We start from the raw sequence: 288,358 nt of genomic DNA on the forward strand, positions 1-288,358 counted from the left end.
GGGGGCGGGTCTGGTTGGTGGGGGGGTGTTGGAGGAGGGCCTGGATCTGGGGAGGGTTTGGGGGCGGGCCTGGTCCTGGGGAGGGTTTGGGGGCGGGCCTGGTTCTGGTTCTGGGGTGTGGGGGCGGGCCTGGATCTGGTTCTGGGGTGTGGGGGCGGGCCTGGTTCTGGTTCTGGGGTGTGGGGGCGGGCCTGGATCTGGGGAGGGTTTGGGGGCGGGCCTGGTTCTGGTTCTGGGGAGGGTTTGGGGGCGGGCCTGGATCTGGGGAGGGTTTGGGGGCGGGCCTGGTTCTGGGGAGGGTTTGGGGGCGGGCCTGGTTCTGGTTCTGGGGAGGGTGTGGGGGCGGGCCTGGTCCTGGATCTGGGGTGTGGGGGCGGGCCTGGTTCTGGGGAGGGTTTGGGGGCGGGCCTGGTTTGGGGAAGGGGGGGTTGGGGGCGAGACTTGTTCTGGGGAGGGCTCGGGGGCGGGTCTGGTTCTGGGGAAGGTTTGGGGCGGGCCTGGTTTGGGGAAGGGGGTTTGGGGGCGGGCCTGGTTCTGGGGGCGCCCCGCCCGCCGCCCCGCCCCGCCCGGCCCACTGGGCCCGCCTCCCGCAGGAGCCGCAGGCAGAGCGTCCGGCGGCCGGGAGGGACGGGGGCTCACAGCCCGACGCACGGACGCAGGGACGCCGGAGCCCGCCCGAGCATGTGGAAGCTGGGCCGGGGCCGGGTGCTGCTGGACGAGCCTCCCGAGGATGAGGACGGCCTGCGGGGGGGACCGCCACAGGCAGCCGCCGCCGCCGCCGCCCAGGCGCAGGTGAGAGGGGGCGCGCAGGTGGGGGCTGCGGGTAGGCCGGGGGCGCGCAGGTGGGGGGCGCGCAGCTGTAGGTGCGGGTAGGTGGCGGCACAGTTTGGGCGCGCAGGTCAGGCTGGGGCTGCGTAGCTCCGGGGTGCGGCCCGCTAGGTGCCCGAGTGCGGAGTGGGAGAACTTGACCCGAGGCTGGTCCGGGGCTGAGTTGCCCCTGTGGTCCGCGTGGACTCCCTCCCCGCGTTACTGGCCAGGCTGCCGGAGTCCTCGCCGCTGGTGAGGGGCCCCAGTGCCCCCACGCGTGTTACTTGGGGGGCGCAGTCCCGGGAGAGCGGGGACGCGGGGTGCGCACCCCGCAGAGTGGGCGTCGTGGGCCCCGTGGGCCCCGTGGGCCCCGTGGGCCCGGGAGGCAGAGGTCCACGCCGGGTGCTGGCGTCCCTGGCGGAGCTGGCCGAGAAGGCCTGAATCATTGCGCGCCCGGACGGCCTCCTCGTGGACACTAAGCAGCTTTGAACGACCGCAGCTCAATGTTAAGTGGGCTAAGTATTTGTTTGCATAACAAGTGTTTTTGTAAATCCCTGGTTTTTCTGAAGGAATCTGGCAGAAGTCACTTATACTGAAAACCGAAAGGCCTTTGCCTGACGAGTGTGGAGATATGTTTGGTATGTCTAGAATTTTTTTAATTAAAAGGGCTCCCAGGTGCGCCCTGTGTGCCTTACATGTGGGCACCCCCTCCCCTCGCTCCTTTTCATGTACGTGAAATTCAGGTCAGAAATCAAGCTTTTCTTTCTTTTTTAAATGAGGGTCATAAAATATCTTTTTCTCTTAAACGTTTGGCATCTTCCTGATGCCATTGAGGTCGAATGGAAGCTAAGGCTTTATATCTTTTTTTCCGGGGACTTGGAAATAGTTTCTGAGCCGAAGAGTTTTTCTTAGGGACTGGAGTTGTTTCTTCTTGGTAGACATTTCCTATAGAAGTTAAATTCCGTTCCCACCTCTTGGAAAATGGAGTTGATTATGTTAAACGTTTAAATATGGTTACTATCTGAACTTGTCTTTGAGAAATAGTGCTTACCGACCTTTTTTTTTTTTTTTTTTAAATTTCAAAATGTTACAGCTATTCTAAACAGCCGCTCTCTTGAATGTAATGATGAGAATTTATATGTGGCCATAGAGTTAACTGCAAAAGCTATATAACTAATGCTGTTCAAAGATGAGCCGTATTATTTATTGTTTCTGGATAGAGCCTTGAGAATTTTAAAATGAGCCTTCCTGTGTTCTTCTCCCATTTCTCTTAATGAATCCTTAAACCCACTTTTTTCTCTTAAGTTGTTACTTTTAAATATTATTTTGAGACAGGGTCTTACCTACTAGGCTGGAGTGCAGTGGCACAGGCTGACAGCCTGGGCTCAACTGATTCTCCCCCCTCAGCCTCTGGAATAGCTGGGACTACAGGTGCGCACCACCTCACCTGGCTAATAAAAAAACAATAAACGTTTTTGTGGAGATGGGGTTTTGTTATGTTATCCAGGCAGATCTTGAACTCCTGGGCTCAAGTGATCTGCCTGCCTCAGCCTCCCAAAGTACTGGGATCCACAGGTCTGAGCTACCAGGCCTGGCCATAAGTTCTTATTTTGAAAAATTTCTAACATACAGAAAAGTAGAATAGGAGATTGAACACCCTCATATACTCCACCTAGATTCAGTCACTGGCAGCGCCTACTTAAAGTTCCTTTTCTGATTTTCTGTTTATAGAATTGTCATCTATACTTCTAAAGTGTGTGTTGTGGGGGAGGGAGGGACTTTAATAGACTTTATTTTTCAGGCCAGGTGTGGTAGCTTACACCTGTGATCCCAGTACTTTGGGAGGCTGAGGCTGGCAGATCACTTGAGCCCAGAAGTTGGAGATCTGCCTGGACAACATAACAAGACCTCATCTCCACAAAAACTTTTTTTTTTTAAATTAGCAAATTTGAGGAGAAAGTACAGAGAGTTCTCATGGATCCCGGGCCCCCCACTATCAACACCCCCACAGAGTGGTGCGTTTGTTACAATCTGTGGACCTGCACGGGGCTCATGGTTCTCACCTGGGAGGGCTCGAGCTGCTCAGTGTTGTGCACCCTTTGGTATGTGTACTGACTGTGTCCACCATTAGAGGAGTTTTGCTGCCCTAGAGACCTTCTTTGTGTCCTCCCTTCCCGGAACCCCTGGCAACCACTGATCTTTGTACTGTCCCCATAGTTTGTTTTCCAGAATGTCATTTGGTCGCATTCACTCAGTGTGTAGCCTTTTCAGGTTCGCTTCTCTCGTTTAGAAAGATGCATTTAAGTTTCCTTCATGTCTTTTCATGGCTTGTAGCTCATTTATTTCTAGTGCTGAATGGTACTCCACTGTCTGGCTGTACCACAGTTTATCTCTTCACCCTCTGGGGACATGTTGGTTGCTTTCACTCAACCAACATCAGTTTATTCATGTACCAGCTGTAAGCATCAGGGGCTGGTTTTTGTGTGAATGTAAGTTTTCAACTTACTTGGGTAGATAGCTAGGAGTGTGATTGCTGGATTGCATGATGAGAGTGTTTATAAGAAACTGCCAAACTGTCTTCCAAAGTGGCTGCACCAGTTTGCACTCCCATGGGCCAGGAATGAGAGTTACTGTTGCTGTACATCCTTGTCAGCATTTGGTGCTGTCAGTATCTAGATTTTGTCCACCCTAGTAGGTGTGTGGTGGTGTCTCCTTGTCTTGAATTGTGTTTCCTCGATGAGGAATGTATTGAGCATCTTTTCAGATGTATACTTATTATCAGTGTCTCTTTTTTGGTGAGGTGTCTGTTCAGATCTTTTGCCCCATTTTTAAATTAGGTGGTTTGATTTCTCATTGTTGAGTTTTAAGAGTTCTTTGTATGTTTTGGCTACTGGTCCTTTATATGTATATGTTTTACAAAGATTTTCTGTCTGTGGCTTGACTTCACATTCTCTTGACAGTGTCTTTTTCAGAGCAAAAGTTTTTAATTTTCGTGAAGCTTCTCTTATGAATTATTTCTTTCATGGATATGCCTTTGGTATTATATTTAAAAAATCATCACTGTACCCAGGATTTTCTCAGTTATCTGCTAGTTGTGAATCTTGACTGTGGTTTTTATGTTACGTTATTACGGGTATCTAAAGTTTGTGTTGAAAAAACATTGCTGTATAAAAATAGAGAAAATGTTTGTTAATTGTGACAGGGTAGTCATTCTAAATTTAGTTAATTTCTTCAAGAGGACTGATCTTTATGGAAAAGCTAACTTGTCTTAGAATTAAATTTTAAAATTCATGAAAAGTCTATCATAAAACTTCTGCCTATAAAATTTTGAAGTTGAGAGAAGTAGGAATTAATACGCAAATAGGATTTAATGAATCTGTTAAATTCACTGTCGTATTAGAAATTCTCAATTCTGTTTCATTCTTGGTCTTTTGTCCTACCCTCCAAATTTTTCAGTCAGTGTGATATTGAACGTACAGGTTGAGAGCACATCCTGCCTGATTCTAGAAAGGTATTCTGTTTGCAATCATACCTGTCCTGTTGCCTTTCTTGAAAATCAGGTTACACAGCTATTTTTTTTTTAAGTGAAAAAGTAGATAATGTTAGGTTCTAATAGATTTGAAATGTGAAGCATTCAAAATTACTTGGACTTAAAGGACATTTAACTATTACTAAAATAATTTTAACTTTTTTTTTTTTTTTTTTTTTTTTTTTGAGACGGAGTTTCGCTCCTGTTACCCAGGCTGGAGTGCAATGGCGCGACCTCGGCTCACTGCAACCTCCACCTCCTCGGTTCAGGCAATTCTCCTGTCTCAGCCTCCTGAGTAGCTGGGATTACAGGCACGCACCACCATGCCCAGCTAACTTTTTGTATTTTTAGTAGAGACGAGATTTCACCTTGTTGACCAGGATGGTCTCGATCTCTCGACCTCGTGATCCACCCGCCTCGGCCTCCCAAAGTGCTGGGATTACAGGCTTGAGCCACCGCGCCCGGCCGATTTTAACATTTTAGAAACTAAATTTCTGAGCATCTGTTTAGGCTATTGGCCTTTTTTTGGTCATAAGTACACTTTTGTATTAAAATATAACCATGATGTTTATGAGGACAATCATTCACTGCAGTCCTTCAACAAGGAGACACAAGTTTTAATGAATCTAATGTTACTTTAAAAAAAAAAAACTGCTAATGAAAATATTTCTTGAGATTGTTAGGTCTTAAATTCTTCCCCCTTTCTAATGGGAAACGTTGTTAAGCTCTTTTGTGTGTCTATAAGCAATTATGCAGGTACATAGTGTATGTTCAGAAACAAAGATTTACTGTCTCACTACTCACATTTTTCTCTACCTTGAGTTGTTTCCTTCATAATAAGTGTCTCATGGAGTGCTTCCTGTTCCAGCACTGCCAGCTGGAAAAAATCCATTTTAAGGCTGTGTGACATTAAATGATATTAAATTGCTGTGACAAAATTTATTTCGTTGGGCCTCTTACGGTGTATATAAAGGTTGCTGAGCCATTTTTTAACCTGTGCCCCTCAAAGTTTTATGCAAATAGTAGATAAAGAAGTGCAGAGACCTGTTCAACATGGATAGATGGTTTAGATGGGTCTAACACAGACAGTGTAGACGAGTTCATCTGTTGCCTCTAAACTGGATTGCATAGGGATTTGGCTAGCCTTAACTAATGGCTTTCTAAACAAAACTCAGAGAATCTTTGACATATGTTCAGTTAAAAATTTAAAAGCCTTAGACATATTCTGTAGACATTGCAAAGAAAAAAAGGAAGAAAAATCAAGGACTATTTCAGGTGTTTTAAAATCATGCTTGGAGATGGGAAGACCCAAGGAATAGTGAACCTTAGTTTAGATGACACAAAGTCACTCTTGTATGGCACTGAGAGGCTCTGTGATGTGTGCTTTAGTGGTGTCTGGGAAGAAAGGAGTGGAATAAATGCAATAGATGGTACTGATTAGCACTCTCAATTCCAGAAAAGGCCTGATGTTCTACTGGAGGGCAGGTATGTGGGGAGGCAGAGGCCTTTCTCTCCTTGTCTGTAAAGCTAACATTTTGTTAACTGTTTTCCATTATTTCTCTTAAAAATAAAAGCAAATATTCACCGTTTTCTTATGCAGACATTAACCTGCAGTATGTAAATGCCTTCACACCTGTCTTTTCCCACTTGCAATAAGTGGTAGCCCTTATCAATACACGAAGAGCTTCTTCTTTCTTTCATGTGTATTTGTGCGTTAAATGTTGAACAGTCGTCTTAGTTCATACAGGCCGCTATAACAGAATAGGATAAACTGGGTGGATTCAACAGCAAACATTTTTTTCTCCAGTTCAGAAGCTGGAAGTCTAAGATCAGGGTGCTTCTTTCTTGGTGAGGGGCTGCTTCCTGGTTTGCAGAGGGTGCTGCCTTCACACTGCCTCCTCCCAAGGCAAAGGGAGCTCTAGCTTCTTACTCCCATATTAGGACACTCATCTCATCATAGGGGTCCCACTCTCGGCTTCATCTCACCCCGATCGCCTCTCAGACACCGCCTGCAAATGCCATCACATGAGGGGATGTGAGTTCTGGGGACACAGACATTCAGTTCACAGCGGTTGCATTTCCTTACATGGATATACAGGTTTTTAAGTACAGATTTAAAAAACTAATTCCCATTTCCTTACATGGATATACAGGTTTTTAAGTACAGATTTAAAAAACTAATTCCCTATTGATGCCTTTAGGGGTTATTTCTTTTTCTGTTACAGGCCTGCAGCATAGTCATTTCACATATCTAGAAGTAGAGCAGTCCAAGGGAACATGCATTTGTGGTTTTGATGGAGGTTTCCAAATTGCTCTCCTAAAGAGGCCGTCCTGATTTACATTCCAGCTAGCAGCATATGCGAATGTTTCTCACCACACTCTTACCAGTGTGATGTGATGCTCATCATGTCTTCAGGATTTTAGATCTGATGGAGAGAAAAGTTGTGTCTTAATGTGATTTTAATTTGCCTTTCTCTTATTGATATTCAGTAGCTTCTTAAAGGTTTATAAGCCCTCTAAAGACTTCTTCATCAGTCCTGTTACCATGTCACTGAATGTATGAAACTCTAGGCAAGATAATTGTATTTGCATGAAAATATGGTCAGGTAGTTTAGATTCGGACTTGGTTTCTGGTGAGCCTTGATTGGATCTACACCCTATCTCTGCCTTTTGTTAAGCCACTTGACCTAGCCAAACTGTAAAATTAGGATAAGTAGAGCTATCACTAGTGTTTAGTGAGGCTGTGCTTAGCCCCTGTTGAATAAGCCCTTGATATGGATTGGTGCTACCATGTGACACATGGAGAAACTGGGTGCAAAGTGGGAGGGGCTGGGAAGGTCACACAGCTGCTGACAGACTCTCCCTGACCCAGCTTTAGTCAGGACCTCTTTTGTCCTGCCCAGCTTCAGGAGAAGTCCCTACAGTGAGAACCTGGCTGGATGTCTGATTGAGTTCCTGATCCCCAGGCCTTGATGTCTGAGTGCTTGGCCCACCTGTAGCAAGAATCCCCTACCCTGGAAGTGTTCTCTTGGTCACTTTCCATCCCAAAACCCCTTTGTGGTTGGCTGCAAATCACAGCTGTCTTAGCCTATCGGGAGCTGAACAAAACTTCTCTACCCTATTGAGATAGCTTTGATTGAATCTCCCTGTTTTAACAATGCTGCAGAAGCTTTATCAGTAGTGAAATGTCGCAGACATTTTGTTTTAAAAACAAAACCTCTTCCCAACCGAGAAAACTTAATAATATTGGAAGAGGAAGAAAATAATTTTATTATGAAGGAGTACTTAGCTAGGATGTGACATATCACAGGCACAGACTGTGAAGATGAAAGAAATTTGTCTTTCATATAGCCAAGTAGATGCAACCCATTGTATTCATGTTTTCAAGACAAAATTGCCAACCTGATCCTATCTTTACGAGGAGGCAGGGTTTGCAACTTGGAGTCAGGTGACAGCTGAAGTTAGTTAGGCCCATCTCTTCTGGGAAATGTCCTCTTCTGTTTCAGGTAGTTGTGAGACTGATAGGACGCTAATTTAGCATTCGACCTTAAAGGAGTCCTACTTCTCAAACCCTGGCAAATTCTTGTTTACTTGCCTAATGAAGACTTCTAAAAACCTTGTGGTCCTTATGGCCAGCATCTGCAAACCAGACTGTCCTGCCCCTGGGTTGAAATGAAATAGTGAAAACTAAATGAAATCATCCATCTCCAGCCCTTAATAATTTTCTCTGGCAGACACACTAAAAGAAGAAAGAGTAGGTCTTGTTAAAGAATAGAAATAGTGGGCTGGACGCGGTGGCTCATGCCTGTAATCCCAGCACTTTGGGAGGCCGAGACGGGTGGATCATGAGGTCAAGAGATCGAGACCATCCTGGTCAACATGGTGAAACCCCGTCTCTACTAAAAATACAAAAAATTAGCTGGGCATGGTGGCTTGTGCCTGTAATCCCAGCTACTCAGGAGGCTGAGGCAGGAGAATTGCCTGAAGTCAGGAGGTGGAGGTTGCAGTGAGCTGAGATCGCGCCAGAGCGAAACTCCATCTGAAAATTAAAAAAAGAATAGAAATAGTTAGTGTCTTTTACTGACTTAGGATTTGACCTTCTGGTATCCCTTGCTCTGGACGGTGGGGTGCTGTGCAGGCAGGAGGGTCTGGGACAACCGCATTTGAGCACTTCTTGTATGTCGGGCATTTGGACAACACGAGCTTCTCTGGAGGGCTGTCTCATTCTAGGCTGAATACTCACTGCTGTATCCCCTAAGGCCAGGAAGGGAGCGAGGCCCACACGTGGGTCTCAGCAGTGCCTGTGAGAGGAGTGTACCTGGTGTGGGGTTTCCACCTTACGGCACCCAATGGGAGCTGCTCATTTGAGTCAGGGCAGGAACTCTGCAGTCTGGAGGGGGAGCAGGAATTTTCCAGCCTTAGGGGAGTTGAACTCCATGCAGATTCATTCTTGGGTAAACAGATACTTGTAGGGTTAGTCTAGTTGGGCGCTCATATGAGCTGAGTCAGATATTCAGTCAGCTGAGTACTTTAATCAAATCTACGTGGGTGATTACTTGAGAGGAAGCAGGAAGGGTCAGTTATCATATTACGGAAGGGAAGGAGAATCCTAGGTGCTGCTCATGAGCTCCGGATTCAACTGGCTCCTCTTAACGGTTGCTTGGGGAGCTCCTGCCTGTGGAACAGCGTGGTGCTTTCATCCACGGAAATATGGCAAACATTTTTTAGTGGCCACATTAAAAAGTTTTAATGCAATATTTTAAATTTGCTATATTCAGCAAATTATATCAATAGTTAATATAAAATTATTACTGAGATCCTTTACATTTTGTTCATACTCAGTCTGAAATGTATTTTACATTTAGCAGCAAAAGATATTAATAAATATGTATCAAACTGGATGCTAAATTTTCTTCAGAAATACTTGACCAGTATTTAGAGTTTATAAAATATATAACTGAAAAAGTAGGTTACCTTATCTCAGTTGTTTCAGACATACTTAAAAGTTTTCAATAACTGAAATGGAATGTTTTTAATTTGAAATTTGAATAATGAAAAACTCATTTCTACTGGCCCTATTTCAGGTCCTCAGTAGCTGTTTTTAGGGAATGCAAACTGATTAGGAAAGCACAGCTCTAGAATCTTCTTTCAGACTCAGATCAGCTCGCTAAAGATGTGGTGGATTCTTTTACTTGCTTGGGCCTGTGAAACTCCTCAAGCAGTTAGCTAGGTAAATTCCAGGTGTCTTGACTGTATCTTTTTAGTAAGCCACTGAAGGGCAGAATGATGAGGGACTAAGCATCTGCCTCCCAGGCCCTAGCATATTACTCTGTATAGTGTTCACCTGTAAATGTTAATAATGGGTTGAAATTTTTATTCCTGAGAGTTTAAAACCCTAATTGATAAGATGTACTTTCATTGGTTTTTGCTAGAGCTTAAGGTGGCATGACTTAGAATGTCTAAAAGCTGCCATTCTTACCACATTTGAGTTACGCTGTGGGTTTCCCTATGTGAGTCAATCAGTGTCTTGAAAACTGAATGTTACTGAACGTGGAGCCTAGCTTGCTGAGCCAGGGCTGGTGGGTCCACCTCATTGTGCTCAGATTTGCCTCAGGTGGGCACTTGTCCATATGATGGGAAACACTACAGTCTGTCTTCAGCTTTTTCTAGATCACCTGTTGGCAGGAATGGACAACTTGGCTTTATGCCTGCATTTGGGGAGTGGATGCACGTGTAGGGCTTGTCAGCCTTGCCTCAGGAATTAAAAGCCGAAGACTGAAGCTCAGGGGGTTTTACCTGTTATTTCAGAGTGAGTCAAATGCAGACCACAGACCAGGAACACCTTCTTTTGTCTTTCTGTCTGTTCAGAGCAGGGAAGTTGTTTTATGTTTGCTTTATCTGATCCTCCACTTCACCTTAGTTGGGGTTCTGTCTTGGTGCTGCACATAACTAGGCGAACCACAGTTTCTGCTTTGGGCGTCTCGTGGGGGCTGCTGTGAGGGAAAACTGCCTGCTCTCACCTTGGCTTTGTGTAGAAAGGGAGGGACCCATGAGCTAGGGTGGTGCAGCTGCTCCCAAAGACTTGGGAACCGGGCGAGTGTGTGCGCAACCCACAGACAAGTTTGAATCTAAGGAGAAGCCTTGCTATTTATTAGCAGTTAATAAATGTGCTATTAATAAAAGCACATTTATTAATATCTTGAAAAAAGCCACATCTGCTTTAGGTGTGGCTTTTTTCAAGATAATAATAAATGTGTATTCAAACCATGATGTAGCTTTATAATCTTTCAGTTGGAAGTACAATATTTACAAAAACATTATAAATGAAGTGGCAGATACTAGTGCCAGCGTTTGAAAGACAACTTGAGTCCTTTTATGACAGCTGCTGTTGTGTACAGAGAGGAATGCTTTTTACTCAGTGTGTTGTTTTGTTTTTAGTCAGAGCGTGTCTTGATTTAGAGGATGGAACCCTGGATGATGATGCTGGTGCTTGCCAGGTGCTGGGCATTAGAGTTGGTGCTTTATAGCTGTTGCAGCCTCTCACAATAGCCCAAAATTAGTTACAGTTCATCTTCATTATTTGTGGATTCCATATTTGCAAATTCAACTACTTGCTAATATTTATTTGTAATCTCCCAATCATTACTCACAGTGCCTTCAAAGTTGTCCACAGACTTGCAGAGAGCAAACACTTACCACCCAGCAAGTTCCTTCCCCGCTGAGGCGTGTATCCTTCGTGCAGTCTGTTGAGAGCTACCTTATTTTCCCGTTTGTGTGCTTGCTTGTGATTTCACTGTTTATCATAGCCCGCAAGTGTAGTGCTGACGTGCTGTCTAGTGTTGCCAAGCATAAGAAGGCTTGGCGCTTCCTACGGAGGGAACACCTGTGTTAGAGATGGCTCAGTTACGAGTTACAGGGCTAGCGCCTGAGTCTGTTGTGAGTGAATCCACGGCAGGTATTAAATCAAAACAAGGTTATGCATTGATTTTTGATGGAAAGTTGTTACCAGGGGCTTGCAGGAACCCTGGCCTGTGTTTTTCCTAACAGCAATAATTCAGTATTTGCTAATTGACTGTTTGTGGCACTTTATACGACATAACTACTGTGAATGAGATTAAATTATATTTTACATTCAAGGAACATAGAGAAGTTAAATAACTTGATTAAAGTTGTAACCTTGTAAGTTATGTGTGTTGGCAGCCACCAGTAGGAATTTGAATCCAAGTTTCTCTGGGTTTATATTCTTTGTTGCATTATTCTTACCTTATATGTTACGATAAATTTGTGATACCATTTTTCTTCGTTTTCCAAATATTCTTTTTTTTTTTTAATTGAAAAATAACTAAGCTGGGCGCGGTGGCTCAAGCCTGTAATCCCAGCACTTTGGGAGGCCGAGGCGGGCGGATCACGAGGTTAAGAGATCGAGACCATCCTGGTCAACATGGTGAAACCCCGTCTCTACTAAAAAATACAAAAAATTAGCTGGGCATGGTGGTGCCTGCGTGCCTGTAATCCCAGCTACTCAGGAGGCTGAGGCAGGAGAATTGCCTGAACCCAGGAGGCGGAGGTTGCGGTGAGCCGAGATGGCGCCATTGCACTCCAGCCTGGGGAACAAGAGTGAAACTCCGTCTCAAAAAAAAAAATAAATAACTAGATCAGTGCCTTTTGAAAGCACTGATAAAATTGTGTTTTGCCGGGCGCGATGGTTCACGCCTGTAATCCCAGCACTTTGGGAGGCCGAGGCGGGTGGATCACAAGGTCAAGAGATTGAGACCATCCTGGTCAACATGGTGAAACCCCGTCTCTACTAAAAAAAAATACAAAAAATTAGCTGGGCATGGTGGTGCCTGCGTGCCTGTAATCCCAGCTACTCAGGAGGCTGAGGCAGGAGAATTGCCTGAACCCAGGAGGTAGAGGTTGCGGTGAGCCGAGATCGCACCATTGCACTCCAGCCTGGATAACAAGAGCAAAACTCCGTCTCAAAAAAAAAAAAAAAAAAAAAAATTGTGTTTTGGTGGAAATTCCAATACAGTAAACATGACAGTATACTTTTAATTTTTGCCATGCTTGAGTTTTGTATTAATGAGTTTCCCGGTAGAAGTCTTACTGTTGGAGATAAATAGTTCTCTGGAAAATTAGCAAGTGAGAAGCACTAGTACATTGTGAGAGAAGAGAACTGGTGTACATCCACCTACCCTCTACTTATAGAGGATTTCTGACACCGTTGAACACCTGACTGCTCTCCTGGACTTAGGAGAAAAAGAAATAGATGCCATGTCTTTTATTTGTTTTGTTCTGCTATAGCCACAAACTGTATCACAGCCCTTTTTACTTATAATCGGGGGAGGGGGACAGAAAATGAAGCAGTGGAAGTGACACAGGAGGGCAGTACAGGGGAGAACTGGAAAATCCCATTAAGGAGTATAGGCTTCATTTGTTAGCTTAATACCGAAGAATTCGGAGTAACAGCTTGGTTGTATTTTGTAAAGATTACTTGTCTAAGGAGGAGGGGTTGGGGGCAAGATGCCCATGAAACAACTTGGGTTCTAGTGGGGGAGGTCAGCTGTGAAATGAGAACCTGAGGTCCACATGGAGGATTTGTCAGGACAGGTAGGAAAAGGTGAGCCTGCCAAAGAGTCCTGATGAGAGTTGGTGCCTTTGGATGTGAAGATGAAGGCAGAAGGGCAGCTGCAGCTAAGAGTTTTGAGCTAGGGTGGTCAGGAGAAGGGCGTGCCCTAAGAGTCCCAGAGAAGTCCCTGGTGGTCTGGCTGTGGGAGCAGCCCAGTAAGGCTGCTGATGGATGTGCTGGCTGTGAAATGACATCTATTCAGAGTTGAGGGGCCCAGCAGTGATATGGGGTGGGAATGGAGAGGCTTACATGCTTCTAGCTTGTGGCACTGTAAAAAATGTATGAGAATCTGGTTCTCTATTTCAGAACTCATAATTTGGTTGATAAGTGGTTGAGACCAGGAAGAAGAAGGGAGACAGCATGGTGCTGGAAAAGCCTCTCTCAGATGGTCTGGAGGCAGGAATGGGTTCCAGTGCTGTTTTGGGACTTCGGGGCAAATGAGTTCCTTTCTCTAGACTTCCTATTTAAGTGAGGGCTCTAGAGCAGGAGTCAGCAAACTTACTTACAGTAAAAGGAACAGATAGTCTGTTGTGGGCTTTGTGGGCCCTGCAGTCTGTCAGAACCACTCAGCTCTGCAGTTGCAGGTGTAAGCAGCCATAGGCAACATGTAAATGAATGGATGTGGCTATGTTCCAGTATAACTTTATTTACAAACAAAGGCCCTTATTTACTTGACCCTTGGTTTAGACTAAAGGATCTTTGAAATCTCTTCTGCCTGTAAGGTAACTTAATTCATTAGTTTATGATACAGAATTTGTTGTGATTGAGGGTAAAAATAGGAAGTCTTAATGTTAAACTCAGAAATAAATAGCATTGTCTTGAAGCTCACTTATATTCTTCCTGAACGTCCATTTTATTAGCTAGTGTGCATGTGTATAGTTTTAAGTGCTTTTGCATAAATGGTCTTATTTGGTCCTTATCCTATGATGAAATGAATGAGATTATATTCAAGGAGAAGACATTTAGAACAGTCTGTGATTGTATTCATGATCTTCACCCTAATAATAAAGAAGCTAGAAGAGCTGGACTGTATTTCTGTAGACAGCAAGAACTGTGTGATGGGTTCATCGTCTTGCTAGGGATCCTAGGAGCTAACACGTGCCCTTCTGAGACAGAATGTGTAGATTTCCCCCAATAGCAGGTTTCAGTGAGTACATGGCTGCCCCATGGCCCAAAGTCCCAGCATCCTTCACCCTGCAGGGCTCTTAAGTGAATGCTGGCTACCACATGTGAGGACATGCAACACGGGTGTCTTCCTGGACGTGCCCTGCCGCCTCTCTTTTCCCTTCACAGAGATGAGTAGATGTGGTGTACTCTCTTTCACCCTATGGATGAGGGCAGTTTCCAGAGATGGCAGAGGAATAAGAGGCAAGAACCTGGATTTCTGATACTGTTGAACACCTGACTGCTCTCTTGGACTTACGAGAAAAAGAAATATTTACCATGTCTTTTGTTTATTTGTTTTGTTCTGCTATAGCAGCAAACTGTATCACAGCCAGGAGACTTTATTACACAACCATTACTGGGACCCACCGTTTGTCAGAGAGCTGCCTGAAATCCCCTCATTCCTGTCCCAATTTCTTTCTTTCTTTTTTTTTTTTTTTTGAAACGGAGTTTCGCTCTTGTTACCCAGGCTGGAGAGCAATGGCACGATCTCGGCTCACCGCAACCTCCGCGTCCTGGGTTCAAGCAATTCTCCTGTCTCAGCCTCCTGAGTAGCTGGGATTACAGGCACGCGCCACCATGCCCAGCTAATTTTTTGTATTTTTAGTAGATATGGGGTTTCACCATGTTGACCGGGATGGTCTTGATCTCTTGACCCTTGTGATCCACCCGCCTCAGCCTCCCAAAGTGCTGGGATTACAGGCTTGAGCCACTGCGCCCGGCCTCCTGTCCTAATTTCTTAAACTGAAAAATACTAGGTTGAAATAGTATCTGGTGTGATTTAATGTTTCCTTGTAATTACTTACACCTCCTTTAGCTATTCTTTGCCAGATATTTGGCTATGGTTAATACTAAGCTTGTTGACTGAAGATGATTAATATTTCTTTTTAAAATAAAATTGTTTTGTAGTGAAGATGTTTTAAAAAATGAAGTCTTGTCCCCACAGTATAACGCAGACAATTAGTTTGATGTGGAATGAGCTTATGCCAATAAATTTTATAGAGAAAAGACAGTCTGTAACAGTGATTAAGGATGGCATCCTCATGCCTTTTCATTTTTTGTCATACATGAAAACATGTGTCCCTATGTGTGGTTTCTTCTGACATCAACCAATTCTTCAGTACCAACTGGGCATCCTACAATTCAGTGTCCTTCTGACATTCCCTATCCAGAATTAGCACAGACCCTATGGATTAAGGACTCATTCCCACAAGACTGCACCCACTTCAGATGCCAGATACCAGTGGGTACCCAAGTGATCATGAGTCTCTTATGTCACTCCACATAAAATGTGTGAAGTCAGCACAGTGGTGGAGTGGAAAGCCCCAGACCTTGTTCCCCAACAGGTTCTGACTGACAATATACAGTACAGAAGGATTTATGAGAATTACAGAAACCAGTTAAGAAGTCACAGTGCATCAGGTAAGCTCAAAGCCAAGAACAGCTACATTGAAATAGGGGGGGAAAAAGTCATGTAATTTCACGTGCTGTAGCCTTTCCCTGAAGGTGGCACAGCTTGGCATGATTGGTAATAAACACCCAACCTTCCACCTGGTAGGAAAGTAAAGAATGGAATGTAAGTCCAACATTCTGTATTTTGGGGGGCAGCCTGAATGAATGACTGGTTTCTGTCTCTCCTGACTCAGTGCCGACCGGGAACTGGCATACTTTGTATGCCCAGGGGCTTCAGAGAAAAAAAGAGTTCACTGGGTTTTTGCAGCAGTGCTGCCGATGGAAGTCAGGACAACACAGCACAGTCAGGAGAGAACATGTGGTTTTTGGCTTATCCGTTGGGCAGGAATGATAAGAATGGAAAGTGCATTCAACATTCTGGCTTTTCAGGGGGCTGCCCAAGAGACTGGTTCCTGTTATGCCTGACTCAGAGTGCTGATAGAACCAGCATATGTTGGATGTCTGGTGGCTGCTGAGAGGAAGTGAGAGCTCTGCAGCCTGTTGCTCTGCCAGACAACTGTGCCACAAACACCAGAGAGATCGAGAGATGACAAGCAATTGAAAAGAAACTGGAAGACCTCTCTTACTGGGACATTACATGTTCAAGTCCAGAGAAGATTCATCCCCAGAAAAGATTTGAGAGGGCCCAGCATCTCTAGCTGAGCTGATTGGGGAAGGTCTTCCCATGTACCAAGCCAGTCCATAAAGACTGGGAGAGGTGCCTGTTTTTTCAAATGCCCCCCCAAAAATTGGGTCTTGTTTTTATGTTTCATGAAAAAGAAATTGGGCCATGTTTTTCTATTTCTTCCTATGTCTCATTGGGAGAAAAAAAATAATGAGACATAGGAAGAAACAGAAAAACTTGGCCCAATTAATGGAACAAAATCTCCGGAATTTGACCCTAGAGAAATAGAGATTTATAAATTATCTGACAAATAATTCAAACTGATGATCTTAAAGAACAGAGATAGTCTACTAAATGAAATCAGGAAAAAATACAATTACCAAATAAGAATATCAACAACAAGATAGGAACTATAAAAAAGAACCAAATAAATTCTGGATCTGAGAAATAACTGAATTGAAAAATTAAGGATTCAAAAGCAGACCCATTCATGCAGAAAAAAGAATCAGCAAACTCAGCAGATCATTTAAATCGATCAAATCAGAGGAATAAAATGAATGAAAAGTAAAGTCTAAGGGACTTATGGTACACCATTGAGCGGACCAATATACCCATTATAGAAGTCCCAAAAGGAGAAGAGAGTGAAGGGAGTGGAGAGCCTTTTTGAATAAATAGTGGTGCAAAACATCCCAAATATGAGGAAGAAAATGGACATCCAGATTCAAGAATCTAAAAGAACTCCATGTAGGATGAAACCAAAGAAAGGTTAAAGAAGCCCACATTGAGAAAGATTTTAATCAAATTTTCAAAAGTCAGTAGTAGAGAAATTTGAAAGAAGAAAGAGAAAAGTGACTTTTCATATAACAAGGGAGCTCCTATAAGATTATCAGTAGGTTTATCAGCAGAAACATTACAGTCTAAAGGGAGTGGGGAGATACAGTTAAAGTGTTGTTAAAAAAGAGAAAAAAATATGTCTATAGACATACCACCCTGAATGAACCCAATCTTGTCTGATCTTGGAAGCTAAGCAGGATTGGGCCTGGTTAGTACTTCAATGGGGGAAAAAATACACACAGCCAGCCAAGAACACTATAGCTGGCAAAACCATCCTTTAAAAATGAAGAAGAAATAAAGACCTTTCCAGCTAAACAAAAGCTGAAGAAGTTCATCACTGCAAGATATACATTTTTTTTAACAGTTGTCAAATGATCCTTTATTAAAATATTTTCCTCTGTGCTTAGCTAGTTGGGCGTTCCACATCACCACTGTTGGTGTCATCTATGATGTCATGAGAGTGACAGCCATCAACATTACAGCCCACAGACTGGGCAGTCCCCAGGATCTCTTTCATGGTTCCAGAGAGTTCTCTGGCTAAAGATTGGTGCCACATCTGTTGACCAATGTTGACAATTGTGGGTAACCCCTCATATAGGCACCGAGGAATGCGAGCTAAGCAGAACCCTGGCACAGTTAGGGCTTGAGGAATATCTCACTTTATAGTGTTACTACTCAGCTATTTCCTTTTATATAATCCTTTGCATAATCATATATTAGTTTATAGAAATAGGGCTTGAAGAATCCCTATAAATAATCCTCTCTATATAATCATTAATAGTTGATAGTATGAGTGCCTAAAGAATATTTCCCTACATATATACATATAATTATATCTTAGTTCATAATCGGAATGCCTAGAGTGGACACAGTACAGAGCATGAATTAAGGAACAAGCAGCTTATAATCGGAGGAATGCCTAGAGCAGACATGGTGCAGAACATGATTTAAGGGAAAACAGTTATACCAGGACAAGAATCCATGGCCCAGGCGGCAGCGTTCAGTATCGTAAAGATACCCGCTGTGTGGCAGGCTTGGGGCGAGAGCCACTCCTCCTGATCAAGGAGTTGTAGGACCTTGCTCCAGTTCTTGTGGAAGGCTGCCCTCAGAACGGCAATCCACCTTGGTGACTGTGAACTTTATCAGCTCTTGCTACTGTGCTGCTTGAAAAGCATCTTCCCATAGAACCCATTGGAAGCTGCCAGAAGGTGGCGGTAACTTTGACACGTGTCACTGCTGTGTGACTTAAAGCATCCTCCTATAAATCTTCTTAGAAGTAGTTTTCCCATAGACAGAAGTATTGCACACTGCACGCTCTTCACTGCGCACGGCCCACCTTCAAGCCTCGGTGACCTTACTGGGCTTGGGATGCCCCCAAATACAGTGACCAAAAACTTAGATGCACGTGGACCCCTTACTGCACATGGCCCTTGCCTTCATGGGAATGGGCCCCTTGCTGTGCACTGTTCACCTCCTGGCCTAGGTGACCTAATGAGGGTGGACCCCATGTTTTATCGCTCACAACCCTATCATTATCCTTAAAGATGATCTCACTCACTGCCCTGCCCCCTAACCTATGCACAATAAATACGCATGCTTCTGGACATTCAGGGCCTCGCCTGACTCTGCTTCTAGGTGGTGTGGCCCCCCGAACCCAGCTGTGTTTTCTTTGGACTTCGGTGTCCTGTCTGTTTATTTCTCAGATCCTGCTCCTCAGCAGAGCATAAGGCTCACCCCACGACGCTGTGGGTCCCTCAGCCTTACATCTGGCTCCCAACTTGTAGGTTCTTTATTGCTGTGCTTAGCTTAGCTATCAGAGCTACTACTGCGGAGAAGTCAGTGCTGGATTCCTGGGCGTTTGGTAAGAAAAGTGGGACTGACTGTAACGCTCACAGTAATCTCGGGGTTAAAATGGGACAAACAAACTCTAAGTATGACTCCTATATTTCCTTTATTAAAACCCTACTAAGGCCAGGGGGGTGTTTCTGTCTCCTCAGACAAGCTTGTTGAGCTATTCAGTCTTAAAAGATTCTCTCTGTCCATGGTTCCCAGCTGAAGGCTCCCAATGTGCCCTACAACAATCTCATCGAAAGTTATATTCCTGATGTGTTTCTGTCTTTTGGTGATTGCTTGAGGGCTTTGATGATCAGGGCAGAGGCAGAAGGCACCACCTCAGTCTGGGCCTGACTGTTCTGAATGGTCGGTATCACTGTTCCCCAGGCCCTTCCAGTCACCCATTGCCTTGGCAGTGTCATCACCAGCCTTTTTTGGAGACAGACCTAGGGGGCCGACCTTGGGGGCCAGTGCGGAAGTGGCACTGACTTCACCTCTGGTGCACCTCAGGTATACAATTTTGATCTCGTTGGGATTGAACTTCGGCGGCATGGTGGAGGTGACTGGTGTCCAATGAACCCGGATTCAGGATGACCGAAGAAAGTTGCACCTTGGCCTCTTCTGAACTGAAAGCCAAAAGCAGATCTACTTTATAAGAAATGCTAAAAGTATTCTTTGAAGTTGAAGTGGAAGAATACTAAGCAGCAATATGAAAGCATGTGAAAAAACACTCTGGTAAGGGGAAATAAGTGGACAAAAACAGAATCCTATAATATTGTAATGGTGGCAAGTAAACCACTTTTAATTCGGGTATAGAATTAGATAAAAGCATAAAAATAACTATAAAACTGTTGATAAAAATATAAAAGATAAATGATTTGGTTTTTTAAATTTTAATGTATAATATTCATGGGATCATAGGTGTATATATTTAGGGGGTGTGATGGTTAATACTGAGTGTCAACTTGATTGGATTGAAGATGCAAAGTATTGATCCTGGTTGTGTCTGTGAGGGTGTTGCCAAAAGAGGTTAACATTTGAGTCAGTGGACTGGGAAAGGTAAACCCACCCTTAATCTGGGTGGGCACTATTTAATCAGCTGTCAGCGCAGCCAGGATATAAAGCAGACAGAAAAACATGAGAAGGCCAGACTGGCTTAGCCTCCCAGCCTACATCTTTGTTCCGTATGTCAGTTGAATTTTTCAGCTTGCTGTAAATTTTTCAGAATTTCTGCTTGATGTAAAAAAACTTATTTCAGTCTCCTCGTCAAATTTATCGAATAGGATTCTGAAGTCCTTCTCTGTGTTATCTTGAATTTTGTTGAGTTTCCTCGAATAGCTATTTTGAATTCTCTATCTGAAAGGTCACATATCTCTGTTTCCTCAGGATTGGCCCCTGGTCCCTTATTTAGTTTGTTTGGTTAGGTTATGTTTTCCTGGATGATCTTGATTCTTGTGGTTGTTCATCTGTGTCTGGGCATTGAATAGTTAGTAATTGATTGTAGTATTTGCAGTTTGGGCTTGTTTGTACCCATCCTTCTTGGGAAAGCTTTCCAAGTATTCAAAGGGACTTGGGTATTGTGATCTAAGTTTTTGGTCACTGTATTTGGGGGCATCCCAAGCCCAGTAGCACTGTGAGTCTTGCAGACTCGTAGAGATACCAACTTGGTGGTTTTGGTTAAGATCCAGAATAATTCCTAGGATTACCAGGCAGAGAGTGTTCTCTTTTCTTACTTTCTCCCTAACAAATGGAGTCTCTCTGTGCTGAGCTGCTTGCAACTGGGAAAGGGGTGATACAGGTACCCTTGTGGCCACTGCTACTGGGACTGTGCTGGTTCAGACCTGAATCTAGGACAGCACTGGATTTCACTCAAGGCCTGCTGCAACCACTGCCTGGCTACCACTTACGTTTGCTCAAGGCTCTAGGGCTCTACAGTCACCAGGTAGTGAAGTCATCCAGGCCTATTCCCTTCCTTTCAGGACAATGAAATCCCCCTGGTCCTTGGTGGATCTAGAGATACTGTCCAGGAGCCAGGGTCTAGAGTCAGAAATCTCAGAAATCAACCTGTACTGACTCCTGCTGCTCCGAAACTTGTATGCAAGCCGCTAGACAAAGTCCACTCTTTCCTCCCCTTTCCACAGCAGAAGAGCCTCTCCCCTTGGCCTCTACTGCCCCAGGCCCTCGGAGAGTACTGCCAGGCTATTGCTGAGTTTTACTCAAAGCCTAAGGGGTCTTCAGTCAGCTTGTGAATACTACAAGGCCTAGGACATATCCTTCAGGGCAGTGGGCTCCCCTTTGGCCCAGGGCAAGTCCAGAAATGCCGTGCAAGTGGCAAGACCTGGAATCAGGGACCCCAGGAGCCTGACTGGTGCTGTACCCTACTGTGGCTGAGCTGGTACTCAGGGTGATTTTTAGTTCTTATGAAGGTGCTTTTTTGTGTAGATAGTTGTTAAATTTGATGTTCCTTCAGGGAGGTTGATATGTGGAGGCTTCCACTGAGCCATCTTACTCCACCTCTAATCCCCACCCTGCCCAAAAAAATTTGTGATAGAAATAGCATAAAGGAGAGACATAAAGGAATGCAATTATGTGTGTGATGGAATTAAATTATCAGTTTAAAATAGATTATAAAATGTTTTATATAATTCCCATGGTAACCAGAAAGAAAATGCGTGGGGGATACACAAAAGAAAATGAGAAAGGAATAAAACATTTCACTACAAAAAACATCAATCAAACAGAAAGGAAGGCAGCAAGAGAGGAAAAGAGGGTCAAAATTATTGCAAGACTTACAGAACACAATTAACAAAGTGTCAATAGTAAGTCCTACCCTATCAGTAATAACTTTCCGTGTAAATGGATTAAACTCCCCAACCACAAGGCATGTGGTTGAATGGATTAAAAAAGATCCAATCACATGGCATCTGCAAGATACTCACTTTAGATAAAAGGACACACATAAGCTGAAAACATGGAAAAAGATTTCATGCAAGAGATATTACATGTTTTTTACTCAAAGGGAGTAGGTGTGGCCTACTTACATCAGATAAGTCAAAGACTGTCACGAGATGCAAAGAAGGACATTATGTAACGACAACAGGTCCACTTCACCAGGAAGTTATAATGATTATATCTGCATCTGACAACACAGTGCTCAAATGTATGACACAAACATTGAGAGGATTGAAGGGAGACATAGACAGTGGCACAATATAAATAGTGGACTGTCTGACCTTATATGTAGAGAACTCTAAAGATCCCAAACACACAAAAAATGTTACAGCTAGTGAACAAATTCAGCAGAGTTGGAGGACACAATATCAACATGGAAAATTCAGCCACATTTTTACACCAACAATGAATAATCCAAAAAGAGAATCAAGAAAACCATTAATAAAACACTTATAATAGCATGAAAAAAAGATACTTAGAAATAATCAAGGAGGTGAAAGACTGAAAAAATATAAAACATTGCTGAAAGTTATTAAAGAAGACATAAATAGATACCCCCATGTTCTTGGTTTAGAAGGCTTTTATTGTTAAATTGTCTGTCTTACTCATAGCAATCTACTGGTTCAATGCAAATCTCACTGGCATTTTTTTTACTGAAGTAGAAAACAATGTCTGAAGATTGTAAAGAATCTCAAAAGACCTGAATAGCTAAAGTAAACTTGAGAAAGAAAAAACTGGAAGCCTTACACTTTGACTTGAAAACATATTATACAACTACAGTAATGAAAGCAGTATGATACTAGCATAAACGTGAACATAAAGAACAATGGAACAGAATAGAGAGTTAGAAGCCCTCATATATATGGTTACATGATCTTAAAGAGGGCTGCTTGGATTACACAATGGAGAAAAGATAGTCTCTTCAACAAATGATTTGTAGAAAACTGGACATTGTCATGCAGAAAATGAAGTTGGATCTTTAACTTACACCTGTATAAAAATTAATTGAAAATGGATTAAAGACCCAAATTATAAAGAAATTGTAAAAAATTATAAATTATAAAATTATAGATGCTATAAATTATAAAAAATTATTAAGAAATTATAAAACTCCTAGAAGAAAACTGAGGGAGAAAAGGTTCAGGGCATTGGATTTGGCAATGATTTATTGGATATGACACCAAAACACACAAAAAAGCAAAAATAGACAAATTGTAACATATCAAAATTTAAGACTTAAATGTAGCAAAGGAAACAATAAAGTAAAAATGCAGTGTTTGAATGGGATAAATATTCTCAGCCATATCTCTAATATCCTGAATATGTAAAGAACTCCTATGACCAAATAACGAAAAACTTGATTACAATATGGGCAAAGGCCTTAAGTAGACATTGGTGCAAAGAAGATACACAAATGATCCGTAAGCATATGAAAAGATGTTCAACCCTGCTAATCATCAGGGAAATACAAATCAAAACCATAATGAGATACCACCTCATAGCCATTAGTATGGCTACAATCAAAAAGGCAAAATAACCAGTGTAGCTGAGGATGTGAGGAAATTGGAACATTTGTGAACCATTGGCAAGATTGTAATAATGATGTAGCTGCTGTCAAAAGCTGTATAGAGATTTCTCAAAAAGTTAAAAATAGAATTATTATATATTTCAGCCATCCCACTTCTGTGTATATATCCCAAAGAAATGAAAACAGGATCTCAAAGAGATTTGCACACCCATGTTCATTACAGCACCATTTATAATAAGAGGAGAAGCAGCCTTCATGTCTGTGGATGGTTTAATAAGGAAAATATAGTACATATGTTGAATGGAATATTCAGCCTTAGAAATGAAGGAAATCTGATAATAAGCTAGTATATGGATGAACTTGATAATAACATGCTCCGTGAAATAAGTCACTAATAAACCACTGAGGCATGGTTCTACTTACATGAGGTATTAAAAGTAATCATGTAACTGAGCAGTTTGGCTTCAAACTGTTTTAAAACATTTTATTTCCACTTTTCTCCCCAACCACAAGATTAACTTTGAAATAAACCGTGTATGTGTTTCCTTTCATCTTGAAATACAGCCTCTGAATGTGCTTTGACCTTCACTCCCTTTCTTTTCCCGACACCTCCTCTCCTCACTGCCTCTTCTGCATTCCAAACCCTCTCTAAAAATGTTGTTCCCTCCACAAATTGAAGAGGTGCATTTTTTTTCATTCTCTTTTAATTACCTTGTTATTATCTTGGCTTCTTTCTACAAGCAGTGAGCACGTGAGCCCTTTGAGGGTTACGGCAAACAGACAAAGTAGAATGGTGGTCACTAGGGTCTGGAGGGTGGGGGAAAGGCAAATTGCCCAGTCTGTATAGAGTTTTACTGGATGAAAAAGTTTTAGAGATCTGTTGTACAACAGTTTGCATGTAGTTAACACTACTGAACTCTATACTTAAAGGTAGTTAAGATAGTAAAGTTTATGTTATGGGTATCCAGGCTACCCTTGCTTCTACTCAGCTGACTCTAAATTGAGGGTTTCCCATGACCCTCCGTCATATCCAGTAGTTCACAGAACTCCAGAAAGCTCTTTATTCAGGATTACTGGTCACTTAAAAAGATACAGTGGAGGAACAGCTCAACAGAAGAGACATAGCAAAGGGCAAGGCATGGGGAGGGCAGAGTTTCCATCCCTCTGTGAACATGCATGCTCCCTGCACGTGGATGGGTTCACCAAGTTGGAAGCTCTAGAACTCTGTCATTTAGCTTTTTAAATGGAGGTTTCATTACGTAGCCATGACTGATTAAATGTTTGGCGGTTGGTGATTGGACTCAATCTCCAGCCCTCCTCTTCTCCCTGGAGGTCAGAGGAGGAGGTGGGTGTGGGGCTGAAAGTTATAATCCTGAAATCACGTTGTTGGCATTTCTGGTGACAGCCCCCATCCTGAAGCTCTCCTGCCTCCTCTCATTAATAATCTCATTAGTGTACAAAAGACAGTAAATTCCGATACTTTTAGGAACTCTGTGTCAGGAACCAAGGATAAAGACTAAACATTAAATTTTTTATACCATATTCCAGTATTTGATTTAATAATTTTATATGAATTTCAAATTAGACTTTCTGTTAAGATATTATTGTAATGACTTTTTAAGCCTAAAAAAAAATGGTGGAATCTATTTAGTTTTTCTGGGTTCACCCGCCCACCACCACCATTTGCTCTAAGGCTTAGAAAGGAATTTCTTTTCCTGAGATTAGATTCTTTTAGTTCCTTTATGGCTTCATTTAAAACTCTTTAACTTGTTTCAAAGTTATTTTGCTGTGAAAACAAGATCTTTTTCTTTCAAAATAGTTACTCAGCTTTCTCAGACCTTTGTTCTTTTTCTTTTTTTTTTGTCATGCTCCTCTTAATGTATACTAAAATCTCTATATTCAGGGGTTTGTTGGGTTTTCCATCTGTTTTCTTTGTTCTTTCGTATACTTTTATTACATTTCTATAGTTGTCTTAGTGAAGTTTTCTAATCAATTTAATAACTGGTAGCACAAGTTGCCTTTTATTAGACTTATAAATATGGGTAGCCTGTTTGCTTTTTGTTTGTATTATTGAGCCAGTTATTGTTGTCATCTTCTCTTTTTCAATAGATTTTGTTTTATAACGGTTTAAAGTTCACAGCAAAATTGAAGGGGAGGCACAGAGTTCTTACATAGCTCCTTCCCCTACACATTCCCCACCTTCCCTACTAGCAACATTCCTCTCCAGAGTGGTGTCTTTGTTACAGTTGATGAACATACATTGATGCATATCCAAAGTCCATAGTTCACATTAGTGTTTACACTGAGTATTGTCTGTCCTGTGGGTTTGGATGAGTGTAGTGGCAAGTGTCCACTGGTACGGTATCAGGCTGAGTAGTTCCACTGCCCTAAAATTTAAATTCCACTATGCTCCACCTGTTCCTCCCTCCCTCCCCTGAGCCCTTTGCAACCACTGACCTTTTTACTATCTCCATAGTTTTGTATTTTCCAGAATGTTGGTTGGTTGAAATTACACAGTGTGTAGTGCTTTCAGATTGCCTTTTCACTTAGTAGGATGTGTTTGTTGGCAGAAAAGTCCAAACTCTGTAAAATACTTGAGTAGATTTATTCTGAGACAAAATGTAACAATTTTGCTGATAGCCTCAGATGATCCAAAGTTGTTGGGCTGCAGCTTGATTTTCTACATTTTAGGGGAACAAAAGTTACAAGTAGAGGCATAAATCAATATATGTAAGGTATATATTGGTTTGGCCTGGAAAGGCTGGACATCTTGAATCCACAAGCTGTCAAGGGATGCTATAGTTATGTTGAAATTTAGTGTCTTCCTGTTAAAATAGTCTGTTCTGTCCGTCTTAAAGTCTCTGTTTTAATGTTAATGCTGGTCAGTTTTGCCTGAAGGCCAAACGGAGAAAAGCATAATGAGGCATGTTTGACTCCCTCCTCCCATCAAGGCCTGAACTAGTTTTTCTGGTTTCTTTGGAATCCCCTTGGCCAAGAGCAGGGACCATTCAGTCATTTTGGAGGCTTAGAATGTTAGTTGGTTTACACGTTTAAGATTCCTTCATGTCTTTTCATGGTCTGATAGCACATTTCTTTTTAGCACTGAGTAGTATTCTGTCATCTGGATGTACTACTAGCTTATCCATTCACCTACTGAGGGACATCTTGGTTGCTTCCAAGTTTTAGCGATTATGAATAAAGCTGCCATAAACATCCATATGTAAGTTTTTATGTGGACATAAGTTTTCAAGTCATTTGGTTTCAAGTCATTTGGATAAATACCAAGAAGCGTGGTTGCTGGATTGCATGGTGAGAGTGTTTTAGTTTTTTAAGAAACTGACAAACTGTCTTCCAAAATGACTGCACCATTTCCCACCAGCAGTGAATGAGAGTTTCTGCTGCTCCACGTCCTTGCCAGCATCTGGTGGTGGTGGTCTGGGTTTTGTCCATTCTGATAGGTGTGTAGCAGTGTCTTGCTGCTGTCTTAATTTGCATTTCCCTGATGACAAACGTTGTGGAGCATCTTTTCAGATGCTTATTTGGCATCTTGATGTCTTCTTTGGTGAAGTGTCTGTTAAAGTCTTTTGCTATCTTTTTTTATAGCGTTGTTTACTTATTGTTGAGTTTTAAGAGTTCCTTGTATATTTTGGACAACAATCCTTTATCAGATGTGCCTTTTCCAAATATTTTCACCCAGTCTGTGGCTTTTCCTGTCATTCTCTGGAATGTTTTATTTGTATTCCACATTCCTGAGGGACATATCCCAATAGCTCACTCTGTCTGGGGAGTTTTTATGAAAAGGGAACAGGCTTAGATACGAACCTCCTGAGACCTGTATGCATGCTACCACATTTAGGAACCACTCTACCCGACCAGTGTGGTAATTTGAGTATAAATTTTATATTTTTTATTGTTCAGTTATACCATTCAGACATTCAGGTATGATTTTTCTCTTTATTCAAATCTTATTTTCAATGTAATTTAGTAAGGAAACTTGTAACTTTTTTTTTGGACAATTTTAAATGTTCTTGTGAATGGTATTTCTTTTTCTATTGTCTAACTGTAATACGGTTATTTATTTTTATGTCTTCTATATACAGCCATTTTTTAAATTAGGTCTAATGGTTCTTTTGATGCTCTCCCATTTTCTAGTTATGTAGTCATTGTCTAAAAGTAATTTTCTAATCTATAATTAAATATGTATATTTAGCACATACTTATTTAATTATATAATGATAAAAATTATATTTTCCTTTCCAATAACTGTAACTTTTATTTTTGTCTTATGCATTGTCTTGATTAGAACTTAACAGTTAGTAGTCAGTGAATAGTAATGTTACAGGCTGCCCGATTGTCTTCCTGACTTCAGTGGGTTGTGCCAACTAGAATGTTATTTACTTTGATAGTATAGGTTCGGCATCTCTAATTTAAAAATCTGAAATGCTCCAAAATTCAAAACTGTTTAAATGCTGACATGCTTAACCAAACTCATTGGAGCATGTTGGATTTTGGATTTTCAGATTAGGGATGCTCAACTGGTATAATGCAAATATTTCAAAATCCAAAAACATCTGAAATAAATAGTTCTGCTTCTATGCATTTCAGATAAGGAGCACTCAAACTGTACTTTCAGTGTGCTAATATAGACAATATTTACATGCATAATGTGTATAGTCATAGTTTTAATCAAGAGAGATTTCCTAATTTTACTTTTTTTCCTGTCTGAATGATTGATCAGTGAGCATTTACAAGTCATAGAAAATACAGAGCAGAAAAGACACTGACAATGAGGGGAAGATAGTCTATCAGTGAGCATGTACTTGAATCTCTGGCTGTGCACAGAACAGATGTCAGTGCTGTCTTCTGTTTAGTGAACTTCAGGCCAAGGAGGCTCTTTGTGATTCCCACAAGGTTGCAGAGTCAGTGAGTGGGGTCCTGAAACCTGACAAGTGTATCCAGTGTTTATGGAATATTTAATCACACATAGCAGCTGAATTAGAATGAAGTCTGAATTGTATGACTTATCCTGATATCTTTTGCAGATAAATACCATCATGATCCAATTCCTTCATTTACAAAGTGAGAATATTAATTTTAAAGTAGCCCTCCACCTGAAAGAAAACTCTCCTGTCTGTTGTCACCATTCCTTGGAGGACCAGGGTGGGATGAGACTGAGAGGTGGTAGACTGGCATGCTGAACATGTGTTCCCACTGCTGCCCAGGTGGGTCTTCCCCTGTAGAGCTGGAATGCAAAAAAAAAAAAAAAATGGACACTTCCCTATGTCCCAGGGAAAGGCTGCATCCCCACTCAGGCACTGAGGTTACTGGGAGTGGAGGGAGGGCTCCAGGCTCCTTGGCTTATGTGGGTCTGGCAGTCACAGGGTGGCTTTGTGGCCACACGGTTCCTCGTGTTTCCACACACAGAGCTAAGGTCATGTGTTTCTGAGGCCAACAGACTTGGCAGTGGTGTGCTAGTCCCCGCATTGAGGTAGCTGTGGATCTAGAGTCTGCATTCAGTGTCCTGTCCCCAGTTTTGTGGTTGCGTATGTGGCAGTTCCCCAGGTGGGAGGCAGGTGTGAAGATCCAAGTTCATTTTCTTGCATGTGGCTTTCCAGTTGTCACACAGCCATTTGTTGAAAAGATTATTCTTTCCCCATTGAATTATCTTGGCACGCTCCTTGAAAATCAATTGACCTTATATGTACAGGTTTAGTTCCAGACTCTTCTTTCCCATTGATCTGCCAATGATCAATGCCACTGATTCCATTGATGTGCCAGTACCACACTATCTTGATTATTGTTGCTTTGTGGTAAGTTTGAAATGGTAAGTGTGAGTTTTATTACTTTGATCTTCTTTTTCAAGATTATTTTGGTTTGCATCCCTTGTTATTTTGACTATTTGAATCAGGTTATGAATTTTTACAAGTAAGTCATCTGGTAGGGGTTTTGTTGAAAGTGTAGACCAGTTTGGGGAGTATTGCCATCTTAATAATGTTATGTCTTCTGATTCCTGAAAATGGAATAATTTTCCACTTACTCAGGTTGTTTAAACATTTATTCTAGTAATTTCTGTGGAATAAATATTGAACTTTTGTTAAGGATATTCCTAAGTATTTTATTATTTTGATGTGGTTGTAAGTGGAATTGCTTTCTTAATTTCAGTTTTGGATTGTTCTTTGCAAGTGTGTAAGAACACATCTTATTTTCATGTAGTCATCTTGTGTCCTTTGTTAAACTCTTTTATTAGTTCTAACATACGTTTTCAATGGATTTCTTAATATTTTTTATGCAGACAATCATGTTATCAGCAAATAGGTATAGTTTTAGTTTCTTTCCTTTCTGTATGTATTTTACTTTTCTTGTCTAATTACTGTGGCTGAAATCAGCACAATGTTGAATAGAAGAGGCAAAAATGGGCATCCTTGTGTCTTGTTCCTGATCTGGGGAGGCAAGCTTTCAGTTTTTCACCATTTAGTATGTTGTGTTAGCTGTGAGATTTTCATAGACACCCATTATTAGGTTGAAGAAATTCCCTTGTCTACTTTGTTGAATGTTTTTTTTTTTAAATCATGAAAGAGTGTTGTATTTTGCCAAATGCTTTTTCTGCATATAAGATGTTTTTATAATTTTTGTTTTTTATTCATTTGTTATATTAATTGATTTTCAGATATTGAGCCAACCTTTCTTTCCTGAGGTATATCCCACTTGATTATGGTACACAGTTCTTTTCATTTTAAAATATTTTTTGGATTCAGTTTGCTAGAATTTTGGTGAGGAAGTTTTTTTAGGCCATATTCATAAGAGATACTAATTTCCTTTTTTTTGTGGTGTCTTTGTCTAGTTTTGTATCAGCATAATAGTGCCCTCACAAAATTAGTTAGGAAATGTTCCTTGCTCTTCTATTTTTTTTGAAAGAGTGTGAAGAATTGATATTAATTCTTTAAATAGTTGGTAGGATTTAGTAGCAAACATATTTGGGCCTAAGTTTTTATTTTTTGGTAGCCTTTTGATTACTAAATCTATTTCTCCACCTTTTCTTTTTCTTTCTTTCTTTTTTTTTTTTTTTTTTTTTTTTGAGATAGAATCTTGCTCAGGCTGGAGTGCGGTGGCACAATCTTGGCTCACTGCAACCTTCGCTTTCCAAGGTTAAGTGATTCTCCCACCTCAGCCTCCTGAGTAGCTGGGGTTACAGGCATGTGCCACCATGCCGAGCTAATTTTTGTATTTTTGGTAGAGACGAGGTTTTGCCATGTTGGCCAGGCTAGTCTCAAATTCCTGGCCTCAGGTGATCTGCTCACCTTGGCCTCCCAAAATGCTGAGATTACAGGTGTGAGCCACTGTGCCTGGCTTCTCCATATATAGATCTATTCAGATTTTCTGTTTCTTTTTGAGTCAGTTTCAATAGTTTTTGTCTTTGTAGGAATGTGTCTGTTTCTTCTAAGTTACCTATTTTTTTTTATGTACAGTTGTTCATAATGTTCCTTTATATTCCTGATTTATGTAAGGTCAATAGTAATGTCTCCTCTTTCATTTCTGATTCTTGTAATTTAAGTCTTCTTTTTTTTTTTTTTTTTTTTTGGTCAGTTTAAAGATTTCTCAATTTTACTGATTTTTGAAAGAACCAAATTTTGGTTTTGTTTCTCTTCCATTATTCTCCATTAATTAAGTTCTGCTTTAATCTTTGTGATTTCCTACCTTTTGCTTCCTTTAGGTTAATTTGCTCTTTTTCTACTGCCTAAAGATGGAAGTTTAAGTTACTGATTTTAAATCTTTTTTCTTTCTGGCTATAGATATTTACAACTATACATTTCCCCCTAAGCATTGCTTTAATTGCATCCCATGTTTTTTGGTAAGCTGTGTCTTCACTTAAATTGTTTACAAGCTTATTTTCTTATTTATTCTTAGATCCATTGGTAATTTAAGAGTGAGTTTACAAATTTTCACATATTTGTGGGTTTTTCCTGTTTTTGTTTTTAATTTCATTCTAGTATGCTCAAAGAGTGGACTTTGAATAATTTTATCCTATTAAATATATTCAGGTTTATCACCTAGCATATGATCTATCCTGAAGACTGTTCTCTTTGCATGTGAGAAAAATGTACATTCTGTTGTTGAAGTGTTCTATAAATATCTGTTAGGTCTTAGTTTGTAGTGTTTTTCCACATCTTTTGTTGTTAATCTTCTATCCATTATTGAAAGGTGGCATACTGAAATTTCTGTGAATATTGGATTTTTCTAGTTTTCCCTTTATGTCTGTCCATTGTTGTTTCTTGTATTTCATTGCTCTGTTACTATGTACATATAAGTCTTTAATGGTTATATCTTCCTGTGGGCTGATGCATTTATTATAACAAAACTCATTATCTTTTTTTTTTTTTTTTTTTTTTTTTTTTTGAGACGGAGTTTTGCTCTTGTTGCCCAGGCTGGAGTGCAGTGGTGCAATTTTGGCTCACCGCAACCTCCGCCTCCTGGGTTCAGGCAATTCTCCTGCCTCAGCCTCCTGAGTAGCTGGGATTACAGGCACGCGCCACCATGCCCAGCTAATTTTTTGTATTTTTATTAGAGATGGGGTTTCACCATGTTGACCAGGATGATCTCGATCTCTTAACCTCATGATCCACCCGCCTCGGCCTCCCAAAGTGCTGTGATTACAGGCATGAGCCCCACACCCGGCCCTTTCATTTCTTATTACCTTACCATCTGTAGCCATTTTCTCTGCCTGATACAGCTTTGCTTCTACCCACATCTTTTATGGTGTTATTGGCAAATGTATTACATTTACATTTCTGTGTAGTATATGCCTATTCTTGTATGCAGTTGCTTTATAAATCAATTCTGAGAAGAAATAAAAATGCATCCAAACTGTATTTTATAATTACATAATTACCATTACCGGTACCCTTTGTTTTCTTATGTGGATATGAATTACTGTATGGAGTTCCTCATTTTCAGTCAGAAGTTGTTCCTTTAGTGTTTCTTGTAATGTGGGTTTGCTAGCAAGAAGTTCAGATTTATTCATCTAGGAAAGTCTGTACGTTACCTTCACTTTTGAAAGATGCCTTTGTTGGGTATAGGATTCTTGGTTGAGAATTTTTTTTTTCATTGAGTGCTTTGATTGTGTTATTCCGCTGCCTTCCAGTCTTCATTGTTTTGACTGAGAGTGAGCTGTTAATCTTTTTGGGGCTTCCTTTATAAGTTATTGGTCATTTTTCTACTGTAGTTTTCAAGTTTATCTCCTTATCTTTGGGTGGCATAATAAAGATTACATCTGGTCTTTGTCACTGGTTCCTGGCAGAGAGGTTTAAAAGCCCTTGGAATTTCCTGAGTGAGAGGAGTGTTGTCTTATGCTAATGAAGTGACTTGAGGTGGGCCTCTAGATAGCTTCAGGATAGGTGTGTTGTCTTATGCTGATGAAATGACTTGAGGTAGGCCTCTAGATAGCTTCAGGATGCGGGCTGGTTATCAGAAAGACAAACATGTGATTAGAGTGTTGGGATTTTTCAGCTGCCAGACCTCTGGGGATAAGTGGGAAACTGGAGACTGAGTTCAGTCATGTGGCCAATTATTTATTCAATTATGCATACCTAATTAAACCCCAGTAACAACTCTGGATGCTGAAGCTTACTGGAGCTTCCTGGTTGGTCAACACACTGGCATGCTGGGTGATTGACACACCCTGATTCCCTGGGGAGTGGGCACAGCTCTGTGCTTCCTCCTGGAGGTCACCTCACATGTGTCTAAATTTGGTTGCTTGCTCTGTCACCCAGGCTGGAGAGCAGTGGCATAATCTTGGCTCACTGCAACCTCCATGCTCCAGGTTGGTCCTTAGCGGTTCTCACCTTGACTTTTCCCTTTAGCTTAGTGATTTTGAAGACCCAAGATTTATTTTCTTTTCACAGAACTTATGTTCAAAGGGAAACAGAGCATAAACATTTGGAAAATTTGCAGGCTGACAGTGTAATAGAAAAGAAAACCCATTTTCTGGGAAGAAATTCAAGCCAGCTGCAGAAATTTGCATAAGTTACAAGGAGCCAAATGTCAGTCACCAAGACAATAGGTTAAATATCTCCAGGGCTTGTCAGAGACCTTTGTGCAGCCCCTCCCATTTACAGGTCTGGAGGCCAGTAGGAAAAAATGGGCCCGATGAGCCAGGTCCAGGGTCCCCCTGTTGCATGTAGCCTGGTACTTGGTGCCATGTCTTCCAGCCACTCCAGCCATAGGGAAAAGGGGCCAACATACAGCTCAGGCCATTGCTTCAGAGTATGCAAGCCCCAATCCTTGGCAGCTTCCATGTGATAGTTGGTCCTGGGAGTGCACAGAAGTCAAGAATTGAGGTTTGGGAACTCTGGCTAGATTTCAAAGGATTTACGGAAACACCTGGATGTCCAGGTGGAAGTTTGCTGCAGGGGCAGAACCCATGCTCAGGCAGTATGGAAGGAAAATGTGGGATTGGAGCCCCCACACAGAGTCCCCACTGGGGCATTGTCTAGTGTAACTGAAAAAAAGGGCCACCAGCCTCAGATCCTAGAATGGTAGATCCACTGACAGCTTGCACCATGCACCTGGAAGAGCTGCAGACACTCAATACCAGCCATGAAAGCAGCTGGGGTGGCAGGGGGGGCATACCCTGCAAAGCCATAGGGCTGGAGTTTCCCAGGGTGGTAGGAGCCCATCTCTTGCATCAGCATGAGCTGGATGTGAACATGGAGTCAAAGGAGATTATTTTGGAGCTTAAGAGTGCCTCACTGGATTTTGGACTTGCATGGGGCCTGTGGCCTTTTTGTTCTGGCCATTTTCTCCCATTTGAAGCAGAAACGATTACCCAGTGTCTGTATTCCCATTGTAGCTAGAAAGTAACTAGGTTGCTTTTGATTTTACAGGCTCATAGGCAAAAGGGACTTGCCTTGTCTCAGATGATACTTTGAATTTGGACTCTTAAGTTAATACTGAAATGAATTAAGACTTTGGGAAACTGTTGAGAAGGCATAATTGTGTCTTGAAATGTGAAAAAAAAAATGAGATTTGGGAGGGGCCAGAGGTAGAATCATATGGTTTGGCTCTGTGTTCTCACTCAAATCTCATCTTGAATTGCAATTCCCATAATCCCCATGTGTCAAGGGCAGGACCTGTGGGAGGTGATTGGATCATAGGGGTGGTTTCCCATATGCTATTCTTGTCATAGTGAGTTCTCATGAGATCTGATGGTTTCATAAGGGGGTCTTCCCCCTTCACTCATTTGCTGTCTGTCTTGCCTGCTGCCATATAATATATGCCTTGCCTTCTTGCCTTCCACTGTTACTGTAAGTTTCCTGAGGCCTCTCCAGCCATGTGGAATTGAAAGTCAATTAAACCTCTTTTCCTTATAAATTACCCAGTCTCAGGCAGTTCTTTATAGCCATATGAACTAATAACACATATTATCTGTAGCACTCTGTCTTCAAGTTCACTTAATTTTTTCTTTTCCAAATTAAAATCTGTAAAGCCCCTCTAGTGATTTTTTATTTTATTTTATGTATTATACTTTTCATCTCTAGAAATTCCAATTGGTTGTTTTTGATAATTTCTGTCTCTTTACTGGCATTCTCTCTTTCACACAACATTGCCATCATACCTTACTTTAGTTCCTTATCATACTTTTCTTTAGTTTTGTGAACGTATTTATAAGGGTTCTTTAAAGTTTTCTTCTGTCAAATCCACAAGTCTGGCAGTTTGTGTTGCCTGCTGTTGCTTTCTGACCTATGGATTATACCTTCCTTTTTCTTTAGGTACTTCAAAACTTTTTGTTGGAAACTGGACACTTTGCATATTTTATTTTTAAACTTTAGTATATGTAGAGGTTTGTTACATAGGTAAACTCATGTCAGGAAAGTTTGTTGTATAGATTATTTTGTCACCCAGGTATTAAGCCTAGTGTCGATTGGTTAGAAACTGAATATTTTGGATGATACATTGTAGCAACTCTGGGTACTGACTGTTCCACCTGTCGCATTCCTGCTGTTGTTATTTTCTTCTTTATTTGCTTAGTGATTGGCTGGATGATTTTAGAGAAGTCTACTTTCCACCACGCCTCCAGTAGTGTTTAGCTTCTGATGTGGCTCCTGCTGAGGCAGTATTGGGTGTGGCCCCTCTTACTTGGGATGGCAGAGGTGTGAGCAGGCTTTCTTTCTCTGTCCCATACCATTTGCAGCTGCTAAAGTCCAGTAATTGCTGCTGATTGCTCTGTTGTTTAAAAAATGTTCTGGGGCATACATTGCTCAACAGATGAACCCAATAAAATTGTGGCTTATTTGAAGTAGTAGTGTGAGATACCTGCTTGATATTTGGGTAAGAATCCTTCTCAGCCCAAGGATTCTTCCAGCTGTCTTATTTCCTAGTTCTTCCCCTAATGCCAGCAGCTTACGGGTTAGCCTGTGTCTCAAATCTCCTTCTGATATGACTTGGCTCTGTGTTCCGACCCAAATCTCATCTTGAATTGTAAGCCCCATAATCCCCACATTGCTGAGAGAAGGAAGTGATTGGATTATGGGGGTGGTTCCCCCCACACTGTTCTCATGATAGTAAATTTCATGAGATCTGATGGTTTTAAAAGTGGCAGTTCTTCCTGTGTACACTCGTACTCCCTCCTGCTGCCTGGTGAAGAAAGTGCCTGTGTTGTATTGGAGCGAGCATAGAAAGTCAACACCAAGACAGAAGTGTGCCAAATTGCAGGGTCTTTATGGCCGGCAGCCACGGAAGAGTTGCATCTCTCCAACCTGTGGCCCTGAAAGGAGGGTGTTAAGACTTTTTAAGCCTGTAAACTTCCTGAGGGTGGGGGTGAGAGGCAGGGGTGGGGTTGAGGGGCTTCAGACTTTCCAAGGGCCAGTGGATTCTGTAAATCATCACCTCCTGGGCAGAGATGAGGGTGAAGGGCTCCAGACATTGCAAGGGCGAGGGGACTTTGCTTGTTAACGGAAGTCAAGATAAGCATTAATTTATACATTGTCTGGGTGGTGGTGGAAATGGCAGGACCTTAGTTACTTATTACAAGTCACAGGGGCCAAGATGGCGTGGGTCTGGACCGCTTGCCTGCCACGTTAGGGTCACAGAGCAGTTTCAACAGAAAGCCGAGGTATGGTATGCAGTTTTATGGAGCTTTTACCTTGTCACACCTGCTTCCCTTTTGCCTTCCATGATTGTAAGTTTCCTGAGGCTTCCCAGCCATACTTCCTGATAAGCTTGCAGAACTGTAACCCTTACCTCTTTTTTTTTTTTTTTTTGAAATAACTACCCAGTCCCAGGTATTATACTTTATAGCAGTATGAGAATGAACTAATACCTCCCATCACAAATTCCAATGCTCATAAGAGCTCCTATATGTTTAAACTTCTCCACACTCTGCAAATGAGGTGGGCTCCTTTGGAAAGAGATTATGTCTTCAGCAGCTCTGAAGGCTAGTGCTGGCCCATAGCTATATGCTTTATGTCCTGCTTCTCCACCAGAGAAATCTCTCAGCCAGGGCGCTGGAGCTGGGGATGGAGACAAAGGCAAGCTGCTTTCCGAGCAACAGTACTGCTCTGGGAACTGAGCATTTGCTGTAGGGAGCAGTCCTCTCAGCTTGCTTCTCCTGGGGTGGAACCGTTACCTCTTAAGCCCAGGAAGGGTGATCAGGGCTCCACTGTTTTCAGCACATCACATGCACAGCAAGGCCTCCTTCCTGTGAGTGGGGCTGGAATAAGGGAGTCCTCCCCTCTCTGTAGCATTCAGCTGGGACTTAGCCTTAGCCACAGGCAGCTGGGGACAGCATGTGAGATGCTGAAGTCCCCAGAATGTGAGATGCTCCTCCTGGGATGAAAACTATTCCACTTGGAGCTGGAGTGAGAGGGAGCCTGTGCTGTTGGCTGTGGCTGTCTTGAGTAGATTCTTCCCCACCCCTGAGTGGGAAGGGTGAAAAGGGAGTAGTCTCAGTTGCTCATCTTCTGTACCAAGTGTTTAAGAATTTTCCTGAATAGATATTTCTTCATTTACTGTTTGCTCTTTGGAGCATTTCCAGCGGTCCTGTGTTTTTGTTATTGTTGTTCAAATAGTTTCAATTTTTTGCAGCATTATTGGGGAAATCTGGAGCATTCATTTCTTGAAAAAATAGCGTTCATGTGGATCTGCCCCTCTGTCTGTGTGGTGGTGGAGAGTGGCCCTGTGGAAAAGGCAAGGAGGGAGGGGAGATTTAGACCCACGGCCGTTAGGCACAGCGGTGTCCATGCCCACCTTTCCACCCAACGCCCACTACCTTGCTGCTCAGGGCCCCTATCCTGGTTGGCACTGGGTGAGGCCAGCAAGTTGACTTTGGGTGCGATTTTGGAGTTTGTGTAGCTGCCTCTGGACCCTGCAGTTTTTACAAGTTTTTCATGTTCATCTGAGGGTGTTTACACAGCAGCTCGTGTTTCCCTTCTGTTAACACGCAAGCCTGGGCTGTGAGAATAATCACTTTTCTTATTGTTGTCAACCTAAAGCCTCAGTGAAGCACTGACAGATATCATTGGTTTCTGTTGCCCACACATTCCCCCTGCTTTGGCTGGAGAAGACCGTCAGGCCTTTATGGGAAATGGGTGGAAGTTGATGGAAGCTGACACCGGCTTCTGGCCATGGGTTAAGTTCCCATCTGAGGTATTTCTAGCAACCCTCCTGCACCTGCAGCCTGGAGTTTGGTTCACAGTAGTCATGGATTGTGTTTCTTCATCAGGTTTGCTTTTTCCAGTTTTTACACATCTTCAATACTGTGAAAAACAGTATTTATCCTTTTAAAATACCCTTCCCTTCCCTGTTTCACAAGACTCATAATGAATCTGTCAATAAAACTGCTTTAGCACTTGGTGGCAGAGGTACTCGTAGACTTGTACAGCTAATGCACTTAGAGAGTTAATCCTTTTCAGTTCTTTACAAACCTGTTCAACAAAAAAATATTTTGTAACCAGGAGGGCTATAGCAGGCTGTTTTAGGTCTGTGAATCCATTTGCAAATAGGCAATATTGATAGTTTTTTATTTTAGATTACATAAGTAACTCTAAATGTGTTAATGTTTGTTTTTATCAGGCATACAAAATTATGTGAAGGTTATGTGTATTGTTTTTGTAAATCGAATATGAAGTTATCTTGTATGAAAGATTTTCATTTCATCAAAATACCTTGTTAAAAACGGTATGGAAAGTAAAAGTTCCCCTTTCTCCATTCTCCAGACCCTTCTCCATGTAAGTAATAATCATTATTAATATATACTTAGACATTTAGTTTTCAAATATGTATCTTAAAAAGGACATAGGTGAAAGTTTTTGAGAATGAGAAATGATTAATGCCCCTCATGAGCTCAGAATTTGTAAGTCTGGGTTCCGAAAATGCTAATGAGTGGAGAACACACATTCATTTGTCTCGATGACTGTCTTGAGTGCCAGTTTCTGGTGTGTTCAAACTTAACTGGCATCAAGATCTTCAGACTGACTGTTCTGAAATCAGTGGCAAAGAAGTCTGTTGACCCAAACTGTAACCTGATGATCCTTACAGAAATTGCCAGTTTATGAAACAGGGCTGGAGTGGTGACTTCTTATTCCCAAAACTGTACAGGTTGAACACAAGGGGTTTTAAGGTTTGGGCTGTCTATGTGCGAATTGCGGTTTGTAGCAGAGCCCAGAGTCTGTCTCTTTGAATATTCTGCAAACTGGATGTTTATTTCATCCTTCCTAAGGAGAAGGGGGCTCAATTCTCACTTCTTGGTGAATGGGTTTATTAGGGGCCCCTGGACTGCTCTAGGCCCTCCCCCGTCTCCTCCGACTGACTTCAGGACTCTTGAAATAAATAACTTATTGCTGCATTCCCAGGTTAAAACTCAAGGAAAAAGAAAACACTACCCAAAACATACTGTCTGGAGCATATCAAAGGAAACACAAGACCTGCTGCTGCAGTGCTCCCTTTGCTGAGGCCAGTCCTCCTTTTGTTTTTGAAAGATACAGTTGCAGAAATTAACAGGAGGAAAAACAGCTCCTGGAGGTCATATGGTCGGCATCTGACAGATGAGGGAACTGATCAGCCAGTGAGTGACAGGGTTGCCGTCAGAACCCAGGGCAGGCTCGGGTGGATTGGGTTCTGGTGCGTGGCTAAGGAGTCGGTGTTGCTGTGTGCTGAGGTGGGCGTGGGTTCTGGCGCATGGCTCTGGATTCTGTGTTGCTGTGTGCTGAAGCGGGCTTGGGTTGTGGCATGGGTCTGGATTCCGTGTTGCTGTGTACTGAAGCGGGCTTGGGTTCCAGTATGTGACTTTTGAGTTTTATGTTGGTGTGTGTTGAAGTGGGCGTGGGTTCTGGTGTGTGACTTTGGGTTCCATGTTGGTGTTTGCTGGGGTGGGCATGGGTCCTGGTGCATGGCTCTGGATTCTGTGTTCGGACATGCTGAGGTGGGCATGGGTTCTGGTGCATGGCTCTGGATTCTATGTTGGTGTGTGCTAAGGTGGGTGTGGGTTCCGGTACATGGTTCTGGATTCTGTGTTGATGTGTGTTGAGGTGGGCGTGAGTTCTGGTATGTTGCTCTGAATTCCATGTTGGTGTTGAGGTGGCTGTGGGTTCTGGTTCGTGGCTCTGGATTCTGTGTTGGTGTGTGTTGAGGTGGGTATGGGTTCTGGTGCATGGCTCTGAATTCCATGTTGGTGGTGAGGTGGGTGTGGGTTCTGGTGCATGGCTCTGGGTTCCATGTTGGTGTGTGCTAAGGTGGACATAGATTTTAGTGTGTGACTTTGGGTTCCTTGTTGGTGTTTGCTGATGTGGGCATGGGTCCTGGTGCATGGCTCTGGATTCTGTGTTGAGATATGCTGAGGTGGGCATGGATTCTGGTACATGACTCTGGATTCTGTGTTGGTGTGTGTTGAGGTAGGCCTGGGTTCTGGTGCGTGGCCCTGGATTCTGTGTTGGTGTGTGTTGAGGTGGGTGAGGATTCTGGTGCGTGGCCCTGGATTCTGTGTTGGTGTGTGTTGAGGTGGGTGTGGGTTCTGGTGTGTGGCTCTGGATTCTGTATTGGTGTGTGTGGAGGTGGGCATGTCTGGTGCGTGGCTCTGGATTCTGTGTTGGTGTGTTGAGGTGAGCATGGGTTCTGGTGTGTGGCTCTGGATTCTGTGTTGGTGTGTGTTGAGGTGGGCATGGGCTCTGGCGCGTGGCTCTGGATTCTGTGTTGGTGTGTGCTGAGGTGGGGGTGGGTTCTGGTGCGTGGGTCTGAATTCTGTGTTGGTGTGTGCTGAAGTGGGCATCGGTTCTAGTGTGTGGCTTGGGCTTAGGGACCTCAGAAGTGCTCCTGAAACCTGCTGCTCCTCCCAGCTGCACGTGGCCATTATCTGCCATGTAGGAGATGAGTGGTAGTTTTCCAGCACTTCTCATGCTAACACCTTGATCCTGTCTATTCGTGCACCTTCTAGGACTTCAGCCTCTTCTAATTGCTCACTTGGCAGTGGGGAGGAATTGCCTCGTGTGTTCTCCATGGAGGCGCATGTTAGAGCAGGGGCCCCAGAGGCTGGTGGTGGGATGGAGCCTCATCTCCAGGGTCATCTGATGGGATGTGCAGCAGCTACCAGGTGCTACAGGGAAACTGGTGTGGTCGGTGGAGAACACACAACTGAAAGTGTGGGTTCTACTGCCAGCCCAGTGTGGCGTCCAAGGGGTGGAATTCCTGAAAAATTCTATACAGACATGGGAGACGAAGGGAAAGCTTGTCAGGAAGAACCCTGGCCTCTTCAGTGTGGTGTGGGTGGTGATTGGCCATGAGTGGAACTGCCCAGCAGGTGGCCAGATGCTTGAGAATGAGTTTTGTGGGGCTCAGACTCTGGGTGGGCCCTGAGACTTCCTCATCCCGAGGGCGGGTGAAGTCAGAAGGGAGAGGGAGCGGTTCCCTCTGCACATTGCTGCACTACCTAGAGGATTAGGGCATTTCTGTATCCTACAGTAAGAACGAAATGGAAAAGAGAGATTTGAAGGCAAAGAAGTGGGGAGAAGTTTGAGCTATTGGACTAGCAGATACCCATGAAAGCAGCAGGGGTGTTGGTATGCAGAGGTGAGCTGTGTGCAAGCCACGTGCACTGACTCTCCGGAGAGTGTGTGTGGTGCGCGTTGGGGCTTCTGAAGATTACATTTTAGGACGCTTCTTTGGGTAGTGGTTTTATTTGCTAGAGTGTTTCTTATCTGCCTTCAACTCTTCTTTTAATCTCAAGTTAATTCTATAGGAGATGAAAGAGTTAGGTATTGGTGACCCAGTGGTCTTAGGGCTTCAAGCTGTATCCATTTACAAACAAAATTCTTTAAAATTAAAAAAAAATTGTTTAGAAAATGAATACAAGTCTATATTAAAAGTTTCAAATATTAAAATTAATAAGGAAAATAATGAAGTGTGTGAAAGCCATATTTTAGGATGAGATCTTGTGAAAACTCACTGTCATGAGGACACCAGGAGGGAAATCTGCCCCGTGATCCAGTCACCTCCTGTCGGGTCCCTCCGCTGACACATGGATTACAGTTTGACATGAGACTTATGGGGGACACTTTTAGGACATGCAGGTGATGTGTGGAGCAAATAGCATCTTGGGGTGGTTATGAGAGATGCAGACAAGAGGTGGGGAGTCCATGGACAGGTGAGGCACAGGCTTTTGCCTAATGGTGTTGGGACAGGGCAGGCCTGGAAATGGTGAACATAGACAGTAGCTCAAGCCCTGCTTTACTTCCTGGCCATTTGCATGAGCCAAGTTCCCCAAGGTCATGAAGCTTCACTGTGTCTGTCCCATGGAACGTTGCTCAGGGTGAGGGACGTGGTGGGTGGGGATTGCGTTACACGGTGCTGCGTACATAGTGACTGCACATGGTCCTTCCTCCAGAGTCCAGATGGGGCAGCCTATAGAACTATGTTCTTGAGACCTCTTGATAGGATCCTGCCTCATGCCCGGTCATGTCATGGCCCTGAGCATCAAACAGAACCCTTTACTTGATGTGCATACAAGTGTGCCAAAGCTGTCAGCATGACATGGGCTGTGCGGTAGGGTTTTGTGTAGCGTGTGATGTGGAAAGCTGATACCTGGTACCCAGTGTTTTTTGCTGTGATGATTTATTTGGCATGGGTACTGCCACCATGCTCCCATCCTAGTACCTACTTCATAAACACTCACACTTCTCTAGTCACAGCTGTTGGGAGGCCTGTCTCTCAGTCTGTAGGTATGGACCTCTGCCCAGGCAGGAGTAGGGACTCTGGCCTATGAGAAGTGAAAGCGGGACTCCTTGGTCCCTGGTTAGTTTTCATGGATATCTTGGCACCTTACCCCTTCCTGAGGCTGTGTTATGCCCTGGAGATCCCAGGCATTGCACCCAGCAATCACTGGGTTACCTCAGTGGTTGGCTGAATTGGATTCATTATCCTTGTTTCGTATCAGCGTCCTCCCGAAGCCTCAGTTCAGCTTTCTGGATTGCATTATTTTTGTATTATATTTTAACCATTCAGAGTATTCTAATGCTAGCTCCAGCCCATGAGAGACCCTTCCCAGACCTAGCAATGTGATGTTGAATCCTGGGGAATGTTAATCAGTGAACGTGAAGGGTCCTCAACACTGGCCGGATTTTCAGGAGGTGTTTTTCTCCATTCTTTCTTCTTAGTAATAGATTTCATTGCATCCATGATGCTATTAATTATATCTTGATTTCAGAAATGAAAAAAATGGTACAAAATCATTTGCTTACAGTCAACAAAATTATTTCTTCTCAGAAATCTAAACTTGTAGAGGTTAGGACAAGGATCACTGCCTCTGTGGAGATGCTGACGCTTAAAGGTAGTGGCAGAGTTGTTCCAGGGGACTTTGGAGAAGCTCCCCTTGTAGGGGACTTCTGATAACAATAACGTTCTCAAAAGTCAATCTCCTACATGCTTCTTGTTGTTGTTGTTGCTGTTGTTTTCTTGAGATGGGGTCTTGCTCCACCAGGCTGGACTATGGTGGTGAGATCACAGTTCTCTGCAGGCTTGACCTCCCGGGGCTCAAGTGATCCTCCGTCTCAGCTTCCTAAGTATCTGGGACTACAGGTTTGCACCACCAAAATGGCTACGTTTTTGTATTTTTTGTAGAGACGAGGGTCTCAGTTGCCAAGGTTGGTCTTGAACCCCTGGGCTCAAGTAATCCTCCTGCCTTGGCTGGAGGTTACAGGTATGAGCCACCATGCCCAACCCAACTTCCCAAGTTTTAAGGAGATCTAATTTTTACTTGTAAGGGAAGCGTTGTCTGATTTTAAGCATCATTTTCATACACTATTTTAGGCAAAATACGATTATTGACTAGTCTATTACTAAATATAGATAACTCTGCATCACTGATAGGATGTTAAGCTGTTCTGACCACAATACCAAAGCAGCTGAGGTGACCAGTAGCTAATGGGAGAAAACTGTGTGCATGCAGGTATAGAAAGCTAAAATGTAAGCTCTGCCAATTCTTTTTTCTAAATTTCAACTCCATGGTTATTGGAGTAGAAAACAGTTCTACTGATTGATGGCATCAGATTTGACATTTTTCTTAACCTTTTATTAGGTTCAGGGAGCAAGTTTCCGAGGTTGGAAAGAAGTAACTTCACTGTTTAATAAAGACGATGAGCAGCATCTCCTGGAAAGATGTAAATCTCCCAAGTCCAAAGGGTAAGTCATAACCGAAAATGACCATTTCAGGAGAGGGAGGAAGTCATTGAGAAGGTGGAAATGAAGGTTTGATGGCATAAATACAGTGTAACTGGATGCGCTGTGGGGCTTGGCGAGTCTGTTTACCTCACCCCTCCCTCTTTCTGTCCCTGTTGAGTGGCACACGGTCATGTGGTTTCATGATGTGTGCTTCGGGGTTAACATCCCCTATGTGAATAGACAGAAAGGAGTTGTGGTGTTCGATGGGAAAAAAAAAAAAAACAAAAAAAAAAACTACTTTGGATAAAAGGTCATGAGGATCCCTTGGCATTTTGAAAGGTCATAGAAAAGTGGAAAAGAACTTAGCATTATGAACTGAGCTTACTGCCTTCAAGCAGGCTGTAGCCACGGTTAAGAGTTTTCGTCGTTTCAGGGAAAGAAAAAACCAACACTTAAAAATGCAAAGGATGGACTGGTAAACTGTAAAAGATTTTAGAAAACTGTATAAATTTAAATTGACCTTGCTACTTTATCAATGTTTCAGAATTTTAAAAAGTGTAAAGTTGAAAATACAAGTTCAGTGACTACCCACTGATATTACCAATGGCATATTTACTCTGTGTTGTGGAAAGTTGTTTGATTAGAAGATGAATCTTGGTGAGTCTACAAGTACAGAGTTCATTTTTGTTTGAGGATTGTGGGTCCCCTGGTTTGCTTCTCTGCACTTCGGTGCACTGAGGGCAGACACGACACGTGGCCCTTCGTGCTGTGGTGGAGCTGTGACTTCACCTTCGTCCTTCATCTGTAGAAGAATGAAGAGGATGGGGTAAACTGGTTCCCTGGTTGTCAGGTGACCTGCATCTTGAAGGAGAGGGCCTGGACACGGGTGTTGTTAAAAAGTTTCCAGGTGATACTCATGGACAGTCAGGGTGAAAAGCCCTGGAGGATCTTTCTTCCATAGCTGTCGCTAGCCACCTTTTCCTTTCAATAGTAGATGGTGTTCTGAATTCTTATTTTTGTTGAGTAAATTACCTACTAAATGCTTGGCAGTAGCTTGGTATATTAATAATCCTATTGATTAAACCTATTTGGTAAATTGAATAGATTTCCCTCCTTGTTTCTTAATCTAGACCCTCGATTCTCATAGATCTGATTTGCTCGAACTCTTGAGCACTACCTTCCTATTGCCTTGAGGATCTCTCTTGTGTGATAGTACTTCTTTCTTTCTTGTCAGAACTATTCTTTGCATATGTATTGCCAAGTGGTATCCTAAAATATGGCTTTCACCACATGTAGTGACTAATTTTTCCATATTAATTTTAATATTTGAAACTTTTCATATAGACTTGTATTTATTTTCTAAACATTTTTTTAAAATTTTAAAGAATTTTATGTTTGTAAAGGGATACAGCTGGAGGTCCTAAGACCACTGGGTCACCAACACCTGTAACTCTTTCATCTCTTATAGAACTAACTTGCGATTAAAAGAAGAGTTGAAGGCAGAGAAGAAATCGGGATTTTGGGACAATCTGGTTTTAAAACAGAATATACAGTCTAAAAAACCAGATGAGATCGAAGGTTGGGAGCCTCCAAAACTTGCTCTTGAAGACATATCAGCTGACCCTGAGGACACCGTGGGTGGCCACCCATCCTGGCCAGGCTGGGAGGATGACGCCAAGGGCTCAACCAAGTACACCAGCCTGGCCAGCTCTGCAAACAGCTCCAGGTGGAGCCTGCGCTCGGCGGGGAGGCTGGTGAGCATCCGGCGGCAGAGTAAAGGTCACCTGACGGACAGCCCGGAAGAGGCGGAGTAAGGGGAGCTGTGTGGCGAGGGTGGCCTTTTATTAGTATACCATTTAGTTGTTGAGTCTTTTCTGTGTTAGAAAGAGAGTCTACTTTTTGCCTATATTTCATATTTGGACCTCTGTTGCATTGTTTAATGAACTCACACACACTGTGACTCCTTGGTGAACATGTGCAGGGATTGTACATTTGATTGCCTTATTGCAGAAATACTCACCCACTCAGTCCATGTTTTGCAGAAACTGGAGATGTTAATTTTTGATGCTGTCCCATAATACAACAGTAATGATTTGCAGTTTGCCACAAAATGATTTTCACGCTGCTCTCTGCTGTAGTTCTGTCTCAGAACTTGTGTACGTAGAAGAAGTTTTTCTTGTACGTGGCACATATGTACCATCTGTGACACATGGGAATGCAGCAGTTAGGCAGTTCTCTTTTGTCAGAAAATTACAGTCAGGAGGTGAGATGAGTCTTCCTCAGTTGTGTTAAATTTTGTTTAACTTGGCAAATTAAACTTTGTTTTTATTAAATTAAAAGATACGTAAACAAATACTGGAAAAGCAAAGGTTATGTTTGGGTGTAAAATGTCAGTATCTTAAAATGTATGCTCATCTTTTGCTGAGGAAGGAGTAGCCTCTTGTGTGCATTGGATGATAACAGTGGTTCTTTTTTGGGACTTAATTTTTACCTCTTTTGAACTTATAAATTAGTCCCTTTATTTTCTTAAAAAATTTGCTCTCTTTTTTGTTCACAGATTCAAGAAGTATGGACAAATTTTAGTCACTTGATAATTTTGTTTAGGAAACAGTCTCTTGCTCATTATACAGAGTTAAGACTGTGCATAAAATACTGAAGTGCCTCTTTTTTATTAGGCTCATATGTTTGCTTTCTCAAAGCGAGATGCCTATGGTGATTGGTGTTAGATCTGTAAGAAGCTGTGTTTCCTCCACAAGAGTAACTGACGACCAATTTGAAAGCCTGTCTTGCGCTCTTTTTCTGTCTGCTTACTGTCCCTGACAGTGTGATCCTGCACAGTATCAGGTGCCAGTTGTGTCCCCAGCAGGGTCCGGTCATATCAGCGGGTGTTGCAGACATCTAAAGTAAAAGTGGTTTGAAAGAAAAGGTATGTTTTTCCTTTTTGTTTAAAAGCAGAGTAAAACCTCCAGTTACACTGTGCATTCCCCTCACATTAAAACAAGACAAAAATCCTTTCTTGAGTTGCTCGGCATGCGCTTCTGTGCTGTTCCATGCATGTGGATGTTCCTTGAGTTTGTTCCTGTGGAATAATTGAGTGTGCCTGATGGCAGAACACACTGCAGTGTTACCAGTGTCTGCATGTGTTTTAACATAGAACAGGTTTACTTGATCTGTCATCTATTATGGCTAAAACAGCAATTTTGCACCAACCCAACCCTAACCTAATCCATCCATCCATCTAGCTAAAGCGATAATCTTTATCAATCACTTATACCTATCACTCATCTGTATCTGTTCATCTGTCCTCTATCAGTCATCTATCAATCTGCATCTGTCTAGCCATCTGTCAATCTACTTTTTTTTCAATAGAACAAGTTTACTTATCAAGTCTTGAAAGGGGGACATGCTTCAAGTTGTGTTCAAACAAAAATTCTAGTTTGTATTAGAACCTTGAAATTGTGAAGTTATGGAGGTTTTCTTTGTTCCATAAGAAAGGTTTATAATTTTTAGTATAACAGCTATATTGACAAGTTCTAAGTTTCCTCAGGTAAATGGTTGTAACTCTCCTTCTCCCTAGAGAATTGCTTGCTGGGGCTTCTGCAATACTTTCAAGCAGAAGTCAGCGTAGGGTTGTTGCTGGCTAACATGGTCTTGCTGCGCAGGAATGTAAACACTGTGTTTGGAAGTCTGGAGATCACACGTGTGTGGGGAGATGGGGGCCACTGCCCCACATTGTGGGGAGCTCGGTGGCTGTGATGGCTGCGGTTGCTGTGCCTCTGTTGGATTGCTAAGTGCCTGCAACTCACATCGATCATAGAATCGTGACGCGTAGTTGGCAAAATAGTTCCTTATGCGGTTTCTCAAAATTTGAGGATAAACCCAGATTGGGATTGGAATATGCACTGTAAATAAGATTCTTCTTATCTACAAGACTAACGTAAATATGATTTTTTTTTCTGTGCCTGATTAAAATAATTATGGTTTTTAATATAAATATTTATTTGTGTGCTTTGGGAGAAAAATGATCTTTTCTTGAAAGAACCTACCAAAGCACATTTGCTATCTTCACAAGTTAATGGGAGAATGTGGTTTTGATTTTGGGTGTCTGACTTGTGTAAACACACAGCTTCCCTGTGTGAAGACAGTTGCCCTGTGCTCCTCCTACTGTACTTTTTAAAATAGGAACGTCATGGGCTTCAGAGAAGGGTTCCTCAATGCTGAAGTTTTTAAAAAATAAAAGTATTGTTTCTAAGCTCTTTCATGATTGGTTTGCATGATTACTGGCATCTGCTTATGATGGTTTTAATCACTCAGAGCTAATGGCACCTTTCCTGACCATTTAGCCTCATTTTAGAATGCAGTCAACACGTGTAGACTTTTCACGAATAAATGAACCACTTCAACCTTGGTTTTCAAGATGTGTCTTTTGCGTGTTTGAATGGACTGTGTGTGACTGAGTCCTTGATGCACAGCCCTCCACTCGGGGTGGGGAAACGTGGCAGGGCACCCCGGCTGCTCTGTTTGATTCTTCATTTCATGAGTTCTATCCTTAAGCACACTTGTACTCCTTCATTTCTAATTGGAGAAACATGAACACAGTAGTAACAATTCACTTTTAACAAGTCCTTTTATAAAGCAGTGGCCTGTCTAGAGAGTGCTGTTCACTTCTCATGGGAACAGGACCCAGGCCCTACAGTGCCTTTGAGGCTGTGTTTTTGGGGTGCAGATGCTTTGCAGGGAGGCACAGGAGGGCCGCCATGTGGGATGCCTCTTCTCAGACCTGCGTCCTGGGCAGGTGGATTCCCGCCCTTCCTCACGGGCCTCGTGGGTGAGTGGGGACCGCACTGTTGCTCACTCCACCCTCGCTGGGGAGAATGGATGGCACTGGTGCTCATTTTGCCCCATCCCCCGGCCTTGCCTGGTGCCCTCAGAGCCTGAGCTGCTCACCCACACCTGACAAGTATTTCTAGTCACCTCTGGCTGTCTCACAGCTGAGGGAACCATTCTGCTCTCACTCCCCTGATTTACTTGGAGCTGTTAATTTGCTTTGGGTTTTTTTGGTCATTCTTCAGTTAGTATTTGACTGATCAACTGAAAGGCCAGCCAGCAGGGCACTCTTGAGTCAGCTCTGAAGAGATCAGCCGGCTACGATGATTTTTCCAGTGCTCAACATTAATTTGATCATTTTCCAAACAAAGTGCTCAACTGAAGAGTGCACTCTAGCCAGGTGACAGTGAGGCCCTGTCCAAAAAAAAAAAAAGCTCAGAGTAGTCCAAAGGTTGTTCAAACAGTGCTGAAGGACTGGAAGAGCTTGCTGCTATTGTTTTCCTTCTGGTAGAGAAACAGTTTTCTACCCGATGAGGTGGGAATGCTCTGTGAGCAGGCCTCTGCCTCATCCTGAGCCGGGTGGAAGCAGAGTAGTCCTCCTCATCCGGGTGCGTGCTGCTTGGTCCAAGTGTCTGCCTGGTGCTGCGACTGGCAACGTGAACCCTCTGACCCAGCACCAGCCAGAATTAACATTTGGGGATTGAAACTGCGGCAGTGAGTGATTCCTGTCTTGGCCTGCAGTTCTGTAATTCCAAAATTGTTGATAATTCTGGATATGAGACATCAAAATGAGGGCTCAGTCAGATGAAATGATACTCAATTTAGCCTCAGACTTAAGTGGTGTATTGTTTTTTAGTTCTTCAGACCTAGCAGAGTGGCTGTGGCAGCTCTGTCTGTGGTTGCCAGTGGCCACCCGCTCTCACCCGGCCACTGGGGACCTTGTGCGTTGGCATCTGGTTGTTGCTGGCAGCCCTGAGGGGAACGGGCAGGCCGCCGCCGCTACCGCTCACTGGCTGCTGGGCTCAGGACTGGCCCGCTGTTGGGGAAGCCACAGGTCCAGTAGTTGACTGCGCCTGTTTCAGAAAAAGCACTACTCTCTTACCAAAGAGGCTTTGTGATTCCAATTGTGAAGGAAGAATCATGTGGAAACGAAAACTTGAGCTTTTAGCGAATGACAGAAAAGTGGACTAGCTATTGTCAGTTGTTTAAAGTGTACAATTCTCCTGAAAGAAGACAGCTCAGTATTTCAAACATCGGAGCTGTGTCAGTTTGGTAAGCAAGAGGAGATAGCGCCAACAGTGCTCTCAGGCGGCTCTCTGTGGCCCTTTCAGTGAGGCCTTGGCCTGCAGCGCCAGCCCTGTGAAGGGTGCCGGCTGCTCACCTGCAAGCTTTGTTTTCTGTTTATAAAGTAGGGGTATTCTGAGAATTCTGAGGAGAAGATAGTGAAGCTTGAAGAATATTGGTGAAGCTGTGAAATACTGAACACTTCCTAATCTTAGATTAGGTTTTCTGCATCCTAGTCTTGAACAGCTATAACCAAAGGCTTTTGCCTGTGTAAACACTTTAATTTTAAAGAGCTAAAGGCAGGAGGCACAGGGTTTGGGTGGGTCAGGGGCCTTGCTGAATACAGCTGGTGCTCATCAGCCCCTGCTAGGAATTTAGGACTCAGCGGTGTAGCTGTATAAAAGCTGCCACCTCCAGGAAAACAGCTGTGGTGTTGATGGTGGTGGTGGTGTAGACAGTGAAATTTCCAGTGAAGTTTGGGCAGAAAATGCAGGGCCTTGGGAGTGAGGCAGCATGTGGGCCAGTGTGGATGGGTTCGTGCTCAGTCATATAACCCCGGGCAGCATCCTGAAGTCCACTGAGAATCTCAGCTGAGTGGTATGGCCTAGAGTGGGAGGCAGTGGGCACCACAGTTTTCTCTAGAAGCTTCCTTGACTGTGGAAGTTTCCAGGTCAGGGGCTAATCTCCACCACTGCATCCATTACCCTTTCTCTCCTGTCTTTAGAGGTCAGTGGGACGGGTCCATGGAGCTGCCCTCCGTCAACGCAGATGCCGACGCCGAACTTCCTGACTGTCCTGGTCATGGCTGTGTTCAAGGTGTTCTTTCTGTGGGGTGGCTCTTTCTTGCTGGGCTGACAGCACTGGGACAGCAGAGATGCCACACCCCAGGGCACACCGCCTAGGCACCCTCGTGTGGTGAAGGGCCAGGAGCAGCTGCTCTGGAAGGAAGGCAGTGGTTACTGGGATTACCTGTAGAAGTCCTGACATTTGGAAGGTCACAACTTTACCCAGCGGGCCTGCCTGCCACGCATCCCTCTGCCCCTCCTGAGGTGGTGATGACACTGTGTGAGGCCCTGTCCTGGACTCACCAGGTGGGTGTTTGCCGCTCTGCCTGAGAGACCCTGTTCCTCATGCATGATGGGAAGCAGCAGGCTTGTCTCTTAGGACTGCCGTGAGTCACTGTGATGGCCGCGGAGCCTGCCACCTTCTGAGGCTGTGAGCACAGCACCCATTGTTGTTGTTGGGAGTTCGTAACATGCAGGGGCCTCCCTCTAACGGCAGGCAGCGTGCTGAGGACTGGCAGCCTCACTGATCCAGCCCGGCCACTGCCACTGTCCTACCTGGGGAGCCACAGAGGCTTTACTGGGAGGGCTTTTGGTTTTAATGACTGTGAGGGTTTATTGATTTATATGCACTAACTTGTCATGTTTCTGCACTTTCTGTGCCCTTTTCCCTTGTGCAAGAAAGGACAAGACAAAGTATTGTCAAGAGCAACTGTTGAGCAAATTTGATGTGACACAGTGGGATGAGGCGTGGTACTGGGATCGCCTCATCCAGGCCACGGCAGGCGTTTGTGCTGCTCCTGTCCGCAGTGCTTCTGGCCCTGCCGTGGAACACTCCCCAGTAGTGACAGTGGAGAAGGTTTCACTTTTAAATGGCATCGGTAGGTGAGTAAGAGTTGATGCTGCTGGCAGGTGAGGGACCAGCTGTGGACTTCCATCCCTGGCTCCACCCGCCCTCCTAGGCCAGGGTCTCTGAGATCTTGGATGTGGGTTTTATCTCCTGTTGCCAATACCTGGTGCTTTTACTTCTCTGCTGTGTTGACTCCTGAGAACATAAGATTTAACAAGGCGTGTATTTTAAAAGCCACTTTTTCTTAGCAATCTGTGTTTTTTAACACAAGACAATCTGACGTCAGCGCCCTGGTGCTGGTAGCCTTTGATGGGGTAAACCCATCTTTTGCTGCCACGTTGCCGCAGGAACGCGGGTCATCTGGTGACGTGGTTGTGTTCCCGTTGGAGCTGGCAAGTATCCCCCTTGCTCCTGTGGAGAAGCACAGTAGGCCATGTGGTAAACAATACATTTTAATAGTTAAAATGAAAGGATTATGGGGTGAATTTTACCTCTGTTTTTAATGTTGCTGGAATATGTGAAAAAAAGAAGAGTACTGACTATTCACAAAGAAACACGATGCGTGTATCCGGTGGTGCTTCGTAGGTACATCGTCACTCTCAGCAGCTCTACCTCTGATCTTGAGGAAGTGAGGCAGCAAACTGGAAGCCTGGGGTCCTGCTGGTGCCGTCTCTGAAGCGCCTCTGCCCCTCACATGTGTCCTGCTGTCTGGCCATGTGCATGTATCATGTACCTGCTCATCCTGAGGAGGTGACGCTTCCATGTGGGCATCATGGTAAGTCACCATTTACAAAACTGTGAGGCAGGCACAGCCTGGGGTGAAGTCAGCTCAGAGCAGCTCAGGCACAGAGGGGACCTCTCGCCAGGCAGGAATGTTGCCATGTCTGGGGCTTTCTACTCAGCGGGGTTCAAAGCCATAGGGGGTGTTGGACCCATCTCTGTCTCAGCTTTAGCAGGGTGAGCTGAAAATGCACCCCTCTGTGGCCTCTCCCCTCCTTCCCCAGGTGAAGGCCAGTGGCCTCTTAAGAATGTCAACCTATTAAACTTAGGCAATGACTTGGCCCAGTGAAAGGCTGGGGTGGGAGGGAGACTAAAAAAAATCAGTTGACTTCCCCTGAGGAAGTAAACTATTTTTGATTGAATTAATATATTTCAGTTCCCTGAATTGGAATACTCCAGCTCAAACAGCCACTGTTTGAAGATTCAACTGAAATTTCTGCCAAAAAACCCTCAGCCAAGAAATAAAACTAGAAGTGAGCAAAATGAAAACTTTAAGTACCTATTATTTAGGTTTTTTATGTGTTACTAGGTTATTTTTAAGAAACCCAATTTTAAACAGTGACAAGTGGCAGGGCCACCTGACCACGCTGCCCACCTGTTCCTGTTGGCTTTGGAGGAGGCTTGGCTGCCTCTGGGATGGGCTCAGGCCACGTCTGCCCAAGCTCCCATTGCTTTTCAGGGAGGGCACAGGTGGCAGGTCTTAGAGCAGCAACACCAGCCTGTGGCCTTGCCCTGCTGGGCCCCAGCAGGTACCATCACCTATCTGTGCCAACCCTGTCAGACACTCGTGCTATGCCCTTGCCTCCCTCTGGGACCCTAGCACAGTCCTGCAGGGCTGGCATTGCTGTGCCCGTTGTATAGATGCTCAGAGTGAAGTCCAAGAGTCCCACTCTTGAATTCCAGGAATGAGTTTGTTCTGTTGCAGGTGGAATGACACCAGATGATGAAGAGAGACCACAGGCTGAGTTGGGGAGGATCAGGGCAACCTTCACTCAGTTGTGGGTATTTATGTAGCATTTCCCAGGAATGAGGCAAAGTATCACAGGGGCAGAGAAGCTCACAGAGACCATCAGGGACAGCCTGCTGGGGATGGGCAGGTTAGAGGCCAAGGCCACGTCCCCAGGGTCTGAGCATGAAGGCTATGCCTGCGCCAGGTCTGAGCCATTAAGAGAGTGTCAGGGCTCCCTTCTGCAAGGCACCACCTCCCTCCCCCCATCACCATGACCTTCGGCAAAGTCCCCCTCTGGTTTGGGTTTTGGGGTCAGATGCTGAAGTTTCGATCTTTGCACCAAGGCAGATGGCTGTTTGGCCTTGAGCTTGTTTGGAAGCTGCCAGGCCCTGATGGGGGTTGGTGCTGTGTGGTTCTGGGGCCTCTGTGTCAAGTCTGGGCCTCCCCTGGCAGGGTGGATGGCATCCCTCATAATGTGTGTGGTGGCCCGAGTACTGTCTCAGGAGGCCGTGGCCTGTGCCAGCAACACGAGTGTGGCCGCTACTCTGGGCCTCTTCTGATCTCAGCTGTGCTTTGTTGCAGAATCCACTTGTGGGCCCGGCCTCAGCCAGGCCCTACTGCAGTACCTTCTATTAAATACTTAAAACAGTCACCTTAGAGGCATATCCTCCCCAACACTTGCATGCTGCTGAGGTCCGGGTCTGGGGTGCTCTCGGTGGAGGAGCTATCAGCCTGCAGGCCAGCATCCCGGCTCCACATGCAGCCCCTGCCACCTACCACCCAAGTGCCAGGAAGCTACTTTTGTCTCCTTCCAGTCTACAAGAAAGCATCTTCCCAAAGCTGCTCTAGTGTTTCAGGGTCTTGGCCCAGGGTGGTGCTTCCTTTAGGACATGGTCCCCAGGGTTTGTAGGCCCAGGTGACAGTGACTACCTTTGGGTCCCACGCCTGCTGCCTCCCAGCCCGATACCATGGCTGCTTCCTCTGCAGCCACCACATGACAGCCAGTCTTGTGAGACACCTGCCCGACAGCCACCCTCATGAGATGCCCACAGGAGATGCCCGTGACAGCTGCACTGGCTCCTCCCAGGGCTGAGCCCTGTGCCCAGGAAGCAGATGGGAGGAGCTCAGCCCTGGCAGTATGTGCCACGGAGGTTCTGAAACGCCCTTCCATTTACATGAGAAAAGTCTGGGGGTGTGGTGGTTGTTGGAATGTTCATTTTTGTCACGAGTGCCATCTATAACATACTTAATATTCTTTAAATGGATTCGCTTTAAACAATTACTTGCTGAGGAAGCTGGTGGATGAGGACAGAGATGGGCAAGGTGGGAGGCCCATGGCCCTGTGAGGAGGGGCTGCAGGGCTGGAAGTGTCAGGCAGCCCGGCAAGGGGCCCAGCCTGGAGAGAGCCGGGCAACTCAACGTGGGAGGTGTTCTCGGCAGGCTCACCTGCAGCTTCTGGGCATGCACTTTCACTGAATCCTCCTGCAGATCCTGGGGCACCTGTGCCACCAAGGGCCCTGCTTGCCTGGCTGGCTTCTTGGTGCCCTAACCCACAGCTCCTCTCACCTGCGTGCCACTCCGAAGAGGCTGCTGCTTTCTTCTGGAACAGGCCCTCTTCTGTGACCCACTGTCCATTGTGGTCCCTTCCTGTTCATTTTCTGCTCTGCTCTTGCTTTTTCTCCCTTGAGGCCACCGAGTCCATTTCTGGGTCTAAATCCTGGTTCTCAACCCTAGAGAGGATCCATGTCCCCATGTCAACAGGAAGTAGAGCTAGTGCCTGGGGAGGTTGTGTGAGGTGAGGCACGGCTCTTGAGGGAGGCTAGTGTCATACCCGCAACCCTGGCCTTCTTTTAAGGCCAAGACTGGGCCCTGCAGGGCACTGTCCCATGGGCAGATGTTTCCGTGAATCAGAATTAGGTGCGATTTTCCTCTTTGTGTGGAGCATGGATTTGATGGAAAAAGGTAATGTAATTGGGGGAGGTGGGAGCCAAGTCTCTGGACAGAGTCGGGAAACTAGTGGCTTATTGAGTTTTGGGAGACATTTCTAGGGCAACAAGGTATCTTTCAGAATTTGGTCCATGGCAGCCTTAGGCAGATGTTTAAGAATACAGGCTTGTATCTGGAATTCGTTTTTAAAGTCTGCTAGCTGTCCAGGGTCATGGGTTCATTTGCACAGGTTCCTGCACATTCTGCTTTTATCCCTTGGGGCCCAGGACACATGGGGTCTCTGCTCAGTCTCTGTCCTTAGAAAGAAGCTTCAAGCCGGGCTGTCAGAGCTAATGGTGAACACACAATGACTGTCCCGGACCTGGACATCTTCCTGAGAGTCCTTGTGCCTGCTCACTCTTCCTCTGAGTCTGGAAGTGCGTCGCAGTGTGTACCTCTGGCTCTCAGAATCTGACATCCGTTTCATCTCGGAGGAGCACATCCTGAATAAAGGTTATTCTAATTTTAACAGCAGGAAATGGCTAAGCTCAATAGTGAACAAGAAAGGCCATCTCCCAGCAAAGCCTAATGCATCTTAGGAATGTGCGACAATTTACTTTTTGTTTTTATTAAAAAATGTTCTTTAGAGGCAGGGTCTTGCTGTCACCCAGGCTGAAATACAATGGCATGCTCAGGGCTCAGTATAACCTCCAACTCCTGGGCTCAAGTGATCCTCCTGCCTCAGTCTCCTGAAGTGCTGGGATTACAGGTGTAGGCCACTGCGCCTAGCCATTGTGACCATTTAAATAGTAATTTTTCCCTCAGTGGCTCTGACACAATAAGCAGACAGGATGAGATGGGGTGCAGGCTCGTGGTCAGTTTTTCTCCCTTTAAAGTGTTTTCAATTCTTGAGGCCAGTGGGGTGAAGAACAAGAAACAAATCACACTCAATCCTCTAAATAGTGGTTAATTCTCATAATTAACCAGTTGTATTGCAATTTGTTTTTTTGGGGGTGGGGGATTGACAAGTATTTCAGTTTTTAAGTGTTTTTTTATGATAAAAAAATATGCAAAAGCATTTAGTACAACGGACACACATATTATGCAGCTACTGAGATTCAATAATTTCTTACTTGCTTTGTTTGCATACATATCTGACCATCTAAAAGTAAACTAGACATCATTATCACCCCAAGTACTTCAACATGTATTTCTGAAGAGACACACTTAACAAAATTAATTTCCTATATCATCTAACACACACACACACACGTTCCCATACCTTTTAGCTGCTTTTCTCCCCGCCAACCCATGATCATGTATCATATGTGGTGGTTCTATCTCTGAAATCTTTCGATGTTGGAAGCAGGATCCCCTGTGTCCCTTCCCTCCCAGCTTTTCCTGAACACACTGTTGTTTGTTTGAGGTGTTTAATTCACTCCTGCACCCTGCGCACTTACTACAAGCAGGAAGTTGGATCTAAAGCTTGGTTCATCCAAGCTGCTGCTTTCTTTCAGGGCAGCTCCTGGGTCCCTGTGCACAGCAGGGCCATGTAGTGTCTGACATCCATGATCAGTGGTAACATTAGGCTCAGGTGGTAACAACTGGATCCTTAATCTGGCTCTCTGTATTCCTTAAGCATTTCTCAGCTGTGCCCTCTTTATGTTCTCCAGAGCTGTGTCCTGGCACCTCTTCTGCAGGCAGAGAGCCAGGGAAGTGGCCCACCACCTGGGACAGGTACCTGCCATATTTCCTCTCAATTCCAGAAAAGAAGTCACAGCAATGAAAATGTAGCTGACACCATTTGATCTCCCTCAACACAAATGTAAGTAGCTTTACGGTAGGCACTAGTAAAAAAAATTCCATGGGAATTAGAAACAGCCTAACCACCTAGAGATCAAAAAACAGTTTTGTTTCCATGCTACAGGGATCCTGTGAGTGTGGCCTACGTCACAGCCCATCACCTTCCCCTCGCTCGTTCCTGAATTGAGGAAGGAGGGAGAGCTTGAAATGAAGTCTGCATGAGTACACATCGCTCACGTAACAGCTAAGATCCACAGAACCCCTTGCTTTTTCTTAAGAGGTGGCATCATTGTGCGGCCTTTGGTTATAAAGCTGTGTGAAACTGAGTAAGTCAAACTTAACACAATTCAAACTTAACGCCACTGGAACTTTACTCTGGAGTCTGCAAAAGGGAGGCAGGGAGGCGGGAAGGCGGGGAGAGGACAAGGGTTGAAAAGCTACCTTTATTGTTTGGGTGATGAGTTCAAAGGTAGCCCAAACCCCACATCATGCAACACAGCCACGCAGCAAGCCTGCACATGTGCCCACTGAAACTGAAATTTGAAAAAGCATTCAAAACATTGACTCTTGGAAGGAATGCAGGTATGCACCTGGAATCACAAAGTGTGCAGTTGCAACCCCTGCCTTTCTTTCCCTATCAACGACCAAATGCACCAGAGACGAGGCCCCTGAGATCACTGCTCCCTCACTTTGCAGAATGCAGCCATCGTAATGGGCCAAATCGTGGTGGCGCGCATGACATCTCTGCCCCTGCCTGTACGAGCGATGCCTTAACTTTTCCCACTGGGGAACACTGACCTTGCTTGTGTGCAGCCCGCCCCACAGGTGGCCGTCCTGAAGTTGTGTGCTCCGGTACACTTGAGGCTTCCCCGTATTTTCTAAGCCTCTTCATTTAAGGTTGACAGCTGATAAACTTGCACCAGCTGTCTCTCAGGTAGATCAGAGTCCAGTGCAGTGCCCAACTCTGTGTAGACATGGGGACCCCAGAGAAGCGCTTGTCTGAGTTATGTACAGAAAAACTGGTTTACTAAATAAGCTGGTGTTTTGAAATGTGACACTTTAAGTTTTTAGAGGGAAAACATAGTAATTGGGGAGCGACTGAACCTCCAGCTTTCCAAACGTGGCTATCCTTTCAGCCACGTGTGTGGCACAGTGTGTGTGCCATCTGCTAGAAGAGCAGGGTTTGGGGAAGGGGTTAACAGATAAGGAGCATGAATGACACCGAGCCCCTGGAAGGGGCATGGGCAGTTCTGAGCCAGGGTTGATGTGGCTAGGGCTTTGTCTCCTCTCACCAGGAGGTGAGTGTTAGTTGAGTATTAAAGGCAGGCCTCCTGCTGGTGGGCTTGTTTTCTCCTGGCACGTGTGCCTTGGGAACATGCAGGTTTCTTCTGTGCCTTTCTCTGACTCCAAGACTGGGTTCATCACCACTGAAGGACTTGTCACCTTTACAAGGTATTTCAGACTCCCCACACCATTCTCTAGGTTTTGGTTACTATACCTCCAAAACCTGGTTTGTTGGCAAATCTCCATCCACTAGGTTTCTGATTATGTTTGAAGGTTATCATCATCATCATACTGGCATCTTTGTCTTTTGGTGACCAACTGTTCTCTTACCAGTGTCTGTGAGTGGTTTTCTCTCTTTCAACTATGTCCATCAGTAACAGTGACACCCTTGTACTATAAGGCTATCAATTTGGGTGGATACATTTAAATATTTATATATTTTTTGAGACAGGGTCTTATACTGTTGCCCAGTCAGGAGTACAGTGGCACGATCAGAGCTCACTGCAGCCTCCACCTCTGGGAGCTGGGACTATAGGTACGCCACCATGCCTGGCGTGCGTCCGTGCGTGCGTGCGTGCGTGCGTGTGTGTGTGTAGAGATGAGACCTTGCTATATTGCCCAAGCTGCTCTTAAACTCCTGGCCTCAAGCAATCCTCTGGCCTTGGCCTCCCCTAGTGCTGGGATTACAGGTGTGAGTGACTGCACCTGGCCCCCATTTAAGTATTTAGAAATTAATGTCTCAGCATGGTTTTTCAGAGTTGCAAAGATTTTCACTTACTGATAAAGGTTGAGTAGAATTGTAGCTTCCATAACAAGTGATGATATTGATTGATCCCTTTGGCATTATTTCTGTTTAGAATTTTAGGAAAATATGATTTTAAAAAATTTAAAAATTTACATAAATTATTTTCAAGGAAGCTGAACAAATCTGGATGGGATGGGATAATGGGAAATACCATTTGATTTGAGTTTTGAGAAGCTATTTTTTTATTCTTTGGAAACTAGCATTTCAGAAATCTCTTCTCCTTGGAGACTTTAAAACTGGTGCTATTTAAGACAGAAGGAAATGGTAAGAATTTTGCAAGGCTCATCATGAAGATGCACATCTTTCCCTTGAGAATAGAGGCCAGAGAACTGCAAGAAGGCAGTTCCCTCTGCAGTCTCCATCCTGGGAGATGCAGCTCCACCTGGGTGAGTTTCTGGACAAAAGGGGAAAGGAGGGTGGTATGTGTCCTAATATTTAACTGTTTATTTGGGATCATGTTATGCATGTTAAAAAGCAATATAATACAAAACGTTGGAAAGATATTTCAAAATAATTATTACCTTGAAGTAATTCTCCTAATTCATAGGTAACATTTTTTGTATTTTGCCTTTTTAAAAAACTTTTAATAATAACACGATTTTTACAATAAAACGGTAACAGGTACAGAAAGTAATGTTTATAAACTTTTAATGGAAAATACCAAATAGATACAAAAAAGACAAAGGTATAAATTGGGTTGGCAAGCTATAGCCTACAGGCCAAATTTGGACCACCACCTGTTTTTGCACAGCCCACATGTTAAGAATGATTTTTACATTTTTCAATGGTGAAAAAATGTAAAAGAGTAATATTTAATGACATATGAAAAACATGTGAAATTCAGATTTCAGTGTCCATAGAGTTTGACTGGAACACAGCCACACATACTGGTGTGTGGCTCCCTGGTGGCTGCTTCATTGCTACTACTGCAAAGTGGCAAGACAGCCACATGGCTGGAAAAGCCAACAATATTTACCATCTACTCCTTTACAGAAAAAGTGTTGCGCCCTGCTCTACATCCCGATGTGTACCTATCCTTGCAGCCTCAAAATTTTCCCAGCCAATCTTGTTTCATCTATACTTACTCCCAGCCCCATGGATTCAAAGGAAATTCCAGACGTCCTATAATTTTCATCTTCATGCTGTTGACATTTATAAAGTTGAAAACTCACCAAGAAGATGGAATATATATACACCAAACAAACATCAGAACCCCAAAATACATGAAAAAAAATCAAAGGAAGAAATGGATAGTTCTATAATAAGAGTAGGATACTTCAATAGCCCACTCGCAGTAATGGACAGGACAACCAGAGGATCAGTCATAAGACAAAACTTGAACAGCATCGTACCAACTGGACCTAACAGACATATACAGAACACTCCACCAAACAACAGCAGTACACACATTTTTCTCAAGTGCAAATGGACCTTTCTCTAGGATAGACAGCATGTTAGACCACAAAACAAGAAATTTCAAAAGACTGAAAAAATAAAAAGTATCTTTTCTGGCCACAGTGGGATGAAACTAGAAATCAGTAACAGAAGAAAAAACAAAAAGTACACAATTATGTGAAAATTAAACAATACTCTCAACCAGTAGATTAACAGAATTAGAAAATATCTTGATAAATGAAAATTTAAACATAACATACAAAAAGGTACAGTGAAAGCAATGGTAGGGAAATTTATAACTGTACATGCAAATACTTAAAAAATTAAGATATCAAGTCAACCCTAAATTTACATCTGAAATAACTAGCAAAGGAAGAGCAAACAACCCAAAACTAGCAGAATGGAGGAAATAATACAGATTAGGGCAGAGACAAAATAGACAACAGAAGAGCAAGAGAGAAAAATAAATTAAACCAAGAGTTTGTCGGGTCAACCCAAACTGACAAACTTCTCGCTAGTGTGACTAAGAAAAATAAAACCAGAAGGAGGGGACATTACAACTGATTTTACAGAAATAAAAGGTATTAAGAGTACTATGAGCAATTATGTATCAATCAATTGCATAACCTAGATGAAGTGGACAAATTCTTAGAAACACACAACCTATCAAGATTGAATCATGAAGAAATGGAAAATCTGAAGAGACTTGTGGTAGTCAAGAAACTGAATTAGTAATGAAAAATCTCCCAAAAAGAAAAGCCCAGGGGCCATATGGCTTCACTGTAGAATTTTACCAAACATTTGAAGAATTATATCAATTCTCCTCAAACACTTCCAAAAAGCTAAGGCAGAGGAAAGGACACTTCCAAATGCATACTATGAGGCTGGCGTTATTCTGATACCAAAACTAGACAAGAAAAGAGCACCACATACCAGTATTCCTAATCAAGATTTTTGTTATCGATATTCAACAAAATACTGGCCAACAGGATTCAATGGCACATTGAAAGGATTACACATCATGGCCAAGTGAGATTTACAGCTGGGATGCAAAGAAGTTTCAACATGCTCAGGTCAATAAATGTAATACACATTACATTAACACAATGAAGAAAAAAACATATGTTCCCAATTAATGCAGAAAAAGCATTTCACACAGTCTCATGCCCCTTCGTGATAAAAACTCTCAACGACTGGGAATAGAAGGAAACTACCTCAACATAGCAGAGGCCATATGAAAATCCCACTGTAATCATATTCAGTAAGACTGAAAGCACTTATTTTAAAATCGACAACAAGACATAAATACCACATCTCACCACTTCTATTCAACACAGTACTGGAGGCTTAGCCAGAGCAAATAGGCAAAAAAAAAAAAAAAAAAAAAGAAAAAAAAGAAATAAAAGGCATCCAAACTGGAAAGGAAGAAGCAAAATTACCTGTTTTCAGATGACATGATCTTGTATGTAGAAAATCCTAGAGTTCATACATATACAAAAAATCTTAATAGACAATTTCAGTAACATTGTAGGTTACAAATGAACATAACAAATCCATGATATTTCCACACAATAACAAGCAATCTCAAAAGGAAATTAAGAAAGTTCCATTTATAATACTAACAAAAAACCTGAAGTATTTAGGAATAAACTTAAGGAGGTAAAAAACTTGTACAGTGAAAACCATAAACCATTGCTGAAAGAAAGTAAAGTCAACACAAATAAATAGAAAGCAATCGATGTTGTGAATTGGAAGCCTTAATATAGTTAAGATGTCCACAGTTCAAAGTGATCTACAGATTTCATGCAATTCCTATCAAAATATCCCAGTGGCATTTTTTTTTCTTCTTTTTTTTTTTTTTTTTGCAGAAATAGAACAATCTATCCTGAAACTCAGGAAATCTCCAGAGACCTCACACAACCAAAACAATCTTGAAAGGGAACAAAGTAGGGGCTCTCACATCCTTATTTCAAAACTTATGACAAAGCTACCTGCAATAATCAAAACGGTGTTGTACTGAAACAAAGACAATCATACAGACCAATGGAATAAAATAGCAAACCCCCAAATAAACCCTTCCAGTTATGGGTAAAATGATTTTTGACAGTGCCAAGACCATTCAAGGGAGAAAGAACAGTCTTTTCAACAAATAGTGCTAGACAACTGGTCTTCCACATCAAGTTGGATCTACCTCACACCATATATAAAAGTTAAATGGATCAAAGGTCTAAACTAAGAGCTAAAACTAAAACATTTAGGAGAAACATAAAATTTTAACATGGGTTTTGGCAATAATTTCTTAGATATGACACCATAGCCACAGCTAACTAAAAGAGAGAAATAACTGTGCATCAAAGGACAAAACAGAGTGCAACCAGTCCATGGACTGGGATAAAGTATTTGCAAATGACATATTTGATAGGGGTGAATACCCAAAACATATAAAGACCTCTTAGAACTCAACAACAAAAATGCACACCCGACTGAAAAATGGAAAAAGGGCCTAAACAGACAATTCTCCAAAAAAGACATATAAATGGCCAACAAAGATAATCAACATCACTAGTCATCAGTGAAATGCATATAAAAAAATCACAGTAGGATACCACTTCACACTCAATAGGATGGCAATTATTAAAACAAAAACAGGTGTTGCCAAAGATGTAGAGAAATTGGAACCTTCAGTGGGAATGTAAAATGGTGCACCCACGATGGAAAACAGCTATAGCAGTTCCCTAAGAAATTAAACATAGAATTGCCATATGATTGAAAGCAGAGGTTCAGATATTTGCACACCCATGTTTACAGCAGCAATATTCGCAACAGCTAAAAGGCTGAAGAAACTCAAGTGTCCATCAACAGATGAATGCACAAACAAAATGTGGTCTATCCATAGAACAGAGTATCATCAGCCTTTTAAAAGTAATCCTGACACATGCTACAACTTGCATGAACCTTGAGGACATTATGCTGAGTGAAATAAGCCAGTCACAAAATGACAAATTTCCTCTGATTCCACTTAGATGAGGTCCCTAAAGTAGTCAAATTCAAAAAGACAAAGTAGAACAGAGACTGCCAGGGGCTGGGGGATGGAAATAGAGAGCTGGTGCTTAATGGGTACACAGCTTCAGTTTTACAAGATGACAAAAGCTTATCTTGTAAACCTGAACATAGGGATACATAGTAGAGAAGGGTGCACAATATGAATGTATTTAATGCCACTAAACGGCACACCTAAAATGGATAAGATGGTAAATTTTTTGTGTATTTTATCACAAGTTAAATTCTTTTAAATGACCTTAGAATTGACTACATAGGTTAGATATTGAAACCAACTTGCTTTTATCTGTGCAAGTTTCTCAAATGATTATCAAATAAAAATGAAATTTCCATGCAAAAATGAGACAGTTGAGGTATCTCTTATTTGATATAGATGCCCTCATGTTTTTTCACTTGCCCTTATAAGAACAAGAACATTTCAAATGGACCCACTCCTCAGGGAACCCTGGTTATGGTGCGAAAGCCAGCGCGAGACCCCTGTGGCACCAGCAGCACCTTCTCCCACTTGCCACTCCAGTTGATGTTCTGGGCATCTTTGTCACTCTGTGGACAAAGCCAGTGGGGACTGGAAGGGAGAGGACCAAGGACAAAAAGGACAACTTGGAGGGTTAACGGCCTCTTCTAGGTGCTCCTGTGAAAAGCAATGGCAGATCCATGTGGCCTGTATCCGGGCAGGTGCACTGGGGAGCAACTCCCTTATCTCACGGATGCTGAGGGTGGCAGTGACAGCAGCCATGCACTGCCTGAGAGAGGACTGCTAGGGATGCGTGTGCAGGTGCCACGTTACCACCTAGAACACACTGTCTCATGCCGTGAGCCAGGGCTTCTAATTTTAGGCAGACAGCAATGCAGTTCCTGCTGGAATTCTGGAGGCAGAGGCTACACTTGAACAGCTCCTACTAGCTCAGTGGAATTTAGCCCATGGGACGTGGGCCACAGTGCTTTTCAAAGTTGAGGGTCTACTTCCTCTGTGCTGAGACAACAGGAAGGGACAAGGAGTGGGGCTTGAGTGAAGACGGACAGAAGCAGCAATTGTGTTGGGAGAGACACGGATGCAGGGAGGTTGAGAGCAGGGTGGATGCTGGTATCAGCCACCAGAGGCCCCAATGGCTGGTGCTGGTCGGTCATGAATGCAGGTCCTTCTTGTTTTTCCTCCTACTTGGTGCTAATCCCTTGGCTTTGTTGTTGGGTAGCATTTGATATTGCACTAGATAGGGACTAAAGGCAGGTGAGTGGTGTCCAGCACATGCACACATCATAATGAAGAGAGGGAGATTAAAGTCAAGCCAAGCTGACTTCTGCCTTTTAAAACTGTGATGTTCAGAGGGCAACACCCTTTCCTTTTGATAATTCTGGAGATAAGCAAAAGAGACTAGGTTTCACAGTCCATTTATCTATTAGGTTATGCCTTCACAATGAAAAGAAAAAGTGTTAAAAGACATCTCTGCAAAAAAATGGTCTTATCCTCTTAAAGGTTAAGAAGACACACACATTTCCAAAAGGGAAGATAACTGAAGGTTCTCAGTGACTTCAAATCGTATATGGAGTTCTCTCAAAGTACAGTTAACAAGAAACCTTCATAAACTCTTTGAAAACACAGAAGAGGGAACACTTTCTAAGCTTATCCTATGAGACTGACATCAAAACCCAAAAGATCACAAGGTGGTTGGGGGTGGGGAGGCGGTCCTGGAACCAATCCCCTGCTGTTACAGGACACCAAATCCAACAGCTGTGTATAAAAGGTATCACAAACTATGACTTAGTGGGCTTTGGCCCAAGAATGCAAGGTTGGTTCAAGATATAGAAGTCAAAGTAGTAACAGCACGTTGATCTTATGAAGGCCAAAAACCACATCTTTTTTAAGAGATGCAGAAAAGGCATTTGACAAAATCCATCATCCTTTCATGATAAAAACAACTAAGAATAAAAGGGAACTTCCCCAACCTGCTACAGGGTATCTATGGGAAACCCAGGGTTAACATCATAGTTAATAGTGAGACTTAAAGTTTCCCCTACGATGAGGAACAAGACAAGGATGTCTGCTCTTGCATTGCTATTCGACACTGTACTAGAGATTCTAGCCAGCAAAGTGGGGCAAGAAAGAAGAATAAAGAAGTGAAACTGTCTATTCACAGATGACATGATTTTGTACCTAGGACTATAAGCAATCTACAAAGGTGTTAACAGAGCTGATAAATTATTTCAGCAAGGATGCAGTATACAAAAATGTTTTAAGAATTTGGTTCAAAAAGCAGCATTTAAGGCAAAAATTGTTCACAGATCATTAAATTTTTTCCATGAAGTAGACACGATTTTCTGTGTACAGCCCTGTATAGTACACGCATACAGCGCATACACAGATGCTGTACATCATGCTGTAAACTATGACAGCTACACCTAGCTCTGCTCCTGAGAGCTGCTGGGTAGCTTTCTGATTTGTGTATATTCATAGATTAGGTGAGGAATGTGACTTTTTGACTCTCAAAATAGGCAAAAGGAAGTTGCAACTGGGTGTCAACAGACAACAGCCCTGAGTGAGCTGCGTGGACTGGGAACAGGTCCAGGAATGACTGGAGATTCTATCTTGAGAGTGTCCGCCATTGCCTTTAGCAGGGATAATGGGCGTGTGAAACTTACTGTCTGGCTTTAGGCTCTTGGTGTCCTGAATTAGAACTTCATTGCAATGAAGGCATCAGAATGTAGTTTAATCTCACAGGAATGGCATCCCTACTTTTGTTGGGCCCTCTGAAAGAAACTGTATTAAAAAATATCATTCCAAAGTGGAAATTATGATTCCTCTTCTCATCTCCATTTGGTGTTTTCTGATCTTCTGTAAATAACTTATCGGTGCCTCAAAATTGTCTTTATTCTGTCTTTGCACCCTCTATTCACCTTTCAATCTCTCCCCAGCAATGTAAGCCATCCCTGCTTACCTGCCCAGTTCTCACAACTTGTCTCTTGAATGCACCTGCAGAAGGCTGTGACCCATGCACTGGCAGTGCGGGTAGCTGTGTCCATGGCCTGTGGAAATATGCCAGCCCAGCAGAACAGCTGGAATCCTACACTATTAATATGGTTATGTTTTCCAAGCAAGTACTGCTCAATTTATACAAGTATCTGTGATTCTATAGCACAGCTGAAAATTGTTATAACATCTAACAGTTACATGACAATAACAGTGTATGACAAATTAAGGGAAAGAAGCACAACTTTAAAAGGTTAGTTTCCTTTTAAGAAGAAACTAATACGAAAAAAGACTAACACCCAAGCCCCCACCAAAAAAACCAGCAAATAACACATTAAGTAATTTACCAAAAACAAGACAAATCAAATGGAAACCAAATATATGGAAATGTTCAAGCTCACGATGAACCACACATCAAATTCTTCACTTATTAAAACAGCACCAATAGAGAAAGAAATACCTGTGCTTCAGGGATAATGGAAACTCAACGTACTCACTCCCTTTCCTAGAATAAAACAATTTTCTTTTTCAGCTGGACGCAGTGCCTCATGCCTGTAATCCCAGCACTTTGGGAAGCTGAGGCAGGTGGATTGCTTGAGCTCAGGAGTTTGAGACCAGCCTGGGCAACATGGTGAACCCCATCTCTACTAAAAATACAAAAAAAAAAAACAAAACAAAAAAAAAACGCTTAGCGTGGCAGTACATGCCTGTGGTCCTGACTATTCGAGAGGCTGAGGTGAGAGGATCACTTAAGCCAGGGAGACAGAGGTTGCAGTGAGCCGAGATCATACCACTGTACTCCAGCCTGGGTGACAGACCGAGACACTGTCTGAAAAGCAAAAAAACTCCAAAAAAATTTTTTTCATAATCTAGAAATATAAAAGGCTTAAAATATATTTGACTCATGATGTTGGCTGTACTACTGCTTTATTGTAAGCAGATGGCCACGATATATGATGATGCTTATCACAGTTACTGATGCTAACAGTGAAACATTTAGAAACCCTAGTATGCAATGATAAAGACTGTTCGACCTGGGTGATTCTGTAGAGCTAATAAAAACCAAGTTTCCAAATAACATTTAGGATATGGATCTATGTTTCTTAAAAAAGGCAGTGGCGGAAGTGGTGGGTTGTGAAGCAACAGTGGTATACAGAACATTTACGGTTTTGTGAAAAACTCTTACTCTAACATATTATTCATGGAGGCCCAGGTATTTGCATCGCCTCAGGGGAAACTATAATTTGACAAATAAATTCATTCCTGGCCATTTGTGTCAGCTCACAGAAATGGGGCTGCAAAATCCAGAATCTTTTTTTATTCCTATTTATAAAGCTATAAAATTACAATTTTATTATGCTTAGAGCAAAAAAAGTAGAAATGATTTGCTTGGGTTCCTTGACCCTATTCAAAAATGGAAATATACAACAACACATTTCTATCCTATGCCTGCTGAGGGGATTTTTCACATTCTTTTCAGCATGCACAATAATCTTTGGGTGGTGGGACTGATCTTCTAATTTTCTGAAACAGACATGCATTATTTTAAAAACAAAACAATCTTTTAAGGACTTAAATATCAAAATCACTAACAACATTGCTCAGTAGGGTGCAAAACTGATGAAGTTTAAATCAATAATCATGATTTATTACTTTGTCTATAAAAGTAGTTTCAACACAAGTGAAGTTTAGACTGCGATGGGCTGTTCCCATCACAGTCCAGGATTATGCACAGACAAGCCCCCACCCCCAGCAGGGGTATTCTGCCAAAGCCTGTGCTGGACACCTAGGAGCACAGGGGCCACTGCCCATTGTTGGGCTGCATATGCACAGCTGATACCCTGATCCAGAGTCTTCAGACAAGAATGACTACCACTGCCCTAGGTTCACTTTGTATTCAAAGAAGACTCATTTGGGCACAGCCAATGTAGTAGTTAAAATGCATTTTGAGAAAAAATAAATATTCTGTACAATGTATTTACAAGCATCAATTGTTTTGTCACCCACCCACAATTAGTATAAAATTGGGAAACTATAATTTGACATTTAAGAAGCATCATTATTGGCCATTAGTGTCAGATCAACACAGAATGTGGAGCTGACCATGTGAAATATTTTTGAACTATATATATCATATCCAAAATTGCACATTTTAATATGCTCAGAAGAAGAGTTTTTAAAGAAGTAAAAATGATTTGTTTGGCTCCTGACCGCCTTCAATGATGAAAATGCAACCACGCACTCCCCGCTTGTGGCAAAGGGGCAGTTCTTCCCAGTCTTTCTGGAAGCAGGAGCTTCCAAGGGGCCTCCACCCACCCCACAGAACACTCACTATGAGCCCCGCACAGACAGCAAGATGCACAGTCTCCAACAGGGATGGCAGGGGCAGCCCTTAAAACTTGAAGAGGTCGATGAAGTGCTGCGGAGACACAGGTGTGAAGCAGCTGTCGGGATCAGCCGCCGTGCAGGGGTGTCCCGAGTCCTGTGGGGAGGAGGGAGACGGTTAGGAGAGGGCCCCACCACCAGCCACACTCCAGTGATGGTGGCTGAAGGATCATAGGCTGCTTGTTAGTGGACCCAGGACCCACCCTCAGAGGTACATGGAAGATAACTTGGATGGCAACGATCAAGACAAGGGCAGCCACAGTCGATTCTATGTAGAGGTTTCCCATGAACTCCTGCTCAGGTAGGACAGGAGATGGTAGCCCCAGGTCAGCTCCTCCAATGCCGAATCTGGTACTGAGTCAGAGGAGCCAGCTGCCAATACCACCCTGCACTACCCCAGAATCTACGAGGCCACGAAAGAAACCACTGGGGACTTTCTGTCCTCTGGTCCCGGCCATTCCTTTGTCCTGTTGTCCTGTTCCTGGTTTACTTTGTTGCACAGGGTTCCCTCCACCCACCATTCATCCCTGAATCAGCTTGCACTCCCCCTGCCTAGAACAGGAGGAGAGTAGGAACATGTGGCCTCAGCCCCTGAAGCTCCTGCTTGCTCCAAGGGAGCTGGCCATGCTCACATACCTAAAGACCCAAAATTATATTTAATATGAGAAGTGGTGAAAGAAGAATTAATTTTGCAGATGAAGACTCACAGAATCTTAGGAGGAACATAGGTAAATGGAACCAGAGGCTATGGGGTCAATGCTGGGTCTCTCCATGGCATGCCCTGGCAGTGCTGCCACCCCAGGTGCTGTGTGGTGAGTTTCATCTGAATGAAGTGTTGACGGGCTTGTCTAGCACCCTCCCTAAGCACGCAGGCATCGGTTTGTGAAGTATTTCATGAACACACTGGTTCTTGATGAGGTGATCAGAGTGGCCACTCAGCCCTGCTCAGGGTCCTGAGAAAGCTCAAGTCAACGAGAGCTGGAATCAAGCCGGGCAGTGGCCAGGACGATGTGCATGAAATGCAACATAATCCAACATTTTCATCCCGAACACATGTGTGGCAAGACAGGGAAGTACCTTGAATAGTAAAGCAAGATGGTAGTCCTTTGAGATCGTGAAGAAAGAATCAGGAAGGAATGCAGTGAAGGAAGGGAAAAAAAGGAAACGTTAAGATTAGAAAGAGCCAGACTGTATTTAGGCATTCAGGTTTGATTCATATTATTTACAAAAATAACTAAAAATATCAGGTAACTGAATTTGGACAGTACAAGGTTATTAAAAGTAAGCAAACGAGGTATCATAGGATAACTGAAATTCCCAAACTACTTGAAGACACAGTCTTAAATATATCTGCACCTTTACATCTCAAATTGGCAACTAGTAAGGCTGGAGTGGTAAATAGTCTTCAAAATTATTCACTCTAAAAGAAATGCTGATATATCCATGTGCAGTTTATAGTAAAACTTCATAGTTGACTTTTTGGGGGAAAAGTTCTGTTTAGCTTTTATTGTCCAGAGGGTCTGCTCTGTGCTAAATAATGCACATTAACTCAATTTCACACATGCCCTTAAGCCAGCCTCCACCTCTGACACTTGTTTCTCCAGGCCAGTGGAGGCCACTTTCCAATACAGACCCAAGCCTCAGCAGCTGCCCCCTGTGCTGTTTTCCCTGCTGGTTCAGGCTGCTACCAGCAAAGCAGCTTCCTCACAAGACCAGGACCACCAGACCGTGGAGGCCTCATCTTAGATTCTGGCTCCAACTTTGCTCCTGATGTCCATACAGGCCTGTGGGGTGAACGCCAGGTGTCCAGTCCTCTATTCTGGCAACTGATAAACCAAGAAAGAAACAGGACATAAGAATGCCAAACGCTCATCCTGGCTTCCCTAACTCAGCCTACAAGTCTACAGTTTTTAACTGAGGTTTTGTACAGCTGGGAGAAAACGCCACCCCTCTCAGTGACCCTGAGTGCAGGGTGCACCAGTGGACCCTCCCAGGGCCATCGAAGTCAGTCTTTGGCTGTAGAGCTTAACTCAGCCCAGTTACTTACAGACTGTGTGGAAGGCTAACTAAAGCAGGTAGACAAGTTAAAACATAGCTCCAATATAGTAGAACCAGAACAGACGGGAATCCAGCTTGGGAGCAGATGAAGTGGCCCCACAGCACTGCTGACTGGAGAGCTCCAAGCTTATGTACTGTGGGAAGTGACAAAATGACAAAATGCGGACTCAAAACAGATGCACCATGGTGTCAGCTCATGACCAAGTCCCAGGGCCAGGTAAGGATTTAGAGTCACCAACACCCAGCCTCATTTTAATAGCTTTGATATTACTTTGGTTTCTCAGTCAACACAAACTACTGGGTGCTACACAAACACAACCAAAAAAACAAAACATAGCAGTAACCCGAAGCCTAAGTGCCATTTTCTGAGCACCAGCTATGTGCCAAGTTGCCAGGTAGAGGAACGTTGAGGCTTCACAGCTCCTCTGTGTGGTGGGTCACGGTGTCAAACCAAGACCCTAGGAGGGGCGGTAAGTGCAGGAGACCCCGAGGCAGGTCCAGGTCTGCCTGACTCCAATCTGGGCTTGGCCCACCAGGCAACTCACATCTGGATAGCCAGTGGGAGACAGGGCAAGAAGTACCTGACATTTTCAGGGGTTAAATTGGGAGGAATGGCTCTTTGTAAACACTTCCATGCATGGATTCAGAACTAAAAACGTGGACTGTGACTGCTGCCTTCTAGAATGATATTCAGTGGGAGAAGCTGTGAAGTGGACATCACAGCCTCTAGGGACAAGACATGAACCTCCCAGAACTAAAATGGGCAGCTGTCTTTGCTAGGAGAGACTTGTTCTCAATTTCCATGATATGATCAAATATGTTAAGAAGGTTCACTAAATACAAGAATGGCAAAGCAAATTCTTTTGGAAGGCTAAACATCATCTCTCAATGTATAAAAAAAAAAATCAGAACTTAGATATTTCAGGAAACTAGATGTATTTCCCAAATCCAAAACTTCTGAGCACTGACATGATGCTGCAGTGGAAAATTATACACGTTAAATACAGAACACGAACTTTGTTTCATTATAAAATTACTAAAACATTGTATGAAATTATCTTCAGGCTCTGTGTATATGAAACACAGATAAAAACAATCTGAAATCTGAAACAATTCCAGTCCTAAGCATTTCAGATAAGGGAGACTTGATCTGTTCTGCCCAACAATGTAGAAGTGAAGGAGTTTTTCTTCGTTAGTTGCTCAACAGACAGGGAGAGCTCCAATATTCATACATATTGTTCTAAGAAAAATACTATCATCACATACAAAACTGAAAGCCTTCTATCCCTTCTATGAATGATATTTTCCCCTATAAAAGTATCACTGCTTTTAATAGTTCTATAGTACAAAACAATCTGCTCAGGAGAAAAAAGAAAAGTAACTCTCAGGAGAAACACTAACTCAAATTAGAAAATACCGTATTATGCCCACTCTTAATCTGTGATTGAAGACACAGCCACGTGTTTTCAGTGTTTTAATATTTCCAGAGTAGAACACGTGTCAGTTCTACAAAGAACTACACAGAAGGGGGGCCCTGTTCCCTGCAGGGTCAGGTGTCAAAGCTGGCTGAGCACCTGGACCTCACTCACTTGGCCCCTTTCCTTCTGTCCACAAGCATCTGCCTGTGGCTTCTACTGCAGACAACTCACCTCCATATTTTGCTTTTTGTGCCCTGTAACTGGGGAGAAAAGAATAGAATGAGGGCTCTCTCCTGTTTATCTGTAATCTTACTGTTGAACTGATTTGTTGGCTTCACCAAGTTGAGAATAAACTGGAATCAAGATGTTCCTGCTCTTGAAAGATAATGTTCTACAAAACAGTTGTACTACTGCAAAAACACATAATACAACTTGAATCCTTTTAATTTCAGAAAAGAGGAGTCATACCAAAATAGAAATCAGAAATAAAATCTCATAGTTATTCTGTTTACCTTTGATATACCAAATAAAACTATTAAAATGATGCAAGAAAAACACATCTTTGCATTCTCTGCTCAACCATAGATTAATTTTTAAAGCCACACTATGTAATTGGAAATGAAAAAATGAAATGCAATTATCTCTTTCCAACAACTTAGAGCTTGCCTTTGGACCCATCTGATAACAAATTTAGATAAATGTAAAGCAAAAGAAGTAATCATAATAGATTACGGTGTCTATTAGGCAAAAGCTTCGTCTCCCTAGACCTAGCGAAGGCAAGAGCAGAGATAGCCTACTCCTCCAAGAGGCAGGGCCTCATCTAGACCAGGGACAGTCAGTGGGGGCTCCCTCTGCAGAGCAGACAACTCAGCAGGGTCACTCCAGGACCAGCTTCTGCCTAGTTTCAACATTTCTTCCCCCATAGTGAAACCTCACAACATGAAACATGTTCAAATGCGAAGCAAACCAGGGAAACACACTCCAGGGTGAAACAATATTAACGTGTTAAGAAAAAGTGGATAATGGCCAAGTGCCATGGCTCATGCCTGTAATCCCAGCAGTTTGGGAAGCTGAGGCAGATAGATTGCTTGAGTTTGGGAGTTTGAGACCAGCCATGGGTAACATGACAAAACCTCATCTCTACCCCCATTACCCCCACAAAAATCAGCTGAGCTTGGTAGCTCTCCTCTGCCATCCTAGCTACTCAGGAAGGTATCTCACTTCAGCCATCCCCAGCTGAAGTGGGAGGATCACTTGAGCCCAGAAGTCGAGGGTGCAGTGAGCCATAACTGTGCCACTGCAGCCATAACTGCCTGGGTGACAGAACAAGACTCTGTTTCAAAAAAAGAAAAAAAAAAAAAAAAGATTGAATTAGCCGAGCATGGTAGCACCTGCCTGTAGTCCCAGCTACTTAAGAGGCAGGAGGTTGAGGCTGCAGTTATGACAAAACTGCACTCCAACCTGGGTTACAGAGTGAGACCCTATCTCAAAAAACAGAAAAGAAAATTAAAAAAAAGAAGCATATAGACATTTAACTCTGACTGTGGAAAACACTCTTTTCAGAAACACAGTCTGGATGGTGAGAACAGGAAGAAACTGGATGAAGGGATGAGGTAAGTAACAATAGTCTTGTTAAGTTCTGATCATATCAATGAGAAAACTGCAGATTTTAAAATCTGGGACTTCTCTATGGACCCTTTTTCTCTAAGAATGTGGCTTTGAGAAATGAAGCCCAAGCTGGTCCTAGCCTTGTAGAGATGTTGGGGACATGAAGGGCCGAGGGCTCAGTCTGGGGAAATGAGGAAGGTGCACTTGTCCTCAGATGTGCAGAAGGGTCACACTCCAGCCTTTGACCTCAGGCTGGGGGTCAGCAGGGACCCTGGAGCCACTGCCAGGAAATGCCAGCGGCCGCAACCCGCCTGCAATGCTCTCCTACATACTAACTTCTGCAAAAAGGAGAAGCGTTCTGGTTTTCAGCATTTCTGATTTAAGCCACAAGCTGAATGAACATCTGTTCCCCTACCCCATTATTTGGTAAAATATACCGTCTTACCTTACTTATAACAAACAGTATTTTCCATTTTTTAGTCTTACACTTAAAATATAGGTGATCAGTCTATTTTACCAAATTTTAATCCTGAAATTCCAAGCATGTATTTAAATCGGTACCTTCCAAAAGAGAATGCTGCAGTGCCGACAGAAATGCAGCGTGTCTCCATACTGCTCCTTTGCTGGATAATGTTTCTGAAGTGCAAAGTACATCAACTTCCACTCGATATGTCCTTTTTCTGAAAGGATCAAATGTCTACAAAACTAAACAAACAAAACTCCATTCAGAATCAGCATAAGATGACTTTCAAAGCATAAAGTTAGGTGTAAAACTTTTTCATTTTATTAAAAATTTTTTTTTTAACTTCAGTAGCTTTAGGGGTACAAGTGGGTTTTGGTTACACTGATGAATTGTACAGTGCTAGAGTCTGGGATCTTAGTGCTTACATCACTAGAGAAGTATGCATGGTACCCAGGATTTAGTGTTTCATCCCTCACCCTCCTCCTACCCTTTCCCCTTCTGAGTCTCCAATGTGTATTATACTGCTCTGAATGCCTTTGTGCTTAGCTCCCACTTATAAGTGGGAACATACGGTATTTGGTTTTCCATTCCTAAGTTATTTTACTTAAAATAATGGCCTCCAGTTCTATCCAAAATTATTTTTCAAAGGCAATATAGTACATAAAACAATTATTTGAAATTAATCTCAGTTGGATTAAATCAGTAAGTGACAAATCAAATAAATTGTGTTATGTCTATATATTAGAATACCAAGCAGCTGTTAAACAGACTTAAATATTCCAATCTGGAATGATGTCCATAACATATTATTAATTAAAATAAGTTACACACATATTTGATAAGGGACTTATATCAAGAATATATAAAGAACACTTAACAACTTAATAATAAAAAGACAGATAACCCAATTTAAAAAATGGGCAAAGGACTTGCAAAGACATTTATCCAAAGAAGTCACATAAATGGACATAACCTCATGAAAAGATGCTCTAGTGCAGCCACTCTGCAAAACAGTCTGGCAATTCCTCGAAAAGTTAAACAGAATCCACCATATGACTCAGCCATTCTACTCCTAGGTTCATAACCAAGAGAAATGAAAACATGCAACTACACACAAACTCGAACATGTTCATGGCAGCATTATTTGTAAAGGCCACAAACTTTTATCAAACAAACTAAATGTCAATCAACTGATGAATGGATAAACAAAAAGTGGATATACATAGAGGGGGATATTATTCAGCCTTAAAAAGGAATGATGTTCTGATTTATTCTACAACATGGAGCCGTAAGAACATCATGCAAAGGGAAAGAAGCCAGTTACAAGGTAACAAATGCCATAGATTCTACTTATATTACATGTCCAGAACAGGGAAATACAGAGACAGAAAGGTGACTGGGGGTTGCTTAGGGCTAGAAATGGCAGCTGAAGGGCACAGGTGTTTTTTTTTTTTTTTTTTTTTACTGAGGTGATGCTGATGTTTTGGCTGTGTCCACACCCAAATCTCAAATTGTAGTTTCCATAATTCCCATGTGTCATGGGAGGGCCCTGGTGGGAGGTAAATGAATCATGGGGGCAGGTCTTTCCCATGCTGTTCTTGTGATAGTGAGTAAGTTACACAAGATCTGACTGTTTTATAAAGGGGAGTTCCTGCACATGCTCTCTTGCCTGCTGGCATTTAACATGTGACTTTGCTCCTTCTTTGCCTTCCACCATGATTGTGTGGCCTTTTTCTTAATAACTCACCCAGTCTCAGGTATTAGCAGCATGAGAATGGACTAATACAGATGCCAGTGTCCTAATATTGACTGTAGTGATGGATGCATAAAGTGGGGGCTATTTTAATAAAGGTGTCACCAAAAACAACAATATTACAGAGTGACTTTCAATTATAGTTTTGAAAATGACCAGTGCACAGCTAGATAAATTAATGTGTATGTCTGAATGCGTATAAAAGCCTGAAACAAAACAAAATGCATGTGCTTAAGGAGTAACAGGGCTGCCTTGGGGTGGGGGTTTTTAACTTGTTTGTATAACACTGTTCTAGTCTTTAGGGCTGTTGCTGCAAGGAACGTGTTTTACTTTTGAGCTAAAAATAATCTCTTGTATAACATACTTCAGTCATGGCTTTTGGGGGCTTTGGAAATTATCACGGAGTCAATGAGGAAATCTTGTTTCTAATAAAAATTGAAAAGACTACTTGAAAAATAAAAAGAAGTAGTTACCAGCCTGGTTATATTTGCTATCCATTTCTGTGTTCTCCAGGCAGGCATTGTTAAACATTAGTTTCTAGAGACTAAAAACAACCATAAGTTATCTCATTTCTACTCTAATTTTGTGCTATGCCAGTGTTCACAGGGAGAATACCCTCCTCCCATGGTTTTTCTCCTAAATAAACGTCTGTGACTTTTTTTAACTCAAATGCAACATCCCACCCACCAGATGCTCCAGTAAAGAGCATTTAGCTGACTTTTCCTTCCATACCACTTTGAACCAGTCCAGTTTTCTCAGGTGTCTAGTTTTTACTTTGAGGATGCTTCCTTATCTATGCTTTCTCATAAAAGTTATTTCTAATATGCTTTATTTTCAGGGTCTTAATGTTAGTTACTGAGGCCTGAAGAACAGATCATTATTTTTTGACACTGTGTTTTTACGATTTAGTTAAGAAAATGTGTACAAATGGAGTACCTGCAAGTGCTAATTACTAAATCTAACTTCACTATTCTAGGACATCAGTGCAGAGCAGACATTTACCTTATTTAAAGCAATTCTTTAAGAATGGAAATGACCACAGAAATGGCCAAAAGACATACTTAAGTATGTTTAGGGTCCAGATGTATAAACATCTGCCAGGCACTCTCACTAATGCCTTTTGGGAACAGCTCAGGCCTGCGTGTTATAGGAAGTGTTCCGAGGCAAACTGGGAGGCAGAGAGCTCACCCCAGATGACCTTCATTTACCTCGTTTCCTAGGATCTAAATCCTCCCCCAAAATTCTATCCACACATGCCCAGTACTGACTTAAAATTCAGTCTACTATCCCCTACTCAAATTAACATTGGAATTCTTCTGCTTCTCCGGAACAAGTCCACCTGAGACAGTTTTCCCCAAAGTACCCATACCTCTGCTCGGCTAAATCTCACAGGCTTTTCTTTCTCCTCCTATTAATCTCTCTGTCCATGGCCTTGAGGATCCAGCTCCCCCTGGTTCTGGGGCCTCTCATTCTATTACTCCGCATTGGGGATGGTGCCCTCAGGCCCTGCCCAGGCCGACCCATTGCCTCCTGTTCTCTCCAGATGCATCTGTCCAGGCCCTAGCTCCACATACTACTTGGATACGCTCCATGAAGCCCTTGTTCAGGCCAGCCCCCTCCTGTGGGAGCCCCCAGCCCATTGGTGTCATCTTCCCGCCCTTTTGCACTTCCCTGCCCGTAACTCTTTTTTTCCCAAGGCAGGATCCTAGTCCTCAAACAAGAACAGAGGCTCTTCTGAAAGCTGCAATTCCATGTGCTTTGCTGGCTCTCCTGAGTTCGCAGGATACAGACGAGGATCCTTCATGTGGTTCGGCCTTTGCTGTGCTTCTTCACCATCCACCCCTCAAACAGCACCCTCCTAATGCTAAGGCCCTGCTCTCTGCCTAGGCCCTGTTGACTGCCTTGCATTCCAAGGGTAGATCATGCTCCTCATAAAAGGCACCTAGTGCCATTCTAGGTCTTCACGGTGCTGACCACAGTTCAAATCCCACCCCGTGAGAAGTGCAACGCGCCTCTTTCTAGCCACCTACCTTACCTGGCTGCGCCCAGCCCAGTGCAGAGCAGGTGCCTTGTACATCTGTGGAGTGATGAGGGGAACCCCCAGTTTGGGGAGAGGCCCAGGAACTGGGCCACAGGGCCTCACTGTGGATGAGGTGAGGAATGAGCAAACCACTCTGGAAAGGCCTCAGGGAGTGACAGCAGAACATGCTTTGTGCTTCCCCACACCCACTCCCAAGGGCAGCAGGCAAGGCAGGGAGGGAGGTGCACTATGGACACTCGGGAGCGGCGTCTACCACGTGCTGAGAACACCTCAGTGCGCAGAGGGGCCTGACTTTTCAAGGATGTGCAGCTTGGTCAAAAGCAGAACTGGAAGCTGATTCACAAAATCAGGAGAAAAGGCAGTAAGCCAGGGACTCCATGCACCTCATTATCAAGAGGAGAGAAAAGAACTTGGCTCTTGCTTTGCTGTTCAGTTTTGGGTTATTTTTAGAATCATGGTTCTTTTTCAATATGAAAAATAAACCTTACATTCTATAGGAAAGAAACCATAGCAATCTCAATAAATTCTGATTGTTCCTGGTTCTTTAGAAGTGGAAAATATCCAGCTATTCTTTCCCTCCAGGTGAGTTTATAGGGTATGGCCCCCAGGCAGACTCTACTAAACTCTTGGCCTGAGGGGACACTGCTGCACCCCACTCACCTGCTTTTCAGCAAAATGGTACTGACATAGCTTCTTCCATAGCTGTCTGTCTTCACTGAGCATATACAACGTGGGGGTCACCTGGCCTAAGGTGATGATGTCCCATCCATCTGAGAACCGGTATAGGATGTTGTTCAGCATGTGCAGAGGAAGGTCGCTGAGGGTGAGGCCGTTGTTCACTTGCTGAAAGGAAAACATAATGGCATCTCATTGAGAAGATGGCCAATGTTTGTTCACACAGTAGCTGAACAGTCAAGCTAGGATGAATGCTTCAAAACATTAGGTAACACAAAAGGAGCTCTCCAGGTCATGCGTTGCAAGGCGTCAAGGGCCTGCATCCACTACCCTGGGAGGGGCTGCACGGCAGGACAGAGCCGGGCTGTTACTGGGTGAGGCCAGGTCTCTGTCAGCACCAAGAGGTCAGCACTCCACTACTGCATCAAGACACCTGGAGAAGGGCAGGTCTGCAGACGTGGCGCTGCTGCCCAGATGAATCCAAAGCACCACGAGGGCAACACAACCCCCATCACCAGCAAGGGGCGGGGCCGGCACCACATCCGTCTGGTTGCCTGGATAGCCCTAGGCCTCGATGGGTCACAGCTGGTCACCCCAGTGATGAGGGAGGTTGACCACGTCATCTGCAAAGCCCCTTCTAGCTTTATAGGCTGTTTTCTTTCTCTTTACTGAAGTGTAATTGATAAACGAAATCTGTCTACATCGGCAGCACGTGGTGTTCTATGCTTGTATGTGTTAACGGAACAACGGTTACGGCCCAGTTTGTTGTATATCACTTCAAGTCATAATCTTCTTGTTTCTGTGGCGAGAAGATTCAAGACCTACTCTTAGTAAATATGAAGTAAAGGATGTATAATTATTAACTGCAGTCAGCATGCTGTGTAGACAACCTCCAGAACAGACTACTTCTGCACTACGGAAACCTTTCACTCTCCGTCCAACATCCCTCCACCTTCTAGCTTTACATTTCTATGACTTCAAGTTTACAAACTATGTTCTCCCTCACACATGCTAGACAGTAAATGCAATCCATCTTCCCTCAGAAGACACATGTGTGTGCACGCGCCAGGCTGAGGAAGGGTGGCTGTCCTTGGCCCCAAGAAGTGGGCTGAATCAGTTCAAAAATTAAACTCTGCTCTGAGGCTGACCTGGAACAGCCCTGGATTGGGTTTGAGGCTCAGACCACTTCAGACTTTTCAGGCCTCAGTTATCTCTAAACGCATCCCTTCAAGCACCTCTTCCTGACAGCAGGGTTCTGGCTGTTTGGGTGGGACAGAGGTTACCTGCTCCCACCTCGGTTCCGGACCCCAATATGGGGTGGTGCTTCTCCCATGTGTTCACCTGTGAGCTTCTGATTTGTGTTTGTTTCTTTTGTTCCCAACAGGTCAATATACGTACTGAGCCACAGGGAGAGCGAGCTTCCTTCTGATGTGTTGTGCCCTTCTATAATCCTACTGTACACAAAGCACAGTGACCATGTACTTTTTGGCTAAAATGAGCTAATGCCATGAGGTGGTTCTCGGAATCACCTGACCTCTGTAACAGTGGAGTGTAAGGAGAGGTGACTGGGGCACCTGTGCCTTGACACCCCATTTTCTTCTCCTGCTTCTCTATAATGTCCTTGCTATGGAAGCACCTTCTTAGGACTTCAGAGTGGAAACTGCTGCAGGGCCCTCCTCATGCATCCCAGCAGCAGCATGAGGAAGGACCGTCAGTGGTGCACTCCGAGCCACCTTTTACCTTATCTAGCGCACTATGCATCTGCCAGACATGGGTGGGGCCTCGACACTGCACTCCAACATTCTGGACAGAATCATGAAGCTTTTATGGACTGCACCAGTGCTGTCCTGCCCTGTACCATCCCTTTACACTCATCCCCACACACGGGTTTTTTGCCCCTACAGCTGATGGGACCCACACAAAGGGCAGGTGTCAGCCCTGTTGTAGGCTATGGAGCTGCACAGTCTAAGAGATATCACTTCCCCCGCTGCCAGCGTGGTGCCCATAGGCTCTCCGCAAACTTCTTTGCTCATTACTGATGAGTCTGACACATTTGATTCAAGTCTTAACCCATCCTTTCATCTTTATCATCTAGCGTATGGCAGAGAGTACAAAGAAAAGAGAATATGGCCAGGCTGGGTGGCTCATGCCTATAATTCCAGCAACTGAGGAGGCTGAGGTGGGAGGATCACCTGAGCCCAGGAATTGAAGGCTGCCGTGAGCTATGATGGTACCACTGCACTCCAGCCTGGGCAACAAAACAAAAAGGTAACATGCATGCAAATCAACCCCAACGAAAAGTCTAACACTCTCACAAGAATTATGTCTTCCAGGTGCTTCATTTTTCTTCCTACTGAGAAAAATTTCTGTAGCAGACTAGAGTTTAAAAATATTCTGCTGCCTAAATCATAAATTTTAAAGGTAGTATGAAGAAAAACAATCCTGGATTAGTAGAGTTATAGAATCTGGTGTGACAACTTGGCATTTGGGATTTCTGGCAGAGTCCAGTTTTACAGCCCTGTTAACGGCTGTAACAAGAGGGTGTACTAGGAATGCCAGCACTTGTCATCCAAACAAAATCTTAAAATGCGACAAGGCACAGAAGTCTTGCTGAACATGTCAGAAATCCTGCTGCGTTTTTCCCCGCACCTCCTCCTCCACCGATTCACTACCTGCTCTTTGCCATCATGAAATCTCTCACACCTACACTGCACTGGAAGGAAGAAACGATGCTGCTGCTTTTCTTACTTTAGGGCAGTCTCAGCTATTGTGTGCTATTATCAATGATTCCCATTTCTCTGTGGAAGCACTTCTGCTAGCACACCACACTCTTAGCCCCTAGATCCAGAAGTTCCCATACCTTCTCACAGGAGTCAATTCTGCAACTTCTGGGAATTTTGTTAGCCAGTTTACTTATTGTTGGTGGCTCAAAGTCAGTCATAGTGGGAATGTGACAAATGCTACAAATCAAACCTCTTGGCCCTGGAGAGCCAGTTGTTAAGCACTGACTAATATACCACCACCTGGATACTTTCCCCTAATTCTTTAAGCTCCACCTAAAACATCACTTCTCTTATTAATCAATGTGATGTCAACGGCCCTGTGTGCATCTGTTATAACACCCCCACTGAGTTCCGTGATGCATCATGTGCTCTTCTTCCTGGGTCCCATGGAGGCCTCATGCTAAGGCCCATGCCTGCTAATGCAGGTGTCCCAACTCACAATGGGCCTAGCAGTGCTGACTGGGTGAGGAAGCACGTGAACGCATACCTGTGTGCCTACTCTGACTGAGTCACAGAGATGTGCACAGGAAAGCCAATTCATCAGCACTAACATATCTTCAAATGCAGCTTAAACAGCCAAGTATATTTGTTCTACAGGAAAAAAATTCTGACTTGTTCTACAAGAAAAAAAATTTCAGGAACTTTTCGACATGAATATACATTAAGTTTCTGCTTACTTTTGGGACTACGAGAATTTAGATTTAACGGATGTCAAGGCATTTCTTTTTTGTTTTTTTAGACGGAATTTCATTCTTGTTACCCAGGCTGGAGTGCAGTGGCGCGATCTCAGCTCACTGCAACCTCCACCTCCCAGGTTCAAGCAATTCTCCTGCCTCAGCCTCCCGAGTAGCTGGGATTACAAGTGCCTGCCACCACGGCCGGCTAAATTTTGTATTTTTAGTAGAGACGGGGTTTCACCACATTGGCCAGGGCTGGTCTTGAACTCCTGACCTCAGGTGATCCACCCTCCTCGGCCTCCCAAAATGCTGGGTTTACAGGCGTGAGCCACTGCACCCAGCCAGAGATGTCAAGATATTTCTTCTTGGAATAATCTAGAAGACAAAGATGATGGTCAGCTCACTGGAGAAAGCTGGCCCCTGTGTCCTATGAGGCTGAGATGGCGAAACTTCAGGCAGTATGCTCAGACTTCCACTTTCAGGGATCCGGGGAGGCTCTCACCTGCCATGTTCTGACCCCAACTGCTTGAGTCACCTCAAAATTCACATAAGTAAGTGTGAGGCAGCAATATACCATCAGCCAGCAGGTCAGGAGACCAGATCTTCACCTTAAGCAGCCTCAGACCAATTTGGCTGACTGAGTCCGGCATCCACAAATGCAGCTTGGTTAACTGAGCTGTAAAGTTCTCTTTCTACTGGTTTCAAGTAACACTCCCAGAAACGTAAAACTCCTGTGGCCAACTCCTACAAGGGAACCTGACCCTCCTCGAGGCTAGAATCAGGGCACAGGGTCCAGAAGCCAAGCTCCTCACAGAGGCACATGCCACGCCTCCTGCTCCAGAGAGCACTCAGGTGCTGCTGTGAAGAGATGCCAGGCAGTATGCAACTGTGAATCAAACAGAAGAAACAAGTTTAAGGTCTTTGATGCTAAGATGTGAGTGGAAATGATGAAAACTGGCACCTTTGTGTTATCATCTATGCTCTTACTCCTCAAACATTAATCATTAATTTCACTTTTGTGCCTTATTTTTCCCACTTGATCAAAATGATGCTATGTAACACCTATCCATTTGTGCGGAGGCAGAGAGGTACTACCATGTTATAAGTGTGCTCTGCCCACCAGGGCTGTGGGAACCACCCCAGGCCAAAAGCAGAGTGTCTTCTCCTTTCACTGGCTATGTGCAGCCCTGAGTGGGGCAAGCTGGGGCCACATGCACTCCTATTATCCCTCAGCCCGTGCCTCTTCTTAGGTAGTATGAACAGGAAGAAGACATACAGCTGTGCCTTCCTGCTCTGCCTCAGCCCACCCAGTCAAAGGTGCAAACCTCTCGCTTGCTTTCCCCTTTCTCTCCTCTTGTTGAGGTATGGCCCCATCCTTGGAGCTTCTTTGCTGTCCCCACTGGTCTGAGGCTGACATTCAAACACATCTCTCTCCAAAGAATGCAGAGCCACTAATCCTAGCTGGAACTTCCTAGCCAGAGCAGAATGGCTCCTTCCTAGGCTTTCCCAAACAACCTCTTCCCTGGGATCCTGACCATGAAAACCCACTGTGGACAACAACATTCCCTACTCTCTCCCCAGAGGGCCACCAGCTGGTCATCACTACCATCTGCCTCATTAGGGGACTTGGGCCACATGGTCTGGCCACTCATGTCAGGACTTCTACAACAAGCCCGTGCCATGTATAAGTGTCTTACAGATGAACTTTAAGCACAACCCATTTACGCATGGGGAACACAGCAAAAGAAGCAGTGAAGAGCCACCCTATGCAAGCTCTGAACTACTGTAGGGTCATATCAAGACAAGAGAACACAGTCCAATGTTTGTAACAAACTTGCTTAACTCCTACTAATGCTGAATGTTAGATTATTAATGATAATGTCAGACTTATAACTAGACAATCATCATTCTTTTTGTAAATCCCATATTAGATGGCAAATAAACAGCCAAAAGTTAAGGCATTCAAAGGACACTTGAACACCCCTCCTTTAATGTGGAACCTGGGGTGCAGTGGTAAAAGGTAACTATGAGCCCACCAGTACAACCTGCAGAATCTTTGTACCACAAAGGCTGCATCACTCAGACCACTAAGATATATCTTCAGTTTATTCTTTTTCTTATTATTACTAGAGATAAATAAAACACTATCTAAAATATTGGGGCAATGGTGTTAACATTTTTCTTGTTGAAACTAGTTACCAGAATAAAGAAAAAATATCAAAAACAACTGAGGTGATTTGCACCTTCTTTTGGCCTTGTTTATTGTTGCCAAGAACTATAAACACATCCCCAAATAAAGACAGCAAGGAAGAAGACAAAAAATTAATAACCTGGAAGAAGCAAGAACTAAATAAATAATGACTAGCAATGCAATTTAGCCTTAATTTACTGAATGTTATTCTAGTAACTGAAATATTCATACTTCCCATGAAGGTAAATTAATCTACACCTAATCACCCATAGGATCAGCCTGGTTTAATGATTACTATTCCCACTGTCTTTCCAATAGCAACTATAAGCTATTAATCGGTCTTTGGTCCTATTCTTTTTTAAAACAATGTGATGAATATTTATGAAAGTGTTAAGAAAAACTTTCAAAAAGCTATAGCAGTCTTTCATGTATGCTTAGAAGAGATAACAACTTCTGTAATATAAAAACAAAGTGTAATAATTCTTGTGAAGAGATACTTATACCTTAGTCATCTGAAGATCCTGTAGCTGTTGTTGCCAGGTGAGAATAGTTTCTAATCGGCAAATCCAAATATTGATGTTTCCCACTAATACAGACTTCCCTACTCCTCTAATAAGAATGCAGAGGGTAGAGCTTAGGTCTTGCAGAAGATCTTTGATTAGGCGAGGATTGTGGTGATCATCAAGAACTAGAATAAATAAAAATAAAACTATGGATGGATAGTTAACCAGTATTTTAAAAAATAGTCTAGTTTCACAACCCAAATGTCCACTGACAGATGAACAGACAACATGTGATCAATACATGAAATGGCATATAATTCAGCCTTAAAAGGGAGGGAAATTCTGAAATATGCTTCAGCATAGATAAACCTTGAAGACATTACGCAAAGTGAAATGTTAGTTACAGAAGGACAAATATTATATAACTCCACTTATATGAGGCAAATAGAGTAGTCAAACTCATAGACAAAGAAAGCAGAATGATGATTACCAGGGTCTGTGGGAGGAGTAATGGGGAATTCGTGTTTCATGACACAGTTTCAGTTTGGGAAATGAAGAGGTTCTGGAGATGAATGGTGGTATCAATGCACAGTAAGATACAAGTACTTAATGTCACTGAACTGTATGCTTAAAAACTGCTAAAATGGTAAATTTTATGTTATATGTATTTACCACAATAACAAAGTTTGTGTAATCCAAAAGTGACATCATTTGTGAGATACCACAAATGTAATGAGATTTTTTTAAAACTTTAAAATTTTATCTGATAAATTTTCAGTTGGGTCTACAATTTTGCATTTAAAATGGTCAGTTTATAATTTCTTTTGTACTTAACACAGACTACTTTAAAATGTCTTAAATACATATTTAAATTTTAAATATTTTTAAATGTCTGAAATACATATTTAAGAGTCACATATTCCTATGTTTGTATAAAGTCATGGTGTGAAATTTAAAGTTCCATTTACTAACAGTAATTTATCCAGGCAAACTCATTAAATTCAAAGGAAACTATTGGCTTATTTGATGCCTAAGTGAGTAAGTCACGATCCTGCTAATTTTGGAAGCAAACATATAAAATGAACTCTGATTAGCCAACGATGAAAAGGTAAATAAATAGCTTTTTAAAATTCTGGGATTAGTTATTTTTCCTAATATATCCCTTTGTATGCAAAAGCAACTTTAAAAAAAAGTAAACAGAACACCAGGAACTGGAGGGATGACCTGTACATCTGCTGCTATCACATTATTTACACAATTGTTTTTGACAGCATGCATACTGGGGAAAGATAACAGAAAAATCCCATCTCCTTACACCAAATTTCTAGTTAAGATTTAGAGTATTAAAAATACAGTGATCACCTTACCCTTTTGAACAATTTTATCCAAAATGTTGAAGTAATTCTTTTGTGCCACACCGCTCAATGAAGTTAACTGGGATTTTGCAATTAGCTGCAATAACTTAAAGGAAAGAGAAAAAAAAGCTGAGCCATATATAAATCTATTTAATATGGAATTACAAACCACAGTGATACAACACATATGCATGAACATTTCTAACATGCCATCCTAAATTAAGTCACTGTATTAGTCTGCGTCCAGGTGTAGGAACAGTCACTACCCATGCTAATCTGAAGAGCACTTCATACAAGGGAGCTGAGGCAGTCGTGGCCTGCAGCTCTGCATTTTAGTCTTACAGGCTTTCACTTAGTGGAAGTACATCTCCTCCAATAGCCTAGGCTACAGGAGTCTGAAATGGCGCTTCTAGCTTTCCAGCCTATGTAGTACAAGGGCACACCAGAAAGAGGCTAGAATGAATGCTTGGGCACTAACAAATACTTTCACAACCTAAGCCCACACCTGCAGCTGTGCGCTGAACAGACAATCAGAAAATCAAACAGCTCTTCCATGTAGAAATTAAAAAGGAAAAACAAAACTGAAACTCATTATTAAATCGCATTTTGTATTTTAAAACTCATTATTAAATAGCAAATAAATTGCATTAAAATAAAAATTGTAGAATTTGCATTCTAGGAAGCCACAGTAACAAATCCCTATGACAGAACCCACGAAGTAGAGGTCTCTTGTGGGACTGATGACCAAGGCCCTGGCCACTGCTCCTCTTGCCCCTCCTGGGATGCTTTGCTTATCTGGCTGCCCCTACTCTGATGTGCAGCAGGAAAAAGTGGGCTAATGCTTTCCCTTAATGCTTTTTGTCCCACTTTATTTTTTGTTTATTTTGTCCAGTATATCTTTTCATTCTTTTATTTTCAACTTTTGTAAATTGTTGTTTTAGGTGTGCTTCTTACATACAACTTAGAACTGGGTTTCACTTTTTGATCCAGTCTAAAATCTTTTACTTTTACCAGCCTTTACGTTATGTGTATAAGGTTATGTGTTTACATGTATAGAGACAATTTGTTTGCTCTTAATTTTATGACATGTTTTTACAGCTTTTTGAAAAAGTTTTCATTCTCTCTGTAGTTCTTCTGAAACTTAGGAATGTTTGCACTATTTTGTCCTAGGGGTTACTTTTGGAATTTTAGCTTTATGTAATTCTCTTATCCTTCAGAATCCTTATACAACACATCTTAGTGTTGTTAGTTCCCTGTTCCACATTGTGATAAAACTACCATTCACCTTCCTCCTTCTTCCTTCCATCCCTCTCCTCTACAACTTGATTTTAGTGAATATTATCTTAGTGCCTCCCCTGTGATTACAAGTGAGACAGTCAATAAACCTCCACCACCAACCTTTTCTCCCCCACCCTCCACTCACACTCCGCTCCATCACAGTCAGCCACACAGCTGATTCTGTAGGGATTCACTGACATCCAGTCCGATGGACATCGTTTCTCTAGCCAAAAATGCTCATGAGAACAGTAAGTATTCCCTGAGTTCTTACATGATCAATCCTGTTTGCAGTCTGGATACAAAAGACAGTTTGACTGGATATAAAATTCACAGACCTATACTATCGTTGCCCAAGCTTAGCTTTTGGTAAGCTTCGTGTATATTTTAGAGTCTGTGCATTGCATCTGCCTCTTATTTCTCTGAAAACAGAGATTCTCATCCCTTCCTTCCAATTCTCCTTCCAGCCTTTCCTGATTTCCAGAATGAGAAATCACTAAGTCATATACTCAGCCACAAATAACATTATCAGTGTGACAATTACATGACAATCTTTGGGAAAGTAACATTGTGATTTCTAACATATTTACATTAAAATATCCTACTCTAAAATATACCAGTTGAGGGCACTGGGCAGAGATCAGATCAGGTTAGGCCAAGCAAAGATGAGAAGACCATTGTCAAAATTTCAATCCTGTTCCTTCTCAAATTAACTGAATTATTATTAAATTTCTTCCTTGTTGTAATGTTGACTAGCACTCCTTCTCCCTGCCTCACTTTAGAATTAATTTAGACACAAGGATTCAGGTCAACTGAGGTTATCAATATTATTGCTAATAACAGCTTGATTGGTGGATGTGATTCAGATTCACGCAACAATGGATTTCATAATCTGAATCCTAGGTTGACACAATGCCAGCCAGCCGTAAGCACTGCTTAATAATCAAAGCCTCCCCAGATAGGCTTCTTGCCCTACAACACTGAAGACATGAAAGAAACAGACCAAAATACACAAATATCTTTTATTCCCCAAAGGAAAAAGAAGAGTTATACATGCCTGTTTCTCACCAGTAAGAGGGGTTGTGCTGAGCCAAGTCTGGGAGAGACAGTTCTACCACCACAGTTCCCCAAGCACCATCTAAGGGCCTCTTGGGGGAGCCCAAGGTCTAAACTATTTCCAGTGTCACTAAGATATGATTTTCTTTTTCTACCCTCACATATGTTAGTGTGCAGTGAAGTGCTCCAGAGGCCCCAACAAGATACATTACAGCACAATGAACTCAGGAGCAGAGATGAGGAATAATCCCCATCATAGCAGATACCAGGAGGGTGTGCCAAAGTGTGAGAAATACAGTTCTTACTTTTTTTTTTTTTTTTGAGATGGAGTTTCACTCTTGTCACCCAGGTTGGAGTGCAATGGCACAATCTCGGCTACTGCAACGTCTGCCTCCAGGGTTCAAGTGATTCTCCAGCCTCAGCTTCCAGAGTATCTGGGATTACAGGCACCTGCCACCATCCCTGGCTAATTTTTGTATTTTCAGTAGACACGGGTTTTAACAATTGTGGCCAGGCTGGTCTCAAACTCCTGACCTCAGGTGACTGCCTTCTACCCTCAGCCTTCCAAAATGTTGGGATTAAAGGGGTGAGCCACCGCACCCAGCTCAGTTCTTACTTTTAAGTAAATGGAGAAATATTGTAAAAATTGTTTTAATTTCAAATGTGGCAAACATTAATAGCTATAACTCACATGACCCAAATCCTTGAGGGTCCTCAGTAATTTTAAAAAGTAAAAAGAACCCCTGAGACTACACTTGGATTTGGAACTGCTGATCCACTAGGGGAGGAAATACCAGGAAGAGAGAATACGTGTCCCCTGGGAGATAAGCCTTCCCGACTACCTCCCCTCCCAGCATCAAAATAAATTTTCTACAGTTCTCTAATATCATGTTTTAAAATTCCTTTTAAAAAGACAAATCATCAGCAGAAGGCATGGGTTAGCTTAGCATGCTCAGTTCAGACTAGTCACCCACAGAGGACTACAGAATGGACACTACCAGGCATATGTAAGCACAGAGGTGAGAAGGTGTTCATAGCTGACAAGATTAGATTTCAGGTTAAAATGGTAATTAAGATAACGAGGCAAAAGACAATTTACAAAGAAACTATAATCATTCACAAGCCTCTAATGAGCTATAAAGCAAAGTCTGTTGGGAATTTAATAAGTATTTGTTAAAAGCATAAATATTGTAGGAAGCTTTTTATACAGTCATGGGTCACTTAACAACAGGGATACAACCTGAGAAACGCATTGCTAGGTAATTTCATCACCGTGTGAACATCACAGAGTGTACTACACAACACCTACATAGCTAGGCTACAGGCCTGTACAGCATGTAAATGCACTGAAAAGTAACTGTAACATAATGCCAAGTATCTGTGTATCTAAAAATACCGAAACATAGGAAAGGCACAGTAAAAACAGGAAATAATCTTACGTGACCACCACACTATACACGGTCAGTTGGTCACTGACCAAAAAACATCGTTATATGGCACATGACTGCTTATCTCCTCAAATGTGACAATTCTAAACAAGTAAGGATGTGGAAGAATTAGATAAACAGAAAGTACATTCTTCAAATAGAGAATCTGTGTTTTTCTCACACATCAATAGAATATTTATAAAAATCAATTATAAAGAAGGCCACAAAGGAAAACTTAATTGTTTCAAAGAATTAGAGATCTTTATAAGCCAAACTCTCTGGCGATAATACAATAAAACTAGAATTCAAAAAAGTTAAATGAAATCACAGCTATTTGAAACTCAAGGTCCATTCCTGAATACCCTTGGATCTGGGAGCAAAGTGGCACTGCATGTGTGCCTGTGCTCCTAAAGGGCCTCACGTGCACTGGGAAGGGCAGACAAAGAGAAACAACAATGCCCACTACTTCTATTTTTAAAGTCAGCCTTACCACAGAATATAGAAAGTATATTCTTCACTGGGCAGACCAAACCAACTTTGCTCAATATTTACCTTAAGCATTTACTGAGTGATTATTACAAAGGCACCTTCTGAAGTACATGATGCCCTTTTAATGCCTGTAATGCCGCTGTGAGGTAGATCTTACTATTATCCCAGCTCTACAGATCTGAAAACTGAAGCAGACTGATGAAGAAGCTGGCTCCAAAGCCCCATGACTGAAGAGGGAGGGGCACGAAGGCCACCTCATTGAGGAGCGAGGGGCCCCAAGGCCACATCGCTGAGGAGGGAGGGGCCAGGCCTGGAGAGCAGGACGACCCCACAATCCCTACTTATGCCTCCTGCTGCCTTCCATCTAGTGTGTGTGCTGGACAGAAGCAATAGCCTGGAACAGCCCTCAGTGATGTCACCTTTGATTATTTAATTTTAAAAAGCCTTCTCAAGTTTATTATCTTTTACAAAAATGGGATGTAACTGCAGCAAGACAAAATAGAACCACGCAGACTTTGTAGTTTTCATGAATTTTCTGGGAGCTTCAACCACTTTTCTCAGGTCCTTTAGCAACGTGTGGACTGCCTGCCCACCGCTGCCCCGAGGTAAGGAAGCACCACACTACAACCTCAGGCAGCCAGGATTAAATCAAGTCCTCCATTTCAGGCTTAGGAACTTGAGCCCCTCCTACAACTCACAAGCTGCTCAAGCAATGGTCTGTGACAGATGATTCTATTTTTTGGGCTGTCCCTTTTCTCTGCTTTTCTTGGGAACCATTATTACTCTCTGTCAAATGTTCACTGACTTCAAGCACTAGCAGAAAGAAAGACTGCTTTTTTATCTGAAACCAAACTGTTACAACTTATAATTTTATTCTGGTAAAACTCTTCTTGGTTGCTAGGTTTAGTCATACCCTACAAATTATCTTGTTGATAGGATAAATATGGTGAGAATTAAAGAAAAACAAAGATGGTAGTGAATACTTGCAGACTATTATTAATACCGGCATTTCAAACTTCCAACATAATTTGGGTATTTTCCTGGAGGAAAAGCTTTTTTTTGGCATGCCATCTAATGAGGCATCTTATAGTCCCAGTGTGCTCAAACTGGCCTGATGCCACCTATCCACCATCATCAGCAATTTATCTTCAATTTGTCTTAAAAACATCGGAGCTACAAGGTCAAATTTAATTCGTGGTGGAAGTGTGACTAGTACTGGATTTCCAAGTTTCTTGCATGCACTAGTTAGAAAAGACAACGTAGGTTGATCTGCACACAGGAGGTGCTCAGCGATGCCAGTACTGATGGGCTCTTCCTGCCTTGAGTGAAGAGCATCCTGCCCCTGGACAGTAAACAAAAGGTGGGGCCATATTATGCCTTCAACAACACACCTGGCTCAAACTCAACTTCAAAGCCTTTTCAATCCCAACTCCTGCTGCTCCCAATCTATTTGGGGGTAAAAAAACTACATACATGGTAAAAATTCCAAGTATTTGGTTAATACAACTTTTAAAATTTAACTAAATTTAACTTTTCAAACAAGACAACAAAACTGACCAAACTACATTTAATTTACTTATATATTGCTTATAAATGGGATAAATAAGAAATGAGCTGAATTACAGACCAGATATTAAAAACTGTTCACTTACCAGGGTCAAATCTAAACTGTATCTTGACTTGTCATTTTTTTCTAATAGAAAAGTTTCACAAGGCATATTATGAAATAATTATAAATAGTTAACGGGGAAAAGAATTACTCGTGGGCGAAAAGATTTGTTTTTATCGGCTTTCTGCAAGAAAGTAAATTTAATAGTTCAACAAATTATACTACAAGTCTTTAGTAACCAACCAGGACAATTTCCACAATCCATTAAAACAAAAACAAATTGTTACTGAATTAGAGACAAGTTTTAATAATGGTTCAATAGCAATATAATGGTGTTATAATTCACAACCAATTAGTCTGTAACTAAATACACAGCATTATATTTATTTTAAAAATTCCGAACATTGGTAAGTTCTGCTGAACTCTGGTGGTGAAAACTGGCTATTTTACAATGTGTGAACATAGTTTAGCAGTGCACGTTGTGTGTGTAAGTTTAAGTAGGTGTTAACCCAAAGCAAGAAATGGTGCATGGATTTGTTTCCCAAACTGTACTGCCATGAGCAGATGGACAAAAATGCCACGTGTACAGAATTTAAGAACTCAATAATTTCATAAGAACAGTGTGACATGGCTTTCGTTAACCATACTACACTTCCAGGAAGAGCAACTAATCACCCCAAATTCCCAGGCTTCATTACGACACCTACCAGCACCAGCAAGTATGAGGGACTGGACAGCTCAACAGTGACTCTAAAGTGCGTGCCAGTGTTTAAAGAACACAGCAGTTAAAGTTAGTTTTCTACTCTCCCTGAGTTGAATGAAGCATAGAAAAACAATACTGATTCCTCAAAATCTGACTGAAATTTTGAAAATCTGACTGAAAGTTTCAAACATTTTTTAACCGACAATAGTAAAATTGGGTTATCATTTTCTATATAGGATTGTGGAAGAGACTTTTTAATTTGGATCTCTGGCAAACTTTCAATCATGCCAAGATAGAGTAAAAACTAAACTTTCATTCCAAACCAGTTATCTTAATTTTGACAACAGAAACAATCTGTAATTGAACACTAAATTCTAGTAATAATTACTTTAATCCTAGTAATTATTGATTAGTCTCAGTGTAAAATTGCTAAGGTCAGATGGACAAAATGATTTTACATAAAATAAAATGTTGAAAGACACAAGCTAGGCGTGGTGACTCACACCTGTAATGCCAGCACTTTGGGAGGCCGAGGCAGGTGGACCACTTGAGGTCAGGAGTTCGAGACCAGCCTGGACAACACGGGGAAACCCCATCTCACTAAAAATACAAAAAAGAATTAGCCAGTCATCGTGGCACACGCCTATAATCCCAGCTACTCAGGAGGCTGAGGAAGGAGAGTCACTTGAACCCAGGAAGTGGAGGTTACAGTGAGCTGAGATTGTGCCACTGCACTCCAGCCTGGGTGACAGAGTGAGACTCCATCAAGAAAAGAGAAGAAAATACAAGAGAAAAGAAATTAAGTTTTTCATACAAATTCTTAAGGACAGATATTACTAAATGCCATTAGAAAAAGGAGGAAATGTTTTATCAAGAATTTAAAAACAAATGCTTCTATATTTCTAGTTTATAGGTATTCTAATAACACTGAATGACATTATGGACAACGTAGCCTAAATTATAGAAAATCCTATTATTTAGAAGAACTGCAAGAGAATCAGTTGTTGTAGTAAGTGTTGCTATAAACATTTAAAGTAGCAAAAAATACCAAATACCTGCACAGTATGAATGATAAATGCACATGATACAGTAAAAAAAAAGGGAACAAACAGGAAGAAAGCCAACAGAAGAGGGCAGTGGGTATGGGCCAGAGAGGGCAAGAACTGGGATGGGGACATAGAGGAGGCCAACCTAAGGTAAGACACAGGCTTAGGCTTTACCACAGTCACAAAGGCTGCTTTTTCTTTGTTTTAAGCAGAAGGTAAACATGAGCAAATTACTTTTTAGAGGTAACTTAGCTGGACTTGTGAAGAATAATGTGTGGAAGGTCCAGAGCAGCTGCAGAAGGGGAAGGTGGGATTCCTGTAGAGCAGAAGCACTGATGAGCCAAGAAAGGCTCCGCTTGGAAGGCAGCAATCAACAGAGATGCACAGACCTGTGAGGCTGCCAGGACAGTCACGCAGCAATGTAGCCCTTGTGCTTCCTAAGCTCACCAGCTACCTCGCTCCACCTCTGAAAGGTGGTTTGGTGAAATACAGCCCTTCTCAAGAAGGTTGCAAGGTAAGCTTAGTTGGTACATGAGTGCATAGCACATTTTAATTTTTATAGTTATGCATTTATTTTATATGCATTAGAAAAACGAGCAACAGAAAGTTAACTACTTCACAGGTATTAGTGTTCAGGATGAAGCTAAAGTAGGTATCTCTGTTTAAGAAAGTAAATTTGAAGAAAAGCTACTCAGCAAATTACAGTAGCACATGGTACACAGACCAAAAAAAAAATCATGCAATGGTTCAAATGACCAAAACTGGTAAAATAATGGCCCTGGTCTATGAACTCCGCCTCCAAGAAAGCACAGAACATTCACACCTTCTCCAGAGTCAGTGACCAAAGATGACGGAGCAGGGCACCCAGCACAGAAACCACCAGAAGCCAAAGACTTCTTCCTGTGCCCCATCCTACTAACTAATTCTACTAACGCAAGAATTAAATCCTTTTATGTAGACAGATGGTCAAGAATTGTTACTATAAAACAACTCAGTATGGTCCGAACTATCAAAGAGCTACACAGAGAAATAGTTACTGCTAAAGAGACCTCTCTGCTGATATTTTTCCTGGCTACTTAAGTCCTGAAAATTTCCACAACGCTGAGTCAAATCTGCATTTCATCATCTATAAGAGAGGTACCTACCAAGGACACGATGCTGGCCAGTGTGTAAATATCTAAAAGAGAACTCAGGAAACACTGGGGAAGTCCAGGCTGCACATGGTGACTGGGCTTCAGTGAAGCATGGAACATGACAGGAATTGTAAATAGTAGTTATGTAAGAAGCCCTGGAAATTCCGCTTGGAACCAAACATAACAAAATTATCTGAAGCTTAAAGTTATTTAATTCCCTATATTTTTTTTTTGTCCTCCCAGTAGCACTTTTAATTGTCTAAAAGCAAGTAAAAGAAACATTTATCCAATGTCTCACAGAACCATTAGAAACACAAAATAGCTTCAAAAACTATAGCTTCTATTTTATCCATTATAGAATGAAACTGCATAAGCCACATAGTAATTAATCTTTAGACAAAAGCAAACAATAAATGGAATATATGGCTAAGATCCTTTCTTTCTGAGTGTAGCCCAAGATAAAAATTTCTTCTAAAAGGGTATCATTAATGCAATAAGGTTTTTGTGGAATTCTATTTTGTATGAAATTCCTGTTTTCTATTAGCTAGTTCTTCCTCTGTGACACAAGTCTCATTCTTTGTGAAAAATGCAAAGCAGAAAACATTTGTGAAATCATCAGGTAAAGATCCCATGATGGTTCTATCACTGACAAGGTACAGAGGTCTGAGATGCATCCCCCAAGGTACCACCTTATCGCATCCTAAGCACCACAGAGCCACTGGGCAGGTGAGTGTTTGCCCCCACTGAGGCTTGGCAACCTCTGACATCAATACTGGAGAAATCATCCAATCTCACTGTTTTCTCCTGAACTCGTTCCCTTTTGTTTTTCGATTAATAGGTAGCAAACAGGCACACCAGCATCTTAAACGTTGTACACTTACAATCTTCAAAACATAGTTGTTCAAAAGAGTCATCAAAGCAGTTTTTGAAACACAACACTTACTTTGACCACATAATTGAACCTTCGGATATCTTGAATTGCACTTGAGAAATCTAACCGATTAAAAGCTTCTCCCAAGGTGCAATAGCCATGCCTCTGGAAGAGAGACACAGAAGTTAAAGTTTGTCAATTAGCCAAAAATAATTGGTAGTTAATGTCAATTAATTGTGCATTTAAAAAAAAAGTTTGGCAAAGGACATTTGTTTTTATTCTGAAGACTAATTTTTGATTTAGATGAGACTATAGTAAAATTATAGCAATGCTATTTATGTATAATTTAAGCTATTTATGTATAACTGAGACACTATTAAGTGACTTTTTTACTAACCTACTAAAGTAATGACAAAGACAAATATTTATTAAGTATCTTGCTGGTTTATTTTGTTGGTGACAAATTGGGGTATGGATGACGTCAAGGCTAAGATCATAAAAAACTGGATATATTCAAGGCTATGCAACTAAAAATACATAAATCATCTGCTCAACTGCATTATAAGGATGTATGTGTCATAAACGCATAGTTGAAACACAGGATTTCTCTGTAGGGGAGGCATGCACTGCCCGAGTTTGAAGTACAACATGTGATTTCTCTCCAGAGCAGGCATGTGCTGCCCAGGTTGGAAGCATGCTCAACCAAAAGGATCAAGGCTGGGAGAGGCACTTCAGCAGCAGGAAGGCACCACCGAAAACCAGCATTGGGATGGAGAGGACTGAAGGCAAGTGCTGGATGTGACCATGGGCAGCTTTCAGGCTGGGAACATGGATGCCAAGAACTCCAAACACCAAAAAAACTGGTGATTAGACCCATGGGTCCAAGAACCAAAGGAAGAAAATGAAACAACTTATTTTCAGTACTGTCAACACTGCTGCTATTCTGTCTTAGATGTTTTTCTTCCACCATATACCCTGTATTCTAAATTGGTTTGTATAGATTAACACACCAGGTTTCAGGAGTCATTTAAGATGGTGTGGTGCAGGGACACCAGCACCCAGTCCCAGTTCTGGTTCCTCTCAGCCTGGTTAGGTCCTGGTTCCTAGGATTCCAGGGAACATCCCCACAGCCTCACAGTAGGATCCTCCTTTCCTGCATATGCTAGCTTGGATGGATCCTTTGTTCTGCAATCAGTATGGCAACACAGAGCAGATGACATATTTAGTGGTCTTTCTTAAGCGTGAAGTTTTGTTTTTTTACAAAGTAGGTTAGATTCTGTCCAACAATCTTCTAATGGTATATTAGAGTATATAAGAATCTGATTCATTCTATACCCACTAACCATTACTAAACAGATTAGTTTTCTTTCTCAGAACCTAAACCTTCAGTTTCTAGGAAGGTAGACTAGTTTCAGACCATCTACAAACTTTTCTGGAATATTTAACTTACTTTAAAATAACATATGATAAACAATTGTTCCCTAATTCCCCAACTGTTGCAAAATAAAGCAAACGCAGAGTTTCTAGGACTATAAAAGGAACTCAACTTCCCTGATCCCAGTAAAGAAACAGGAAACAGTTTGAAGTACTCTGGTTTGTCTCATGTCTCATGAAAAAGCTTTAGCCCATCTTGGCCAAAGAAAGGAAAGATTTTAAATGGTTTTGCACAAACCCAACCCAACTACTAATTTTGTTGTAGCCACTCTTCACATGGAATGAGGGGCTCACAGATGTCCTAACCTCCAAAACACACCACAGAGAGGACACACTCCCATCAGCATCAGGGGTTCAAGCTAACACAGAGAAAATGCGTATCACTGAAGGAGTCAATGCTTGTTTTAAATACCCTTACTGCTGACTCAGGTATGTATTCAGTTATGTAGAGGTAGGCAGGAACCATACACTGCACACATATACCACACGCCGTCACACACCATATATCCCACACACCAATGTGTGCACAAATACACACTAAACCCCACATACCATACACACAATACACACCAATGTGTGCACAAATACACGCCACATACCACATGCACATGCAAGCACACACAATAGAGAATCACTTCCTCCAAAGCTCCTCATATGCTATCACCTGTTAGAATGTGAACCACAGATTTGATATTGCAAAAGAAATTTTATTTTATGCAACTTTATTTATAAAGTTATTTAACGTGACTCCATATTCAACAGAAATAATCCAAGATACTCTCTTATTTATAACAGAATACTTACTTCTTTTGTGCTTTCTTTATGGACATAGATCCATTTTTCCCGATAAAAACCTAGAATAAAAATTAACTTTGTTTTTAAAATCTGGCGAATCATTTCAAAATGAAGATTTTAAAGGAATTTAAATAATTGGACATGCTAACAAAATTATCTGACTTACTGTATTGACAAGAAATGCTTTTACTTGGTTAAATGCAAACAAACTGCTTTGTTTCTTAATGTTAGTTTAAGATATGAACAATGATTTCAGATAGTACCAAGTCCTAGTAACTTAGAAGAAAATTAGTATTATTAATGACTGAAGCCATATGAAGACATAAATGATTATAAAATGCAATTACATTACTAAATTCCTATGTACCCTAATAGAAAGTTTGATTCTTCTATTGCTCTGTATGGTACTCTATAAAAACAAATTTTTCAGATAAATATTAAAGTTTCAAGAATCACACTAACTGTATTCTCCATGTGACCCTATCTTCTTCATTTAGTAGTCCCCCCATATTCAATTACTCACAGTCACCTTTGGTCTGAAAACATTAAATGGAAAATTCCAGAAATAAACCATTCATAAGTTTTAAATTGTGCGCCGTTCTGGGTGGTGTGATGAAATCTCACACTGTCCTGCTCTGTCCCGTCTGGGATCCGAACCCTCTTTTTGTCAAGCGAGTCCTACACTACCTGCCCCTTGGTCACTCAGTAGCCGTTGTGGTCAGATCAACTGTTGAGGTATCACAGCATTTGTGTTTAAAGAACCCTTATTGTACTTCATAATGGCCCCAAATACAAGAGGAATGATGCTGGCATGTTGCTGTAACTGTTTCATTTGTTTATTAGTTATCCTTGTTAATCTCTTACTGTGAATAATTTATAAATTAAACTTTATTATAAGTGTGTATGTATAGAAAAAAAAAATCATAGTACCCATAGGGTTCAGTACTATCCACGGCTTTAGGCCTACTCTGGAGGGGGTGGTCTATCCCTCGAGGTAAGGGAGCCTACTATATATTAACACGTCCTTAGTAACTCACGATGTGCTGCAAGGCAGTGCCATGAAAAATCCCTATGCCCTCTCACTGCTAAGTCCCACCTCCAGCCTACCCCTGCTACCATCTAACATCCTAAACTCCAGCTCTGAATGTATCCACCTCCTGCTCTAAATCTTCAATGACTTCAAAACCACAGTCAGGACACCCCTCAGTTTGGCCTTACTGCTTAAGACTGAGCTGAATTCATGACCATAATTCAGGCATTCAGACGCATTTTGTGGGTTTTGCTAGCTCTTGTTTTGTTTTTGCACATCTTACCTACTGAAAATGGCTGAGTTGCAAAAAGTCTTATCACTAAATCAGTAGGCAATGCTGGATTCTGGGCTGTTATTTACATATCTGTATCCTTTTATTTCATAAGATAGCATTGTCAGAGTAATTTACTATTTCAACATAATCAACAAGTAAAATAAAATTAATGAGAATGATCTTACTTTGAGTATTTGTGTCATTTCTAAAATGGTCCTTTTTCCTTTTTTTGGATGCATACTCATGCTCTTCATTACTGAATATTTCTTCATCTTCACTATTTAAGATACTGAAATAAAGATATATTCTATTAAATTATTTTTTCAGGGAGATCTTCATTTGGTTTTTCTTTTGTAAAGGATACAAATACTTCAAAGTGACAGGTTGTGAGCTTGAAATTACAACACAAGCTGAAAATACAGGGCACAAAGGCACTTGTAAGGCTAACAGCCCTTAGCTCCCCACACCCAGGCTGCACCACAGCAATGTCATCCCCTTGCTTGTAAACATGCCCCAAAGGCAATGAAATTCCAAGTTTCCTCTGACAAACGCAAGGACAGTGCATGACTTTTCCAAGTTCCTTTCCATTCAAGAAAAGGAAGAGAAGAATAAAGAATCAACAAAACAACTCCAAATGGAAGTAAACTAGAGCCAAGAACAGAACTGTTTCTCATAATTAAACCCGAATTTCTATAAATTATAATCCTCATTCTAGTGATGACCTATAGTAAGATTTGCATTTTCTTCTGATGGTATTTTCCCAAAGAGATGGATAATATGGTCTTAATCTTCATCTCCCATACCACTCTAGGGTTCTAAGCACAGGCTTCACAGAAATGTGCTGTTAAGGGCCATCATCTTCAAGTCATTTCAACACAAGTCTAGGAAAAGAAGACAGGCTGGAGGGTAAGCCTCCAGTTTTTAAAAATGCTAATCAAGGGCATCAGTTCTTAACTATATTGCTGTAAGATATGCCACAAAATTTTGTTACCAGTAAGAAAAATTAACAACACTTGTGAATGATTTCAGTTTTAATAATTATAAAAGTGCTATATTTTCTATAAAATGTGTAGTATTTGATTGGAAATGAATCCTGTATTACATGACTTAAAGAGATACAGCATTCCCACCCTCACTTCCATTCTCACAAATTTTGAGAAATTTTAAAAATACAGAAAAGTACAAAAAATAAGATATCCATATACCACAATCCAAAATCAATCAGTATCTATCTTCTTATATTTACTTGAAGTCCTTTTAAAAAGAAGCGGATGTTTCTATAAAAAGTTGAAGTCCCCTTTAAACAATACCCACCCCACCTCCCACACTCATTACTTTCCCTACCACTGTACACACGGGCCCAGAGGTCATCTCCACCTGTGGAATCCACAGTGTGGGTAGCCCTCAGGGAGCCACAGCCAATACCAACTAAAATGTGATCATTTTACCAAAACCAAAACAAAGTGGAATAAACCCTCAAACATAGTTGTTGATGAATAATTATCACCCTGGCCTCCTCTGACATTTCCTTTGGATCAGTTTGGCTGTACCTCTTCTGTCAAGCAGGAGCTAGAATACATTTTGGTCAGCTCCTCCCCAGAAGGGAGCTACAATCTCTGCTCTTACAATCTCAATTATTAAGTTAGACTCTGTTCATCAATGGCTACCTATTAAACTTAGCTTTTTATCCATACATGTTCCAATCTGGTGGGATTATTTTCTCCTGGTAGGCAAATGTTGACATTCATTTTCCTGATATAAAGGTACTTTCATATCATTGTATTATTAGTCTCTAATTATAAAAAGATAATCCAGAAAAAAAAGTCCAGTTAATTTTATATAAGTTTAAAAATAAGATGTGAAAACTATTATTAGGATTAACATTTCCTTCCTAAATATCTAACATGACACACCTAAGGACTCTTAACACACTTTGTTACATGAAGGGAGCAGGAGAGCAGAGGGCAACAAGAGCACCAAGGCCAGGTGGCGCCACAGTCAATGCAGGCTTATCTCACTCTGCAGGGAAAAGCAAATGCACTATGCACAGTGTGCAATCTGGCAGGAGGGAAACGACATCTTAAAAGAGAAGGGCTATGCCAGGAAGTACACCAGATGAGGCTGCAAACCCATCAAAGGGCATCAGACAACTCTGTGCACAGGGTACACAGAGCAATGCCTCCCACATCCTATGACTTCCTGCATGTGCAACTGGGACCACCACACCCCCTACCTGCACCATCTTACCTGGAGAGAAAAAATCTCAGCCACCTCATGACTAGGGTATTCACATAGCTTCCAGTTATATAAATTTCTCCCCCTTAAGAACACATGTCTATAAAATGAGAAATGAAACTGGACTTGTGAGTGGTTTCATAGCAGGGATTTTAGGTCCAGAATGGAATAGGTTCAATAATGTATTTAAGATATTCAAGGGGAAAAAATATGAGGCAAAGATTTTACATCTAAATATTGACCATCAAGCGTAAAAGCCACACATATTTTTATGAATACACACAAACACAGGAAATACAGTGACCAGGAGCTGAGGGAGGACCCACTAAAGAATGACCTCTGGAAACCAAAACGACTAGAAGCAGAGACAAAGGCAGGGCTGCTAGGTGGTCTGTATTTATTTCTGGAACTGCTGGCACATGATGGTGACAAAAGTGCAGCATGCCATGGTTACCAGCTCAGACAATATACACAAAGAATCACCACCAGAGAAGTGGTAGGGATGCGGAGAGGATGTGTAGGGGCTAGCTGGGAGTGGGGCATCATCTAACTGCAGTATCAGGTACTGTGGAGAGCCAACCAAAGAAACTAAGGGTTTGCTATAAAGGGAGTAGTGTAAAAGTGAAAAAAAAAGAAAAGAAAAGAAAAAAAAAAAAAAGAGAAAGAAAGGCTTCCTAAATACCAAAAGGGTAAAAGCAAATAAAATAAAACAAGGTGGTTCCTTGTTATCTGTGATGTAAAAAAGGGGCTTGGCTCACCTATTAAATGGAAAACAGTCTTAGATTGGCTCACAAAGCAAAATCAAGCATCATCTGCATATAAGATATACAGCTATAAAAAGGCTGGGAAAATATATATAGAATTTATGGGACCCAGAAAACAATTGTCACAGGAAACTTTACAGCATTGAATACCTACATCAATGCAAATTTAAATAATGAAAATAAATTATTTAAACATACAACTGAAAAAGCCAGAAAAGGAATAAGTGAACCAAAATAAAGGAGGTAATTATTACAAATAAAAGGAGGTATTATTAAATAGAAAAAGAAGAGAAGAAGTAAATCCAAAAGGTTGCTCTCAAAATAATCAACCAAAACAAACCACTAGGTATCTGATTAGAAAAAAAAGAAAGTTACAAGTGCTAACAGAAGAAATTTTAAAAACTGTAAAAGGTAAGGGAAAGAAAGGGATAGAGGGAAAAACGTAGATTTAAATAGACTTTAAAAATATATCAAATTTTAAGAATAAAACAACACTATAGTGTCTAAGGATATACACTTGGTGATAAAACTATAAAGATTAGGGAAATGATTACCGTAAGAGTTTGGGAAGTGGTTACCTTTTGGGGGAGGAAGTGGGTTATAATAGAAATGGGACATGTAGGGGGCTTCTGGGATGACTGATAAAAGTTCTATTCCTTGACCTAGGTATGGTTACAAGGATGTCTGCTTTATAAAAATGAAGAAAAGCATTAAAAAAAATCATTACAGACCACTTTATAAAAGTCTTTGCAAATAAGTTAGAAGTATATGAAACATAATTAAAAAAATTAACTTTAGCCGGGCGCAGTGGCTCAAGCCTGTAATCCCAGCACTTTGGGAGGCTGAGGCGGGTGGATCACGAGGTTGAGAGATCGAGACCATCCTGGTCAACATGGTGAAACCCCGTCTCTACTAAAGATACAAAAAATTAGCTGGGCATGGTGGCATGTGCCTGTAATCCCAGCTACTCAGGAGGCTGAGGCAGGAGAATTGCCTGAGCCCAGGAGGCGGAGGTTGCGGTGAGCCGAGATCGCGCCATTGCACTCCAGCCTGGGTAACAAGAGCGAAACTCCGTCTCAAAAAAAATAATAAAAAAAAAAAAAAAAAAAAAAATTAACTTTAACGCTATTCCAATACAAAATCAGTTTTTTCTTCTTTAGAGCTAGAGAAGTTAATTGTAAAGTATGTTTAAAAAGAACAAGAAACTATTCTAAAATTCATATGGAATGAAAAAAAGCCCAAATAGCCAAAGCACTCCTAAGCAAAAAGAACAAGGCCAGAGGCATCATAATACCTAACTTCAAACTATACTATAAAGCCCCAGTAATCAAAACAGCTTCTGTACTGGTACAAAAACAGACACATAGACCAATGAATTGCTGTGAGCTGAGATCACGCCATTGCACTCCAGCTTGGGTAACAAGAGAGAAACTCTGTCTCAAAAAAAACAAAAACAAAAAACAAAAAAAAAAACCCTCACAAATAAAGCCTCATGTCTACAACCATCTGATCTTTGACAAGGCCAACAAAAACAGCAGTGGAAAAAGACCATCCTATCCAATACATGGTGCTAGAATAACTGGCTAGACATATATTAGAATATTGGAGCCAGGCCCCTATCTTTCACCACATACAACAATTAACTCAAAATGTATTAAAGATTTAAACGTAAGACCTCAAACTGTAAAATCCTGGAAAACGACCTAGGAAATACTCTTCTTGACATCAGCCTTTGCAGAGAATTTTTGGCTAAGTTACCAAAAACAACTGCAACAAAATCAAAAATTGGCAAGTGGAACTTAAACTAAAGAGCTTCTGCACAGCAACAGAAACTATTGACAGAGAATACAGACAACCTACAGAATGAGAGAAAATATCTGCAACCTATGCATCTGACATGGGCCTAATATCCAGAATCTATAGGGAACTTAACATGCAAATAAATAAATGACCCCATTAAAAAAAGGGCAAAGGACATGAACAGACACTTCTCAAAGAAGATACACAAGTGGCCCACAAACATGAAAAAGGCTCAGTACCATACAGCATCAGAGAAATGAAAATCAAAACCACAATGATACCATCTCACAGTAGTCAGAATGGCCATTACTAAAAAATCAAAACACAACAGATGCTGGCGAGGCTAAGGAGAAAAGGGAATGCTTATACACTGTTGGTGGGAATGTAAATTAGTACAGCCACTGTAGAAAGTAGTCTAGAGATTTCTCAAAGAACTTAAAATAGAACTACCATTCTGCTCAGCAACCCCATTACTGGGTATATATCCAAAAGAAAATAAATTATTCAACCAAAAGACACATGCATGAATATGTTCATTGCTGCGCTTTTAAGAATAGCAAAGATACACCCATCAATGGTAGATGGGATAAAGAAATCAACCTAGGTGCCCATCAATGGTAGACAGGATAAAAAAAATGTGAAATACATCATGAAATACTACACAGCCATAAACAAAGAATAAAGTCACATCCTTTGCAGCAACATGGATAGAGATGGACATAATCCTAAGCAAAATAATGCAGAAACAGAAAACCAAATACCATGTTCTCAGTTATAAATGGGAGCTAAACATTAAGCAAACATGTATACAAATATGGGAATAACAGACACTGGGGACTGCTAGAAGGTGGAGGGAGTGGGGGTGGGTTAGAAAAAAACTACCTATTGGGTAGTTTTGGGTACTATGCTAATTAGATGACAAGATCTGTATTCCAAACCCAGCCTCATGCAGTATTTCCGTGTAATAAATCTATACATGGACGCTCTGCATCTAAAATAAAAAGTGAAGAAGAATCAGTAAGCACAAATAAGCAGACAACTCTGAATAAGAACTACAACGGTGAACACTCTAGCCCCAGCTGACGTTAAAACACAGTGTAAAGCCTTTCTTATTTACATTAGCGTGATGAGGGAAGTCCAGGAAGACAGACAGAAAACCCTGTAGTCCCAACAGCCCATGGAAATTCAGTATGGGAAAAAGAGATCTCAACACAGCAGGGAAAAGACTTTTCAGTTAGTGCTGCAGTAACTGGACAGCTACTGCACAAAGACACAAACTGATCTGTTCCTCACATCAGGCTCCAAGATAAATTCCAAATTGAGCAGAAGAAGTTCTCTTTTCTCTTTCCTGAGGCATAATTTATATACAGCAGAACTGACTTTTAAGTACAGTTCAGGGAGTCCTGACCTATGTACCTCCTGTAAGACATACCCAATCAAGACACTATAGAAAACTCCATAAAGCTGTTAAGTCAATCACCTGGGAGGCTCTCAACTCTGCCTCTCCTTGGGAGCTAAGAGGTGAGCCACAATTTCGAGTCCTCTGCTAATGAAGGCCCCAGATGTGACTGACAATACAGTCAGACTATGTGATGTCTCTGGCTTGCCTACTAGTTTTCTTAGTGATGACTTAAAAAGACTTTTAAAGATGATTTTAGACTTACACAAGAGTTGCAGAGGGAGGACACATAGTGTCCCCAAGTCTCCCACCCAGCTTCATGCAGCCACAGAACAAGAATCAACACCATAAGATGAACTCTGGCATGGTACTCCCAGCACAACCACAGGCTTTGTTATTTCGCCAGGCTGCCCACCAGAGCCCGTCTGCTCCCAGGTCCGGTCTGGGATCCACACTGTGCTTAGCTGACAGACTTCCAAGGCCCCCTCATCTCAAAACAGTTTGTAGTCTCCTCTTATCTTTCATCACCTTGAAGAGTACTGGTCAATTATTTTGTAGAAAGTCCTTCAACTTGGGTTTGTCTGCTGTTTTCTCCTGATTCAACTTAGGGAAAAACACCACAGGTGATGTGGCATTCACACAGCACCACACCACGGGTACCTGCTGCCAATATGATGTCACCTTTGAGCTCTTGGTTGGGGCAGTGTCTGCCAGGTTTCTCCAATGTAAAGTTATTGTTCCCTTTGTAATGAATAGCTCTGTGGGGGGAGACTTGGCAGATATTCTATTTCTCCTAATTCTTTCACCTATTAGAAAGATTTCACCTTGATGTATCTGTCAAGAGACTGTGCTTACAACAATTACTGTGATTTTCTATTTCCCTTATTCCTTCTAAATTTATTAACTGGAATTCTCCTGCAAGAAAGAACTGTTCCTTATCCCTTGCTTACAGATTCAGTTATGTATTGATGTCAGCATAAATGCATGGATATTTCTTTTCTTCCTTAGGTTATAATGCATTACTACTGTTGTTTATCCTATGGCTCCAACTGCTCCAGCTTTAGCCATTGGAGCACTTTTTGGCAGGCATCTGTCCTTCTTATATCTGACAGGCTCCCCTTTCTCACCTTCCATCTGCCCTGAAACCAACCCTTTCCTGAGGAGCTCCTAGAATTCACCATCTCAGGCTGACTCTGGTCACTGGTGCAGGTGTCACTGCTCTAAAGCCCTCTGTGGACAGAGCTAGGAAACACATGTTACACTAACTCACACACACATAGACCCAACAACCTCTCTCTGAAGAAACCAACAACCCGGGTTCATGCTGACACCTCCATCCCTGATCCAGAACCACAGGATAACTCTAGGACCATCCTTCCTTATTTGTAACTTCTTCCTAGAATATATACAATTTTGAGATTGCTAACCCATACCCCTATGAGAAACAAGTGCACCAACTAGAGGCTTTGTCTTTAGCCTTACAGCATCCTGTCAAAACAGTTTTCCAAAGTTACTGATAAGTCAGCTAATTTCACATCCATTTCACTATGGTTATGGTAGCAATCCCCAGCCTTTTTGGTACCAAGGACCACTTTCTTGGAAGACAGTTTTTCCACAGACTGCGGCAGAAAGGGGGGATGGTTTCGGAATGAAACTGTGCCATCTCAGATCATCAGGCATTAGTTAGATTTTCAAAAGGAATGGGCAACCTAGATCACTCACATGCACAGTTCACAACAGGGTTCAGGCTCCTGTAAGAATCTAACGCTTCTGCTGATCTGACAGGAGGTAGAGATCAGGCAGTAATTCTCGCATGCCCGCTGCTCACCTCCTGCTCTGTGGCCCAGCTTCTAACAGGCTATGGACTGGTACCGATCCATGGCCTTGTAAAATCAACATTCCTGTTGATTCTAGTGAACTTTTGTGGAAATGCACAGTTCTATGGGTTTTGACAAGTACATAGTCAAATCTATAACACTCCCATCACTCCCAAAACTGCCTCTCATTCTCTCCTTGTAATCAACTCCTTTTCCCCAACTCTTAACACCTGGCAACAACTGATTTGTTCTTCATCCCTATGGCTGTGCTTTTTCTAGAGTGTCCTTTGGAAGCCTTTTGGGTTTGGTTTCTTTCACTAATCAAAACGAATTTAAGATTCATCCATGTTGTTGTGCAAATCAACCATTTGTTCCTTTCGACTTTGAGTGGTATTCTGCTGCAGAGACGTTACCACAATTTGTTTATTCACTTACCAGTTGAAGGACATCTGGTTTTGAGTGCTGGCAATTACTGAATAAAACTCTACTAACATCCACACACAGGTTTTGAGTGAGCATGAATTTTCACTTTCCTTAGGTAAACACCTAGGAGTGAGACTGTTGGGTCCTAAGGCAGCATAACAAAGAAAGAAGCTGCCACCCTGTTTTCCAGAGTAGCTGTGCTATTTTGCATTCCTAGTAGCAGGGTTGGAGAGCATATTCCTGTCAGCACTGAGTACTGTCCTTGCCAGCACTGGAACGCTTTGTGGTTATTCTTTCATCTTAGCTACTGATGTAGGCCTGTGCTTGTACCTTATGAGGAAGGTGCATGGCCTTCTGAATCACCTAGGCCCACTGCGGCAGTCTCATTCCCCAGAACATACTGTTATATTTCTAGCTGCTCAGCTGCTTGCCCCAAATGGTACCATGGCCTCAGACCAGCTGCAGTGTTTACCTTCTGGATTGCTTGCATTTGTTTCCCTAACAACAAATTATGTTGGGCAACACATGCTTATTTTTCTCTGCTTATTTGCATGTGCTTCTTTGCAATCCATGCAAATTGTTTGGTGAAGCATAGGTTCACCAAACCTATTGCCCAATTTTTTATTGCGTTGTTTTCTTGTTGTTGAGTTTTAAGTGTTCTTTATGTATTCTGGACACTAACCCTTTATCAGACATGTGACTTGCACATGTTTTCTCTGAGAGAATTTTAAAATTTTGATAAAATGCAAATTATTGCTTTTTCTTTTCTGGATTGTGCTTTTGGTATCATACCTAAAAACTCTGCCCAAGATCATGCAGACTTTCTTTTGTGTTTCTTCCATAAGTTTTACAGTTTTACATTTTGGTGTATGATCCATTTTGAGTTCATTTTTGTATATACAGTGTTAGCTGTATAGGTCAACATTCCTTTTCCTTTTTTTTTTTTTTTTTTTTTGCATATACACATCTAGTTTTTCTAGCACCATTTATTGACAAGATTACATTTTCACCATGAATATATTAAGAAGTACCTTTACACCTCTTTCAAAAATAAACCAACCACATTAGTATGGACTTACTTGAGTTCCTTTATTCTATTCCACTAGACCCATGTGTCTATCTTTTCACCATTACCACATGCCACACTCTCTTGATTGTGGTGGTTTTATATTTTATAGTAAATCTTGTTCTTTTTTCTTTTTCTTTTTTTTTTAAAAAGGAGTCTCACTTTTGTTGCCCAGGCTGGAGTGCAGTAAAACGCTCTCGGCCCACTGCAACCTCAGCCTCCCAGGATGAAGTGATTCTCCTGAGTCAGCTTCCTGAGTAGATGGGATTATAAGCATCTATCACCATGCCTGGCTAATTTTTTTTGTATTTTTAGTAGAGATGATGTTTCATAACATTGGCCAGGCTAGTCTTGAACTCTTGACCTCAGATGATCCACCCATCTTGGCCTCCCAAAGTGCTGGGATTACAAGTGTAAGCCACCACACCCAGCCATTGCTTTGCCTTTCTAATGATGACTTTAGATATGAAGTTTTTAATACAGAAAAATTCAGTTTATCTTATTTTTTCATTCATAGTTTGTGGTTTTTCGTGTGGTAAGCAATCTGCCTGCTCTACATTGTGAAAATATTGTTTTCTTCTTAAAACTTTACAGTTTCAACTTTTACGATTCATTCTACAATTCATCTAAAATTGTTGCTATGTCCACAGTAGGAGTTACTAGTAGAGATTCATTTTCTCTCACATTTGTCCAGTTGAAAAATCTATCCCTTCCCAATTGAACTATGTTGGTTGAAAAAACTTTGCTTTTTCTCATTTTTGCATTGTGTATCCTAGTACTTTGTAAATTAACTATTCTCATTATCTTCTCAATGCTTTATAAATGTAAACAGGGGAAATGTAATTTCTTTTAAAAGAGTTCTCTTACTTTATAAAGAATAAGCCGGGTGCAGTGGCTCACACCTGTAATCCCAGCACTTTGGGAAGGCAAAGTGGGTAGATCATGAGATCAAGAGATCGAGACCATCCTGGCCAACATGGTGAAACCCCATCTCTACTAAAAATATACAAGTGAGCCAGGAGTGGTGGCAGGCGCCTTGTAGTCCCAGCTACTCAGCTGAGTCCTCCAGGAGAACCTCTTGACCCAGAGAAGCGGAGGTTGCAGTGAGCCGAGATGGAGCCTCTGCACTCTAGCTTGGGAAACAGAGCAAGGTCCTGTCTAAAAAAAAAAAAAAAAAAAAAAAAGAAATAAAATGACGAATGTTTCTCGCCTGTCAAACTGACAAAGATCAAAACGAGGTAAGGTAATTATAAAGACAAGGTTGCTGTAAACATCTTATGCATTGTCCCCAAAAAGCAGATGGCATGGTAGCTGACAGCCCCTTTAGATGAAGACATACATGCAGCCTACACAAGGCACTCATATGCATTTCAGCCATTATCCCCTCATGAAACCCTCCCCTTGTGCAGTGTATAACCTGCACTGAAACACACATATCTTGGGTGAAGTATGAAGTAATGGGAATTTGTATAAACTACTGTTCAGAGTATAAACTGATACAAAGTTGCGGAAGGTAATATGGCAATACTAGACTTTTAAATATACGCTTCTATTAGGAACTTAGACTTCATAAATATTCACACAAGTATGCAAAGAGATATTCACAGATGACCCATGCTACTCCATTAGAAATAATGAAACGTGGGAAACCCTCACCCTTCTTACTGCACTATACACATTCCACGTGTCAGTTCCACCTGCAGAACACACCCAGGATTTGAGCCCTTCCTCACTGACCACCTCCTTCCTCTCCAAGCCATGATCATTTCCCATGTGGGTTAACCCAGGCCTCTTAAGAACTGGTCCACTTGCTTTGTCCTGCCTCTTGGAAATCTGTTTTTAACAGAATAGCCACAATACTCCTATTAAAGCACAGGCCTGACCAAATCACTCCTCTCCTCAAAACCCTGACTCCCCACTTCACTCAGAAAAGCCCAAGTCCTTACTATGACAAAAGGTACTTCACATCTGGGACCCAGTCAGGCTGCATTCTAGTCTCCTACTGGCCCCGCTTCTGGGCTCCCCTCACCCATGCTGGAACCCTGCTGTCCCTGAATATGCCAGATGTACTCCTGCCTTGAGGACTTTGCACTTTTTCTTTCTCTGACAGGGGGGCCCTGCCCTCAGACATCCATTCATCGTGCTCTCATTGCCTAAGGTTTCCTTCCATAGATGCTTTCTTAGCGGCCACTCTCTGTAGATCTTCCTCTAACATCACCCATCCTTGGCATTTCTTATCTCCCACATATTATCACACTTACTACACTACAGAACTCAACTTGTCTATTGCCTGTCTGTTTCACCAGAAAGCAAGCTCCATCAGACTTGGGTTTTCATGTTTCGTTTATTGCTGTATCCTGACATCATAGCACATAGTAAATGCTTAATACATTGTGGACTAAATAGGTATAACAGTATGTGTAATAACAAGACCAAAGAGATCTCTAAGTCTGGCTCCTGGGTAGAATTTGTCTACCCAACAAACGGGGAGAGGTAGGACCCCGGCCCATTCCATTTCCAAGGAAATCCTTTTTGGAGGGGTGGGGGAAGCTGTGTCCTTCCTATCATGAGCAGAGTAAAGTACCTACCACTCATGCAGGAAAAATCCCTAAATGTCTACCCCTGGGGATAATCAACAGGCAAAAGACAACACACTTACTGTTCCCTGTGAGATAATTAATGAAAAAAGAGCCTCTGTTCAGAACATCTCAGTTCTGGAGAAAAAAATCAAGATTCAGAATAAAGTTAATAAAGATGAAAATTTTAATCCACTTAAGGTTCTGAGAAAATGTCTGATGGCTCAGGATTTCCCGGGGAAACAAGAGAAGCGGACGTTTTGAAAAGATAGGGAAGGAGGTATGCAGGGAGCCAGAAGTCAGAGTAGAGTGAAGGAGGTTTAAAATATTGATAACACAAAGAGCATTAGAGCAGGCCGACCAAACAAACACAGTGGGACCATGGGCTGCATGGGGGCCCTACAGGCACACAGCAGATGACCAAGAAACATCAGTTTGTGGACTGAAAGAATAAATGAGTAAACAAGTGAAAAAAGCAAAACAAATGAGTGGGTGAACAAGGAGGAGCAAGCAAGCAGTGGGAGAATGAATTCAGGAGAAAAAGAATGAGTGCGTGATGTCCCCACTGTGTTCTCTAGTCTCAATCTTCTTTCTTACATTTCTTAGCTGCTCATATGTTGGTTCATTTAAGGTTGGGAATCTGCCATTTGAGTGTGTTTCTTTAAAAAAAAGATTGAGATGGACTTTAGGGTATTGGCAAGAATGTTAGTGAAACAATGGACCATGGAATATAAGGTGAACAAAAGAAGACATGAAAAAAAGAGGGTTGACAGGATAGAAAAAAATAAGTAAACAGTTGAGGTGGTAGTCAGGAAATCTGAAAGCTGGAAAGATTATGCTTAAGGACCGAGATGCCCGAATTCATGGTTTTAGACCATGGGAGTGGGTGGCTGAGACACAGCAGAGGAAAGGAGGGAAGGAGGGCCTAGGAACAAAGAGGACAGTACCAAGGCCAGAGGCTCTAAGTCCCACAGGTGGACACTAAAACCACCAGGCAACAGCAAGGATTGGGGTGTAGAAAATGACTGTGATTCTCTGCAGACTCTAACATCTGGTAAGCATGACCATGCAGGAGGTGACTGTGCAGAACAGGATCTGAGCTGGAAAAGGGGAACTTCACTCTTCATGTTCTATGCTTCAGGACTGCATACATTTTTTGTTGTTGTTCATTCACAATGAGCCTATGCTGCTTTATAATTAACAAAACCCAGAAATCTGGAGGAGACATAATATTAGAGTCAGAGACAAGAGTTTACAATACAGGAAAATCATTAATTTAAGAAGCACTTACAACGAGTACTGCTCGAAATAGTGCTGAGTCTGACACTGAAACTAATTTTTTCTTCCCAGTCACTAAATGAAAGACTACAAGGAAGGCCATCTGGATTTTTGCTGAAAACTGTAACAATATTCTAAAGATCCTAAAGGGCAAATGTCAATGTGCTAACAAGGATATTTACTGAAATAAATGGATACAGGATGTCTCCTCACCTAGGTACGGTGACTTTTTATTTCAAGGGCCAGAAGGATCCCCTGAATTCTCTATCCCTCATGGTAACCAGAGACAATTTTTACATTCTTATAAGGGAACCAAAAATGCAGCTTTTATCTTGTTTCCTTGGGGGATGTACAATTAAAAAATGCTTTTTAGATAATTCCATTATCTTGGGATATCCTGGGAACTATTAGAGTTGAAGATAATTTTGGTAGAGCCTTAAATTTATTATGGCCCCCATTGCTAAGCCCATTGAGAACCAAATTACCAAAATAAATGTTAAGACATTCAAATTTGATAGAAAATATTATGTTTTATGAGGTATAAAAAGAATGCAATAAAAAAGATTTAGTAAAATCAATGCAAAGGAACGTCCCCAGAAGCATCTCTGTCAAGACTGAGCTGAATGCAGTACGTTTGACTACATACTCAGTTGTCAAATGCCAACTTCACAAAAGACAAGGAGCAACTTCTTACATATCCTCAACAGTGCCTATAGTTACACTGAAATAACTATAGGCAATTAAAGTGCCCATAATAACACCGATATGATGGAAAAAGTTAGAAATTCTTAAAGATATGCAGTAGACACCCTTCTTCAATTTATTTCCTTTATGGAAATCATACAATTTCTGTCATCAGACATAAAACCGAGTGGCAGCGACACTACGCTGGAGACAAGACCCAGCCAGATTATTTACTTACACCATTTCCCCAGCTATACCCTCAGAGTCCTTCTCAGGGCCACTCTTTTGGCTTTACCACTCAATCTGTCACTCATTCTTTTACTGATCCTGACCCTCTGTTCAGCTGTACAGACATCACCATAGGCAGCACTCAACATTTCTCACCTGTCTACTGAAACCCTTAGCTAGCTGTCCTCTCTTCAATCTGGACCCCAGCCAACCTACCTTCTATTCTGAATCAACAGTCTAATAAAAGGCTTCCTAAGGTTGGGTTCAAGATGAATTCTCTGTCCATCAAACTATACTTAAACTTTAGTAATATCATAAATGTTGCTTGAAAGAACAGCTTAATCAAGGATTCAGAGTATGAACTGGCGGGCTGCCCCCAGATCAACTATGTTGAATTGCTTTATTTCTTACCTATGTTCTCTAAACTTTTAATACCAAAAAGAGTTGAAAAGTAAGCAGAAGGATACTAAAGGCCTTCTGTTTTCATGCACATTCACAAAAAAGAAAATTAACAAAGTTATACAGAATCTTGATTACCTAAATTATTTTCACGACAGTTCTTTTTCTAAGTTTAGAAAGCCCACCTTAAATCAAAGAATTGTGAGTATTATGTTTCTCAAAGACATTTGGCAAAAAGAGAAGGCCATTTATATAGTGATTTAAAATGGTGGTTACCTATCGTCTCATTTTTTTAAAATCAATTTTAGGTTCAAAGTTAATGGCTTTTCCTTCCAGAGAAAGGATATATTAAACATCTGCTGCTGTTTCAGTTCACCAACAGCCTCTACTACAGGTTTGAATTTGCATTTTGGCAGGAACCGACAGAAGTCAAAGGAAGATGAACAAAATGGCAGAGTAGGAAAGAGGGGGTCCCAGTACTGCAAAGCAACTAGGTGGGGTAAAGAGTGGTGCTGACTACTTCTGACTCACTGTGCTCCACAGGGGATAGCCAGGGTTGCCTACATAAAACCGTTTTCTGCAGGGATGCTTGTATTAGCAGCCACCGGTTCAAAGGGGTGGATGTGTAGGTAAGTTTGGGGGAAGGGGAAAGAGAGACTGGGAGCTATGCAAAGAAAAAAAATTTCAACTGTATTCTCTAATTGTGTGTGTGCAGAGAAAAAAATAATAATTCTCAGACATTTAAAATGTGTTTGAGATGATGGGAAAAAGAATACATGAGGCAAAAAAACCAAGTTCACATAAATTCCTTACTGCAGATGCAGCAGTAACACTGTACTTCAAGCATTACAGCTTTTAAAACTGTAACATATTTCCCTATCCTAAAATCCACATTTAATAGTGACTATTGGGAGTAAATGTGAGACACCTAACATTTCTAGACATGGCCAACCATCTTTAAATGTAAAAAATTTGCCATAAAAATTATAATAATGAACTAGAAAATTCATCATGTACAGCATTATGCAATACCAACGGCATCACTATAAGCCTGAAACATGTTTTACAGCTATCAACATTAAATAAATCTTAGAGTGGCAAACAACTGCCACAATATAAGTTTAACAATTATTATGAGTTACGCTCACTGTAACTAAAAATAGAAAATTAACTTCTGCTTCAAAGACTACAAAAATCAGTCTCTGCTCTAAAGTTACTAAACTTCTGTCAGAAAAACATATGGCCCATCAAACACACAGTTGAAAATTACACAAATGTAAAATAACATAGAATAAATGACGAGACCCATGACATTCCAGAGGAGGCTACCTCAAGACCTTCCTAGCCCTCCAAATTCTCAAACACCACTGTGGTAGACACTGCAGTCATAATACGACAGCCACTTTCCCTACTTCTGTGCTCATGCAGTCTCTGGTTTTATCTAGACACATGGCTAACCCCCAGTCTCCCTTGCACTAGGGCTCTAGCCAACAAGGTGTGGGCAACGTGACGCATGTCAACTTTTGGGCTATGCCACTAAAGCACAGGTTGTGTCTCACCAATCCCACCTACCCTTCAGCCTGGAGTACAAATGTGGCAGCTAATACACCCTTTTGGGCCACGCAGGTAAGGCTACACTCTCAGGATGGCAGAGCAAGAAGACAGACTGTGCTTGGCCGCTTGACAATGTTACAAGCAAACTCATCATGCCAACTTAGGCTTTCAAGGGAAAAAACCTGATTTGTCTTGTATAAGCCGCTACCACTACATCTCTGACATATGCCACCAAACCTGTGTATTTTAAATTTCTTCAGGTTCCTCAGCTACAATGTGCAGTTAATAATAATACCTCTCTCTCAGATTACTGTGAGGATTAAATGTTTAAAATTTTAAAAAAGTAAAAAGCATCTATGTATGGATATTAGGCAATCTATTAGCCTCATTTTTTGGCTAAATAAATGGTTTCTTCACACCAGCCTTCTGGGAGGGCAAGTCTCAAAAGTTATGGAGCTTTGCAGGGACTTGAAAAATAGATAAGGCCATATATGCTAAACTGGCAAATGACATGGTTCTGCTCAGCTGTAACTTACATGCTGTGACTGATGTTACAATGGTTATTCTCTCTTTCAAGTTTCTGACTACAGGATTCACATCTCTTCCAGCCATCTTCTGTTTTAATCCAACTCCATCCAGGAGATCTCCAGTCCTGACCCAAAAATGGCATAGTTCTCCTATTAAAAAGTTAATTTATGTTAAAAAGCATACATAATTCATAAAAGTTTCTTTTCACTTAGAACACTCATTCACTAATTTTAAATATTAAAGTTCTTAACATTTAAAAGTCTGCTCATTACTTCCATGTTGGCTGGACATTAGCGATAAATAGTAACAATAACATAGTACTTTGGTTGTACTAAAGTGATAAAGTGGAGTAAGTACAGGTGGTATTACTGGCCCAGTACTGCATATGTCATAAAAGGTTTGCCAGAGGTGACATCCAAGCTCATACCTGAAAAACAAGCAGGAGTCAGGGAGCGTGGAATAGGGAATATTATCCCAAACAAGTATTCACTCTTTGCCAGAAGTTAGGAGAAACCAAAAATGAAATGTATTCATGTTCAGCAACTCTAAGTGGTTCGATCTGGTTGAAGCTTGTAACAGATGAGAGGGAGTGGGCCAGAATTAAGAATAGAGAAGTCATTTAAGGCCAGATCAGGTCAGACAAGCTGGACCTTATTCTGAGGGAAATGAGGGGTCAAACAAGGGACGTAAGCTGGTAAGTGATTCAATTAGATTTGTGGTTTACAAAGAACTGTGTATCACACTGGGAGAATGGATGGGGTGAGGGTCACCTGGAAGAAAGGAGTTAGGACTAGAGGCTTCTGAATGTGGGCCTTTAAAGGGTGCGAGTGTAAGGGGCAGAAGAAATAGAAAAGCAGAGACTACAGAAACATTTAGGAGAAACAGTCAAACAGCACGGGAAGACTGGCTGGAAACGTGAGGAAGAAATCAAGGAAGTTATCTAGATTACTTGTAGTCCCTGGTTCTGGGATAATGCACATAGAAGGAACAGGAGGTTTTATTAGGAGAGAAGAGATAAGGAATGTTAATTTCAGCTTTGGACATGCCTGTTCAGTTTGAAATACTAGACTCCAGGTATAAAAATTATTACTTAAAAAATGATGCAACTACATGATTAACTTCACAAAGTTCAGTTTGATGAGAGACCTGGAATGCTAGTTCTTCCAGTTCTTCCCATTGACCTGATTTCTGCTTCTCTTGATCAGTGGTTTTCAACTACTGCTGTGCATTAATATCACAGGAAGCTTTTTAAAAATGCAAGTGCTTAGTCCCATCTTTGTTCAGTTAAATATGAATATCTGGTGGTGAAAACTAAGTTTAAGTAGTTTTTAAAGGTCCATAGGTGATTCCTATGCACAGTGAGACTAAGCATGAGGTTAAGAACTGCCTCAGATGTTCACATTGCTGATTCAAAATGTCACATCCCAGAAAGGCCGGGTCCAAACAGCGCCCTTCTGCTGCTCAACCCCAGCCCTACCAGTCTATGCCATTATCTAGTGCCTTCGTAGCTGTAAGGGCTGTCTGAAATGGTCACTGTGTTTATCATGTTTTGCTACAAGAGAATGCTATGCCTTGTTCAGCTCTGTATTTTATAACCTTGAACAATGCCAGAAGTATAACTCGAGCTCAGTAAATATTTACTGAATGAATAAATAAATATATAGATCCATGGTTCAGAACGGAGTTAGGCTGGACACAAATAAAGAAAAATCATGAGCATTTAGATACTAATCAAAACCACACAAATAATGTAACATAATATGTAGAGAGGGAAATCAAGAGAGCCAAGAAAAAACTCCATTTAAGGGACTAGCAGATGAAGATAAGTCAAGAAGAAAAACTGCAAAGGAAGTGCCAAAGAGGTAGAGGAAGTCAGGATTTCAAGAAAGATATAATCAACAAAGATGAAAATGTTATAAAAAAGCCATGCATGGCAAGAGTTGAAAATATACATTGAATTTAGCTACAGAAAGGTAGCTGAATTACTCAAGCAAGAGTGGTTTCTGTAACGTCTTACTCTAATTTCATGTCCAAAACAGACTTAAAAGAGTATTTCACAATGTAGAATATTTTTATCATAGAGAATAATGCAAAATATTTACATCATGGAGAATAAAGAGATGAACATCTCCAAATACCGCCTCCCAACTATATTTAGTATAATTAACAAAAAAGCAAGCTATTAAATGGGCACTTACACAATCCTAGAAGAGACAAAAAAAAAAAAAAAAAGGAAATTACACTGACTTCAACAATATTCCTGGATCAACCACAGATGCTTAATTCCTGATGGTGTAGGAAATGTATAATGATATAATCTTTACACAAAGAGAATCTGAAAACCTTGCTAAACTGACTTAGAGTCAGAATATTTCTTTTTCAGTCACATAATGATTAAATTCTTGCTTTAGAAAATACTTTAAATTTTCCTTAGATTTCAGCACGATTTGATAAACCTTGTCTCATAGACCTGCTTCACAACTACTGAACATCCTGAAATGCAAAACTCACTGCCCATGTTCAATAAATCTACAGTTATCTAAGACTGTCTCTAATAGCACACAGCTGATTTTATGATCTTCAAGAACATTCCCACCCAAGGTGGCAGAGAGCATGAAGTAGCAGATGACTGTTTGAAGTGGCACCTTGAGTCTCATAAAACACTTGTACAACTGAAAAATAGCTGCTAGGAACATCTCTGATAAATGTCAGATTATCTCTCAATATCAACCTGAAACTGTGAATTCAGAAATCTATGTTTTAAAAAAGATCAAGTGGATAATCCTGAAAAATATTGCTAACAAACCAAATACAGGATTACTTCAATGATAAACATTTGAGCACCAACTAAATGTTATCATGCTGTATGTTCCTGCCCTCAAGACTGTGTGATTTAGCTAAGGAACCAAAAAAGAAAAATAGCAACACACACACACAAATTCTATACATATGTAATATAATAAAGTATGTTACATGTAGATATGTGTGTGTGTATGTATACATACATATACACATGTACAGTTGTGTAACTTGTAAAGAGAGAATAACCAAAATAAATTTGAGGAGAAAACAAATCAGGTGGGAAAGCTCTGAGGAGAAACTGGTACTTGATCTTGGCCCTAACACATGGTTAGATCTTAACACATGGTTAGATCGTAAATGAATGGAGAGGCATGGGCAAAAAGTCACAGGAATGGTGGGTGAGTAAGTATAGAGGTCAAAAAGTATGTGACAATTTGAGAAAAATAAGCAGAAAAGGTTGGATAAAATGGAGAAAGTTTATGGGAGGATTGGTACATAAACTGGAAAAGTGACCAGAAGCCAGATCATAGAAGAATATCAAAGGCATTTAGACTCTATTCTGTAAGTAAAAGTTTTTCAGCAATAGATCAGTGAGTAGTGCTGTTTTGAAATAATCATTTTCTAGAGCTTGTAGGATAGATCAAATGAAAAACATGGAGACAGAAAAAAACAACTAGGCAACAAACATTTTGCCAACAGAACCTTAACTAGATGACTGTCTAATGTAGACCCTGGTATCCTCAGCTAACAAAATATTTTAAAACTTGATGAGACACAAACATTATACTTATCTATTTAGACACTAAGCCCACTCATCATTTAATACACTTTTCTAGTTTCACAAACAATCCCCTTAACATTTACATAAAAAGCCTGCCTGGTGTTTCCATTCATATAATCAATTGTTTTACAACTACCTAAACTCTACAGATAAGTGATTTTAGTAACTCAGTGAGAAATGAATAGTTTGGTCTGAATTTCTTAGCTGCTAAGTTTGATTTTGTAAGAGTTGAAAGGAATGAGATGCAGCTAATGAACCATGGAAATAAAAAATAGGCCACGACCAAGGGTTTTATTTTCAACACAGAGGAAAACCTTTGTTTCTCTGAAGATGTGTGCACTTTGCAGATTTGTCATGGTATGCTCATTGGATCACAATGAAGTTTTATCTTAAACCATAATCTATACAGTTCATGAGCTAAAGCACAAACTCTGGATTAATATTTATTTAAAAATAATAACAAATGAAAGACAAGTCGCCATTTAAAAGGTTTAGGGTCGCCGGGCGCGGTGGCTCAAGCCTGTAATCCCAGCACTTTGGGAGGCCGAGGCGGGTGGATCACGAGGTCAAGAGATCGAGACCATCCTGGTCAACATGGTGAAACCCCATCTCTACCAAAAATACTAAAAATTAGCTGGGCATGGTGGCACGTGCCTGTAATCCCAGGTACTCAGGAGGCTGAGGCAGGAGAATTGCCTGAACCCAGGAGGCGGAGGTTGCGGTGGGCCGAGATCGTGCCATTGCACTCCAGCGTAGGTAACAAGAGCAAAATTCCGTCTCAGAAAAAAATAAAATTAAAAAAAAAAAAAAAGGTCTAGGGTCTGGATCTCAAGTTTCAAAAATACTCCCGATCTGAGGCATCTGAGTTTGTAGATCAGTAAACGATATTACCAAAGTTGTACAGAATGATGACCCACTGCTTTTAACGGGAATTTATTTGTTCAGCTAAAAAAAAGAAAATGTGAATTGCTAAAGCTGTATACACTTATTTTAATTAAAATTATCTTTGTTCTGGGAATTTGCAAACACAAAAACCAGAAATTACCCCTGAAAATTAGTAAATTTTTAAGAGCAAGCTCTCAAAGGGTATAGCTTGTATAATTTGCAAATTTTAAGCAGATTTTATGCCAACTTATTTCAGAGAGCCTACAATGATGAACTATTTTAAATTTCCCCTTAATTTCCAGTTGAAGTGGTAGGACATGTGGGTGGGGTACTTCAGTAGAAGAGATTTCATGAAGTTCACTTGCTGGTGGAAACTTTTGGCATGAGAGAATCAGAACCAAAAAAGGTATTTCCTTCAACAAGGATATTCTTTTTTAGCAATGATAATGGCAAACATTTATTAGAGCTTACTGTAGTCTAGGTATTACTCTAAACAATCTACGTACATTGCCTCATTTAATCCTCACAGTGTCCTCAAAGGTAGAAAACATTATTCTTGTTTATAAGTTTAATTATGTATTTTATAGATGAAGACACTGAGGCAAAGAGTTTAGTGGAGCTGGGATTCAAAATGATGGGGTCTCACTCCAGGATTCATGCTCCTAACCACTATATACTTGTAATAACAATTCCTGAAAACTCTATTAAAACAGATGCCATTTAATTATAAGCTGTTTTGTTTTTTTTTTTAACATTTGTTACCGTCTATTACATATCACTAATATGATCTCAAGTAATGATGGATCTAAATATAAAGGCACTAAGACAAGGAAAACAAGACAGGAAGGAAAACTCCAATCCATCTTTAAAAACCGCATGTGTTTCACTATTTGTTTTGCTCTTAAGTGTGGCCAAATTTGATCCAGGAAGGACATCGAAAAATGGCAAACTGAGGGCCAAGAGTCAGAAATAAGATTTACTCTGAGAAGGACTAAGAAAATCACAGAGTCCTCATGGAAAAGAAAAACATGTAAAGATGAGGAGAAAGCAGAATATGGAAGAGGAAACGTCTTTTCCGATTAGGGCCTGATGGTAAGGATTTGGAAGCGGCAAGAGACAGTTTTACAAGGGAAGAAACGGTTCTCTAGATTCTGTTTTCAAAATGAGTTTGAATAGGCCCAAGGACAGAGACGGAATCTGAGACAAAGGTCAAACTGAGCTTACTGTGAGGGAAGGATGAATATGCCTAAGCGTCTGCTGCAAGAAAAATCAGCATGGGAAGGAGAAGCCAGAGTCGGAGCCGCAGACCAGGGGTAAGGAGGTAACCAGCAGATGCGGCAGAGTGGCCTGGAGAAATGCGGGGTCGCACCCGGGCAGGCTTCCACCGGCGAAGACGCAAGGGCCGCGCCAGAGAGCAAACGCGGGCAGGAGTCGTCCCCGATACCCTGTCCAGCCAGGCGGACACGAGCTCGGGCCTGCCAGAGGGCCCAGGAAGGTGGGGGCGGGAAGAGGTCGCAGATGGTGGGCGGAGGCGGCGGCTGAGGAGACGCGGTGCACCCGTGAGCGGCCCCCGTGCCCAATGGACTCGCCCGCGGCTCCCAGACCCTCTACACCCGCCTGCAGCCCCCCGCACCCCGACCCCACTTGACGCGCCCAGGGCTGGCAGTCCCCACCAGACGCGCCCGCGGCCCCCCGTCTTCACCTGACGCTCCCGCCGACCTCGTCCCCACCTGACGCGCCTGCGGCAGCCTGTACCTACCTAGCGTGCCTGTGGCCCCCGTCTTCACCTGAAGCACCCGCGGCGCCCAGTGCCCACCTGGCGCGCCGGTAGCCCGGGCCCGCACCTGACTGCGACGCGGCGATTATTGCCGGAAGTGGGCCGCCGCCTCCCGGCGCGCTGCAGGGAAGCCCCGCCCCTGGCCCCGCTGATTGGCCAGCGTAGATCGCGTAGTAGGGTAGCGACAGGGTCCCGACACTCGTAGCGTGCGCCTGCGTAGTAGGCACCGCCCCTCCGCGCGAGTCCCGAGTGCCGGGCGCGGAGGCGGAGGAATGGGCAGAGTCGGTACCCGCGACCTCTGCCATCGCCCGGAGATGCCGATGAGGCCCCGAGATTTAGGCCTGCGAGGTGGGAGACGACGTCGGTCCAGCTCTTCACTGGAGTAAGCCGGACAGGGCCTTGAGGCGTTCGCGTGTCCTGAAGACGCGCGTCCCCGAGAATGGGCGTGCCCGTGAGAGCATGCGCATGCCCGCGCCGCGCGGGTCCCCACGGGATCCCGGGCCGCCCACCGCGCATTTCCACTCTGCGATCGTTTTTCCACCCGGCTGGGCGCCAAGCCCAGAGTGCCTCCACTCCCTGCCATGGCGCGCGCTCAAACTTAGCATTTAGGCACAAGCACCTTCTCTTTATAAAGTTTCGAGTCTTGTCAGATCTTTCTAGAAGGTTGAAATTCCCTGGAGGAGCAGCGCGAATAGTTTTTTCCAATTAGGAACAAAGAATGTGCGGCAGCAGGAGGGAGGGAGGCAGACTGGCCGAGAAGGCCAGGTGGGTCCGGGAACCTCAGCCCCCTGCCTCGGTTTCCTCCTAGAAACATGGAGGTGGCGGTGCACTTTACAGGATTTCTGTAAGAACAAATGAGTTAGCGTGTGCACAACTTTTAAAATAGCGTATGGCGTCTAGCAGGCAAATATGAGTATTGGTCTTTTCCTTGTTAAAATGTGTGCATCTACGTTTGAGCACATGGCAAGAAGTGTATAGTATGGATTCATATTTTGGAAAAGTAATTTTAGAAGTTATTTCCGATGTGTCTATTATAATAAGGTTTCTTGACCACATGCTTTTAAATAATGTGAAGGTAAGGAGGTAGGCAATATTGCTTGCACAGCCCCAATTTAAACACCTGTCTGTCCCTCCCTCCCTCCTTTTCTTCCTTTCCTTCTCTATGCCCTTCCTTTCAGGGTTGCAGATTAGTCCATATTATAAATGTATCAATTTATTCGAATGTCTCAATGATGTCTGTGATGGGCTTTAGATGGGTTGCCATTATAAATAATGCCCAGTCGCTCTGTGGTTTCGTTTGTTTTAACTTGTGGAGGTATGTTTGCAAATGAATCCCTATGATTGGGATTGTTGTGTAAACCAAAAAAGTGTCTGAGACAGATCTCAATCGATTTAGAGACTTATTTTTCCAAAATTGTGAATGTGCCTGGGGAAAAAGAAACACCGATTGCAGTAGGGTTTATGGCTTTTGCGTTTTTCCAAAGAGGGTTTTCAGGACTTCAGTATTTAAAGGGAAAAGGGAAGAGTAGCCTGTGAGGCTTGTGGTCACGTTCTTGTAAGGCTCTGATTAGAGTAAAGCAAATCTACGTTTCACATGTGAAAAAAAAGGCGTGGGGGAGAGTTATGCATCTGTCCCATCCTCAGTAGATCTACGTTTCACATAAAGTAAGCTCTGGGGAACAAAAGGAAGGCAGTGTGTGTGTGTGTGTGTGTGTGTGTTGCCAATAGTAACTTTTCCCATTGTCACGGTAAGTTTGGAGGCTTGAGGTTTTATTTTTCTTTCACAGATGGGTCAGGGCTAACTACATATGGAGTATTGGTATAAACTGCCAAGCCAAGAGCCCACCACCACAATAGGGACATAGTAATATTAAATTTAGCTCAACTGGCCAGCATCCACACAATTCCTAGTGAAAGAATTCCTGGCTGGATGGTGAGGAGATAAACTAATTGCAGAAACATACAAAGCAAAAAAAGGAATCCACAGAATAACAGCAGGAATTCAGAGAGTAACCACGGAGAGAGCCACATAGTAACATCAGAGCCCACAGAGTAACATTAAGACCCACAGAGTACTAGCAGAGCTCACAGTGTAACAGTAGAACCCACAGAAGAACTGTACAGTTCCTCAGAGTAATACCAGGTACTCACAGAATAGCAACAGAAACCTGCAGAACACATCAGGAACCCACAGAGTAACGGCAGGAGCCCATGAAGCCACTCTGTCCAACTGAGGTCAACATACTCATGGTCTTGGGTCTTATCCTTGGGTGTGCTTTGTACCAGGACTGAGCTTAGCTCTGTGCTTGTGAAGAGTAACCCACTCAATGCCCTCTGGAATTTCACCACCACTGGAAGAGGGAGGAAAAAAACCCCAGAGGGGCAGGGAAAAACGCTTTTCTAAACAGGTGGTGCAGCTGGAGATTGTAGAGCCGTTGCCCAGGTGGAAGTCTTGGCAGCAAGAAGTAAAAGACCATGAGGGAGGTGCCTCCTTAACCACAGAGATCTTTTGGCAATCAGTTTATTGAAAAATCATGTTTTGCCGGGCGCGGTGGCTCAAGCCTGTAATCCCAGCACTTTGGGAGGCCGAGGCGGGTGGATCACGAGGTCGAGAGATCGAGACCATCCTGGTCAACATGGTGAAACCCCGTCTCTACTAAAAATACAAAAATTAGCTGGGCATGGTGGCACGTGCCTGTAATCCCAGCTACTCAGGAGGCTGAGGCAGGAGAATTGTCTGAACCCAGGAGGCGGAGGTTGCGGTGAGCCGAGATCGCGCCATTGCACTCCAGCCTGGATAACAAGAGTGAAACTCCGTCTCAAAAAAAAAAAAAAGAAAAATCATGTTTTAAAATTTTCTTTAAAGTAACTTGAACCTGACAGTATCTAAGGAGTTGAGGAAATTTAAGCCCATTGTCGCGGCCACTGTCAAGAGCCAGAGCTCATCCTGGCAGGCAGCTGGGACAGTGCTGGTCACAGTGCTCCAGGTGCCCCTGCCTCATAGAGAATTAGGGTGGTGGTGAGCACAGGGTCCCCACGCTTCTCAGATACACACTGCGCAGTCATCTCCTCTGACCTTTCCAAATGCTGCACAGATAGGTGTAGCCCCTGACTCTCAGGACAATGTAGACTTGGTTACCTTCGGGCACAGGGGAATCCCTTCCTTCTTCCAGTTTCTGCTACTCTGAAGCATGTGGCATATGTTTAATGTGGTCTTTACACAATGTGGAAAGACCACTTCTGCTTTCTTTGAAGTGATAATACTGCAAGAAGGAAAAATCAACCAAGCTACCAAAACAAAACCCTACCACCAGATGTGGAACTAGCAGTGTCTTAGAGCTAATGCAAGAGCCAGGCACTGTGACGGTACCATGGGTACAAGGAGGAGGTGTCTCAGAGCTAATGCTCTCTGCTGACAGCAACCAGGCACTGCCACGGTGCCATGGGTACAAGGAGGAGGTGCCTGGTTTTCCGGAGACTGTCATCTGAACAGACCCAGGGTGGCAAATACACAGTGAGAAAATGGGGCCATGACTGTGTAATTACCTACAGAATGTTTACGGGGACTGGGAGCAAAAACAATCCCCTTACAGCAACCAACCCTGGAAGGTGCTGGAAGGTGTACTGGCAGGGAGAGTCAGAGGTCAGCAGGCAGCTATGGTGAGACGAATGGCAGTAGTCAGTTCAGGCAAGCCGGTGTGCTTATTTATTTCAAATTCCTCAGTCTTGGGTCTCTCTTTCTTTTAAATAAGGCATTAGAATAGAATTTTGAGGCTGTTCACTCAGGCACTACACTCCTCCTGTGTGGTGTCAGAATGGGAAGGCCAACATGGAGACCACATGGCTACTGACGTTTGAAAATCTGTGGTTGCCAAAAAGAACCAATCTACAACAGGATTCATCCTGACCGCAGCCAGCAGGCAGCCCAGACCTGGCATGCCACAGCTCCTCTGGGCTCTGGACCCATCTCTGCTGAGCCTGGTAAATGCCAGCTGGTCAGCTGCAGCCCCTGAGTGGAGATTGGCTGTCGTAGCAATAGAGCAGGGTGGGGGCGCAGCAGACTTGGGACCATCATCTGGATTCCTGGATGTGCAGCTTCAAGCAAGTACGTAGCCTCCTGAACCCCAGCTCTCACCTCAAAGCTGGGTTAGGCACACACAGGAAGGCAGAGGTGAGTCCAGGCCTGGACTTGTGGTTCTTCTACCCAACCTCTGCTGCTCCCTGCCCGTCCACCATCCCTGCAAAGCTCCTCACTGACCAGGCCTGTCTCAAGAATTCTCTCTTCCACCTGACCTCCTGGGAACTTCAGGAACCCAGCATCTTTTAATAGGTTCAGGGGTACATGAGCAGTTTTGTTAAACAGGTAAACTCATGTCTTAGTGATTTGTTGTGCAGATTATTCAATCACCCAGGTACTGGCCTAGTACCCAATAGATACTGTTTCTGGTCCTCACCCCCCTCCACCCTCCAGCCTTATCCAGGCCCCAGTGTGTGCTGTCCTCTATGCGTCCGTGTTTTCTCATAGTTTAGGATATTAGGATAACGGCCTAGTTCCATCTGCGTTCCTGCAGAAGACAGGATCTCGTTCTTCTTTATGGCTGCATAGTATTCTGTGGTGTGCATGTACCACATTTTCTTCATCTGGTCTATCGCTGATGGGCATTAGGTTAATTCCTTGTCTTTGCTATTGTGAATAGGACTGCAGTGAACATACATGTGCATGGGTCTTTATGGTACAACAATTTATATGCCTCCGGATATGTACCCAGTAATGGGATTGCTGGGTCAAATAGTAATTCTGCTTTTAGCTCTTTGAGGAATCAACATACTGCCTTCCACGTGGTTGAACTAATTTACACTCCTATTGACAGTGTATAAGTGTTCCCTTTTCTCTGCAACATCAGCAGCGTCTGTTATTTTTTTACTTTTTAGTAATAGCTATTCCAACTGGAGATGGTATCTCATCGTGGTTTCAATTTGCATTTCTCTAATGATCAGTGATGATGAGCTTTTAAAATATACTTGTTAGCCACGTGTACATCTTTTGAAAAGTGTATGTTCATGTCCTTTGCCCACTTTTTAATGGAGTTGTTTAGTTTTTTTTGTTAAGTTCCCTATCAATGCTAGATATTAGACCTTTGCCAGATGTGTAGTTTGCAGATACTTGCTCCCATTCCATAGGTTACCCGTTTTTCCTGCTAATAGTTTATTTTGTTGTACAGAAGCACTTAAGTTTAATTGGATCCCAGTTGACAATTTTTGCTTTTGTTGTTGCTTTTCGTCTGTTTGTCATAAAATCCGTGCCCATTCCTGTGTCCAGAATGGCATTGCCTAGGTTGTCTTTCAGGAGACCCAACATCTTATGACTTGTTTCAATTATTTAAATCTTAGCCCAGCCCTGCTCTCTACTATCAAAAAAAAAAAAAAAAAAAAAAAAAAAAATCAGTTCCCCATGGAGACTGAAAGCCCTCTGAAGGCTGATAAAGTCTTAAAATTTTTGGAGCCCTGAATATCTAACTCTAACTGTGGAGAAGGAATTGAAAGAGAGGTGTAACAGACAGGCTGCAGACCTAGCTGGAAATGCTCAATCCAAAGGGCACAACTTTTGATGAAACCCTGGGAGTGGGCCAAGGCTGCAGAGTCACGTCAGATGTGGTACCAGTGTTTGCTCTTGGTGTTGGTGATTATTGCCATGGTGACATGGCTTTTCTGTGTCTCTCTCTGTTGCCTTACATGAGATCCAAGCAATGAGATGGGCACAGCCCAGGCAGGGATGGCAGAACTCATACCTGGACCAAACTCCTGGCTGCAACTGTGGTTTTCTTTGCTCAAACAACAGGCAGTTTCTGTCTCTGTTGTCATCTGAGCCTGGAATTCTTAGAGCCTTCTCCCTGTATCCACCAAATACAAGGCCACTGGTGGCCGGGTGTCCAGGCAGCAGGATGTCTGGGCAGTGGCACGGCTGGCCCTCAGACAGCCTCTACTTCACTCACTCTGATCTCCTGCCCACCATGACTGGTGGGAGGAGAGAGGGGTCTCTAAGTACACTAATCCCATTTACAAGAGCTCCACTCCATGACCTCATCATCTCCGAAAGACCCTGTCTCCTGACACTGTCACATGGGGATTAGGATACACAGGAATCTTTCAGGGGAAGCAAACACTCAGATCCTGGTCATGGCCCAGGTAGCCAACTGCATTATGTCCAGGGTAAGCTGAAAACCCAGCTTTTCTAAAGAGGGGCAGGAGTGCAAGTAAGCCCTTATTTGTCTTGTTTGATAATTTCTGTTGTGTATAGATTCCAACCATGGCCAATATCACACTGTGCATGAGACAACACTGAATGAAGAGCCCGGAAGAGGTGCACTTGATCCACTCTCCCAAGCCAATTCCAGCACCCCACTGGGCCTGTGCCTGTTGTAAACTATGAGAGCTGCTGGTGTTTTCCATTCATTAATGAGTCTTCATTCTAGCACATCTTGTGAAGAATCTCTCCATGTGCCAGATTGTTCAGGAGTGGGAATTTCCAAGTTTCCAGTTAGGGCCACTAGTTGCGCAGTTGATGACAATCTGCCACAGATGCTTGGTCACCAGGGTTTCGGCAAAGAAGCTACTCAACTAAAGATAGTAAAGCTGCATGTTACACAGCATGGGTTTTTCCAAGCAGTTGTGTCAGCAGAAGTTTATTCCTTTTTGATTGTATTTTAAAATTCAGAAACAATAGGCAATATTTTTAATACAACTGGTCACAGTCAGTCATTATGGTGATATGCCACACAGTTCTGGAAAATTAATTCTGGTCGTGGAACTAATGTGATGAAATGGTTAATGGGCATTCTTCCATAACTTCTGGGAGAAAAAAATTAAAGCAAATTCAACTAGCAGAGAGATCCTTACTAAGTCAGAAGAGAAAATGGAACTGAATAAGTGAGGATATCAACCTAAGTGATATTTATCTTTTGGAGAAAAATGCCTGATGCACACATGGAAAAGGTGAAATCAGAACACAGAAATTGAACTTCTCTGTGGAGGTGAGAACCTCAGCTCCATTCAGAGGGCTGAAGATGGCAAGATGGAAAGGGAGTTGGATTCGTGCCAGCTGGGGTCTGGATCTTCAGAACCAAGTTGGTGAAAGCCAACAATGGCTTGAAGAATCAAATCTGTATAAAGGCCAGGGTGTATTCCGGTGTATTCCAGGACCCAAGCTTACCTGCACAGCCAAGTTCATTGTCTCTGGCTAATTGTAAATGAGGGAGACACTCCCAGCCTAGTAACAGCCTCCTCTGTTTGCTAGCTCACAGATTCCACTTCCCAGGTATCTTGATCTACCTCCATGGATAGGTGAAGCGAAGAATAGCAAAAATATGCACACTTCTGCCTGTTTTCCTACAAATTCTCTATACTTTTACTCCAGCATAACCAGGGCACTGATACTGCAATCCATGTGTGCATAAGTTTATTGTCTAAACTTCTAGGAGGGAGCCCTGCAGAGGAATTGGAACATAGTTTAGGGTCTTCTAAAGATCACTTTAAAAAAGGGATGAATAACAGTTAAAATACTAATGTCTCCCCATAAATCTAAGATAATTATCAGTGAATTTACGTGATAATTTCGAAAGGCAGACATTTGGGCACCAAAATTGGGATTTTTGTCTTTAATTAAACTCCAGGTGGGCACTTCCTGGTGTTAGGAATGGGCTCTGTTTTCTGTTCCCACCAAATCACTGGTGAGGAGATTTCCTTCTCAGTCACTGGATTTTTAATTCAATGCCTCTCCCTCTCATATGGGAAGGAGCTTGCATGTGTTCTGGGCCATGGTCAATGCAGGGTTCCCTGTGTAGCTACCTGGGCGGGATTTGGCAAGGTGTGGTGTGTTTCTGCTCTCTGATCCATGAGTAATGCATAGGCAGCTATTGATGGAAGTTCCAAAACTCATTGGTGGGAGAAGAGCAATTAATGGGGCCACTAGGCATGAGTGACTTGGTCAAGCTTCTTAAGTGATGTTGCAAAGACATTAGTTTAATTTCTGTGCGTTAATTCTACCTTCTCATATTGTACTGTTCTTGTTTGGGAAGAAAAAAAAAAAAGGAACATTTCCTCTTTCTTCCACTTTTCATTTCAACCTTAAAAAAAATCCTACTTCTTTTCAAGGCAATGTGGATGCTGTAATCAACTAGTGAGTGCAGAGTCACATAGAAGGAAGTAGAGGAAAGAAATGTAAGAATATTATTATTTTGATTTTTATTTTATTTTATTTATTTATTTTTTGCCCTACCAGGAGCAAATTGCCCAAACAGGAAAGATTCTGCTAACATTATGAGCCAGACAGGCTTAGAGGTCCATGGCAAGTGGCAGGTATTTTAAAGAAAGAGCTTGAGAAGAAAATAAATAACATACTTTGTGTAGATGTTTCTCCTTCCATGGAAGGACAGTTATACAGTCTACAGTACCTGTTGAGCTATCAAACTTTAGAAGCATTTATAAGAAGGAAACACAGATTTATTGCAATTCTTGCTATTATGTGTGAAGTGCCCTCTGGCTTTACCTTTTATTATCCTGGGATAGAAGGAAAATTAACCAGTAAAACAGTATCTGTGCAGTATCATACAAAATCTATCTGCTAAGTTGAAAAGTTGGTATGAGATGAGGCATTTCCCAACCTGAGGACAACTGAACTTTCAGGTGTCTTTTGCAGAATGAGTGTTTCCTCACCTTCTCAAGGCTTTGCTAAAAAGCCACTTCTTATTAGCACTACTGTTACTATTTCAGTTAGAACTCCCACTCGACACACTCAGGGACCCTTCACACTGGCTTATTTCTCCGCCATTTAGCATGCTCTGTCTTCTACTTATTTATTGTGTCTGTCTCTACTCGAAGGACATAAGCTGCCCCAGGGCGGAAGTTTTTGTCTCTTGTTCACTGCTGCATCTAAGGTTCAGGCACATAGTGGACACTAAACAAACACTTGGTGAATAAATGAATGAATGGACATTTTCTCATATGAACAGACTTCTGTATGCATGCTATTGTTCAAGGCCAAAAGAGTGTGTTCATTACGCAGCGTAACTGAAAGAATACACAAATCAGGTTGGTAAATGGAGATATCTGCAGATTCTATTGCTGTTTTACTTGCTGAAGTTTGGCATTCTCCTTGCTTGTTTAATACAGCCGTAGAACATTAAGATACTGATTTGCTACCATTGTCTGTACTTCCTGTGAAGCTTTTCCTATATTAACTAGCAATTCAAGGCAGGGAAGATGATTAATAAGAGAAATATGGTATGAACAATAAGAGGTTGCAGAAAATAAAAAGATAAGGGAAAGAAAAAGACGCAGAAGAGGAAGCCTCACCTTGTACATTTATAAAATAGATGGGTCAACTCAAAGGGAGCAAATAAAATATGTCACTTGCTAGTGATTAAATAGACTTTGACAAACTCCTAGGAAGTGTATGTAATGTGATTTCTATGAATGACGAGGCCAAGAACCAAACTATAGAGGATAAAAATGCCTCTCTAAAATTATAGCCTAGAAAGTAGACAGATTTCTTAGTTGTACTCCTACATTAATTTGTATACTATTACATTATTAATCACTATCATTTTGCTGAAACAATATAGTAGGTGGCACATACAATATTCTTAATATTTATTGCATCAATAAATGGATAAAGATAGAAAAAAACCCAGAAAGTTCAGACAAACATAAGGAAGATATATTTACAAACCACTCATCATTTCACCACTCAGAAATATCCACTGCTCTTTTTAAGTGAAGCCCTATTTTTAAGCCTCAGATGGTGTTGAGGGAAACCGCCTTCTGTGGAGCGGAAGCCATCATTTGCACAGCGGCAGCGACAGCACGCGTGCTGGCACTGCCCTCCTGTATTTCAGGGTCCTCTGCACGGTGCTTCTCCACCTGTGGTCCCAGGCCGCTTGCACTAGAGTCACCTGCAGTATCATACTGTTTATTTCAAATGTGGATGCCCCAGCCCCAATGTGCCTCCACAGATTTTCTGGGTGCTGTCTGGGCATAAGCAGCCTGTTGCCCCAGTGTACAGCACTGCCTTCACCGCGGGTCTAGACAAAGCTCGCAAGTCTGCCAGGCTGTGCACCCAGGCTAGCCTGCAGACCTTGCTAAAGTTCTCGAACCTACCTCCACCAGGTGTTGTTCATTTTAATGGTGGTAAAACCTGCACCCTCCATTATCAAACATCTTTCCATCTGATCCTGGGCAGTCAGGTTTGGAGCCCTGCTACACATCAGTGGGTTCCTACCTGGCTTTTAAATCCTCAAACTCTTTGTTGCAATGACTGGGCTTTCAGTTAGCATATAAAGCAAGTGAAAATGTTATTGCTCTATTCAAATCAAAGAATCTGGGCAGACCCATGCTCCCGAAATCTCCACACTGGTCCTGAGGGGCTCTGGGTAAAAGGTGGTCTTGATGGTGCCTCACGTGTCTTGGCTGAACTTCAGTCTTTGAAGACAGCACCAAATCACATTCATTCATTTGACCTCCCACAGGGGATGTAACAGAGGGCCTGGGTGTGGTCACTGTGCCATAAACATCTGTGGAATGAATACAGCCCAGGAGGAGCAGAGGGTGACACTCAGACGTTCGCCACCCGGGCCACGTCCGGAGGTTGGTGAACGTCCCAGTGTGTCACGCTCTGCTTCTCCTGTGCTGAATGGCCAGGTGCTCTGTGGCCCAGGTGGGTGCCAATAAGAAGGACAAATGAAAAAAAAAGACAAATGAAATGCTCCGCCTCTATATATGAACGCTGTGTGCCTGGAAATCATTGCTTGACATCTTTTTTTTTTTTTTTTTTTTTGAGACGGAGTTTCGCTCTTGTTACCCAGGCTGGAGTGCAATGGTGCGATCTCGGCTCACCGCAACCTCCGCCTCCTGGGTTCAGGCAATTCTCCTGCCTCAGCCTCCCGAGTAGCTGGGATTGCAGGCACGCGCCACCATGCCCAGCTGATTTTTTGTATTTTTAGTAGAGATGGGGTTTCACCATGTTGACCAGGATGGTCTCGATCTCTTGACCTCGTGATCCACCCACCTCAGCCTCCCAAAGTGCTGGGATTACAGGCCTGAGCCACCGCGCCTGTTGGATTCCAAGAGCAAATGAGCACTTTCTGCAGATGCCATAAAAAATGACCACAATTTCTGAGGCTAAACTAAATTTTGATGAGTTCTGTATGCCTGACCTAATGTAAGTTTCCAAGAGCACTTTTCATGGTGGGTACAGGGAAGTGATGAAAGTATTTTAGACAGCATTTCAGTTGAGAAATAGAGCTAGGAAGGGTTGTTGGCAGAGCTGTGTCCAGATTCCCCGTGGTCCTGCAGGCTCTTGGTCCTCATTGTCGTTTCCTGTGGCCTCGACATTCTTCTGCCCTTCTCCCAAGATGGGGGGAGGGAGACATGAGTGAAGCTGCAAGTAACACCGACCCTGTGGGGCGCAGACATGGTCAGTACAGGTACTCCCTTCACAGTGACCATCAGGTAGCAATTTAGGAATTCTTGACCCTAGTGTGAGGCCCATTTCAATAACAATACCAAACTGTCATGAACACGGAAGCTACCGCTTTAAGAGGAGCATTGGTAAACTTGCTGAATGAACTAAAGTGAGCTTATTAAGTCATCAGCCTCTGAGAAAGAATGAAACAGAGAGGGGCACGTGCAAGTGAGCAGCTGAACTTCCCAGCTTCATGGCACATCACGGGGGCCTCTGAAGGGAGAGGTCAGAAACAGAACCAAGTCTCCATTTCTTAGGAATGGCATGAAAGGTTCCAGTTAGAAAGGAACACCACGTTGAAGGTCAAATATGATACAAAGCACTGTGTTACTAATTAGCATGTTAAAGGGTGAGTCAGCTTCAGGAGCAGGAGTGATTGCTAACCCCATAATAATAATCTCTGACTCTAATTGGAGAGCTACCCCTTGGAAGCAGACCTTAGAGAGGCAATTTGCAGAAAACATCAAAAGAGATTTAATCATATGTCTTTCTATTTGAAAATGTTAGCCTGTCGCCGTGTCAACATACAATCATTAAACTACCAGGTGAAAGATAGGAAACTCAGCCCACCCACTAATTCTTCTTTTCAAAATGTATTTTTTCTGATTTCTTGTTTTCTAACCAGGACACTTACTATATATGTGGTAGTTACCTTCCTGCTGCTAAAACGTTAATTGTTTAAATGTCCTGAGGTGATAACATGGAAAATCAGACGATTAGGAGCTTCTCAGCACAAATGATGGAGACAGATGGAAAATAGAGCCCAGATTTTCAGCCTTGAAAGGCAGCTCAGTGCCAGGCGCAGGGCAGAGAGGGCCTGGTTTGGTGTGACCTGAGCAGGCTCCCTAAGTTCCCAGGGTCACAGGCCCCTCCATGCTCAAGTTCTCTGTCCCTGCTGCATCTCACCTACCCATACTCAGGGCAGTGAGCAGGGCAGGGGAGGGAAAGACAGCGAGGTGGACAGGCAGGTAGACAGAAACAGGCCCAGCCGGGGCAGAGTCCTCCTGTCTGATCCCTGCTAGGCCCAGCCTTTGTGAGAATCCTAGGAACCCCCTACCAGAGTTGAAGTTTGGGGCAAACCTGTGTGTCACTCTACCTGAATGCCTACTCCACTCACCTACTGTATGGGGTACTCATCCCAAAGCCAGGTTCCGTCCAGTGGTGGGTACAGATGGGCACCCTGGCTGGGGGGCCGCGGGGAAGGAGGAATGGAGAGGTGGGAGGTGAGAATGTGCCTGAGTCCATGAGCTGTTTTCATGGTCCGTGATTAGGGTTTCAGTCTGTGGCGAGGTGGATAGGTGCAAGAGGGTGCCTACGCCCAGCAGTGACTCAGGAAAGCTGGGAAGAGGAGGATGAGAGTGTTGGGAGGTGTATAGGAGAGCAAGCCCAAGTTGATGTCGGCAGCTTGCTCCCTCATCCCGCCTCCTGCCAGGCCTGCGGATGTGGCTGTTTCAGCAGAGCTGCCTCCTTCCCCAGAGGAATGACGCCAGGCAGGAAGGGCACAGGGCTACGCAGAGACAGTAGGAAAAATCAAACGCTTAGGCAGGAAAAAGATGTTAGGTAGAGAGAAAGCATACACTGCCTGTAAAAATCAGGAACAGGAAAATGCTGCCAGTTATTACTGCTCTTATTCAACAACACATTGAAATCTCAAGTCAGCAATAAAATTAAAAATTACAAAAAACGAATAACTATAAGAATGAAAAAGTAAAGCAAAAGTATGATTTTCTTGCAGATGCTATGATTCTGTACATACACAATTCAAGAGAATCTATTACTAAATTACTGACATCAATACAAGAATTCAGCAAGATTGCAAAGAACAAGAGCTGTAACATGAGTTCTTAGCATTTATTTATTGCACCAGTAACTAAATGGGGAATATAACCCTAAATGTGTGCAATTCATGGTTACGGTAAAATCCATGAAAGTCATGGTTGCAACAAAACCCAAAAATATGCGCAAGACCTTCCTGGAGAGAGCTACAAACATGTTATTGAAAGACACGAAGAATTCGATGAGGAGAAGCACCAGTACCTTGGATAGGAACATTTGACTTTGGATAACAGTAAATTCTCCAACATCTTAGCATTCAGTCAACATTCCATGAAGATGTATCAAAATATATGGGAACTTTAACACACTGATTCTAAAGCACACATGGAAGAATATACATGAATAAATACTTAGAGAAATGCTCGTGGATGGTGCGGTGCGGGACCTGGAATTGGCTTTCAGAGACTCTGGGAAGAGGAGAGGCCAGTGGGGGGGCAGAGGCAACAAAACTGGGCCTGATTTGGTGATTCTTTGATGCTGAGAATAGACACATAGGAGCTTACTCTCCCATCCCATCTACTTTTGTTTGTTAACATTTTAAAAAATAACATTTAAAAGGTTTGAGGAGAAACAACAGTTTTTAAAACTTTTTTTTTTTTTAGAAAAAGCCAAATTGGAAGAGAAAGCAAATATATACAAAGGTATAGTAATGAAAACAGTGTGGCATTAACAGACCAGCAGCAAAGTACTTTAAAGCTCAGAGACAGACTCTGGTGTGGGAGTTTGTGACTCCGTGGAGGCGGTTTCCCAAGTTGGCAAACAAGGCACCCAGCACGCAGCCCAGGGGCTGAGATTCCATCTGGGGAAAGCCCTCTTAAACAGTGTTCCTGCCCTCATTCTACCCTCAAAAGGACACTTCAGATAAATAGAAGCCTAGGTGTGAATAGCCAAAAACTAGTAGAATGAAATAGATGGCACAGGTTGTGATAATTAACACTGAGAAAAGAGGGAGGAGCAGAGTACCAATGCAGGGCCATGCCCTTCGTGTCAGTAACATGCTCCAAAGACAGAGATATGTCAGGGATAAACTCAAATATATAGATATGTGAAATTTTAAAAACAGTAATATAAAAATACAAACCAAACACAGGAGAGGCTGTAGCTGTGTTGTTTTTAAGGATCCCTCTGCCTCACTGGAGTCCTTTCCAAAAGACGAGAAACAAACATGACAAAGTATTTTGTTAATTCTGATTGTGGGAATACGTGTTTTATAAAATTATTTGTACTTTTTCTGTCTTCAAAATGTTTCAAAGCTGAAAGGGCAAAGAAGGAAAATTTCATCCAGAGATACAACAAAATCACTCAAAAATAGGAGCCCAGTTAAGCCCTCCTAGGGAAAAGAACTGAAGGGCATAAGAGCTCGAGGGGAGATTGTGGAGAGGAAAGAATGAGCTATGATGGCTTGGGAAATAAATGCAAGGGAAAAAAGCCTCCAGGTGTAAGCCGACAGAGAAGCCCTAAGAAGCAGAATAAAATGACTGGAAACAGCCTTTGACACGTGGACCAGATCTGAGGGGGTCACACAGGATGACACTTGAAGTGACAGTATGACCGCAGTGACCTTAGGGAAGATGGTGACTGTGGAATGACAGAAAATAGCGTGTGTGTGGTTGGTGACCTTGAAGACGACTGAAGAAATAGAAAATCAAAGATTTGAGTGTACAAAGTATCTTTAAAAAAAAAATGAAACATTCGTACCTGTTGATCTTCTGTTCCAAGAAAAATAGTGATAGAGAAAGATCCATATCGTAAAATACCTTGACTTGTAACCAGACCTCAAGGATAAAGGCATCTTTTGAACTTAAAGTTTCAACTTCGTAACATTTACATTCTCCTAATTCATAATGCCCACATTGGTTCAGTCTTAGTTTCTCCGTTGAGGTGAATTTTAACTTTGCCACCCTTGTTCTTGGCTTGTTGCTTTGGTTGATCTTTGTTGTTTGGGCAGATTTTCCTTGGGTTTTTGATTGTTTGAGAAAGATTGTCAGTTGCCTTTTTACTTAAAGGAAAACTTGGCTGGCTAGAAGAGGACCACACCCTCTTCCCTTGGGACTTCACAGAAGTGTGTCTCAGGCTCTAGGGAGGCTGAGTCTGAGGCCACCTTGGCTCTCCTCCACGCCCCCGTGCTTATTCTTTCTCAGGACCTTAATACGTTTGGTTTTCTGCTAAGTTTCATTTTTAGTGTTTTGTTTAAGTGCAAGAATCTGTGTTTATGTTCAGGCATGCTCTGTATATCTGGATCTTCCAATGTCTCCAAACTTAACCACCTGGAAGGGCCTCAATGTGGACGCTCCCCTCACCAGGGCAGACGCAGCAGAAAAGCTTCCTTCCTGGTTTCCTGTCTTTTCCAAACACCGCTTTTTCTCCCAGCCTCCTGAATTGTTGTTTTGTCTTTTAATTTACTTCGAGTGACTTTTCCTTTTCTTTTTTTTTTTTTTCTGTTCATCTTTGTTCAAGAACTATGGTAATAAAACCAAACAGATTTTTTTCCTAGGAATTACAGCTGAACATGTTCTTTCTTCCTTTTCTTTTTTATTTTGACTGCTAACATAGAAAAATGTGGTCAGGCACAGTTGCTCACTCCTACAGTCCCAGAACTTTGGGAGGTCTAGGTGGGAGGATTGCTTGAACCCAGGAGTTTGAGACCAGCCTTGGCAACATGATGAGACCTTGTCTCTACAAAATTTAAAAAATAGCCAGTTGTGATGGTGCATGCTTGTGGTCCCAGTTACTTAGGAGGCTGAGGTGGGAGAATTCCTTGAGCATGGGAGGTCAAGGTTGCAGTGAGCCCTGATCACCATTGCACTCTGGCCTAGGCGACACAATAGGATCCTCTCTCTACATAAATAAATAGGAAGAATAAGAAATAAATAATTAGTCGACACATGTGTTTGACTTCCTCTTTCTGGCCTCTGCAGACTGTGCTGTGTGTGTACAGTGTCCTCAGGCCAGAGACGGGGCAGAGACCAAACCTGGGTGCAAAAAAAGGAGTAAGTAAGACCTGCACTTAACGCCCAAGAATGAAGGGTCTGAGGCCCCTCGAACCTGAGCAGAGGCTCAAGGCCAGGTCTGAAGTGAGGGCTGTGGCCTAGACATGGTGGGAGAGCGTCCTCTTTGAGGCTAGCACCAGGGAGGCAGCCTGGGGACCAGAGAGTGGTCTCCTACCCCTGGAGGCAGCTCAGGCGGATTCACAACCAGGCAGATTCTGCTTCTGAGCGGCTTCACTCTGCTCTGCACACAGTCCTACGGGTCACACCCGGCATCTCCATGCCGGGGTACCCCACAGCTGCTCCACCTCATCTTTCGTTAAGGATGGGCCTGGACCTGGACCAGCCACCTCCCTGATGGCTCCAGTGCTGCTCAGCAGCCAGAGAGAACCAGACTCAATGCAGCCTTGTTGGGACTCCACATCCACTCTGTGTGGAGAGATCAAACATTTGATTTATTTTAGAAACTTTATGTTTATATTTGTCATCTATTAAAGTATAATGTATGCTAAATTTTACATGTGTCCATGCATGTGTGTGTCGCATAATGCGTGTGCCATAGATATCCAGGTGTTACATGTGCAGATCATATACAGGTGTCACACACATGTCATGTGTGTCGTACACAGGCATGTGTTGTGTACAAATGTGTCACACAATGCATGTGCCATAGGTATCTTGGTGTTATATGTGTATATCATATATAGGTGTCACACATGTGTCACGTGTGTCATACACAGGTTGTGTACGTGTGTGTCACATGCATGCGTGTCCTGCATGTGTCATCAGTGTGCATGTGTCATGTATCTGTGTGGGACCATTCCTTTGTGCTCTCGTTGCTGGGCTCATCTCCAAGGACCTTTCTCTCACCTCTTTTCTCTCCTCGGCCCCACATCCTGGGGTTGATCAGATCTTCCAGCATGACCTCAAGGAGGCTTTTTGACTTTTGTGTCCAGAGCTCCAGTGTCTTTGTGGGTGACAAGACTGGGCTTGTGTTTTCTCATCTGTGGCCTTTCTTCTATACAGTGTTGCAGCAATGCTCTCCTTTTTCTGTTTCAAGGGTCTGGTGTTTTTTCCATTAGTCAGTGTGAGTCCCACCATATGGTGGGGTGTGGTGTCTGCCGGGAAGCTTGTCCTGTGGCACAGTTCATAGAGAGGACATTGGCTGCAGGTAACCACAGACTAAGAGCAAGCATCACTTTTCTCTTGTACATACAGGATTGTGCTTCATTGCTTTAGAAAACATCCTCTATAAATAAACTCTGTGAGGCTGGGATTCAAATGGAGGAAGCAGCTGGCAGATGAAACTACCTATTGGACTATCATCTGCTTAAACATACAAGGAGGATCTTGTGAAGTCTAAAGTAAACACAACGGCCTATTTGAGCCTTATATACCAGAGACTTAAACAAATCTCGTTTAGTCCTGTTAAATGGTGTCTCCCCCAACGGAAACAGAACCTGCCAGTTAGTTAGTTGAACATCCTGACAAAACCTCCCAGGGCTGCACTATAGGGGAGAAAGGTGTTTATTTAAAAATATCTTTCAGCGGAAAGTCAGCTGTGTGTCTGCACATCTCCTCGGGAGTAATAAATGAAGACAGCACACTCTTAACAGGAGCACAGTGCCAGCAAGAGCCCCAGGAACTCTGCAGACGAAGACAGGAAAAGCTGGAAGTAAGGAAACTCACTGGTCCCTTAGTACAGTCACAACTGCCTGTTTCACCCAGTTCCTGAGTACCCTTCATCTTAGTTGTGAAAGATCAGTCTCAGCTGGCAAGTGCTGGTGCTGGGATTCGAGCCCAGGTGGTCAGAACCCTGCTACCAGGTGTGTATTCTGTGGAATCTCACAGGTGTCTGTTACGTGAAATCTCACAGATGTCCATTCTTTGGAAGGTTCCCAACACCAGTGGGTCTCATGCATGATCAAAGTGACAATCAGCTGGGCATGGTGGCATGCACCCGCAGTTCTAGGGGAGGTGGGAGGATTGTGTCAGCTCAAGAGTTCCAGACCAGCCTAGACAACATAGTGAGACCATATGTCAAAGAAATTTTTTTTAGTTAAAATTTTTTTGAGAAATTAAAAGTTCAAGCACTAAGAGAAGAGAGTCAGGGTGTGAGGATGTGATAGTTGCATTATTAAATCCAACTACCTGCTTTCCATCTGACAAGGGCCCGCCTCCCCCATGTGTCCCTTGCGGGGACCGTAATGTTCTGTCCCTGTGATGGTCACCTGGCCATGGACTTGCTCTCACCGTATGATGTGCACAGACACGTATGTGCCAAAGCTGATGAAACCAATTAAAATCCATTTTGTGATTGACTCTTGCTTGCTCTGTGCAAGAATGGCACCTTCCAGATTAGAAGTGCTCCTGGAGCCCAGGCCCTGGCACAAGAAGATGTGTGGTGACTGTGGTCATCAGCGAGCAATGTGGGCAACAGATAAAGCCATGCTTTGCTCAGCCACTGAGATACTGGGGTTCAAGTTACCATGGCTAACCGAATTAATGCAGGGAGTCTGTGCTTTATAAGCCATCTTTGGATGGATCTAGGTTCAGTTTTGCAAAGGAAAACAGGTGATTTCCTTGGAACTTGGTGACTTTCTGGTCATAAAGTCCCAGTCCCACGTGTGGCCCAAGCATTGGTAGTCTGGTTGCTGATGAAGATCAGACTCTGAGTCTAAATTTTCTGGAGACCTGTGCTTCCCAAGGGAGGCCCTAGGTTGGCCCTTGGATAGATTCTGTGCAGTAGCAACTGCTGGAAGACCACACAGCTCCCACGGGCTTCCTGTCAGAAGAGCACCGACTTGGTTGTCAGGGACCCTGGACGTGCCCTCTTGCCCTGTCCTCACCGGGTCCTCTGTGGCTGCTGGGGAAAGTAGCTTCCTGTCATCACTCATGACTGGGCAGCCACATTGGGCTCAGGAGAATGTTACCTCAATTTAGGGTATTGGTAATATTAAGATAGGAAAATTATCTTTATTATTTATTATGAAAAATTGGTAAATATGGAACATATGTAATAGTATATGGAAGCTTTGAAACTCAGTGATGAAATAAACCGCTGCGGAGAGGCCATTTCTCTGAAACTATGGAAAACAATCCAAGCTGCTGCGGCTCGTTCCTGGCCCTGCATTCCTGCTTCCCTGGGAGATGTGGCCACTCTCCAGCATTTAAAAAAGTATTCCTTCATTTAAAAACTAGTTTCGATACCTGTACAGTACATTTTAGCGTTTCTGGGATCTGTTGTGATCTTACTGTGTTCTCTGTGGCCTGCTTTGTTCTTCTTTACCTTTCTAAGTTTCTACCATGTTGCTGCGTTTGGTTCAACCAGTGCTGATAGGGACATGTCTGCCCTTGTCTTTCAGTGAACATTCGCAAGAGATTTTCCAGGATGAATATCCATGAACCAGAATTTCTGAGTCATAATGTATGTGCCAGCCTGGACGTTTATGCTTTTCTCCATATTCACTGGCAGATTCATCTAGTTGATAAATGCAGCTGCCCATGGGCCTGCTGTGTCCCTCTGACCTTCCATATGCACCAGTGGGTGGTGTGAGCTCAAAGCTTGCTGTCCCCTCTGTCTCTCTCTCTGCTTCTTTCTGTCTCTCTCTGTTACTGTCTCTGCCTCTCCCTCTCTCTCTCTTCCTTTCTCTGTCTCTGTCTCTTCCTCTCTCTGTCCCTGTCTATCTCTGTCTCTCTGTCTTTGTCTCTGCCTCCCTCTCTCTCTATTCCTGTCTCTGTCCCTGTCTGTCTGTCTCTGTCTCTCTCTCTCTTTCTCTCTCTCTGTCCCTGTCTGTCTCTATCTCCCTGGGTCTCTCTCCCTCCCCACTGCAGGTTCCTCAGGGAGCAGGGCCAGGGCCCCCCACAAGGCCTGCAGGGGGGAGAGTGATGAGCAGCTGCCACCTAGAAGAGGAAAGAACAGTGTTTCACCTTGGGCATCGAGAGGTGTTTGTGGCTCCGTCTGTCTCTTCATTGTCTGAAGCCGCCTGCCTCCTCCTCCTCCCACTATGTTTTGAGAAAGTAGAGGGATGAGAGGCAGCCCTGTGAGGACTCAAGAAGAAGGGACTGTGTTAGTGTCCAGAGTGTAGGCAGGTGACTGTGTTCTCCACATCCAGGAAACTGAGGCAGGAGACCAAGGGCTGGGGCAGAGGGAGGAGGAAGTACAACAGGCAAATCTGAAATGTGAGGTGGAGACGGCTCTCGATGAGTGTGCATTGCTCATGGAGGAAGAAATGATGAGGCCGTAGGAGCCAACGTCGGGAATGGCTGTGTTCCCCTCTCCCGACGTTAGGAATGCCTGTGTTCTGGTCTCCCGACATTGGAAATGGCTGTGTTCCTGTCCCTGGATGTCAGGAATGGCTGTGTTCTGGTCTCCCGATTTGGGAATGCCTGTGTTCCCATCTCCCGATTTGGGAATGGCTGAGTTCCCCTCTCCCAACGTTGGGAATGCCTGTGTTTGAGTCTCCTGGGAGCTAGAGTGCCGGGTCTGGGGTCTGGTGCAAAGCAGTGGAGGTTCTGTTATCAGAGCAGCGGGAGAGCTGGGGAGGAAAGGAGGCCCTGCAGAGACTCGGAGCCTAGGGAGGGGCCTTCCCCACTGGCTTCTCAGCAGGGCAGGTACAAGTCTAGAGGCTTTTGAGTTCTTTTCTCTGGTTGCAACAAGCTGGAAGGTAATGGAAGAAGACGTCCTTTTTCTAGGCAAGAGTTACACCTGAAAGACTTTCAGGGAAGTGGCAGCCTGGGTGACAACAGGGCCCACGTTTCAGGAATCCCTTGGGACTAGAGAAACAGAGCAAAGCCCTGCTTTGCGAAGTGCACAATCATAGCCGAATTTAAACTGGTCAAAACCCTGGGGTTCAGGGAAGCCTCATGTCAGCCCTGTTGCTTGGCCACGGGGGTCTCTCACTGGAGTGAGGAAACTCGCCCTTCTCCGTGGGGAAGGTTTGGAGACAGGCCCACCCAAGTGTGCAGGATTTACAGATGCGGAAGTGCTGGGGCTTCTGCAGCAGTTAAGGCTTTGTGGAAGCTCTCCAAAGAACTGAACATGTTTTCTTAGCTATGAAACTGTAGCCCTCGGTGTTCTCTAATGATTTTTTTTTTTTTTTTCTAACAGGAACCTCAGAATTGAAGTTCGTGCTCCTATCAGAAAATCCACTGAGCCCAGGCGCCTGAGGGGCCATTCCTTGTTGCACCCACATCCCCGCTCAGCATTGATTGTTCCTTGGGTCGTATTATATCCGAGTCTTTGGCTGGAAGTTGTTAGTCTAACATTCTAGAATACAGAAATACAAGAGAAAACGAGGCCTTGAATCTGAGAACTGGGCTTGGGATTAAGAAGTCAGGGCTGGATTTCAGCACATGGAAATGGCATGATTGGCCTCCAGGCAGAAGCCACTGCTGACCGGGAGAGTCTGGTGAGGTCCCAGGTGGATGATTTGCTCCAAATTGTTGAGCATGAGATGCAGTTAATTTCCTGATGACATGACCTTGTGAACACAACACCAGCCGTGTCCTGGAAGGTTACTTCAAGGGAACATTTGGGCCCTAATACTTCATGAACGTTGTCGGTAGAGTGACATCATGTCCATAGACTTGAGGAAACACACAGGGACTTGCACTGCCACCGTGGAAAATTTCACCAAAAATCGATATTGATGCTTGGAGAGAAGAGTGTGAGTCCCGTCGGGACAGGTTACACCGTGGGACAAGCAACTTGAAAATCTCAGTGATTTGAAAGAAAAATCATTATTTTTTGCTCTTGTCACTTGTACATAAAATTTGACCTGGGGGCTCTGCTCTGTGGTGTCCCCCAGGACCCAGGTAGGGGGCTCGGACGCTGTGGATACACAAGACTCTTGCAGGCTTGGAAGCTTTCACCTGGAGCTGTTGTGCTGGTGGTTTCTGTTTACATTCCATGCGCTGGAGGAAGTCGCATGGCAGATGCTAGAGGACCAGCATGGGAGAGCTGTTCTAGCAACCAGGACATCTGCCACTGCGCCCCACCTTCTCCAGGAAACAAGGACACCTGCACACACGCCCACTCGAGAGTCGGTGACCAGCCTCAGCTGTGGGGTTCTTGTAACGCGTGTTCCTGGTGGGGTTCTCCTTCCTGTCCTTCTGAGCTATGTGTGGATCATGCTCCCCATGCGTGGAGCCCAGGGACTGCCCACCAGTGGGACCAGGAAGTCTGTCTTTCAGAGAACTGGGAAGATTACCTTCCACTTTACCCGTGTCTGGGAGACTATAAACATGGGTTCCACCGTCTCGGACAATGAGACGATTCCCAGTCTTTGCCTGTCGCTCCTCTAGGTATGTTGCTGCTGTGAGCTTCTGGAAACACTGAGAGGAAGGGCATTGCTTTGGTGGGACATGTGGGGAGATGGGCAGGGAGGGGCGATCCCAGAGGCAAGGAGGAGGCTTTCCTCTCCCCACAATGGGAATTCAGTTTCTCGCCCCAGGGTCCTAATTGTGTTCAGCATCCCAGGAGAATGTGCGGGAAGCTGTTGTGTCCGCCTGCTGTGTGCAGGGACCAGCTACAGAGTGCATTGTGCATCATTTAGACTCTGCAGACTCAAGTGAAAACCCAGCTCTGCCACTGCTTTTTGGATGACCTTGCCACCTCCATCTCCTCCTTTGAAAAGTGTGGGAAATGGTGCTTTTCATCAATCCCAAGTCACCGTGTATTGTGGCCTAAACAGCAGTGTTTTCTTTTTCTCAGTGGCATGTAACATACTGCTGTGTTTTTCAGCAGATGCTGTCTTAGACGCAGTGAAGTCCAGTGATGGCTGTTTCAGAGGCGGTTAGGATGGTAAAGTGAGACAATGTGAATGGGGTGTTTTGTGAGCCTCTGTGCTGCAGAAATCGTAGCCATTATTTTATAGCAAGAATTGCTTGAAGTGTTTCTTTGTCTCAAATTTATGAAAAGATTAGAAAATAGTTCTAAAAATTAAAAACAGTTCTGGGCAGAGCAGCTTACATGATCGCAGTGAAAATGTGCAGGTTCATGGGTCCCACCACATGCGCCTGGCGTGGAGAGAACGAGGTGTGGAGGCCAATGATGCCAAGAATGCCCCGTGAGCCGCGCTGGGTGCAGCCTCCATGGCCAGCAGGCCGTGACACCATGGCTCCCGCTCCTGCTGTTGATGTTCACGCTTCCTCTACCCACGTGCTGGAAGCTCACTCTCCATGTCCCCTCTCAGTTACATGTCTGTGGGGCTGGTACAGGGAAGGAAGTTGGTGCAGCTGGTTGGATCTTCCCAGGGATGTTCTGTGTGTAAGGCTCAGGGGGCAAGGATGGCCGGGAGAGTCGGGAGTCAGACTCTCAGGGAAGCTGGGGGTGACAGAGCCTCTCCACGGCTGAGTCCCTGTTTTCCAGCTGTGGATGCCGACCCTCCAGAGCTTTATTCGCTGTCTCCTTGCTACTATGATCTGGAGTCAGCCATGTGTTCCACCTTGCCCAGTAGATTTTATTAAGTGCTGGATATGAAACAAGCCAAATGCCCGTTTCACTTACTGCATTCCCGAGATTCGATGCCTTTGCGGGAATTTCCTCCCCAAGCCTGAAGGAACTGAACATCAGGAATCTCTGGAATCCTGGAAAGAACCAGGTTTCTGGAGGAAAATCACTGGTTTTAAGCAGTATCCTGAACCCTCGAGGCCTGGGGAAGGCCGGCAGCACAGCTAGCAGGCGGTTGTGGCTGGAGGACGGCAGTGGTGTCTGAAATTCTGTTTGTGATGCGTTGTTCCCTCCCGGCTGGGAACCACCTGGACACTTGTATTCTTCCCTTTTCCTTGGTATTCTCCTTCAAGTCATCCCCTGTGAGCCGCGCTGGGTGCAGCCTCCATGGCCGGTAGGCCATGACACCGTGGCTCCCTCTCCTGCTGTTGACGTTCATGCTTCCTGTGCCCACGTGCTGGAAGCTCACTCTTCATGTCCCCTCTCAGTTACATGTCTGTGAGGCTGGGACAGGGAAGGAAGCCTTACACACAGAATATCCCTGGGAAGATCTAACCAGCTGCACTGGAGCCAGCTGTCCAGTCCAGAGGAAATTCCAGCCCGCCCTTGGTCCGCTGTGGTTGGTCCTGCACCCAAGCTATGAGCGCACACACACTGTGGCAGCAGAGGCTTCCTCGGGGCTCAGACTCAGGCTAATGCTGCATGCCAGGACCTGCCGCGGTCTCGGCCGGGCTTCCTGGGACTCGGTGTTTGCGGGCTGATTGTAAAGCCCGGAATGACTCTCACAAACTCGGCGTCATTCCCTGTGGTTTTCCAAGTTTGGTTTCTGATGATACTCCAGGTCTTAGGAGACATGCTGAGTATTTATTATGCTCACATTGAAGCAGCGTTAACCCTCAAGGTTGATCTGGCTCCCTGACTTTTTTTCTCAGGAGATGTGGCGATGGAACACTTTTCCAGTACGATTGTTTCCCGCTCTGAAGAGGTGTGCAGCACGCAGATCCCTCAGCCAGCTCCCATCTGCGAATGTGCTGTGGTCACTGGGACTGTGACTAAGGCTCCAAGGAGCGCCCTGGCATGGCCTGCTTTAGGCTGTAAAGACCCAGTTTTACCCTCTTTTTGTGAAGAAGCCAACAGGGCATGGAGTGTGGTCCAGGTTTCATCAGCTGCGATGGCTGGTGCTCCATGGGCATGACAGCGGGAAGGCACTTCCCTCTGTAGGCCCTGAGATCTGTGCTGGACTCAGCTCTGTGGCCATGTCCAGGGGGGCAGCCACAGACCATGCATGGCAGGTCCACAGCTCTGTTCCATGAGAATTTTATCTACAAAAGCGGACTGGCTGGCCTCTGGATCATAATCTGCCGACCCCTGGGTAAGAGATTTTAAATATTTACTTAATTCTCTTCAACAGAAGGGAGCGAATAATGGAAAAGACCTGATAAATGGTGTAAATCCAGCTCGCTTAACTGAATTTACAGTATTTGGTATATTATGCTTTTAGGGGTTAAAATGGGTCACATAAGAACAGCATGCCCTTGACTGGCCTGGTGGGGTACCTCAGTGTTTCAACATGTGGTTCCCGTGCTCACTGGGGCTGGAGGCCCCTGTCAGTAGTAAAGTACATCTGGGGGTCTGGGTTCTTCTCCTGACTTTGTTATATTTGTATTAACTTACACACGGTTAGATTTTGGGCTAAATCTGGGTGGAAATGGGTAGCTTACAGGCTGCAAAAGTTCTGTGAATCCTTTTTCCCCCCCAGTTGATTAATGTTATAAAGATTAGAATATTATTACATAAAAGCTGGATTTTTAGTTCCTTTCACATTGGAATAGCTGCCAGCATTGGGCCTGCATTCATTTCTCTAGGGCAATGGTGGCTGCGGTAGAAATGGCAGCCCCCCACTAGGGTGTGTTTGCTGGGCCCACAGGCCCCGCCCTCTGGACTTGGTCACCTCGGCTCTCAGGTTACCCACCTCCTTGGTTTCTGATATTGCGTCCCTGGACTGCACGACATACAAGTCTCTCACCACAACAAGACTCAATGATTCTGTGTGTTAGAAAAAAAATAGCCAGTGAGGCAAGTGCATACTCATGCTGATGAATTCATAGGATTAACTCTGGAAGTTGATGGCAGTTTGTATCCTTCTTCCAGGTACTCTCCACTTCTCCTGGCTAGAAAGGTTCTGCCACCCGTCCTGAGGTCAGGCCCAGCCTATGGAATGGGAATGAAAGTGACTGCCCCTTACTGGCAGAAATTTTAAAAGCCACGCAACATTCCCTCCCCCTCCCCCTCTGCCATGAGCCTGCCAGTGCTCAGGATGGGAAAATTGTTTCACCTGAGCCTGAGGATGCAGGTGCTACCCCCAGCCTGCAGTGGATGAGAAGCATGGCAAGTGGTTCAGCTGTGTGTTTTCAAGCCATGGAGGTGTTTGGAGGTTGTTTGCTATTATGCTTTGTCCCTGCAAACACAGCCGTGGAGAAGGCCAGCAGCAGAGCCTGACCTGCTCGTCTTACCTGTTCAATTACTTTTTGAGGAATTATGGCCGTGAGATGAGTAAAACATGATTCCTACCTTTAGGGACCTCAAAGCAGTGGATTAAAGGAAGTCACAGATCAGACAAACAGCAACACAAAGTTCCTAAGAGCAAACTTTAAGGTCAGCAAGTCCCTCTTATCCACTGTTTTGCCTTCTGAGGTTTCAGTTACTCTCAGTCAATCATAGTCCAAAAACATTAAGCGAACAATTCCAGAAGTAAACAGTTCATAAGTTTTAACTTGTGTTCCATTCTGAGTAGTGCGATGAAGTCTCGGGCCGCCCATTCAGTACCACCTGAGGCGTGGCTCCTCCCTCTCCAGCAGATCCACCTGTCTATACTGCCTGCCTGTCCGCCACCTAGTGGCCATCTCAGTCATAAGCTCATCATGATATCTCGATGAAACCATGCCGTGTTTTCAGGGAACCTTCATTTTACTTAATAATGGCCCCAAAGTGCCAGAGTAGTGATGCTGGTAATTCAGAAATATGAAAGAGAACCTGCAAAGTGCTTCCTTTAAGTGAACAGGTGAAAGGCCTTGACTAACCCAGGAAAGGAGAAAATCATACGCTAAGTTTCCTAATATCTGTGGTGATAATGAATCTTGAACTTGTGAGTAAGGGAAAAGAAATGCATCCAAGTTTTACTGCCACACCTCAGAGTGCAATCGTTACAGCCACAGTGCATGGTGTTTGGTTCAGATGGAAAGGCCATTGAATTTTGGGGGTGGAAGTGGGGACAGAACAGAAGCATGTTCTGATTGATGGCAGTTGGGTTCCTTACCATCTGTGGTTTGAGGCATCAGCTGGGGGTCTTGAACTGTTTGCCTCCAGGATACAGGGTACAGAGGGGATAAAGGGAGACTACTGGCTCTCTCAGTATCCAGAATAAACAATAGATTTTTGAAACATTCCTTAGAAAATACTGGGAGTTGCATATTGGCCAGTCATATTCTCTAAAGTTGTTGCTTCTAAAGCGGGGGGTGGGGGGGATGACAAAATTTCGGAAAAGCAAACCTTTAGCAATCTAGATTTTCCACGGTGTATGCGTATATAGGAATGAAAGGCTTGGCTGTTTGTAATTTGTATGAGATTTAAAAGTAAGTGCAAAAATCTGACTTAAAGATGAGAAAGATGAGGTAGGGAAAAACAGGTACTTCTCTGGAAAGTAACAGCAATGTTGTCCCTCAGGAATGAATGCCTAACCTTGTGTAGTTGAATCTCCCTTAAGTGTGCTTCAGGCAACATGGATGTGAGCTGGCTGCAAGCTTTCTGAAGTGGAAGTAATTCAGTTCCCACTCAGGGTTCAGTTGCAGCAACTCTTTCAGCCGAGTGTCTAGTTAGTAACCTTGTAACACAAACCCCAACTGTGCTGGGGAATGGGGAGGGTGTGATGATAAAAGATGAATAAACTATAGTGTTCAGCTCAGCTGGGAGGGGCTCCCAGAGCATCAGTGGAAGCGTGTTACTGCCTTTCCAGGTAACTCTGTCTCTTCCAGAACAGCCCCAAGGACTGGTCTATAGACTTTGGGTTGACTTCAAGGAGAACAGCCAAGGCCTTGCAGAATCTGGTCTTTGAGCTGGCGTGCGTGTCTGGAAGGATCCTGGATCACAACCAGTTCGGTTATTCCTCAGTTCTTGTGCTGGGCATTGGGTATTCCATGTTGATGAGTGGTTGTGGGGATGCCAACTGAAAGACCAAGCTAGACAAAGGCCTGCAAAAATTGCAAGGAGGCAAATCCCAGAAAGGACATAGCAGGAAATGTCATACAAAATGAAAGCAGATGAGAAAGATGGTTTGATATTAAGGTATCAATGATGCCAAGTCTCATTTTCATCTTGGTCTGGACCCTAGACAGCAACAAGGTACAATGGAAATCTGATTTAATTAAATCAATACTTATGTAAAATATTTTAAATATTTTTTTAGAAGAATGAGCTAGTTTTCTCCAGATACAAGAGAGAGGCTAAAGGTGTCTTTTAGCCAATTGATACATTCTTAAAGTGAGATTCAAAGCATTCCTTTTTCTGAACAAATTATTTTTCATGAAAAAGAAATTTATGTATTATTGTCACTAGTAAACTTGGAATTTTTGGTTTCCTATGAAGCCCTAAAAAATGTCTGCAGGTGTATCAATAAGATTTTCTGCGCCATTTACAAATAGTAAACATTTTTATACCATTAATTTCACATAATAGTTACACCACTTTATAGATCTCATTTCAATGCCACACTTCCAATTATAAACATAATATATTAAGTTGTTGTATTTAGTTCAGAATGTAAAGTCTGTTACACATTTTCAGGAAAACTTTTGAGATGCAGACAAATTTGTGCTACATTTACATGCTTAGAATGGTCACAGTGAGTTCTTGTAATCTGTCTGAGAATCTTCCACTCAAGATGCAAAATCACTTGTAATGATATTTTAAGACCATCTAGCCCATTTGTGGTTCCTTAGAAATCCAGGCACAGGCCGGGCGTGGTGGCTCACGCCTCTAATCCCAGCACTTTGGGAGGCCAAGGTGGGTGGATCACCTGAGGTTGGGAGTTCAAGACCAGCCTGACCAACATGAAGAAACCCCATCTCTACTAAAAAAAAAACAAAATTAGCTGGGCGTGGTGGCACCTTTCTGTAATCCCAGCTACTCAGGAGTCTGAGGCAGGAGAATCGCTTGAACCCTGGTGGTGGAGGCAGCAGTGAGCTGAGATCATGCCACTGCACTCTAGCCTTGGCAACAAGAGTAAAACTCTGTCTCAATAAAAAAGAAAAAAAAAAAAAAAAAGAAATCCAGGTACAAAACACAGAAAATGCTTTGAATGCTTTCCAGATGGTCACTTTTTCAGCAAGAACATTTTCAGATGCTATATTTATTAATGTGGTGAGAGTTTTAAAGCAAAAGTAGTAGTCCTAAATATTTTGCACACTTGTTGGAGACATGCAACATGAGCATTCAAGTATAATGAACCTTGGGGTTGAGAAGATCAGACAGTTGAATTCAGTAGTTAGCAAACACCCAAGAGATGTGTAATGACAGAGACAGTCCTGTGCTGCTCTTGCATTGAGAACTCACGCTTCCCAACCAACGGTGCAGCAATTGGGCATTACGTACCTCCTATGTACCAGGCACCATGCTAGACACAGGGGAAGCAAATATGCTGAAAACCTAGGTCTGTTCTTTAGGAGTCAGAGTCCAGGGTTAGGAAACAGACACACTGGCAAAAGCATTAATGACCCAATACAGCAACATGCGTGTGCTGAATTGCTGTGATCCACAGAGGAGGATGCCCTAATTCTCCTTGATGTGACAGTCACTTGTAATGCCACTGCTCACCTAGTGACATACGCAAATCTCTATTATGTTTGGGGGATTATTCCCTTAGGAATCTTGCGTCTCTAAGGGAGAGCTCAGAAACTGTTTTCCAAGCTTCTCGTGGCAGCTCCGGCCCAGGTAGGCCCTGGCTTGTTCCATTTGTGTACAGCGCTTCTAGACTTGATTCTGAGCAGAGGGAAGAAAGAGGGCAGTGCCATGGAGAGAGATCTGAACCCAGAGTTCAGAGGCCTCCTTGGAAGAGTGCCCTGTATTGTTGCAGTGAGAGCCGTGCACCTGTGCCCAGTGTGGAAGTAGCTGTATCTTCAGGGATATAATTGAGGTTTTGTTCTTGGCTGAGTATCCTTTGAGCCTGATTCTGTATGCCCTTCCAGAGATAAATTACCCTTAAGGTATCATACAGAAAAATGGATGAGAGATAAAAGATTACAAATTGGGTTCAGTGTATATTGCTCAGGTGATGGGTAAACCACCACTAAAGAACTTACTCATGTCACCAGATACCACCTGTTTCCCACAAAACCTATGGAAATTAAAAATTTTTTGAAAAGAACTTCACTTTCAAATGCTTATAATTTTATGTATTGTGCTGGTCAAACATAGTATAGCGACTTGACATGTGCCTTGTAATCAGCATCTCCCCTTCCGCTGTTTCTGAATGGCCTCCCTCCTTCTCGGTGTTGACAGGCAGAGTGGCCTTTTCCTCAGAGGGACACTTGTTTGTGGGTTTGTGGGTTCAGGCTGCTTTCTGATGCTTCCAACGCCTTCTGAAGATTACCTCAAGGAATAGACTTTGAGTCATCTGGCAGAAGCAAACAGTGCCAAGATCCACTTAGAAAGTTGTTGCCGTAAGAGAATTGGCTAATCTGCAGATGGACCCACGTAGCCTCCGTTCCTCTAGCTGTGAACAAATCCCACCTCACTGTTGTGAAATATGAAGTGATTCAGCTGCTTTCAGTGCGTTCCACTGCTTAATTACACTGTTGCTCTTGCAGTTGGAAACCATATGGATACCCTTCTTTCAGTTATTTAATGAGATTGGAGGTCAGCTCTCCTACCCAGCCCCCACCCCTGGGCAACCACCCACACCACGCGGCAATTGAGGTGCAGGCCTTGTATAATGTGGTGTATTAAAAGCACAATATTTAATGGTACTCAGTCTCAAACAGGTTGGCAAGGGATTTGGCAGCAACTGTGCATAATTTGCAGAAGGTTTCTCCTGGAGCACTCACTTTTATTAATTTGCCAACTTCCCTGATTTAAACAGTGACTCATTTATCATGTAAATTTCTTCTTAGGACATAATTGTTCTGACATTGAATGCTCTGTATGGGAAGTGATCTGGATTTCAAAATAACATTTTTCTCAAAAAGTCAATCTCGGCTGGGCGCTGTGGCTCACGCCTGTAATCCCAGCGCTTTGGGAGGCCGAGGCGGGTGGATCACGAGGTCAAGAGATCGAGACCATCCTGGTCAACATGGTGAAACCCCGTCTCTACTAAAAAAAATACAAAAAATTAGCTAGGCATGGTGGTGTGTGCCTGTAATCCAGCTACTCAGGAGGCTGAGACAGGAGAATTGCCTGAACCCAGGAGGCGGAGGTTGCGGTGAGCTGAGGTCGCGCCATTGCACTCCAGCCTGGGTAACAATAGCGAAACTCTGTCTCAAAAAAAAAAAAAAAAAAAAAAAAGAAACAAACAAAAAGTCACTCTCTGTTTTACCAAAAGTATAAAGGCTACTGAAAGTAGATTTATTCAAACAAATAGAAAGTAAATGAGATGGCATTCCCTGCTGTGAATGCATTGCAGCCTGTGCTCATTGGAAACAGGGAGAGAAAGCTGGGCCTTAGGTTTTTGAGTAGAAAAATCTCTAGTTCTTTATTTTCAGGGCTATAAATACGTTAACTTCAGGTTTGACTGACTGATCTTGGTTGGTTGCTGGAGAAAGTCTCTGAAAAGTATCATCTGCATCTCAGCTTGGTGGCTTACGCCTCTCTTCCCAGCATTGTGTGTGTGTGTGTGTGTGTGTGTGTGTGTGTGTGTGTGTACACATATATAAATACATAAATTAGTTGGGTGTGGTACCGTATGCCTGTGGTCCCGACTACTTGGGAGGCTGAGGTTGGGAGACAGCTTGAGCCCAGGGAGGTCAAGGCTGCAGTAAGCTATGATCTGTGCCATTGCACTCTATCCTGGACTATAGAGTGAGACCCTGTCTAAAAAAAAAAAAAACACCTGCTTAGCTTCATAGGTACAAATAGAAACCTGTGGAAATATCCCAATTACCTTCCAACAGCATGTATTTACTTTCAGCAGGAGAATGAACATATTTTACCTACTATTAAAACACTCTGAGCATGTCTGACCCGGTTCACTAATTAAAATATTCAACAGCATGGCCGCCAAAAAACTAGTCAAATAAGACATTGAGAGGGTGCCGTTGACAAAATCTACCAGGGAAGTGATACTGAGAATTCTAATTCTGGTTTTTTTTTTTTTTTTTTTTTTGGAGAAAAAAAAAAAAGAATTCTGTCTTTCGTGGCATGGATTCCAGAACAATGTAGAGCAGTATTTTCCAAACCCAGTAACTGTGAAAGTTGTCAGAACAAAAATGGAATCACTTTTATTCAAAGCAAAAATGAAAACAAAAGAAAATCCCTGGCAACTGTAGCAGGGAAAGCCATGAAAAGAGCATCTTGAAGCTTGTACGTCCAATAACAAAAACTGTCACAGGAGACTGCAAAACCCACACTTGCACACAGGACATCAGAACCTTACAGACAAAAAAACACTTCCTCAAGGACATCTGCCCAGCAACTGCCTGTCCAGCCTCGGACTGACGTCACCCTTGTTATTGATCCTAGGATCAATCACCAAGGATAATTCTTTCAAAACAATTGCATAATCCTCATTGTTTTCTCTAAGAACCTTCCTTTTGTTTGCCTCCCTGAATACTCACATAGTTACTAAGGCACACATATTCTCATTATAATCCCCTATTCCCTAGAAAATGTCTTTTTTTTTTTTTTTTTTTTAGAGCGAGCCTCTCTGTTTGATGTTTAGGTTGGCACAATGCAGCATAATCACCTGAGCAGCTTCTTAAACAGCAGTTCTCTGCTCTGCCTGGAGTAGTGGAGCCGCTGGTGGGGAGAGCTGGTGATAGGGATGGCCTGGGTGGTAGTGAGGTCTGGTGATAGAAGCCCTTTTGTGTCTGTGTTTCAAGACTTTCTCAGATTGCGATTCTGCATCTCACCGCACCCCAGTAGAGGACTTGTGTCTGGTCACTGTTCACTGTTTAGATAGTCTCTCAATGAGATATGTTTATAGGTTGAACTTTATATTTTCAAAAAATAACATTAGAACTGTTAACAGTCAAACAGGATTTTTCAGATGAGTCTTTTCTGGGCATAACTTACTTTCTAAGAAGCAGTGGCTCTTCTGGGCAACTTTAATCTTATAAAGCAACAGACTGAATGCAAACATAGGTGGGCTGCTCCTCAGATAGGAGTCACACTGGTGCTTTCATGTGTTACGAGATTCTCACCTTAGCAGAGCACCCTGAAACACCGAGCGGGTAAAACTGTTCCTTCATTCTCTGGAATTTACACACAAATGAAAAGTGAGTGTAGATGCAGATAGCAAAGTGTGTCCATGAGCCATGGGCTGGCCGTGCAGAGATAAAGAATCTTTCAGTGCTGCTGACCAGTCTCAGTACATTGAGAGTAATAATGGAAAAGCTGGTTTTCTGGACAATGCAAAAGTATGTGGGAGAAGAATATTAACTAAATTAAATAGTGACCAAAGCAATTTAAACCAAAGTTGCCCATGCTATAGTCGCCATAAGATCATACCTTTTTGCTGCTCACTTTGTAAATAAAGCAAAGAAAGAAAGAAAGAGAGGTAAGAAAGGAAGGAAGGAAGAGAAAAGAAAAGAAAAGAAAGAGGCCCCAACGCAGCAAACAAACACCAGGAATTGTTTTCCAAGAAGCAGGCTCTGTAGTCACTGCTGAGGGGTCACTGAGGATGACAGTCAGAGGGCTTCTGTCCAAGTATCTGTCCTCTCCTGTCACTTGCATTTGCATTTTTAACCAGAAGAGATATTTGTAATGAGACATGAATACCAACAAATCCCTCTGCCACATATTCTGTTTAAGAATAGAGTCTTTTCAGAAATTTAAAATAAAAATGTTTCTGCAAAGAACCTCTGCTTACACAGAAAGCTCACCTATTTACCTACCTACCTGTCTACATATCTACCCAGCTACATACATGCCTGTCCACCTACCTGTCTACCTGCCTATCTACCTACCTACCTATCTATCTACATTTCTACCTAGTTATCTGCTGACCTACCTACCTGCCTACCTGCCTATCTAGTTATCTACCTATCTACTTACTTTCCTATCTATCGCCTGTTATGCCCCAAGCATTGAGAGTAATTCCGATCGGAACGCGTCAGTGACCAGCAGGAAGGGACCTCAGCTATTGCTCACTTTCACTGCCCTGCTCGGACACAGCTGCACTCAGCCCTTTCAAGGCTATAAATGCTTTAGTTTGGGTTAAATACATGTGCGTATACATACACACGCGCGCGCGCGCACACACGGCTCCATTACTTTTAAGAAAAATAAAAATGGGGTTATACAGTACTGTTTAGATTTTAAAAAATTATAACTAGAGGTCCTGGAAGTCTTTTTATATCAACGAGTCCCAGTCTACTTTTTCTTTGTGAGAGCTGCACTGTATTCCACCTCATAACTGATTTAGCCAATGTCCTTTTGGTGCACATTTCCAATAGATTGGGGGGTTATTATTCTGTAACTTCATTAGTAGTGACTATTCTTAGTGGAAAATGATTTATTTTTATTTTTAATTAGCACTTAAATTTTATCATCTTTCATAGGCCTAGTGTTTATTTGCATTTTACTTTTTCTAATGAATTTATTCTTCCTGTCCTTTGCCTATTTTTTGTTTTTCCTTTCCCTTGTTGATTTGTAAAATGCTCTTTGCCTATTAATTTAGTCATTTTTCTGTCAAGCATCTTGAAAACAATTTTTGCTGATTTCTCATTTATATTTTAGCATTGTTTGTGGTATTTTAAAAATATAGAAGGACAGATTTTTATCTGGTCAAATTTGCCATAGTTTCTTTATAATTTCCACAACTTTGGAGCATTTTGAAATAATTTTTTCACTCCAAGATGGTAAACTTCTATCAGTGAAACATCAGTCAGTTCATTTGAAAAAAGTCATGTCTTAATGTACTTTGACATTCAGTATATTATTTACTTGTTTAACTATTTTATCTATCTGGAATTATTTTTCTAATTTAGCTGTAATTAGTGAAATGGAATTCAGTTCATTTTATTTCTGAATGGCTAACCACATATTCCCCAGACTACTGAGCCATCTGTTGTCCCTCCGGTGATTAGAACTGATGTTTTATCTCGTACTCAATTCCTTCATGCACTCGATGTCCGTTAACTGAATCCATTCAGAGGTCCTAGACCAATCCTAAATCTACATGGGATGCTTCGCTGGAGGCCGTGTCCCTACTCATAGAACTTCCTCCTCCCTTGCCCCATCATGGCACTTCCTCTGCTGGGCTCGCTGGAGCTCATGAAGGAAACGCCCCTGCAGGTTGGGATCTTCCTCCATGGGCTCTGCATAGTTTCCCTCAGTCCACGTTCCGTCCAGCCTCAGGCATCAGGGCAGGTACCTCCGGGCCTGGAGGATGTGGGTGAAGGGGCCGGTGCCCTCGTGGCTTCCTGCTGGGGCTCTTTGTCCCCGTCCCAGCTCAGTGCTCCAGAGAGGCGTCCCTTGTGCCCTCCCCAGGTGATGTCATCTTGTGGGTTCTGTTGTATGGAGGTACCTGTGGCTTAGTGAGGGCCACAGGACGCCTCTGGCTGGCCTTACGTGAAGTTGGCACCCTGGGAACACCAGCACCGACTGGTCTGTGTCCTCCAAGAACTGCGTCCCTACCCTTCTACTGTGCGCCTGACTCACGTGGGACAACATGGTTGTCTCCACCCTCTTCCCTAAAATGACACATCTCTCCAAAGCCTTCTGGCTCCTTCTGCAAATGGATTTCTGACAAACCCAGAATTGTGGTCACATTGAGCAGGCTTCAATCCCAAGCTGGATCCCTCCCCTCCTTTGGCCCACCCATTGCAGACACACTGAAAAATGCACATCTCAGACAAGCTGACATAATAGAATATGTTTGCACACACTGAATTCTCCATGATAGTACTTAAAGTTTGCATGGTATAAATTTGGCATCACAATTACTGGCAGTGTTCGAAATGGATATTTCATTTCAGATTGTGCCATACAGAACGGTGACTGAAAGGGTCTCCTTCAGTGCAGTGGGAGGACTGAGTTAAGCGGAATATGTGTCAAATATGTGTCAAATTGTGTGAATCAAAGGAGAGGTGTCCTAGTTTAAGAATTGTGGATATGTTAAAAATGGAACACACAGAAGCTCTTCTATTAAAATTATATTTAAATTAGTAATACATTGTTAAATTAATACATTGATAACATTTGAATTTTTAAAAAAATAAAGACATGTTTTTAATGTCTCATGCCTACAGCTTAGTGTATCTGGGACCACAATTCATGCGTAGCTTCTGAACTCTGGCCAGTGCTTTCTCCTGGAACTATATTGCCTCTCAGTCACTCTCATCTAATGATAATAATAATAGCTATAATTATTTGATAGAGATTAGTGTGTTGAAGTCTGATAAATTAATGTTAACATTCTCAGATAAGTTTGACATGATTTTGTTCCTAGGAAGCTGTATTGAAAATTTGTTGACTGAAGCACTTCCTTAATTCATCCACAGAACACCAGCCCCATGGAATGCTTTGGGGAAGAACATGAAAGGCTCCTGTGGCCAGGGATGTCTGGTGAATGCCTGCTGAGTGTCTTCAAGGGTTCCTGCGCATGAACACCGCGGATACCTTCACAAGTCCTGAAATAGTCTTATTTGACCCAGCTGTACCCAAACTCAATTGACTGTAAAAAAAAATACTGCTTTAATATCTACTAAGCATCTATGAACTAATATTTTACAAAACCCACTTTTATAAACTGCTTTCCGTTAACCTTTTGGACAAAAGCTACCCAGTACTGGCTTCATCTTCTGTGTCTGCAGGAATGAAAGAGATTTAACCAGCTCAAAGATATAAAAGAAGTAAATTAAGTCAGAATCCTTGTTCCAGGACTGGAAGGAAATGAGCTCAAGTTCCAGGCAACCCCATGTCCACAGACCTCATTAGTGCTGGTCCCTGGGCTGGCGTCTGGGTTCAATTCCTTCTGATGAGATTGGCAGGCACAAAACCGACTTTATGCAGGTAGGTTTGGTATGTAGGCACTGCTTTTTTAGGCATAATTGTGATTATTACTTTCCACCTTTTAGATCTTGGTTTTCATATGGAATCAGTGATATCTATTGTCATGTACCCTAAAAGAACAGGTACAGGTACTTGTTTTGGAATTCAAGTTTTTATTTCTTTCAAATGCTTCAGTTTTCCAATGTGGTTGATAAACACAGGAATTAAGAGTAGACAATGACTTAATGTAAGGACAGTTTTCTTCTTTCTAGAGTAATTTTCTAACATATTTGGCAGAATCATATAAACTATATAGTAAATACTTACTTTCATTTTAAAAGATGTCTGATATAAAATAGGAGGTCCAAACTTGGTTGGCTATGTAGACAGAGTCTACTTGGATTCAAATTTGAAAGATTTCTTTTAAAGAACTGCGAAGCAAGTCTGCCTGCCTTGAGCCCGTGGAGAATCTGTTGTCTTCTCTTTTTCCCATCATCTCATTCCCCTGAATGCACTCCTTGTTTGCCACAATAGAGTTATTTATGTTTCTCAGGTGGAATTTCTTTTGGCTGTAGGTGCATCAGGCATGCTCTGAAGGGATGTGAGCCTCATCCTGGTAAACAGGGAAGGCTGGGCAAGGAGGAAACCAAGCACCCGCCCGTCTCTGACGTTTCCGCATGTTGCTGGCTGTCCATCGGCCAGGGCTGCTCTCTGGGGCATCACTGTTTCCTTGGCTGAGCTTCAATCAAGAAAAGTCTATCAGTACCTGCTGTAAAAGCACACAGACCGCATGGTGAGGGAGGCAAGTTCTTCTTGGAAAAGGTCAGTAAACACGACAGATCCAATGCTGGCTCATCACAGAGGCACAGACTTCCTTTCAGGCTCCCTGTCCAAGAGCCACCTCGGACACTCCTTCCAGTGATGGATTTGCCCCGAACCTCTCTGTTGGAAATAGATGCTTGGTGCTGCAAAGAAAAATTAGCACTGAGATAAAGGCCTGTCAGCAACACGATTTTTACTTCCTGGGCTGCAGGAGGGGTACTCTCGGTAGCCATCATGCCACAAGAGTACAAGGAACAAAGGGAAACACACACATTTCTTATGCATTTGGGTTGTCCTTACTGCTGTGTCTGATCTCTGTTGGCTGGAGCCAGACCTCACAATCTAAACTAAAATCCAGTTGGCTAACAACTTAAAACCTTACTAAACAGGTAAAGGCAGTGGAGAGCTGAGACATGCCTGTGAGCACGTCCAGCACAGATATCTTGGTTAAAGTACAAGGACAGAGTGTACTACATGCCCGTAAGCGTGGCATGTTTAACAGCTGCATAGGATAGGGCTTAACAAAGAGTTATTAGCACACTTGTGATTTAACAAGAAAGGAAACTTTAAAAAGGAAAGCTAGAGACCTGGGCACCCCACATTCCGGGACTGTACCTGTGTTGTTTTGCTGAATTATTCTTCTTTCTTTGCATTTTATTATGTATTTATTTATTGTTTATATAAATTTAGGGGGTACAAGTGCAGTTACTTGCACATATGGAGTAGTGATGAAGTTTCTGGTGTCACCATCACTCGAATAGTGAACGTTCTACCTTCCCCCTCACCTCCGGACCTTCCTCCCCTTTTGAGTCTCCAGTGACTGTCATTCCATGCTCTGCGTCCCCAGGCACACATTAGCTGCCATGCAAGAGTGAGGATGTGTGAATTCTTAAAGAGACTCCTGCCCTGCCTCAGGCCCCTGTATCTGCCTGTGGTGGGTGAGACCCACAGTTCCCTTCCAAAAGCAGCTGGTTCTGTTCTGTGAATTCCTTAAATCACTCCATGTCTTCTGGGAGAGAGTGCGTTATGGTGCCCCTCAAAGCCGTGCACAGCTCATTAACCAACTGGGGCTGAATCTCTTCTCCTGTGAGGCTCAAACCCAAAGCGCACATGACCTGGTATAATGTGAGCCTCGGCTCTGGGGTGATTTCACTTAATTTCTCCCTATATTGAAAGATTTCACCTTCAACCACCAGCAACAGGGAGCACATAACATAGGTCATCCATGTGGAGGACGCTGGTGATGGAGACAAACTTGATCTGGGATGTGAGATAAAGTTCCTTTCTGCCCGCTACCACTTTCTGTCTGGCACACTGAAGAATAATAATTTGATTTGCAGAGATCTGACAAGTTGATGGAAAAGACCAGCCCCTGGTAGCTGACACAGGGAGAGGAGTAGTAAAACATAAGTGGGTCTTAGAAGGCCGCTGATGTGCGTGCAGCGTACTTGACAGGCATCCAGGATGCCCCAGACCTGCTCTGCTGCTGCCCTGGAATGCCCCACACTGGCCAGGAATGCCACAGCTGTTCATTCATGCGTCGGCCTCTCCTTGTTCACCCTAAGCCCTTGGTCTCCCCTAGCTGATCCAGTTTGTAGGCAAACCACGTTTTTGGACTGATGTTTTGCCACTGAGATGATCGGAATTGTGACATACCCCACAGTGGGAGCAGTGGCTTTCAGAGTAGGGAAGTTTCTTGTACTGATTGTTGATGCCATAGTGGCCAGGGTCTCGGAGAAGCAGAGCCAATGGGAAGTGGAGGGATAAGGAGATGTACTGTAAGGGACTGGCTCACCTGACCATGGAGGCTGGGAGACCCCTTGACCTAGTAGCTGCAGCTGGAGCCCCAAGAGAGCTGGTGGGGTCATTCCAGGGCCTGAGAACCCAAGGTCTGAGGATGGGAGAAGATGGCGGTGGGGAAGGCCAGCTTAGCAGTCCAGTGGTCACCCAGCCCTCTCCCACCTGTGTGTTCTGTTCAGGCCCTCAGTGGCTTGGATGGCGCCGTCTGCAGTGGGAGGGTGGGTCTGCCTTCCTCAGTCCACAGATCCTAGCGCTGAGCTCTTCTGGAAACTTGGAGCCCCACCAAGTTGACCTGTAAAATTTACATAACCGCAAGCCTCACATAGACATATTTTTAATATCCTCTCTCTCGTTAGCCACCTCTTATCTTCATGTTAGCTCTCTGGGGGATTTCAGCAGCTGTATCCTCTAACTGCTCCACTCTGTTTTCAGCTGCTGTAGGTTTAATTTTCCTGAGTTTCTCCTACCATCTGACAAGTTACCGAGCATGACTTGTGATCCCTCCCTCGGCACGGCTGTCCCACACCTCAGCATTGCTGGCGGATCCCTGGGCCCCTTTCCCACTGCCACTGGTCAGCAGTGCTGGAGCATCTTCCCCGTTTCCATCACAACCTTCAGACCCCATAAACCTGTGGGGACAGCCTGGGCTTCGGATCTGGGTGCAGAGCCAGGGCCTCCGGCCTCACTCGCAGGGTGAGGACAACACTTACAGTGTGGTCTTGGGGTTCCGAGGGCATGGAAGTGTCTGGTTGGTAGAAAAGTGAGTCACTGACATCTGTAGTGTCCACCTGGGTGAGGCAGGAAGCAGGAGGAGTCAGAACAGAATCAGAACCCTCAGCAGCTGCAGCAGAGGCTGGAAAACACTGGGGAGAGCAATCTCATGAGGGAAAAGGATTTGCAAGCCACGGTTATCCCCTAGGAAACATTACACACAAATCAGCATTTTGTACATAGTTTATATTTGTTTTACTTAACAGACACGCATATGATGCTGAAACCGGACCAGGTAAAGTTCAAGCATCTTCACAAACACTGACTCATGTAATCATCGTTCTACAAATGAGGAAACTGAGTCAGAGACCAAGTCACTTGCCTTATCTCTCAGATGACCATAGGTGGCTGAGCTGGGGGAAGGCCAGTGGGTCTGTGTCAGACCACTTTGCCCACCTCAGACAAAGGGCCTGGAGGTGTCTGGGAGGATGAGGACGAAGGGAGGAAGTGAATTCCCAGGAACCAGGGATGACAGAGCAGCCAGAGGCTGGGCAGGGAACTAGGGGGAGCTCTGGGGTCTTAAAGAATAACTGGGTTTGAGTCTCAGCCCTGCTATTAAATTAGCTCTGTGACTTCAGGCCAGGTGCCTAACTTCTCTGGGCCTCACTTCTCTGCTGTGTGAAATGCCTGGGTAGGCAAAGTGATCATCAGGAGATCCTGTCTGTAATATTTCATTTTTTAAAAAACGAACATTTTGACCTGTTTCACATGCTGCTGGGTTGCTGTCCTTGACGAGGCATTTTATGGAAGGTTCCTTAACCAGTACCTGCAAAGAGCCCTAATCTTGCTTTTCTGGATGCAGATGGGCTGCGAAAATCGTTCCATTAGTCTTTTTCCCGATTGTTTCAGCAGGGAAGTAAGGGAACTTGAGCTGGTAGGGCCTGGTATCATCTCTTAGGTCCATTTCCTTAGAAAGAACCAGCCACCAAAATCCCGCCAGCCTCCCGCCCCTTCCCACCTGTTGCTCTGACGTGCCTTTTCCCTAGGTAATGATTGTTCACTCTGGGGAGACCCTGCTGAGGATGTGCTGAAGATGTGCTGCCATTTTCAGTAGCTCATAGTGTGCAGCAACGTCCACCTAAAAGACAATGTTTTAATTTTTCATGAAAATTTCAAGTATTAAAAAGTTCCTTTTTTCTGATTATAAAAGTATAATATGATCATTGTAGAAAGTGTGAAATGCACAGCAAAGTATTTTTAAAAAGTAAAAATTACCCAATTCTACCCAACCCACATAGGACTGTAAATGTTTCTGTGACTCTTGGAGTAGCTGCCTGACAGCACTCGGGAAATCCTGGATCAACTTTTTCTTGCTCAGAATGTGGAGTGTGTGAAATGTTTGCATGTGGCTATTTTTCAGGTTGTCATAATCATTTTTTAAATGTTGTATTGGCAACAATGACATTTGTTTTTATTTTCTTATGACTGATTTTAAATATGATTCTATGCATTTATTGAAAATTTGTATTTTTTTCTTTGTGAAATGTCTTTGCTCATATTTTTTTTATTTGGTCCTGAGATTATTCTTGGGAACACCGTGCCAGGGTCTGACATAGGTTTCTCTCATCCTAACCAAATACAAGCTCTTCCCAAGCAGCAGTCTACACTGAGACCTGTTCATCTCATACTCGGCTCCCTCCCTCTGTGAGTCCTCCTCCTCTTTTGACCCCACTCACATAAGTAGCCCACGTTTCTTCTTGCTTCTCCATAAGGATTTCCACTCTCTCAGCAGGTAGGGGAATGCAGAGATGTATTTGCTGGGCTCACACATGGAGGGCCTCGGAGGAGGCAGTCCAGGACAATGGCCAGTGTCATCACTGTGCTGTCACTAGGACTGACATTGGAGACAGTGTCTTGGGCTCTGGAAGGAAGGGAGCGTTGACAGCTGTCATTATTTCTAGTCTCCCCAGGGGATGCAGGCCACTACATGCACCTTGCTAATGGCCTGCAGTGATAGCATATGTATCAGTGTGAATAATCTTGCTTAGTGAGAGTAATGGGCTGGGTGACTGGGTCTGTCTGTCTCATTTCTACTGGCATAAATAGATCGGGGCACTATCACTTCCACAGAGGAGTGGAATTAAAGAGTCACTGAGGGCATAACTTTTGGAAGGAGCAAAACTCTGGAGATAAGGCTTAGCTCGGGAGTGTTGTGTATGTGTGTGTTTCTAGCTGTCATGGTCTGAATGCTGGGTCCCCCCAAGTTTATCTGTTGAAATCTGGACCCTCAAGGTGCTGGTATTAGGACCAGGACCTTGGGAGGTGATTACATCCTGAGAGTGGGGCTCTGATGAGTGGGTTTGGAGACCGAGGGAGCTTTTTGGCCTGTCCACCCTAAGAGCATGCAGGTTAGAGGCTGTCTTCTGTGAACAGAAAGCAATCCCCCCACAGACACCAAATCTGTCAGGGCCTTGATCTTGGACTTCCAGGCCCAGAAATGTGAGAAATCAATGCATGCACAAGTCACCCAGATTATGGCCGGTGTTACAGCAATGAGTGGACCAGGACAGCGCCCATGTGACGCCAGACTTTGCTGCGGACGCCTGCACTCTCTCCTGCTGTGTCCTCACCGGCGCCATCCTCCCAAGGTGGAGTGGTGGAGTGTTGTCGCCATCTGTCACAGACATTGTCACTGTCGTGGACGGGCAGTCAGTCACCCAAGTGTCTGGTGCCAGCAGTTGCACCCACAAACTCCCCTGGTGATGGGGCTGAGGGATGTATCGGGGGCAGTTCTATGGTTAACTAAGTTGGCAGTCTCAGCCCCTCAGCATCCTTGTGCCCATCTCCATTTGTGCCCTTATTTCTATTAGATAGATCATCAGAAGTCAGGTCACTGGTATGAAGAGTATGTTATTGATAATTTTAATATATCTTGCCACACTGTTTCAAAAGATTGCAAAAATTTTTATTTTCACAAGGAATGTTTGAGAACTTCCTTTTTCTTTCATGTCTTGCAGCTGTATATGTTACAGTGCTTCTTAATATTTCTCAGCCTGATAGATGATATTTTAGTTTGGGTTTTTTCTAAATTTTAGGTAGGATGAACATTTGTTCATATATTTTATAGAATTATTACTTGTGTTGTTTCTTTTGTAAATAACTTGTGTTTATGATTTACACGTTTTTCTCTTGTTTCTTGACAATTTTAACTTTGCGGTCATTTTAAGGTATCTTTATATGTGGCAGCTATTAACCCATGTTGGTCATCAGAATTGCACATTTTCTTCCAAAACACCAGTCCATCAGTTGACTCCATTTGATGTGAGGCTTGAACTCTTTAAAAGTTTCACTGCTTTTGCTAGAATCACAGTTTAGGGTGACAGGGGCCCTTTGCAGCTGCCTGGGATCCGCCTCTGTCTTCATTGCAACCGTGTGGCTGCTCCCCCCAGCCTCCTCTCCTTGATCTGAAACTTGCATGGCTCCACCCTAGCCTCACCACTCTCCAGGCATGTCAGAGTCATGTAGTGTCCATTTTCCAATTAAGTGTCCAAAGCTGTCACCAGGTTATGTGCAGTGTTGTGAGACCATAACAGTTGCCCAGATGACTTCAGAGCCCAGCCTGAGTTCTGTTGGCTCCATGAGACCAGGAGCCTGAAGCCACAAACAGCATTTGCCGCATGGCCGTTAACTTTATATCCACACGAAATGCATCTGGACAACTACAGATAAGTGTTAGGCCAGGCATGGCAGCTCACATCTGTAATCCCAGCACTTTGGGAGGCTGAAGTGAGCAGATCATTTGAGCCCAGGAGTTCAAGTCCAGCCAGGGCAACATAATGAGACCCTGTCTCTACAAAAAATACAAAGATTAGCTGGGCATGGTGGTACGCACCTGTGGTCTCAGCTACTTGGAAAGCTGTTAGAGACAGAATGCTTGTTCCTTGGTGCTGCAAGGAAAAATTAGCATTCAGACAAAAAGTTTGCTCAGCAAGGCAATTTTACTTTTTGCAGAAAGGGTACTGCTTGTCAGCAATCTTGCCATAAGAGCACAACTAACCAAAGAAAAGCTGGAATATTTCTCTCTTACGCATTGAGTCCTTACTGCTGTGTCCTCTCTCCGTTGGTTGGAGCTAGACCTCACAGTCTAAGCTAAACCCGTTTGGCTAATGACTTAAAACTGTCCTAAATAGGTAAAAGCAATGGAAAACAAAGGGAAAAAGGAAGTTGCTTGCAAAAAGACTTAGAAAAGTAATAACATTTCCAAATAAGGAAGGAGCATGGGCTGTGAGCTGAGACCTCCAGGCCCTGGGGAGGGTCCTTTCAGCAGCTCTGCAGCCTTCCTCTACTCCCCTCCAGTCGCTGGGCGGCCCAGCCTCTCCCTGGGTCTCTCCCCAAAACCTCTGCTTCCCTTACAGGGGAGGGGCCCACACAGGACCTGGCCTTCCCACAGTGAGAACTTCTTGGATGGCGTCACTGATGGAAGCTAACCCACAGAAGTTGTCTGTGGTCACTCAGAGTCTAGCAGATTCATGGGAGTTTTAGAAAAATGTCATGTGCACAGCTTTGAAAATCAGGACAGAGGTTTCATCTTAAGTATCTTTTGGTCTCATTGCTTTGTGGATATTTCAAAATGGTAAGCAGTTGCCACTAGCCATTTTTATGAAATAAAAAATTCCCAATTCTGAGTCATAGTGTAGGTTCTATGACATGAATTTACGGCATTAGAAACACTGAATCTGAGGGATCCAGCATACGCATTTCTTTCAGAGACTAGAACTCAACTTATTTTTTAAGGTACATGAAATGGGTTTTATTTGGGAGACATTCCCTACTCTTCATGTTTTCACAGTGCAGACAATAGTCTCGCTTTATTTCCTGTCTCAGTCCGTTCAAACTGTTACACCACAGCATTCAAGACCAGGGGCTCATCAACAGCAGGCATTTGTTCCTCACACTTCTGGAGGCTGGAAGTCCAAAATAATGATGGCAGATTCAGCGTCCAGGGAGGGCTGTTTCCTGGTTCATAGATGGGGTTGTGTCCTTGCATGGTGGGAAGGCCAGTGGAGCTCTCTGGGGTCTCTTGAGTAAAGGCCATGATCCTATTCATAGGATCCACCTTCAGGAGCTCATCACCTCCCAAAAGCCCCACCTCCTCACGCCATCTCCCCAGGGATTAGGGAATCTTGGGGACACAGACATCAGGTCCACAGCAATCCCACGGAGTAAGATGTGGGGGAGAAATGCCCCTGCCTCTCCCCATTCTTGACTCACCCCTTCTTGGTGGTAAACTCAGCTGTGCCATCAACCCCCCTTCAGTCTCAGGGTCCCCTGTCCCCCAACATATGTGGCTTCTCTCCGTGGAGCAAGCTGGTTGGAGTACGGGTAGGGGTGCGCATGCCTCCTGGGGAAAAGGATCTCTGCTCACCCTGATGCATCTTTGGGTGGGTGGGGAAAGCCCATTTGTCCTCTGGCCCAATCTGGTCTTCTCAGCTGTGATGCTGACATCAGGGTCTCCTTTCGCCTGCTCTCCTATTTTTATGAGTTTCCACTTCAGAGGAGGGAGGAAAATTACTCATTTTCTTCCCTCAAAGCCCTAACAGGTCCAATGGGGTGTGCCTGCCAATTTGAGAAAGAGTGAATGAGTACAAGACATAAATAATTGTAAGAAATAACGCCTTACTTGGAGGGTGGGTTGGTGCCTATCAAATGCTTCAGTGGAATGATTTCCATTACACCCAAGAAGGCTGTGAGGTGCTGTGCACCCACCACGCCATCTGCCCTTGACACACCTGGGAGCCTTCAGTCCCACGGAGGATGAATGGGCTAGGCCACACTTCCCCTGAGGCCCACTGCGCTGGCACTGCCACCAGCCTACGAGCAGCTGATTCCAGAAGTTAGAAGTTTCTTGCAGGTTGGGATACATTTTCTCACAGAAGTCATGTACCATAGGATATCAGATTCCCAGGCCAAACCTTAAGAAATAGGGTTAATGTACTGAAAACAGTGATGAACTCCATTACTTGTAGGAACCTGGCTTCTCGGGAGGTCCCAATGGGGATCGGGGTGTCTGGTCACAGGTGGGGTTCAGGCCTGGTCACTTAGCCATTGGGAGCAGGGGCTGCACTGACAGCAGAAGCCTAAGGTATTATACGTCTTCCCAAGTCCAGGGTGGAAGACTCACCAGGCCCATGTTCCAGCGCTTAAAGCAGACCACCATCCAAACCCCTCCTGGGGCCTCCTGTTACCTGTGAGGTGAAGGCAGGCTCTGGAGCAATGTCTGAGCATCCCTGGGACTCAGCCCTGAGCCACCCCAGTCTCTCCTCTACTTCCCCAGCCCTGATTCTTCAGGGGCTTGCTCCGCAGCCCCATCATCATCTTCCCCCAACTAGCACTTGGGGCAGTGCATTTGCTTGTTGGAGCTGCTGAAGCAAAGCACCCCAATGGGCTTCATAAACCACAGGATTTACTGTCTCGCCTCCTGGAGGCTGGAAGTCGCAGATCAAGGTTGGAATCAGACATTTGAAATCCACATAATGGGCTCTCCTGAGGCCTCTCTTCTTGGCTTATGGATGGCGGCTTCTCCCTGTGTCCTCACATGGCCTCCCCCAATGTGTCTGTCTGTGTTCAAATTTCCCCATTTTACAAGGACACAGTCTATTGGATTAGGGCCCAGCTTACTCCAGTATGATCTCATCTTCACTAATTATATCTGCAATGACCTGATTTCCAAATACAATCACTTTCTGAGGCTCTGGGACTAGGACTTCTGCATATGAATTTAGGGGAGATGTGATTCAACCCTAAAAGACTTGTAAGATATAATTACCTTTGCCTTCCCTCTCCATGCAACCTCATAATCTGTAACCCTTAGGGCTGGCCCCACATAAATGCAGATCACTGGCTTTCTTCTTCTGCCTGTGCATCCTTGGGCTGGAGCAGCTGGCTGCCAGGAGGGTCCAATTTCCACCCAAGCTTCTGCTGAAGAAGGAGCCACCTGTCCAGTTTTAGCCATTCCCTTCAGATTCCAAAAATAGAGAATATCTCAAAGACACATGGATGCCCGAGAGTTACCCAGTATGGTGACTGTCACATAAAGCTATCTCTAGGCCAAGCACAGTCGTGTGGCAGTTGAATTAACCATTCCCACAGGTTTGCTTGGAGAAAGGTGAATCTCACGTCTGTTTCATGTGATCATTTGTGTTCAACAGTCACAGAAATGTCAGAACTCGTCTTGAATGATCATATAACTGTATTTGAGGAACACAGGAAGGAGAGGGACAGGATTCTCCATGGTGACACAACTGGTTCAGCAGAACCAGGGACAGCAGCTCTCTTGCTCCTGCTTAGATCTTCTTCCGTGGCTCCAGAGAGCAGCTGCCACCAGATCTCCTCTGCCACCTGGACTCCTCCTGTTCCTCTATGGCAGCTCCTCTTCCCCGGTGTGGCCACGTCTTTTTGTCCTGCATGTAAACACTGGTGCTTTGCAGAGCTCTGCCTGGGCTCTCATTCCATGTCTCCTCCTGTCTCTCAAATGGCCTCTCTCCCGCTCTCCACCTCCTATGATCACACATGTGCTCCCATGATCAGTCCATTCACTGTTCAATCCTAGTGAGTTGCCCAGAGGTAGACACGTTTCAGTGTCCAAAACATATTTAATGAATAAAGGTTCCACACCCCAGATGCCGCCGCTTGGCTCCCATCTCTTTCTTGGCCAGCATCTCTGGGATGCCCTGCAACACTTTTAAGTCCCACAGGCCCACCATCTTTCTATCGAACATAGCCCCACCTCATCCTTTCCAGTTTCTGCTGGTCACCTGGGCTCCATTCACCAGAGTTCTGTTTACTCCTCACTCTCACCAGATCTGAGATCCAGTGAACTGTGCACAAGGCAAGGCCTGTGGCCATTCCCCTCGGGCCAGCTCTTTCCACTTCATGGTGCTCTGAGCCCTTGCTCCCTGAAGCCCAGGTTCCAGACTCTCTTCTTCCTTCCAGCCAGATATCCTCACTCCCGGATGCCAGGTCGCCAGGTCAGTTTCCGTGAAACACAGCTCTGAACTTACCATATCCTGCTAGGAAGCCTGAGGTGCCTCTGCTTTGCCCAGAGACCTGGCACTGGGCCCCTCCCCTGTCCTGTGCCCCCTGAACTCTCACCCAGGTCCCTCCCACTGCCTGCACCTGTCCTGGTCAGAACCCAGGGCCCTCGACCTCCGACACACTCCTGCTGCTCCGTGTGCTCCTCCTGCCTGCTCTGCCACCCTCTGACCTGGCACCTGGCATGGAGTTTCAAATCTACCTTGCAGAAACTACCTTCATATTTTCCTTGTGGGTCAAAATGGCCAAACACTGACCATTGCCAAAGAATCAGCTCAACGCCTTCACGGTCCCTTTTAAACAGTGACCCCTCTGTGAGGCCGTCCCACCCAGCCCCAAACGTACATATGAACTCTTCCTCTCATTGAACCCTCACAGCCTTGCTTTCTTTTAAACTTTGCATTGTCCAAGTCTCTGTGCTTGTATTCTTCCTTTCCTAAACTACGACATCCTCGAAGAAGGGATTGGGGTTTACTCCTCCTTTATGAGGCAAGCGATTGCTTTAAATCCCCATTGAATTGAATGATGTTTCCTTGGAGGAAAGCTCCTAACACTAGGTGTGGGCTTGACCTCCCCTGTGCTCTCGGGAAATACTGCAGCATGAAACTCATCTTTTTTCATAGCCTGTGAATCACTTTTTATTGCATTCCTCAGATTTCCAATCTGCGATGTATAACAGAAAATGAGATTCCTTCCTGGCACGCTGTGAGATAACTTGTTTCTTTTTTGATTGCTCTATAATGAAGCCTTTTCCTTGGTATTGGAGATTTTCTCCTGAGACAGCTTTAAAAATAAATAGTTGACATTTTTTGCATTCGCCTAGATAAATTGTGTTTCCTGGCAAGCTTCTGACAGCATGAACCAAGTGGGCTTTGGGTGTTTCAGCCAGAATTCTTCCAAAACACACACACGCGCGTGCGTGCACACACACACGCACACGGTGCCCTAAGGCTTTACAACCTCAGGTTGTGGTCTTGTGGATCTTAAAATAATTAGCATCACCCCGCTCCATATACTGTCTGCTATGAACCCTTTCAGGAAAGCAGGATGTGCTTTCAAAAATACTCAGTTAAGGATTCCACCCTTGTTCCTGGTCCTGTTTTCAGCAGCCCCTCCGTGAGTGACTACAGAGGATACTGAGGATGTATGTGTTTCCTTTAGGAGTCTAGGCCTTTTCCCCTAAGTATTTGGAAATAAAACATGGTTAAATAAGTTTTATGATGTTCCTCAATAAGCCAGTCAGCCCTCTGCTGCAGGGTGCACATCTACAGAATACAGTGTTCTCAGCACCCTCCCAACCGTGAACGCAGCCAGGGCAAACCACAGGCATGATGGGGACTGGGGTCTTCTCATCCACGTCTTTCCCTTTGGCCCAGACTCCGCCTGCAGAAATCTGCTGACAGTGTGGTCACCAGCCTCTGTTTTGGCTCATGTCCCACCTCCCTTGAAGCCAAGGGCACAGAAGCCTTTGCTCCCGTGAGCCTCGGAAGGTCCGTGGCTGCTATCTGGTTAGTAAAACTCCACGATTAACAAAAACTGCAAAGCTTTTCAGAAAACTGCAGGAGGACAGCAGTAGTTTAACGCCCATGACATCGGCAGTGAGGAGAATGTTTTATGCTAAGTCCTGAAACGCAAGTTTCATGGCATTTTGGGTTTGCCCACGTAAAATTATAGCATTTTTTCTCATTTCTTGGTGTAGAGCTTTCCTCACACATTAAAAAAATACCTGGGAGTATGCTTTGAAGTTCTCCCGCAGAAAGAGCTTTTTCTCATGTAATACTGTGTTGTGACAGTGATTAAATATTACAGCATTGCTAAGTGCCTGATGACCAGATAAGACCATTATACTGTAGTATAATGTACGTTTCCCTTTTATGAGAAACAAAGCAATCAATCGCCCGATTTGTGTGTGGCTGGGAATGTCATTCACAGAAACACAGCATTGCTGGTGAGAGGAGTGATGTAAGGTTAGAAGAAACACAGTGAAAATAGAGGCCTCAGGTTAGACCACTGCACTGCCACTTTCTAGCTGTGGAAAATCACCAAAGTACAGCTCACTGACTTTCTGTAAAACAACCTACTGTGTTAGCTTCTAGGGGCTATGACAGCAAATCACTAAAAACAACAGAGCTTCACTCTCTCAGAGTTCTGGGGGCCAGAAGCCTGAAGTCAGGGTGCGGGCAGGGCTGCCTTCCCTCCAGGGATTCCTAGGGAGGACCCTTCCTGCCACTTCCAGTGTCTGGGGGCTCCAGGCCTCTCCCAGCTTGTGACCATGTCACTCCCGTCTCTGTGTCCTCAGGAGGCCTTCTCTTACCTCTGTTTCTCTGTAAGGACAGGTGCCGTTGGATTTAGGGCACAACCAGATAATCCGGGATGATCTCAGATGGAGACTCTTGACTGACTCACATCTGCAAAGACCCGTTTTCCAAATAGGGTCACGTTGACAGGAACTGGGCTTTAGGATGTAGTCATATTTTGGGACCCACAATTGAGCTGGCCACACCAAACTCTGTATACAAAATGTCTGCCATTGTGCCAGGCACTTAATAGAGACATAGATAAAAGTTTTTTTAATTAGAATTTTTAGAGAGTTTTAACTGAAGTATAATGTACCACAGAAAGGGGCAGGTATCATAAGGTTCAGCTCAATGAATTTTCACAAAGCAAACATACCCCTGAAGTCAACACCTAGATTATGATTAGCATTTCTCTTAATCAATACCTGATGATCGAATATGGTGCCATTAGTAGATGTATGCATGAGAATTTATATTGAGTTCAGTCCCAAGGGAAGGTGACCTTCAACCAACAATTTTAGGTGAACGTAGCTGTATGACAAGCTTTACGAAGAAATGCCTTTGTTCTGCTCCATTATTCCTGTTAGAAGTAAGCACCGTAATTGGACATAAATGTCAAGTGTTCATAAGGGGGTCGGGGAGGGTCCTGACAGCAGTTAAGGACGTCGGAAAGTCAGGCCCAGAAAGGAAATGTGCAGCTTGAGCCCCTCTTCCAACGTTGAGGCCTTTCTGCCACTGTGGATCTCAATGCAGGGACCCAGGCCCCATGCCCCAGACAGACTCCCCTTTCCAGCTGGGCTGCCCCATCCCCTGGCCTGCATGCCTCTCCTGGCATGACTGTTGTCCCACTCTTCATGTCCTCTGCCTCTGTTTAAGGATCCCCTCCAGCCTGACCTCCTCCATGAAGGTTTTCGTCACTGGTCTCTTTCTTCCAAAAGCTCTTGTTCTGGCATTAGCCACCCTCCATCCTCCATATCCCCCCCGCCCTGGGTTCTTGGTAAAGATTACTGCAGAGGCCGGGCGTGGTGGCTCAAGCCTGTAATCCCAGCACTTTGGGAGGCCGAGGCGGGTGGATCACGAGGTCGAGAGATCGAGACCATCCTGGTCAACATGGTGAAACCCCGTCTCTACTAAAAATACAAAAAATTAGCTGGGCATGGTGGCGCGTGCCTGTAATCCCAGCTACTCAGGAGGCTGAGGCAGGAGAATTGCCTGAACCCAGGAGGCGGAGGTTGCGGTGAGCCGAGATCGCGCCATTGCACTCCAGCCTGGGTAACAAGAGCGAAACTCCGTCTCAAAAAAAAAAAAAAAAAAAAAAGATTACTGCAGATTGTTGGTTTTCTTTGCTCATGTAGTTTTTTTCTCCACTCTGGAGCGCAAGCTCACCCAGACTGGGACACGAACTTGCGTCTCCAGGTCCTGGAGCCAAACAGCACTGAGCAGGAAGCTGACCTGTGGTAGATGTCTCTGATTGACTGCAAGTCTGTAGATCATTTATCTTAAGGAGAAATATTTAGTTTCTCTCTTTATTATACAAAAAATGTCAAAGGAGGTTGTAAGCAAATATTTTCTATTTTCATGAGAAGTGAGCAAGAAAACATTGGCTTGATTTGCAGTGACAATAATTTGATGATACAAGCTTAGAATTGTAGCACAAGAATAACTCATTTAGACCTACAGAATCTCTGTGTGGCAGTGATTGGGACCTCTTTCCCTTTGTCAGCTTTCAAGTAACACTGGATACTGCATCACCAGGGGAGAAATCCATAACAACAGAACAGTGAGTCAGGAGCCAACCAGAACGTGTCCTCGGAGGGGCAGCTGCTGGCTCGCTGGGCCAGTGCGGCCCCTGGACCAAACCAACCACCTGGAATCAGAATTGAGCTCTGCCACAGATCAGCTATGACCTTGGACAAATTGTATAACCTTTGTGGCCTGGTTTCCTAGTCTGTAAAGGGAGATCAGAGCAGTGCTCACTTCATTAGGGTCATAATGGAGATTAACTGATGTGTTGATCCAATGCACGTAGCGCAGCTCCTGCAATGGGCTGACTGCTGCAGGAGTCTGTTATTCTTCCGACTCTTAAAATTCTCAGATCCTTCCTCAGGCCTCCGCACCTATGAATTGGTTACATGCATAACCGCCTCCATCATGCTGCAAAAATTAGTTTTATTTGTTACATACCTATGTCGTTCAGTAAGTCAAATAAATTGGTACAACTTTTTTAACAAAAGACGACTCCACCCTTCCACACTGCTAACGGATGCCTTTGCCCCAGAGACGACTGTTTCAATTTTTATCTGATTTTCAGTATTTACCTCCAGATTTTTAAAGAGCATGTCTTTACTACTCTTTGATTTTTTTCTTTTTAAACATTATCAATGGCTTTCCAGGTTATAAGGATTATCTTATTTATCTCTTCTTCTTTCTTTATTGTTAACACACATACATCTCCCTCATCCCAATAAAAATATATCACAATTTTTACATTAATCTTCAATGCTTATATTACTGTTTTAATTATTTACATCTGAGCCACAGATTCAAGCTAATATATTTCCTTTGTTGGATGACATTTTGCTTGATAGGTAGTCAATAGTTAGCTTTTTTTGTTGCTGTATGGTTGTCTGTGTGTCCATGAATAATTTATCCCTGAACTCTGCAGGATATGTGAACATAATCTTGATAAGGTCAGATGCATCAGGTAGTTTATCTGCTTGATTGTCTCCTAGGAGATATCATTCCTGAAGCTTTTGGTCCTGCTCCAGCAATGGTGTTTGCAATCCCGGACTGTTGTGCAGGTCTCTTGTACATGTGTGCTGTTTGGGTGTTCTATGCAGGTGTCTTATGCATGTGTGCTGTGAAAGTGTATTGGATACAAGTATGTTCTGTAGGTGTGCTGTGCAGGTGTATTGTACGGGTGTGCTATGTAGGTATGTTATCCAGGTATATTATGCACATGTGCTATGTAGGTGTATTATATGGGCATGCAGTGCAAGTATGCGACATCTGAGATCTGTCTTCACCTTTCTCCTGAACATTCTTTTCACCTCTCATCTGCACATTTGCTGTTTCCTGGATCACATTTGTTTGTTTGTTTGTTTAATTCCTCCAGGAGGATAAGTGCATGGGAAATAAGGATTTTTCTTCACATCTTACTTAACTAACAGTTTCTCTGGTTATAAAATATGTTTTGGATTTAAAGTTCTGTCTGAATTTTGAAAACTCTGTTTTATATTTTCATTGCCTTCTATGTTATTCTAGAGAAGCTCAATCCCAAACTTTTCTCTCATCCTTAATCTGTAAACTTGTTTTTTCTTTATTATCTTGAAGCATTCAGGGTCTTTTCTTCATTTTTGGCTTTCTGAAATTGCAGGACAATATGGTGTAGGTTCATTTTCATCTCTGTGCTAGCTCTTTTCATTTGGAAACCTCTTTTCATCTCTGTGCTAGCTCTTTTCATTTGGATGCTATGGTCTGGAAATATGCCCCCAAATTCATATGTTGACACTTAATGACCAGTGTGATAGTATGAGAGGTGGGGCCGGTAGGAGGTGATTAAGTCATGAGGTCAGAGCCTTCACAGTGCGATCAGTGTCCTTATGGAAGGGCTGACGGCCTGGGTTTGTCCTTTCGCACTTCTACCTCTTTCCACATGACAGCCCCGCCACAAGGCACCATCTGGGAAGCAGAGACCCAACCTCACCAGACACTGAGCCCATCAGTGCCTTTATCATGGACTCCTAGCCACCAGAACTGTGAGAGATAAGTTTCTGGTTTTTTGTTTTTTTGTTTTTAAATAAATTACTCTCATGTATTTTGTTGAAGCAATACAAATGGAGTAAGACGCTAAGACATTTCCGGAATTCTTTGATTTGTAGTATTTTCTTCTCAGCCTTTTATCTTCTCTCTTTCTCGAACACATTATGTCTGGTGTAGAAAGTTCCAGAACACTTCTCCAATTTTCTTACACCTTTTTCTCCAACTTTCCACCTTTTAGATCTCTTTTAGTTGTTGATTTACTTTCTATGAGGTTTACCAACTTTAACTAGTATAAGTTTTATTGAATTTTAAAAAGTGTATCAGAGTTTAAGTTCCCAGATCCCCTTTTTTTAACTGTTTATTTTTCATGATTTCCAGTTCTTTAGTGGTGATGTATCTTTTCTTTCTGAAGACAGTCATACAGTTATTGGAGTTCCCTTCTGCCCTCCACCTGTCTTTGGTCTGTTTTCCTTTTCCCATTTTGGTCTCTGTCCTCCATGGTGCGTCCTCCTGTTGACTGCTGACCATCTGTTCACATGGGGCTGCTATGGAGTGATCGGTCTGTGCAGTCTCCCTTGGAAGCTCTCAGCTCTCTGTATCCATCAGCATTTCCTCTTGCTCCAGTCAGGTTTTCTTAGAGGGAACACTCTGTTCTCCAGCCTGGGATGGAGGTGGAGGACACATGTGCTCCCTCCCTGGGTTGGCCCTTTATATGGTGAGTGGCAGCTGCTTTCGGACTCTCTTCTGCAGGCTGGGTCTGTGGGATGTCATTAGAAAACAACTTTATTTCAATTTGCTTACATTTATTCGTTGAAGGAGGAGTTTCCCTATCCTAGGGTACATGTGAAGATGCCTGTGACTTATCTGCTTTGTCTTATGTTTAAAAATGTCCTTCGACGTGTTGAAAACTGAGTTCCTCTTAATTGGCTCACAGTTCTGCAGACTATACAAGAAGCACGGCTCGGGAGGCCTCAGGAACCTTCCACTCAAGGTGAAGCAGGCATGTCTTACATGGCCAGAGCAGGAGGAAGAGAGGACACGTTTAAACTGAAGAACTCACTCACTATACAGGCTGGTCTCAAATTCCTGACCTCAGGTGATCTTCCCACCTGGGCCTCCCAAAGTGCTGGGAATACAGGTGTGAGCCACCACACCTAATTAATATTTGTATTTTTAGTAGTGACAGTGTTTCACCATGTTGTTCAAGCTGGTCTTGGACTCCTGATTGATCTCAAGCAGTCCACCCGCCTCAGCCTCCTAGGGTGCTGGGATTATAGGCATGGGCCGCATCTGCAGCTGCTGGGAGCAGATTCAATGCTGGGAGTGCAAGTGACCGCTGGGAGCTCTCGCATTCCTGCAGCATGGCCACAGCAGCTTTCTGCTTGGAGTGACCTGGAGCTCTGACAGTCTCCCTCCCACTCCCCCAGGGGCAGCCTTGACCCCTCCCTGGCAGTCCTTGCCCCAGTCACTGGGAGGTGGGCAGCAAAGCAGGTGGACCTCCTGCTCTGCTTCCACTTTCCGTTGCTTTGACAGCCTAAGGGAGACTCACTAGGACTCTTGGGGCCCAACTCCTGCCATTGTGGCTCAAGCCCTGGGTATTTGAGCTGGTAGGGCTGGCAGGACCAGGCATCTGGAGCAGTGACACTGGCCCCTCGGCAGGGCCTTGCTCCAGGAGGGTCTGTGTTCCTCCTGAATCATATCCTAACATCAAACCCCACACGTGGGCAAAGATATTTGCCGTTAGACCTGAAGTCCTGAAACTCAGCCTGTGTTCTGCTATTCTGCTGTGTGGACAGACGACTGGACAGCTGTCAGTAGTTTGTACTTTTTAACCTGCTCACATGGTGCAGTGACTGAGGATCGCAGATGTCCAGGGAGGTGGGTTTCTCTGCAGCTTAGGGGGTACATCTCCATCCTGAGCTGACCAGGGCTTGAGACGTGTCCTGCCTGTGAGAGGCTGAACTTAGTATGGGCGACAGGGAACAGAAACCAGGCACCTGAGCTCCATCCTACAGGGAGCATGCCTGATCTTTCCTTTTTCAGAGGCTTCTCTTTGATAGTAAGTGTGATGACAGACGTGGGGGCAGGGCAATGGCTAACTTCTGAAAGGCATGAGCACTTCAGTGAGAAATTTAAATTAAGTGACAGGCAGTCAGGCATTTGTCAAGGATAGTGCCATCCAGGTGCTAAATACTGATTATTTCTGCAGTAATGACTGCAATACCTCAGTCAATCTCTGTCTTTCTTGAAGAAGACATAAGTAAACACGATCAATCTATGTAGAGGCAGTAATTCAGAAAGATCTGTGTGTTTCATTACATAAACAGTGGTTTGTCATTAATTATTTGATAGGCTTGGATTGGGAGTTGTTAATCAAATGGATGAGATGATGGACAGACCAGCTCCCTCTTGTCTTAAAAAGCTTGTCTAGGGCTGAGTCATGGGGCCTGCCATTGCCTTGTGGAACTGTCTTCTTGTGGACATACCCATGTTTTAGGGGATTTTGTTTACTAAAAGTTTCTCTTAGAATGTGAATTTTACAAAAAAGGACATCCCAAGTGGATGATGATTTGAAATGAATGGCTAGGCAAAACTGGCACAGCAGTTATGGAGAAAACCATTCAAGAACTAGTTTAAACTATGGGGAGAAACAGAAGCGGGTGGAGATGGTGCCCCTTGTTTCTTCTCTCCACAGCCAGGTCTCCTCCACCTTTCTTAGTGTCTTCAAGTATAAAACGCCTCCCTTTTTGGTTTTAGCTACTTTCTCTCTCGGAGTAGGTGAAGTGATTCTAAGACTACAAGGGTCTGGCCGGGCACGGTGGCTCACGCCTATAATCCTAGCACTTTGGGAGGCCGAGGCGAGTGGATCACGAGGTCAAGAGATCGAGACCATCCTGGTCAACATGGTGAAACCCCGTCTCTACTAAAAATACAAAAAATTAGCTGGGCTTGGTGGCGCGTGCCTGTAATCCCAGCTACTCAGGACGCTGAGGCAGGAGAATTGCCTGAACCCAGGAGGCGGAGGTTGCGGTGAGCCGAGATCACGCCATTGCACTCCAGCCTGGGTAACAAGAGCGAAACTCCATCTCAAAAAAAAAGACTACAAGGGTCTTGTAAAGTTAGAAGCCATGTGTCAACACGAAGCTATGTGACTTTGGCTCTGAGGAAGAAAAGGCTGCTGAGTGCAGAGTGGACCCAGGGCTGCAGCTGGCCTCCTCCCGCCAAGTCACCATGGAGAGAGACTGTGATGTGTCCTTAGGAGGCCTGGGTCTCTAGGTTCACTCGGGCCAGGGCTGAGAATGGTCAACTCCCTCACCTGCTAAACCTGCACCATTGTCCTGAGAACACATCCTTCATCCTCCAACCTTGCACAGGTGCTGGTCCATCAAATGGCTGGGACAGGGCATGGAGATTTGTGCTGATTCTTTTCTCTCCCTTCCTTCCTCACCGTTTTCTTCTCTAACACCTCCTTTTCCTTTTCTGCTTCTGCCTGGTCTCCCCTTTGTGCCTCACAGTGTCTGGGGCTCTGGAGAGGCTGGACCTGGGGTGGGGTTCACACAGACACAGGCATAGGCAAGTTCCATGGTCGGATATACATCGAATGGACTTCAGCTCACAGTAGGATTTTTTTTTTTGAGGTGGAATCTTGCTCTGTTGCCCAGGCTGGAGTGCCATGGCATGATCTCGGCTTACTGCACCCTCTACCTCCTAGATTAGAGCAATTCTCTTTCTTCAGCCTCCTGGTTATTTGGGACTACAGGCACACGCCACCACGCCCAGCTAATTTTTGTATTTTTAGTGGAGATTTGGTTTTATCTTATTGGCCAGGCTGGTCTCAAACTCCTGACTCAGGTGATCTGCCCGCCTCAGTCTCCCAAAGTGCTGTATTGCAGGCGTGAGCCACCGTGCCCGGCCTCAGCTCACAGTAAGTTTTAGAGCCAGGTATTTACAGGCTAACTTGCCAGAAACATATGTGATTTTATTATTCTAATTTATTTTGGGAGATATTATGAACTAAAATTCAAGGTTAAATCCCACCTATCATGACAATTTCATTAGGGAAAAATATCAAACCATTTTGGAAATGGTTTAAGTGAGGAACTTGGAAAAATTTTCTACATTCCTAACTTAACTGCCAGGGCTTGTTCCTGACTTAGTATCTATCAGGAGTCTGGGTTTCTCTTTCTTTTTAATTTAGGTTTTTCTTGCCTCCTCAGTGATCTGGAGTCCCACCCCACCCAAATGCCCTCGGGCCTAATAATTAACTTCATTGCAGGCTCCTGGGAGGCTCGGGTGCCCGGCATCCCACTCCTGAAGGAGATTTAACGTGGGTTTGTTGAACCAGTAGAATCTGCATTTGCTGTTTCCCTCTCCCAGAATTTGTACCTTTAAATAGGTTTTTAGTGTCAGTAAGTATATCAAAAGGAAACCCAGTGGGGCAGAGTGGCCAGGCTCTGTGGAGGTGGCCTTGCCTGAGCCTCTCATCTTATCGATGAGGACAGGCAAGACCAGAGAAGTCACCACTGCTTGGTTTGGGGCAGCTTCCCACAAGTAATATCCAAGATGCAAAGCATATGGCCGCGGAAAAACGTGTATGAGAGGAGCTGAGAACGAGACGGCTGAGTGCTGGGGGTAGGTCATGGAGGGCTGCGCTCACCATCAGGAAGTCTGGACTTCACTGTGAAAGACATGGAGACCCTCACGTACGTCTAGCATGTGGTGACAGGTAGGCTTGTAGGAGACAGGTCCCTGCTGTGTGGGGGTGAAGCTGGAGGCAAGAGATGGTCATAGGAGGTCCAGCGAGAGTTAACGAGGACTGGACAGCGACAGGCAGGGCAAAGAGTGAGAGGAACTTCGGTGGCAAGAGCCAACAGAACTTGTTGATTTAGGATAGGAGACATAGGACTGAGAGGTTTCTGGGCTGGGGCCTGGGAGGATGGAGAAGCCACTCGCTGTGTTCTGGGATGTGAGAGGAGAAGCATTCAGTTCTGCACACAGGGAGTTCCCTGAGAGCGTCTCAGTGGGATCTTGGTGCAGTTGGAAATGTTCATAGAGAGATGAGAAGCAGCACCAGCAGCAAACATCCAGGAACCCAGAAACTGTCAGCACAGGTGCCTGCTGAGCCTCACAGACTCACCAGGGCCCACCAGGACCCACCAGGAAGCAAGTGTAGAGCTGGGAGTGAGGAAGCTGGATGTGGCGATCTGGAGGAAGACTGGCATTTAAAGGGCAATTGTGGGAAGGATGGAGTCATCTTAGCTAAAGTCACTCCTTGTGATGAAGGTGCAGGATATTCCTGCTTCCATGCACGTCATTCCTGGGCTGTGGGCAAGTGTGGAACTGCTCTTGTCCCCCAGCACGACCTCAAGGGAGTGGAGTGCACAGTTTCCTATGGAAGCACAGTTTCTACTGGAAGAGAAGGCGTGGCTTAGAGCCGGAGGGCTCAGGAAAAGCCCAGGATTAGGTACAGCCAGCAGTGAGGGAGAGGGCTCTAGATGTGAAGTGAGTGGGCAGAGGGGGGAATTCAAGAGAGAGAAAGGAGCATATACTATGCAAATTTTAAATTTTTTAGTAGCAAGTAACCTAGCAAAAACTAGCTGAATCCAAAGAGAATTTATTGGCTCACATCATAAAAATCTAGTGTAAGATTCTAGCTGAAGTCATAACTAGATACACAAGTTTAAATAATTTTTTCAGAAATTGTTTATTTGCTTCTCATCCACCTGCCTATCCACCCACCTATGCATCCAGCCCTCCCTCATCCACCCACCTACCATCCAACCCTCCCTCATCCACCCACCTACCCATCCTAACCCTCCCTCATCCACCCACCTATGCATCCAACCCTCCCTCATCCACCTACCTACCCATCCAACCCTCCCTCATCCACCCACCTACCCATCCAACCCTCCCTCATCTACCCACCTACCCATCCTAACCCTCCCTCATCCACCCACCTATGCATCCAGCCCTCCCTCATCCACTTACCTACCCATCCAACCCTCCCTCATCCACCCACCTATGCATCTAACCCTCCTTCATCCACCCACCTATGCATCTAACCCTCCCTCATCGACCCACCTACCCATCCAACCCTCCCTCATCCACTTACCTACCCATCCAACCCTCCCTCATCCACCCACCTATGCATCTAACCCTCCCTCATCCACCCACCTATGCATCTAACCCTCCCTCATCACCCACCTACCCATCCAACCCTCCCTCATCTACCCACCTATCCATCCAACCCTCCCTCCGTCCCCCATCCACCCACACACTCATTCTCACATCTGTTTATCCACTGACCCCCTGCACATCTTTCTTTCATCTCTTTCCTCTGTGCCTCCCCCGTCTCCCTCCCCCTTCCCATCTGCCCATTCCCTCTGCCCACCTGTTCATCCGTCCCTTCCTCCCTCCCCATCCTTCCACCCCCTGTTCACTCCCATTCATCTGTCCCTGCATCTCTCCATCTACTTCTCCCTCTTCTTGTCTCTGCTTCTCTTTGTATTTTGTTCTCACTGTTCTCTTCTGCATAAGGCTTCCTGAAAGCAGCATCCATTTATTTCTTGTAGCAAGATCCCTAGAGAAGACTGATAATTTATCTCTCAGTGTTCATAAACTTTCAGGGTGAATTTTATTTGGCCTGACTTGGATCACCTGCCAATATCTAAACTGATTGCATGTCCAGGTGATGGAGTATTTTAATCACTGCAGACCCCCAACCCTCACCTGACCGGCATGCCACAGCAGGACCACGTACAGGGCGGTGGCTGCAAGGTGCTGAGGAGCTGAGCACTCAGCTAGCCCATGGCCACGATGGTGCACCGCCAAGGCCATGCTGCCTACCTCACAGCCAGGATCTGGGATCAGGTTATGTCCTGTGCAGCCTGATGAGGGGTGAAAAAGAGCTAAATGCGGAGTGCTGGGGCAGACCAGAGAGAGCCGGCACACCTGACGCAGCCCGGGATGGTCGGGGATGACCGCCCTGTAGGAGGCGGCATCTGAGCGGGTCCTTAACTGAAAGCCTGGCATGGAATTAAGGACGAATTCCTCAAACCTGAGTCAGGGTGCAAGGCATCCACATGACTGTGCTCCTCTTACCCTTAGGAAGGGACGTGAGATTCCGTCCTTTGGCCTCCAGCTACTGAAATGACCCTTGCAAGGTACTGAATCATCTCTAATGAAAAATACACCAGTATGCTGCACATTTGGAGCTTATCGCTTCAGCCTCATCCATGGGCTTATTCCTAGAAATGCTGCTGCAGCTAACAGGGACGTTTTTCCTCTGAGTCTCTGCAGCTGTAGGCCCCCAGGGTCCCCTCGAGAGGCAGTCAGCACCTGCTACTGCGGGGGCCCCACCAGGATGCGTTCTGAGGACACCAGCTCTTCACCGTCCTTGACCCAGACAGTGGGCCCCATCGGACCTGCAGCCCCAGGTTCCCTGTTACTGATGTCTACACTCAGTTGGCCCCTCCCCCATACACCATTTTTGACCACCAAGTCCAGAAAACGCCCCGGGCATCCTAATGAACTAGATAACGTGTTTTGATTCTTGATGAATTTACTTGTGAATCCTAACGCCTCAATTCTAGATGATGTGTTTTGTTCAGCGTGTTTCAGTCATGTTAAGTAAAACTATTTCCCCCAGAAAATATAGCCAACATCCATGATCAAATCAGCTCTGCCTGGGGAGGCTGTGCTCATGGTGCCATTTAGCGACAGGCGAGCAACTCTGGGGCAAGTTCCAGAGGTGTCACCCCCATGGCAGCAGCTGAGGCAGCCCCCATGGAGGCAGTTTCACTGAGGGGCCGTCTGAGGCCCCTGCTCTGAGATTCTAAGACAGGACTTGAAGAACGTTCCAACATTTAAACAAGTGAACGACCGCCTGCTGTAGGAACAGTGTCCCAGTTTTGCCCAGATGATGTGAACATCTCAGTGTGGATCTGTTTTGGGTTGAATTTAGTCCTTCCCAAATTCTTATGTTGAATCCTACCCTGTGATGTGACTGTATTTGGAGACAGGGCCTTTAGGGAGGTGGTTAATGTAAAATGGGGCCACCAGGTTGGCCCTGATGCAATGTAGCATCCTCATAAGAGGACTTGAGGACACACACACACACAGAGGGATGGTCGTGTGAGGACACAGGGAGAGGATGGCGTCTGCATGCCAAGGAAAGAGGCCTCAGGAGGCAAGAGCCCTGCCAACACCTTACTCTGGGATTTCCAGCCTCCAGGGTTGTGAGAGATAAATGTCTGTTGTTTAAGCCTCACAGTTGATGGTGCTTTGCTGTGGCAGCCCCAGCAAGCTAACGTAGGTTCTAAATGATATTTAAACTGGTTCAGTCTGACTCTAGGGTCTTTCCACCAAGAAAGTACTCTAAAAACTGTCCTAAGATCCAGGAGTTGAAATTCCACTGGGGATTGGTCCAGCCCTGCATGGATAAGTATGTCATAACGTGTTAACTTCTTTGCTTTTCAGCCTCTGGTTGTTTATCTATGTGTATTTATAGTTATATAATACAGTATGCAGCACCTGTGTTTATGTTTTCAGATGTTATCTGCATGTGATACATGGTGTGTGCCTTATGTATCAGGGTTATAATACGCTCTTTATCTACAACGTTACCGTGACCGTGCGTCTCCCTCACATTGCAGTGTGGGTGGGCTTGCCTGGGGCCTGTTCCTGGGGAATGCGGCCTTCCCTCTCCCCTACCCTGTGGCCCCCGACCCTGTGGCCCCCCAACCCTGTGGCCCTGTTGCCCAGGTGCCTTGTCTCACCCCCTGCCTTTGTCCTGAGCCCTTGTTCCTCACCCAGCCTCCCTCAGCTCCTTTTCCTTCAAAGTTTTCCACTCTCCAGACTAGCTGCATGTGGTTTCTGTGCGACCCGCAGAGACCCTTCCCAAAATAATTTAATCTGAGGAACCATTGGGCCGAGTCCAGGTTTATTTGGGTCTGCAGGCAACTCAAGTGGGAGAGGGAAGAGCTGCACCCAGCAGCTGCCGGAGAGGGTTTTTATAGGGGCGGCGTCCTGTATAGGCAAGGTGTCACGGAGTGATTGGTGGCGGGCGGAGGGGAATACCGTGGCGTGCAAGGGTTGGTTTAGCTTTGGCGGGCTAAAGTGGGGAGATGATTGGCTTGCCTTGTTGCTGGGTAGACTGATCTCTAGAGGCGGCCTGCCGAATGTGGGTCCCGGATATGGGGGATGGGCTATCTCTACCCAACATTCCCGACTCCCTAAAAAGGAAAAAGGACGACGAGGTCGTTCTGGCTACTTCCTGCTGAAGGTGGGCGGCGGAGGGGTGTGATTTCTTAGGGAGCCTGAGAAGTGGGCAGAAGGGTGTAGTTTTCTGGGGAGGTTGGTGGGGGAGTGGTGTAGTTGTCCTGGGGGACAGGCGCTGGTGCGGTGTTATCGTAGTTTGGCTCCGGGAGGGGGAAGACTGGTTGTAGCATCATTTGGTTGATGGTAACTCGGGTCAGTTCTTGAAGCCGTCGCTGGAGGAACTGGAAAAGACAAGGAGCAATGAGTAGAAGAAGACAGATTATTAGTAAGGGTCCAAGTAGTGGGGATAGGAGGGTATACATGGAAGACGACCACCATGCGGAGGCTTCTGTTGAAAACTTGTAATTTTGGAGGCTGGTTTTGATTTTTTGGAGATTTTCAATTCGCGTTTCTACCAGTCCGGACTCGTTGACATAGTAGCAGCATTCTTCTTGTAGGAAGATGCAGGTTCCTCCACACTCCGCCGTAAGTAGATCCAGCGCCCTCCGATTTTGGAGGGCTACCTGGGCGACCGAGGTGATCTGTCGTTGGAGAGATGCTAGAGACGCCGCTGAGTCCTCAATGGCTGCCTGAAGTTGTGAGGAAAGGCGAGCCAGAGCTTGGTGAGAATGGAACAATGCCCCTCCTCCCATCCCAGCGGCCAGCGCGGAGCCTGTAAGGGACAGGCCCACAGCCACCGGGACGGGCGCGATGAGGCGGAGCCTGTGGGACCTGTAGTAGAAGGAACTCGGCCGGAGAGTAGACAGTGAGCCGAGGGACTAGGGTGACTGGAAGGCATAAGAGGGTTGGAGGCTGGCTAGAGGACAGGGTTTTGGTTAGGGTGCCATTGCACCAGAAGAAAATGCCCCGTGGAGCGGTTAGGTTGGTTGAAACCCGCCTGGTGTGGTTACAATGGGAATAATTGTGGCCTAGGGAGTAGCAGGCCGGGAGCTGAGACTCAGGTAGAGCATAGAGGTGTACGTTAGGAATAGGAGTAAAGGGGTTGCATGGTTCCGAGGTATTACGCGGGAAGGGAACCGGTACCGCAACGAGGGGAGTCTGTCCTAGAGTGGCACACAGAAGGCAGGAGGTTAAATTAGTAAGCCCGGACTAATTGGCAAGTGCCAATCCCTCCCTGAGGAGGGCGGTCCATGAAAAGGGGGTGTTGCGGGGTTGGAGCTGGTTGGTTAGGACTTGTTCCTGACTTTGTATGGAAGAACGAACCTGTGCGGGGGTAAGGACGTAAGCGCGCCATATGTACAGGTGTGAGGACGGGAACTGTTGTTTTGGGAAGTCGTAAAGGGCTGCCTTTTGAGGACTGGTCCATCTTTGGTCCCACGGGTCGGAAATGGTTAGAGTGAATTGGTTTTTTCCCATTGGGGTTCCCTGGGGGTTTAATTGTGGAGTTCTGGTTACAGGTGAGAAACCGTTTTTACCATTTGGGTATGGTGGGACTTGGTCCAGGGTACAGGATGACCAGACACAGCCCAGACAAGAGTACCAGGAAGAGGCCTGACAGCCATCAGGCTGTTTGTAGTGGAAGCAGAGTACAGGGCGGGGGTCCTTGGAGTTAAAAAAGGAGGAAAAGTTGACCTGAATGGGGTGTGAGCACCCCGCAGCGGGACAGTCCGAGGTGGATAGATGATGATTGTGAGAGTAAGGGGAGGAGTCACAGATATGATGTGTTTTGGTATAGTTTTCAGTAAGGAAGAATCTCCAGACATACTGAGAGGAGTTAAGTTTTGGTAAGTTTGAGAGATAGAGGGCCAGTAGGAGTACACTCCCAGCGGGGAGAGGGGGAGCCATCAGGACACCTTTTCACTCGGGACAAGTGGACCCACGACGGGATTCGTGCGACTTTAATGGCTGAAGGGGTGGCGAGGATGACCGTGTAAGGGCCCTCCCACCGAGGAACTAGAGGCCTTGGGGTAAGGGTTTTTATGAGGACTGAGTCTCCAGGGGAGATTCCCTTGGAAGTGGTAGGAGGATCAGAGGGGTGGGGTATGGAGGAATTTGCGTGCTCCCTGAGGAGGTTCCTGAGGAGGGTGAAGTAGGGGAGATAATTTTCCAGGGGGGTTGTGTTTGGAGGTGGAGGGGTGGATAGCAGAAAGGGGCGCCCGTAAAGGAGTTCGAACGGGCTGAGCTGTGATGAGCCCCGTGGACGCACCCGTAACCTGGCAAGGGCTAGGGGAAGCAGAGTGATCCACGACTGTCAGAGTTCTAAGGAAAGTTTGGTGAGCTGCTCCTTGATGAGCCCGTTGGCTCGCTCTACCTTACCAGAAGATTGAGGATGGTAGGCAGCGTGGAGTTTCCACTGGATTCCTAGGGAGGTAGAGACAGCATTAGTGACTTTGGAGATAAAGGCGGGGCCGTTGTCAGACTGGATGGTAGCTGGGAGTCCAAAACGAGGGATAATGTCCTGGATCAGATGGTGGGCCACTTGGTCAGCCGACTCAGAGGTGGTAGGGAAAGCCTCTATCCATCCTGAAAAAGTGTCAACCAGGGTTAACAAATACTTAAAGCGTTTGTGTTTAGGCATATGGGTGAAATCGATCTGCCAATCCTGACCCGGTAAGAACCCGCGGAGCTGGTGGAGTTGCTGGCGGAGGTGACACGCCCCTTGAGAATTGGTCTTTGCACACGTGAGACAGTTTTTGTGGACTTAGTGGATGGTTTGAGCGAGTCCGCTGGGGTGTAGCAGGGGTGTAAGGAAGTGGAGTAAGGCTTTTGGTCCGATATGGAGCGAGTTATGGATGTCCCGTATGATTGTGGTTTTTTGGGACTGGGGAAGGATAAGTAGGTTATGTTTAAAGGCCCATCCATCTCTGAAGGCAACACCAGGGGTTTGTTGTAGGGTTTGGAGTTCAGTGTCAGAATACTGAGGATTGTAACAATGAGATAGAAAATATATTTTGGCCGGGGGTGGACAGTTTCGCGCAGTGTCCCTTGCTGTCCTATCGGTAAATGCATTACCGAGTGCCTCAGGAGACCCCGAGGACTGATGTCCCCGACAATGAATGATGGCTACTTGTTTAGGCAGTTGGATGGCCTCGATGAGGCCAGCGATAAGCTTGCCATTGATTACCGGGGTACCCTTGGTGGTGAGGAAGCCTCTTTCCTTCCAGATCATACAGTGAGAATGTGCAATAAGGAAGGCATACTTGGAGTCTGTGTAGATGTTGACGATCTTGTCTTTTGCCCATTTAAGAGCTTGGGTGAGTGCGACAAGCTCTGCCTGTTGGGAGGTGGTACCTAAAGGTAGGGAGTGGGTTTCAATGACTTCAGAGTGGGTGACGACGGCATACCCAGCTGCACGAGGTTTGGAGGGACGTGAGAAAGAGCTGCCATCTACGAAGAGGGTTACAGCTGCCTTTAGGGGGGTAGCCTGTAGATCCGGTCGTGGGGACTGGGCCTCAGATAGAACCTCGGGGCAGCTATGCTCGATGGGGGAAGCGGCGGGATCAGGAAGAAGGGTGGCCGGGTTTAGGGCAGGACAGTGGGAAAGAGTAATGTTGGGATTTTCTATAAAGAGTAGATGCATGAGCTGGATCCTAGAAGGTCCCAGGTGTGGCAAGGACTGGTGAGAAAAGAGTCCCTGGAGCTTATGGGGGGAGAAGACCTGAAGTGGCTGCTGCAAATTTATTTTGAGGGCTTCTGGGGTGAGAATAGCGGCTGCCGCCAGTGCCCAGAGACAAGGCTGCCACCCTTTTTTGGTGGGTCCCAGTTGTTTGGAGAGATAGGCTAAGGGAAGAAGGGTGGGGCCAACGGGCTGCGCTAAGACTCCTAGGGCCACATGAGCCCTTTCATCAGTATACAAGTGGAAAGGGAGGCTAGGGTTGGGTAAGGCCAGGCCTGTGGAGGCGCATAGAGTTTGGAGTAAGGTGTGGAAAGCTTGTGTGACCGCACCTGGAGAGGACAACGGTCCCTCGGGAGTGTCCGTGGTGGCTTGGTATAGTGGTTTTGCCAGGAGGGCAAAGTTTGGGACCCAGTGGCGGAAGAACCCAACCATTCCCAGGAAGGAGAGTATTTCTGCTGCTGTCTGGGGCGGTTGGAGGGACCTGAGGGCCTGCAAGCGGTCAGCTGTGACAGATTTTTTCCCAGGAGTTATTTGCAGGCCCAGGTAGGTTACAGAGGGGGTGGCTATTTGGGCCTTTTTGAGGGATACGCGGTACCCCCTCGCGCCCAGAAAGTTCAGCAAGAGGGTGGTGGCCCGAACACATTCAGGGTGGCTGGGAGAGCAGACCAGCAGGTCATCAACATATTGGAGGACAACAGAAGGAGCGAGGTTGCAGTCAAGGAGGTCAGCGGCCAGAGCTTGCCCAAATAAGTGAGGGCTGTCCCTGAAGCCCTGGGGAAGGACCGTCCAAGTGAGTTGTTGAGAGAGATCCGTGTGCGGGTCCTCCCAGGTGAAGGCGAAAATAAAGTATGAATCAGGGTGAAGGGGAATGGTAAAGAAGGCATCCTTGAGATCCAGGACTGAAAAGAAAGCAGTGTTGTGGGGGATTTTTGAGAGTAAGGTGTAGGGGTTGGGGACAACCGGGTGTATGGGGATGACGGCATCGTTGACCAGGCGGAGATCCTGGAGCAGTCGATACTCTCCAGACGGTTTGCGAACAGGGAGGATGGGAGTATTACATGGGGAGTTGATGGGGATGAGGAGGCCGCGACCTTTGAGTCTGTTGACGATGGGAGAAAGTCCAAGGCGGTGCTTCCTGGAGATGGGGAACTGGGGACGACAGAGGAATCTGGGAGAATGTTCCTTAAGGGAAATTTTGACAGGTTGGTGGTGTTTGGCAATTGTGGGTGTTTCAGTGTTTCAGACCTGGGGGTTGACGTCTGGGAGGAGGGAAAGAGAGTTTGTGGGAGTAGACGTAGGGTCAGAACTGTGGAGTAGCGCTAGGAAGCAGCAGTTGGTGGTGGGGGAGAAGGTGATGTTGGCGTGGAGTTTGGCAAGAATATCGCGGCCCAGCAGGGGCACGGGACAGGAAGGGATGACTAGGAAGGAATGACTAAACAAAGTGGGACCATACGAGCAAGTTAACGGAGGGGTTTGCCGTGGGACGTGGGGGGCGCCATCAATCCCCATAACAGAAACCTGGGAAGGACGAGTTTCGCCATGGTAAAAAGGAAGTACGGAATAGGTAGCCCCCGTATCGAGTAAGAAGGAGACACTTTTACCCACTACCTGAAGCGACACCCTGGGCTCGGCAAGGGTAACCGGGGTTGAGGAGCCAGGGCCTCTCTAGTCGTTTAAGAGCCCCAGCAACTTGGGACAGAAACCTCCGGAAGAATCCGACTTTCGTGCACTCTGGTCGGAGGCCGGATCATCCAGGGTTGCCCCGCATGATCCAATCCCTCTGCCAAGGGCGGCTGAGGCCTTGGGCGCACTGGGGCAATCCGACTTCCAGTGTCCCGTGAGTTGACAAAGGGGGCAAGGCTTAGTGGGCGGACGGGGTTGTGGGCAGTTGGAGGCCCAGTGACCCTCATTTCCGCATTTGAAGCAAGCTCCTGGGGGGGCCGCTGACGGCCACCAGATTTCCCACCCCCTGCCGGCCGCAGAGCTGCCACCAAGGTTTGGGTTTGTAGAGTGACCTTCTGTTTCATTCGGGCCTGGCGGGCTGCCTCTGCTGTATCCTCCCGGGCGTTAAAAACTTTAAAGGCCATTTTTACCAGGTCCTGTATGGGGGTTTCCGGCCCATCTTCAACCTTTTTTAGTTTTTTTCGGATATCAGGGGCAGATTGTGAGATGAAATGGGAGGCGAGAACAGTCGCCCCATTTTGGGACGCGGGGTCCAGCCGGGTAAAACGGACAAGAGCATCTTGCAAGCGGCCGAGAAAGAGAGCGGGATTTTCATCTGGCCTTTGAGTTATTTCTCTAAGTTTGTCATAGTTTACCACCTTATTGGAGACAGTATCCATGCCCCGTAGGAGATATTGGAGCATGCGGTCACGAGCTGGGATGTGGGATCCTGGCCCCTCCTGATAAATCCACTGGGGGTCTGTGCTAGGGAGAACTTCAGCCCCAACGGGGACCTGGTTGGGGTTTATAGCATGGTCCCTGTCAGCTATATGTCTAGCCGCCGCTAGAATGCGCTCATGTTCTTCTGCGGAAAGAGTGGAGGTGCAAATGACACGGATATCGTGCCATGTGAGACTATAGGCTTGAGGAAGGTACTGAAACTCCCTAATATAGGTGGAGGGATCAGCCGAGAAAGATCCAAGTCGGCGTTCGATTTGAGCCAGGTCTTGGAGGGAGAAAGGAACATGAACTCTGACGAGACCTTCTGCCCCGGCCACCTCACGAAGTGGCGCCAAGACAGTCGGTGGGTGGGAACGAGTATGGGCCGCAACTGGAGAACTTAAAGGGGGCGGCACCGCAACGGTAGGAGGGGAGGAGGACGAGGAAGGAGGAGGAGGAGCTGTGGGTGTGGGGGCAGAGGTAGAGGAAGTTGGGGGAGCGGGGGCAGGTCCTGCAACCGGTGGAGGCGGGGGGTTGGGGTGAGTAGGAGGGGGGTGCGACAGATGATCAGGCAGCTCCTCTTGCGGTTCATAAGGAGGGGGAGAGCTGACCTTGGGAGGGGTGCGAGCTAAGAGAACTTGATGAGTGGAACAGGAGGAGCAGAGGTCGGGGTGGGAACGCAAATCCCAAAAAGCCTGGACGTACGGCACCTCGTGATCCTTGCCAGTACGGCGACAAAAATTGTCTCGGTCTCGTAGGACGTTGAAATCGAAAGTACCAGTTGGAGGCCAATGTGACCGGTTATCAAGCTGGTATTGGGGACAGGCCACTTGGGATAGAAAGATAAGCTTCTTTTGTTTGAGGATCTGGGAGTAGCCCAGCCGAGAAAAGTTGAGGAGTAAGCACCCGAGAGGGGTGTTGTTAGGAATTTGAGACTCCGTGTTCCCTATGGCACGTGTGGTGGGACCTTCCCTTTAGCGGGATTGGGCTAGAGTGGTGTGGGAAGAGGCGTCCCATCTGTCCCACAGCCCCTCTAGAGGGAAATAGGAAGAGTCAGAGGAGGCGTCCCCCGTCTGGCTGCCCCTATTATGTGAATGTGCGTGTGGGAAGGACCAGAGGAGGCGTCCCTCGTCTAATCACTTCCAAGGCTCCTGGAGCCTGGTTGGAGGATCTGACTCGGGCCGGCCGGCGCTTGGCGAGGGATCCGTAGAGTGGGAGACGCGAAAGGAAGAGAGGCCACCACACGCACCGCAGGGAAGATAGGCAAGCAAATGGACTTACCTTATCCGGAGCGTGGAGGCCAATTCAGAGGAAGGGGGTCGCCAGAGGGAGGGGACCGCTGGTGGACCAGCCGCCCACACCTCCCGGGTTTCGGCACCAAATGTGCGACCCGCAGAGACCCTTCCCAAAATAATTTAATCTGAGGAACCGTTGGGCCGAGTCCAGGTTTATTTGGGTCTGCGGGCAACTCGAGCGGGAGAGGGAAGAGCTGCACCCAGCAGCTGCCGGAGAGGGTTTTTATAGGGGCGGCGTCCTTTATAGGCGAGGTGTCGCGGAGTGATTGGTGGCGGGCGGAGGGGAATGTCGTGGCGTGCAAGGGTTGGTTTAGCTTTGGCGGGCTAAAGTGGGGAGATGATTGGCTTGCCTTGTTGCTGGGTAGACTGATCTCTAGAGGAGGCCTGCTGAATGTGGGTCCCGGATATGGGGGATGGGCTATCTCTACCCAACAGTCTCCAGTGATCCCACCTTTCCACCCTCCTGTCACCTATAGTGGCTGGTGTGTGAAGCCTGAGGACAGGGACAGCCCAGTGTTCACCTGCAGCCACAGCCCAGGGGTGTCCATTGCTGGATAAGTGTGTGCAGATGAGTGCACCACACCCCCTCTGCAAACTCCAAGTGTTTCTTCAGCTATAGATTGAAACTCAGGGCCTCCCAGCAGGTGAACCCTAAAACACTTTTCCTCTCTCGGTAGTTCAGGGCTCCCTCGGCATCTGCACCAGTGGAGCTAGGCCGGGCTTCCTCACCCTGAGCAGATGTTGGTCCCTTTGCAGGCCAGATGCTGATGATTCCTTAGTGATCTTTAAGTAAGTGGGAATCTTGCGAGTTTGAGTTTTTAAAAACAAATGAAGTCTACGTGGAGTATTTCAAAGACCAATGGCAGCCTCTATATAGATTTGTCAAGCAAATCAAGCATCTGAGTCTGGGGTGAGGAGGCTGGGGCTGGTTCTCCCACACTCTTATCCCTTTCAGGCCTTTGCCTTGCATGGGCTGTGATGGCTCTGGCAGTGTGGATTAGAACTGATAGGTTTCGCTGTACTGTGATCAGCATCCTGCTGCCAACAAAGCTGAGAAGGGCTGGAGCAACCCGCCTGTGAGCCACGTGAGGCTGTTTCTGCAGTCACCAGTTCATGCAGCAAGTGTCAGGGTGCTCCTGTAAAGCACGGGTCTCAACAGCTGCCAGGGGAGCTTTCTCTGGCAGAGTCTTCATCGCTGTGTGTAGCATATGGCAGCCTTTGAGGCTGGGGAACTGAAGTTTTCCTTTTATTCCATTTTAATTAATTGAAATTACAATGAGTATTATCACTAACTTTACACAAACTTATGAGGGAATGTTGATTTCGAGTTGGTGGCATAAGGTCCAGAGCTTCTGAGAAGCTCACATGGAAGCCTTGTTTCTCCACGATTTTTGTAGTTTGTACTGAATCACACACCATGCTGCCTCCCTATTTTTTTCAGGGATTTCCAACACAGATTTTCCAGAGTAGCCTGGATTAATCTCCTTTTGGATATGTCCATGGAGGCTCTGCTGCTTTTTCTCCTCAGCCCTGGGCGATGGCTCAAAGGTGCTGGTAGAACCCAGCAAATTATCCCGGAGCCCACTCGGAACACAAGTGCTGTGTCCCCCAAAAGCTTTGCAATGAGTCTGTGATAGGAACAAACTCAAGGACAGGTCCAAGTTGGGGCTTGCAGGCTGCCGATTCAGAATGGTTTATGAGACGGGAACCACATTTTCTAACACCAAGACCTGAATTTCTCAATTTAATCCAAGTCGTGACTTAAGCTAGTGCCCTTCTGTTTCTGTATTATGTGTCTGTTCAGCATGGATCAAATTGCTTATAAGGTAGAACAGATTTGAACTCAGATTTGAACTGCAATCTCTGAACCAGAAAATTCACTTATTCTCATGAAAGTTTGTATTCTTTGGAGAGTGGCTTAAAGAAACACATTAAACTATCTTTCCTCTTTCAATACTTCAAACTTACCTGCTGCAATTTCTTGCCAGGCAGCAAAGTGCTGTTTGCCTATTTGTATCTTTCTTTACCTTCAGGCAGTCTTTAAGTTAAGAGCTAGAGAATTCACTCAGCCTCGGGCCAGGCTGAGCCTTACTCTAGAAGTCCCATTCCTGAGGTGTAGGAGGTCAAAGTGATTGTCATTGTTCAGAACCAGGTGAGGGGTCAGCCAGGGCACGCCCTGCTCTCCAGGCTTGGTTCAGATAACCATCAGCCCGGTTTTCAAGTGCATACATAAGAAATGCACCAAAACTTATATCCATACAAAAACTGCACATGGTTGTTGATGGAAGCTTTATTCATAATCGCCCTTACTCAGAATCAACCAAGATGCCCTTCAGTAGATGAACGAATTAACTGCGCTATGTCCAGACAATGGAGTATTATTCGATGCTAAAAAGAAATTAACTATCAAGCCATGAAAACACATGGGAACCTAAAATGCATATTACTGAGTGAAAGAAGCCAGTCTGAAAAGGCTATACATTGCGTGCTTCCAACTAGAGGACATCCTGGAAACGAAGAATTACAGACACAATAAAAGATAAGGACTGGTGGTGTGGGGAAGGGTGAATAGGTGGGGCACAGAGCATTTTTAAAGCGGTGACTCTACCCTGTGTGATCCTGCCTTGGTGAGTTCATGCACTGTATGTTTTCCCAAACCCATAGAATGTACAACAGCAGTGAACCCTGACATGAACTGTGGACTCTGGGTGACGATAGTGTGTCAGCGGAGGTTCATGAACTATAACAAATGCATCGCTCTGGTGGGGGATGTTGATAATGGGGGAGGTTGTGCATGTGGAGAAGTGGGTATGTGGGAAATCTCAGTATTTTCTGCTCAGTTTTGCTCTGACTCTAAAACTGCTCTAAAAATAGTTTATTTAAAAATACACCAAAACAATGAGGCCAGGTGTGTATGCAGCCACAACCAAATGATATTTGTATGAGTCAGGTAAATTTGAGATCTGAAAAATGGTGATCCCAGGGAGGCTGAGCTGTCAAGGGGCATTTACTGAGAACCTACCATGTGCTCATCTGGTGCTTCAGATGACCTATTAGCTATGATTATTACTAAATAATTCAAAACAAAGTCACTTTTCTCAGGGCGCCTTCAATCTTGTTGCCACCAAAGCTAACAGAAGGAACAGAATGAAAATGCACACAGGCACATTTACCAGAACATGCCCCCTGGCCCTGCCTGTTGTGTGTGGGTATCAGCTGCAGGAGGGTTCCCTGAACAGGTGAGTTTGGGAAATGCTGGGTTACGAAAGTATCAACAGGCTTCCTTACTGCAATATTTCTTATAGTCGATTCATATTCAGGTCTCCAAGAGGGTGATACAGACAGCCATGTTTCCCATAATTAGTTGGCCCAGAAACAATTTCTTCTGGGAACATTTTGTAAGATTAGTGCTCCTTGAGGGAGAGGCTAAACTGAGTAGTAGAGATTCATAAACCATTTGGATTCTTGCCCTGGAGTATAAAAGGCCAGGGAGAAAGGGCTGTGCTCCCAAGATGGTGTGGTGGGGAAGGGGACGTGTTTCTCCACCCACAGAGTGGGCTGAAAAGCCCTGGCACACAGGCTGAGTCTTCGAGGTCAGTGGGTGAGGTGAGAGGACAGAAAAAGAGGCCACATGACTTTCAGAGGCAATGGTGAGTCTTAACGTGGCTCTCTGAGCTGATGCCAGGGACTGGCACAAGGCAGGGACTCAGTGTGAGTGCAGGAGGCACCCAGGTCTGGAAAGTTCAGGAGGGAACCTGGGCTGGGCCCTCACGGAATCCGAATGGCTGAAAAGAAGGAAGGGTGATCCTGCTAAAGCAGGTGTTGTATTTCCTTTCCCTCAGAACTAACATCTCACTTCCATCAGTTTCCATCAGTCTTCTGTGGAGCTCTTCATTCCCATATCTTGTTGCCTTTAAAATCCAGCTGTTGAGTATCTGCCATGGATCTGCAGTCAGCATGTTACCTTTGTTCTCAGATGATGCTTGCCGCAATGCCGCGGGATTCATCCACTCTTGAATAGATAGGGATATTGGGGCTCCGGTGTGGTTAAGTGATTGTGTGACTTCTTGTGAAGTGGCAGAACTGGAACTCAGATTCACAGAGATCTGATTCCAAAGCCTGTGGCCCTAAGCACAGTGTTACATTAGACAGTAAGCCCGCTGCGGGGAGATTTCCAGTGTTGATGGCAGGGTCTGTCATGAAGGGGAACTCTGCTGAATTTTTCATTGAACCCCAGGAAGTGCCTGGCACAAAGCTCTGCAGAAATTAGAATGCAGTCCGTGGTTACTGAAGAAATGAATAAATCAAATAAATAGACAGAGCTGTGTGCTAATGAGGTTTTCTCAGGACTTTAGGACCAGCTGGTCTACAGCAATGGGTAAGAATTGGATATCTAGAAAATACTCTTGGATAATTATGAAAGCCAAGGGTAGGGGTTCAGGTTTAATTCCATATGAAATAAAGAGTCACGGAAGAAAACGAGGAGAGGGGTGTTCAAGCAGATGAGCTTGAGAGTGCTATGAAATATGTTTGGGACTCAGAAAACAGTTCCTGGAAGAAATGAGCACATTGATGAATGAAGGTATAGTTATTTGGAGAAAATGTACCTGGATATAAGAGTAACCATATCAAAATGTGTTTCTTAAATTGGGGTCTTCAGAACCCATGAGGTTCCTTGATAAATTCTTGGGAACTATATGTGTCAGAAACTTACTTCTGGTGTCAAACTGACAGTCACTTCAAATACATCATGGCACTTATGAGGAGTTGTTTTAAAGTTAAATGCTATAAAGAAAATACTTCTCTTTTGAACTATTAATTCACAATTTAAGTGTTTTTTACTGACTACACGTTGGTTCCTCAGTTAAGAATTCCTCGTCTCAGGTCTTCAGGGTCTTTGAGGAGTGTGACTTCCCAGATTGGATGACCTAAGTGGCTGTAGCATCCATTCAGGCATGAGGGAGGTCAGAGCCTGGGAAAGCTGAGCTCCAAACAGCTCTTGAAGGAGGACATGGAAGAGCAGTCTGCTTTGCATGAAGGGACCTGTACACACCGAGAACATTGGTTCATCAGGAACCAGCCCACCCTTTCCCTCTGCCAGACACGAGGCTATGGGGTACCCATCTCTCACCATCTCCTGAAGGCATAGCAAAATCAAAAACCTCATTTGTTAACACATACAGTGGAAGGGGGAAAGGCTTACATTGAAGCAGAAAGGATGGAGGTTTATCAGCGTCTTTTCTTTGAGGCCTCATAATGTTCTTCTCATGGACTAACGTTGTTTACTTTCTTCAGAGGATGTTAGCTAAAGATGTGGTAAGACCACGGTTTTACAGAAAAGTGAATATTAAGACAAAATGTATACAGTGATTTTTTAAATGGTTTTCACTCCACTTCACAACTCAACTTTCAGTTAATGCAAGAGGGATGCAAAGGGAAAATTGTGCTTATAATTCCAGCATTGGGATGGAAGCTTCTGAATACAAGAGCACAGCACTGTAGCTGTTCAATGTAATTTTTCCATTTTTAGGCAGTTTTAAGAATAATGCATTGATTCCACAACATGCCATACAGGACCGTTCACTCACTTACTTAAGACAGGTATATTTTCCCCTTGGGGTGTGAGAAAAAAATACGGTGCTCGCTCATTGTTCTTTCTATCTGGGTTTTATTTATCTGATTTTTAAAGAAAGCAAGAAAAATACCATCCCTGAAGGATAAGATTTACTCAAATATAAAAACATCTGCTCTCTGAAGACCAACTGTCTCAGTCTGTATTTGCCGCTAAAACAGAACACCACAGACTGGGTAATATATAAATGATAGAAGTTTATTTGGCTGATGGTTCTGGAGGCAGGGAAGTCCCAGATTAAGGGGCCACATCTCGCAAGGGCTTCTCGCTGCATTATAACATGGCTGAAGGTGTCATGTGGTGAGACAGTGAGAACGGGCCAGTTTCACTTTTATAACAAACCCACTCCCGTGATAATGGCATTAATCCATTCATCAGGATGGAACCTTCATGACCCTTTACCTCTAAAGGCTCTACCTCTCAGCATGGTTGCAATAGGGATGAAATTTCTAGCACATGAACTTTGGGGATATGCTCAAATCATACAAAGGGCCCTGAGAAACACATTTCCACTAACTTCAAAATGGTTCCTAAAACTGGAGTGCTGGGAGAGGAGCAGCCTGTTAAGAAGGCTGGCTATGAAGAGGATGGAGTCTGGGAGAGGCCTCACTGTGCCCGGCACTGCCCTTGGGGCAGGGAGCTCTGTGCAGCCCCCAACGGCAGCAGCTGTTCACGCTGCCCAAACGCGCCACTTGGAATCACTTCAGCACCAGCTATCTTCCCTTGAATTCAATTGTCTGCAGATTTCAAACTTGTTCCTTTGTGCCCAGTAGATGGAGAAGCCCTCAGGAAAGAATCCTGACTTGGTGGTTCGTGCAGAGCGGTAACATTTGGCGGTGTTTTCCCGGCAATCGAGCCTTTGAGACTGCCCTCACACTGCTTAGCAGGCACACCAAGAGCAGGAGCTGTCCTGGGATGGTGGACAGGTCTAGGCTCCAGGGCCTAAGGGCAAGTCCCATTCTTCCTTAATAGGCCTTTAGAAGTCCCGTCAGAAAATGGCATCCCCCTCTGCATTCACACCATGCTGTGCAGGGAATGCTAAACAGAGGCAGATCTAAACTTAGAAGGAGTCAGGCTTCTTCTCCATGGAGATGTGGATCTGCACAGACAGTGTCCAAGCAGGATTTTCTTGCTGTTTCATGGATGGCTGCTGTACCCTGCAGGCTCTTCCTGCTCTCCCTGCCTCCAGGAAGGACTGTGTCTCTTTGAGTTAGTCAGGTAATCAATGTTTTAAAAAGGCATTCCGGAGCTGTTGGTTGTAAATGATCACTGAGAAATAGTATTTCCCTTACTTGTAGCCATCTGCTTCTCTTTTTGGTTCTGAAACATTCTAGAACCTTGGAAGGTTGCTGGGGCTCAGAGTCTCAGCCAACAGGGATGCCCAGTGCTCTTTGTCACCCCCCGAGCAACGTGATCCGGGCTGCAGTAATTCTGGGTCTGTGTGTCTGGGATCATAGTTTCTAAATCTGCCCCAGGATCCTCCAGTCCCAGCTATGGGAAGTCACCTCAGAGGGTGACGTGAGTGGCACACCTCTGTGTGAGTGGCCCCATCCTTCACAGTTAGTTTGTGTCTACTGAATCCCAGACTCTTGGAGACTGAAGGGTTACAGGAGGTCGTGTGTCTCATGTCACCACTTTATAGTTGACGACATGGCCACCTGCTTTGCTCAGTGGCTGCCTTAGATGAGTAATGGCCTGAAACAAGGAAAATGTCTCAGATACATCTTGTGTACTGAGGAAAAAAATGCAGCCATGTTGCAGTCCTGACAAAATACTCTGTCAGTATCATGCCATAAAATGACATGTTAATTTTCAGTAGTAGATTCTCTAATAGTTCTGTAGTCCTTTAGATGCTAAACTCTTTAAGTATCTACATTTTCTAAGCCCATCTAATGGAAATAGTCTTTAAAAAATAAGCTTTTCATTCTTTCTCAAATAGGTTATGTTAGTTATAATACACACTCTGGAGGTGAGTTGACCTGTCACTGTGAACAACTATGGCTCTTGGATGACCCAGGACCTAGGCCAGCCGGTACCTATCCCAGTGTGTTGGAGAATCGCACTCGACTTCTTCCTCTGTGCTGAGGCATGAAAGTTTGTGGAACAGATGCAGTTACACCACCTCCAGGCAGCATCACACGATCACGCAAAAAAAAAAAAAAAAAAAAAAAAAATCAGCAAGTCCAGGATGCAGCATCTGTCTCAGTGCTTGGCATAGGATGGTGGTCTGAAATACACTTACTGAATTTGAATAAGAACAGGCTCAGGTCAGTGATTATCGCTAGTGCCTTATCAACGCCCTGTGACTTTTTATCATTAGTCCCCATATTCTTGCTCGGTGTGGAAATGAGAGCAGCTTAATTCTTGCTCTCACTGGTTCCCAGTTTGTTTCCATGACTGGTGCAGGGTCAGGTCCACTGCCAACTGGCTGTGTTGAAGCACTTGGAACACAGACATTCTGATCCTAAATTATGCTTTCAATGCCATGTGTTTTCTTATAACAGAAATCCTCATTCTCTAGTTTCTGTATTCTTTATTTTTACATCATTTTATTTTTTAGCATTCCTTCATAATTCTTTGCTCAAATCTACTTTTTTCTCAATTTACTTGCTTTGGTCATTTTTCAGCATGGCTCTTTAATTTTTTAGGCAAACATTTTCAACATTCTCCTGTTTTCTCAAGGATGCCTGTTTTCTCCCCAGGTATGATCCTGTTTAAGGACTGGATTTAGGATAACTGCTTAAAGGTTAAAAATCACAGGATGTATGGATGAGGTTGGAGTGGTCTGGGACCAAAGGTATGGATGACAAAGTGGAGTGTCTAATCAATTCCTGGGATTGGTATCTTTCTAAAATACTACTACTAATAGTAATGCATTTACTTATTTTAGAGACAGGGTCTCACTGTGTTTCCCAGGTTAGACTTGAACTCCTGGGCTCAAAGGATCCTCCCACCTCAGCCTCCTAAATAGCTGGGACTGCAGGCATGAGGCACCACACTTGGCTCAGCTCACTATCTTTATTCTTTTATTTTTTGGAGACAGGGTCCCATTCTATCCTTTAGGCTGGAGTTCAGTGCTGCAATCTTGGCTCACTGCAACCTCTTCTCCTGGGTTCAAGTGATTCTCCTGCCTCAGCCTCCCGAGTAGCTGGGATTACAGGTGTGTACAGCCACCACGCCTGGCTAATTTTTGTATTTTCAGGAGAAACTGGGTTTTGTCATGTTGACCAGGCTGATCTCGAACTCCTGACCTCAAGTGATCTACCCACCTCGGCCTCCCAAAGTGCTGGGATTACAGGCATGAGCCACTGCGCCCAGCCTAGGTCACTATCATTTAATCAGTAGAGTTTCTTTAATTACTTTTTAACTCCATGAATCCCAAGCTTTGAATTTGTGTTTTTCAAACAAATTGTTTTTATAAATAATAATTTTTATTTACAATAAACAGACATCTAGGCTTGCCTTCAAGGCTTCTGATCAACATGAGGTGACCACTGTGTAGCAAACCCGTTAGGCTTTGGCTATGGAATGTGGAAATAAGTTGGGTTACTACATGCGTGTAATCCTAGGGGTTCAGGACACAGGCTGGGAGGTTCGATAGAGTGGTGGGTTGTGCAGGTAACTTATGCTCTAGTCCTCTATAACTGGCTAGAAGGAAGAAATTATGTCCTGTAGACTAATACAATTCCTTTAAACCAAACACAGCACCTACTGTAAAGACACAAGATACTTTTAGAATAATAAAAAGTTTATCCAGGGCCAGGCGCGGTGGCTCAAGCCTGTAATCCCAGCACTTTGGGAGGCCGAGGCGGGTGGATCACGAGGTCGAGAGATCGAGACCATCCTGGTCAACATGGTGAAACCCCGTCTCTACTAAAAACACAAAATATTAGCTGGGCATGGTGGCACATGCCTGTAATCCCAGCTACTTGGGAGGCTGAGGCAGGAGAATTGCTTGAACTCAGGAGGCGGAGGTTGTGGTGAGCCGAGATCGCGCCATTGCACTCCAGCCTGGGTAACAAGAGCGAAACTCTGTCTCAAAAAAAAAAAAAAAAAAGTTTATCCATTGAGAAATTCCTTAATGAGATAGCATAAGTATCGAAGAGGTCATTTGCTAGCAGATTTCTTAAAGGTATGATAAGGAAGAGGACATTTCAGTAGCTCCTCTCTGTTGTTAAACAGTGGGATATCTTCTATAGGATTTTCAATTGACAATTTTAAAAATTAGTTTCATTCCCCATCAATCAATTATTTATTAACCCATCAATAAAAACTCAAACCCTAGGCCGGGCACGGTGGCTCACGCCTGTAATCCCAGCACTTTGGGAGGCCAAGGTGGGCGGATCACGAGGTCAAGAGGTCAAGACCATCCTGGCCAAAATAGTGAAACCCCATCTCTACTAAAATATAAAAAATTAGCTGGGCGTGGTGGCACGCATCTGTAGTCCCAGCTACTCGGGAGTCTGAGGCAGGAGAATTGCTTGAACCCAGGAAGTGGAGGTTGCAGTGAGTGGAGGTCGCGCCACTGCACTCCAGCCTGGCGCCTGGCGACAGAATGAGACACTGTCTCAAAGAACAAAAAACAAACTCAAACCCTCTGCTAGGTACAATAGGTATTAAAAGAGACAGAGGCACTTTCTATGTCCAGAGGGGCTTTTAACCTGCCCTGGAAAGCAAGACGTGTGCAAATGAGTGACGCAGTGCATCATGGAATGGACAGGGAGGGACTCGCATGGGAACCAGAGGAGCCGCAAAGGGAGGCTGTGGGGACTAGTGGGTCAAGACCTGGAAATAACACATGAGTAGGCAACAAAGGTTTCCATCCATCCTCCATGCACTTCAGTCCTTGAAAACCATCTTACCATTTTTCATGCAATTCCACAGCTTGGTGGCACTCTCTCCATTCTCAGCCTTCTTGAAAATGGTACGTGGGCCAAGCCATCTTATCGAGAAGTTATCTTAAACCATTTGATAAACCAAAAATATTTTGTAATACCCATCTTTGACATTAAGTAGGCAAATTACATAGAAACACAGAGGTCTTCTGAGTCACATTTGTCTGAGAAATCACAGCATGAGTGTGTGTGAAGCCAGAGAAGCACTGTTGGGGCCTGTGGTACCACGGCTCAGCTCCCATGGGCCTCACATGACTACAGAGCATCCAGCAAGTGCAGGCTCTGAGGCATCAGCCAGCACCGTTGTCTCCTGAGTCTTGTCTCCTCTGCCTCGGTTGCGGTGTTGTGAGAACCAGAATTGGGCTGTTCTGGGTGACGCCCAGGTGTGATTGCTGATGTGAAGCATGAGTGAGGGTCACTGAGGTAAATGAGCCCTGGGCTTGGGCTTCTAGTGTGGAGCACACCATCACTCAGCATGTGAACCCAGTTCCAAAGCATATGTGTGCATATGTGCACATGTGTATGTGTGTATGCATGTGCTTTGGTGCATATTGATGTACATGTGTATGTATTGTGTATGTACACAGAGGTGCGTATCTGTGTACATGTATGTTGCATGTGCACATGTTTGATGTGAACATGTGTGGTTGTGTACGTGTGTTCACATGTGTGTTTGTGTGTATTGTGTGCAAGAATGTGTACGTGTGATAAGTGGGTTCATGTTTATGCACTGTGTGTAGTGTGTACACCCATATATGTGCGTGCATGTGTACATGGTTACGCATGTTTACATGTGTGTTCGTGCATGGATGTGTGTGTGTATTGTGTGCAAGAATGTGTGCATGTGTGTATATGTCGGTTCCTGTTTATGCCTTGTGTGTAGTTTGTGCACATGTGTGCATGTGTACATGGTGTTTAAGCATGTTTACGTGTGTGTGTGTGTGCATGTGCTGTGTCTTTGTGTTGGTGGGATGTGGGGAGGCTGCTAGGCTGCTGTGAAGATGAAAGCTGGAGAGAACTTGGTAGAGCAACCCATATGGGGAAGTGGCACCTGCACAGGAAGGCTGGCGTGCCTGGACTCACGTTGTAATGGCCATTCCATCAGCTGGGCTGGGCACAGCCATCACACTGGGCAGCTGTGAGGTTAAAACAGAAAGTCCGTGCTGTAGGCGGCTGAGAACTGAGATGCATGTGTGAGATGAGTCACAAGTGCTGAGCAGTGTGTGTGAGAACGCAAGCACAGCACCGCTAAGAACTAAAGAGATTTCAGGGCAGTTACAGGTGGAGGAAGGGCATCAGATCTACCCTGGAAGTTAAATATGTTTCGAGTGCAATAAATACTGTGGGCCGCAGATGCCTTTTCTCCGTCCCTACTCTATTATAAATGAAGTAAAGTTCTTGTCAAATACTTTTCTCACTCTAAAGCTCACAACATATCTTGCAAAAAATATTTTAAATTCCATCCCAAACAAGCCAGGGTGAAGAGGGAGCCTGTGCACCAGGCGCTGCCAGCCTTGCTCGGCTCTCGGCTTTTCTCTCTTCCTTCCCCAGCTGCTGGGGGTTTTCTTACTGATGGAGATGGGTCTGGATTCGTCCTGCTATGCCTTGCTGTCTGCCTCTGTCCTGTTCCCTGAGCCACCTCAGGGAGGCAGGGTCCCCCACCTGTTTGAGTGCCTGCTGCTGACTGTCCTTTGCAAGTTCCTCCTGTGACTGAACTCCAAATGGCATTGGGACTGCTAACTCCACCCACTGGACACCCCATGTTCTTGCTTTTGGGGTTCTGAAACAGCTCCAAGACTCTGGCCTTCTTGATTTTGCTCCCGTCGTTTCTCGGGATCCCCTCCTCCTGTGGTTTGCAGCCCCAGCCTTAGGGACTAGGAAACCTCTGCTCTTCTGCCCCACACGGATTGGACCTTCTTCAGCACAGCCAGCGGCCGAGCTTCCTCCCTGGGGCTCAGTGGAGCAGGACAGATACTGCATCCAAATTTTTCCGTTGGGTTCCAGTCTGTTCCAGTCATGCCCGTGAGCATCTAAAGCTCCTGGGTGAGAGACGTAGCAGCTGATGGCACTTTCCACTTGATTTGGAGGGACTTCAGCCTCCCCAGCAACAATAAGAGATCAAGGGCATCATCGAGGAGGCCACTGCTGAAACACCGAGTGCCCACCACTTTCAGGTCAGGTGGGACTGGGAGGCCAGCACTGGTTCCTGAACACTTGGTTCTCAGTGCTGGCCGCAGCCATATATTCTGGAATCTGCTCCCCTTCCTGCCTCAAGCTCCTCTCCCATGGGGTCCAGACACCATTCTCCGCAGAGACTGCCCCAAAACCCAGCCATCTCTTGTGCTTGCAGAATGACAGAATGGCTTTCTCATAGCATCACTCCCACTTAACCAAAGGGCTTTTGTTAACGACCAAGTCATACTTAATTGATTTGTGTTCAGCGTATTTCATTTCTACCAATAAAACTTAAAAATATCCCCATACGTGAATTGCCTATTGAAGAGCCTCTTCCAGGTACACTTCACTTATACATCAGTTAAGTTGATAATTTCTTCCCTTTCTTAGACAATAAATTTCCTTCCCAATCACCTCTGTCCAGCAGTAACAATAATCCACATAGAGACCTGCAACCTCTGAAAAAATGACGGATTTGATTAAAATCAGGACCTACGGGAGTGGAGCTCTGCCTATTTTAGAGGCAAGTAAACGCCTGGGAGTCCAGTGACCGACATTCTGTTTGAGGCTTCTAATCACGAGGAAGATGGAGAAAATGCAGAACAAGTGATCAGGAACAGGGAGATAATAAATAGAATTACTTACTGACTAAGAACAATTCCCAGGAGAAAGCCCAAGAAGCAAAGGTGAGCAGAGAAGATGCTGACTGTTCGCTCGTTTGGAAAGGCCTAATCACCAAAGGAGGAGAGGAATTATGAGGAGCAGTGACCGAGTGGGCAGGACTCATGAGGGTCAGGAAAAGGTGCGTGTGGCCGAAATGAGTGGCCTGGGCAGCTTCCCAGCAAAAGTATCTGAAGCACTGTTTTATTTTCTCTCTCCCTGTCACGAACCCCGAGTTTTAGTTGTGACTATCTCTGAGTACATGGCTTCTGACAAGCAGTGTATACAAACTAATGTAAGTTTACTTTTAAAACCCTAGCCATTTTCTGGAACTTAAGTATCAAAGAGAAAATGTCCATATATGATGTTAGTTGAGCTTTGTCTCAGTGGGATTTGTGCTGATTCAGTTTCTTTTTCTTTTTGTCTTAAGGGGTCAGTTTTTAGAATTGGGAGTATAAGATATGACTATACAGCACAGGTTGGTTATTTTAAACATAGAAGTATCTGCCTTTAAATGAGAACTGAAAACACACCTTCTTGGAGGCCACGTACTAGTGGCAGTGATCATAGCAATGTTTAAGCTTTCTTTGAACTCCCTTTTTAAAAACAGCCTCCATACCCAATGGTGTCCTCATTAAGATCTACTCTCTGGTGGCAAAACTTGCTCATTGAAGAGTGCGTTTTCTTTTCTGAGGAGTTGAACTGTTCAATCTGAGTATTCTGAATAAGGAGAGTGGTCGAGAATGAGTGATACCATTTGGGCTTAAAAATAAGTGTGCCTAGGCCGGGCGCGGTGGCTCAAGCCTGTAATCCCAGCACTTTGGGAGGCCGAGGCGGATGGATCACGAGGTCCAGAGATCGAGACCATCCTGGTCAACATTGTGAAACCCCGTCTCTACTAAAGGTGCAAAAAATTAGCTGGGCATGGTGGCTTGTGCCTGTAATCCCAGCTACTCTGGAGGCTGAGGCAGGAGAATTGCTTGAACCCAGGAGGCGGAGGTTGCAGTGAGCCGAGATCCCGCCATTGCACTCCAGCCTGGGTAACAAGAGCAAAACTCCGTCTCAAAACAAACAAACAAACAAACAAACAAACAAACATAAGTGTGCCTAAAAACTAAGATTGTTTTTATACATTGTTCAGATATTGACTCAAATAGCAATTAAAAAAAAAAAAATAGGCATGCAGGACTTGCAAAAGCTGTGTGCAGCGTAGAGGGAGATGAAGTGGTGAAGATCTGGTTCCCCCCGAAGCTTTCACAGCCCAGCCTTTTCACTGTGTGGCCAGAGGGAAGGGCAGTGACAGATGGGAATGGTGGGGCTGGGGATGCCGCCCCTGGGGCCACTGGCCTGGAAGCTGGTCACGTGGAGGAGCGCAGGAGATGAGATTGGAAAACAGCAATAAGTCATGCGGATATGAACAGAGGAGTGGGTTTTAAGGGGGATGTCCTAAAATGCTGCCAATCTAGTTTCAGATCCACGGGCAACAAGAAAGAGGTGCAGGTGAGAAGGCAGTCCAGCGGGAAGGAAGGAGGAGGGTGGTTTTGAGCCAGCTGAGTGTGGAGCCTGCCACCCAGGGCACCGTGCTGTGCTGGAACCCAGGCATCCAGTCCTTCTGACAAACCCTCCAGCGCCTGGTTTGGGGCCAAACGTCCTTCCTGTGGGAGAGCAGGCGGACCCTAGGCAGCAATCCAAGCCCATCCAGAGCGGTGGCTGAGTTCAGAGCAAATGGAGCCCAGCACTCCAGAGACGTTTCTCTTCACCGCCATGATCACGTCATAAACAGTGAGGCTTGCGGAGGACTTGAGAGCTCCTTCAGTACAATCTTCCACCCACTGAACTATAATAGAAAATTAAGAGCTCGGCTAAGTTCTCTTTTGAGAAAATGGGGACTTCAGGTGGTTATGTGAGATATTCAAGTTAAAAAAATTTAAAAGTACATTCTTCTTATTAAAATTTTAGAAAGTACAGAGAAGGAAATTTTAATAGCCTACACCTATAAAACTAAGATACATTAACTTAGAAATGTGTGTGATGTCTTGATGGATTCTTTTCTATGCAATATTTATGTCTGTCCACAAAAAGCATTCACTAATTTATTTACATGGCTAATATATGTAAGGTTCTACACATTTAACATTTCACTTAATAATTCTTCATAAACATTTTCCATCAGGTAAAAATTTTTTAAAATAAATGGCTATATAATGTTTCATTGCATTTATATATCATTTGTATTTATTTCTTCATTTTGGATTCACATATTTTCAATAATTTCCATTATAATACTGTCATACCTTTGTACATGAATATTTATATTTTAAATTATTTCTTTAGTTTCCTAAAAAGTTAAATTCCTACATCTAAAGGTCAATGTGTGTATGACTCTAGATTGACGAATTTTTTTCCATGAAGCTTTTATCAGTTAACCCATGCATAGTGTTTGCAAGTGCCCCTTGCCCCATACCTTCAACAATATGGACTCTTACTGGAAGTTTCTAAGTTTCACTTCAGAATTGCAGCCCCGAGTTTAATATTAAAAACTGCACCTATGAAATTGCCTATAAATTGTCTTAGTGTCCTTTCAGCTTTGATTTCTAGAATTGTATGACACTGAAGACAAATGATATAATATCCATGAAGAAGGTTTCATGACTCCTTTCCTTATATCCAACAATCATAAAGGCAAATTCACAGTAGAGAGCCAAGAAATGTTATCTGAAAATTAACTAAAATGCTTCTTTTGTCAATAGAATGATTTGCGTTTCATTTCATTCCTTGATTTCCTGTGTATTGTTTATTACAAGAAGAAAAAATTCCTGCCATACAAAATGCTCCATGCAGGTAGAACCAAGAATCCAAAGAGACTTGAGGAGGGTGCTAGATTTATCACCACCATCATCTTCGTCATCTTCTTTTTTTTTTTCTGAGACAGGGTCTTGCTCTTCACCCAGGTATAACCTTGGCTCACTAACCTCCACCTATAGGGGCTCAAGCGATCTTCCCACCTCAGCCTCCTGAGTAGCTGCGAACCCAGGCACACACCACTGAACCCAGCTTATTTTTTAACTTTTTTTGTAGAGACAAGATTTCACTGTATTTCCCAGGCTGGTCTTGGACTCCTGGGCTCAATCCTTTTGCGTTGGCTCCCAACGCATCCAGCCCCACCTTCTTTTTGATGGAAGCTGAGCACAGAAGTTGGACTTATTGGGTGATCTAAAGACATGCCCCTCTTTAAAAGCAGAAGTCCTATCCACATGAAATGCCCTCCACCCATCCCTCCCAGCTCTCCCCATCATCCTTCCTATTGGCTCCAGGAGCGAGACACCCTCCCTGTGCCTGCAAACATCAGTGCCACAGGCCCTCTTTGGTCCTCCTGCCCACCTTCTTTGACTCCGCCCAACACCCATGGCCAGACCCATTTCCTTCTTGCACTTCTTGGTGGCACAGTGCACTTGAGCCATCGCGCCTGTTTGCTTCCCTCCCAGCGGAACTTCTCTGCTCCCTTACATGGCACTGATGCCCAGAGGCCCCCTGTGCTTGCGTCCATGGCCTTAGACGGTCCCTTGGCCTTCGTGAGCACTAGCTTCACTCTTGAATTTGGACATTTTAAGGTGACTTTTATTCTTAGCCCTCTGTAAGAGTGTCTGATCTCCCCATAGCAATCAGTGTAATTATTTTCACCCAGGGTGTTGGCCCTGGCTGCTTCAATTTTAAAGTAATCTCTCATTGTGCTGAGGAGAATTCATTAAAGTAAAGGACTGTTTTCTTCTGTCATGTCACATTAAAATACAGAGAGAAGTTGGTGTAGGGGGCAGTCAGGCTGGCTCTGAGACACATCGAGCAGCCATGGGTCTCCTGGACAGCTGGAACACTGATCAGGGAAGAGATATTGAAAATAAGAATTGCCTTTATGTACGTGTGTATGAATATACATACATATATCATGTACATATATGTGTGCATGTGTACATGTGTGCATGTGAAGACACACATGGGTGATTTATGGATAGGTAGATGACAGATATTAGTAAATAATTGATAGATGTAGGTAGGTTGATAGTTTATAGCTGATGGATGGATGTTGGATGATTCGTTGATAGATGATAGTAGGTAGATTATAGATGATAGATGATGGATGGTTGATAATGATTGATAGGTAATAAGTAGATAGTAGATAGATTATAGATAGATGGATGATAGATGATTGATAGATGGTAGATAGGTAGATAATAGATGGATGATAGATGATTGATAGTAGATTATAGAATGATTAGGAAGGTAGTAGTTAGAGATGATAGATAAATAGACGGATGATGGATGGATGGTAGATGATTGATAGATGGTAGATAGGTAGATGGGAGATAGAGATGGTAGGTAAATAAATGGATGACAGGTAGATGGATGATAGAGAGTTGATCGATGGTAGGTAAAGTAGATAGATAATAGATGGATGATAGAGAGAGAGAAGGATGATAGACTGATCATCATAACTTCACTGAGTCCTACAGTTGGATTCAAAAGTCAGCAGACTGAAACATCGGATTTCATCTAGCTATCAGAAATAGTGTATTCTGCAACAAGAGTTAAACAAGTGGGCAGGGAAAGGGCGGCTATGACGGAAGCTGCGCCTCTCAGCATGGGCACAGAGCAGGGGGAGTGGGGCCGAGCCTCCAGCAGAAACCCCTGGAGCCCAGCGTCCTCTCGACGTCTCCTCTAAGTTGGCATTGTCATTGTTGCGATGGGTGGAGGCTGGACGCTGTGAAGGCAAAGGCATACGATGCTTTCTTGCTTCTGCTATTTGATGACTCCCTTACTCATTCCCTCTGCAGTGGCTGAGGGCCAATGGTCAGTTCCTCTGCCCAAAGTGCCCTGACCATGCCTCCTCTCTCTTTTCCCTGAGCACGATCTTCCATGCTGCCTGGCTATGGTGCTGGCTCCCCTCTGATATGGAGATGCATGGGGAATTGCCAGGACATTTTACGTGGTGATGGGGGCTGGAGCCCAGTTCAAAATGCTTAGGGTAAGTAACCAAAAGTCCCAGTGTGAGCGTGAGGCATGGCTGGACCCAGGTGCTCAGCAGCATCTGGAAATTTGTCTCCATCTTCCACTCTGCTGTCTGTGTGGGCTGCATTTCTAGGCTGGTTTTCTCTGCATGGCAGCAACACAGCTCAGGGCTTGCATGACGCTCTGCAGCCCGTACGTCCCCAGAGAGGACTTTCCCTCGAGACTTCTAGCAGAGTTTCGGTATAACACGCTGGTCTTGCTGGGGTCAACCTCCCTTGGCTGAGGTTGGAAAAGGGAAGGCATATTCAAATGTTGGAGAGTTGGGATGCTTGACGTGAGTGAGATCCCTGTCCTTGGACGCTTATTCTGGGGTCACAGAATTAATTCCCCAGGACTGGGAGTCACAAGGAGCTCACTCCTGTGGCTGAAAATATACCAACACCTCCTTTCCTGGAACATTTCCCTCCTGGCGTGGGGCAGTTCTCATGCCAGAACACCTTGGGCCACAAAGAATCTTTAGGACTGAGTGTGCCTTTCTGTTTCCTTTAAGCTTTTAAGAAAAAGGATATGCAGAGGCTGATTGAGAAAAAAATACAGGCTATTTCTGGCATTAATTCTGAAAGCCGTCTGACTCGGCCAGTTTTTGGATGGTATGCCAGGCTCTTCCTGCAGGATGTAATCTCAATGCCTTTGAGTTCAGTCTGTCCTATAAATTGCTATCCCTATTCATACAGCATGTTTTCCCCTGCGTGAGGCATTTGTGAGCTCCATTAGCACTGATAGACTTTTAAATGCAGAAGCCCTGGTGAAGGGAGCAGTACTTCCCAGCTGTAGGGCACTGGCCTTCTTTGAGATAAAACCCCACCCTGGCACCAACGACATGGGAACTATTCCGTATCTTTTCACCTGAGAGGTCTTCAATTAACTGACCGTGACACCTGCATACCTGCTATGAGACCCACTCAGGGGGAGCCTGGCCCAGCCATCCCTTCTTTATGGTCACAGCATGAATACCCTGGGACATCCCTTCCCTCACTGTCCCCTCGCGGTGCTTCCTGACCACCGGGGCCTTTCTCTCACCACGCAGCTGTGCGGCTCCTCTGGCCACGCACCTCTCCAGCTCAGAACTCTGTTTTCTCCCTGATGTTCATATGAAACCAGGTTCCAGCCCTGCAGCATCATCTGCACAGCCTCCACCACAGCTCTGGTGAGCCTCGTGGCCAGCTCCTGGTGATAACGTGCGCCTTCCTGCTCCGAGAAGGTCTCCCTCTCCTCTCCATCTGCCCTGTGTGTACAGAGACATCTTTTAGGACCACCTCAGAGGAGAGTGGCCTCTCTCCTCAACCCCAAGAGGGTGGCCTCTCATGTGGGTCTCACTCATCTGACTCATATGGTTGATCTGAGGGTAGATGTGGGCCCAGCCTGCGTCTGGTTGGGGACCTCTCCCTCTCATTTGTCCTTGCTTGCTGCATGACATTGGCAAGTGCTTGCCTCTTTGAGACCCTCAGTTTTCACACCTAAGAAATAGAAAGGCAATGCCTGCCCCGCAGAAGAGTTGAGGTAGCATGTGAGAAACGCCATATGAACGACAACGCCAGCAGCATGCAGCGTGCTGTGCGTGCCATTATCGTCAGTTCCTGGTGACAGCGTTGACCGCCAAGCTTTCTTACACCTCCCACAGGGCTTGTCATGACCACGTGCAAAGGAAGGCCATGAGTCATGTTTGATCATTGATGTGTTTATTTTTCTTAGTTTTGGGATATGACAACTCTATTTTTAGCAGCTCTAGAGGCCAAAACTTTGTTAGCATTCAGCAGTTGTACTTTCTTCGAGAGTAGGTTTTGTGCTTTAAAAAAGTCTGAATCCTCTACCATTTGCAGATGTTCTGTACATGTTTGGTGTGTGAGTTGCTCAGGAAGGAAGAAAAATGTGCCCTTTTTATCTTTTAAAAAGATAGCTTGGTACTCCCTTGCCTGCATTCCTTCTCTGTGTTTAGAAACAAACCCACAGAAATGAAGGTAAAGGAAGTCTCTTGAAAAGGCAGGAAAAAAGAGGACAGAAAACAAACTCCCTTTAGAGAATTTATGTGGAGATTACCATAGGCGTCGCTGCTCTGCAGTCTGTCAGCCAGAGGTCCCTAATGCTGCACCACAGCCTGGGCAGCTGACCAACAGGAATGTGCTCTCCCAGTGTCCTGAAGGGTGGCAGTGCCAGAGCAAAGTGTGGCAGGGCTGGTCCTCCTGAGGCCTCTCCTTGGCTTGCAGACATCTTCTGCCTTGCCCTCACGTGGTCCTCCCACTGCATACGCAAACTGGACGTCCTGCCATTCCCTCAGGTGGTCCTCCCTCTGCACTCTCATCCCTGACGACCTCCCGAGCCCTCACGTGGTCCTCCCTCTGCACTCTCATCCCTGACGTCCTCCCTTGCCCTCATATGGCTCTCCCTCTGCACATACATCCATGATGTCCCTTCGCCTTCTCCTGGGGACACCAGTCCCATTGGATCAGGGCTTTCCACCTAACCTTCATCACCCGTTTGAAGGTCCTGTCTCCAAAGACAGCCACGTTAAAGGTTATGGCTTCAACACACGACTTTGGCAGGACACAGTTCAGTGGATCACACAGTCCAAGGACCTCAGCCTTCTAAACATGAGTGTGGCATTGTGGACCTCTGTCAGTAGAGACACTTTCAAGAGAATCTGGGTGAACTGTGGTGTCCATATGTCGATATTCTATTGAGTTCACAACAGGGAGTCCTCCATTTCAGAAGGATAAGAGCTTTTGTGGTGTTGACATGTAGCTGGCCATCTGCTCTAGGGATGCCAAGGCCGCTCTGCATGGGTGTCCATCCTCTTGTGGATGTCCTAAGAGAGCTTGTGTGCACGTGTGTGTGTGTGTGTGTGTGTATGTGTGTGTGTGTGTGTGCATGTGCACACATGAGTGGGAGAGGGGCCCTGGGGGCAGGAGTCGGAAAGGAAAGGAAGAGGGGTGAAGGAGAGATTAATATTGGCACTCGTTATCATGACCATGGATACACTGTAATTACAGCAACTTCTGATTCAGAACCGTGGGGGCCTCGAATGCCAATCTCTAGAGGAAATAAGAGCAGCTCTGGAGGAGGGTGGAGAAATGAGGACAGATGCATGACGTGCAGACATTAGCACCCACTGGGTTGCTTCCTGCAATTGTGGAAATGAACTCATTTTCATTCTTGTGTCATTACCTTAGTTATCTTGAAAACAAGCAGTGTGCTTTCCATTTTGTCATTTAAATTTGTACTTGCCTTTCTCGGGTTTTTGTGTGTTTCTTCTGTAAAACTTAAAACATATTCTAAATTACCTGGCTCTCCTCTTTTTCTCCAATAAGTTTCTCTTGCACTGAACTATCTTCTCCTTTGTTTAGCACTAGATGAAGAAGATGAAGGCTTTGGCCTTGCATTTTTTTTTTTTAACACCTCTGACTCTAACGTTAGGGCTTTGGTGCTCCAACCTCCCTTGCACGTATTTGAGGGAAATGTGTCTCTGTGTCTGCACATCATGTGGTTTCTCCCCCTGAGAAGAGGATGCTGTCGGGTGCCACGTGCAGGAGTCTCAAGTGTTTGAGGACAGGAGACAGGGCTCGTGCATGGTGCCTTTTAGACTTCCAGATTGGTTCTTACTATTATTTGTGAAGCTGCCTTCCTTTCTATCTTCTAGATACCATCAACTGGGGAAAAAACACCATTACACAGACTAGAAATTCCTTGGAAGTTGAACTCTAATTTCTCTTTAGAGTTCTTTTTTCAGAAGTGGCCCTTTCAGAACTTGAAGCCAAACGGCTGTGATTGTGCGGTCTGAGGCCAAGAATGTGTCCAGCTACAGAAATCTGAACTCTGCCACTGGGGTTGCTGTTAACAGGGAGGGTACAACAGCTGCCTGTGCCACTCCTCCTCCTGTCCCACCTCAGGACAGAGGGAGTTGAAGACAGAGCATCTGCCCCATCAGATTGGGTGTGCACGCCCCGGGAGCAAGCAGCGCTTTCCTCCGAGTGACTCTTGGATGCGGTTTCCCAGCTGACTTGAAGTCAAGCTGTGAGCTAGCACAGTGCCAGGCATTGCAGGGTGGGCAGTGGACAGGGCACAGAATTTGCCATCCAGGAGTTTGTACCAAACCCAAGAAGCAAAGACCCATGTGAGAAATAGTGTAGAATAAGGTAGTGTTTGATAAAACCAGAAGTGTAGCTCATACAAAAGTGCTCTAACACAAACCAGGATAAGCCAGAACATGTGAAGAAAGGCTTAGAAAAAGGTGACAGTGATGAAAACAATAGCCAGCGTTTACTAAATGCCTCGCATGACAGATACTCCACATTCATTAATGAGATCTTTCCATAACCCAGTTATCAAACCATCAGTATGCAAATACACTACTCTCCATCCAAAACCAAAGCAAACAAAAATCAGCCAACCAAACACAAAGCAACAGATGACCTGACTTTCCTCTCTGGTGCTTCTGCACCCACCTCCAGCACATTCTTCCCCTCTGTTACTGTAACACCCAAAACAGCTGTCCGTCCCTTCTCCATTTAACCCCTTCTCACGCTGTCCGTTGCCTCCAACTCTAGGGTTCAATAGGAACTACTCTTAGTAAAGTCTCCATTAATGCCCATTTTGCAAAGTTCAATCAAAAGCCTCACACTTCACCTTCTTTGTCCTCTCAACAGTATTTGGACAGTTTTTTTCTTTTTTGAGACAGGGTCTTGCTCCGTCACCCCGGCTGCAGTGCGGTGGTGCGATCATAGCTCACTGCAGCCTCAACCTCCCAGGCTCAAGCGATCCTCCCATCTCAGCCTTCTGAGTAGCTGGGACTACAGGCGCGTGCACCACCATGCCTGGGTGTTTCTTTCGGTAGAGATGAGGTCTCACTTGGACACTTTTGCTAACCTTTTTAGAAACCAACATTTTAAATACTCGTCTGTGAAGTTTTTCACTTGGCTTCCAAGGCACCGCCTTTCTGACTTTCCTTCTGTCTCCTTGCTGCACAGCTGGACCCTTCTCTCCCAGCCTGTACATTTTGGGAAGCTCCGGTGTACAGTCCTGCCTCTCCTTTCTCCCTCCCCAGGCCATGTCATGCTGTCCCAAGAGTCATGATGCTGTGGATTCACAGATGTAGTCAGCCTTGTTCTCTGGGCTCACATATCCAACTTCTTGTAGGACATCTCCGCTTGGAAGTCTGGTTCAAAACAGAACTTTTGACTTCTCTCCCTGCTCTGACTGTGACTGTAGAAAGCGATGCTGCATTTACTGGGCTGCTCATGGCCCAGACTTAGGAATTTTCTTTAAACCCACCCCTCTGCATCCGGCGAGCCTCGCTATCTCTACCCTCAACACACTCCAAACCCGACAGGTGTGGGTCGCCCCATCACTACACTGGGCTCAAGTATGATTGTCCCTTACACGAGAGCATGGCAGCCCCATGCTACCTGGCTACCACTGCCTCCCCACCTCACTTTCCACACTGCAGCCTGAGCCCTCTGTGAAAGACAAATACAATTATAGCATTCTCTTGCTCAAAGCTCAGCAACGAAATCCTGTCACTTCATAAAAGAGCCCCTGCTTTGAACTGTGGTCCACAGACCTGCATGGCCTGGCCTCCCAGGTAACCTCTGCTTTCCTATCTGCCATCCCTGCAGCCGAGACCATGTCCACATGGAGCAGGTACCAAGGCCATGTCATCTCCTAAATTATGTCCACTCCACTGTTGGGTAGATTGAAGCTTGAAGAGCTGGAGTAATGTAAGTGCTTCCACAGTTCTCGTGAGTGGCTGAATTTGAGCCCAGGTCATCTGATTCCAAGGCAGCATAGATGCAACGCCTGCGTCATGCAGGGCCCCATTGCGGTGGCTGGGAAACCTGTGCCATCTCTTAACTGTTGGAGAAATAGAAGCTGGCATTCATGTGCAGGGAAGTAGCAACAAATGTGAAGAGGAAAGGGACAGAAGGGGCCAGTGGAATTAAGAAAAGGCGAGCTTTATAGGACCAGAGTTGGAACACTGTGCCGAGCCGAGCCTGAGGAGCAGAAGGCGTCTGTTGGGGGTTACAGGACCTGAGTGCACCCCGAGCCCCGGGAAGCTGTGGACGGCCTGCGGCCACGGAGCAGCCAGGTACTCCAAGCTCACCGCTTATTCCATCAACAGGCACACCAGGGGTTTCCACAGAAATAATAGATCTGCTCTATAGAGTCTGTGGAAAGAGAAAAAAGCTACATGTTTTTGTGTCTATCGGCAAGAAAATATACTTCATCTCATATTTTAAATTGAAATGTGTGGCACTTAACTTCTTTCTCTTAAAAAACATTCTGCTTTCAAATCAGTAAACATCCTATAAAAAGCAATAAGAAATTCTTAGTGACTTAACGTTCAGTCTGTTTGGATCATTGGGCTTCAGGTTACACGATACCCAAAATCCTTCCAACCCAGCATCTGACACGAGAATTGAAGCACAGTATGGAACCTGTTTGAATGAATTTGGAACTGTATTTTCTTTGCTCTGTGTGTGTGTGTGTGTGTGTGTGTGTGTGTGTGTGTGTGTGTGTTTTATGTATATACAATCTATACATATAAATTTTATATATTTCTACTTGAGTGATATTTTATTAAAAAGGGATATATTTTATTCTAGACTCCAATTTTTTTATGAAAAGACTAGAGAATGCCCATTTCCCCTGTGGTTTTAATAACCATATTTTGCCTTTAACTTAAAGGAGCATCTCACAATTGGCCAAAGCTAGAATACTTAGAGTTTGCTGTGTGCTATGTCCTCTGTGGAAACTCCTTCTCCTTGAGAATTATCAGTGCTTCAGAGGTGACATCATTTTCCATATGAACAGATGCGTATTACGTTTTCAATTTACCAGAAAACTTTAGCTGAAAATCATGTTTTTTCCTCTAAGAATGTTTGAAACTGAATTAAAATTCATAAAGGTGATAAATAAGCATATAAAAAGATGCTCCACATGATCTGTTACCAGGGAAATGCAAATAAAAATGTCAGCAAGACACTGCCACACCCTTATTAGAGGGGCTGAAATCCAGACCCTGACAGCACGAAATGCTGACAAGGATGTGGAGCAACAGGGACTCTCATCCATTCCAAAGTGGGAATGCAAAACAGCCACTTTGGAAGACAGTTTGGCAGTTTCTTATAAAACCAAACATTTTACCATGAAATCCAGCAATCATGCTACCTGGTACTTACCCAAATAAACTAAAAACATATGTCCATGCAAAAATCTGCACACAGATGTTTATAGCAGCTTTATTCGTAACTGCCAAAACTTGAAAACAACCGAGACGCCCTTCGGTAGCTGAAAGGATAGGCTGCGGTGCATCAGACGGTGGGATATTATACTCAGCTAAACAGAGATGAGCTGTGGGGCCGTGACGAGGCATGAAGGAAGCTTAAATGCATGTTCTTAAGGGAAAGAAGTCAACCTGAAAAGGGTGCATACTTGTGTGATTCTGGAACAGGCTAAATTATGGAATCAGTAAAAGGACCAGTGGTTGTCAGTGGTTAGCTGGGAGGGAAAGATGAACAGGTGGAACACAGAGGATTTTTAGGGCCGTGAAACCACCCTGCATGATTCTCTAATGGTGGACAGACATCATTATACTTGTTCAAACCTATAGAATTAACACCCAAAGTGAACCCCAATGTAGATGATGGGCTATGGGTGACAAAATGTCTACTCGGCCTCACTGACTGTCACAAATGCAATGCTCTCTGGGGAACACTGATAGTGGGGAGGCTGTGTGAGGGGAGGAGGTAACGGGAACTCTCTGTACTTTCCACTTAATTTTACTGTTCTAAAAAATAAAGTCTATTTAAAAGGAAAAAAAATTCATTAAAAAAAAGTTATTGATTTTATGACAACTGTGCTTTCTTGATCGCTACCAGATATTTCTCCTAAAAGGCAACTGAGAAATATGTTGAAGCTGAAAAATCTCTTCAGGACAGTACTTCAGTGAACCATTCAGTGAACAAAGTGTCCCTGGACACAGATAGCTCTGCGGAGGATTTCACGCCCCCCCCCCCCACCAACAGAAGACTGTCAGCTGCTCCTGCAGGGCTAGAGGTGCCTGCTGTGTGTCTGAGGCCCTGCTGTGTCGGCCTTTGGGGAAGAGGACAGGTCCCAGTCAACACTGGGCATCCTCATCTCTAGGGCTCTCTCTAGGTTTGTCTAAAGTCTGGGTGGCTCTTCTCCATCTGAGACAGTGCTTGGTATGTGCCTCGACAGCATGAGCTATTCTTGAGTGCAGCTTGGGGAGGTCATCCGGCACACACTGTGGCCCCAGGCCCTAGCACAGAGTTTAGGGACAAAATTCAGATCCTAAGAAAGGACTAGAAGAAGGATCCTAGCCAGAAGGATGAGGGGTGCCGCGACCGACGAGTCCTGAGTGTGTCGTTATTTGAAAGAGGGAAAGAGAGACAAGAGACGACTTCACAGCTGAGGACATGGAAGCCCTGAGACATCAAAGGTCACATGCAGTGGTGTCGGAGGCAGGCCGTGGAGGAGCTGGGGGGGACAAAGAGGAGACAGTCGGTGCATACTGAGTCCTGGGCCTGGGTGGCCTGGTGGGACCTGGGTGCTCTTCAGGGACCTCCCTCATTTTATGAGACTGATGTGTTAGGGGCGTCCTGTGTAAACAAACTGTGAAGGCACTGGGAACTCTGGGATCAGGGCCAGCTTTCCACAGCCATTACCTGGTGGGGCAGCTGTGGGATCTTCCCTAGCCCCTCCTGTTGAGGGGTGGTCTGAGCCCATCCACCATGGCCACTGCTGGTACCTGGAATTCACCTCAGGGATGTGTTTTATTTTGTTTTTTTCTTTTCTTTCTTTTTTTGCTTTCTTTATTTTTGTCGTAAGTCTCAGCCTTTTTAAAGACCACTTTATTGAGATATGATTGGCATATAAAAAGTTGTACTGGTTAGTCCTGTTGCTACTTTTCAAGGCAACTGTCTTCTCACATCATATAGTTTCCGAAATCAGCTGGCTCACCATATGCCCCAACTCCACGCCATCCGTGTAAAGAATGCCGTGTCCGCACTGACTTTAAGTTGTCTACCGCTGCAGATCCAGAGCTCTTTCTTGCTCTGTGGTTCTGCAGGAGACATGACTGAAGTACCTGTGGCAGAGAGGTGGCTAGAACAGAGGAATGCAGGAGGCAGGGTAGTCCTGGGAGGAAGTGGTCAGTTGCCAGACTGATTCGAAATTGGATATTACAGTAGGTTTGATCCAAGAATTGAGATTCATAGGGCAATCTCTGCAGACCACTTTCCACTGTGAATCCTGAGATGAAATGAAGATTACTGGACCAAGAAAATTGGGAAATGCCTGATACGCAGCCCATTTGGAAGGTGCTGAGTTTGGAGATCCCTAGAAACCAGACGATGAAGAGCATGGCTCCTCAGGCAAGGCACTTCCTCCGCGGCTGCAGTGGCCCTGGTGCACTCAGGAGACTGCAGTGACCTCACTTCCCTCCTCAACACCAGTGTGACCACACCCAGACTCCTACAACCTCAGACTTGGAGTAGGGGTTGGGGACAGGTGTTAGGGTGACAGGGAAGAGGACACATGGCCTGTGCTTGAATGTGGAATGTGAACTCTGTAACATACAGCATCTACAATAAGGCTCCTTCCAGCAAAAACAGCGAGGCTGGGACAGCTTGCTCTTGTGCCTAATGGAGAACCTTCTGTCTGAAGACTGGAGAAAGAGCTCCAGTGAGATTGACCGTGAGGTCCTGGTTCACGTAATCATGAAAGCTGCAAAGTCCCACAGCCTGGCATCAGCAAGGTGAAGATCCAGGAAAGCCCGTGGCTTCTTTCAAAGGCTCGAGAGCTGGAAAGTCGAGGGCAAGAGAAGACTGGTGTTCCAGCGCCACCATCAGGCAGAGAGGGAATTCAGCCTTATGAGGCCAGCCCGTGATCTTCACTCAGTCCACTGCTTCAAATGCTCATCTCTTCCAGAAACATTCTCACAGACACACTCGGAAATTATGCTTTAACAGCCATCTGGGCGTCTCATGGCCCAGTTAAGTTGACACATAAAATTAACAATCACATAAGAACACACCTTCAAATTCAGGTTGTTTTTGAATGCCTGAGTATGACCTTCTAAAAAGCATGTGCCTATGAGGTATTTGAATACATCCTCATTTAAATTCCATAATAGAATATGTAAATAAATACTGTATTTGTCTTAAATATATCTTTGATATAAATATACCTATTATATAAAAGTTACATCATTTCATAGTATTTTGTGGTCTCAATTCAGTCCAACGTAATGTAACTATAAAAAATGTATTGAAACCTTAGGTTACAGGGAAGGAAAACTAAGACAGGTGCAGCCTTGACTTGCAATGAATTTACAAATTACTGTGGGAAGAAATACATGTGCACAGAAGGCTATGATGCGGGCCATGCTTGTCAGAGTATTCTGAGGAAGGTCTTTCCAAAACAGCTCTGATTATGAAAAATGTCCAAGATCTCCACATTGTCTGCAGGAGAAGACGTAACCCCTGTAGAACTTCCTACAGAGGCATTTGCTGTCGAATTTGTTTTCCTTCACCATGCTCTGCTTTCTCCTAACCTACAGTCAGGAGTCTTTAGGCTTTCATCACACCCAGGCACTCATAGATCTCTCAAAAATCTGTAGCCTAGAATTCTTGTTTTATTTTCTACACTGAGCATGTATCAAAACTTACTTAAACCTCAGCTCCCTGCTCAGCGTCCCCCACTTCTCCAGGCAGGCTTTGTCTGTTCCTCTCTGGCACTTCCTGGACACATTGTATGCACCTACTGTAGATTTTCAATATAAAATCATGAGGATTCATTTACTCATCTGCGTTCCTTGGCCGAGGAATCCTTGGGCCGGGGCCGCTCTACTCACCCTGTAGGTCCCTGAGGAGCCTGGGTGCTGCCTGAAGATGCAAGGCGGGAGAGTGGGGTGAGCGCACGGGTGAAGGGGCCTCAGGAGAAACCTTGTTTCTCTCGCTTCTGCTGTTCATCCTGAAGGTGTTCAGAACCTTTGATCTTGCCTTCACCCGGCAGAATAGTGCCCTAATCTTGTTCATTTTTCCTAAAATACCAGTGCACAGAATAATGGCCCCCAAAGGTCAAAAATGGCCCCCTACCAATTCACAGAATCTGTGAAGAAGCTCTCTCACTTGGAGAAGGGGCTCTGCAGATACGACTAAGTTATGGATCTTGAGATGGAGATTATCTGGTTGTCTGGGTTGGTCATACAGGGGGAGGCAGGAGAAAGATGTGAGGGTGCAAGCAGGTCACAGGTGGCAACGGAAGGTGCTGCCCTGCTGGTCCTGAGGATGGAGGACAGGACGGGCATGAGCTCAGGAAGACCTGCCCCTCTGGAAACTGGAAAAGGCTGGGAACAGATTTCCCCCTGAGCTTCCAGAGGAACGCAGCCCTGCTCACACTTTGATTTCAGGACGTTTGACCTCCAGAACTGTAAGAAAATTAAATTGTTTAAACCACGAAGTGTGTGGCAACTTTTACAGCAGCTGCAGGAGCTAACCCAGCACTTACGTCTTTCCTCTTCCGAGCTGCTCTCCAGGGTTCCTGCTCTCAGCGTTCCATGGCCGACACCGTGCACAGTACTTCTGTGAGGGGGAGGAATACTGAGCGTATTCACTTTGTGGTTAGAAGAGTTCTTATTTCATAATGCTGGTGGCAAAATAATGTCAAAAGTACAGTAGTCAAGAACATTTGGAGAAGATGAGATTTCTAGAGAATTTTGAGTACCAGAAAGTCACACTGAATTTGCGTTGGAGGAATGACTGTATTGGACACAATTTACAGTGATGTATTCTTTTCCATTGGACGCACAGGAATCTATACTTAATAGAGCTTTGTAGAGCCACACATAACATGCATCTGATCTTTTCTATAATTAGCTCTGTTCTGTTTTCTCAGAGAATTAAAAGCACATTTAAGAGGAACTCTGGGGTGGTGATAGCAATGTTCTGTTGCTTTTGTATTTCCCCAGATTCTCCCAGAAACATACACATACCAGAGTTTATAGCAAAACAAGGACCCATTGACATACATTCAACAAAACCGGGGACTAAGTACTCCCGTGAACCCCACATGTGGCAGAGCATGTGGGGTTCAACACCATGACTCAGCTCTGTGTTGAAGCAAGTTAGGAAGGAAAGAGTGCTTCCAAAGGCCCCACAAACAGGAGCACCTTGAGATGCCAAAAGGAATTCACGAGGAAGTGAGGTATAAGCAGAGGCCCTGGCCCAGGAGCCCTGAAGGACACAGTTTGCAGCTAGCTGGGCCGTGTCATGGACCAAATATTTGTGTCTCCCCCTCCCCCTAAATTCCTATGTTGAAGCCCTCACCCCCAGTGGGATGATATTAGCAGGTGGGGCCTCTGGGAGGTCTCTAGGGTTGGATGAGGTCCCGTAACTGGACTGATGTCAAAAGAAGAGGAGGAGACCACAGCCCTCTGTCCTCCAGGTGAGGACACAGCCAGAAGGACCGTCTATGAACCTAGCACCACAAGAACCCACCTTGCTGGCACCTTCGTCTCAGACTTGCAGCAGCCAGCATGGTGAGAAAGCAGCGCAGACGGTGGTGAGCAGTGGCGTCTTCTTGCTTTTCCCTCTACCTTTCCCGACGTTTCCATTTTCCCAGCCTCCCTGGGACTCTCACTGGCTGGAAGGAGGAAGCCCCTGAGCGATGCACTGTGTGTCATAGGCCCATTGCTCCGTGAGCTTCTCTGGTCTATGTAGTCACCATATGTGGTCTTTCTTGCCACTCATATACATTTTCCTGAAGGCCAGGCCCATGCTTGCCTCATCCGCCGCGTGTCTCAGAGCCCTGGGCCCGTGTGGCCAAGTTTAGTGTTCCATAGGCATTTGCTGAATGATCCCAAACTGGTCTATGGTCCGATTCTGCTGCTGGCGTTTCCTTGGTGCGGGGTTCATGAGTTCCTCTCCTATGTGAGAGCTTGGCATCCTTTGTGAAGGGAGGAAGAGGCTGCAGAGCCTTCCTGGATGGAGGACTGACTCCCGCAGTGTGGGTTTTATGCATGTGCAGGCCACAGGAACAGGCACTGGGAGGCCGGCAGGCCTCCATGCCATGCCTCTGCCCCACAGGGGGCATCCAGTCATTGACATAACGAGAGCCCCAATAATGAGGGGGCAGAACTGGGGCGGGCTGTGGGATCCAGAAGCTTTGTTACGTCAGAGCCATGGAATGAGGCACACTATCACCCTGAGGAACAAACGCCCCAAATTTTCATGGGCCATTCATGGGCAGCCTCTACCACCAAGATTCACGAACCCATGGAACAACACATTATCCCTTCTTCTCCTGACCTCTCCATGAAAGACCAGCTCTCCTGGATCCTGGGGCAACTGGACCCCAAGGGTACCTCCCTGGGGAATGGATATATTTTTCATCAGCAGAAATATAGTGGCTCATCAGGTTCAGTTGCTGACGGGATCAAGCATTCCTTCTACAGAAAAACCAAGCCCCAAGAAGTGGCCTTTAATTAACCCCTCTAGTAATTCCAAACTAATTTTTTAAAAGCGCTCATTGGTTTAAGTGCATGCTATGTGCTTTAAAATACGAGCTGGCTGCATCTCATAGGAGGAAGTAACTCTCAGTGGCCTCTGGGAGCCTCCGGTCTCTGGCTCGGTGACCACAGGGCAGCCCCGTGATGAGACTGGCTGTGCTCCGGGTTCCCACTGGTACCTGAAGTGGGCAGATGGGAACCTGTGCTCTGCTGACCTTGAGAGCAGGGAGGCCAGGAGCCCTGTGGGCTAAGTAACCCTCTGAAGTGCTCGCTGGCCTGGAAAGAATGTGTTTTTCAGGCTTAATCTGGTTGTTGGAAAATGTAATTTGCTGTGTAAACAAGCAGCAGACCGGCCATTCTGCTGGCAGCTGCCGCTGCCTCGGGCATCTTTCCAGAGGTGCCTTCCTGCAGGGCTCCATCCCTTGTTATCCCAGGCCCTTGAAAGACTGCACGCTGGGGAAAGCCTCACGTCTGCACAGAAAGTGCATTTAATCCTTATTTTACTAGGTGAGCTTACCTCTTGGGACCCCCCCAGCTGATAGATGAGAGGCACCTGACTTTGAAAAGGAACCAAACCCAAGCGTGTACACTTCACAGCAACTAGATTAATCCTAGTATTCGCCTAGGCTGCACGCTAACCTGCTAAGCCTTTCTGAGGGTCTGTTTCCGTCCTTGAATCACAATGGTACCAGGAGGGGCACTGGAGATGTGCTGGGCCTGTGGGAGCCAAGGGGAGGGCAGACCTCCCGCCCGACACCCCCAACCCCACTCACACCTCCCACCTTGCAGCCCACATCCCACATCCTGCACCCCACACCCCACACCCAATACCCCCTACCCCCTACCCCCACCTCCACCCCCAACCCCACCCTCAGCTCCCATCCCACCCCACAGCCCCCAACCCCACATCCCACACCCCCCACACCTACCCCACATCCCCCCAACTCCACCCTCACCCACCACCTCCCACCTCTCACCACTCACCCAGTCCCCACCCTATATCCTCCACCCCAGGCGTCCCCAAACTTTTTACATGGGGGGGCCAGTTCACTGTCCCTCAGACCGTTGGAGGGCCACCGCATACTGTGCTCCTCTCACTGACCACCAATGAAAGAGGTGCCCCTTCCTGAAGTGCGGCGGGGGGCCAGATAAATGGCCTCAGGGGGCCGCATGCGGCCCGCGGGCCGTAGTTTGGGGATGCCCGCTCCACCCTGTCCACCCCACACCCTCTACCCCAACCCCTCACCTGTACCCCAGCCCCCACCTCCCCACTCCCCGCCTCCCACACGTCACCCTTGTCCTCACCCTATACCTCCCACTAGCTCCACCCCCACCTCCCACCCCTCACCCCTCACCCTACACCTTCTACCCCACACCCCTTCCCCCACCCCTCATCTGCACCCCCAACCCCTGCTCCCACCCCCACCCCTCACCTCTTCAACCCCCTACTCCCCCACCCACCACCTTCCTCCTGTGTGCCTCCCATTGTTGGCTCCTGGGTTTCTTTCATTCTTCCTCACTGCAGGGCAGGGTCCTGCCCTTGGCCTTTCTGGGCCCTGGTTTCTTTACTGCAGGTCTCACCCACCAGGGTGGCATGGGACAAATCTGACCCAGGAGCACCCCCCCTACCTTCAGGAGCCAACGCTCTAGAGCTCTGGGTTGGAGGCAGTGCTCAGGAAGTCCAGGGGTCCTGGAAGAGGCATGTTCTTTAGCCTAAACTGCACCTGGGAGTGAGTCCTGGAACTGTCATTTGAGGCTCCCTGGATGCCATATCCCATCTTTCTGAACTTGTTTCTTCACATGTGCCTGGGGATGACGCTGACTTTCACGCTGATGCAGAGGTGAGGGAATGCCGGAATTGTACACTTGAAAATGGTTAGGATGGTAACTTGTATTACGTTATATATAGTTTTACCTCAATTAAAAAAAGTAATAAATAGATAAAAACCCCTGCCCCAAGGCACTCACAGTCTTGGGCAGGGACGTTAGTGGGAGACTGTCAAGATGGAGACATGGTGACAAGAATGACAGATCCTGTAACAGAGATGGGATGGAGGGAAAGGATAGTGAGTTTCTGGGGTGGTCTGTGGCCCCATGGCGTCTCAACAGCTTGGAAGTTTTGGGAATCTGTGGTTCCAAGCCTACATACAGGCAATTTATTGGAGCCATCTCCCTGGTCACGTGAGGGCACACCCTTCCCGGACAGTGACTCCACCATCCTGCTTGTTGCTACATTTGAATGTGCCCGGTGTGTACAGAGGGCACAGATAAATCATAATGAGGGTCCCTGTGTCCTTGCCTTGAGTGACACAGTTGATTCTGACAGAGACTGTAATACTGTATCTAGACTGCAGGACATAACTTTGCTGTGTGTTTTTGCACTACCAACTTTAATAACAATGTTTTCGCATGCCATTTATTCTCTCACAGGCAGTAACACAGATAAAAACGGTCCTGAGTGCTCATCACTCCTGGGTTTTGGGGTCTGCTTCAGGGGAAACATGATGGTATGGTGCCAATGGCCATGGTGTGAAAAGCTTCATAAAACCTGGCACCTGCTGTGTTTGCTCTTCTAAAAAAAATGTCCCTAGAGCCAGCAGCCACCTGGCCTCTGGGGCCCCCACAAGTTATGTGAATACACATGGAGTGATCACGCATGTAATCAATGGAACCGGAGCGACTGAAACGGGACACTCACAGCTACTTTCCCACCCTGGAGGAGATTCTGCCATCTGGCCTTGGGCTAAGGGGAAGGAAGTGTGTGGATCTGATTTGCCCCTTTATGTAATAAGGTGTTTTCCAGATCTGTGGCCCTGTTATGCCATGACTTTGATGAACAAGAATAAAAACAGTCAAGTGTGAAAACAAATTTATCTGTAGGAATTCAGTGCTCTCAAAAAACTCCAACTCATTGCCTTCTCAAATCTCAGATACCGCTACTTTAAGAAGATAGGATGTGGTAAAAATAAGTAACGCAATGATTTTTGAGTGTCCATTTTGGGTAATTGTTGAATATAAGCCTTAGGTATTGTTTCTCTGGTGTGTGTCTCTGTTAGTGTGTGTTTAACCCAACTGACCAATTTAGGAAGTGTAATACTCTTTTAAACTTCAAACATTTTTAGGTATAATTTTCACTAGAAAGCAGATAACATCAAAAAAGATATTTTAATCAGAAATTTCATCATTAGTTTTTCTTTTCGATTTTTTCTTTTGGAATTGCAGATGTCTCTGGAAAGAGCAAACTGGTATCATGGGTTCATAGTGAACACGCGGGGACAGACACGGGTGGGAGGGAACAGGTTTGGTAGGAGGTGGATGCAGGCCCGAAGCTGGAGCTGGGGAGCCTGCAGGCGCCAGTGCAGGGCGTGTCAGCAGTGCGGGGGCGTGGTCTACACTGTGGGGGCGTGGTCAGTAGTGGAGGGCGTGTCAGCAGTGCGGGGGTGTGGTCTGCACTGTGGGGGCGTGGTCAGCAGTGCGGGGGCGTGGTCAGCAGCGTGAGGCGTGGTCAGCAGTGTAGGGCGTGGTCAGCGGTGCGGGGGCGTGGTCAGTAGTGGAGGGCGTGTCAGCAGTGCAGGGCGTGCCAGCAGTGCGGGGGTGTGGTCTACACTGTGGGGGCGTGGTCAGCAGTGTGGGGCGTGGTCAGCGGTGCGGGGGCGTGGGTCAGCGGTGCAGGGGCAGGGGCTCCCTTGCCTCCACCTCACTCCACTCGCAGAGCCCCACCAGCAGCTCTTCCAGCTGCTGCGCTCCACAAGCTGTCACCCTTTTCCAGGAAGAATTCATCTCATTTTCCTAACCGTTTGCACAGGTCTTCATGCCCTGCCGAGTTCCCCAGTGCAATATTTCTTTCATTGCATGTAGTAACCAGTTTAGGGTTTGTCATCTGCTCCCTGTGGTGAGGCTGGAGGGCTGGAACTGTGTCTTATTACTATGTACATCGCTGGTGCTAAAGCTCGAGGAGACACACAATGTTTTTTTTTTTAAAAATTAACTGTTCGATCCCCTTTGCCCATATGCCCTAAGGTGACCTGGTTCATCATGAATTCCCCCAGGCCTCTGCTTCCTTTTTTCCTATTTACCCAGGTACCCACCTCACCCACCATCCTGTCCAGGAACTCTCATCAGCTTCACGTCCTTACTCAAGCCTGGTCACAGTGCTGTTGCTGACTCCTCTGATGTCACTAACCAATTTCCCTCATGTCCTCGGGTATTTAGGAGCTACAGCATTCCCTTGTACAATGCACTTGCCCCCGCCGCCCCACCCCCACTGACCGACTTGCTTCTCTAGGAACACAAATCCTACATGGTGAATTATAAATTTTCAGGTATTACCCAAGGGTCCTCTTTGTTCCCTGCAGCGAACCACGTTGATGATCTCGGGATTTATTCTGCCTGGAGCTTCCACTCTCACACCATTCTCTGATCTGTCCCATGTTGGGGAGCTGGCTGCCTCCAGAGGGATGTGTCTGGCCCAGCTTTGGCACTGCTCACTGTGAATCTGGGTTAAGTCCCCTTCCGAACCTGGTGTAAATGGTTTCAGATCTTTTCTGGAACAGGGTAGCATGGAAACAAACCTCTTAACGCCTCTCACTTGTCCTTTTTTTTTCTTGGGGGAGGGTGGTTACTTCTAAATTTTATTTTTATTTTAAGTTCCGGGATACATATATAGGACGTGCAGGTTTGTTACCTAGGTAAACATGTGCCATGGTGGTTTGCCACACCTATCAACCCTTCATCTAGGTATTAAGCCTAACATCCATTGGCTATTTTTCTTGATGCTCTCCCTCTCCTCACTCCCTCCAAACAGGTCCCAGTACGTGTTGTTTCTCTCGCTGTAGTCCATGTGTTCCCATTGTTCAGTTCCCACTTACAAGTGAGAATATACAGTGTTGGATTTCTGTTCCTGTGTTGATTTGCTGAGGATAATGGCTCCCAGCTCCATCTATATCCCCAGAAAGGACATGATGGTTTTCTTTTTTATGGCTGCATAGTAGTCCATGGTGTATATGTACTACATTTTCTTTATCCAGTCTATTATTGATGAGTATTTGGGTTGATTCCATGTCTTTGCAATTGTGAGTAGTGCTGCAATGAATATACATGTGCATGTATCTTTATAATGATAATGTTTAATATTCCTCTGGGTATATACACAGTAATGTGATTGCTGAGTCAAATGGTATTTCTGGTTCTAAATCTTTGAGGAATCACCACACTCTCTTCCCCTAACCGAATTTAAAACAGTTAACAATTTATAAAATAAATTAGTTTCAAGTGGAAACTAAAATTTGCTGAATAAAAACTACACTTCACAGTTCACACTCTGTCTCTTGAAAATGTTAACATTTGTTCATAAAACCTATAAATCTGAAGGAAAAAAGGGCCTAAAGCAAAGAGAATATGAGGGTAGCAATGGGAAAGTCATAAATTGGCACCAAAATCTTTGAAAAGTATTCTAACCCAAGCTGTTTCAGGTTTTCACTTTACTCAATTTACCTTTATCAGAGTGGCCTGAAACAATAAATTCAAGTTTACTGACTCTATAATTTATACTAAGGGATAGTGTGTATGCTGGCTTTGATATTTCTAAGAAATACTAAAAGGATAAATAAGTGAATTGGTCACCTAATTGGGAAAGGTGGTTCCTTGGTAAGATGATAATTTAAGGTATGAATGACCAAAGTGTACTCCTCTGTCTGCCCCTTTGGCTTCATACCCTCAGGCAAGGAGGCCACTTCAATAGGGCGCTGCAGAGTCAGAGGGCCTGGGTCCAAGCTCTCACACCTTTTTCTCTCTCATTTGCCCATTCTGACCCAAGGCAGGGTTCTCCCTTCTCAGAGAGTTTTCTCATTAGGAGTCTGATAATAATTCAGATCCTCCCTCCCAGCGGAAAAGAGGAACTAATATATACAAAAATGCTTTATATACTATACCTTGATGTCCTTAAATAATTAGATTTCTGGATGCTTTTCGGAAGAAAATGTTTGGCTGGACTACCAAAGTCAGTAATTTCATAGACTTTTCTCCAATTTTTATCTTAACTACTGTGCTGTCCATTTTACTTAAAACGTTAGTTTTCCCATGAGAATACACCAGAGGGTCTGTAATTGTATTGCCAGACTTAATTTCTCATCCTTTTTTCCTTAGTCTTTGAATAAAACGATTTCTATAAATTTATTGAAAAATCCAAGTCTGAATTATTTGAGAACATTAACTTTGATTTCACATACAGATAGATACATTTCTTCAGTCAAATCATGATATTGTGATGTGGAAAACAATACTCCTGGTTCTTTGTCCTTTCACCATATGGTGAAGACTTCAAGCACACTATAATTTATTCATGCCTTACCTTAGTCCTTCATGCCTCTACACTCTTATTAAATATTTTTTTAAAATTAATTCTTATTACCTGGTAACACATGCACATAGAAAAAAATTAAGAGTTCCGAAGGTTATGAAATGAAAAATAAGGTTTGTTTCCTTCCCCACTCTTCTATTTCCATGCCCACTCTTGGCATTGAAGAATCCTTCCAGAAAAATCTCGCGTCCATCTAAGCTTGTCCACATGGATTTGGTTTGCCATTATGGGCTGTGTCAACTAAAACTGCTCTGTGCTGTGAGCTTCTGGTCTAGTGACTATTCAGGATGCATTTCCACAAGAGTACAGGAAGTCTCCCCGACTCTGTCCAGCCCCCCACCACGTTGTTCCCAGCATCCCAAAGTTAGTGCCCCCTACATCCCCCTCCCTAGCCACCCTTGTCCTCAAGGCCCACCTGCCAGCCCTCTCACCTACCACTCCAGGTCCCAATCCTCTTCCCCCATCTCCCCACATTCCCCCAGCGACCCTGTTCCCCAAACATCCCCTCCTCGTCACCCTACATCCCACTCCAGGGTCCCCACAACCCTCCCAACCCCTCATGCTCCCATATTCTCTGCTGGCCCCTCCACACCTCTGTCTCAGTCCTTTCACATTCCACTGCAGGGTCCTCCTAACACTCCCCCTGTCCCCTCAGACCCTACTCCGTGTTCCCCCAAATCTCACTCCAGGGTCCCCCCCAAAGCCCTCTCCCGTCTCCCTACACATCCCTCCTGGTTCCTTCTCTCCACTCCTGCCGCCCCTCCGCAGGTGCGCACTGACCCCCATGCTGTCCCCTCCCCAGGTCCGCACTGACTCCTGGCCGCCCCCTCCGAAGGTGCGCACTGACTCCCAGAGCGCCCCTGTCCCCAGATGTGCGCTGACGCCTGAACCGCTCCCTCCTCAGACGTGCACTGGTCCCCATGTCCGCCCCGCCGCAGGTTCGCACTGGCCCCGGCCCGCCCCCTCGGCAGGTGTTCACTCTCAGACCACACCCTCTGCAGGTGTGTCATGACACCCAGAATGCCTTTCCGCAAATGCGCACTGACTCCCGGATGCCTCTTCTGCAGGTCTGCACTGACCCCCGGCCGCCCCACCTCCCCAGGTGAGCACTGGCCCCGTCCGCCCACTCCCCAGCTGCGCACCGACCCCGGCCGCCCCCACCTCCCCAGGTGCGCAGTGACCCCAGCCGCCCCCGCCTCCCCAGTTGCGCACTGACACCCGCCGGCCGCCCCCACCTCCCCAGGTGAGCACTGACCCCCCCCGGCCGCCCCCTCCGCAGGTTCGCACTGGCCTCGTCCCGCCCCCTCCGCATGTGCTCACTAACTCTCAGACCACACCCTCTGCAGGTGTGCCGTGACACCCAGAATGCCTTTCCGCAAATGCGCACTGACTCCTGAATGCCTCTTCTGCAAGTCGGCACTGACCCCCGGCCGCCCCCACCTCCCCAGGTGCGCACTGACCCCGGCCGCACCCACCTCCCCAGGTGCGCAGTAACCCCGGCCGCCCCCACCTCCCCAGGTGCGCAGTGACCCCCCGGCCGCCCCCACCTCCCCAGGTGTGCAGTGACCCCGGCCGCCCCCACCTCCCCAGGTGCGCACTGAACCCCTCGGCCGCCCCCACCTCCCCAGGTGAGCACGGACCCCAGCCGCCCCCTCCCCAGGTGTGCACTGACCCCGGCCGCCCCCACCTCCCCAGGTGCGCAGTGACCCCGGCCGCCCCCACCTCCCCAGGTGTGCACTGACACCCCCCTCCGGCCGCCCCCTCAGGAAGTTCGCACTGGCCCTGTCCCGCCCCCTCCGCAGGTGCTCACTAACTCTCAGACCACACCCTCTGCAGGTGTGCCGTGACACCCAGAATGCCTTTCCGCAAATGCGCACTGACTCCTGAATGCCTCTTCTGCAAGTCGGCACTGACCCCCGGCCGCCCCCACCTCCCCAGGTGCGCACTGACCCCGGCCGCCCCCACCTCCCCAGGTGTGCACTGACACCCCACCCCCGGCCGCCCCCTCCGCAAGTTCGCACTGGCCCTGTCCCTCCCCCTCCGCATGTGCTCACTAACTCTCAGACCACACCCTCTGCAGGTGTGCCATGACACCCAGAATGCCTTTCCGCAAATGCGCACTGACTCCCGGATGCCTCTTCTGCAGGTCGGCACTGACCCCTGGCCGCCCCCACCTCCCCAGGTGAGCACTGACCCCGGCCGCCCCCACCTCCCCAGGTGCGCACTGACCCCCGGCCGCCCCCACCTCCCCAGGTGCGCAGTGACCCCTGGCGGCCGCGGGAAGCAACTGCCGGATTTTGTCTCGTGCTCCCGGGCTGGGTCTTTTTAACACTTTTCCCAATTATTGTTTTTCAGATTTACCAAGTTATTTCTAATTAAACCTAAACTAACACTTCAGCCCCAACTCCTCTGGGAGCCCAAGCCCCGCTCCTGTGGACGCCTTGAGCCACCACCTCCCGAGAGTTCACAGCCCATCTTGTCTCCAGCCTGTGCTGGGTGAGTATCACAGCACATTATTGAATAATTAGTTTGGGTACTAAGAAAAATTGTTGTCTTTTGGAATGAATTGGCTGGAAAATGCTTTAAAACATGGATTTTTAGTGAGTTTCTAAATGCCAGCCTCCCTCATCTTAGACAGGAAGGACCTGAGGTCTGGAGGTTTTCTTCTAAAGGAGCACTGCCCAGGGAGCCACTGAAGGTGCTCTACTGGAATGGAGAAAGAATTGACGAAGAAAGTTATCTTTGGGTAAAAAGTAATTTCTTTGTCAGCAACAAAGTTACTCTGCTTTTGTAGAAGGCTCACACAGACAGCCCCTGGCAGTCTTCAATCTCTGGGGAAGAAGAGTCATATTAAGGGTTTTCCGTGGGATAAGAGGCTGATAGGTGTTCCATGGGTGAAAAGGGGGAAGGGTAAGATAAGTTGGTTGTTATTATGACTCTAAGACCCTGTCATTCATTTCTACAATTGAAAAAGCAAAATATATTTATCTCCTTGTACATCAGCTGGATTACCCTTCCTTACCCAATCCTAGTTCTTGCTAAAGTAAGAGATAGAAGTTACTTCAATTTTTCTTAGTTACAAAATCGCTTTCACACCAGCACGTTAAGCAAGCACAGAGAGGCAAGCTGTCAACTGTACCACATACTAAACACAGAAAGACTTATCTGTCGGAAAAAGCTTCTTCTCCAGAGAAATGTGGCTGAGACTTTGGACCCAAAGCTTGCAGGAGTGACAACTACCCTGCCTGTTGAAGTAGTTACTTCTACCAGCTCTGGACATTTACCATAAAAAGGCAGTTTCCCATGTTTGTCTTACTTTGGAATAAAGAATTCACCTGTTACTCAGTGAACAAACCTTGCAGCCACTCCAGAACACTGGTTAAATTGCTAAGCTTTCACCAGAACCCACTGTGTGCCCACCATTGTGCTAGATTAACTTATTTAATTTTCACAAACTCCATGAAGCAGCTATTATTTATCTGATTTTGCAGATGAAGATACTGAGACTCAATGAGGTTGAATACTATGCCAGTCTCATAGAGTATGAGATGAAGCTGGGATTCCAAGCCTTGTGTTGTGTTTATTTCCCAGGGTAGCTGTCACAAATCACTACAACTCTGGTGACTTAAAACATTAGAAACATACACCCTCACAGTTCTGGAGGCCAGAAGTCCAAAACCAAGGTGCCAGTGGTGTTGATTTTTTTAGGAGGGTCTGAGGGAGAATTTGTTCCAGGATTCTCTCCAGCTCCTGCTGGTGGCTGGCATTCCAAGGCAGTAGGCCTATCCCTCCTCTCTCTGCCTCTGTCTACCTGGCTAATCCAAGATAATCTCCTTATCTCAAGAGCCTTAATAATTACAACGGCAAAAACTCCCTTTCCCATACAAGGAAACATTTACAGTTTACAGGAGTCAGGACTGTGTACCTTTGGGAGCGTTATTCAGCCCACTACCCCTGATTTAATCGAAACCTGTTCCACTCTATCACATCTGCTTCTAGGGCCCAGTTACGGTTTACGTAGAGCATCAGTCTCTATTCTTAAGAAATCAGAGTGAACACTAAAACAAAAATTCTCAAAAGCACATTTTCAGCAAGTTAAAGATCTCGAGTCAGCTATAGATTTTGAATACTGGCTGTACTGTTGTGTGTCAGAGTGGCACTATCATATCATGGTGGGCAGGTGCCTTTTAGACAAGCCTATCAACCACGTGTTTACAGAGATGTGGCTGAAATAACTGAAGAGAACATGGGCAAGTGTCCCCCTCAGAATCCCAAAGGTCTTGGCCCTCCATGAGTTCTTCCAAATCCAGCTGGTGAGAGAATACCTAAACATGTGAGAAAAAAAAATGTCCAAAGATCTACAGGATGGTGTCAGACAACAGAAAAGAGCTGGACTCAGCAACCCAGGATTGCTGCACATGGATGGCACAAGTGACAATGATGATGTTCCATCTTCAGAGGAGGAGACCGTGTGTGTACACATGTGAACTTGTGGTGTGTGTGCATGTGTCTACTTATGCATGTGAGTGTATGTGTTGGTGGGGCAAAAGCACAGGGCAATACTTTTGCTCCTCCTCTTTTAAAAATACTTTATTATTATTTACCTGTTGTATGTCATGCCACTTTCTGTGGTCCCTGCTATTACTAGGGCTTGGGAACACTACCTCATAAGCTTCTGTTTTGATTATTTAAATTAATTAACTTGGATAAATGTGGCAACTTGAGAGGTGAGGCTCAGAGAGAGAAAAGCCTCAACTATGAGCTGGAGTCTACTTGAGTTCCTCCATGTGCTGAAAATCTAATGTGATTTGAGAATTTGTATTTGCTAACAGAGAATAGCATTTAAAGAACATTCTCTGGGAGGGTGAGAGGGAACACTATATAAATGAACAAGCATAAACTCAGAAGCAAGACAAGGTCAGCACCCAAAAGTCTCACAGTTCAGGGAACATGTTGAGGTCTGATGAAAAGCTCGTTCCTTCCCTGTCTTAAGGGGTTCATACTACAATAATTATGAAAGGCTTTAAGTTTTGGGAGAGTTCTCACTCCAAAGTAACGCAAACATAGGCAAACGTTTTCTAATATCCTGTCTATAAATAACAGCACCGCCTTGCTCGAGTCTGCATGACCTGCTCTCACAGGAGGACTCTTCACACGCCCTGCCCTGAGGTCTTCCCTGAGCAGTGCCTACTCTTTTCTGGGACAAGGCAGTGTCACAGTGCTGCTTGCGTAAGTACCTCTTGCCCTCTCACATTCCCAAAGTTCAGCATCCCTATTCTTCTAACTCGCCAGCTGCCCTGTCCTGTGCCTGGGTGGGTGGCTGCCTTGAGGAGTGGAACTGCTTCAGGGATCAGTGCAAAGTGTTCCCTGTTGGGACAAAAACCTCTCAGAGGAGGTAAGGGCCCACTGGCCACTTTTGAGCTGCTAGAACAAATTTCCTAAGATGATTGAGTAGCTAGAAATAGAGACCAAAAGAATTGAGTTGAACACAGAGAATGAAATAAAGGAGCTTCACTGCCCAGCACAGGAAAAGCAGAATACCAGAGAGTGAAGTTGTCCCCATGTAAAGAATCACTTATGGATTCATACCAAATATCCGCAAAATATTCTCCTCAGAACTGGCCTTGACAGCCTTACATGTGTGATGGAAGAAGACCTTCCTCTGGTAGCATGAGAAGTGGCCTTCTTTTTTATGCTGGCACTGCACAGCCCAGCTTTCCCACACATGCCCAGTGTGATTGTGTCAACCAAGGGAGATGAACTCAACCTCCCATTGGACCTTCTCTGCAGCAGTCCAGCCCCAACAAGCCACTAACAACCACTGCTCCATTTACATCTCTGTAGTTTTGGTATTTCCAGGATGTCATGTAAGTGACATCAAACAGTATGTGCTCTCTTCAGATTGGCTGTTTTCATTAAGGAATATGCATTTGAGACTCATCATGTCGTTGCATAGTCTGTTCATTAAATTCTATGGCTTAGTGCTGTTTTGCATGTAGATGCATCCTGGTTTATTTCCTCGTTCCTTATTTGGCCATTATGAAGAAAGCTGCAATCCCTAATTGTGTGCTTGCATTTGTTTGGACATAATTTGTCATGGAATTGACCTGGTAGCATTTAATCTCAATGTCCATTGGGTATTCCTATGTGCTGATATGTGGTAGTTTTTATACTAGCAATGAGAATACTCCATGTGCTTATGGAATTACAAAAATGTATGTATATAGACACTTTGTAGCCCATTTTAAATGGTTATCGTGTTTGTGTGCATAAAAACCAGTTTTACATATTAAATTATAAGCTAATCAACGCAGTTTAGCTTACTAATTTTGGAGATGGGAAATAATGGCCTCTACCTTTTTTTGCAGCTGCCATAATTGTCCATTATCATATCTCTGGCCAAAAACATTTTTATGTCATTATCTGTTTTGTTTTTTTTTTTGAGATGGAGTTTCGCTCTTCTAACCCAGGCTGGAGTGCAATGGTGCGATCTCGGCTCACCGCAACCTCCGCCTCCTGGGTTCGGGCAATTCTCCTGCCTCAGCCTCCTGGGTAGCAGGGATTACAGGCACGCGCCACCATGCCCAGCTAATTTTTGTATTTTTAGTAGAGACGGGGTTTCACCATGTTGACCAGGATGGTCTCAATCTCTTGACCTCGTGATCCACCCGCCTCGGCCTCCCAAAGTGCTGGGATTACAGGTGTGAGCCACCGAGCCCGGCCATTATCTGTTTTTAATTTAGCAATAATTTCTTTTCTTTTCTTTTCTGTTTTTTTTTTTTTTTTTTTGAGATGGAGTTTCGCTCTTGTTGCCCAGGCTGGAGTGCAATGGAGCGATCTCGGCTTACCGCAACCTCCACCTCCTGGGTTCAGGCAATTCTCCTGCCTCAGCCTCCTGAGCAGCTGGGATTACAGGCATGTGCCACCATGCCCAGCTAATTTTTTGTATTTTTAGTGGAGACGGGGTTTCACCATGTTGACCAGGATGGTCTCGATCTCTTGACCTCATGATCCACCCACATTGGCCTCCCAAAGTGCTGGGATTACAGGCGTGAGCCACCGCACCCGGCCAGCAATAATTTCTTAAACTAGAAAGAAATTTTTTCTTTCAATAAAGAGAAATTTTTTTCTTTCAATAAAGAAATTTTTTCCTTTTAATAAAGCTTTCTTCCATTGCTATAATAGTATATTTTTATGTTAACATACTTTATGATACCTTCATATTAAATATCGTCAGCTAGGGCTGGGTTTGGTGGCTCATTCCGGTAATCCTAGAACTTTGGGAGGCTAAGGTGGGCAGATTGCCTGAGGCCAGGAATTGTAAACCAGCCTGGCCAAGATGGTGAAACCGCATCTTTACTAAAAATATAAAAAAATTAGCTGGGCATGGTGATACACACCTGTTGTCTCACCTACTTGGGAGGCTGAAACACGAGAATCGCTTGAGCCCTAGAGATGGAGGTTGCAGTGAGTCAAGATTGTGCCACTGCACTCCAGCCGGGATGACAGAGCAAGACTCCTTCTCAATCAATCAATCAATCAATCAATAAATAAATAATAAACAAACAAAATTGTCAGCTAATTCTGGTGTATAATAAAAAGGTAAGAAAGTATTTTCCGGCCGGGCGCGGTGGCTCAAGCCTGTAATCCCAGCACTTTGGGAGGCCGAGGTGGGCGGATCACGAGGTCAAGAGATCAAGACCATCCTGGTCAACATGGTGAAACCCCGTCTCTACTAAAAATACAAAAAAAAATTAGCTGGACATGATGGCGCGTGCCTGTAATCCCAGTTACTCAGGAGGCTGAGGCAGGAGAATTGCCCGAACACAGGAGGCGGAGGTTGCAGTGAGCTGAGATCGTGCCATTGCCCTCCAGCCTGGGTAACAAGAGCGAAACTCCGTCTCAAAAAAAAAAAAAAAAAAAAAGAAAGAAAGAATTTTCCTTCTGATATTCTCAGTTGCATTTCAGGGGTAGCATGATTTCCCAAGAGCATTAAAATTTATTTTTTATTTTATTACACAAATAAGGCACAGATCCCTTTTTATCATTAGCTTCATGACTATCTATGTTGACTCTGTGATAACCCTAAATTGGCAAAGCAGCCTCGGAAAGGAGAGCTATTCAGTGTCGTCTGGGACTCGGCTCTCGATCACCAGAGTGGTGAAATACTGGAGGGATGTAAGAATCATTTGTCTGTTGGGTATGTGCTGAAATGGCTAAGTGTGGGTAGACTGAAGAGAGCTGGGGCATGAAGTTTGGGAAGTAGGGTCATTGCAGTGGAGTTTGCCATGTGCGAGAGAGCATGAGGACTCATTGTGTGGACTGGATGAAAAGGAGGGGGTCTCTGATCATTTATCTGACAAATGATAAGCTGGGTCTGATATCTGTTTCTCAAAATAAGCCCTTTTAGAAATTTGAGATTCAGAGACAAACCTTAGTTAAAATTCTAGCTGTGTCATTTTCTAGCTGTGTGACTTTGTTGTATTAATAAAGCGTTCTGAACCTGGTTCATATTTGTCATTTGTTGAATGGGACACTGACCTGTAAATAACAAAGTTAGTGTGAGGATTCAGTAATCAAATGTATGCAAATCACAGTCACTAGGTCTCAATTACTAGTACTAGAATTTTTTTTCTTTTTGGTACTTCAGACTTGTGGGGTGATAATCCTAACCCTTCATGATACATAGTCATTTGCCAATGCTGTAGTTATTAACATTGTCTTATATGGTGCTTAAACTTGACATATAATTTTTATATGCATAAATTAGGAAATGAAGGGATATTTCTGCTAATCATAATTACTACAACAGGACTCTAGGTTTTACTAAGGTATCTGTAGTCAACTGAATTTCCTCTAAAGTTGACTCCCTTGCCTTCTAATTCATGTGCTGACCTGCCCTGTGGGAATCATGGAACACAACAGTAGCATTATCACATATGCTTTTGTTTCTTGCACAGTGGATTTTGGTGCTGGATCTGCATGTTGAAAGTCTCTTGTTCCACCTTATCATTAAATAGATTCTAAAGGAGCCTGGCCACACATCTCACTGTGTTGCCCAGTCTGGTCCTGGGCTACTGGGCTCAAGTGGGGCTTGAGCTATTGCACCCTGCCAGTTCTCTCTTTTTTTTTTTTTTTTTTTTTTTTTTTCAGAGTTTAATTTCTTTTTTCTTTTTCTTTTTCTTTTACTTTAGGTGTATACTATATCCAGCATTTCTCCCCATGCTATCCCTCCCCCTGCTCTGCTGTCCCTCCCCTACCCCTGCAACTGCCCCCAGTGTGTGATGCTCCTTTCCCTGAGTCCATGTGTTCTTGTTGTTCAACACCCACCTATGAGTGAAAACATGCGGTGTTGGTTTTCTGTTCTTGTGTCAGTTTGCTGAGACTGATGGTTTCCAGATACATCCAAGTTCCTACAAAGGACACGAACTCATCATTTTCTATGGCTGCATAGTACTCCATGGTGTATATGTGCCACATTTTCTTTTCCGGTCTATCATTGATGGGCATTTGAGTTGGTTCCAGGTCTTTGCTATTGTACACAGGGCTGCAATGAACATACGTGTGCATGTGTCTTCATAGTAGAACGATTTATAATTCTTTGGATATATACCCAGTAATGAGATTGCTGGATCAAATGGAATTTCTATTTCTAGATCCTTGAGAAATCGCCACACTGTCTTCCACAATGGTTGAACTAATTTACACTCCCAACTGTGTAAGAGTGTTCCCATTTCTCTACACCCTCTCCAGCATCTGTTGTCTCCAGATTTTTTAAGGATTGCTATTCTAACTGTTGTAAGATGGTATCTCATTGTGGTTTGATATGCATTTCTCTAATGACCAGTGATGATGAGCATTTTTTCATATGTTTTTGGCCTCATATATGTCTTCTTTTGAAAAGTGTCTGTTCATATCCTTCACCCACTGTTGAATGGGGTTGTTTGTTTTTTTTTCTTGTATATCTGTTATAGTTCTTTGTAGATTCTGGATATTAGCCTTTTGTCAGATGGGTAGATTGCAAAAATTTTTTCTCATTCTGTTGGTTGCCAGTTCACTCTAATGATGGTTTCTTTTGCTGTGCAGAAGCTCTGAATTTTGATTAGATCCAATTTGACTATCTTGGCTTTTATTGCCATTGCTTTTGGTGTTTTAGTCATGAAGTCCTTGCCTATGCCTGTGTCCTGGATGGTTTTGCCTATGTTTTCTTCTAGAGTTCTTATGGTATTAATTTTTATGTTTAAATCTTCCATCTGCAGTTGATTTTAGTGTAAGGTTGACAGGAAGGGGTCCAGTTTCTGCTTTCTGCACATTGCTAGCCAGTTTTCCCATGGCTATTTATTAAACATGAAGTCCTTTCTCCATTGCTTGTTTTTGTCAGATTTTATTTTGTCAGAGACATACACCAATGGAACAGAACAGAGGCCCAGAAGCAACACCACACATCTACAACCATTTGATCTTTGACAAATCTGACAAAAACAAGAATGCTGTTTTGATGACTATGACTGTAGCTTTGTAGTATAGTTTGAAGTCCAGCAATGTGATGCCTCCAGCTTTGTTCTTTTTGCTTAGGATTGTTTTGGCTATGCGGGGTCTTTTGTGATTCCATATGAAGTTTAAATTGGTTTTTTTCAATTCTGTGAAGAAGGTTATTGGTAGCTTTATGGGGATTACACTGAATCTACAGATTACTTTCGGCAGTATGGCTATTTTCATGATATTAATTCTTCTTAACCATAAGCATGGAATGTTTTTCCATCTGTTTGTGACCTCTCTTATTTTGTTGAGCAGTGGTTTGTAGTTCTCCTTGAAGAGGTCCCTTACATCCTTTGTTAGTTGTATTCCTAAGTATTTTATTCTCTTTGTAGCAATTTTGAATGGGAGTTTGCTCTTGATTTGGCTCTGTTTGTCTGTTATTAGTATATAGGAATGCTTGTGATTTTTGCACATTGATTTTGTATCCTAAAACTTTGCTGAAGTTGCTTATAAGTTTCAGAAGATTTTGGGCTGAGACCATGGGGTCTCCTAGATATACAATCATGTTGTCTGCAAATAGAGACAGTTTGACCTCCTCCTTTCCTATTTGAATACCCTCGTTTTTTTTAAATAGAAAATAAAATTATCCATTTTCTCCCACAGCATAGTGTTTAACAGTAGAACAGTGGTTTCAAAATTATATAGCCATTATAAAATAAATAGGAATAAAATGAGGCTGGCTAACTTCTAGTTTAGTGGAAGACTCAAACCTGGAGACAGTAAAGTCAATTAGATTCAGAGGCAGATTTGAGAGGCTGGGTGGCTCATGCCTGTAATCCTAGCACTTTGGGATGCCAAGGTAGGTGGATCACTTGAGCTCAGGAGTTCAAGACCAGCCTGGTGAACATAGTGAGACTCCTCTACCAAAAAAACTCACAAAAAAAACAAAACAAAACAAAAACAAACAAACAAACAAAAAATCAAAAAAAGAAAAATACCCCACGCACAAAACACAAAAAAACAAAACACAGAGACAGGTTACGCAGGAAATCTCTCTTTGTTCTTCTAATGTCTCTCACTCTTCAACTTCTCTAAGCAAATGAGACTTCTATTTTGTCCTCCTCTTAAGCATGTAACATAGAAAATAAACCCAATTAGTGCTACATTCCTGGAGACTTATCCTGATTACACAGATATCAAACTCATCTGGGCTTCTTGTGTGGAACATACCCCTTTTAAAAACTTGATTGGATTTATGAGACATTTAAAAAGTTAAACTTTTCATAAAATGATGGAGAAAAAACCTAAGGGCCTTTTGGAAGTTTATTTGAACATTTAAATGCAGCTCTTTAAAAAACCTTAAGGTAAATGCCAATAACTTTAGTTAAGGGTTTGCTCTGGGGAGAAGTTATTACATTTAGTAAAAATAACCACAACCTTTTCCCTAATCTTCACATACAATTGAAAGAAATGCAGCTGCTGCAACACATTACACAATTCTTATGTACTAGAGCAAAAACAAAATGTAAATGCACTTGGATTTATAAACCTTGAGTCAACCTGTACATAAGAAAATCATTCTACTTTTCCCTGTAAGTTTCTAAAATGTCACTTACTATATTCCAGCATCTGTAGTTATTTTAAAAATTTTAGACAACTTTTGGTACATCATCATAATTTTTATTCCCTGGCTCTTTGGCTTAGTCACAAAAACCAAGACCATCAAAAATTAAGTTTTTCTTGAAGTCACCCAGTTGGTCGCAAGGATGAAGACAGTGCTGCGTCAACTGAGCGCTGCAGTAAGGACATGTTAAAGATTGCAGCAGTCATGTATCTGTACAGTCAAGACGAAAGAAGTGCTTGCATGGCAGACATCGAATAGGCTCCCCACAAACAAATTCTAGTAAACAAATCACATGCTCTGGCATCTCCTCTTCTGATTTGTCTCTTCCAGCGCTATAAACTTCTTTAGGCAAACACTCTAGAAGGCTTTTTCTTTGAGCTGTTCTAACTTGTTCCTCTTCAGTCAGCAGTGTTGCTGAAAAGAGAGGCTGGCTAGGTGCTGGATGAGAGACTGGAACTGGAGCTTGTTCCAGATGTGGCAGCAGGGGCCAAAGATCCTGCTCTGTTAATGCTTGCACAACAGTGTCATCTGAGGTGGGGAGTTTCAGGCAGTTTCCTGTCTTTACAGGGTCAGGTGGGTAATCAGTGCACTCTCTGACAGAGTTCTTAACGTAGCCTTAACTCACTCCTTTCAGCTAAGGTTCAGATAAAAATTAAAAGTAAAAATTATCTGTTCGTTTGACCTCTCACTACCTCATACTATCTGATCTTACTCTGGATCTAAATACCAATCTTAGTGGCTTCACATTTTTTCCTATTCAGTAGCCAGTTCTGATAGAAAACATGATTAGGAGATTCCTAGTAACTCTCAAATATGTCTGGCAATTCCACTGTATCTTGCTATCTAAATTATTCTTGTAGCTCCATAAATACATCAAATGTACTTCATGGCTTTTGCATCATGCACATACTTATATTTATCATGCTTTACGCAGATGGAATTTCCTCCTCCTACAAATATCAATTAAATTTTCTCACAAATTAGCTTAGCTCACTACCATAAAGTATACAGTTATACTTTAATACATACCCATCCACTACTACTTCTTGCCCATAAAACTGAAGTCTTTTCTTCCCTTGGCATGTTTAATTGATTCAGTTAAACTCAAACGTTATCTCTTGCCCTTGGGAGCTTCATGTTACCAGTTATACAGTAAATCTTCTTTACCATCCCCCCTCCTCCTCTTCTCAATCTATCATCATGAAGCTATTGTATCTCTTCTATTTTGAAACAAAAACCTCGTTTAAATCTATTTTCTCTCTAGTATCTGCTTCCTGTGCCTTCCCTCAGTTGAGCTGAAAATAAGAAAGTTCAAATAGTGACATTTCCTCATGACCTCTTACCCTGTGATTTTTCTAAGACCATCAGTGGTCTGTTCATTAATATGTCTTGCTAACAACATCAGTAATCTTCCCATAAAATACCTAATGAGTGTTCCTTGGTCTTTTACTTGGAACAAGGAAGAACTGAACTATGATTCCCTTTTCATACTACTGTTTTAAAACTACTCTGTAGTCACTGCTCCCCTAAGTACTCTGCAAAGAGTACAAACAATACTATTGAAATGACCCAGAATTCCATCCTAGACTCTCTTCTCTCTTCTTTTTGTACTCTATCTTGGCACTCTCACTCATTAATTCAGTTGCTTCCATTTCTTCCGTTGCTATCTCCAAACTGGCAGTGACAGATTCTTGTCTGGATTCTACTTCTGAGATCATTTCTATTTGCATAGCTGCAGACAATGAAATGTCTGAGGACAGTACTTTCCCCACAAAACCATATAAAAATACAGCCCCTAGTCTCCAATGTTAGTTAATGACAACACCAGTCATCGATGAACCAATCTTTTACAGGCAACCTAAGAATTGCACAATCAAAATTAAGCATTAATTTATCTGTTCCCTGTTTACTATGACCCTTCTTCCACGTGTATATCCACCCCAATCCACACAAACAGATTTTTTCTTCATTCTCCCATTCCTAAAGTCTAAATTTAAATGTCACACCTCAGAGAACAATTCTCTGAATCTCAACCTAGTAAACTTATTTATGTACTGTATTCTTCCACTAATCTAATTGCAGAAAATAGACTCTTTTGTTTTATTTTTGAGACAGGCTTACTCTGTCCTCCAGGCTGGAGTGCAGTGGCATGATCCCAGCTCAGTATAACCTCTAATTCCTGAGCTCAAGGGGATTTGCCCGCCTCAGCCTCCTGAGCAGCTAAGACTATAGGTATGAGCCACCACCATGCCCAGCTAACTTTTACATTTTTGTATAGAGATGAGGCCTCACTATGTTTGCCATGCTGGTATCCAACTTCTGGCCTCAAGTGATCCTCCTGACTTAGGCTTCTAAAGTGCTAGGATTACAGGCATGAGCCAACATTCCCAGCCCAGAGAAATCAACTCCTGTGTGCCAAGGTTAGGTAAGTTTTCCTCTGGTCATTGCATATAAACTAGAATTTGAGATAAATTCCATGTCCACAGTAACCTAAACTCCCCTCAGAGAGCTTGCCGTGAAATATCCACAGTCCAATTAAATGATTGTTTTCACGTTAAAATTCATTGACAAAATAAACAAGGTCTGTCTGCCCTGGTGAAAATTTCTCCAGTACTCACCAGAAACCAAATAGGAAAATCCAATGGAGCCAGGTCTTTATGGAGGTTGCTGTCACTATATTCTGGTGCTCAGAGCTTCTTCCACTCTCCCAGGAAAGTACCTTTTGGCTAATGAGCCTTCTTTTTATGCAGTTGATAACCCCATCAACTATATATGCTAATCAATTCTGTCATCTCCTCAACCATATAATCCAAGGGACCTGCCTAAATAACTTGGGTCCTGTCAAGCCAAATCTAATGATGGCTAGCCTTTTTTTTCTTTTTCTTTTTTTTAAACAATTTATCCTCAAGTAAACTCTGAGGATCCAATTACAGAAAGCCAATTATGTTCCCTGATTCTACATCTGAGTTATTTGGGGTGGGTCCTTTGGATTATATGGTAGATGAGATGATAAGATTGATCAGCATATATGATTGGTGAGGTTACTGACTGCATAAAAAGAGGGCTCACCACCCAAATGGTACTTTCCTCAGAGAGTGGTAGAAGCTCTGAGCACTGGGATGTGGTGATAGTGACCTCCATAAAGACCTGGTTCCATTTGATTTTTCTCTGTTTGGTTTTTGGATGTAAGACCACAGGAAATTTTGAGATCCCAATTTTGTTTACTGCACATAAACGTTGACCAAATCCCCAACTTGTCCATTAGATTTTTGATTGGTAGGATTGGAATGTTGTAGGGATTAGGTAAGGAATTATAAGTCCTCATTTAAATAAGTCTGCTATAATTGGTGAATTGCCTCCAATTTTACTGGATCTCTGAATTGTCTCCAATTTTACTGGATACTGGAAAAATTTAGGCAATGGCTTAGAATAGTCTATTTAGTTTGTTATAGGTTTAATACTTTTTTCTTATGGAGAACACCCACAAGATTTGAGTACTTTAGAAAGGTCAAGGATTTTGTACATCTATTATAAGTAAAATGCTTGTTTCTCAGTACCACAAGGAAAAATTAACATTCAGATAAAAAGCTCTCTCAACAAGGCCATTTTTCTTTCTGTAGAAAGGACGCTGTCTGTCAGTCGTCTAGCCACAAAAACACAATAAACAAAGAAAAGGCAAGCATATTTATTCCTTACACATTGGGTCCTTACTGCTGTGTCTGATCTCCATTGGTTGGAGCCAGACCTCACAATCTAAACTGAACCGGATTGGCTAATAATTTAAAATTTTTCTAAATAGGTAAAGGCAATGAGAACAAAGGAATAGAGGAAGCTGCTTGCTGAAGGACTTAAAAAAGTAATAACATTCCCAAATAAGGAAGGGGTATGGGCTGCGATCTGGGACATGCCTGTGAGCATGTCTAGCACACATATATTGGTTAAAGTACAAGAACACAGAATGTACTACCTGCCCATGAGCATGTCTAGCACAAGTATCTTGGTTAAGATACAAGGACATATAATGTACTTATTCTCTTATGTCTGACAGCTACATAGGATAGGGCTTAACAATGGGTTATTAGCAAAAAACCGTAAGACTTTGAAGAAAGTCTTTAAAATAAACTATTATTTCTAACATTTATTATTATTTTTCTTAACAAGAAGAGAAACTTTGAAGAGGAACGTTTTACTTTCCACGACATCTGAGTGTCAGTGTTATAAATTCCTGCCTGTAGAGAATAGAGAACTTCTTGTTCTTGAGAATCTGGAAATATCAAGATGATTTCTCATTTGAAGCAGAATGCTATGTGTTCTCTCAACGCAGAGGGTAAATCTCATTTCAGCGAATTTCCTGGAGCAGTATCACATATTAGGAAAGCATGTTTTTCTAAAATGGTTAAAGCATTATTTGGGCTGGTTGAGACATGGGGATTCCATAGGTGTGATTTGAAACACGCACCACAGAAATATTTTTTTATTCAGAAGGATATTTTGATTTATTAGAGTTGTTACTAAAGTGAATACAATGACTCCAGTAACCACAAATAGTGCATAAAACTCTTCATCATCTAAATATTAGTTTATAGCTAAGATTTGGAGGCAAACTGTATCCATCAACAGATGAATGGATAAAGAAAATGATGGAAAAACAGTGTGGTTCAAAAGGAGGCAGCCTATTAGAGGACTACACCAAGTGTGAATGACATGTCTTCCAGTGACCTCGTTGTTTACAATGAATGCAGCCATCTCGAGGTACAGAGTTCACCCAGGGTTCCTTTGTTTAGTTAAAAACTCAGTTTTGAGTTATAATATATACAAGGAGGTCTGTTCCTATGGCTGTTGTACTTGTAAAGATATTAGTTTATTAATGTTTATTCTTTCTTTTAGCATTTTTTATTGTTCTAAACGTCTTTCAAACTGCTTACTCATAGTGACCAATTGAGCTATATCAAGGACTTTCTATCAAATCTGTTTTTTTAATCTGTCACCAACTCTGTTAAGAGTTTATTTATTTAAAAGACTGTATGGCATTACAGTTGTGGTAGGAATTGTTCCATTATGTATTTTAAGTCTAGAATGGTTTTATACATAAGATTTTTAGTTCAGCTTAGTAATAAGGAACTGGTTTATCCCTTTGTTTGTTTGCATGACTGGATAATGGACCAGTCAATTTTTTGTGGGAAGATAATGGGAATAGCATTTAAGAGGGTTTGTTGTTGTTGTTTCCTGACATCCTTTGGTAATCTAGGAGTAGCTTTTGAAGGACCAGTAATACTTTCCTCAAGTTTATCCCAAGCTGCTATAGTGATCCATTTATTTGCTTCTCCAAGTCCTAGTATCATTTGTATAAACTGATGCAAATCAGGAAGCCCAGGGTCATATGCTCCTATGAAGATTTGAAATTCCTTAGTAAATGATGGTGAATTTTCTCTGAGGTTTGGAAAAGCTTTGGGTATAGGTCAGAGTTCAGTTTTTGACCAAGGACTTAAGGTAGTTACAGAATCCAGAGTTGGCTAATCTGAAGGCCTAACTTTAGAAGGCCTTAGTCTAAATTCCATCTTTTATTGTCCTCTAGGTGGAAAGCCAGTTGGGCTAAAGACTTAGTAGTTTCAGATTAACCGGATAGAGAAAGTTAAGGGAAGGAGCTGTGGGAGTTACATCAGCCAACGGCTAAACTTTTTTGTTTCTCCATCAATTTGTTATTTAAGTTTTTCATTTGCTTTATTTCCCTTTTATATTGAGGTTATTTATTTATTTTTTTTATATTGAGTTTTTTAATTTTAGTTTTACTTCTTTTTTTTGAGATGCAGTCTCACTCTGTCACCCAGGCTGGAGTGCGTGGCGCACTCTTGGCTCACTGCAACCTCTGCCTCCCAGGTTCAAGCAATTCTCCTACCTCAGCCTCCCTAGTAGCTGGGATTACAGCTGTTTTTTGTATTTTTAGTAGAGACCGGCTTTCGCCATGTTGCCCAGGCTGGTCTTGAACTCCTGACTTCAAGTGATCCATCTGCCTCGTACTCCCAAAGTGCTGGCATTAGAGGCGTTAGCCACCATGCCTGGCCTATTGAGTCTTTTAGAGTGGCAGTTTCAGATTCATTTAGTTTTTCAGAAGTCTCCGTATATGGATAAAAAAATGCATCCCATTGTTTCTGTGATGTTTGAGATTCCTTCATTTCTAGTAGGCCCCATAAATGAATAATTTTGTCTGGATTTAAATGTCCACATTGTGGTCACAATTCTAAGTTATCTTTGGTAAGGTGCATTCCTTTCTCTAGAGAAGCACAGGTGCTGGGTCTATAATTTCTAAATATAAAATTAGCTAGATTCCCAGACGGAGGAGTCCTAGACTACTTTGACTCAGATGAACCCATAATTCTGTCTTCTCAAAACCCTACTCACCAATTTCTCCTGTTAGACCTAGTACAGCTCTTTTCAAACTCAGATTCAACCTCGGATCCAATCTAGATTCTGGACCCAGTCTAGAAGAAAGTGAAAAAATACTGGACCCACTGTAAGCTCTTTTCAGACTCAGTCTAACTTCCAGGTTCAGTTCAGAATATAAATTGCTCAGAATGCAAAGTTGTAGAGCTCCAATCTGAGGGATTTATCCATAATCTCCAAATGCGGCAAGAAAGCAAGAGTACAATAAGTCCAGTAGGTACCTTTTTCCTGGTCACTTTATGCTCTGGGGTCATTGGGAGTGGAAGGGTCACCTTTGGATTTCACTTTGATGCCAAAACTGAGTGAGATAAACTGAGGCACAATACAATTTTAAAGAGTTTATTTAAACAAACACAAATTCAGTAACTGGGAAACAAGAAACCAAAAGTAGTTTAGTGCTCCAAAGATAACATTAGATACAAACTTTTGTTTTTCGAGATGTTTTTGTTTTTTGAGATGAGGACTTCTCTCATCACTGAGGGATTGGTGTGATCATAACTCACTGTAGCCTTCAATGCCTGGGCTCAAGCGATCCTCCCATTCCAGCCTCCCAAAGTGCTAGGATTATAGCTGTGAGCCACCCAGCAGAGACAAGCTTTTACAGAGCAAATATGAAAGAAAACCCATTAAATATGTGATTAGTTACAGGTAAAAAGTTACCTTTATGGGTCTATCACATTGGAAACTGCCTACCAATATAACCAGAAATTTTGAAGTACAGTTGATTAGAAATACTTTGAGGCCGGGCGCGGTGGCTCAAGCCTGTAATCCCAGCACTTTGGGAGGCCGAGGCGGGTGGATCACGAGGTCAAGAGATTGAGATCATCCTGGTCAACATGGTGAAACCCCGTCTCTACTAAAAATACAAAAAAAATATCAGCTGGGCATGGTGGTGCGTGCCTGTAATCCCAGCTACTCAGGAGGCTGAGGCAGGAGAATTGCCTGAACCCAGGAGGCGGAGGTTGTGGTGAACCGAGATCGTGCCATTGCACTCCAGCCTGGGTAACAAGAGCGAAACTCCGTTTCAAAAAAAAAAAGAAATACTTTGAGAGACGAATTTAAATAATAGCTTTGAATGACAAAAACTTAGAATGTCATAGTTAAATTTTGTTATTTAAATTTTTTGAGACAGAGTCTCACTATGTGACCCAGACTGGAGTACAGTGGCATGGTCATGGCTCAGTGCAGCCTGGACCTCCTGGTCTGAAGCCATCCTCCCATCTCAGGCTTCTGAGTAGCTGGGACCACAGGCGCATGCCACCACATTCAGCTAATTTTGTTTTCTATTGTAGAGACATGGTCTATGTTGCCCAGGCGGGCCTTGAACTCCTGGGCTCAAGAGATACTCCCATCTCAACCTCCCAAAATGCTGGGATTACAGGTATGAGCCACTGTGCCAGGCCTAAATATGGTTAAAATCTGACAAAAGTTCCCAAACAAGAAAATTTGGTTATATTTATTACATGTAGCATTTTATAACAACCAGAATCATGACTGACAGCTTCCCATCAGGTCCCTGAGATCTTTATAAGTTGTATATAATCTTAGAATACTTACATTTATAACATATTTATATGAATATAACTTTAGAAGATAATTAACAAAACAAAATTATGACTGATAAGAGATTTTCATTAATTTATACAATTCTAGAATATTTATTTCAATAATATGCCTATAAGTGTAACTGAAAGATCTTCCATCACTTAGTACTTGAAAATATCTTCCATATATTTTACCAAATAAGTATAAATTTTAAATTAAGAGGCAATATTTTTGAGGGTTTCCAGTGATCCATTTTCAAATTCCCAAAGTTAACTTTAGGCTAAAAACACTTAATGTAGGTTTTTAATCTTGAGGAAACCTGCCAAAGATGTTAGAAGTCTCAAAACAATCAAATGAAATCAGGGGTCATTGTTAAGTAATAGCAATACAGAAAGTTGCGTGGATGTAAAAACATTAACCAGTGTATAGCTCAGTTTTCCTAAGTAATTAAAATCCTAATTAAGGCAATGCAGGAATTCCCTTGATAACATTACAATCTTTATTTTTGACTTTTAGGCTAGTTATGAAAAAGATAAAGAAAAATTTCCTGTAGTGTGATTGCTTTTGTTTATTAGAAGCCCATTTAGATAACTTGGAAGTCAAACCTAATGAAAAGGTTACTTGAATTTCATCAGACAGGTAGAGTGTGTCAAGAGTTATGAGTGTATTATAGAGAAATGTAACAACGACAACAACAAACAAACTGATACCTTGGACAGGGAAATCCATGGCTCTTAGTAACCGCATGAAAAGTTGTCTGATTATATGGAATAATTTTGATATAGCAAGATAAGCAGGCAAGCCATGGTGGCTCACATCTGTAATCCCAGCACTTTAGGAGGCAGAGGAGGGATACTCTTTTATCCAGGAGTTTGAGATCAGCCTGGTCAACACAGTGAGATCCCATCTCTATGGAAACTAAAAATAAAAACTTAGCCAAGCATGGTTAGTGTTGCAGGAGGGACCTGGTGAGAGGTAACTGAATATTGGGGCAGGTCTATCACATGCTGTTCTCATGATAGCAAATAAGTCTCATGAGATCTGATGGTATTATAAGGGGAAACTTCCTTGCACAAGCTCTCTCTTTGCCTGCTGCCATCCACATGAGATGTGACTTGCTCCTCCTTGTCTTCTGCCATGATTGTGAGGCCTCCTCAGCCATGTGAAACTATAAGTCCATTAAACCTCCTTGTTTTCTGTAAATTGCCCATCTTCAGGTATGTCTTTATCAGTAGCATGAAAACAGACTACTGTTGTAAATTGGTAGCAGTAGAGTGGGGCACTGCTGAAAAGATACCCAAAAATGTGGAATCAACTTTGGAACGGGGAAACAAGCAGAGGTTGTAACAGTAGGAGGGCTCAGAAGAAGACAAGAAAATATGAGAAAATTTGGAACTCCCTAGAGATTTGCTGAATGGCTTTGACCAAAATGCGGATAATGATATGGACAATAAAATCCAGGCTGAGGTGGTCTCAGATGGAGATAAGGAACTTGTGGGAACTGGAGCAAAGGTGACTCTTGTTGTGTTTTAGCATAGAGACTGCCTGTATTTTGCCCCTGCTCTAGAGATTTGTGGAACTTTGAACTTGAGAGAGATGATTTAGGGTATCTGGCAGAAGAAAATTCTAAGCAGCAAAGCATTCATGATGTGACTTGGGTGCTGTTAAAGGCATTCAGTTTTATAAGTGAAGCAGAGCATAAAAGTTCAGAAAATTTGCAGCCTCACAATGAAATAGAAAAGATTATCCCATTTTCTGAGGAGAAATTTAAGCTAGCTGCAGAAATTTGTGTAAGTAATGAGCAACCAAATGTAATACCCCAAAGGAATGGGGAAAATGTCTCTGGGGCAAGTCAGTGGGCTTCACAGCAGCCCCTGCTATCACAGGCCTGGAGGCCTAGGAGGAAAATGTGGTTTTGTGGGCTATGCACAGGGTTCACATGCTATGTGCAGCCTAGGGACTTGGTGCCCTGCATCCCAGCTACTCCAGCCATGGTTGAAAGGGGCCAATGTAGAGTTTGGGTTATGGCTTCAGAGGGTGCAAGCCCAAAGCCTTAACAACTTCCACATAATGTTGAGCCTGCGAGCACACAAACGTTAAGAATTGGGGTTTGAAAGCCTCTGCCTAGATTTCAAAGGATATGTGGATATGCCTGAATGCCCAGGGAGAAGTTTGCTGCAGAAGTGAAGCCCTCATGGAGAACCTCTACTAGGGTAGTGTGAAAGAGAAATGTAGGGTTGGAGCCCCCACACAGAGTCCCTACTGGGGCAGCACCTAGTGGAGCTGTGAGAAGATGGCCACCATCTTCCAGATCCCAGAATGGTAGATCCACCAACAGCTAACACTGTGTGTCTGGAAAAGCTGCAGACACTCAACGCTAGCCTGCGAAAGCAGCTGGGAGGGGCTTATACCCTTAAAAGTCACAGTGGCGGAGCCATCCAAGACCATAGGAGCCCACCCCTTGCATCTGCATGACCTGGATGTAAGACATGGAGTCGAAGGAGATCATTTTGGATCTTTAAGATTTGATTGCCCGGCTGGATTCTGGACTTGCATGGGGTCTGTAGCCCCTTTGTTTTGGCCAATTTCTCCTATTTGGAATGGCTGTATTCACACAAGACCTGTACCCCCATTATATCTAGGAAGTAACTAGCTTGCTTTTGATTTTACAGGCTTATAGGTGGAAGGGACTTGCCTTGTCTCAGATGAGAATGCTTACTGTTGTCCCCATGTTTAGTAAGTAGCTATGAAGTATTTTGAGCTAATGCTGAAATGAGTTAAGAGTTTGGGGGACTGTTGGGAAGACATTATTGGTTTGGAAATATGAGGACATGAGATTTGGGAGGGTCCAGGGGCAGAATGATACGCTTTGGCTGTGTCCCCACCCAAATCTCATCATGAATTCCCACAATTTACAATGTTTTTGGTCATATAATATTACTAACCTGTGAACTGCTTGATTGTATTTCCTTTATTTGTTGTTTGTTTTTCTATTTTTGGAATAGTAGAACTTCAGAACTTTTTATCTATAATGGATTCTGTTACTTTCTAGGTTATAACATTGTAAATTAGCTATCCCATTCTGTAGCTGGTCTTTTATATTGTCATGCACTACTTATGAGTTTTCACATTATTAAACTTTTTATATTTTCCTTTGTTGTTAGCATATTAAGATTTTAAACCTCCAAGTACATTGAAATAATTAAATTTTATTCTAAATTTTCTGAAGAATGTTTTCATGTTTTCCAGTTTTATACTTAGCACTTGCATGCCACGTTTTTCATGGATATCACAAAATGCAAGGATATAATTACATTTACATCCATTCGTGATAGTGATATAAAGGGCAATCTCTAACCCCAAAATTGAGGCTCAGTACAGGAGGCCAAATGGATTCTTGGCTTTAAGCAGGAAAGAATTCAAGAATCAGCTACCAGAGTAGAGTGAAAGCAAATTTATTAAAAAGTAGAGGAACAAAAGTGCAGTTGCTCCATAGGCAGAGCAGGGCTACCCCATAGGCTGTAGCTGGCTATTTTATTGCTATTTCTGGATTATATGCTAAATAAGGGGTGGATTGTTCATGAGTTTTCTGGGAAATGGGCAGGAACCTCCTGGAATCAGATGTTTTCCCCATCCAGACCAGATAGGATAAATTCCAGAAATTGCCATGGCACTTGTAAACTCCCATAACACTGGTGGGGGTGTTTTGTGGCATGCTAATGCAGTATAATTAGTGTATAATGAGCAGTGAAGGTGGCTGTTCTCATCATCTTTCTTCTAGCTGATTTAGGTTACCACACCTTTCCGAGGGAATGACTTGATGACACAAAAGTCACTATTCCTTCCCTAGATTTTTCTGCTTAAACCACCCTTAATCTGCATGCAATTAAAAGTGATATAAATTTGACTGCAGAACTGCCCTGAATGGCTACTCTCTGCCTATGGAGTAATCCTGCTCTTCAAGAGCAGTCACGGATCTGTAATCCTGTGGGAGCTATAACATTGCCTCTTCAGTAAAGCTGTCTGCTTTGACCTCTGGTTTGCCTTTGAATTGTTTCCTGGGCAAAGCCAAGCACCTTCTGGGCTAAACCTCACTATGGGGTGAGCCCACATGCATCAGCTTGGAACCTAACATGAAGAAAGAAGACAGTGTCATGGGAGATGGCAGTTAGCGATTGAGGGATGGCAGTTTGCCAGGCAGCAGCCAGCAGTCTGCAAATCAGTGATTAGCCAGCAGCGTCTACAAGTCAGTGATTGGCCAGCAGCAGTCTGCAAATCAGTGATTGGCCAGCAGCAGTCTGCAAATCAGTGATTGGCCAGCAGCAGTCTGCAAATCAGTGATTGGCCAGGAGTAGTCTGCGAGGTAGCAGTTGGCAATAGGCTAGCAGCAGTCACTCATCAGTGAGATGGTCAATGGGACAGTGATCAGCAGGATGGCAGTTGGTGGGACCAGGAATGGAGAGGCAGTGAAGCCTAGCTATAACACCTGAGCTGTAACATGAACCAAAGGCTCTTTTTAAAATCATCATTTTCCCTGATGTGGGGCCTACAACTCCCACAGCAGCTTGGTTGGTTACTGACACAGTGCAGGCCCCTCCCACTGAGCTGAGCCTACTGGCAGGGAAGACATAGTGTCACCACCTTATGTGACACCTACTTCTCTAACTGGCAGACCAGTGGGTTACTGGCTTCTGTGCCAGCCACACCCATTGTGGCAGTCAAGCCCACCCAAGCTGAGATATCCTGGGGAGATCTTCCCCTGGGTCCCATGTGGAAGATCAGTCGGCACCATATCTGCTCTGGTGGATGGTTGAGTGTCCCTTCTGCCCCCACCCCCATAGTATCAGAAGAACTAGGAAATAAAAGCCTTTGGCTAGAGCACATCCTTGTCACTCCTTCCCTGAGTCCTCTTCGGACTCCACTTTATTGTTCCATTAATTATTTTATTTTCAGTCCTAACATGTTTACAGTCATACATTTGTTTTTAACTTTCTGTTAATTACATGGGGGCAATTAAGGCAGGACACTTGGTTGTGAGAGGTACCCACCGTTTTTACATTTGGATGTGAGTCATGTTGTTTTGTGACCCCCAAATTGGTCTTGGATCCACTGTTGGCCACCTTCTGGGTGCCCCAGGGTTTTCAGCATTTGGTGAGGGGACCTTTGTTGCCTGAAACTTGGGTCTTCTGTTTCCAGCATTGATATTTTGGTCACCCCACCAGATGCTCTGTGGAATTTGTGTTGACATTCCTTCTAGGATTATGAGAGATATATGAGTTATAGCCCTCTCCCTAGGGGAGTATGGGTCTTGCCCTTTTCTGCCCTATAAGTTTTTTCCTAATAGCAAGTTGCTAATCCTTTCCTGTGTGCTGTCTTCCAACTGGTTTCCTCAAGCCACTCTTGGTCAAAGGAATTGGGAGTTCCCAGGCCCCTGGCATGATAGAGAACCATCTATAGTGGTAGACACGTTGGCCATGTGAATACTTTCTTCAGTGTCTCGGCTACTGGATAGGTTCTCCAGCAGGTTAACACCTCTGAGGTCTCCCCTTGGGCAACACTGTTTACCTCTTCCCTTTCTCATTTCCACAGTCCTTCCCTTCCAATTGTTTGGCCTACCTGTGTACCTAATCCTTGCTCTCTGTGGCATTTAGGCTCAACATCCAACCACCCATTTGAAGCTCATAATCCACTTGGTAGCTATGGAAAGAGGAAAATAATAAGGGAAAAGTAAGCAGGCATTTGCTAAAGTTAGGCTAACTAAAACCCTTTGTAGTGAGCCTTACTAGACGTGGGGACAACAGTAAGCATTCCAAAAGACTTGCCACTCTGGTGTCTTTTAGGCCATTGGAGTAGGTTGAAATTATTAGGCTGAAAATGAAAACCTTGTTTACTGTTGCAATAATGTTTGGATTCCGTAAAAACTGATAAACCAACATATTTATTCTAGACATGGTTGTTTACATTATAATGATATTGTACAATTAGATTTGTTGTATAAAAAGGAAATAAAATGGGAAAAGGTTTTCTATGTGTAGGCTTTTATTTCCCTCTACCAAGATCCTAATCTAAGGGCTAGCTGTAGAAAATGTCTGGCTCATGATACTCCCATGCACCAAGAAGCTGCAGGTCTGTGCTCCCACCTCAGAGTCTCCCGAGTCCCCTTAGTTTTGAGGGAGATCCACTAGTTCTCTAGCACAGAATTCCACTCCAAGGACACCAGGAACCCCTCCCCCTTATCCAACATGCCCTGGTCCCTTTCCCCGTTGCCTGAAGAATTAAGCCAGGTTCAAAAGGCCCTCCAAGCATATGGAAACACACCCCCATATTCAAGCAGGAGATGTAGTCTTGCTGAAAACTTGGACAGAAAGATCCCCTGAAGATTAATTACAACCAAAATGGAAGGGCCACTATCAGGTATTGAGTACTCCCACTACTGTTAAACTTCAGGGAATGACTAGTTGTGCAAAAATGTCCAGAATTAAACCTGTTTCTTATGAGTCACAGGCACAAAAGGAGGACATCATGGCCTACAGATGTGAGGTTTTGGAAGACCTCTGGTAGCTATTTAAAAGATTCAACAATCAGCCAAAGGTGGTAACATGATGCTGTAGGTGGAAATAGGAGCTTAATTTTTCTCTTCTTGATTGAACTTCTTTTCTGTTGCTTTAGCCAACTTCTGGGAAACACCTTGTTTGGTACAGAGGCTGTGCTAATTCCTAGCTAGACACCATGTTGTCACTGTTAATGCTGTTTGCTCTCCCAATTACCATGATCCAGTGTGGGTGAGAATATAACTCTACAGTAAAGATTTCAAAAACTATAGCATCAAGAAATCATCTTGACAGTTGCTAGATTTGTCATCAACATCTCTAGGACAGAGAGTTCTATCTTATGGCTTATCTGGAAAATCTTATGACCATCCCTGCCCTGGCCTCCTAACTAACCATAGCAATCCTTAAATAATCAAACCCTACTAGTTAAGTGCAATTCGCCCCCACTTAATGTATTCCACCTGAACTCCTCTTCTAGCACTATTACCTGGACCTTGGAAATTAGATATCCATATCTCCACTGCATGAATGATTCTATACTTTGCATTCACATCTGTGTTCATAACACAAAAGTGGAAGCTTCCCCATGATGCTCTGATCCAACTTTAGTTGCCAAGTTCGCAAGGCAGCAGTAAGTGGGATTCCACTTGTAAGTGAGAAGACAACATACATGGTGCCTTCTGTATCATAACATACACAGGAGAAACAACTGTCCAGTCCAGAAAGGTGGAAGTACTGCCCACTTCTAGGAAACAAAGATTATCTGACCACCCCCATTGGAACACAAGGAAAATATCTCTAGAGACCCAACCTGGTAGCAAAGAATAAACATCACACCCTGTAGGGCTTCTGTCTGTGGCCATGAGTGGGAATAAGTCACAACTGTCACCACTCCCAACTCTTTAGGGAGTCACCTGTTCTTTTAGGAGTAGCCTTCCTTTGTCTGTCAAGAACTTGGAACAGAGGTGAATATACTGGGCACCCTTGACCCACCAGGGGTCACTGTCTATAACCGCGATAGATGCAAGAATACCAGAAGTAAGCAAGCAATAGAATTAATTCTGGCAGAAATGAGGGCAGTGATAGGATTAGCAGCACCCTGGGGCAGCTTTGCTGTTAACCCTAAGGAACTTGACTCAAACCCTTAGAAATGTTAGCCACCAACACACATCAGGCATTAAAGAGAATTCAAGTCCTTAGATTCGCTGGCAAATGTAGTTCTCCATAAGAGACTAGTGTTGAATTATTTACTAGTTGAACAAGGAGGAGTCTATGAAGTTATTAGTAAAACCTGCTGCATATATATTAACAAATCTGGACAAGTTGAGATTAACATTCAAAAGGTCTGTGAGCAAGTTACCTGGTTCCATAGATATAATCAGGGTGCTGGCTCCAAGTATATCCGGTTAACTACCAAAAGTACCTTCCCAAGTCTCACCTGTTTTTACCTTTGAAAGCTATCTTGGTACTATTCTTTTTCACTTGCTTGTTTAACCTCTTAGTAAGGTTGTGTCTTCTAGATTACAACACTTCCAAATAGAGACAATGCTGGCAGGAGCATTCCAACCCATCCTGTCTACTGATCCAGAGAATAAAAGTGTCCTTTACCTGGGCCCCTTAGATGAGGTACCCAGGGATTTGTACTCCTCCAGTGCTATGCGGGGCTCAGCAGGAAGCAGTTACAGAATATAGACCTCTGTTCTTCTACAGTACCCTTAAGATTAAGGAGCATCTACTCTCTGAGTAGATTTTTGTTTTGTGCAAAATAGTGGGGCTTGTGCTTCCAGGTAGGATGGAGTGAATAAAGATGAAACAAAAATAGAAAAACAAAAAGATTCATTTAAAGTGTAAGCTTTAAAGGCCAGAGAGGAATACACAAGATAAGATGAGGGGAGAATGCGATAGGACGTGGGACTTGACTCCAGAGGTGGGGCTCAGATACTGGACCCGATTAAGGACTAGCTAAAACAAAGCCAGAGCAAAAGCAGCTTTACAGACATCCCAATCAGTGTGCCATATCTAGTTACTGTTGCCACTGCAACACTTGGGGCTTACCTCCCCTTTCCAAGGCAATGACCTGACAACCCAACTTACTATGCCTTGCCTAAAAATTTCTGCACGACCCACCTCTCAATCTGATATTATAGGAAATCTGGCTGTGCATGTGTGTGCTCTCACTATGGGTATCTTATACCTTGGCATAAACAGAGAAACCCAGGACTGGCAGGGGGAAACATGTGGCACAAGGAGAAATGTACTGACCTCTATTACAACCCAAAAGAGCAGGGCCTTATGGTGGCATGTGATAAATGAGGCAGGTGACACCAATGGATTTAATGTGATTTGAAGCTGTCAATTGTGGAGAACTTCTTCCTAAAGAAATAGTCACTATTGTGAAAATTCTGATTTAAATGTTTCACACGTAAAAACAGATGAACAATTATTTGGCTTACAATATTTGAGTAAAAACATTTTTGTTCCCACCTGACTGTGGCTTTTATTGAAACAACCCACCATTAACAATAACAAAACTTAGATGAAAGACATGAAACAGCTGCTTTAAGGCATGAAGGCAGCCTGCTCAGACAAGGTTTTCTGAGGCAGAATTCATGAGAAAAGGGAGAGTCAATGATGTATCACATTCACATTGGTTTGAAAATTAACAAAATGCATTTGAAAATTAACATCATGGGAAGATAAAGTCCCAGAATAAGACAGCCTATCTAGCATGAGGAAAAATAAGCTAAAATTTTTGTTTTGTGCAAAATAGTGGGGCTTGTGCTTCCAGGTAGGATGGAGTGAATAAAGATGAAACAAAAATAGAAAAACAAAAAAAACAAATTCATTTAAAGTGTAAGCTTTAAAGGCCAGAGAGGAATACACAAGATAAGATTCCATAAATAGAGCCCTTGTTAGGAGAAGTGAGAATATTAAATATTTACACACAGAACAGAAAGGCTGTTAAAAGCCCATGGCAACAAAAAGCTCTATGTTATGAGACTCAAACCTGATTCTGGGAGATATTCATGCAAACTTAACCACAGTTATCCAGCACTGCCAATTTTTATTTAAGTAGATTTTATTTGTAATTAGTTTTATTTTTACAATGTTAAATTGTATATTGCCTATAATTATCAACGTTGTATTATATACTTAAAAATTTGCTACAGGTTGTTATATAAGTGGTTTTATCACAACGAAAACAATGATAAATGAGGGAGGAAACTTTTGGAGAGGATGAATGTTTGTGGCAAAGATGATAGTGATGGCTTCATGGGCTTATCCTTATCTCTAAACACATTAAGTCGTATACATTAAATTACAACAGCTTTTGTCAATTACATGGATAAAGTGGTTTAAAAACAAAACAGGAGAATCTATGCACCATAAGACTATATTTATAAAGTGAGTCTTTCATAATCTATTTTTTTTTTTTGAGACAGAATCTAACTCCATCACTAGGTGCCAGGCTGTAGTGCTGTGGAGTGACGTCGGCTCACTGCAACCTCCGCTAAGTGCAACCTCTGCCTCCCAGGTTCAAGCAATTCTCCTGCCTCAGCCTCTCGAGTAGCTGGGCGCGCTACCACGCCCAGCTAATTTTTTTGTATTTTTAGTAGAGATGGGGTTTCACCATGTTGGCCAGGATGGTCTCAAATCTCTTGACCTCATGATCTGCCCGCCTTGGTCTCCCGAAGTGCTGGGATTACAGGCATGAGCCACCATGCCTGGCCTCATAATCCATGTTTGATTTAATCATTACCATGTACGTATATACCACTAATATAGTTAAGACACATAATTTTGTGTTCTATGTGTGTTCATTCCATTGAATGTCACTGTCTTTTTGTTTTGAGCCAGAGTCTCACTCTGTTGCCCAGGCTGGAGTGGCTTGCCGTGGCATGATCTTTGCTCACTGCAAGCTCCACCTCCCAGGTTCAAGTGATTCTCCTGCCTCAGCCTCCTAACTACTTCTATAAGCATACACCACCATGCCCAACTAATTTTGTATTCTTAGTAGAAATGGGGTTTCACCATGTTGGCCATGCTGGTGTCGAACTCTTAACCTCAAGGATCCACCTACTTCAGCCTCTCAAAGTGCTGAGATAACAGGTGTGACCCACCATGCAGGGTCCTATTTTCTAACTGACCCTAATCAATGTGTTAAAAACTGAATTAAAATCCTAGAGTTTAATCAACCTATTATTTAGCAACAACACTTAATGCTTGCACTTTTGACAGTACTAATTTAGTCTTATTACTTCTTACATAATTCCGCATTCAGTATTCCCAGGTTATTTCAGAATTGTACATTTCATCCTATATATTTTCAGTAGAAAATCTTTGTTCAAAACTATACTTTTTTTTCCTCAAGCATATGCTTGATGGTTTTATTTCTTGACCCCCGGCTATACATCTCATAAATGGCTCTTTAGACTTTTCTTTCCTGTCTTTTTTTGACATAAAAGCTGCCTGAAGGTTTTCTCACTATCATGTCAAGATTGTTTTCTCAGTGGAAAAATGCTGTTATTTATTAAGTAATGAGTAATTTACTGAGAACTACCCTCCATTCATGACATTTTGAGTTCTACCGCATGTGAATTCTGGTCTATCATACAAGTGCTACTCTATTAAGAAAAGGATTTCTCACAAGTTTCCATGGAATAACTTCTCCACTATGAGTTTCTGGAATTGTTCAAGAACCTTCATCCACCTAATAAAAAATATTTCCATATATTTACCATTTTATCAGTTACCTGATAATGAATTTTCTGGCACACACCAAAATTGGTGCTTAGCTGAATGAGAGTGCACAGCAATTACTAACATATGGTTTTTCTCCTGTGGATTTTACTGATTTGTTTAAAGGGTAAATTAACAATGAAGGCATTTTCACATTGATGACAGGCATAGAATTTCTCTGACATGATTTCTCCCTTTGTTTAACAGTTAGAGCTGTGGATGAAGATTCCTCCATATTCTTTTGATCTATAGTTTCATTCTCTCATGTTGTATATGATCAGCCTAGAGTCTGAAGTTTGTGCCATATAGATGAAATACATATGGATTGTACCTTGAATTTAGGTAGAATGAAGTGGTAATTTATAAATAAAGTCTTTTCCACACTAATTACAGACATAATGTTCCTGTAATATGTTAGTACTCTTGTGTATTTAGTGTTAACGCTATGACTGATGACTCTTAATATTCATTACTTTTTAGTGTGAGTTCTCTCATGCTGTCTAAGGTTAAAAAATTTACTAAAGGCTTTTCCACATAGAGGACAAACATATGGTTTCTCTCCGGTGTGAACTCTCTTATGAAGTCTAAAATTATAACTTCTATTGAAGGCTTTACCACATATATTGCATTCATATGGTTTCTCTCCAGTGTGAGTTTTCTCGTGTCGTCTAAGGACAGAAGAGTGATTGAAGGCTTTTCCGCAGAGATGGCATTGATATGGTTTTTCTCCAGTGTGAGTTCTCTCATGTCGCCTAAGGTCAGAAGATTCAGTGAAGGCTTTCCTGCATATATGACACTCATATGGTTTCTCTCCAGTGTGAGTTCTCTCATGTCGTTTAAGCACAGAAGATTCAGTGAAGGCTTTCCCACATAGATGACAGCCATGTGGTTTCTCTCCATTGTGACTTCGCTCATGTTGTCTAAGGTGAGAACAATGAGAGAAGGCCTTTCCACATAGATGACATTCATATGGTTTCTCTCCATTGTGAGTCCTCTCATGTTGTCGAAGGTAAGAACATTTACTGAAGGCCTTCCCACATAGATGACACCCATATGGTTTATCTCCTAAGTGAGTTCTCTCATGCTTTCTAAGGTCAGAGCAATGAGTGAAGGCTTTCCCACATAGATGGCATATCTGTGCTTTCTCTCTAGTGTGAATTATCTCATGTCGTCTAAGGTTAGAACTTTTACTGAAGGCTTTCCCACATAGATGACATCCATATGGTTTCTCTCCAGTGTGAGTTCTCTCATGTTTTCGAAGATCAGAGCAATGAGTAAAGGCTTTCCCACACAGATCACATCTGTGTGGTTTCTCTCCAGTGTGAATCATCTCATGTCGCCTAAGATTTGAATTTTTGCTGAAGGTTTTCCCACACACATGACATTCCAAAGTTATCTGTCTATTTTCAGTCACATTGTGTGGCCTAAGGTCAGAGCTTTGCATAAAGGCATAATCAAATAGATGACTTACATATGATTTATACCTAGTGTAAATTTGCTTGTGTTGATTAAAGGATAACTGGTTACTGAAGGTTTTCCCAAACATTTTGCTTACAAAGTGTTTCTTACTCATGTAAGGAACCATATTTTGAGTCAATGGTTTATGTTGAGTGAAATCATCTCCTAAATCATTACATAGAAAAGGATCATCTTGGGTATGAGATCTCTGGTTTTGGGAAGGAAATGAAAGACTATTAAAGTATTTATCCATACTCATTCATTCATTACTTCATTTCTCTACATATTAATTCTAGAATAATCATTCAGTAGTAGACTGCAGTTACAATTGTTCCTGTATTATGTAACTGCATGTAGAGAGTTTTTCTATTGTAGTATCCCAACGAAGAGCTATATGACTTGTTAAGACTTTATCATGTTTGAAAATTTCAGTACCTAGTCATGTTTATATAACTGTCCTGTTATAAGGCCTCGTGTTATGGTTTTGATTTCAAGTTAATTTCTTCACTAAATCCAAACCAACTAAAACTTTCTGCTGGGACAGCTTTGAGTACAGTCAGGTACCTGTACCAAATTCCAAACTTGTTCAATTTCCAGGTTTCTATTTGGCGGAACAGGGTTTGCATGCATAAAGCTTACCATTGTGCTGATGGCTGATGTGTCCTTCTGATAAATGTGCTGAAAGAATGGTATTTCTTGATGTTTAATGTCACCTTCTTTACCTGAAATAAATGAAAAAAAAAAGATGCTATATAGGCATTAGGGGAATAACAATGTTAAATAGCTCTGAAGTCCATTTGAGTGCTCAAATACATAAAGACAAGGAAAGCATGTCAAATTAACAATACTTTAAGGAGAAGAGTATTATAGAACATTGACTACTGACATTTTTAGCATATAAAAAACTAAGAAGGCAAGTTGAAGAAGGAAGAAAAATTTTCAAAGAAGAGGACCATTTCAAAATGCCATTATATGATTGTTTAACTCAAATGAGTTCACAAATATCCCCTTTACAAAAGCCAAAGACAATGATAGAGAGATACTTGAATAAAAATTGATACCTACGAAGTATAATGACAGTATCTGAGAAATGTTTCCCTTAAGCTTTTGCCTACATTTCAAAAACACTGCAAATTTAAGAAACCTTCCAGCTGGGCAAGGTGGCTCATGCCCGTAATCCCAGCACTTCGGGAGGCTGAGGCAGGTGGATTTCTTGAGGTCAGGAGTTTGAGATCAGCTTGGCCAACATGCTGAAACCCCCTCTACTAAAAATAGAAAAAAAAAAATTAGCTGGGTGTGGTGGTACACACCTGTAGTCCTAGCTACTTAGGAGGCTGAGGCAAGAGAATCACTTGAACCTGGGAGGGAGAGGTTGCACTGAGCTAAGACTGAGCCACTGCACTCCAGCCTGGGTGACAGAGTGAGATTTCATCACCAAAAAACCCCAGAAATCTTCCTTTGGCAACTGTTGGGACCTACTCACTCACTGGCCAAATTCCTCCTCCTCCTATTGAAGCACTGTTTCTTATAGCTCACCTTGCAGTAAGCTTATTCCTTGTGTTGAAAGTTTCTCTACTTGCTCCAAATGGGAAAACACAACTGATTTGCAGAATTGATTGCCTGTTTTTGGGAAAAAGACGTGGATTTTGAGTTCTATGTTGACAATTATTCATGGTTATCAAGTACAGGGCAGGCTACTGGAAAGGGCAAGATAGCCATTGGAGATCAGCCAGGGAAGAGTCCCTTGAAGACAACATTGACAGTCCTTCATGAGCAAAGGGAAAACTCTTGAACTTGTTCCCAGACATAAAAGACCTATAATTGCTGATGTCCATGCCTAACTTGAAAGATGTATTGCAGAATCTGGAGTATTTTCAATTAGTGAGAAATCACAGGTTTTCACAGCGTTTGATATTATATTAAAAAATAATCTGATTGGGCATGGTGGCTCATGCCTGTAATCCTAGCACTATGGGAGGCTAAGGTGGGCAGATCATGAGGTCAAGAGATTGAGACCAACTGGCCAACATGGTAAATCCCCATCTCTACTAAAAACAAAAAACTTAGCTGGGTGTGGTGGCACATACATGTAGCCCCAGTTACTTGGGAGGCTGAGGCAAGAGAATTGCTTCAACCTGGGAGGCAGAGGTTGCAATGATCCAAGATTGTGCCATTGTACCCCAGCCTGGCGACAGAGTGAGACTCCATCTCAAAAAAAATTCAGTAAACACTAGCTGTACCAGAACAATCTAGGTTCTGTGCAGAACAGTCCCCGTGATAGAATTATTATTTTAATTATACATTCAAAAGCAGGGTATTCCCATTTTCTGAGTTTGGGAAACTGAAGAGTAAGGAGGATGTGAAATTGTGGTTGAAAGATGACATTCTAGAGAGATGACAATATAAGTGAATCAATATAAGTGAAAAGGAAACAAATGGCTGTCAGGTAGTTGTGAGAGTAATAAAAGGATCAAGGCAGAGGATGAAGTGATAGATGAGAAAGCTGTTTTAGACACATGTAGAATGAAGGAATCAATCAGTAAAAAATGGGTGAGTGAATGAATATATATATACATACATAATAAACATAAAGAGACTTACCAATAGAGACCAGATGACTGATGTTCTCCAACATCACATCTCGAAACAGCTTTCTCTGGGAAGTGTCCAACAGGGCCCATTCTTCCCGAGTGAAGTCTACAACTATATCCTCAAAGGTCATGGAATCCTAAAACATTATGGACATTCTACTTCAAACAGTGCTATCTTTGCCAATGTTCAGTGGAGCATGATCAAAGTGACTGTATTAAGAAGTGTGGGTGGTATGAACAGAAAACTCAAACAGTGTTTGGAGTTCCTGATCATGTCTCATTGCTTTAAATGTGAATTAGGATTCTGGCTTTCAGATATACACGGACAGGAAACTTCACATGGAGAAAAACCACATGAAGTGTGGCATATAACCTGAAGATTTCCCAATAGACTTCTAGGTATAACTTCCAGATACTAATTATAAAATCTGCGCTTAGAAATTCAGAATTAAAATTCTCCTCTCCACCACTTTCATGAAAATCCATAGACTCATCACAAAGGAGGTAGTATTCATAATTTGTCATTTTTGTTTTCTGAGACGGAGTCTTGCTCTTGTCGCCCAGGCTGGAGTTCAGTGGCATGATCTTGGCTCACTGCAGCCTCCGCCTCCCAGGTTCAAGAGATTCTCCTGTCTCAGTCTCCTGAGTAGCTGGGATTATAGGCACCCACCACCACACTCAGCTAATTTTTGTATTTTTAGTAGAGATGGGGTTTTAGGATTTTTGTCATGTTGGCCAGGTTGGTCTTGAACTCCTGACCTCATGATTCACCCACCTCAGCCTCCCAAAGTGCAGGGATTAGACGTGTGAGCCACCATACCTGGCCTACTTTGTCACATTTTAATCATGACTATAGTTAGATATTCCCCTACAATAACTCAGTGTCATCAAGAATAAAATAAAGACCTGTTAGGAGTTGCAAACGATCCAGTAAGGTAATATGTAAAGTGGTTCCTATGTATCAAACATTTTTAGATACAAGGTACAAATATATTATTCATGAAATGACTGAGACACACAACACTCAGTTGACTGAACAACTATGATACAGAACTTGGTATTAGCAGATGCAGCTTCTTTTTTGTTTTGAGCCAGTCTCAAAACATGGATAAGGATGAATGGCTCAGCAGCACAGGCCTGGGGCCCTAAAACTTGAGTACTGAAAGATGGTCTCATTCTGACACTTCCCATGGTCTGAGGACTTCCTGTCTCAATTTCTTCTGGGACCTCAAAAAACTAGGTGATATGGTTTGGCTCTATGTTCCCACCCAAATCTCATCTTGCATTGTAATCTCCACATGTTAGGGGAGGGCCTGGTGGGAGGTGACTGTATCATGGGGGTGAACTTCCCCCTTGCTGTTCTCATGATAGTGAGTTCTCAGTAGATCTGAAGGTTTAAAAGTGTGTAGCATTTCCCAGTTTGGTCTCTCTCTCCTGCTGCCTTATGAAGATGGTACTTGCTTCCCCTTTTATCATGATTGTATGTTTCTTGAGGCCTCCCAATCACACTTCCTGTTAAGTCTGCAGAGATGTCAGTCAAGTAAATCTCTTTTCTTCATAAATTATCCAATCTCAGGCAGTTCTCTATAGCAGCGTAAACACGGACTAATGCACTAGGTACCATTTTCTTTTGTTTCTTCATGTTGTCTCTATATTTATGGGTAAAAAATATCATTTGATGTTCTGGTCTCTCCAGTTTAAAATTTTCCTCAGGTTTTAAATGTATTATTTCCTATACTCCATCACTTAATGCACAAACAAAATTAAAGAAATAACACACTAGCTGCTTCCACTTATCAAATTTGATACATTTGAGGTTAATTTGGAGACAAGGGTAATAAGAATTTTAGTTTTGTTTTCTAAGTTTTTCAAAGGCACACATATATGCTATCAAAAAATTAAGATTTTTAGACAGGAAAAATACATACATAATTCCTCATTGTCTCCTCTGGCCTAACCCTATCTGCTTTAAGTTAAACAGGCCTCCCCTAGCACCTGAAATACTAGATTAATTGAGCTTACTTGGGAAAACATCTGCCTTGTATGAGCTAACACATTCTGCTCTTTTTCACCACCTACCCTCACTATATTCTCAAGCCCACTCCTGCCAATAACATGGGTATGAATGAATTTATTTCCCCAGTGAGGCCATGAGAGTCTGGTAATGAATCATTTCCCTGAGACTAGATGAGAGAAACAAAAACTTCTCATGTATCTTCTAAGAATATATAGCCTTAGTAGAGGCCAGAATGCCTTAGTGTATTGCTGGGATTATTTCTTGATGACTCTTTGAGCCAATGTAACCATTCCAAAGCCCTGGGGACTCTTAATTGGAGCTCCCTGAGTACACTTAGAACATTCATGTTAATAAGATGAATCTGTCCATAGGCTGGTAACAGGGGTACATATTTCAGTAGAAAGAGGAGTTTCCCACTCACCTGTGATGGCATCATACTAGTTCAGCCACCAACTGAATTCCTCTGGGTTTTCACTCACACCATCCAAGCACTAAGACAAATCTGAGCAAGAAGAAACCATGACACTCCAGTTTTGCTTCCAACATCTGTCCCAAAGCCAGGAGCCCCAGTCCAACCAACAAGGACATGCAGTGGGTAGGGGGTGGGTTCGGTTGTTGTCTCTCCTCTTCCAGGGTCAGAAGGAAGAGAATGACTCTTCTTGCTAAGAAAGATAAAAACACCTTGATTTTAGAGCTAGATCTATGAAAATCATTGAGTTTCATATGCTACCTAGCCCATGGAATTCTGAAATGTCCAATTCCCTCTGATTCCAAATCCTAAGAATCCCTGAATCATGTAGATTGTGGTTGCCACCTACAGATAAATACTGGAATTTCTCAGATTTACTTATTCTTGGTTTGTGTGCTTGCAGGCTTTCTCCACATGCATCTCAGCCCTCAGGAGCCTTCCTCCATTCCTTCTCCCTTCCACTGGTCCTCTGGATACACTTGTTCTGAATTATTCTCTCTTCCATGTGAGGTTTCTGGAAATACTACTCTCTCAAGTCTGACCTTCACATGAATTCATGCTGAACTTATCTACCAAGCAGCTTTAAATCTCATTTACAATGGTGGATACCTTAAAACACACACTTTACAAAGTGACATACCTTATAAGAAATGCTAAAGGGAGTTCTTCAAGTTGAATGAAAGGACATTAACAACATGAACACATGAACATATATGTGACATTGTTATTCATAAGAAATACATAGTTTGGTTTTCATCCCGTTTCTGGCATACAGCCCCCTCAAAACCTTTGCAATTTCCTAAGCAATAGAGTTGCTAGAAGTTTTTGTTCTAGTTGGTCTTTGACTTTGGTTCCCAACACAGAGATTGTAAGGTCTTGGAATTTCATGGGTGATAGGAGTGTCTTTTGTTCTAATGAGACAATTATTGGGCTCTAACATGGGGGGCAATCACCTGAAAGATCAAGACATGACTAGAAGCCTGGAACATACAGTCCCACCCCCTATCCTCTGTGAAAGGAACAGAGGCTGGAGATTGAGTTGGTAACAATTATGCATACTAGATGAACACTTCATAAGAATCCCTGAATGATGGAATTCAAAGAGGTTCCTGGTAGGTGAAGAACACATTCACATGCGGAAAGAATGGCACATCCCAAATCCATGGAGGCAGAATTTCTAAACCTAGGACCCTTCTAAATCTTGCTGTATGTAACTCTTCAGCTGGCTGTTCATTGTAATCTTTAAAATGCCCTTTGCAATAACCAGCAATACTAAGTAAACTTTTTCCCTTGGTTCTGTGAGCTGCTAAACTCTAGCAAATCTAACATAAGAAGGAGTTCTTGCTGAGTGTGGTGGTTCAAGCCTGTAATCCCAACACTTTGGGAGGCTGAGGCAGAAGAATTGCCTGTGGTGAGGAGTTCAAAACCAGGCTGGCCAACACAGTGAACCCCCGTCTGTACTAAAACTACAGAAATTAGCTGGGCGTGGTGGCAGGTGCCTGTAATCCCAGCTAATCAGGAGGCTGTGGCACAAGAATTGCTTGAACCAGGGAGGAGGAGGTTACAGTGAGCCAAGATCGCACCAGTACACTCCAGCCTGGGTGACAGAGCAAGACTCTGCAAGAGCAAGTCTCTAGAGAAAAAAAAAAAGAAAGAAAAAGAAAAGAAACACACACACACACACACACACACACAAACAGAAGTTCTTAGGAACCTCAAATTTTTAGCAAAGTCAGACAGAGGTTCTTCACTTTTTAAAACATTAATTTTTTGTTTCTTCCAATTGCATAATTTCAAATGATCTGTCTTTGAGTTCACTGGTTCTTTCTTTTGCTTGATAAACTCTGCTCTTGAGGCCCTGTATTGATTCAGTTCAGTTACTATATTCTTCAGCCCTAGAATCTATATTGCAATGGTGCAATATCAGCTCTCTGCAACCTCCGCCTCCTGGGTTCAAGCAATTCTCCTGCCTCAGCCTCCTGAGTAGCTGGGATTACAGGTGCCCACCACCAAGCCTGGCTAATTTTTTTTTTTTTTTGTATTTTTGTAGAGATGGGGTTTCACCATGTTGGCCAGGCTGGTCTTGAACTTCTGGCCTCAAGTGGTCGACCCAACTTGGCCTCCCAAAGTGCTAGGATTATAAGTGTGAGCCATCACACCTGGCCAGATACTTCCATTTCTTTATGGTCAATTATTGTAGATTAATTTTGTTCCTTCAGTAAGGTCACATCTTGATTTTTCAAGGTTGTATAACACCTCCTAGTCTAACAGAGCTGGGCCAGTTGCAGTAAGATGCCCTCTGCTTTTCCTTAGAGATTTGCTCTGATAGCCTAGTATACTAAATGCATACTTCGTTAGTGTCCTTTCCTCCACTAGCTTACATATTCTCCTGGGGGATAAGTCTAAGGGGTCTGTTCCTTTTACCAGTCTCACAGAACCATGGGGGCCACCATAAATCTTCATGTAAGCCTCCTCAAAATTCTCTACTTTGGCTCAAAGTATAGGCGTCACACTGCAGAAAACGGAGGTATAAGAACATCCAAGGCCCCTGTGAGCTTCTAAATATCCACAGGCATCAGGAAACAGGTGTGCTAGACTGGAAGGCATGCAAAGCATGATCCATCCTCATGGGCAATCTCAGGATTCTCTAAGTCCTCCAAGAAGCCCAGAAATGGCTTATGTGGGCCTGGGTCACCCCTGCCAGCAGGGAGTAGTACTAAGGATGAGATCCACCAAGGGCTGCAGCTGAGTTATGTCAAATGAGATGTCTAGACCTCAAGGAGCCTAGAACAGATGGCAGAAGCTCAGCCAGGCTCTGGGTATTAAAATAGTGCTAGGGGCTTAAGGTATGTTTTTGGTGGATCTGCTACATGTAGATCTTGGATCTGGAGTCCAGCCTATGATCCCAGCAAAAATTAAACACCAAATATGATATTCACAAAAGTGTAATATGTAAGTAGAACATCTAAATTCAAAGGGAAATTGCTAATTCCACAAACATGATAGTGGAATTTAATAACAAGAGTACTTATACATAAATAGTAAATATAAACTGTACATTTATTTGAGTTCTAAAGACTTTTTTTTTTCTGCCTCAGTACAGTAGTGGGTATATATCACCAATAAAATCAAAGGAGTATTTCAATTACATTCATGATATTATTAAGTATGAAAAATGAAAGTAGGCAAAACCATGGAATTAAGGCTATAGGTGTTATCTTCAAGAAATGTAAAACTTAAAAACACTCATAAATCAAGAGAAAGAAAAAGAAAACAGGAGTTATTGGACTTTCCAAATTGTTACAAATTCAGTAGATATTAATAAATGTTTAAAAGATCAAGGAATTAAATACTAAAAGAATGTAATGAATGAACAGATTTGTCAGAAATCAATATTTGAAAAGTTTTGAGAGCAAAATCATGAAACTGAAAAGACCCATGGGGGAAAGAAAAAAACATTGGTAAGTAAAAGAGACTGTATTTATTTAAAAGCAGTAATTTAAAATGTAAGAAATGGGAAGAATTATATTCTCACATAAATATATAAACTAATTTTCAAGAAAACAGTAAAATCTTTCAGTCACAAATAAGCAGAAAAATCTAATCAGCCAATTTTATTATTTAAAGTATGTATCAGAGTTTAACTGTGTGATTTGTGAGAGTTTTTATGTGTCAAATCACTTATGGTTCCTTTGTATTGTAAATTCTTTTGAAGGTAAAAAGAAAGCCTGTCCTCATAAGTTTATTATCCTAATCAAAATGAAGATAAATGCAAAAATAACTAGAAATTTAACCAACAATCTTCATTAATTACACTTGCAAAAATCATTGTTACAATTTTAGCCATTTAGCTATTTATTTTGGTCACCTGGCCCTCACTGGTTTGGTTAAATAATGACAGAGCATTGTAAAGTGAAGTTTATTGCAATCATAAAAGATGATTCCATACTAGAAAACCTAATATTTCCATATAGAAATTTTAAAGATTCAAAAAAAAATCACATGAATAGACCCTTGAAAAAACAGTCAGTAATCTAAATCTTTAAAAATAATTTGAAATCTTTAAAAATCATATCAAATTGGGGGAAATAATTCCTCTTAATCAAGAAAATTTCAACAAATACATTAGGCAGTTAACAAAAGAACCATTTCCACTAAAGGTCGGGCTGGAAAAAGGAGGTTGGCTGGCGCTGATGCCATTTGCCACTGCACTGGATGCCTGAGGTGGGACCAAAACAAGAGGGAAAGGAGAGGGACTATGAAAATGGACTCGAAGAGCTGCAACTGTAGTTATTCTCAGATAATGTGACTGGAAATTTGAAAAAGTAGACTGCACTTTAATTATCAATATTAATAAGAACATTAATAAGTGGGCAAATTTATTCTGAATATATTGAAATCAGTATCTCCTGTTTAGTAACATTAATCCTTAAATGAAGCAAACATACAAATTCATTATCTATTTACAACAGCAAAATATTATAAGTATCATTTGAAATAAATTTGTGGAGCCACGTAAAGAAATTTTAAAATTTACTGAGGACATAAAAATGATATGAATAAAGCCCAAAATCTTATTATTAGATTGGAGGATATAGTGACATAAAACCCCAGTGAATGCAGACTCAGGGCAACCTAGACTTAAAAGTCACATGTGGTTTTCCACATGAAAAAAATTACAATTAGTCTAAAAGTCATTTTGTCTAAATTTTGATTTTTGTTTAGGATACTGTCATAATTGTGAAAAAAAAAAGTGAACCTATGTTATTTGGAAATTTAAAATAAGTCATACAAATATTTATACAATATCATAAGCAGACTGAATAAAACATTTTATCATATAAAATAGCTCATGTCTTCATGAGGAAAATATAAAATAAAAGGGCATGAAGGAAGGATTCTGGTTTTACTGCAGAAACATTATAAGACACCAAAGTGAGAGAGAGTGAGTGAGTGCGAGAGAGAGAGAGAGAGAGAGAGAGAGAGAGAGTGAGTGTGTGTACACAGAATGTAAAATAGCATCTACTATACATCAAAAATGAGTCATGTAAAAAATTCATTTTACATATATGTCTACAATAAAATTTATTCAGCCTCACAATTACTTTGTGAATTGGAAATGAGTTGTTGTTTTATCCAAATCCACAAAAAACATACATAAAGTATCAAGCTCTGGTTAAAGTAGTAGATGAACTTTATGTGCTAGTGGTAGATAAGAGTATTTATACAGTTTGTGGGCTGCATCTTGCTAGAATATAATACAATACAAAATGCACCATTTATATGCCCTGCGATCAAACCACCAACTTACCCAAGGTGGAGGAACCCTCAGACATTTGCAGAGAAGTCAGTGTGCTAGAAAGCATTCTTTGCAAATCTGTGAACATCAAGGTCTCCTTGGAACAGACGTGTTGTTAACAATTTCCAAAACTCCCTACTGTTGGACACTTAGGTTGATTCCATTTTTAAGAAACAATTACTGAATAAAACACACTCCATCGTGTATGAAATGCCACCTGAATTTGTCATAGCTATCATTTTCTAAACTCTCCCTTATAATCCAAATTATCAATATTTTGAGGCCAGATCCAGACTGATTCATTGTTTAAAGCTTCCAATGCATTATACAAACAGGCAGAACAAGTTTCCTCTTATCAATCTTCTTTTCCAGGATTTGTCAGATATTCCTGATATTAATTCACTACTAATATGCAGAGTTTCTCTAATCATAGTTCACAAAGATCTGATAGTGCATCATTCCTAAACGATCCATACTGGCCTCACTGACACAATGGGCCTGCTTCCCATCTGGAATCTATGTCTGGGTGTGAAGCCCTTTCCATATGATCCCCCAAATGTAACTTCACAAGTTCGAATTCACTGGGTTACAGTGTGATAGTTAGTGTGAAGATTGGAGGGGGTTAAGGGAAGGCTATGGGTGAGTTAGGAAATGTGTTAGGCAGGGTCTGGGATTAGCACATCCTAAAAACAGCATTTAAGGAGGGAGATGACAGAACAATCAATGAATAACATGACTTTTTCCAGTGAAAGTGCCATTTCTTTTTTTTTTTTTCTTTCTTTTTTTTTTTTTTTTTGAGGCGGAGTTTCGCTCGTTACCCAGGCTGGAGTGCAATGGCGCGATCTCGGCTCACCGCAACCTCCGCCTCCTGGGTTCAGGCAATTCTCCTGCCTCAGCCTCCTGAGTAGCTGGGATTATAGGCACGTGCCACCATGCCCAGCTAATTTTTTTTTGTATTTTTAGTAGAGACGGGGTTTCACCATGTTGACCAGGTTGGTCTTGATCTCTCGACCTTGTGATCCACCCGCCTTGGCCTCCCAAAGTGCTGGGATTACAGGCTTGAGCCACTGCGCCCGGCCTGAAAGTGCCATTTCTAATCTCTGATTAGAAATGTGCCATTCTAATGTGCCATTAGAATGATTAGAATGTGCCATTCACATTTCTAAAAAAGTGCCATTTTTCTTCTCTGAGCTTCTTTGTTAGGTAAGATCCGTCTTGAGAAGTCACTGGTGATTATTAGGAACATGCCCTTCAGGACTTCCAATCAACATACCCTCTTCTTTTCCGACAACCACATATATGGGGGCAGAAGTCAACATGTTAAAAAGACAATTTTCTGCTTTTCACTGAACCTCCAGGAATTCAGGAAAATAAACTTCTACACGGAGACCAACCGGTGAGTTCTTCTGACCCTTCCTTCACAACACCCTTCTTCCCTAGTGAAGTTCACAAACACCCTTATATGGCAGCTGTGGGTACACAAACTGGTTCGACCCCTTTTGGTCATAGAGCCTGAAGTCTTTGTTAGTACCTGCCGAGCACAGTGTCATGGGTGAGAACAGGCAAAGCTTTTTCTTTCTCTGGTTCCTGAGCTTCCCAGGCTTTCTCTCATTTCTGGATCTTGAATACCCAAATCCCACTGCCCTTTCTCCTTCAAGCTTCCTTCCCAAAACCAACACCTCCTCCTCATTAGAAAGATACCTATGTTCTGTGCTTACTTTAAAAAGTCTTGTCGTGGGGCAAGTGGAAAGGTAAACGGAAGCCAGGAGAGAGTAAACAGCATCAGCCTCACAGGAATGACATGATTTGGATGCGATAGTGGGAGTTTTCTCTTATCATCCCTCCCCTCCTAATGATTTCAGATCATATTTCACATTCTTAAGTAAGAGCAATTTGTCTTTCACGGTTTTAATCATATTGATTAAAAGTATTTGCCTTTTCCAGAACATCACATTAAGTCATCCAAAAACATAAAAATTGAAAATATCTAATTGTTGGAAGAGAAAAATATAAAAACGTCAGTTTTGGAAATACCTTTGAGCAATGTATTCATTATGAACAGATGGAATCTGTTGGAACAAAGTTCTAGGACAATCTAGCCCAACCTGCAGTATTTGCAGAAAATGGCACAAAGAAAACTTGATACTTATACTTAGTTGGGAACTTTATCCCACAGCCATTAAATACAAAGATCATACAAAGGAAGAGAGGAAGCTGTTGAATATTAAACTCACATCATCAATATCGTTACGAAGTGCACACTGAATTAGTGTAAAAGTATTTATTAAACAACAAAAAGTATTTTCGTTATATAATTAAGACTGAAAAGTATAGAGGTCTCTTAATCTGAACCTGACAATAAATTTAAAAGGGAAAGTAATTTGGAAATCAGAAAACCATCTAAGGAATCTGGGAATTAGGCTTCTGCTGCCCCCCCTGCTAGTGATGGTCAAGGCCTTCTCATTGTTTCCTGCCCTCCTTCACGTCTCTGCTGATTGATCCCCGTCTTGTCTACTTCTATTTACCTCGCGACTTCTCTCTCGGGTCACTCTCCTTCATTCTCAGTTTGTCTAAATTCTTCAGACCCATCCACTTCCCGTCTTCTAAACTTCCGTCCCCCTTTCGTCCTCGCTGGCCCCACCTCTCTCTTCTCTGTTTTCTCCTCACCCCCCTGCCCATCTCGACACCCTCAGCGATGCAAAGAAGCCCATGCCAAGGAACAGGCCACTTCTGAGTGGGACATCGGAAAGGTACACACCGGACAGTCACTGCCAGTGGGAGGTGACCGTGCAGAAGGGCACGGGGTGTTACAGGGTTGGGCAGGTCCCCTGGCCCAGCCCCGGACCGAGGGTCCTGCCTGAGGCGGTGACTCCAAAGCCAGGGGTCTGCGGAGACGGAGGGCCGGGCCGAGGGCAGGATGGGAGTTACCTCAGGGAGGATCGGCGTCTGCCCAATCCCAGGCCCGCCCTGAGGGGCCGAGCGGGGCGAGTCTGGGGACGATGGGAGACAAGCCACGTGCCGAATGGGGACCTGACGCCGCGCGGACAGGATGGGCCGACGGTGAAGAGAACTGGGGTGGAAGGGCCGGGCGGGGGCGACCTCAGTGACGGAACCGGACAAGGGCGCAGATCTCGCAGCTGAGCGACAGGCTGCGGAGCATCTCAGGGCGCGCGGGCCTCCCCGCCGACGGGACGGCGGTTGCCGAGCCTGTGACGTCCGCGGATACCCGCGGACCCCGAGTGCGGAGGACGGCGCGGGAAGGGGGCTGCACAGCACGGTTTGGCCACCAGCCCCGGAGCGCACTCACCCGAGCGGGCCTGGGCTCCGGAGAAACGCTTTCCGGGTCAACAGAAAAAAACCTCGCGCGCGGGGCGGGGCCCGTACGCGCAGCGGGGCGGAAACAAGGAGGCGGGGCCGGGCGGGGGCGGGGCCTCGGGCAGGGGCGGGGCGCATCCTGAGCTTCCGCCTCGCCGCGCGCTGTCGGCCCTCGGTGTCTGCCCGCTCGGCCGAGAGCGCCTGTGTGCGTCCGCTTTCGTTTGCCTGCCTTCGGTGCACCCTGGGGCCGCGCTGCTTCCAGCCGACATCCTGTTAGGTAAGAGTCAGGCTCGTGAGGCTGTTGCACCGGGGGCGGAGCTGCTCCACTGTCGGCGGGCGGCGGGGACACGAGTCCGTAGGTGCGGGCGGGAGCCGGAGTAGGGTGGGGACGCTCGCGAGCCCGCACTCCGCCTTTGGGACGCGACGGTGTGAGGCGCGCTCGGGCTCCGCGTTAGCCCCTAGGCGGAGGCGCAGCCGGGGTGGAGCCCAGGGCGGAAGGGGTCGGGACCGGGCGGGGCCCTGCCCGGGACACCTCGCGGGTGGGCTGCTCCGCCGGCTTTTGTTCCTGCGTTGAACCTGTCCAGCTCCGCACCTGAGATGGTTTATAAATTTGGCACCTTTGGGACAGGCGTGGATGGCATCCCGTAATTTGCTTATGTTATTAATTTCAAAATGTAATAAGCACTATCTGAAAGTTTTTTCATTTGAAAGATATCTTCATATATATGTACATACACATATATATTTATTTCTGAATCTTGTTTCCAGTACACATAATGGGACTTGTAAAGTGGACACTGTTAAGGAGATAGGTGGATTTTGCTTTTAAATAATAAAGACTTAATTGGTGACTATTACTGGGATCGTTGATAAAGATGTCCATTAAAAACAGTAAAATTGGGCCGGGCGCCCTGGCTCATGCCCGTAATCTCAGCGCTTGGGAGGCCTAGGCGGGTGGATCACGAGGTCGGGAGATCGAGACCATCCTGGTCAACATGGTGAAACCCCGTCTCTACTAAAAACACAAAAAATTAGCTGGGCATGATGGCGCGCGCCTGTAATCCCAGCTACTCAGGAGGCTGAGGCAGGAGAATTGCCTGAACCCAGGAGGCGGAGGTTGCGGTGAGCTGAGATCGCGCCATTGCACTCCAGCCTGGGTAACGAGAGTGAAACTCCGTCTCAAAAAAAAAAAGAAAACAGTAAAATTGGATTTCTGGATTTCATTGGCATCATTTATATCTTAATTTAAATGTGAAATATGTAAGTTAAAAGCTCATATTTTTATTTCCTTTGGATATTCTGAGGTTTGTGTTGCCAATGATTATTTCCAAAAAAATGCACACTCAAAGTGCATTTTTCCCAAAAGTAATGCTAGTTTCTCAATCTTTTGATATTAATGTTTGACCTATAATAATGTGAAATTTCCCCAAAAGTAATGCTAGTTTCTCAATCTTTTGATATTAATGTTTGACCTATAATAATGTGAAGTTTTTGAACAAAACTTTCTCTTAGCCAGTGGAACATAAACTGCCCTGGAGTTCATTTAGAGGCAGGGCACACTCTGTGCCCTGCTCCTCCATTTCTCCAGGGCAGAATTGACTCTCTCTGAGCTCAACTCATTCCTTTTAGACCTGCTACAAACTAGACGGTAATGAGCTGAAACGCCACATCACTTGGAGTCAAGTGCTCTTCACATATGGGCTCCCCATTTATTTTTACCTCACCACCCTCTCTTTATCTTGGAGTACAGTGATAGAAATCTGCCTGTGTAACCACCTGGGTTAACTCTTGTATGTGTAGACTTATATGTAATATGTGGCTTGGGGAGTGTCCAGATCAATTGAAGTGATAAATGATTCCTCTTGGGTGGGACCACATCACTGAATGCAAAGTGGTTCTTCTGCCTCTGCCTCCTGAGTAGCTGGGATTACAGGTTTGCACCACCATGTCCAGCTCATTTTTGTATTTTTAGTAAGAGATGGCCAGTCTGGTCTTGCAGGTGATCTGCCCACCTCAGCCTCCCAAATTGCTGGGATTACAGGCATGAGCCACTGCATCCAGTCTGGAATGCAAATCTTTTTAGGAGAAGTAGAGCTCATAAGAAGTAGATGGCTGTAAACCAACTTTGTCCACCCATATGCTTGAGTCTCTGTTTCCATGGCTGGGAATTAGGTTTGATGAAAGCTGAGAATTGACAAGAAGTGACAGTACATTGACTTATAATTTCTTCAATTTATGTGTTCATCCTCTGTGTTACAGGAAAATAGTTTCTAGGTACTCCATTGGAAAAACCGCTTCAGTAAAGAACTCTAGTGCCTATTTGAGGAGAAGATTGAGCCCTATGTAAGTAGTGTTTATTTTAATGGTCATCATTTCTGAACCACTCTCTGATCTAAATAATTGTCATGTGGACATTATTTCACCATAGGCACTGAGAATAGATAACTATACACATACCAGAATACTAGAACTTTAAATCACTCTCCCAAAATAAAACCTAGAGTCACTCTCTGTCCTCTGTGAACCCAGGCACACTATTTGTTTCTGTCATCTAGTTGAATTTCTTTATGGGGACTTTTGACTTGCTTTTTGCAGTTAGAAGTCCAGCAGAAAGCAAAGATGAATAGAAAATGCAACACAGGACTAGAATACATTGGGAATCCTTTGGATATAGCCAGGAAAATCATAGGGACTTGGTATTACCTTTCTGATTTATTTGAAATGAACATTATAGTATGTATACATTATGTTATATGCTAGAATGGTGGATTGAGTGGATTTCAGGTCTGATAAACGTTTCCGACAGCTAGCGTAATGATAAGATGAACCAGCACTAGGAGGCCAAATGTCTCCAACTAAGTTTGTGTTGAGGAAAATTCCTATAAGGGTTAGGGTTATGGGTTTAGAGTTAGGGTTAAGGGATAAGGTTAGGGCTTATGTTTAGGTATTAGGGTTAGTGTTAGGGTTAGGGCTAGGATTATGGTTAGGGTTAGGGTTACAGTTAAGGGTTAGGAGTAGGGTAGGGCTAGGTTGGGATCGGGGTTGGGGTTAGGAAGGAAATTCTGCAGTTCCTCTGCCCCACCCTGGCCTGGTCTCAGCATACTGGAGGTTGTCAGAGGACATATTTTACTTTCATTTTTTTTTTTATTTTTTGAGATGGAGTTTTCTTATTGTTTTCCAGGTGGAGTGCAATGGTGCTGTCTCGGCTCAGGGCAACCTCTGCCTCCTGGGTTCAAGCGATTCTCCTGCCTCAGCCTTCCAAGTAGCTAGAATTATGACAGACATGCGCCACCATGCCCAGGTAATTGTGTTTTTTTAGTAGTGACAGCCTTTTCTCTGTTGATCATGCAGGTATTAAACTCCTGACTCAGGTTATCCAACTGTCTGGGCCTCTCACAGTGCTGGGATTACAAGGTGAGCCACTGTGCCCTGCTTTATTTTTAATAAAGTTGACATTATCCATTTTTTTCTTTCATCATTTGACTTTTGCTGTTGTAACTAAAAACTCATCTTCAAATAGAAGGTCATGTTCATTTTCTTCTAAAATTTTTACAGGTGTGGATTTTAAATGTAAGTCTATGAATTATTTTGAATACATTTTTGTATAAGTTATAGGGTTTATGTTTTGTTCATTTTTTCCTATATGGTTTCCATTGTTCTATCAGCAGTGGTGAAACAGACAGCGTTTTCTTCATTAAATGTCTGTTGTCCCTTTGCCAAAATCAATTCACTGTGTTTTCCTGGGTCTGTTTTGGGCTCATTTTCATCGATCTGTTAGTCTGTTTCTTCACCAGCATCACATTTTCTTTACTGCTTTAGCTTTCCAATGTGTTGGGGTCCAGATGTGTGAGTTCTTTGTTTGTACGTCTTTGATGTTGCCTATTCTAGGTTAAAAACAAGGCTTGGTGCAGTGGTTCTCGCCTGTAATCTCAGTGCTTTTGGAGGCCAAAGCAGGAGGATCACTTGGGACCAAGAGTTCAAAACCAGCCTGGGGAAAAATAAGTTTCTCATGTCTGAAAATATTTTTTAAAAGTTAGCTGGGAGTAATGGCATGTGCCTGTAGTCCTAGCTGTTTGAGAGGCTGAGGTGGGAGGATTGCTTGAACCCAGAAGTTTCAAGCTTTAGTGAGCTGTTATTACAGTGCTGCAATCCAGTGTGGGTGACAGGGCAAGACCCTGTCTCTAAAACAAACAAACAAAAAAAAAAAATGAAACACAATTTTCTGAGAATTTAGACTGTGCTGAATCTATGTGGTGGTTGAAAGAATTTTCATCTTAAAAATACTGACTTACAATCCTGAATAAGGAACATCTTTGCATTTATTTACATATTGTTTGATTTCTTTCAACTGTTTTTCTAAGTTTGATGAATGCATATTTATACCTTTGTTTTAAATATTTATACTTAAAGAGCTTCAGTTCTGAGGGGTGCTATTGTAAATGGTATTGCTTTTTTAAAATGGCACACTCCAGTTTTCCAACTTTTTCATACATAGCTGCTGATACATAGGATGTCATTTGGCTTTTGTCAGTTTGCCATGTACTTTACTTCTTACCTCCATCCCTCTGGTGGGGATGGTGGGTTCCCTTTTAGCTGTTTTTTCAAAATTCGTGGCATGGAATTGTCAGAGCAGTGGACTTCAAAAATTGGTGGGAGGGGCGCAGACCACCTAAGCATCTTGCACCTCCAGGGACGGCTGACGGGGACACGAATGCGGCCTTCTGGACCCTCGAGAGGCGTGTGCGTTCTGGTGCAGATGCCGTGGGCCTCCAGGGGCAGAGCCAAGCCTTTTCCTCAGGTGCCTGCAGGGACACCTGGAGAGGACCGAGTCTTCTCCTCCTCAGGACCCACTTGGGAGACCCCAGTGTCTTTACAGGGACCCCTGGTATTCCCCAGCCTCCTTCTCAGGACCCACCCAACAGGACTGCAGTCCCGACAGGGACACCTGGAGAGGTCCTAGCCTCCTTCTCCTTAGAACCCACCCAGGAGATGCAGCTGTCGCTACAGGGACACCTGGGGACCGTGGCCAGGGAGGACCCAGCTTCCTCCTCCTCAGCACCGGCACAGGAGACACCGTTGTCCCTACAGGGACACCTGGGCACTGTGGCCAGGGAGGACCCGGCCTCCTCTTCCTGAGGACCCACACGGGAGATGCTGCTGTCCCTACAGGGATACTTGGGGACCGTGGTCAGGGGGGACCCAGGCTCCTCCTCCTCAGGACCGACTGGGGAAGCTGTTGCTTCAGGACCCCCAAGGCTGCCTGAGGAAAGGTGAGGAAAAAGCTTTTTCTCAGGGCTCTGAGTGCTGAGGTGGCCGTGTCGTCAGTTGTATTTTACAGGAGTGGCCTCATTGAGTGGCGCTGATACTCATTATTACAGCATATCTGACTTGTTTCCTTTTTTATTTTTATTTTTATTTTATTTATTTATTTTTTTTTTTTGAGACAGAGTTTCACTCTTGTTACCCAGGCTGGAGTGCAATGGCGCGATCTCGGCTCACCGCAACCTCCGCCTCCTGGGCTCAGGCAATTCTCCTGCCTCAGCCTCCTGAGTAGCTGGGATTACAGGCACGCGCCACCACGCCCAGCTAATTTTTTGTATTTTTAGTAGAGACGGGGTTTCACCATGTTGACCAGGATGGTCTCGATCTCTTGACCTCGTGATCCACCCGCCTCGGCCTCCCAAAGTGCTGGGATTACAGGCGTGAGCCGCCACGCCTGGCATTTTATTTTTATTTTTTTACCAATGTAGGTTTGTTTGGGGTAGATCCGGGAAAAAGAAGGGAGAAACCCTGAGAGCAGCACGGGGAGCCCTAGGGAGACATGCATCCCACTACTTGCTTTTTTTGTGTTCCAGTGGCTTGTTTTTCTTAGTGTCAAAGTACTTGAAAAATATTGAAGAACAGATAGATGTAAGTTTTTACATTATTTTAAGCCTAAATAGTGTACTTTGTCTGTTAAAAAGAATTTTAGGCAAAATAAATTTAAACAGTTTATTTGAGCAAAGGAACAATTCATGAATTATGCACGAAACACCAAAACAAATCAGAGCTTGGGGCTGCAAACTCTTAGTGGTGGCAGCTAAGTGAGGTTCCTCATTGGCTCCTGCTAGGCAACCACCTGTTGTGGGATTGGTTCCCTCAGCGTCCCTAGTCATACACCCAACTGGTGGCTGGGCTTTTTGTTATTGACTGGTTGGTTTGTTAATTTTTTTGAGTTGGTTTAAATGCCTCCAAGTTCGGTTTCCATTTGCTCAGGGAAAACCTCAGGCTAATGGCCTCCCTTTATTTGCTTTAACATGTCAAACCATAATTCATTTTCATTTTACTTTCCTGGCATTAATAGAAGTAAATTCACATTTTTGTTGTTATTCAGAAAGTTGGCTTAACTGGCAACCTATTTGTAATGTGCATAAAATAATGTCTTTTAATCATTGGCATCTTAGATTAGATGAAATGTGTTAACTCTATTAAGCTTTGTTATTAAACCATCACAGGAGTTGAGTTGCTTTTTTTTTCCTCCTAGGCTTTAAGCATTTAAAATATACTCAGGCGTCTCCTAACGATGTGCATACTTTCTGAGACATTTGTCCTTAGTGGTTTCATCTTTGTGCGAATACAACAGAGTGTCCTTATGAAACCTAGACCGTGTAGCCCACTCCACGCGTAAACTATGTGGTATGGCCTATTGCTCCCAAGCTACAAACCTGTATTTAGTCACATCTCTGTACTGAATGCTGTAGTCAACTATAACACCATGGTGATTGTTGATTCTGATCCCAAAATACCTGAGACAGGTCGCAGTCAATTTAGAAAACTTATTTTGCCAAGGTTTAACCCATGATACATCCTTAGGAGGTCCTGATGACATGTGCCCAAGGTGGTCAGGAAAGAGCTTGCTTTTATACATTTTAGGGAGACATGAGACATCGATCAATATGTGTAAGATGTGTAATCATTTGTTCCAGTAAGGCGGGATGACTGGAAGCAGGAAGTGAGGGTGCTTCCAGGTCAGAAGTAGGTAAGAGACAAAAGGTTGCATTTTTTTGAATCCTTGATCAGCCTTCCACTGAATACACAATGTCGTCTGGCTCAGAGAATCTGCATTTTTACATAAACAATAGTGCAGAGGAGTGGCACGATCTCAGCCAACAACAACCTCTGCCTCCTGGGTTCAAGCAACTCTCCTGCTTCAGTCTCTCTAGTAGCTGGGATTACATGCATTCACCACTATGCCGGGCCAGTTTTTGTACTTTTAGTAGAAATGGGGTTTCTCCATGTTGGTCAGGCTGGTCTCGAACTCCTGACCTCAGGTGATCTTCCCTCCTCTGCCTCCCGAAGTGCTGAGATTACAGGAATGAGCCACTGTGCTTGGCCAGGAAGCGCATTTTGATTCTGATATTGTCAACTGTATTTTAGGCATAACTTATTTTCCTCAGAGCATTAAGTACTGCTTTGGTATTTTATTACACAACTGAAGCACAGATCCCTTTTTATTATCTTCATTACTAGCTATACTGATACCTAAATTTATAAACACTCCAGAGTCTGGGCTTCCAGTCTTTTTGATCCTCTAAAAGGTAAATTATTTTTTCCAGCAAGACACAGTGACATCTAAAGTCACATTGCATGTCCTGCCAGTGTTGTTTCTCTGGTTTCATCCATTTCTGCAAAGCATCATTGGGGGAGTAACTCTTGACTGTCCCTTTAAACAGCTCTGGATTAAAAAGCATCATGATGAAACATTGAATGTGGTCACAAAATCTGTTTACAGTCTTCCTGTCTTTGAACATTTTTTCAAGTGACAAATATTTGCTTCTGTTGTATTGTAATTAGAAGGAATCCTCTGCTAGGAAACAAAGACAAGCATTCATTAGAATAAGTGATCCAGTCACAGTGAATCCAGTTGCTATTTGAATTTTTTTTTTTAACCAAGTTATACTTTTGAAAATGTTCAGCTTTAAATTGAAATAGTCTCCTAGAGAGTGAACCACACCACAAGAAAAGATGTATGATAAATATGTTTACATGGATTTGTTATTTTAACATAAAACATGTAAAACAGGCATTTCCTTGAAATTATATATTAGTTTGTATAATTTACTTTGCAGCATCGTGAATGCTTTTATTTTAAAAATGAGTAGTATCAATTACTGCTAATTATTACTACAAATAATTAAGCAGGCATTTGAAAAAAAAAATACAACTTTTTAGTAAAGGGTTTATTTTCAATTAGTTTTAGATTCACAATGAAATCTAAAATGAGAAGAAAATGCAGATTTCCTGTCAAGACCCAACCTAGTTTCCCCTCATATTAACACATCAACATGTAACAGATATGTTATTAACATCTTTTTGTTTTGAGATGGAGTCTTGCTCTGTCACCTAGGTTGGAGTGCAATGGAACGATCTTGGCTGAATGTAACCTCAACCTCCGTTGTTTAAGTGATTCTCCTGTTTCAGCCTCTCAAGTAGCTGGGATTACAGGCACCCACCACCACACTTGGCTATTTTTTTGTATTTTTTTTTTTTTTTAATTTGTAGAGATGGGGTTTCACCGTGTTTGCCAGGCTGATCTGAAATTCCTGACCTCAGCTGATTTAACTGTCTGAGCCTACCAAAGTTCTGGAATGACAGGCAGGAGCCACCATGCCTAGCCTGTTACCTGTATATTTGCTTTGGCTGGATGTCTGTAGAGATATTTGCCCAGTTTTAAAATCACTTATGTATTTTGTGAATATCTTCTCACGTCTGTCTTGTTTTTGTTCTGTGAATATAGTTTTTCATAGTAGAATATTGAGCTTTATACAGTTTATGTCAGGCGTCCCCAAACTGCGGCCTGCGGGCCACATGTGGCCCCCTGAGGCCATTTATCCGGCCCCCTGCCGCACTTCAGGAAGGGGCACCTCTTTCATTGGTGGTCAGTGAGAGGAGTATAGTATGTGGCGGCCCTCCAACGGTCTGAGGGACAGTGAACTGGCCCCCTGTGTAAAAAGTTTGGGGACGCCTGGTCTATGTTATCATTATTTTCATGAATTGGCATTTGATGATGTGTGTTAAAACTCAATACCAAATGCAATGTCACGTAGATTTTCTTTTATATTTTTTATAGTTTTGCATTTCAAATTTATAGTCTCTGGACTATTTTGAGTAGGTTTTTGTTTTTTAATTTGTGTACAGATTCATTTCATTCTACATGGCTTCCAGAGTCTTCCATCACCATTTTGGGAAGGATATGGCTACAGTGCACTTCATTTTGGTGTGAATTTCCAAAATTATTACATTGAATAAACTGAATATTGAATTTTATAGGTATTTCAGGACAGCCAGGAGTGGGTGCACATCCGCTGAGAAACTGAGGAAAAGCATCTGTGCTGAGCTCTGGCGCCACCAGAGGGCGCGCGAACCCACCCCTGACCAACTTCCCTGTGAGGTGCCGGAAGCAGTGAGGAGCTTTGACTTCCTCGGGGCAGCAGGAGGGTCTTGTCAACTAAGTCTTGTTCATTGGTGAGTAAAAAGCTTCCTTTCCACAGCCCTGAGTGCAGAGAAGAGAGTCTTTAGAGTACTCGGCAAAGGAAGAAATTTCATCTAGAAAAATGAAATCCCCAAATCCCATCCTTACGACTACACCCTGAGGTCATTGTCAACGGTCCCAGACACAGTGGCTGCTAAGATGTCTTCTCACAGTGGCCTCTAACATAATAATCACACTGTGCCCTAACATTGCTATGATACTCATACCATGCCCTAACACCAGTATAATATCCACACTATACTCTAATGCTA

General features: G+C 43.9%; 3 protein-coding genes and 1 long non-coding RNA gene across 13 annotated transcripts; 2 read left to right on the plus strand and 2 right to left on the minus strand.

Annotated features, from left to right (window-relative positions):
• The first annotated feature begins 535 nt into the window (after positions 1-535).
• TDRP (testis development related protein) lies at positions 536-62,543 on the plus strand. 3 transcript variants are annotated; one of them, XR_012513348.1, is made up of 4 exons: positions 536-792; positions 43,911-44,014; positions 45,462-57,520; positions 59,484-62,543. XR_012513348.1 is itself a non-coding variant. In XM_039461176.2 (3 exons), the coding sequence occupies exons 1-3, from the start codon at positions 682-684 to the stop codon at positions 45,805-45,807; spliced, it is 561 nt and encodes a 186-aa protein (XP_039317110.1). In that variant the 5' UTR covers positions 536-681; the 3' UTR covers positions 45,808-62,543. The 3 variants fall into 3 exon arrangements, 1 of the variants encoding a protein (XP_039317110.1); XR_012513347.1 differs by having other exon boundaries at positions 45,462-57,216; positions 57,319-62,543; XM_039461176.2 differs by having other exon boundaries at positions 45,462-62,543.
• On the minus strand, positions 59,915-122,902 carry FBXO25 (F-box protein 25). Of its 5 annotated transcripts, none has more exons than XR_012513346.1 (12): positions 122,734-122,902; positions 116,515-116,655; positions 99,941-100,044; positions 98,461-98,510; positions 96,295-96,387; positions 86,626-86,719; positions 85,259-85,443; positions 79,090-79,272; positions 74,734-74,877; positions 70,166-70,192; positions 69,036-69,185; positions 59,915-67,347 (listed from the first exon to the last, which is right to left on the minus strand). XR_012513346.1 is itself a non-coding variant. In XM_039461054.2 (11 exons), the coding sequence occupies exons 2-11, from the start codon at positions 116,646-116,648 to the stop codon at positions 69,096-69,098; spliced, it is 1,104 nt and encodes a 367-aa protein (XP_039316988.1). In that variant the 5' UTR covers positions 116,649-116,655; positions 122,734-122,902; the 3' UTR covers positions 68,007-69,095. The 5 variants fall into 5 exon arrangements, 3 of the variants coding, with proteins under 3 accessions (XP_039316988.1, XP_003940759.3, XP_074240324.1); XR_012513345.1 differs by having other exon boundaries at positions 59,915-67,350; XM_039461054.2 differs by lacking the exon at positions 59,915-67,347 and having other exon boundaries at positions 68,007-69,185.
• Positions 122,903-122,950: 48 nt separating this feature from the next.
• LOC120360600 (uncharacterized) lies at positions 122,951-147,567 on the plus strand. The gene is made up of 3 exons (XR_005577056.2): positions 122,951-123,133; positions 144,203-145,398; positions 147,478-147,567. It is a non-coding gene; the product is annotated as an uncharacterized LOC120360600 (long non-coding RNA).
• A 65,747-nt stretch (positions 147,568-213,314) lies between these two features.
• On the minus strand, positions 213,315-270,003 carry ZNF596 (zinc finger protein 596). 4 transcript variants are annotated; one of them, XM_039461072.2, is made up of 5 exons: positions 269,914-270,003; positions 267,486-267,612; positions 266,421-266,504; positions 265,524-265,606; positions 213,315-218,324 (listed from the first exon to the last, which is right to left on the minus strand). In XM_039461072.2, the coding sequence occupies exons 1-5, from the start codon at positions 269,926-269,928 to the stop codon at positions 218,316-218,318; spliced, it is 318 nt and encodes a 105-aa protein (XP_039317006.1). In that variant the 5' UTR covers positions 269,929-270,003; the 3' UTR covers positions 213,315-218,315. The 4 variants fall into 4 exon arrangements, with proteins under 4 accessions (XP_039317006.1, XP_039317005.1, XP_010349774.1 ...); XM_039461071.2 differs by lacking the exon at positions 213,315-218,324 and adding an exon at positions 218,333-223,763; XM_010351472.3 differs by lacking the exon at positions 213,315-218,324 and adding an exon at positions 250,914-265,092.
• Between the last annotated feature and the right edge of the window lie 18,355 nt (positions 270,004-288,358).

Source organism: Saimiri boliviensis, chromosome 13 (genome assembly GCF_048565385.1).
Source record: "Saimiri boliviensis isolate mSaiBol1 chromosome 13, mSaiBol1.pri, whole genome shotgun sequence".
Classification (NCBI taxonomy): Eukaryota; Metazoa; Chordata; class Mammalia; order Primates; family Cebidae; genus Saimiri; species Saimiri boliviensis.

What these genes read in the sequence shown, in the direction of transcription:
- TDRP (XM_039461176.2), top strand. Translation starts at nt 682, where the DNA reads ATGTGGAAGCTGGGCCGGGGCCGGGTGCTGCTGGACGAGCCTCCCGAG. An exon ending in CCGCCGCCGCCCAGGCGCAG is followed by an intron (nt 793 to 43,910) that starts GTGAGAGGGGGC and finishes ACCTTTTATTAG; the next exon opens with GTTCAGGGAGCAAGTTTCCG. An exon ending in AAATCTCCCAAGTCCAAAGG is followed by an intron (nt 44,015 to 45,461) that starts GTAAGTCATAAC and finishes CATCTCTTATAG; the next exon opens with AACTAACTTGCGATTAAAAG.
- FBXO25 (XM_039461054.2), bottom strand. Translation starts at nt 116,648, where the DNA reads ATGCCATTTTTGGGTCAGGACTGGAGATCTCCTGGATGGAGTTGGATT. An exon ending in TGTAACATCAGTCACAGCAT is followed by an intron (nt 100,045 to 116,514) that starts GTAAGTTACAGC and finishes TCTTTATTTCAG; the next exon opens with TATCTTAAATAGTGAAGATG. An exon ending in GGATAAAATTGTTCAAAAGG is followed by an intron (nt 85,444 to 86,625) that starts GTAAGGTGATCA and finishes TATTTATTCTAG; the next exon opens with TTCTTGATGATCACCACAAT.
- ZNF596 (XM_010351472.3), bottom strand. An exon ending in AGGAATAAGCTTACTGCAAG is followed by an intron (nt 265,607 to 266,420) that starts GTGAGCTATAAG and finishes CATTTATTTCAG; the next exon opens with GTAAAGAAGGTGACATTAAA. An exon ending in CATCAGCCATCAGCACAATG is followed by an intron (nt 265,093 to 265,523) that starts GTAAGCTTTATG and finishes TCCCAAAACCAG; the next exon opens with AGATCTCATACCCAAGATGA.